This window comes from Sorex fumeus, unplaced genomic scaffold (assembly GCF_029834395.1).
Source record: "Sorex fumeus unplaced genomic scaffold, SorFum_2.1 ptg000003l, whole genome shotgun sequence".
Taxonomy (NCBI): domain Eukaryota; kingdom Metazoa; phylum Chordata; class Mammalia; order Eulipotyphla; family Soricidae; genus Sorex; species Sorex fumeus.
Genome location: NW_026606060.1, coordinates 6,816,966 through 7,057,364, shown reverse-complemented (window position 1 = coordinate 7,057,364; position 240,399 = coordinate 6,816,966). Strand labels below are relative to the sequence as shown.

The window sequence follows — 240,399 nt, the reverse complement described above, 5'->3', positions numbered from 1 at the left end:
ACACACACACACACACACACACACACACAGAGCAAGCTCTAGGAGCTGGTCAAAGAGTCAAAGACCAGGAGGTGAGCTGAGCCTCAGAGTCAGAGAGGGGTGGGAAGGGAAGTCTCTGATGTTTCAGCATCCTTAGGTACAGAGCCCTGAGAATCTAAAGATGTTATCTCACTCTCAGAGCTCGCTGCTCTGATATGGACTGCTAGAAGATAATGCCCTTGTTTGGCTCACAGTGGTTTACAGCAAAAGATGGTTTTGTGTCAATCATCTGTCTTGGAGTTTCACCATTCATGCCCTTGTTGATATCAAATTTAGATTCAAAACAGGTTCAAGAGGCCAGCAAGATGATTCAAAGGACTGGAGCACAAGTTTTGCAAGCAGGAGGCCAATTTCAAGCCCAGACACAACACAGTCCCCTAAGCTCTTCTGGGGACCCAAAGAGTCAAAGATCCAAATAAATGGCAGGGTGGAACATATTTACATCCAGGTTATTTTTAAGTACTCAGAGTAAGTTCAGGTATCCCATTACTGCTTAGTATCTGCTATTACAGTGTGTAATAAGTGTTGCAGAAGTGACATTTGCAATGAGTTCTTCATATTTCCTCCACTATATTGACCCACAAAGTCTGCACAAGAAAGCTCCTAGATATATCCACTTGAATTTTCTGCACTCAAGACCAATATAGGGACTGGGCATAATTCACTATCACTTGTATCTCAGCCTCTGCTTCATCAAATACTTAATCCTCTGACTTCCAGTCCTTCTTTGTCCTCTTTATTCCCCATTATATTGTTATCTATACCATGTAACAAACATACATTAAAATTATAATTTATTGGCACAGTAAATATTCATTATTTCCCACAGTATCCCTGTCTTAAGAATTCAGTAATTAGCTAGTTGGCCTGGCTTCCAGTTTTTTTATGTGGCCATACTCAAGATACTAAATAGAAGCAGACAAGGAATGGCACAGTGGCTTAAAGCACCTATCTTGCAAATATATAGTCATGAATTCAAGTCCCCCATGCCCACATGTTTTGAGCACCATCCTAGAAGCTCTGCTCTCTGCCATCCCCAATTCCACAAGGGATTTTTTTTTACTGTACTGTTTGTAAATATGGTGCAACCCTCATGAAGCTCCACATTTAAAATGAAAGATGTGCCAGCACCATATTTTTTTTGTTCTGTTAATTTTTGGGCAATACCCAATGATGCTCAGTTACATCCTGGCTCTGCATTCAGGAATCACTCTTTACAATGCTTGGGGAATCATATGAGATGCCAGGGATTGAACCCAGTTCAGCTTCGTTCAAGACAAGTGCCTTACACACTGTACTATCTCTCTGGTCCAGGGTATGCAAGCATTATGGCCAGGAAATGTGACCCCTAGCAAACACATGTGTGAGTACCAAGTGACCACTGTTGAGAAACAAAACCATAACTGGTGTGCCTCAACTAAGAGTATGACCTCTGGCAAGAGTATACACAAGCACCACAATCAAAGGAGAGCAAAACTTCTTCATTATCAGCAATAGAAAACAAATTATCTAATGATGACTTTTCGGCTGGTCTTATAGTTGGGGGAAAGTTCCAAATAATAACAGTGGGTCTTCTGTCAAAAAACTGAATGTAATCAAAGTAAAGAGAGAGCATAGTGAAAATCATCTGCCACACAGGCAGAGGGTGGGGGGTAAACTGGGGTTCTTGGTGGTGGAACATGTGCACTGGTGAAGGGAATGGGTGTTTGATCATTGTATGACCGAGACTAAAACCAGAAAGCTTTGTAACTGTTTTCACATTAATTCAATAAAATTAATTAATTAATTAATTTTTTTTAAAAAGGAGAGCAAATCTTGGTGAGCACGGCGGCCATGTGTCCAGGCACCACAACCTCTTGTGTGCCTCCTGGTGATCAGCACAGATAGAAATGTGTGAGTGAGACTTAGAAATAAAGCTCCCAGAAGAGAGCAACACAGAACGACATGCCACAGAGATTCCCTCCAGACCCCATGGCAGGTTATCTTAACCAGGGGCACTCGAAGGGGGACAGGTGAGTTTCCCTTTCCACCCCAACAGAGCCTCAGCAGCCGAAAACCTCCAGAACTCAATCATCCCCATGCTCATGGCTGCTCTCCACAGGCTCAGATGAGCCTCACCCGTGGGTGAATCTGCAGGAAAAAACAGGTATATGGGACTTGTGACTGAAATCTCCAAGCTTGCTCAGAGTGGGAATGGGCTTCCTCCTTCCATCTTCCAAGTTTACCAGTAGCTTGGCATTCACACCCAAAAACTGCCGCGGCATCATATAGCCCTATGAATGACCTCACCCATGAGTAAATCTGCTGTATAATCATATTCTAAATTTTAGAATTTCTGGAGCACGCAGCCTCATTTGCAGGCGTGCTAATTCTCATACTCTACACCACTGATGTACCAAGAGTAGCAGACAACATTTGATGGGGTTTAAGTAACATGTAGGTAATCTCTTCCCCCAAGGATTTAATGGATCCAGGATGAAATACAACAATCTCCACACACTTTCCTCTAAGGAAAGTTTATTTTAGCATATTATTCATAACAAGCAATACAAAATGAATTGTTTGATTCTCCTTTGGGGATCACAATTTGGGATTTGAGGTGGAAACATTCTAAATATGGTGGTGGGAAGGTGCAATGGTGGTGGGATAGATGTTGAATATTAAATGGAATAAATTATTGTGAACAACTTTATTAAAATAAAATTTAAAAAAATTTAAAAAGAAATGTGTGAGCACCACAAGCTGGCAGGTGTGTAAGTGTGGGCCACCCCAGTCATCAAAACAAAGATGAAGGGAGAATTTTTCCAGTGGGGTACCAAACGGGATTGCAGTCACCTGAGAGCTTGATTGGTGCTGGAGGATCTACTTCCCAGGATGTCCGGGATGAGTTATGCACATGCCTGGCAAATCAATGTCAGCTGATAAGTTTAAGTTCCTTTCCACATGGATCTTTCCATGGAATGACCAGAATTTAACAAAATGGAGCAGCTTCCATCAAAGCAATCACGTTGAATGGCTTCTGCCATATTCTGTTGGTCACATAGGCCAACCCTGATGCACTGTGGGAAGTATAAGGAGAATTTCAAGGGACCATCTTGAAGACTGGCATCCACCTCCATATTTAACCAATGACAGTGTTCTGATGATCTTCTGCCTCATAACTAACTTAAATCTGTCCTTATCTTTCCATTATTTTTTTTCCTTTGGTTTGTGGGCCATACCCAAAGATGCTAAGGGGTTACTTCTGGCTCTGCACACAGAAATCATTCCTGTGGGTGCTCCAGGGACAATATGGGAAGCCAGGGATCAAATCCAGATCAGCCACATGCGAGACAAGTATCTTACCTGCTATACTCTCTCTACTTACCCCAATTATTTTCATAGTTCAGGACTTTATCATTGCTAGACACCTACACTATATAATATTTTAACTAAAAGGAGGATGGTAACCCAGGTGATAGAGCACATGCATACAAGTACAAGGCCCTGAGTTTGATTCTTGGACATTACATGACACCCACCACCACCCTCAGTGCCACGGGGAGAGACAGCCCTGGTAATACTGGAATAGAGAGAACCACTGGGACAGGCATTGCTAGGAGTGAACCCAGTCACTCCTCCCCCAAACTTCCACCACCCCCAACTCTCCAGAAACTCACGGTGTTACCTCCTTTGGGGGGTAACGGGAGGTGGGTCACACCCAGTAATGCTCAGGGGTTACTCCTGGCTCTGTGCTCAGGGATCAATCCTGGCACTGCTAAGAGGACTTTGTGAGATATCAGGGACTGAATGCAGGTACACCATGTGCAATGAAAGTGCCCTACCCACTGTACTAGCTCTGGCTCCCTACTTCTATTTTCTTTTTTCATATTAAAATAAAAAAATAAATAAAAGCCCTGCCTCCAAATCTTTCACTTACCATTAAAGCAATTCTTTCGCTAAAGTGCAAGCTCTAATTTATTCATTCAGTATAGGTCTACAGTGCATATAGGCTGCTAGGCATTTTGCTAATGGGGAGGTGGGGGAAGTGCCTTAAAACATGGTTCCTGATTCAAATTGCTTGGTCTCTGACTCTTGAGCTATTTCCCCGGTCCCAAGGCACAGGTTCCTATTAGTGGGGAAAAAAAAAAAACTTTCCTCAAAATCATACTTACGTTCTGCTTCGCTTTAGACCAGGAATGAAATCCGGGCATTTTCGGTTTTGTTATCTTTTATTGTTTCTTTGATCGAGTGTTTTAATACTTTAGTATGCACTTCTGTTTTCATTTCTTTTTGTCTTTAATAGTATAGTGTAGTATATTTAGCTAGTATAGTGCTGTTTCTCTCATTAAATGCTGGTTGCAGACCACATTTGTACTCCCATCAATTCGTGGCATGAGGTCCTCACTTGGAGAAAGTCACCAGAGAATGTTCCCCAAGAGATGAATGTAACTAACGAGGAAAGGTCACGCAATTCTACCTAAGGAGCCCTGCCCAACCCGCCCCGCCCCGCCCCGCCCACTCCGTCCCATCTAGCCCCGCCCGTTCCGCCCCGCCCCGCCCCCCCGCCGCCGCCCGCAGCCTGCAGGGGGCGCCCTGGGCCGCGCAGGCGCGCGAGCCGAGAGCCGACGGTGTCCGCTGGTCGCCGCGCCGCCTTCCCGAGAAAGGGGGCGTCCTCCCCCCTTCGCCGCTCCTGGGTCCCCAGAAAAGACCCGGGGGCTCGCGGGGAGACAGGGGACAGCCTCCAGCAGCAGGCGGCGCCCAGAAGGGTGGGCTTCGGCGAGCGCGGGGCCGCCTCAGGCAGGTGCGGCGTCCCCTCAGCCTAGCGGGGCCTGATGAAGGCGCACAACGTTGGGGGGGCGACGGGAACTCGAAAATATTCGACTGACAAAAAAAAGAAAATATTCGACTGACAAAAAAACAAACAAAAGACAAGGGGGCGGAGCGATGGTACAGCGGGCAGAGCTTTTCCTTGCATGCACACGGCCCACCCGGGTTCGGTCCGCGACATCCCCAGGCACCGCCAGGAGCGATTCCTGAGTGCAGAGCCCGGAGTAACCCCCGAGCATCGCTGGGTGTGACCAAAAAAAAAAAAAAAAAACGAAAATAGTCAATTGGAACCCGTCAGATGCACTTTGTGAGCGCGCGTCTAGGCGCGAGGGTCTGTGAAGCCTGAGGCGAGGCTTCCCCTGAGGAGGGGAAGGTTCTGGAAAAGAACGTCCAGGACGGGTTTGTGGGCTCGAAGGGCACCCGGGGGCGACGCTGGCGGCAGGTCACTTCGGGGTCGGCCTCAGCTCTCTCCCCACCGCCGCGTCGTGGGAGGCGCCGTTGACGGGGGTCTCTGGGAGGGAGAGCCGCGAGCCTGTGGGCGTCCACCGTCCAGAGCCGGGTGGGACAGTGTGAGGGGCTGTTCTTGGTTCAGGTGGTGAGTGGCGGGACCCACGCATCGCTCCGAGGACGGAGACACGCGCGTTGCCTGTCTCTGTCCCGGTGACCTGCGTGGACCCCAGGACCAGAGGGCCATATGCCCCCGGACCCCCAGAGTCTCCAGCATAGTCCTAGGGCCACGGGTGAAAATTGTGGAAGCGGGAGGACCGCACTGACCAGGGGACCAGTCTGTAGGGTGGGGGGCGGGGCGGGGGCTTGGAAGTGGGCACGGAAGGAAATAAGGTGGGTGGGCCCCTTTCCTACAGGTGACCATTGAGCATTGCTGGTGGTGACCCTCCTTCCCTACCTAGCCTGGATTACCACAAGGTGTGCCCTCAAACGACAATGCACACGAACTGGAGCATGTAGGATGAGAAAATGTCAGCCCCTGTATGGTGTTATGTCCAGAAGAACATAATTAATTGATCAGCATTAATTGATCATATTTGAGGATACTGGAAAAGTTGTTGCCTCTTTATTTAAAATACAGCCGGGGGGTGGGGGGCGGGCAGAGAGATAGTACAGGGTAAGAGATTTGCCTTGCAAATGGCAGACCCCCTCTTTTGACCACAGACACCACATACGGTCCCCTGAGCACTGTCAGGAGTGCTGAGCACAGAGTCAAGTAGTACAGCCTGGTATACCGCCCTCCAAAAATAAAAACACACCAAAACTAAAATACACTCTTGGAATTTCGTGCAAGTGTGTAAGCTGAAACCAATCAAAAATGATGGAAGAAACAATCTGACTTCTCAGAATTGTCAAGAGTTTCAAATCTCTTTACTGCTGAAAAGGAAAGAAATGAAAGTAGCTAGCTATTGTCTACTTAATTTATTTAAAACATTATGAACATTGAGAATTAAAGTCTTATTGATTTGTTTTTTCGAAGAGTAGTTTGCAGTGCTTGACTTGTCGTTTTCTAACTTAATGATTGAGTAATTATTCTTTCAGTGTCTTAGTAATTCGTTATACTCCCTTGTAAATTTGGGTTAGCCTCTGTGCTTTTAATTTTGTAAAATATCGCCAGGAATTTCTTTAAGTATGATTTTTCTTACCAAGTCTACTTTTTCCTGTCACTTTCTGTCACAATCACTTTACGCAATATGTTGAAACGTTTTACCTTACCTAAGTTCCTCTAGCTGTTTGAAAGTCTATCAAATTATGTCATTGTCAGTATTCTTACAGCTTTTTCTTTTATAATTCCTTCCATGTTGCATTCAAATTTCATTTTCAACAGTATCACTTGTCCATTCTTTACTACACTTTTATCTGTTAGCTAATTTCCTCTTCTGATTATGTCATGTATTGTAAAATGTCACATGTATATCATTACAAAAGGGCAAAATACTACACATTTTTCTGGGTTTTGCTTAAAATTAATAAGGGATATACACTAACCAGTCAGTGATAAACTTTGAAAGAAGTGACAAAATTATTCACAGATTGTGATGTACATCTGGTATTTATGAAGTGATTTGCAGGCTAAAGAGCTAGCTGTGATTTCTACTTTACATAATTACTCAGGATTCCAAAGCAACTGAAATTTGAACTGTGTTGTTGGATAAATAGTGTCACTTAACTGACTCAGTAACTGAGATGTGTACATATTAGAGCCATGTATATATTAGAATCATTAGAATATAGAGAGTTGCCTATACTCTAAAAAGGCAAGAGTTCAAAATTTGAAGAAAAATGGACAGGGAGAGTAAAAATTTATTCTTCAATACATAAAGCCTATTTATCTCTATTTATCTATTTATCTCCATGAATCTGTCTATAAGTCCACCTCACATTCAGCATTTCTTTGGTCCCATGAACTTAATTTTAAAGTACAGTTAGAAAATACTTATGATAGGTGTTTTCTTGGTAAGTTTTTTATTTAAGATTTGGGATTCAAGGTTATTTTTAACAGAGTAGTGGCTCATGCATTTGTTCAGGTGTACCCAGCATATAAATAGTACTTAATTTTTTTATGTTAATAAACATGTTATACAAAAAGAAAAGTTTAAACTTTACAAATTCGTTTTTGAGAAACACATTTGTTTTGACATGTATACTCATGTCATTTTTAAAGATTTTAAAAGATTCTAAGTTTCAAAACTTTAAAAAATTACTAATTACTAAAATTACTAATATCTCTATGGAATTCAGGGGAAATCAAAGAAACTTTTTATTGTAGTGCCAGTGATCAAACCTAGAGCCTCACATATGCAAAGCAAGTGCTCTACCACTGAGCTACATCCCTAGCCTCTTTCCCTGTAATCTTAAAAAAAAAAAAAAGGTATGTTAGTTCCCAGAGGTCAGGCGTATTTCTTTTATCTAAAATGTTGTTGTTGTTTTTTTTTGACAAAGTGTTGAGGCTAATTCAGGGCTGTTTCCCTGTTCTGGTAATTAAACTTTGGGACATTAAGACATAAGCTGGGAGAGATGATTGGGTAGAAGGTATTTCTCTATATCCCTCCTAGCCTACAAAAAAAAATGTTTTTGCGTATTGATTTTCATTGCCTACCATTTTGCTGGGTAATTTCAATGGAGTTTGGGGGATTTTACAGATATATTATCATGCAACCCGCAAACTATAGTTTTAATATCTTTCCAATTTGGACTTCCTTTCTTTTCCTTGCCTAATTTCTTTTGCTTAGACTTTCAGTATTCTTGGATTCAGACCACAGCACTAGAATTCTGTGGAGGATGTAGGGGACACACAGTAGTGGAGGGGGTCTAATAGACAGTGATGGAGAGTTACAGCATTTTGATAATATGCATGGTGTGGCAACACACTTCTTTTTTTTTTTTTTTTTTTTTTTTTTTGCTTTTTTTGGGTCATACCCAGTGATGCACAGGGGTTCCTGGCTCTGGCTCTGCACTCAGAAATTACTCCTGGCGGTACTCGGGGAACCATATGGGATGCTGGGAACCAAATCCAGGCAAATGCAAACTCTTGCAAGGCAATTGCCCTACCCGCTGTGCTATTGCTACAGCCCCTGACAACTCACTTTTTTTTTTTTCCCTTTATTGTATTTTATTTTTTTTTAAAGTTGTAGATTTACAATTTTTTGTGCTTTGGTTTCAATTATACAATGATCAGATACCCATCCCTCCACCAGTGCCCATTTTCCACCACCATGGATAATATCCCTCCCACCCCCATCCCCCCCATCCCCCCTGTCTCTGTGGCAGGGCAATCCCCTGTGTTCTCTCTCTCCTTTTGGGTGTTGTGGTCTGCAAAAGAGGCATTGAGTGGCAAACATGTTCAGTCCATAGTCTACTTTCGACATGCATCTCCCCTCCTGGGAGGATCCTCCAAACATCCTTTATTTGGTGCTCCCTTCTCTATCTGAACTGCCCTTTCCTCTAGGATACCCGGCTGGCCTCTAAGTTATGGAGTAATCCTCCTGGTGCTGATCTCAGCTATTCTTGGGTATTAATCTCTTACTTTGTTACTTTATATCCCCCAGATGAATGCAATCTTTCTATGTCTATCCCTCTCTTTCTGACTCATTTCGCTTAGCATGATACTTTCCATATTGTACCACTTGTATGTAAATTTCATGACTTCATCTTTTCTAAGAGCTACATAGTACTCCATTGTGTAGATGTACCAAAGTTTCTTTAACCAGTCATCTATTCTTGGGCACTCAGGTTTCTTCCAGTTTCTGACTATTGTAAAGAGTGCTGCAATGAACAAACAAGTGCAGATGTCACTTGTCTATGGCCATACCACCCTGAACGCGCCCGATCTCGTCTGACAACTCACTTTTAAAGAGACCTGAAAAAGCACTCCTGAAACATACAATGATGTAAACCGATGTTAACTCTGCATAAATAAGCATATAAATAGATCATAAATATATAAATTAAGTTTTCAATTATTGGCATTGAGTGTCTGATGAAAATTATTGGAATTATCTAGCCATGTAGTTAACTCTGAAAATTTATTAAATGACAAATTAAAATTGGGTTTCTTTTTTGTTTGTTTAGTTTCGGGGCCACAACCAGAGGTTCTCAGTACTTCTGACTCTGCACTCAGGAATAACTCCTCATGGGGCTCAGGGGACCATATGTGGTGCTGGGGACTGAATCCAGGCAGCCGCATGTAAGGCAAGCACACTACCCATTTTACTCACCAGACAGCAAATTATTTTTTTTCAATAGCTGTACAATGTTGTGATTTTTATTTTCTGGGTGTGGGGGAGGGTGAGGGGTAACACCCAGCAATACTCAGGGGTTACTCCTGGCTCTAGATTCAGGAATAACTCCTTGTGGTGCTCAGAGGACCATATGGGATGTCAGGGATTGAACCCAGGTTGCAAGGCAAATGCCCTACCCACCATACTATAACTCTGGCCCCAATCTTGTGGTTTTTAATTTTTCTTTGTTACTTAGTTTTGAGGGGAACTTCTCAAACATATTGACAAAAAGGGATATCCTTATATATCCCTTTCTAGGGATATATGTCTATGTCTAGTCATTTATAATGCTGTCCTCTTCTCACTTCCAGTAATAGTTTTATGTTTTATTCATTCTTCTCTGCTAATCTGAACCCTGGGGATATATGTAAGTAACCAGTAAAGGAGGGTATCAGGAGCAGAGAAAAAAGCATGAGCAATTACACTGAAGGGAATGGTATGTTCGATATATTTCAGGGAAATTTTTGTTGTGAAGAATAGCCTATAGTAAAGTTAAGGTTAAAAGTTTTATGCTTGAAGAAAGTATGAATTTATAAGTAATGGGGACAGTCAGGATGAAAACAGTTATATTTTCTTTCTTTTAAAAAATTGCTCTTGTCAAATTAAATAACTCTAAAGCACTGATAGAGTTGATAAAAAATAAATTCTCCACCCTTGAAAACCTCACAATATAGCAGAGGTACAGTTTGAGAAACAAATTACAATACAGTACCAAAATGTTAATAAAATAGCAAAGTTTAGGGGTTGGGGAGATAGTACAGCAAATAGAGTGCTTGCAGCCAAACCCAGTTTGATCCCCAACATCCTATATGGTCCCCTAGGCATGGTCAAGAGTAATTCCTGAGTGCAGAGCCAGGAGCAACCCCTGGGCATCACCAGGTGTGGTCCCCAAAACAATAATCCAGAAAAAGCAAAACTTATTAGAAAAGATAGCTTACTATAAGATTGAAGTATGGCTTTTGTGTAACTTTTTAATTAAACCCACCCAGCCTCCTCTCTAAGCATACTGTCTTACAGTACAAGCAAATATCTAGATCCCTTGAGAACTGTTCACACTTAATAGCAGAGACATGCTTAAATTAGTATTCAGTTCAGTTCCTTTCTGTAAGTATCCCCCTATACTTATGGTCACTGCTCCAACAAATGGTATAATTCAGTCTTACAAAAGCCAGTGATTTCTCTTCTCTTCCTTCCAGGTGTGGAGAATACCTGCAGTTCCACCTCTGGTCTGGCTGCCATGCATCCTGGACGAACTGGTAAAGAGCCCTCTACTGCTATGCAAATTCACCAGCAACCTCCAAGGATTCTCATTGTCCATATTACTCTACCATCCTGGGCTGACATCTGTTCCAATCTCTGTGAGGCTCTGCAGAACTTTTTTTCTCTAGCTTGCAACTTGATGGGCCCCAGTCGCATGTCTCTCTTCAGCTTATACCTTGTACAAAACCAGCATGAATGCATCCTGCCCTTTGTGGTGAGTATATCTACATTTGTTCACTTATCCTGGCAGCAGCTATGAGGTTTCTAGAGCATAGAATAGCCCCCAAGCACAAGTAGGTGTGGCTCAAAAAAAATTACATATATGTGCATATATATAAATATATATTGTATATCTTTAAGGAATAGAATAAGATATTATCATCTGAGTAAAAATTAAAAGAATTTAATGCCTTCACACCTATCTTAACCAAATGATTAAAATTAAGTTATTGAATTATAATGGAAATTATGAAAAAAAATGAAGATTATGTTGAGTTTCCTAAATTGTGTTTGCCAGTTGAAAAAACATCTGATATGGTTGTTAATGTATATAGATAAAATATTTAAGATAATTATATTCTAAACACAGGTTGATAAATAGACTTAATTTGAATTTTGAATTTTCTATAGTGCATTCAAACAGGTAAGGCATTTGCATCAATAGACTGATAATTATGTATGTTTTTATAAAATATCTATATATAAAATGGGGGAAATCCCAGGTAATCTTACATCACAGAACTAACTAGTTAATCAACAAGATTATGGGATCAGTATACACAGATCACTTGTTTTTCTATACACTGGCAATAGCACTGTAGCACTGTCCTCCTGTTGTTCAGTGATTTGCTCGAGCGGGCACCAGTAACATCTCCATTGTGAGACTTGTTGTTACTGTTTTTGGCATATCGAATACGTCATGGGTAACTTGCCAGGCTTTGCTGTGTGGATGGGATATTCTCAGTAGCTTGCTGGACTCTCCAAGAGAGGTGGAGGAATTCAACCCGGGTCGGCCGCATGCAAGGCAAATGCCCTACCCGCTGTGCTATCACTCCAGCCCACACTAGCAATAAATAGGTGAAACTGAAAACTACATTTCCATTAATTCAATAAGTTCAATAAAGTTAAATTCTTAGGTATAAGTATAATAAAACACCCTGAAGACAACAAAATTCTGAAATAAATCAAAAAAAATTAAATAAATGGAAAGCTATATCATGTCTATTATTTAGAAGGCTTAATATAGTAAATAGTTTTATTCCATCTGCTATATAGATATAATGTAATTTTTACTACAAATCCTAGCAAGATTTTCTCAAAGCAGATGAGTTTATTCTATAATTTATATGGAAAGGCAAATAAACAGGAATAGCTAAAACAATGTTGTTTGCTTTTTGTTTTGGTGCTCAAGGGCTATTGATGGCTTAGTGCCTGGGTTGAAACCTAGGCCTCCTGTGTGTAAAACATGTGCTCAGACCATTGAGCTATTTCTCCAGCCCAACACTTGAGGGGGTGGGGGTGGAAATAATAATAAATTAGAAGGAATTATTCCTCTTATTCTATAGTTATAGTAATTAATGTTCTATAATTTTGATGGAAGAATAGGCACATAACTCAAAGGAATAGGATGGATAATACAAAAGTAAATTCAAAGAAGTCTGTCCAATTAACTTTCTATAAAATACAAAAGCAGTTCAATACAGGAAGGATAGCTCAACAAGTGGTGCTAGAGCAGTAGAACACTCATTTTAAAAAAAAAGCATTAAATGGGCACTGGTGGAGGGATGGGTATTTGATCATTGTATAATCGAAACCCAAGCACAAAAAATTGTAAATCTACAACTGTACCTCATGGTGTTTCACTAATAAAAATTTTTTAAAAAGAGACATTTACATGCAAAAAAAAGCATTAATCTCAACTTCTCTCCTTACTCAAAAGTTTATTTCAAAATTCGCAATATATTTAACTACAACTTTTAGAAGTGGGGTTGGAGAGATAGTACAGTGGGTAAGGCACTTGCCTTGCACATGGTCAACCTGGGTTTAATCCCCAGTATCCCATATGGCCCCTGGAATAAGTCCTAAGCATTTCTAGGAATTCTCCCCACACACACACACACCAAATCAAAAACTTTTTAGAAGAAATTATGAGGGGAAATCTTCAGGACCAAAACCAGAATTAGGTGAAGAATTCTTAGACATAACACCAAAATCCATAAGAGAAAAAATGGTAAGCAGGGCTTCAACAAAATTTTAAACTTTTTTTCTAGAAAAGACCCTGCCAAAGGGAGTTTTTAAGGTTTCATATAGAGAAGATATATTTTCAAAACACATGTAATAGAGGGTTTATATATAAAACATATGAGAAAGTCTAAAAATTATAGCATTAAGAAGGCAAGACACATGAAGAGGAACCCCTAAAGAGAATATATAGATGGCAAGTAAATGCATGGAAATTCTTAGAGAAATGTCTATCCAGACCATGATAAAGGTAACTCTGCACATCTTTTATGACATCTAAGATAAAAAAAATATTAACAATACCAAATGCTGGCAAGGATGCAGAGAAATTGTTTCTCTAAGTCATTGCTACTGGAAATGTGAAACAACATAGACATTCTGGAAATAGTTTGTGACTTTCTTTAAAACCTAAAATATGCTTACCATATGACACAGCAATTGCACTTAAAGAAATTTATCCCACATAAATCAAAATTTGCATCTACACCAAAACTCAAATATTAACAAGTTTTAATTATAACAGCCTGTATTCGAGACAACTTAGATGTTCTTCAGTGGAATAAGGATTAAGCTGGTATAGCCAAACCACAGAATGCTACTAGCAATTAAAGGATTATCATATTGCCAAACACAGTAACCTGAATAGGTTGCAAAAACATTATACTGAATGGGGAAAGGCCAATCTCATATGATCATGCACAATGGTTCTATTCATATAATATTCTCGAAATGACAACATCAGGGCTTGATAGATTGTACCCAAAAAAGGCACTTGACTTGCATGCAGCCAGCCCGTGTTCGTTCCTCTATACCACATAGGGTCACCCAACCTCTGCCAGTAATAATCACTGAGTACAGAACCAGGACAACTGGATATGGCCCAAAAACCAAAAAAAGGAATTTTCAAAATGATGAAATGATAGAGAAAAAAATAACAATTAATGTCTGCCAAAGTTACTGATAGTAGGAGTTGAAGTTACTATAAAGGAATAGTAGCCCCAGTGAGCATAATAGAATAATTCTATATGTTGGTTAAGGCGGTGGTTACATTAATCTACAAATATAATAATAACATTACATAGAACTCTATTCATACATTGTTACCAATGTCAGCTTCTTGGTTTTAAAACAAATAGTTTCAGATTTAAACACTGGAAGAAACTGAGTTAATTGTACATGGAACCTTTCCACAATTTTCACTGCTTTTCACAGATTTCTGTGAGTGAATCTTATAATTTTTTAAAGGGAATCTCAAAGGGAAATTTATAGAGATCCAGAGTGGGAGTCTTTTGGAAAAGTGATTCCCCCCTCTGACTATATTATTAGCCTCTGCTACTTCTTTTTAACGCATTTAGCTCTATGAATTCTTTGATCTTCTGATCACTCCACTTGGAATCACAGACAATATTAGATTAAAAAACACTGACTCTAACTTAGGAAAGGTGACTTGACAATTATTAATTGTCAAGTCAATTTTTCTTTTCAAAAACACAGTATGATCAACCCTGGTTAAAAACTCAAGAAAATCACTGCAATAATACTGTTATGTATTATATAAGAAATCTAGTCATCCCTTAAGGAAAAATGTTATCTTAAATCCATTGCCTCTGACCTATGTAAGTATTACAATTAGCTCATAATACAAATAGAGAGAAATGATCAGTAAGAAATCTTGCCTAAGCATCTAACTATATCTCCTCATATTTAATTTCTAAGTATAATCAAATAAGCCTGAACTTTTATAAGAAATTATGACAAAGGATTGATAATTAAAATATTAGGATTCCCTTTTCATCTATATGCCTTTAATAAAAATAAATCAGACCAAAATAATTCATCTTTCAAAACATAGTTTCAGAAAAATTCTTATTTTTCTGAAAATATTACTAATTCTTTTACTTTTTTCATAAGAAGAAAGTTACTGAAATCATACAAATAAGTTATATAATTTAAATTCCATAGGGGATTAGGGTCATCAGTGCTCTATTTTGGCCAAAGCATTTATTTCCTCATCCTCAATAGCTGATGAGGAATCATTTTAAATTGGTGAATATGAGCAATATTACATTAAACAGGGTAAAGGTAAACTTCAATAAAGTTAATAAAATGAACTATAATTGAATTCTGCAAGGGAGGGAGGGGAAGAGTAAAGGAAGGACATATATAAATGTTTTCATTATTCATTGTGGAGATGTTTGCCATTAATGGATACTGCTAAAGATATAATGGAATTATATAAACATGAATTTCAAAGATAAACACTCAGGTTCAGAGAGATAGTACCAGGGTAAAGCAGTTGATTTGTAGGCAGCCAACCTCAGTTTCATCCCTGGCACCACATGGTCCCCCAAGCTCCACTGGAAGTGATCCCTGGGCACAAAGAGCCAGGAATAGCCCCCGAGCACCTCTGGGTCTGGCCCAACTGCTCCCAAAGGGTAAATACTAATACAAGCCATTTCAATTATGACAATGAAAATAGAAAAAAATCACATTGTATAGTGAATTTTTAGGAGCTAAGAAAACAGTTTAGTGGCTGGAGAGATAGCACAGTGGGTGGGGCGTTTGCCTTGCACCCGGCTGACCCGGGTTCGATTCCCAGCATCCCATATGGTCCCCTGAGCACCGCCAGGAGTGACTTCTGAGTGCAGAGCCAGTAGTAACCCCTGTGCATCGCCAGATGTGACCCAAAAAGAAAAAAAACAGTTTACCTTTAAAATAATATAGCTAAAAGCAATCATCTTATCATATCAATAAATAGAAGTGTGCGAAGTTCAACTATTAAAATACTTTCAAACATAAATACTTTACTTCAGAGAAAAATTCTGTGTTCAAAAGACTTTCAAAATGAAGCTGAGAAAGGAATGTCTTTTTAAAAATTTTAAAAGGTAAACTAGGCAAATGCATATGCTATCCCCCACCCTCTCCCCCCAAAAAAGAGCATGAAAGCTAGAGAGATAGCATAAAGAGTTTGAGCTCTTGGGCCACAACTGGTGGTGCTCGGCTTACTCCTGGTTCTGCAATCAAGGATGACTCCTGGCAGGCTTGGGGGACCATTTGGGTTAACAGGATGGAACCTAGACTGGCTGTATGCAAGGCAAGCACCATACCCACTATGTGATTTCTCTGGCCCCAAATATGGTTGGATCTCTTACCATGAACATGAATTTGTTTCACAGGACTACATAGTCTATCTTACCACTCCCCCCGCCCCCTCCAATTCCATTAGTTATGGACCTTGTGTCTTCATCACAACCAGGATTGACCCTAAGTCTCCTGAGTATTTCTAGGAAGGATCTCAAAAAGAAGAGCATGATCTTAATATTAGGTAAAATTGAAATTGGAGTTTAAAAGAAGTGCAAAGGAAACTAATAATGACTTTAACACAAGGATATAAAGCAAAAAAGAATAGAAAATTAATAAGACCATATGGATGATATTCAATACAAAGACTTGTTGAAAGGAGTATTGAATATATGCCAATTTTTCTTTATTAATGCACCATTATTTACGAAGTTATTCATAGTAGTTTCAGAAATATAATGTTCCAACACCAGTCCCACCAACAGTGTCCACTTCCCTTCACTAATGTCCTCAGATTCCCTCCTGCCCACCAAACTGCCTTCTTGGCAGGAACAATTTTAAGTGTGGTTATTGTCATTTGGGCCTCTTGCTTAGAGTGTTGTTGGCTCTGAGATTTAGATATATACCCGTATCACTCCTCTACACCACCTATGTGTCCGAGGCCCCGGCCCCTGCCACCTATCCCCTGACCCTGTTACCTCCTGTCCACCTCTTCTTGCTTTCTCCTCTTAATTTCATTTCTTCCCTGTTCTTCTTGTTTCTGTAATTTATGGTCAAGGGTAATTAGGTAATTCCCCCTTTATATATTAGGTCAGTTTTGAGTACCAAATAACATAATATCAACACTTTGGGGTTTGTTTTAGTTTGGTTTGGTTTTGGTTTTGGTCACACCTAGTGATGATCTGGTGCTACTTCCAGCTAAGTACTCAGAAGACCATGCAGCTCTGGGAATCAACCCTATGCCTCTGGTCTGCAAAACATGCACTCCATTCCATTGCACTATCTCTCCAGTATCAGTATCAACATTGGGGGTTGGGAGGAAGGAGGGCGGTGGAAGGGCACATTGGGTGTGCTGAGGAGCTACTGTGATCCTGGGCTCAGAAGTGAGGCCTGGTGGTACTCAGAGGATTATGTTTGATACCAGGGATTGAAACTAGTCTTCATAAAGGTTGCAGTGGAGGTAGCAACATGCAAGACAAGTATCTTAACTCCTATACTGTCTCTTCAGCGCCAATATCAATATCAATATTTTAAAATAAATAGAATTATATATTATATGAACCCTCCACCCTGCCGGTGTTTTATGAATATTTTCAAAAGTTAATTATAAAAAGTACAAAAAGCTTAGTCAGTATTATCAGATACACTACATAGAACTAGAAATAAGTGGAGAAAATGGAAATCAAAAAGACTGACCAGGGCCGGAGTGATAGCACAACAGATAGGGCATTTTATTTTCCCTTGCTTGCAGACAACCTGAGTTCAAACCCCAAAATCCCATATGGTTTCCTGAGCACTGCCAGGAGTAATTCCTGAGTGCAGAACCAGGAGTAGTAACCCTTGAGTATCACTGGGTATGACCCAAAAACAATAAAAAATTGTAATATATCTAGAAAATAATGATGATGATGAAACACTACATATAAGAATCTACAGGAGTGGGGATGGGGCAATAGAACAGCGGGTAGGCTGTTTGCCTTGCACACGGTCAACCCAGGTTCAATTCCCAGCATCCCATATGGTCCCCTGAGCACCGCCAGGGGTAATTCCTGAGTGCAGAGTCAGGAGTAACCCCTGAGCATCGCCGGGTATGACCCAAAAAGCAAATAAATAAATAAATAAATAAATAAAAAGAATCTATAAGTGTGGGAGGACCATAGAGATAGTACAATGAAGAAGCACCCCATTTTGTCCCCTAACCACTGCCAGGAGTTACCCCTGAGCACTGAACACAGAGCACTGAACTCAGAGCCCTGAACACAGAGCCTTGAGCAAAGCCAGGTGGGGCCCAAAACAAAATAATTCTACTGATAAATATTCTAATTTTTAAATCTAAGGCTAGAGCGATAGCACAGCGGTAGGGCGTTTGCCTTGCACGCAGCCAACATGGCCGACCCGAGTTCGATTCCTCCGCCCCTCTCGGAGAGCCCGGCAAGCTACCGAGAGTATCTCGCCCACACGGCAGAGCCTGGCAAGCTCCCCGTGACGTATTCGATATGCCAAACACAGTAACAGCAAAGTCTCCATTGGAGACGTTACTGGGCCCACTCGAGCAAATCGACGAACAACGGGAGGGCGTTTACTTTACTTTACTCTTTACTTTTTACTTAAATCTAACTTTCAATGCATTCTGAGTTATTTTAAACTGCCTAGAACAAGAATATACTGGTACGGGGTTCAGAGATAAAACACCCTCTAGAGTATAAACAAATCTCTACAACTAATCAATATAAAAACAAAAATAGGGCCAAACTGAATTCATTAGTCCTTACACATTTGTCCCACTCCTTGCACAAAACTTAACAAATTGACCAGATATTTCTTCAGTCTGCACCTTGTTACCCACTCAGATTATCTAACGCAGAAAACTTGAGTTTGTGGTAAAATAAATTATAACTAAAAAATAAAAATTACAGCTGAGTTTAGATGGAGAAGTGATTATAAGTTCCACATTTCAACTTAGAGACTTTTCAGAGCACATTCGAATCTTCCACGATGGAAATCCCTAACTTCTCATTCCAGAGAAGGGGGGGAGGGAGGGAAAATTAGGAATTTAGCTGCTCAGACTGTATATTGCTAGTAACTGCAGAACCCCAACTTCAGTACCACACTTCATTTTTCTACTACTCATTCTTGTCATCTTTAGCTAACAGCTCCCCATAGATCCACAACCTCACCTTACTGATTTTGTGCTCAGTTCTACACTACTTACTTTGTTGCTGGATGGAATGCTACCGAGATAACTCATGAGGAAAAGAGCTATGAACAATACAAGACTTTCTCTAACATTTATCAATCTATCATCAATCTTTGATATAAAGAAATTGTTTCTTAGCCAAATTATATGAGCTCTTCAGATCCTAAGCAATCAATGTTTCTGCAAAGCTTGCATTTTTAAATCACTTCCAGATCAAAATGATTAGGAGAGAATTCCTGAGAGATCAGATTCCATTTAAAAGAGCCATAAAGTATAGCTGTATTTTGCCCTGCTTCCTGTAGAGCATGTTTCAAATGCTGCAATCGTTTAGATGAACTGAGTGCATGATTCCCTGTAATCTGGAAGTACGTAGTCTTCTACCTTGATCATTTGATTTTACTTGTCAACCAGTAGAGTTTCTATGCAGAATTGGTCTTATTATCCAATTATTGTAAGAAAGATGGCTTAATTTCAATATTTCCAAAACCACTTCATTTGGCAAAATTTTCCGGTACTCAAATAGACAGCACTTTCTATCTTATTAGATAATTTCCTTTACCTAAATGTTATTGTTTTCCCTTGGAAGAGACATAAGAAAATCATTCTGTTTCTTTTTTAAATTTTAACTTCAGCAGACATTCTAAGCATTTTGTTTTCATTTGCAAAATTAAAATGCACTTGGTGTCTTATTTTCATAAAGAATTATGTTCTAATTTTAGAAAATCTAAATGCACAAAAGTATAATTTTGATTATTTTAAAGTAGGTTATTAGAAACACCCTTTTATTATTAGCTCCTCCAAAGCACTACCCAAGCATCTCATTACCTGATATCGTTTAAATATCATTGAGTCAGTGAAATAACAGTTGGCTGTGAGAAATAGAAATCTCAGAACAAAAGTAACATAAATAGAAGTTTATTCCTCTCAAGTAAGTTTAGACAATCAAGGGATGGTGTGGCAAATCCTTCTGTAAGGAGCTATGTTCATTTTTGTCACTCCACCATCTTTTATGCAGCATAGCTACTAATTTTTTTGTTTCTGGGGCCACACCTGGAAATGCTCAGGGGTTACTCCTGGCTCTGCACTCAGGAATCATTCCTGGAGGTGCTCAGGGAACCATATGGGATGCCGGGAATCGAACCCAGGTCAGCCACATGCAAGGCAAATGTCCTCCCAGCTGAGCTCTCGCTCCAGCCCTAGCTACTATTTTATGGTCCTCATTGACCACACTTATGTCTGTGTTTCATCTAGAAAAAAAGAGAGAGAAAACAAGAGCAAAACTGCCTCACCTTTTAAAAACACTTATCAAAAGCTGCAGTGAAAAGGAGTCACCCCTCCACTTCAGAAAAAAGGCAACTACTTCATCCTTCCTCCAACAGACAATGAGATTTGATTTCTACAGAGAATCTCAATCCATGGCAATACTAACCAGGTTTAACCTCTTTGGAAAACAATATGGCACCTTTTCAAGAAGTTAAAGATAAAAGTACTATATAATCCAACAATTCAACTCCTTAGCGTCTATCTCAAGACATAAAACACTCATTCAAAAAGTACACGCACATCAATATTTATTGCAGCACTATTTACAATAGTCAAGATTTGAAACTAACTCCCAAAATGATTCCCAGAACCAGATGAGTAAATAAAGCAATTGTGGAGGCCAGAGCAATAGTGGAACAGGTACAGTGATTGCCTTATACATACATGGCTCACCTGGGCTTAATCTCCAGCACTTCATATGGTCCCCTGAGCACAGCCAGAGGACAGTGGGTGTGACCCCAAAATCCAAAAATAAAAAAGTAATTATGTTATATATAATATATATAATGCAGTGCTACTCAGCCGTAAGAAAAGATTAAATCCTACCTTTTGTTACAGTTTGAATGAAGCTATATTATGTCAATTGAAATGAGGGAGAAGAACAAATGCTGAATGATCTCACTCATGCGTGGCATATAAAGAAACAAAGAAGGGAACGAATCTATGCTGAATGAAAAAAAAAACTTTAGTCTCTGGTAACAGAACTAAGATTACCAAGGCAAGGGAAGGGAACAGAAGGTGGGGGTCTGGGGGATACAGGGAAGACAACATTAAAACTACTGTAGAAATATTATTTTTTAAGTGCTCCCAGTGGGACCCAGGATGACTCAGTAATAAAGTGTCTTCCAGGCAAAGGGCTGGATGAGAATTTAACCACACTGAACCTCTAGCTATTTGAGAAACTGGAAATTTTAGTCATTATTCTAGACAGTCATAATTCCCAAGTAAACATTGACTATTTTATTACCTACAGAAAGAGATTAGATATCAAAAGACAATGAGAAATGTCTCTCACCACAATATAAATCCTCCCGGAAAAAAGTAATGAGATGATTAGAAGGCCCAAGAGAACTGAATCCTAACACATTAGTAGGGAAGTCTAAGGAAGCCCTGAAAAGGCTTTGGAACTGACAGAGCCAAGTATTTCTGTAGGTAAAATCAAAGGAAAAGTATAAAGTAGCAAGATAACTGAATATCTGTTTCAAAAGCAGATTGTCCTTCAGAGTCGCCCCTCCACTTTAGAAAAAAGCAACTACTTCATTCTTCCTCCAACAGAAAATGAGGTTTGATTTCTACAGAGAATCTCCATCCGTGCAAATACCAAGCAGAGTGAAGGAAGGAACTATTTACTTAAAGAGAGAAAAGAGTATTTTTTTTTGTTTTTGGCCCACACCCAGAGGTGTCCAGGGCTTACTCCTAGTTTTATGCTCATGAATCACTCCTGGCAGTATTCAGGGGATCATATGAGATGCTGGGAATCAAATGCAGATCAGTAGCATGCAAGGCAAATTCTATTCTTATTTTTAAGAGATATCCACATTGCTTTTCATAGAGGCTGAACCAGAAGACATTTCCACCAGTAGTGAATGAAGCTTCTTCTCTTACCACAACCTCACCAACACCATTTCTAGACTTTTTGACATATGCCATTCTCACTGGCATGAGATATATCTCATTGTTGTTTTGATTTGCATTTCCCTGATCAGCAGTGACAATGAGGACTGTTTCATATATCTATGGGGCCGTCTGTGTATCTTGTTTGGGAAAGTGTCTGTTCACAGATATGCACATTCTATCACAGCACTGGGTGCCCCAAGAATCATCACCACCAGAATTGCACTTAGTGCAAGTGGGTGTCCTGGGAATTGAACTCATTGCCTCAGACTTGCAAGGTAGGCACTATTTACCTCAGAGTCATCCCTCAACCTCCTAATATCAACAAAAGATTTCCTACCAAAAATTGTATCACATTATAATAAACTGTAGGAAAATTAACATGGAAATATAGATTCAACTAGAAAAAAGGGAACAATATATTTTATATCTATTAAAAAGAAAAACATAGGGGCCAGAGCAATAGCATAGCAGGTAGGATTCTTGCCTTGCACATGCTTGACCCAACTTTGATTTCTGGCACCACATATGTTCCCGGAGCCCACCATGAATGATTCCTGTGCTCAGAGACAGGAGTACACCTGAGTACAAAAGATGTGGCCCCAAAAAATAAATAAAATATATGTACATATATATTAAAAATAATTTTAAAAGAAATGAAAAGAAAGAAAAACTGGACTGAGGAGATAGCTGAGAGGGCTTGCTGTGCATGCTTGTCCCCCACCAGGTTCAGTTCCCAGCTCCAGTGCATACTGATAGTGAACCCTGAGCACCTAGCCAGAAGTAGATGTGACCCAAAAAGAAAATTTTAAAAAAGAAAAAGCTTTCTTGTGCACTTTTTAAAATTAGTAACATCAAGTTGCTGCAGTATTTTTATTATAAACTTTGGGGTTTTTTTAAAGTGATGGCTATTTTAATATATTGATATTTAAAATATGCCAGAAATGACATCCTTAGAAACTGCTTACTCTTTAAGATCTAGACAGCAATTTAAAGATGTATAAGGAAGCATATTATTCTTTAGGTGCTACGTGAGAAATGTTCAAAGATTACTTATCTATACCTATGGTTCATTTATTTTCACAACTTTCTTGACAACTTTCTTCTCTTGCTGTATCGATTAAAGGTTCTCTTTGGGTAAGAATTAAGTCCCAATTCTTAGATTTTACCCGAAGACTCAAGCAGCTTTGAAATTAAGAGGACAAAAAGGGGAAAGACTTCTGGGGCATAGTTTATAATGAAGTTAAGTGAGTCATTTTATTTGAGACCAGGGTAACTAAAGATGTATATTTTTTATTTGTGTTTTCTCTGCAGCAAGTGAAAGGAAACTTTGCTAGGCTTCAGGCCTGTATCTCTGAACTTCGCATGCTACAAAGAGAAGGTTGTTTCAGACCCCAAAGCACTTCTCTGCAGGTGGCAATAGAGGATGGGCTCCAGCAGTTTAAAGAGTATAGCAGATACGTGCCCACAGGTGCAGGTCTGAACTACACTTGCTTGGAGGTAAGACATACTGGCTTCAAGCTCTAAGCCATGTTACCCATTTCACTCCACTTCAATGCTTCATTATTTAATTATTTATCATCCTTATATTGTGCTCTTTCATAAACATTGAACATAATTTTATTGTTTTGGTTTTTTGGGGATTTTGTTTGTTTGTTTGGCTTTTGGGGTCACACCCTGTGATGCCCAGCACAGGTTACCCCTGAGTCTGCTATCTGAAATTACTCCTGGTGGTACTCAGGGGACCATATGGTATACCAGGGATCAAACCCGGGTCAAAGACATGCAAAGCAAATGCCCTACCTGCTATACTATTTCTTCAGCCCCTTGAATGTAATTTTCAAGTATAGACTTTTGGCCCTCTAGAGGCAGAAAACTTGTTTTTCCCCTTTCTTGTATGTAACTTGTGCAATTCTTACTGCAAAGCTAGGCATAGGAGGAGCTCTAAAAATATGCACTGGGAGGGAAAAAAAAACTATTCTTTGGGGCCAGAGAGATACTGCAAAGGGTAAAGCACTTGCTATAGAGTCAGCTTCAATCCCTATTCCAAGAACCTCCAAAAGTGACCCCTGAGCACAGAGCCTGGCATAAATCCTTAACCACACCAGAGGTGGAAAAAAACACTTTTTTGTGAGGCAAGATAATTTTTATTGAACAAAGCTTAATTAGAAATGTATGAGGCAAAAAAGAGGGGAAATAGGTATACAAGAGAGAACATGGACTCTCTCCAGAGTGAACTAGGCAAGCAAAGGAGCATAGAGACAAGCAAATGAGGTATGTATTCGGGGAGAACATGGGTTTGAAAAACAAGAAAAAGAGGAAAACTTTTTTAATTAAAAAAGTTAAAATATAAATTGAAGTGAATTATAAGGAAAAACTGGAATCAGTATAAAAGCTGCATATGCCATTTGTCTCAGATCTCTGGATTTTATATAATAAATGTAAAGTTTACATTTATGAAATGTAATGTTAAAATATTACATTTTAATATTTTCTGGGTACTTTTAATAACTTCTAATTATTTTTTATTTTATTAAATCATCATGCTCTACAAAGTTATTCATAGTTGAGTTTTAGGCATACAGCAACTTCCTTCCACCAGAATTCCCTGGTTGTCCCCACCCCCACTCCTCACCAAACTGCCACCTTGACAGGAACATTTTTAAGTTTGGTTGTTGAAATTTGTATCTGTTTTCAGTGTTGTTTCTCTGTGGTTTGGATATTTAGCTATACTCCTCCTTTACATAACCCATGTACCAAAATTCCCTTGACCCTCTGCCTCCTGTTGCTTCCTGTCTCTCTCTTCTTCTCCCCTCAATTTTATTCCTTATCTGTCCTTCTCCTCCCTATACTCTGGGGCCAAAGGTGATCCAGGCACCTCCCCTTTAGAATATTGCATTCCCTCTTTCAGTTATCCTATGTACCATATATAAGTAAGATCATCCAATGTTTACCCTTTTTCTGATTTACTTCATTTAACATGATATCTTCCAGTTCCATTCATTTTGCCACTAATTACATGATTTAATCAAAGGATTTAGGATTATTGAGTGTGGGAATTATGGCTCAGTTGTAGAACACTTGCCTTGTATGTGTGAGGCCATGGTTTCAATTCCTGATACAACAACAAAAAATAAAATGAAGTACCCTCCTAAGAATTTATAATTATTCAGAATCAAATTTTGGTATCAAATTGAGCAAGGGGATGAGTAAATGTACAAATGTTAAAGTTGTTGAATTTCTAGTGCCAATCTGAGGTAATCTAAAAAGATAAATAAATCATGACTGACTACTTCATTAAATCTGCATAAGTGTAAATTGAAACACTTTTAGAGCCAGGAATATTGCTCAAGTTAGCACATGCCTAGAAAGCATAAGGCCCTGTGTTTAATCTCTCCCACGTCAAGGCCTCCCCGCACTGCTGGCCCTGCTAACCCAAGAAGTGCTGCATCACCCACCTTATAAATCAGGCTCATACCACTAGACTACACATTGCCAGGAGTGACAATGCATTGCCAGTTCCTCTAAGTGTGACTGAATATAGTTCCTAAAAAGAGGGGGATACTTTTATGATCCAATAATCTCAGGAATCCAACAAATGAATTTTTTTTTCTTTTTCCATTTTTTATAATTTTATTTATTGAATCACCGTGAGAGCAGTTACAAAGCTTTTGGGTCTAAGTCTCAGTAATACAATGAAACACCCGTACCTTCACCAGTGCCCATTCTCCACCACCAAAAATCCCAGTATACCCCCATCCCACACCCTCCCTCTGCCTGTGGGGCAGATGATTTCTACTTTACTCTCTCTACTTTGATCACATTCAATATTTCGACACCAGATCCACCATTATTTAAGGTTTTACCCCAACACTCAGATCTGCTGAAAAGGCAACAATAGACAATTTGTGTTCTATTGCTGGTTATGAATAACATATGATGTCGTGTGGCTGCAGTAGGGCCATGTGGTTTTGAAATTCTGAAATTTTAACACTTAAATCTGGAGGGATTTGTGCCAAAAGCCACTGGGTTTAGAGATCTGCTCCTGAGTCTCTGGGATCAAGGCCATTGAGCAGCTTGATGAGGAGCCAGAGAGGCCGTTTGTGGGCGATGACTTGGGGTCTCATTAGGGTGGGGAGGACAGGCCCGGCTCCACCTCCCCCCCCCCATCCTGTGAGACCCAACAAGTTTCGTCACTGCGGGCCCAAGCCTGACTGTTCAATGGCCTCTGGAGGATGACAGCCACCAAGTTGCCAAGAGGGATCAGGGGGAGGGACAGCACCCATTCCCCCCTGGGGTGGCCCGGCGACAGTAACCTACTGCGGGGTCCGGACACATTTCTGCCAAAAGCCGCTGTGTTTCGAGATTTGTTTCTGAGTCTCTGGGATCATGGCCGTTAAGCAGCTCGATCAGGAGCCAGAGAGGCCATTCGTGGGCGATGACTTGGGGTCTCGTTGGGGTGGGAAGGACAAGCCCAGCTCCACCCTTATCCCGTGAGGCCCTGTGTGTCTCGTCACTGGGGGCCCAAATGTGACTATCCAGTGGCCTCTGAAGGATGGCAGTCACTGGGCCGCCAGGGAGAACAGGCCAAGGCACGAAACCTATTCCCACCTGGGTTGGTCCAGCACCGGTAGCCTACTGTAGAGACCAAACGCATTTCTACCTAAAGCCACTAGGTTCTGAGATTCGTTTCTGAGTCTCTGGGATCATGTCCATTAAGCAGTTCAATCAGGAACCAAAGAGGCCTTGCCTCCAATTATATAGCTGAGCGGGAGGTGGTTTGTGGGTGTGTGTCTCACATACCTAACTTTTGGCCATTTACTTTCTTGGTAAACTTTGCCCCAAGTTTTCGGGGTCTTGCCAAAGGCACAGCAGCAATTTTGGGGTATCTGGAAGTCTGCAGGCGCCATGAGGCTGCTGATGCACTCACCTCACAGGTACAGATTGACCTGCTGGTGGCACCATACCCCCTAACAAATGAATTTTAAACATCAAAATTTTGTTTGCATCCTGCAGCATTAGTCAAAAGTGTTTAAGTGAAGACATTTTTTTTATATATTTACGTTTTTCTGTTTTAAATTCTAGACCAAACTTGAATAAAAGGGGCTGGAGAAATAGTTTAACAGATTGAGCAACTGCTTTGCATGCAGGATTCCTGGATTCAATTCCTAGCACCGTATAGTCCCCTGAGAAACAAGAATGACTTTCTGGCACCTATCTGAGCACTTTGAGGCTTGGCCCCAAAACAAACAAAAATCTAGTAATAAAATATACAATGTATATATTCAGGTGGAATGAATAAATTATACCAAACACCTCAGTATTCCTTCAGGTTAGACATATTGGTTAAAAGTAAATACATGTGGAGTCAAGCAATCAAAGAACTGGCTTGCTGTATCCAGATGAGCAAGTAGAGAAATCTCCGTAGAAGCAGCACTTGAGAAAGGTACATAGAATCTCTCTGATTCAGTACAAAGTTAGTGAGTGAAATGTAAAGGTCCTGCCTCCTTTATTTTATCAAAAACTCAAATTGTTTTTGAGCAACAGATATTGCCAGTGCTCTAAGCAGTGTTTAAAAACAAAAACAGGGATGGTTTCTCAACTCAATACTTTCTGGTTAAGGTATAGTCTCTTTGTAAGACTCCTATAATGATTTCTCCTATCAGAACTCGTCAAAAAAAATTTGACTTGTAATTTATTATTAAATTCTCTTCTGTGTCTTTAAAATAATAGCCACTTCTACAGACTTTTGCTGTGTTTATCCTCCTGTTATGTTCCTCACATCAGGGAAACTAGTAGACTACATTGATCCTTGGATTTATTTTCAGATTACTGTTCTGACTTCCCATCCCAGAAAGGAAGTTGTCAAACAATTGGAAGAAGGTTTAAGAGATACAGACCTACTCAGAGTCAGGAAGCTTCAGGTGGTTGAAATCACAAAAGGAATTCTAGAGTATGTGGACTCGGCATCCCCTGTTGAAGACTCCAGCAATGATGGTAAAAAATAGTTCAAAAAAATAAGGAAAAAATACTTTCTTTTAAAATGCTTTTTTTCTTTCTTTGATTAATCTACTATCTTGATTTACTCAACAAAAACTGAGAACTTACTATGTGCTAAGCTCTGTATCTGATTAGAACTTTCATGATTTCTAAGTAGGTAAGTACAAAACATATACACATGTAACATCCTAAATCCTAGTCATGACACTTCAATGGATGGTTTTCATTAGTACTTTATTTAAAAAAAATTGGGCCAAGCACAGTTGTGCTCAGGGCTTACTAAAGCTTGGTTTCACTGTAGCTCTGCCGTGATTATGGTCACTCCCTAGAGTGTACTATGTCCCAAAATTCAATTAATTGATGTTTTGAATCCTTCCAAATTTGATTATTACTTATGTTCACTGAGATTGGTAATGCCAACCTCAGTCACACAGAAAGTTCTTTGTGGATTATAAGGTTTTTATTTTTGGGAAGAGAGACCAACTCAATTTTTTATTTTTATGTATATCAGACTTCATAAAATAGATAAGTAAATTATAAGAAAATAAATACTAAATCTATAGATTTTATAAAATTACCTTTGTTTGTTTATATATATTTCTGTTAGCCTTTATTTTGAATTTTAGGAGAAATTTCCAGTTACATATTTCTTTTTTAAATAAATAGATTTTATTTGGAGGTTTTGGAAAGAGTGAGAGAGTAACGTACTCAAGAGAGAACATGGGCTTCTCCAATGGCAGAGAGAGAGCCCCTACACACATCCTAGCATTAGACAGAAAAGCATGAAAGTACACATCTCAAGAGGGGAGATGCGCGAGACACATGTGCTCAACCCACATGTGCTCAGCCACGTGGGCGCAAGCAGCACAAGGGCTCAGGCAGCATATGCGCCATATTTTTTTTAATATTTTTGACCTAATTTCAGTCCTTAGATCTACAAATTTAGACACGTTTTTATTATTTTATTATTAACACATTTACTGATACTAGCTACTATTTTTTTCTTTCAAGACATTTTTCTCTTATAGCAGAATTTATTCCTACCTTAATCCTAGAGCTGAACTTTTAAATAAAATCTATTCCAACTTCCAAAATGAAATGTTTCCAAAACTTCAAGGTTTAAAATTTAAATTAAGATCAGTAAAATATTGGAGCCAGAGAGACAGTACAATGGGTGAGGCACTTGCCTTGCACCTCATGTGATCCCCTGAACGTGCCAGAGCTAATCTCTGATCACAAAGCTGGTAGTAAAAAGTAAATAAAAAATAAAAATAAATGTTGAATAAAAAAGGTCAGGAGAACGTGCTTTGCATGTAAGAGGTCCAGGTTTTATTCCCAGCACTGCATGGTCCCCTGTGCAGTGCCTCAGGAGCACCACTTAGGAGACCCTCTCAAAAATGCTAAGAATTTTAAAAAGTAGTTTTTAGTAGATCAGAAAAATTATTTTTCATGACTTTTTATGTTCTTAAATGTTAAATAAAATAAGCATACTTAAGTGTTGGTGCTCGAAGCTCAGCTATCAGGCTACTTGAATTTTTGCACTATTTGATCCCAGTCACCACCAGGTTTAGTCCTATAAGTACTACTGGGGTGGCCCGGGTGGTGCCTCGTATCACAGAGTCTGAGTACTGAATCTGCAGGCCCAGTTGGTCAAGTTATCTATCAACAGGAGTGGCCCAGGGCCTTCCCCCTAAACAGTGTTTCAGAAGCCTGTCCTGCAAATAAGAAATATTTCAGTGATGTTCACAGGAACTTTTTTTCTAGATTTGTGGTGAGTTTATGTTTGTTTAATTTTGGTTTGTTCTGAGGCTGGGGCCTACTCCCTACTGAGGAGTTACTCCTAGAGGTTCTTAGGAGAACACTCAGTGCTAGGGATAAAACCCAGGCCTTTCTTCAACAAAGCATGCAGACTACTCTCTCTGAGCTATCTTCCCAGTTCTTAGCGTTGAGTATTCACCATATTTTTTAACTTCAGTGACCGTATATGCTAATGTGAAACCTAAAATATTTTAGGTATAAAAAGTAATAATTCCTTCCCCCTCTTATCACTTTTAAGAGTCTGGAGTAACCTTCCCAATATCCCTTTATATAGATATGCACAAACTCACTTACATGTATTTTGGGGTGGGAGAGCAGGTTTGGACCCCCTGGTAGTGCTCAAGGGCTACTCTCAGCACTTATGTACTTACGGGTCATTCCTGTTGGTGTTCAGGAAACCATATGGAATAGGGATTAAACCCAGGGCTCCCACATGCAAAGCATGCACTCCAATGCTAAGCTATCCCATATTTTAATTTTTAGGGTTCTTTTTTATTTGTTTGTTGGGTTTTGTTGGATTTGTTTTGCTATACGGGGTAAAGGGGAGGGATTGGGATTGGTCCACAAACCAGCATTGCTCAGGGATTACTCCTGGCTCTGTACTCAAGGATCACCCCTGGAAGAGCCCTGAAGATCAAATCCGGATAGCAAATTGCAAGGCAAGTAAGTTCCTTGCCCGCTGCACTAGTTCTCTCATCTTTTAATATTTTAATGGAATCATGATACATTATATGCTGCAAACTTCTTTGTATATTTCATGGCCATTTGTGTCAATATATATTGAGCTGTCTCATGTCTTTTACTGGCTGTGTGATTAGAAAGCACACCTAGCACTGCTCTGGGGCTGCTCTCAGCTCTGTTCAAGGAAGGAGGGGGAGTTTCTCCCACTGGTGTTCAGGGGACCATCCAGGAATCAAACTTGAATCAGTCCATTGAGCTACCTGTCCACCCTTGGATACATGATTGTTTTGCATCCCCAGAGGTGCTGGATAATGGTGGGGGACAGTAGAAGCCACAGTGCAATTGGGTGACACTCTATTCCCTCAAGCAACATTGATTTCTAAGTAGGTATTGAGTAGTTTTGTTTCTAAAAAGTAGGTGAGGGGGTATGGTGCCACCAGCAGGTCAATCTGTACCTGTGAGGCGAGTGCATCAGCAGCTTCATGGCACCTTCAGACTTCCAGATACCCCAAAATTGCTGCTGTGCCTTTGGCAAGACCCCGAAAACTTGGGGCAAAGTTTACCAAGAAAGTAAATGGCCAAAAGTTAGGTATGTGAGAAACACACCCACAAACCACCTCCCGCTCAGCTATATAATTGGAGGCAAGGCCTCTTTGGTTCCTGATTGAACTGCTTAATGGACATGATCCCAGAGACTCAGAAACGAATCTCAGAACCTAGTGGCTTTAGGTAGAAATGCGTCTGGTCTCTGCAGTAGGCTACCGGTGCTGGACCAACCCAGGTGGGAATAGGTTTCGTGCCTTGGCCTGTTCTCCCTGGCGGCCCAGTGGCCGCCATCCATCTGAGGCCACTGGATAGTCACATTTGGGCCCCCAGTGACAAGACACACAGGGCCTCACAGGATGGGGGTGGAGCCGGGCTTGTCCTCCCAACCCCAACGAGACCCCAAGTCATTGCCCACGAATAGCCTCTCTGGCTCCTGATCAAGCTGCTTAACGGCCATGATCCCAGAGACTCAGAAACAAATCTCGAAACACAGCGGCTTTTGGCAGAAATGTGTCCGGACCCCGCAGTAGGTTACTGTCGCCGGGCCACCCCAGGGGGGAATGGGTGCTGTCCCTCCCCCTGCTCCCTCTTGGCGACTTGGTGGCTGTCATCCTCCAGAGGCCATTGAACAGTCAGGCTTGGGCCCGCAGTGACGAAACTTGTTGGATCTCACGGGATGTGGGGGGCGGGGGAGCCGGGCCTGTCCTCCCCACCCCAACGAGACCCCAGGTCATCGCCCACGAACGGCCTCTCTGGCTCCTCATCAAGCTGCTCAACGGCCATGATCCCAGAGACTCAGGAGCAGATCTCGAAACTCAGTGGCTTTTGGCACAAATCCCTCCAGATTTAAGTGTTAAAATTTCAGAATTTCAAAACCACATGGCCCTACTGCAGCCACACGACATCATATGTTATTCATAACTAGCAATAGAACACAAATTGTCTATTGTTGCCTTTTCAGCAGATCTGAGTGTTGGGGTAAAGTCTCAAATAATGGTGGGTCTGATGTCGAAATAGTGAATGTGTTCAAAGTAGAGAGAGAGAGTAATGTGGAAATCATCTGCCCCACAGGCAGTGGGAGGGTGTAGGATGGGGTTATACTGGGATTTTTGTTGGTGGAGAATGGGCACTGGTGAAGGTACGGGTGTTTCATTGTATGACTGAGACTTAGACCCAAAAGCTCTGTAACTGCTCTCACGGTGATTCAATAAATAAAATTATAAAAAATGGAAAAAGAAAAAAAAAATAAGGTGGAGTTCATGCACAATTCAATCAGCTAATCAGTGGCTGAATAAATAGCAGTACTCCTACAAAAAAAAAAAAAAGTAGGTGAAGTAAGTTTTGGAACCTCTAGGTTATACCATGGTTCGTTTGGTCACTTAATATTGATCAATTCAGTTTATTGCATTTCATGATGATAATCAAAATTTACATACAGTGCTGGGTTTATGGGCTTATAACCAGCACTGTCACCCATGGGCCTATGCTAACAAAATCCTGTGCTTTGGATATATTATCTTAAAAATCTTAACTTTATCTTTAAATTGTACTTTGTCAATGAAGTTTATTGGAACAGTGGCGTGTGTGCCAGGGGATTAGAGCCTCAGCTCACACACCCCTACCTCCTGCGTCATTCCCCACCTCCCCACAGTCACTTCTCAGTCAATATCTTCCCAACTCTGGAGTTCCCAGCCTTCTCCTACCCAGTGACCACTAACATCCTGCCAATAAATCCTACATAAATCACACAAATCACCCATGAATTACCTATAATTCTGTATACTTCATAGAACAGAAAATATTATAATGAGTTACAGAGAAGTAGAAATTAGCTAAGCAGGAGCTGTAGAAATGGCACTCCAAAAGGAAACCCAGAATCACAGAAAGCAAAATACAACTCTCAGAGAATCCCATGGTTCCCTATAACATAAATTTGACTATAAGATAAGCAAGTATTAGCTGAGGATATAGCTCATGATAGACAACATATGACCTTGACTCAAAGGGACTTGACATCACTTTCCCTCAAGGCAGTACAGGTAGGTCCCTGGGTGCTCCCAAAAGCAAACTACTAGGCCCATACCACACAAACTACTAGGCCCAGACTGAGCATTACAGGGAGTCCCCTTAATTTAAAAAATAAAAAGGTCAATCTATACAAAGGTTATATAGGTCCCCTAAAACCACAAGTACCTCCAAGAGTGACCCTTGAGCACAGAGCCAGGACTATCCCTTAAGTACTTCTGGATGTGGTCTAGGTATCTCCCCCCAAAAAAGAGAAAAATAACCAAGGATTCTGTAAAGGGGGTTGGAGAGCAGGTAAGGTACTTGCCTTACATGATGCTAACCCAGATTTGATCCCCAGCACTCCATGTGATCCCCCAAGCCTTCCAGAAGCAATCCCTAAGCACAGAGCCAGGAGTAAGCACTAAGCACCTCCAGGTATGGCCCCAAAACAAAATTAAGTAGGTGGGAGAAGTCATATCTAAAGCAAGCATTAAATATAGAAAAGTCATGTATTCCCTATATTCATTCTAAGCTTTTTTGGATTTCATGCAAAGGATTTTTGTTCTGTTTTAGTTAAGTAGAGACTCCCAAATTATAGATGAGAGTTTCTAAGCCATTTGTAATTTAGCTGACACTCAGATGATGGTTTGCCCTCCTGAAATCCTTTTTGGCTATATTTGACTTCTTTGATTCTGCATACAGAGGTGCCTTCTGTTCTGGTATTATTCATCTGTTCCTGGTCTATGTGGATAATCTTCCAGTTCCCCAACTCCTAATCAAGGCACAGGTTGGCAACTGAGGTGTGCTTCCTGTCAAATTCTGGTGCCTGTAGGTCCTTGCAGCATCATGAGACGCCCCCTTTGTTCTGGTCAAAGACGGATGAGGGCAGGGGTGAAAACCAGTCTTTTATTTTGGTTGATGAGCACGTACCTACTGCACACTTTGCTTTTCTCAGGTTATCTCATTAACCCTTGTTTCTATATTTCTGTCTTTTTCCTTTGTGTATCAGACCCAATGTCTCACACATGTAAGGCAAGTACTTTACACTTAACTACATCCCAAGCCCTCATCTGTCCTTTTCATCTCTTCATACTAGTATTTTCTCTCCTGTGTTCCTTTTTCTTCTGAATATTTTTTACAGCCAAATCATTCCCACACGTGGAGATTTAATTCAGGTTTGTGACCTTTATATTGATTTTAGCCTCCTGAAAGCAACCATATCACTTATGAACTACACCACACAATCTAAAACTTAATCATGTACCAGGTTGAATTGTTCATCATTGATTTGTTGTGTGGTAATTTTGTCTTCTCATCTAAATTAAAACTACTTGATATTCTTTCTCTCTAGATTAAATGGTAAGCACCCTCATTTCTATATCCCAGAGTGTGGCGTGTCCTAATCAGTAGGTGCTTGTTGAATGAGATAATGTCAGTGGCACTGCGTTGCCATTCCTGATCTATGCATTAGCCGCTGCATCTCTTTTTGCTGGTGATACCTTCAGCTTCCTGGTCACAGAATGGGTCATCACAAGGGAGGTATCTTAATTTCCTACCACAGTGAGTTCTCAACTTAAATCTGTGATGGAGAAGCTCTGATTGTTGTTTGTTTTTGTTTTTTTGTTTTTTTCTCTTTAGTCCTACAAGGAAATTCAGGAGTAGGCCGGGTACTTTTCTCCCTTTGGTGTCTGTACCAAGAAAGAACTTACTCTGTCTATAAATGGTGCAGAGCTCAGTATCCAGACATTGTCTGATGCCTTTATTTAGAGCAGTGACTAGAGCTGTCTAGAAGAATTTTTAAATGCAGAAAAAGGCTTCTACCTGTGTCACTAGTGATAATTCTTCCAGTAATTTCTTGTTTGCTTATAAATAATATACCATACCGTAAATTGCTTATATAATTTCTTTGTGGGTTAAGTGTATATATGGTTCATAACTTGAAATCTTCCCAGTTTGCCTGTACTTTTCTCCTAATGAATTCCCTTATTGCATTGATGTCTTGTATCATCTTGGTATTCTTTCAAGAATTGGCAGCATCATTTTTTCTCATTCTCAGAAGAGTAAGTATATAATTTCTTTGTGGGTTAAGAACTAGGGTTTCCTGAGTCTAAATCTCAGTTTTGTCACTTATTATGCAACTTTGGATAATAGTCTAAGTCTCAGCTTTTAGTTACAGAGAAATAGTTGTAAAGATTAAGTGAAATCATAGATTAAATGAAATCAACTCAGTAAATAATAAAAGCTTTAAACATTATTTATATTTTGGGATTTATTTTGTTATAGACAATTCAATTTTACATTTATTTTTGTTTTGTTTTTTTGAACCACAAATGGCAGTACTCAGGATTTACTCCTGGTTCTGTGCTCAGGGGTTACTTACTCCTGGCAGGCTTGGGGGACCATATGGGGTATTGGGAATCAAACCCAGGTCAGTCATGTGCAAGACAAGCACCCTACCTACTGTGCTATTGCTCTGGCCCTCGATTTTATATTTCTGAGACTTTTATTTTTATTCCTGAGTTCTCCCCTTTCTCCTTTCCTTTGTTGTTCTGGTGTCTAGGGAATCACAACCCAGGTGCAGTGATAATAATTGAACCCACAGCCTCATACATATAGAGCAGCTGCTCTACAACTGAGCCATGTTCCCCCAGCTCCTGAAAATTTTTTTATGCTTGAAACTTTATTTAAACACTGTGATATACAAAATTGTTCATAGTACAGTTGTTTTGGATATTCAATGCTCCAACACCACTCCTGCTATAAGTGTGACCTTTCCTCCACCAGTTTCCCACCCACCCGCCCCCAAGCCTACCCCCTTAACAGGCAAAAAAAAAATTACTTTATATTGCTTGTTACCACATATATCTCACAGTGCTGTCACTAAAGTCATTTTCTGAGGATTTACTGAGCTTTTTGGTGCCAGTTTGTCCTTTTATGTTACTATTTTTGCTCATTGAGTTTAGTGAACTTCTATGCAACTTTACCATTTAATTAGCTGTGTGAGATTTTTGTTAATGTCCAGATCTCAAATGGACTATAAGTTACCTGAGTAAAAGAATTTATGTTTTATGCATCACTAGACCACCATCATTTATATTTTTCCCTGGTTCATTGTAAGTTCTCAATAAATGCTTGCATAAATATGTGAATGATGGTGGGGGAGGAATTGGAAAAGATCATGGCTACAGTCTCTGACTAATGCAAATATTTAGATGCATTTCCAAGAACCTGTAGCTTCCCCTCATAGCCCATTAATATCAATAATTGGTTAAAACACTTCTTGAATTTATATATAATATTTTAAACTGTGATAAATACCAATTAATAAATTTTGCTTATACCTTTTGAAAAGAAATAAATTACAATTAAATGTTCATACTACAGATAAGTTTTATAAATTTAAAATAAGACAGCTAGCCTGGGAATGTGTCTCAGTGGTAGTGCAAGGTGCCTCCTGGCAGGTGTGAAGCTCTGAGTTTGATCATCAGAACCACCCTATTATTTGCAGTCCCTGCAACCACAACAAAGTGTAATCTCAAGCACACCGCAAATGAGTATGTGTGAAAAACTCAGCTAAAGTTATCTCTGAAAAAATCACTGTAATTAAGAGTCCAAACATAGCAACCAAGAGTGGCCCTCAGCAAGCACCATACCCAAGTGTGTGACCACCAGTTATTGCAGCAACAACAGATGGAAAGTAAGGGGCAAAGTTGTTGTTTAGCTTTTATTTTTTTTGTAGGAGATTAGAGCCACACCTGGCGGTATTCAAGAAATATTCCTGGCTCTGTGCTTAGGAGTGACGCCCAGCAGAGTTTTGGGGAACTTATGCAGCATCAGGGATCAAACGGGTTAACCACATGCAATGCAAGTGCCTTATCTCCTTACTATCTCTCAGGCCCCAGCTAATTTAAATATTGAAATGAGATACCATCCAGAGACTAAAAAAGGAAATATTTGTCAATCATATGTTTGATAAAGTATTAGCAACAAGAATATGCAGATAACTAAAAGTTAAAAGCAAAAAGATAAATTCAAAACTGGACAGAGGATTTGAATAGAAGGTATATGATAGTCAATAAGCACATTTAAAAATGTTTAGCATCAACTGAACTCAAAGAGACACTGGGAGTTGAGTTATCACAGGAAAGCCTAACTGCCACTGGACCAAGATCTCTGGACCCTAGGCAGGATGGGGACAGACCATGCCAAAGGCCCAGCACTTCACCCACCTGCATTCAGTTCCTGCAGTATCACAGCTTCACTACTAATCTCAGAGAGGCGAGGGAGACACCTGCAGTTGATCATCCCAACTCCTAAGACCCTGAAGCATGTAACTACATATGTGGCCATGCAACATCTCCAAATTTCATGGAGCTGACAGCCCAGGAGAAACAAGAAAACTAGATGGAAAATTGAGTAGAGATCCACTAAACTCCACAAGTGAATATAATAATACAGAAGGCCAAGCTCACACCTGAAAACTCAGTAAAATCCTCAGACCATAACATTAGCAACACCATTATGATATATATGATGTAATAAGGAATATAAAGTATAAGCACTTGATCACTTGATCACTTGACTTCCCATTAATCGTCAATTTGCTCAAGCGGGCGCCAGTAACGTCTCCATTTGTCCCTGTCGCGTGATAGTGTAGCCCAATGGCGTCTGTTGGCTCTAGGAACATGAAGAGCCTCAAACCGATCGTTCATGATCTTGATGAAGAAGTCTGACCATCTGGTAGGTGGGCAGTCAGGTGGTTTTTTGATGTCCCGTGGAATCCAGTCAGTAACGGCTCTAGTCCAGCGGTCGTCTCCAAATCTCATTACGTGTCCAGCCCATCTGATTTTTGACGCCTTGGCAAACGACAGCATCCCTGATTCTTGATTTTCGGCGAAGGTCGAAACTCCGGATTCTTTCTCTAATTTGAGTGAAACGTGATACTCCAAGCATAGCTCTTTCAATTCCTCTTTGGGAGACCCGAAGAGCGTTCTCATCCTGTTTGTGTAGGACCCAGGACTCTGAGGTGTATGTTAATGCAGGAAGAACAGTGAAATCGAAGAGATGTGCCCGGAGCCGGAGGTTCTTCATCCTCTTAGCTGTTTCTTTGACACTCTTTAAGGAGTTCCAAGCCACTCTCTTCCTCCTGCGCAACTCAGGTACCAGGTCATTCATCATGTTGACTTCTCGACCTAGGTACACATAACTGTTGCATTCGGAGATGTTTGTCCCATTGAGAGTGAATGGAGCGTCAGGAATGAGACCGTTTCTCATAAACATTGTCTTCATGAGATTCAGCTGTAGTCCAACCTTTCCACACTCATGGTCGAAGTCGGCCAGCATTTGTGCTGCTTGGCTAATGTTTGGTGTTATTAAAACAATGTCATCAGCAAAGCGGAGGTGATATAGTTGCCGACCGTCTATCTTCACTCCCATTCCTTCCCATTCCAGTCGTTGCATGACGTTCTCGAGGGTGGCACTGAAGAGTTTTGGTGAAATGGTATCACCCTGCCAAACCCCTCTCTTGACATGGATGATCGCTTCTTTGTAGAATGGTGAGATCCTGGTAGTGAATCTGTAATACAGCTCACAGAGGATCCTGATGTATTGAGTTTGAATGCCCTAATTGGCTATGAACATTAGACAGAGCGGCATCTTGAACTCCTGAGAAACCTCAATGAGCTTGGTTAACGTGTGGATATGGTCAATCATGCTGAATCCTTTTCGAAAACCAGCTTGCTCACATGGTTGTCCTTCGTCTAGTGTTCTGCCAATCCTATTCAGGATGACTCGAGTGAACAGCTTGTAGATGACAGACAATAGGCAGATTGGGCGATAGTTGCCAATGTCGTGGATGTCTCCCTTCTTGTACAGGAGTACAGTCATGCTGGTTTTCCATTGGGACAGAACCTTGCATTCAGACAGGTAGCATGTGAAGAGCCGAGCCAGCATATTGATGAGTACTGATGGCAGATTCTTCAGGTGTTCAGGTCTGACCTTGTCTGGGCCAGGTGCTGTTCATTTCTTTACCAACGAAATGGCGTGTCAGATTTCAGAAGGGAGAATGCTGGGAACGACATATCCATCCTGTGGAATTTGGTATGTGGGCAGGTGGACGTGGCTATCAAAGAGATCTGAATAGAAGTCATGGATAATCTTCTCCATTGCCCTTCTGGAAGATGTGATAGATCCATCAGGACATCGGAGGGCAGTCATCTTGGTCTTGTAGTTGGTGAAGGACAGGCGGGCGTTACGAATGCTTTTCCTGGCTACTGCTGCATCTACCAGCACTTCTGCTCTTCTCTCTTTGAGGTCTTCCTTTATCACATCTCTGCACTGCTTTGTGAGCTCAGACATTCCCTTGCAGTTGCCTGAGGCATGCGCCAAACCATGTTGGCGAATAAGCTCAAGAGTTTTCAAAGGCAGGCATTTTTTTGTGGCTATCTCTCTCTTGGCGTTCCTCGCACAATCATGGAGGTGCTAAACCAGTCAATCGTATTCCTCATCAATGTTGTCAACGACAGCATCTTCCCATGTTGCAGCAATAGTGCCAAAGAGCTCCCATTTGGTGGTCGTTCTAGGAGTTCTCTTCTTAAACTTTGCGTTCCTTTCTCCCTGCTCTGTTAAGTACAATTTTGCACGAAGGAGACAGTGGTCCGATCCTGTTTGGAATTTTGGGACAACAGTGACATCGGTCAAGCAAAACCGTCGATTGAATATGATGTGGTCAATTTCGTTGTGGAACCATCCACCAGGAGACTCCCATGTCCAACATTTAGATTTGGCCTTCTGGAACTGTGAGTTACCATGGATGGTCTTGGTTGACATGATGAACTCAGACTGTATCTCACCCTGTTCATTCTAATCTAGGGCATGGGTCCCGATGTGGAGTTCTTCAGCTGATCTTCTTGGTCCTATCTTGGCATTAAAATCACCCACAATGATCTTGTAGAAGGTGTGGTCTTCTTTATAGAACTTCTCCAGCTCCATGTAGAACTTCTCAATTTCTCCTTCATCATAATTGAATGTTGGTGCATAGACAACGAAGATAGAAACTGCCAGCAGTGAGCCACATCTATTCAAATGTAAATGTCCGATTCGGGTTGTTAGGCATTCGAATGAATCAATGCTCATGGCCAAGTTCGTGTTGACAAGGACACCGACACCTCCGACACCTCTTACCGCATGTTCCGAGGAACAGTTCTTCTCCAGTGTCGAAAACGGTGTGATGTGATTGCTGCCTTCTTGTCTCGCTCAGACCAATGATGTCGTACTTGATCTTTCGCACTTGTGCCATCAGATCCTCGATGGATGCATCTGATGCCAGTGTACGTGCATTGAAAGTACAGACAATCATTTTAGTCTTTCTTCATTTTGGCAGCCTAGTTCGGCCTTAAGATTTTATCAGTCTCTCCTTTCTCATCCTTCTCAACGCTGCCGTATTGGTGACTCCTTCAGGGTCAGGGGAATGAGACCCATTGTAATTACTGGTTTGGGCAAATCGAATACAAAACGGATAGCTTGCCAGGCTGGCAGAATACTCTCGGTAGCTTGCCAGGCTCTCCGAGAGGGATAGAGGCTTTTGGGGCAGCCTCTAATTGCCCTTGTAGGTGTTCCAATAGTTCAAACCTCCACTACCTCCACTATCCAGCCACCGCCAAGCTCCAGGACGCTTTTCGGACGCTCGGGCTGAGACTCACGCATGAGTGAAGCCCCACAGAACAAGATAAGCGGAACTCTGAGACCTTGGACCCCGACCCGGGGACAGAGATCCTCTGCTTGCTCCCACCAACCACAAGTGACAATCACAATCACAATCACAAATCATCCTGTTAATCGTCGATTGCCTCAAGCAGGCCCCAGTAACGTCTCTTTCATCCTAGCCCTGAGATTATATTCAAGGCTCTTTAGGAGAATGAGACCCATCATTGTTACTGGTATTTGGCATATTGGGTACGCCACGGGGAGTTTGCCAGACTCTGCCGTGTGGGCAGGCTACATTCGGTAGCCTGCCAGTTTGTCCAAAGTAGGAATGAGATAATAAGATATCATAATAAGATGTCGCAGCCGCGCAGTTCCAGGAGCTGGTTTTTATAGTCTCTGGGTCTTGGCCGTTGATGTTGATGGGATTACACGGCACCAGGGGGCCAGTTGGTGGGTGTGACCCCCGCCTACTGGAGTTTGGAGGATCTGGGTGGAGGATGCCCGGCCCCAATCCAAGTAGGCTTGGAGATCTCGGCCCCGGAACCCGCGTGACTTTGTCCCTCTGCCAGTACCTTCATATGTGTGGAGAGTGGTCTCAGAATGGTGGTGGCTGGTCCTGGAGGTCTTTGGCTGCCAGAGCCCTGGTCGGGGCGGGGAGGAAAGCTCAACCCGCTCCCCTCCAAGGGGCTCCGGTGAGGGCAGCCAGGCGTGGGGGCAGGAGACTGCACTGGTCTCTTCCGGGAGCTGGTTTTTATAGTCTCTGGGTCTTGGCCGTTGATGTTGATGGGATTACACGGCGCCAGGGGGCCAGTTGGTGGGTGTGACCCCCGCCTACTGGAGTTTGGAGGATCTGGGTGGAGGATGCCTGGCCCCAATCCAAGTAGGTGACAAAGGGATTAAGACCAAGAGCCCCACCCTACCCTGCCATGTCTGCTTCCAACAACCACCAGAGACCCAGGGATTGGATTATGCACAGAAGACCCTCCCTATCCCTACTGGACCAGATAAATACTTCACCGGCAGACCTCCACTACCTCCACTACCCAGCCACCACCACGCTCCAGGACGCTTTCCAGACACATTACAACACATTTAATACCCATCTTCCAGGATTGCAGAACCATATTTGATAGGGTTCAAATATGGTTTGAACCATGGGAACACCTACAAGTATAAGCAATATAAATTTATTAGTGCCTGGTAAGGGAGCATGCTTTTTGGGTGGGTGGGAAACTGGACAATTAGTGGAAGTAAGGGCACAGTGGTGAAATGAAACTGGAATATTGAGTACGTGAAACAACTATATTGTGAACAGCTTTGCAAATTATGATGTTTAAATAAAGTTTTAAAATTTAAATGTTTTGCATTATAAATAATTATAGAAATGCAAATCAAAATTATAATTATGTGCCACTTCTCTTAGGATGGCTACTATCAAAACAGAAAACTTAGTGGTTAGGGTACAGAACAAAAGTTGTTTCAGGGCATAAACTTGCAGCAAGTAGTGAAAAAGCCCTAGTGAATAAGCAAGTAGTGAGTAAGCAAGTAGTGAGTAAGCCAGAGAGAGTCAATGCACGATATAAGGAATAGACAACAGTAGAATAAGCAGACTTCAATTAACAAAAGCTTAATTATTCTAACCTCTAGAAAATTAACATGCATCATTATTTAAGAGTGAGATTATTTAAAAGAAAAATCTTTTTTTTTATTTTTTATAGCTAAATAATATTTTATTTATATACACAGAATTTCTTTAACCACTCATTTGGTCTTGAACTCTTAAATTGTTTTCTGATCCTGGCTATAATTAAGAGTATAGTAATGAAGATCATAATGCAAATATATAAAAGAAAAATCTTTTGTTATACTTTTTTTAGTTGAATCACTGTGAATTTCAGAGTTACAAAGTTATTCGTGATTTTTCAGGTATACAATGTACTAATACCAGTCCCTTCACCAGTGTTCACTTCCCTCCACCAATGTTCCCAGTTTTCCTGCCTCACCCCCACCCCTTTCCTCTATGGCAGCACTATTTTCTGTTTTACTTTTTTCAGTTTTTTCTCCTCTTTAGGCACTGTGTTACTGTGTTACTGATAGAGCATCATGCATGTCAATTTATTTCCTTTCAGCACTTAGTTCTGGTCCAGATCATTGTGATATGATCCCTTCCTTGACAAATCCCACCTCTTCACCCACCTCTCACAGCCACTAGAAAGCTTTCTGCTAGGGACCAGTTCTCCTGCTCTATGCTTTCATTGTCTTCAGGCATTAGTTATCCCCTACTATCTTTCTTCATATCCTGCATCTGAGTGAGATCATTCTGTGCCTGTCCCTCTCCCTCTGACTCATTTCACTCAGCATGATGCTTTCCAGATCCATTCATATGTCAGCAAAATGTGTGACGTCATCTTTTCTTATAGCCAAATAGTTTTCCATTGTGTACATGCACCATAGCTTCTTTATGCAGTTGTCTGTTCTTGGGTACATGGGTTGTTTCCAGATTTGGGCTATTATGAATAGTGCTTCAGTGAAAATAGGAATGCATATGTCTTTCTGTTTTTGGACCCTTGGGGCATATTCTCAGGAGTGAAATTCCTGGGTTGTATAAAAACAAAATTTCTAATTTTTTGAGGAATGTTTATATTATCTTCCAAAAAGGCTGGACCAATTGACATTCCCACAAGCAGTGAATGAGGTTCCTTTTTCTCTACATCCACATCAACACTGGTAGTTGTTCTTATTGATGAGTCTCTGTGGTGTGAGATGATATTTCATTGTTGTTCTGATTTGCATTTTTTTGATGGTTAGTAATACAGAGCATTTTTTTCATCTGCCTTTGGCCATTTGTAGTTCTTCTTTGAGGAGGTTTCTATTCATCTCTTATCCCTATGTTTTAACAGGGTTGGATTTTTTTTGTAAAGTTATATTGGTGCCTTATGTATCTTGGATATTAACCCTTTATCAGATGAGTGGTGGGTAAATAATTTCTCCCAGTCTGTGATTCTCTTTGTATTCTGGTCATTGTTTCCTTGGAGGTGCAGAAACTACTTAAATTAATGTAAATGAAATTAATAGCAATTGTTTGTTTTTGCTTTCATTGCCTGTCAGTGATGTATCACCCTTAAAGACATCTCTTGCTGCAATATTATGGAAAGTTCTGCCTATATTTTACTCATACCTCACGGAATCAGATCTCATATCAAAGTGTTTAATCCATTTTTATTTAATTTTTGTGCATGGTAATAGAAAGAGGTCTGATTCACATTTTTTGCATGCAGCTGACCAGTTTTCCCAACACCACTTGTTGAAGACAGCACTGCTTGCTCTACTTAATATTTTTTGTTCCTTTATTGAATATTAGCTAACTGTATAACTGCAGAGTCTGTCTCCGGATTTTCACTTCTATTCCATTGATTGAAGGATCTGTCTTTATTCCAGTACCACAGTATTTTAATTACTACCACTCTGTAGTATAGTTTGAAGTTGGGGAAAGTGGTGCCTCCCATCTTCTTTTCACCAACGATTGCTTTCGCTTTTGGGTCAGAGGATAATTGTTCCATCTGAGTTTCAGGAGTATTTGATCTATTTCTTAGAAAACTGTCATGGGTATCCTTCTAGGGATTGCATTGAATCTGTATAATCCTCTGATGTTAATCCTCCCAATCCATGAACAGGAGATATGTCTCCATTTCATCATAACCTTTATGATTTCTTTAAGTAGTATTTTGTAGTTTTCTTTGTATAGGTCTTTCACCTCTTTAGTTTAGCTAATTCCTAGGTATTTGATTTTCTTTTTTTTTTCCCTCCCTGCTTTTATTCCCCCCTCTCTCGTCACTGGAGGAATCCAGGGTAACCATCTTGTATAGGAAGTTGGGGGCTGAGGCAGTAAGTGGGGGGTCTGGAGCAGCAGCCTGGCTCAGTCCAAGGAGGTGGGGGCATTTCAGCTAAGCCCAGGGGTGGGGCAGGGGCTGAACAGTGAGGGTTCCTTGGAGGGGGAACCCTGCTCTCCTGCCCTAAAACCACCCCTTTGCATAACTCCCGTGAGCTGCACAGGAAGCAGCCGGTGGGAGGGCCAGCTGTCTGGGACCCACTGGTGGGTGCTGCGGTGAGCCAAGTGGGAAAGGACACCCCTAAGTGCAGGCACTGGAGTTCCAGATGGTGCCTGGGGACAAGCAGTGTGGAGGGTGGGAGCTTGGGCACACGGGTCTCTGTGGAGACAGGTGTGACCTGCTGGTTCCCAGCGTAGAAAAGGGATAATGACTTCAGAAGGCAAGGTCAACTGGGACTTGGCCCACCACTCCTTGGTTAAGGTGATGGGTCAGCCTGTGGTTCTGGGGTGGGCATCGCTCAGCTTCAGAGGGCAGAGCCTGAACATGGTGGCCACCCACAGCAGTGCCCCAGGCTGAACAAGTGTTCTGTCCCTCTCTTGAGGCCCCCTCCAAGGAGGAGAGAGGGTGTGTGGTGCTTTGAGGGCCTGAGGCTCGCAGGAAGACCACCCAGCTGGAAATCTGCTTCCTGAGGGTCTCAGAACCCCCATCCCAGCCTGGGTCACTGATCCAGCCTAAGAATGCAGAGAGGTAGGGGTTGCCCCGATCCCAACAACCTGGCCCTGGGGTGGGGGCTATCCAGCAACCCTGCGGGACCCTCAGGGAGGCCTCATGAAGCCCAGCAGCTTCGTGGTGGGTGTGGGCTGTGGTGGCAGGAGACCCGCTGCCTGTCCAGCCTCCGTGGTGACCCCGGGCTGATAGTGACCGGCCTCAGCAGCCAGAGGGGGCAGAAGAGATAGGATTTCCCCGCCCCCGCACTGTTTGGTCCAGCCCCATCTGCTGGGGGTGCCTGGGTGGTCCCCAACAGGCCTGCCAGTATTTGATTTTCTGAGGCACAATTCACTTAATCACTTAACTTCCCGTTAGTCGTCGATTTGCTCAAGCGGGCGCCAGTAACGTCTCCATTTGTCCCTGTCGCGAGCTAGTGTAGCCCAATGGCATCTGTTCGCTCCGGGAACATGAAGGGCCTCAAACCGATCGTTCATGATCTTCACGAAGAAGTCTGACCATCTGGTAGGTGGGCGGCCACGCGGTCTTTTGACATCCCGTGGAATCCAGTCGGTAACAGCTCTAGTCCAGCGGTCGTCTTTAAATCTCATTACGTGACCAGCCCATCTGATTTTCGACACCTTGGCAAATGAGACAGCGTCCCTGATCCTTGATCGTCGACGGATGTCAGAACTCCGAATTCGTTCTCTCATTTGAGTGAAACGTGATATTCCAAGCATAGCTCTTTCTATTCTTCTTTGGGAGACCTGAATAGCGTTCTCATCTTGTTTGCGTAGGGCCCAGGTCTCTGAGGCATATGTTAATGCAGGAAGAACAGTGGAATCAAAGAGATGTGCCCGGAGCCGGAGGTTCTTCGTCCTCTTAGCTATTTCTTCGACGTTCTTGAAGGCGTTCCAAGCCGCTCTCTTCCTCCTGCACAGCTCGGGTGCCAGGTCATTTGTCATGTTGACCTCTCGACCTAGGTAGACATAGCTGTTGCATTCGGAGATGGTCGTTCCATTGAGAGCGAATGGGGCGTCAGGAACAAGGCTGTTTCTCATAAACATTGTCTTCGTAAGATTCAGCTGTAGTCCTACCTTTCCACACTCACGGTCAAAGTCGGCCAGCATTTGTGCCGCTTGGCTGATGTTTGGTGTTATTAAAACAATGTCATCAGCAAAGCGGAGGTGGTGTAGTTGCCGACCATCTATCTTCACTCCCATTCCTTCCCATTCCAGTCGTCGCATGATGTTCTCGAGGGTGGCACTGAAGAGTTTCGGTGAAATGGTATCACCCTGCTGCACCCCTCTCTTGACATCAACAATCACTTCTTTGTAGAATGGTGAGATCCTGGTAGTGAATCCGCAATACAGCTCACGGAGGATCCTGATGTATTGGGCTTGAATGCCCTGATTGGCTAGGGCTTCAATGACTGCTTCCGTCTCAACAGAATCAAAGGCCTTCTTTAAATCAATGAACATTAAACAGAGCGGCATCTTGAACTCCCGAGAAACCTCAATGAGCTTGGTTATCGTGTGGATATGGTCGATGGTGCTGAATCCTTTGCGGAACCTGGCTTGCTCGCGTGGTTGTCCTTCATCTAGTGTTCTGCCAATCCTATTTAGGATGACTCGAGTGAACAACTTGTAGATGACAGACAACAGGCAGATCGGGCAATAGTTGCCAATGTCATGGATGTCTCCCTTCTTGAACAGTAGTACGGTCCTGCTGGTTTTCCATTGGGACGGAACCTTGCATTCAGACAGGTAGCGAGTGAAGAGCCGAGCCAGTGTATTGATGAGTACTGACGGCAGGTTCTTCAGGTGTTCAGGTCTGACCTTGTCTGGGCCGCGTGCTGTTTGTTTCTTTACCGACGAAATGGCGTGTTGGATTTTGGAAGGGAGAACGTTGGGAACGACATATCCATCCTGTGGAATTTGGAATTTCGCCACACTCCAGGACGCTTTCCAGACACATCATAAGACACTAAATACACATCTTCCGGAATTGTCGTACCGTATTTGATAGGGTTCAAATATGGTAACACCTACAAGGGTGATTAGAGGTAGCCCCAAAAGCCTCTATCCCTCTCGGAAAGACTGGCAAGCTACCAAGAGTATTCCGCCCGCATGGAAGAGCCTGGCAAGCTATCCGTTGTGTAATCGATATGCCAAAACCAGTAACTACAACTGGTCTCATTCACCTGAACCTGAAGGCTTCACCAACATGGCAGCACTGAGAAGGATGAGAAAGGAGAGGCCGATAAAATCTCAAGGCCGACCTAGGCTGCCACAACGAAGGAAGACAAAAATGATCGTCTGTACTTTCAATGCACGTACGCTAGCATCAGATGCATCCATCGAGGACCTGATGGTACAAGCGCAAATGATTAAGTACGACATCATTGGTCTGACCGAGACAAGAAGGCACGAATCTCACCATGCAGTTTTCGACACTGGAGAAGAATTGTTCCTCGGAACATGCGATAAAAGAGGTGTTGGAGGCGTCGGTGTCCTTGTCAACACAAACTTGGCCAAGAGCATTGATTCATTCGAATGCCTAACAACCCGAATCGGACCTTTACATTTGAATAGATGTGGCTCACTGCCTGCAGTTTCTATCTTCGTTGTCTACGCACCAACATCTCATTATGATGAAAGAGAAATCGAGAAGTTCTACATGGAGCTGGAGAAGTTCTATAAAGAAGACCACACCTTCTACAAGATCATTGTGGGTGATTTTAATGCCAAGATAGGACCAAGAAGATCAGCTGAAGAACTTCACATCGGGACCCATGGCCTAGAATAGAACGAACAGGGTGAGAGACTGAGTTCATCAGGTCGACCAAGACCATTCACGGTAACTCACAGTTCCAGAAGGCAGAATCTAAACGATGGACATGGGAGTCTCCCAGTGGACGATTCCACAACGAAATAGACCACATCATATTCAATCGACGGTTTTGCCTGACTGATGGCGCTGTTGTCCCAAAATTTCGAACAGGATCAGACCAACGTCTCCTTCATGCAAAATTCTACTTCACAGAGCGGGGAGAAAGGGCTGTAAAGTTCAAAAAGAGAACTCCCAGAATGACCACCAACTGGGAACTCTTTGGTACTATTGCGGCAACATGGGAAGATGCCATTGTTGACAACATTGACGAGGAATACGGTCGACTGGTTCAGCACCTCCATGAATGTGCGAGGAACGCCAAGAGAGAGATAGCCACAAAAAATCGCCTATCTTTGAAAACTCTTGAGCTAATTCGCCAGCATGGTTTGGCGCATGCCTCAGACAACCGCAAGCTAACGTCCGAGCTCGCAAAGCAGTGCAGAGATGCGATCAAGGAAGACCTCAAAGAGAGAAGAGCAGAAGTACTGATAGATGCGGCAGAAGCCGGGAAAAGTATTCGTAACGCCCGCCTGTCCTTCACCAACTACAAGACCAAGATGACTGCCCTCCGACGTCCTGATGGATCTATCACATCCTCCAGAACGGCAATGGAGAAGATTATCTATGACTTCTACTCAAATCTCTTCGATAGCCATGTCCACTTGCCGAGGCACAATTATGAATGGAATTTTTTTAACCTCTCTCATTATTATCTTAATCTCTCTTTCACATAGGAAAGCCATGAACTTTTGAGTGTTGATTTTGCAGCTTGCCACTTTACTATACAAATCTATATTTCTAGAACTTTTTTGTAGAGCCTTTAGTGTTTTATATTTATTTTGATTTTGTTTTTTATTTTGGGTCACACCTTGCAATGCTTAGGGCTTACCCCCAGCTCTGCACTCAGGAATTACTCCTGGCGGAGCTCAGTGTTCTGAACCTGGGCCAGCTGAATCTGGGCTGGACACATACAAGGCAAGCGCCCTACCTGCTCCAACCCTTTTAGGGCTTTTCAAATATAGTATCATGTTGGGGCTGGAGCAGTAGTACAGCGGGTAGGGCATTTGCCTTGCACACGGCTGATTGGAATTCAATTCCCAGCATCCCATATGGTCCCTCGAGCACTGCTAGGAGTAAGTCCTGAGTGCAGAGTCAGGAGTAACCCCTGTGCGTTGCTGGGTGTGACCCAAAAGAAGTATCAAGTATTTAGGGAGAGTTTAAAATGTTACTGATGTATTTTCTTTAAGGTAGAAAATACAATTAAGTGGAGCATATTAATGGCAGAAACACTCAATATCATGATAATTCATTTCTTCCCAAATTGCTCTATTAATATTCCAATTCCAATAAAAATCCTATCAGTGTGGCTTTTTCTTAATTGATAACCCAAACATAGAAGATTCAAGGATAAGGGACGTAGATAACTGGTAAGCTTTTGCCATGCATATGTGAGGCCCTGGTTTCCATCCCCAGCTCTGCAAAAATACTGTTTTTAATTAAATCCTAAATTATATATAGGAGATATATATGATGCCTAAAGATTCACCTTTCCAAATATTAAGATAATTATGCTACCAAGAGTATTTCGCCCACACAGCAAAGCCTGGCAAGCTACCCGTGACGTATTCGATATGCCAAACACAGTAACAAGTCTCACAATGAAGATGGTACTGGGCCCATTCGAGCAAATCGATGAACAACGGGAGGACAGTGCTACAGTGCTATAATTGTAAGACTATCCTCATTAAAGTAGTATTGTATTGACCTTGGAAAAAATAAATTGTCCAGTCTAGAGCAGAGAGCCAAGAAACAGTCTGATCTGACATAGAAGAACAGTGGAAAAGGTATGAGTATAATTGTTATTAATGATAGTGAAATTATTAATATTCTATATGGTAAAATTAAATTTTATCCCTATCATATATAATTTTAAATAATATACTTGGGTCAATTAAAAGCATAGCTATGAAAGATGAAACTTTGCTAAAAATAATTAAAGAGCAGACCAGCATGTAGCTCAGTGTTAGAGGGTTTATCTTGCGTGTGCGAGACCCTGAGTCCAATCCATAGCACCACACAAAAATAAAGAAAATATAAGAGAAAATTCATATGACCAGAAGTTGGGAAGAGTATAGTTTTCCTAAATGAAATATAAAGTTCTCTAACCAAAAAATAAAATGTTTATGATTATGACTTCTTTAAAATTAAGAATTTCTGTTGAGAAAGCTCAAAAAGCTGAGAGCATGCTTTTCCTGTGGGAAACCCAGGTTCAATTCCCAGTAACACATGTTCTCTGAGCACATATATAGAAACAGCCCAAGAACTCCACTAAATGTAGTTCAAAATCAAAAGCAAAAAAAACTTTCTGTTAATAAAAAATGCCATGAAGAAATTGATGTCACAACCAAATTTTCAGTTCATATGACCAATAAATAATTGATTGATAAATCCAGAATAAAGAATGCAAACACATGGGCCAAAGAGAGAGCTCAGGGGCTGGAGCAATAGCACAGCAGGTAGGGCGTTTGCCTTGCACGCGGCCGACCCAGGTTTGATTCCCAGCATCCCATATGGTCCCCTGAGCACTGCCAGGGCTGATTCCTGAGTGCAGAGCCAGGAGTAACCCCTGTGTGTCGCCAGTTGTGACCCAAAAAGCAAAAAAGAAAAAAAAAACCAACAAAGAGAGAGCTCAAAGGGCTGAAGCACTTATTTTGCAAGTAGAATACCCAAGATCATTCTCTGGCACTGCAAGGTCCTCTAAGCAGTACCAGGACTGAGAACTGAGTGACCACTGAACACTGAGCCAGGAGTATCCCCTGACTATCACCAGGTGTGACCTTAAAACAAAAACAAGTAGGGGGCTGGAGCGATAGCACAGCGGGTAGGGTGTTTACCTTGCACGCAGCTGACCCAGGTTCGATTCCCAACATCCCATATGGTTCCCTGAGCACCGCCAGGAGTAATTCCTGAGTGCATGAGCCAGAAATAACCCCTGTGCATCGCCAGGTGTGACCCAAAAAGCAAAAAAAAAAAAAACAAAAAAAAACAAGTAACTCCCCAAAAAACAAGTAAACTCAATGATTTTTTAAAAACAATTCAATTTTGAAATGAACAAAAACATCTGCACAGGCATTTTCAGAAGAGGAAATCTTTTTTTATTATCCATATTTGTAATCAAAGATCACTGTCACTGTCACTGTCCTCCAGTTGTTCATCAATTTGCTCAAGCGGGCCCAGTAACATTGTGAGACTTGTTGTTCCTGTGTTTGGCATATCGAATACTTCACAGGGAGCTTGCCAGGCTTTGCCGTGCAGACGAGATACCCTCAGTAGCTTGCCAGGCTCTCAAAAATATACAAATCAAATCAATGGTATGCCATTCTATGCCCTCTAGAATACAAAAATTTAAGAAGTCTTAGGGCCAGAGAGATAATATAGTGGGTAAGGCACTTATGCCTTGCATATGCTGACCCAGGTTTGTTCACTGGTACCCCATATGATCCCCCAGACCATCCGCATCCATAGTGATCCCTGAGCACAGAGCCAGGTGTAAGCCCTGAGCACCATCAGATGTGACGCAAAAAAAATTTTTAAAGAAGTCTCACTGTAGTGATACAGAACGACAGAAACTGCTATGCACTAATTAACTATAAAATTGTACACAGTGTGGGGGCTGAAGTGATAGTACAGCAGGTAGGGTGTTTGCCTTGCACACGGCCAACCCAGATTCGATTCCCAGCATCCCATATAGCCCCCTGAGCACCTCCAGGAGTAATTCCTGAGTGCAAAGTCAGGAGTAACCCCTGTGCATCACCGGGTGTGACCCAAAAAAACAAAACAAAAAAATTGTACACAACTTGTCATTCTGTTATAAAGTAATATTAACTAAACCCTATAATCCAATAATTCCACTCTAGGAAACTCTTACAAATATTTGCTATGTGTACATAGATAGAATTGCGTATATCCATGGAGACATATACAAGAATGGAATATTGAGATTACTCAAAAAGTGAAAAATTTAAAACTACCCAAATGTCCACTAAATGAGGCACGAATCATTTTTAAAATGTACATTCACAAGGTAGAATATCTTAGGGTTATGACTGTATGAACCCAACTGTGTGCAACAGTGTGGCTAAATCTCTTATTGAGAAAAAAAATCAGATAGATAGTGAATATAATATGCTATCTCTTTATAAAACTCAACAAGGACTAAAATAATAATAAATTTAAAATAAACTAACAGAATAAATTGTTTTACAATCATAAAACTATTACAAAAAGCCAAAGGATTATTTTTTTAAAAATTCATTGTGTCAATTTTCCCTGGAGAAGATCAGGGAAAGGCATATAGATAGCTTAGTAAGATTGATGATGTCTTAGATCTAAAGTTGGATGAAGAATTCATGACCATTCATTTGATGTTGTGCTTCATAGCTTACATATATGTCACATGTATTTACTTAGAAATAATAAAATGTAATAGCTTTCTAAAGAATGTTAAGTAATAAATATGCCAAAACTTAATTTTCCACTGTGATCCATGCACCCTGGCATCTAGAGAACATCTGTCCAGGTCGACAGCAGTCTGCATTCACTGGGTAAGTGATTCCTTTAGCCAGTTACAAATCAACCTAATGATGCTGTCAACTAGCTTATATTTCTAGACTTGTGCACAAGGATATCGGGTTCCCTTTCTAAGTGCTCACAACGTCTGTTTAATATTTCCTCCAAGACTTTGCCAGGGATCGATGTCAAGCTCTTTTAGAAAGGTATTTTATCTATATGTGTTCTCAGGAAACATCAAATGTTAACAACCCAAACAAAGAAAATAAAGATTCATTGCTTCCTAAAAGATTTAAAGTTAAAAAAAAAAAACTATGCTGAGCTTCATGTTTCAGTGCAATTGTCAAACCCCACATATTGATTTTCCTCCCTTGAAGTGTCTTATAAAATAGTCCAGAAAAATTCAGTGTTCATTGAGTTTGTCGTGGATAACTGCATTAAAATCATGTCTCTGTGGGGTTGAGACTAAATTAGAGGGGCCAGAGTACAGTGGGCAGGGTTTTTTCCTTGCATGCAACTGACCTGAGTTAGATCCCCAGCATCCCATATGGTCCTCCGAGCCCCACCAGGAGTGATCCTTGAGCGCAAAGCTAGAAGTAAGACCTGAGCATCTCTAGGTGAGGGGAAAAAAAACACTTAAAAAAAGGACTAAATTATAAACCTGTCATATTTATTACACAAAGATTTTAACACATTGGGGCCAGAGATAGTACAGTGGGTGATGCTCTTACCTTGCACATGGCTGACCAGGCTTTGATCCCCAGCATCCCATATGATTCCCCAAGCCCACCTGGAGTGACTCCTAAAGTCAGAGCCAGGAGTGAGCCCTGATTATCACTGGGAGTGGTGTGGCCCAAAAGCAAAAAAAAAAATTAATAGAAATATTCATTTTATTAACAGAAGCCATGTTCTAAAAAAACTAGCAGCTCATCATTTTTTAAATTGAATCAAATATTTTTGAAGAATTCAAACAAAATCTAAAATTATTTGCAAAGTGAGATTTTTTTTAATTATTCTCCAAACTTTAATGAGGAATTATTTACATATTATAAATTGAATTAATCCATTCAGTGTGCAGTTAATGAGTTTTGACAACTGTATATTTCTACAAATCAGACTATAGGTCACGGTCCTCCCGTTGTTCATCGATTTGCTCGAGCAGGCCCAGTAACGTCTCCATCATGAGACTTGTTGTTACTGTGTTTGGCATACCGAATACGTTACGGGTAGCTTGCCACGAGATACTCTCGGTAGTTTGCCGGGCTCTCTGACAGGGGCGGAGGAATCGAACTCACGTCAGCCATGTTGGCCGCTTGTAAGGCAAACGCCCTACCGCTGTGCTATCACTCCAGCCCTTCTACAAATCATCACACAAATAAGACACAAAAAATTTTCATCCTCAGATTCCTTTGCCCCTTTAGACTCCATCCTCCATCCCTGACATGCTTTGCTTTATGTCTGTAGTATTATTTATATTATATACAAATTGTTTTTTTGTTGTTCTGTTGTTGTTATTTTTTTATTTGGGGGCCACACATGGTTGTGCACAAGGCTTACTCTGGTTCTGTGCCCAGGAGTCACTCCTGGCAGTGCTCAGGGGACCATATGGGATGCTGGGGATCGAAGCCACATCAGGCACATGCAAGGCAAGTGCCTACCCACTCTACTATCTCTCTAGCCCCAATATAAATTTAATTATACTGTATATATTTTGTCTCTGACATTTTAAATTTAGAGTTTAAATTCACTCGTGCTATTTATAACACTTTCTTTTTACTGCTAAGTAGTATTGTATGTACACTGTTAACGGGCATTTTGGTTTTTTCCAGTTCCTAACTGAACAATACTGTCACAAATCTTTGTGTGAACTTAAATGCATATTTAAGTGTGTGTGTGTGTGTGTGTGTGTGTGTGTGTGTGTGTGTGTGTGTGTGTTTGGGAGGCCCTCCCCAGCGTTTCTCAATATATAGTGCTGCTTGGGCCCTGAGGTGTTGGGTAGCACCAAGGTTTTCTCCCATCTCCAGGGCTACACCCAGCAATACTTGAGGGGACATGTGGTTCCAGGGATCCTGCAGGGGTAAAGAATATGCAAGGTGGGGCTGGAGTGATAGCACAGCAGGTAGGGCATTTGCCTTGCATGCAGCCAACCCGGGTTCAGTTCCCAGCATCCCATATGGTCCCCCGAGCACTGCCAGGAGTAATTCCTGAGTGCATGAGCCAGGAGTAACCCCTGTGCATCACCAGTTGTGACCCAAAAAGCAAAAAAAAAAGAATATGCAAGGCATGCATCCTAACAGGGATGTCAAGAGACCGCGTGGCCGCCCACCTACCAGATGGTCAGACTTCTTCATCAAGATCATGAACGATCGGTTTGAGGCCCTTCATGTTCCCGGAGCGAACAGATGCCATTGGGCTACACTAGCACGCGACAGGGACAAATGGAGACGTTACTGGCGCCCGCTCGAGCAAATCGACGACTAACGGGAAGTTAAGTGATTAAGTGATTAAGCATCCTAACTCTTATGCTATCTCCTTAGTCTATGAACATAAACTTTTTCTCTCAGGTTTTAGGGGTTTGTGGGCAAATCTCTTTTTCTGTGCATTTATGATTTCTCTTTCCCATTCATTTGTTTTTAACCAATTTCTTAATATTTAAATATGTATGTCTTATAGACAGAATTGAGGTGTTTTGTCCGTGCTGCCAATCTCTGCCTTTCATATGGAATATATAGATCATTTACTCTAAGTATAGATATGGTTGTATTTAGGTGTACTATTTTACTTTTTTTGTGTCCCTGGTTTTATATTTTCCCTGATTTCTGGGGCAGGGGAGCTATTGAATATTTGTAGAATTCTATTTTACCTATTGTAATTTAATAATACATGCTTACTTTTTTGTGACTCCCTCATGTGACTCCCTCATGTGGCTTTTCTAGGGATTTTGCTATATATTCTTAATTTTTCAGAGTTTACTTTGAGTTGATATAGTGCCACTTCACAGAAGATGTAAAAACCTCAGAATTACTGTACTTCACATAAATTTAAGAAAAATTGGGCCCTGAGTGATAATATAATTGGTAGGGTGTTCGCACAAGGCCAACCCGGTTTCAATCCCTGGCATCCCATATGGTTCCCCAAGCACCACCAGGAGCAACTCTGGACACAGAGCCAGAAGTAATTTCTGAGCATCACAGGGTGTGACCCCAAAACAAAACAAAACAAAATAAGAAACATTATAATAGATAATGTATCTTTTTAAACTTTTTAACAGATTCCTTAGAATTAATGCAGTACAGTCTCATGTAAAATACAGAAACTTTTTGATTAAGTAAGTCAGCTTATTCTTTATAAAATCACACTTAAAGTTATATTGTCATGCAACTAAATATATATTATTAACTACAATGATAATACTATATATTTGTTCTAAGCAATTGTGTGCATTTTGAATGCACTATCAGAAAAGCTGTCATTTTATCTTTCCATTTCATATACTCTTCATTCTTAAAGATTCAACTTTCCTTTATGTAGCTTTCACTTCAGCCTAAATAATTTTAGTATCTCTTTAACCACATAGTTCTGGTAGTGACAAATTCCTAGTTTTTTCTAAAAATATTTATTTTACTTTCACTCTTGTAGGACAGTTTTTTGTATAGAGAAAGAGCAATTGGATATTTTCAGCACAATAAAGTTATTGTTTCACTATCCTCTGGACTTGCACAGATTCTGGTTTAAAGCTTCAGACCAGAGCAATAGAACAGTGGATAGGGCATTTGCCTGGCATGCGGCTGACTGGGTTTCTATCACCAGCTTTCCATATGGTCTCCCAAGCCTACCAGGAGTGATCCCTGAGCATAGAGCCAGGAGTAAGCCCCGGAACACCACTGGGTTTGGTCCAAAAACTAAAATAAATAAAAGTTTGAATCCTTTAGTCACTCTTCCCTGTATGTAAAAGCTCATTTTTTGGCTTTTGTCAAGAAATTTGACCAGAGAGATAGTAGGTTAAGGCACTCGCCTTGTAGTTGGTTCAGTCCACAGCACCACATTATGGTCCTGTGACCAGAAGTGACTCCTGAGCACAGAGGCAGGAGTAAATCCTGGGCACTGTTATGTGTGACCCAAACACCGCCCTCCACCCAAAAAAAAAAAAAAAAATTCTCTCCCTAGTGGCAAGGAGATGGCTCTGTGACTAAAACTCTTGTCTGGCAGCCTGAGGCCATGAGATCAGACTCTGGTGCGGCCCCATTCATCTAGGATGACCTTGCAGCTCTGCTGTTTGCCTGGCAGTTCTGCCTCTACAAGCAGATGCTTCAAGAGATGCTCAGTCTTGCTGCAACCCGGTATGTGCAAACACCACAATTAAAATGATAAGCAAGCTCTGTGGCCAGGAGTATATATGAGCACCCCAGCTACACCCTCCACAAGCACCACAACCAGAATGTATGCAAGTACCATAACTAAATGAGTTTGATCCCTGGTGGGTGCCTTGGCAAAGTGAGTGAATACTAAACCTGATATGCAGCCTCTGGGAAGCACCACACCTGAAAATGCATCCATTTCACAACTAAGCACGTATGGTAACAACAGAAGTAAGGGGAAAATTTTTTCTCTTTAACCTTGTTTTCATCTGCTTTACCATCAAGTAATTTGGCATGCCTTTCTCATTAGGGCCTCACGGAGCTTATCGAATCTGTGAATTTATATTCTTAACCTGATTTGAGAAATTTTCTGCCAATATTTTTTCCAATATTTTTGTGTCTGCATTATTCTCTTCTGTTCCTTTGGGATTTAACTTACCCATATGTTAAAGTTTTTTTAATTGTTCCATAACTCCTCTAGATTCTGTGGGATTTGGCTGGTTTATTGATTTGTTGGTTTATCTTATAAAAATTTTTTCTCTTCCTTCTTCAAATTAGATCATCTCTATTGATTTATCTTTAAATCCACTGACTCTCCCCTCCCATATCCATTCTGCTATTAAACTATACAATGAAGTTCTTGTTCACATCTTGTATTTTCCATTCTAAAATTTACAACTGAGGACTGGAAAGATAGCTCAATGGGTGGAGTGCATGTTTTTCATGCAGAAGGCCTAGGTTCAATTCCCAGTGCCACGTGGTCCCAATAACACTGTCAGGAGTAACTCTGAGTACAGAACTTGGAGAAGTCCCTGATTACTGCCTTATGTGACCAATAACCAAATGATAATCAAAACAACAAAATCATATTTCCAAATGGTTCTTTTTTACATTTTCTATTTGTCTAATGATACTTATATCTTTTCATTTACTGCAGATGTATTTCCCCATTGGGTATAATTCTAATTTTGCTGGTTTAAGTTCCTCTTACGATAAAGCCAATGTCTCTGTTACCTTGGCAGTTATTCTATTGATCATATTTTCCTTTGAGATCAGGTCACATTTTCTGATTCTTTGTATGACGATTTTAAAAACTAAACATTTTGTGAATGTTAAGTTTTAGGGATTCTGCATTCTGTTTTATTTCTCTGAAAAGTATGTATTTTGCAAAAAAACTAAATCTAACTTTACTAGACCTAAGTGAAACCTATTATGGTCTGTAACTCTCATTCAACCAAGCCAGCAGTTTAATGCAAGGGCCAGAAGATGCTGTGCTTCTCAGCCCCAGTGGCATCAGGTATACCCAGGCCACCCTGAGACCTAGAGGCCTCCTGGGTCGCAACCAGAGGTGCAGGGTTGGGGTCCTCTAGGACTACACCAGCAATGGTTGGAGACCACGCAGTGTAGGAACCAAAGCTAGGTTGGGCACAGCTGTACTATCTCCCAACCCCTGTATTCTTTCTTGGTACATCCTACTTTTGTTTTTACTCCACAGTATACCTTTCTCTGGACTCCTTTTGGCATTAAGTAAATCTCCCTGGGGTAGTTCACAGGCCGTGCAATTAAATCATATCTTTCTTGCCTCATTCCTTCTTCATTCAAACTTTTCTAAGTAACTTATTTCCCTGCTTTCTTCCTCCACTGTAACGTCTACAAGACATTTTATGGTTGGGTTTGTAGCTCAGTGGAAAAGAACATGTTTCGCATGTATAAGATCATGTGTTGATCCCCAACAACAAAAACAAAACTTTTTTTTTTTAGGTCACACCTGGCTGTGCTCAGAGCTTACTCCTAGCTCTTTGTTCACATGTCAGTATCAGTGGTGCTTGAGGGACCTTATGGGGTGCCAGGAATCAAACCTGGGTCCACTGCATGCCAGGCAAGCACCTTAACCACTGTACTAGCTATCCAACCTAACAACAACAATAACAAAAAATTAAACTTTCTACCTCTTGAATTTTCAATTTTGCATTATTATTTACATTAAAGGCTGGAGTGATAGCACAGCGGGAGGGTGTTTGCCTTGCAAGCCGCCAGCCATGCCAAGCCAGGTTCAATTCCTCTGCCTCTCTCGGAGAGCCCGGCAAGCTACCGAGAATATCTTGCCTGCATGGCAAAGCCTGGCAAGCTACCCGTGACATATTCAATATGCCAAACACAGTAACAAGTCTCACAATGGAGACGTTACTGGGCCTGCTCAAGCAAATCAATGAACAACGGGAGGACCAGTGCAGTTCTATTTACATTAAATTATTTTTATCCTTATAATGTATAAATTAGTTTTCTCAGAAAGACACCCTTTTAAATAAATTTAAGTATAGAATTTCTCAAATTTAACTACTTTAGACTTTGGTCTATCTTAATTAGTAGAGTTTAACCTCTTTTATTTGTGAGTTGCATTTTTGTTTCAAAAAAATTAAAATATGGCTGGGATTCCTAGATCTCCAGGATCTTATAACTTGGGTTATATATTTAATAGCAGAATAAAATGCTACCAAAAGGAGAAGGAAGGAAGGAAGGAAGGAAGGAAGGAAGGAAGGAAGGAAGGAAGGAAGGAAGTGAGGAAAGGAAGGAAGGAAGGAAGGAAGGAAGGAAGGAAGGAAGGAAGGAAGGAAGAAGAAAGGAGACTTTTAGTAACTAAAATGGTTGCATTAACAGAGCTTAAGTGCAGATTTGTAATCTTTTGCCCTTATGATTATATGATACAGTCTGCAAAGTCATTTCAGCGTCATTTTATACTTCAAATGAACACGTAGCATAAGTTTGTTACTCTATTTTGTTTTGTTGCATTGGCAGAGATCAAACACAAGGCCCCACACATGGTGGACTTGTGCTTTATTACTGAACGGTATTCCCAACCTTGTAATTATCATCATTTTTATTCCCATGTCACTGATGGGGAAACTGAGCTTCTAGAACTTAATTTCAATGAGGCAACTAGTCTACCAAAGAGATCAGTTAGAATCAATTTGTTCTGTACAGCACATTTTCTGAGCTCCTGTTGTGTACCAGGAGTGTGTACACTGCTAGTACACATATGTTCTTCCCCTAACCAGGGCCCTTGTTTCCTGCATCTTCACCATTTTCTCTATGCTTGCACTTGTAAGGGCTGCACAATCTATGAAACAGTGCCAGCTGGCAGGAGGGAATACTGTCAAATCCTTGCCACTCAGCGCTGCTCTCCAGAGATGTGAAGACTCAGGGCAGTTTCTCCCCTAGGGCAGTCCCTCCCCTAGGGTAGTCTCCACTGCCATCACCAATATCTGTCCCCTTAAAAACACACAGACCAGGCAAGAGAGAGTAGAGAGGTTAAGGTGCTGTCTTGCACACAGTCTACCCCAGTGAACTGGCATCACATGGTCTCCAGAACATCAAACACAAACATACACAAACACACATATACCCTAATATCATGCTTTATTTTTCTTCACAGTATCTATTATTATCTGCAGTATTCTGTTTTCTTTTTCTTTATTGCCTATTCTTCCACTAGTGTATAAACCATGAAAGCAGAAAATTTTTCTCCTTTTTTTTTGGTTTTTGGACCACACCAGTAATGATCAGGGTTTACTCCTGGATAAGTGCTCAGGAATCACTACTGGGGTACTCGGGGACCATATGAGGTGTGGGGACTCAAACCCAGAACCGCTGCATGCAAAGTAAGCATCCTACTCGCTTGAACTAGCTTTGCCCTCCAGCATCCTCCTTTCTCTACCCAGTCAGTGCCTGGGTCATAAAAGGCATTCAATTCAAAAACACTAAAATGACAAATGAAATGAATGAATGAATGAATGACGATGGAGGGAGGGAGGGAGGGAGGGAGGGAGGGAGAGAGGGAGGGAGAGAGGGAGGAGATGAATGATGTATGAGTGAAGGACAACAGTAGTGTCTCGAAGAAAGTTCTCAGAAGTGTATTTTCTCTGTGACATTATAATTATAGTGATATTTTACCCCATCTTGCAGACTGGAGACTCAGGAACACAGCCACCGTTTGGTAAATCCTGTACTCATTTCTCTGTAACAGCTACACTGTCCTAACCACTGTCCCCACCACCTCCTCTTCAAGAGGTTCTCCTTTTTCCAAGAACTAAGTATCGTCTCTACAAATTAGGTTAATGACTCAGAAAATTAGGTTGAACTATCCCCAATGTTGTGTACTGTTGGGGATTATTCTCGTGCCATTGTTGACTCACAGATAATGGTTGGATTATTTGGCATACTTTTTTATTAGCAATATTTTTACCTATCTTAGTTATTAATACTTTTGTTTACTTATCTTAGTTGCTAAATTTCATGTGGCAGCTCCTGCATTCAGGATAAGCAGCCCTGATTATAGACTGTGGATATAGCTCATTCCATAGTTACTGCAACACTCTTGAGATCAATGTACTCTTTTGAGAAGCTGATCAAAGTTAAAGACCTTTCACCTTTCTCCTCCCACTAAAATACATATGCATACATAGAGATGAAATTGGATACAATTTATCTGACTCTCAGAACCCTTAAGGCCCGGGTATGGTGTCCAAGGATGTAATGGACTTATCAAGAGCATTTGGAAGGAAACAGACTTTCCTATAGGTCAGGACCTCTGCGGGACTGAGCAGGCGCTCCTTTCATGGGTCTCTACCTTAGAGATCTGTCCAAAGAAAAATACAGTGGTTATCAGTGTGCGAAAGTATTAAATTCTTCCATTTAAAAATATTTTCATTTTGTAGCCCTATTTTGGAGTTGACTCTTGTAAGGAACTACTCCCTTCACTTGGCTTTCTTACTTTTTCTCATTACTGTGGTCCACACTGCATGTGGCCACCAGGAGGCAGAGTAAGTCCAAAAACACGAGGTGAGTGCTGACTTGCCAGGCAGTGGAGAATTTTACTTGCCATAACCACCCACACCACAAAGTCTTAGTCACCACTCCAGTAGTTTTTCTCTTTCATACCCTCAGTGGGACCCATCACTAGATGCACAGTGCCCTGCTTATCAATCCGCGTGAGAGGTAAAATTCAACGCCTGAGAAGTGAGAAGTCACTTCTCCGTTTCCAAGGTTAGCACATCGAGCTATGTTTCTGAGGAATGTAAGTACCATGTAGGTGACAAACAAAAATGCAGTCACTATAGGAAATATCTGGGAATGGGAGGAAGAGATGTCAGGAAAATAAAGTACATTTTGGGCTGAATACATGGTTTAAAGTGCTGAGAACATGGTTGCATGCAAGAGGTCTGAAGCTGATCCCCAGCACCAAAAGGTCCCCTGAGCACTATCAGGAGCAAGACCTGAGCATCACCAAGTATGGTCCAAAAAAATAAAAACTTCCCCTCTCCCAAAAAGAGGAAAGTACACTCTTAGCCTCTATGTTCAGATCACTTTGTTGTAAGCAAAAAGGAGGAAAAAATGTCATTTGTTGGGCTTACTCTAAGTTATTCATAGATAATTATCTCACTTGTGTCTCATTATACCTATAAAATAGGTTTAGGATCTTCCACTTTGCCCAAAGTCACATAACTAGCAACTTGTAAGCCATATTCCAAGCCTTATCCTTTCCACTGATCCCACCACCTTTCATGAACTCATGGAAATAGAAGAAAATCCTTCAGAAGAAAAATATTAACAAAGATAATTAGTATTATCCAAATGAAGCCCACAGGTATAGGGTGCTGATTAGAGGCACAAGACAGCATAATTCCTTAACAAAGTCCACTCTGAGTTGAATTCTGGAGGAGATACAAGCCAAGGATTGAGAGAGTAATAAAAGCACAGAGGAAGGAAGGAAGTCATGTGGCAAGAAGACTAATTTAGTTGAAGCAGAAGAGTTACAGGAAAAAGAAATGCGAGCTAAGGAAGAGGGAGCAATTGTTTTACTCAACAGGCATTGCTAAGCTTCTGCTTGAAGCTAGTGAGTGAGCTGGGGGTGGGGTCTGGGCATGCAAGGTCTCAAAAGGTAGAAAACAAACACTGTCCTCCCGTTGTTCATTGATTTGCTCGAGCAGGCCCAGTAACGTCTCCATTTTGAGACTTCTTGTTACTGTGTTTGGCATATTGAATAGCTTGCTGGGCTCTCCGAGAGGGGCTGAGGAATCGAACCCGGCTTGGCCACGCTGGCTGTGCGCAAGGCAAACACCCTACTGCTGTGCTATCGCTTCATCTCCAAAAGGTAGAAATAAGAAAGAATTGGAATAGCCTTCACAGAAGGGAAGGGATGTATTGAGGAATAATAATAGGACTGAATTGTATGGAAAGAGTGAGGGGAATAGTGAAATAATAGCAGGTACCACTAGGAGAAAATCCCAAACAATATGCAGGAGTAGCCACTGAGCAGTACCGGATGTAGCCCCCCCCCAAAAAAAAAAAAGAAAAAGAAAAAGAAAATTATAGCAAAAGGAATACATGCCTCCTTTAGCAAAGAGAGATCTCATGAAAGCTTTGTTTTCTTTTTTAGAAAAATTAACTGGTGGTTACAATAAGAAGGCCTCAAAAAGGGGGAATGCATGAAACAGCTAAGGAATCCCCATAATTATTCATCAAAGATGTTAGCACTTTACTGGCCAAAGAGAAATTTATGTGTAATTATGACACAGTGGTTAAATATGTCAGTGAGGTCACCTTAGTCTCAGCACACCTCCTATGTGGGCACCAACAGGTCAGACTGAAGCCCTTTGTTCCCTGTGGAGAGTCGCCACCTCTGCAGACTTGTCCTCAGGAATGTCGTTCTAGAAATAAATCGGCCTTCTCCTTGGGGTCCTTGAGTCATACACAGAAGTCAATTCATTGGAGCAACTGACTTTTCTTAGGCTCTTTATAGAAATATTTGAGAGAATCCCTCAGGGTGAGATCCAAAAAAAAAAAAAAAAATGGAGCTTTCTGTCCAGTTCTTGCCTCATTCTCTCTGTGCTTTTTCCCTCACATTTATATGTGTTTTTCACCACCAGTTACCTGCAGACTCAGAAGCCAGTTCCTGAGCTAATGATATCTAAAGCAGAAAGTAGACTAGCAAAGCCTCATTGCCCAGCACCCAACTGCTCTTACAGACACATTCCACCAGACCATCCCTGATTTTTAAGTGCACAGCACTTTTGGGGGGTACAGTATGCCTGTGACAAGCTTATACAGTTTGTATCAAAAAGAGTTCTTTCTTTTTCTCTTAAGTCTTTTAAAGATTATGTCTAAGCAAAACATTAACTACATTTTTACTGTGGATCAGCATAAAATTGAAGTTCTCCCTTATTAACCAAGTATTTAATTTGCATTTCTGTGTAATTTTATGATTGACCTTATATTCTATACTGTGTTTGAAATACATGATTACAAGATTACAACAAAATTCAAATAGCATCACGAATAGAAGGGTGTATATCAGCACTCCACACCAGACGTCTTCTGTACACTCTTAACAAGTTTGGTGGTAGCGCTGCCTTTCAGACCATTGTAAAATAAATTAACATATATGTGTATTTCTTAGGCTTGTAGTTTTACTTTTATATAAAGGAACTGTTACTATATACATCTGTCCTACAACTTTCTTTACTTATTGTCTCTTAGCTTTCCCTGTCTGTCAGTCTTACTTTGTTGGTAATCGCATGATAGTTACATGTCGCTTTGAGGGGAGGGGAGGAGGCCACATCCAGCAGTGCTCAGGGCTTACTTCTAACTCTTCATGTAGAGATCACTCCTGAGTGAGATGAGATGCCAGGAATTGAGCCCAGGTTCAGCCTAGAAGGCAAGAGTCCTCCATACTGTGACTACAACCCCTGCCACAATTTATTTAAACATCCACCTGTTGGTGGGCATATGAATTGCTTTTCTGTGAGGTTGTTAGGATTTGTTGTTACATCAATTCTGGGATGAGTAATTGTATATGCCTCCCTCCCCCCACCCCCCGCCCCTTCTCTTTCCTTCCCTGTGTAGTTATTGCAGTGACTTGAGGTCCCACACACTTGGTTTCATTGCTTCCCAGAAGGCACACATCTGGTTGCAGGGTTCACTCACACCTGGCAGTGGTGTGCAAGAGACAGCACACTCTATTTTGGGTCCAGGGTCCCAAACAGCAGACCTTTAGTGACTGCACAGAGCTCATGGGTATGAGCAGTACTAAGGATGGAATTGGTGACTTCATACTTGCAAGGCATATCTGCTGTTTACCAGCATTATCCCAGGCACCCTGCCTGTCTTTTGTGTACTATCCAAGTGGGCCTCTAGATATCTAGAAGTTGAATTGATGGACTAAATGACTAAATTCATTTTAATTGTATATTTTTCCAAAGTTATAATGAAAGAATTGACCACCTTACCCATCATTTCTCTTTTTTTCTGCAGCAAGCTCTATCCTGGGAACTGACATTGACCTTCAGACAATAGACAATGATATTATCAGTATGGAGATTTTCTTCAAAGACTGGCTACATAACAATGGAACAGAACAAGAACACATCCACATTCTTCTTCCCTCACCACATTTCAGCAACATTTCCGGAGCCAGAACTAATCCAAGTACAAACACCCCAAAAGTCATGTTGTGTGACCTATGATTATCTAGTCTAGAGTTAGGGCTCTAGACTGGTGAGTCATAAGAATATAGAGTTGTTGAGGTTTAGAGGTTGGAGGAGAGTTGAAGAAGGCTATCCAGAGTAAACATGAGGAGTAAGAAGGGAATTTCTAAAAAAGTGACCACAGTTAGAAAGGGAAACGAATTAAGCCTAGACTTCAAAGGTCATTTAGTTTAGGGGCAAAGATGCAGGCAGACATATCAAAAGTAGGAGTCTGCTCGCAACAGCAATGCAGAGCAGAATGACTCATATATAGTCCCCTTTATCTTCAGTTTTGTTTTCCAGTTACCAGAGGTCAACTGTAATTTCTAAAATTTTTCATACTATAAGTTATTTTGGGAGGTAGGAAGAGAAAGAGAGAATGAGGGGAGAGTAGTCGCATGACTTTAATTATAGTATGATTGTTTTATTATTATTGCTAATCTCTTACATTGTGTTTGTAATTAACTTTTTCATAGGTAAATATGTGTGGTATGTTGTATATTGGAAAGAAAATACAGTACACATGAGGTTTGGTACTATCTACAATTTTGAATATCCAAAGTCTTAGAATATATTCCTGGGATTGGAGCACAGCCGGGAGGGTGTTTGCCTTGCATGCAGCCGACCCTGGTTTGATTCCCAGCATCCCATATGGTCCCCTGAGCACCACCAGGAGTAATTCCTGAGCCCATGAGCCAGGAGTAAACCCTGAGCATCGCCGGGTATGACCCAAGAAAGCCAAAAAAAAATAGAATATATTCCTATGGAGGCCACGTGATAGTACAGTGCCTTGCACATTGCCCACCTGGGTTTGATTCCTGATGTCCCATATGGTCCCCCGTGCACTGCCAGATTCCTGAGTGCAGAACCAAGGAGTAACCCCCGAGCATTGCCAAATGTGAAGGAAAAAAGAAGAGTCTATTCCTACGTAAATGTTTTCCCAATGCCTTTCCTTTTTCACAGCAGATACTACTGACATCTAATTTGAGGGATTCTGGTTCTCAGTAATACCCACTGGACAGGATAGGAAAAGAATTAGGACTAGGCCAAGATAAATGAGAGACCTTCTAGATAGGGGGACTCTAACGTGAGGGAGACTGAAACCACTGTACAGGCAGCACCAGGGAGAACAGCGGGTAAACCGGCCACTCACAAACCACGGGTTTGTGGTTACTAAAACCAGAGGCATGCCCCCAGGGTGTGGGTATTGTTGGCAGGTCATGACACTTCATTCCTGGCTCCACAGGATGGTAGGGGTAAGGACATTTTTAGTCTCTCAACTGCTTTGAAGGTTGGTTCAGAACGAGGACTGGCAGTACTTGCACAGGGACACATCAGCATTGTCATTCAGACTGAGCTCAGGGAACTGACACCTCAGGGTCAAAAGGACTAAACCAACCCAAAAGCAGTAAGTCTATCCCTTTGGGAGTAGGTGGGAGTTTAATGATCAAAACAGTCGGACTGGAGCAGTAGCACAGAGGGTAGGGCGTTTGCCTTGCACCCAGCCGACCCGGGTTTGAGTCCCAGCATCCCATGTGGTCCCCTGAGCACCACCAGGAGTGATTCCTGAGTGCAGAGCCAGGAGTGACCCCTGTGCATCGACAGGTATGACCCAAAAAGAAGGGAAAAATAAAGTATATAGTGCATTCTTCCTAGGAATAGCTCTAATGCTCTAACCCCAGTTTCAGCCTTAGGGAGTGGGGTGCCTTTGACTACTTACCTTGATTTTAATCTATCTTTTCTTTATGTGTGAAGTCTTCTACCAATAGCCTCCTTTCCACCTCCTCTGTCCAGGTTTGCTCCTCTTTATTTCTCCTTCTCCCATCCTCTGGGATTCACTTTCTACCTCTTCTCCCCAAGTAAAAATCAATGCTTACTCCTTTCCTTCCATTATCCCATTTCATCATCACAAAGCACCATGAACATATTGTTTGTCTTGTATACATATTGTGGGAATGTATCAACATAGGGTGAACATATTTTTCACCCTATGCCATTGAATCTAAAATTCCTTCAATTAGAAGAGACTCCATTACTCCTTTCTATCTGTGCCACTAAGAAGAACACTATGTGTTAAACATGACATGCAAGCTTTTTTGTTTTCTTTTATTTTTATTTTTTAATTTAGGTTAGGGCTGGAGCGATAGCCCAGTGTGTAAGGCGTTTGCCTTGCACGCAGCCGACATGGCTGACCAAGGTTCAATTCCTCCGCCCCTCTCCCCCTCTCGGAGAGCCCAGCAAGCTACCGAGAGTATCTCGCCCACACGGCAAAGCCTGGCAAGCTCCCCATGACGTATTCAGTATGACAAAAACAGTAACAACAAGTTTCACAATTTGTTGTGAGACGTTACTGGTGCCCGCTAGAGCAAAATCGATGAACAACAGGAGGACAGTGCTACAGTGCAGGTTTGGGTTTGGGAGCTACACCAGCCGGTGCTCAGGGTTTACTCCTTGATCTGTGCTCAGGGTTCACTCCTAGCAATTCTTAGGGAACAATATGTGGTGCTGGGATTAAACAAGGGTTTACTTCAAGCCGAACAAGTGCCTTACTTGTACTATCTCTCCAGCCCTGACATGTTTTCTTAGAACTTAGAAATAATATTTTATCATGAGATAATTATTTTTACGTTCGAATAGAAAAAAAAGGGTTGAGTGTCTGCTTGTATCTTGTAAGATGCATTTTTTAAATACAGTGTTTGAGTTGGGGGATGTCTTAGACTCAACTAAATAGGGTCAGGAGCAATAGTACTACACGTAGTGCTACAGTAGTGCATTTGCCTTGCATGCAGCTAGCCCAGATTCAATCTCCAGCATCCCATATGGTACCCTGAACCCTGCCAAGAGTGATTCCTAAGTGCAGAGCCAGGAGGTAAACCCTGAGCACTATCAGGTATAGTCAAAAAACAAACAACAAAAAGGAATCAAATAAAATATTGTCCCTGTTTACAAATGAGCAAAGTAAGAAAATTCAATATTTTTCCAAAGATACACAAAAAGTTAATAGCATAATCAGAATCTTGGTGGGGTTTTTTGGAGTTTTTTTTCTTTTTGAGCTTTGGAGCAACATCCGCAGTACTCATAAGCTATTCCCAGCTCTGTAATCCAGGGTCAATCCTGCTGGTGCTCAGGGATCATATGCAAGTACCTTACCCACTGTATTATATCTCTGGCCCCTATAGCATGGCCAGAATTTGAAGCCAAACAACTCCAAAGACCACTTTTAATCCTTAGAGTTAGAAATTTGTTAAATATATCATACATTTGACTAATCTCTGCCCAGAAGTCATTCTTCAAGTCCAGCTCTATCTCCCTCAATGACCTAGGCCCTTACCAGTGTACAGCGTATCTTATGCATTGCAGTTCTGAGCATAGAGCCACCTTATGCTAAGTACTTCTCTCATCATGAGGGGAGACTGGGGTTGGGAGGAGGGTGTACCAAAGCCAGGAATTCCTCCTGCAAGTTTTTAGTGTTCACTGCTTCACAGCATTGACCCATGACTGTTGAGAATTGCCTTGCTTTGCCCTGCCCAGCCATGACTTTCAGCACCAGGATCAGAGCCAGAATGTTTAGCCTCATCTGAGATCATTTTCTAGAACCTGCAGGGTCTTGGGGTACATGGTCAAAAACCAGATTCAGATCCTAAGACCATATTTAGGTCCAGACTCATCAACTTTCCTACTGAAAAGATCATCACTTTAATCCAGATGCTCACACCAGGTCGGAATGAGGGATGGGAAAGCCGGTCTCCTCCAGGTATATCTGACCCATCTGAGATTTTACACAGTCACAGTGAAGACCATACAGTGGAACACCACCAAAAAAATCTGATAAAAGGACAGAAATGGAGCTCAGTGGTAGAGTGCACTCAGTGGTAGAGTTGCCCAAACATGTGAGGCTCTGAGTTTGATCCCAAATACCATATGCCTTCCCCACTACACTGTCAGGGGCTGTGCCTTCATGGGCCCTGGGCACTACAGAAGGTAGTCCTCATGGCCCTGAGCATCACTGGCCTAATCACTACATGACTTGGCCCACACCACTGGAAACAGCCTCTATAAAAATAAAAACTGATACATCAACTCACATGTGGTTTTCTAGAAATAGGAAGGAAGGGAGGGAGAGGTCAAAGGAGGGAAGGAAGGAAAGAAGGAAGGAAGGAAGGAAGGAAGGAAGGAAGGAAGGAAGGAAGGAAAGAAACCTCAAGCTCCCTCTATAGGATCTACTCCTGAGATGTTTATTTCAACTTCTAAGGTTCTTCATCTGCCTCTGTAACTGTTTCGGATTCTTTATTTCTTCTAGATGCTTCCCTCAGAGGCCCTCTGACCTATGAAGTGCTTAGCCAACTTAATGGTATCTCGGTTCTGCCTCCTCTTCACCTGAGTTCTAGGTGGTGAGAAACATCCCTGTTCTAGACCACAGACCCTACATAAAACAGCTTTGAAACATTTCCGAAACTTTAGTTCTAGTAGTTCCCACCTCTGACTAATAAGAATTGCATGAGGAATTTAAAAGATAACAATATCAACTTCCAGGGCCAGAATGATAGTAGGGCTCTTGCCTTATACATGGCCAAACTGGGTTCGCTTCTCATCATACAGTATGGTTCCCTGAGCCTGCAAGAAGTGACTTCTGAGTGCAGAGGCAGGAGTAAGCCCTGAGCAGTGTCGGGTGTGGCCCCAAAACATAAATATAAATATAAATATTAGTATGTATCTGGGCTGGAACAATAGCACAGCGGTAGGGCGTTTGCCTTGTGCGCAGCGAGCTTGGCTGAGCCAGGTTCGATTCCTCCGCCCCTCTCAGAGAGTCTGGCAAGCTACCGAGAGTATTCAGTATGCCAAACACAGTAACAAGAAAGTCTCACAATGGAGACGTTACTGGGCCCACTCCAGCAAATCGATGAACAACGGGAGGACAGTATGTATCTGAACAACAGTATGTATCTGACAACAGTATGTATCTGAATTCCATCTTCAAAGATTCTGATTTTATCAGTATTAATTGGACACTAGTATTTTTTCAGAGTTCCCAGGGTGATTTTTACTGCTCCCAGAGTTGAGAACCTGAGGTCACATAAACACAGATATTCAGTTCTAAAGCCCAATTTAGAATAGAGGAATTAGGCACAGAGGAAATGAGGGGACAAGGCAGCTCCAGGCCCCTCTTTCACTGACTTCCTGGGCTCTGGGGCCCAGGAAGGCCAACTGGATCTGACATCTATTCTGCCATCTTGTCTTTCTTTAGATTATTTCTTCTGTTGTTTTTACATCCTGTTTTGGTTTATAAAACCCTTTCATAAATCACTAGCATCAACTTCCAGCCTTCTTAAAGCTACCCAGTGCATCAGCAGCCTGATGGCACTGTCAGACTTTCAGATACCCCAAAATTGCTGCTGTGCCTTTGGCCAGACCCCAAAAATTTTACCAAGAAAGTAAACAGCCAAAAGTTAGGTAAGTGGGAGACACACCCACAAACCACCTCTGGCTCAGCTATATAATTGGAGGCATGGCCTCTCTGGTTCCTGATTGAACTGCTTAACGACCATGATCCCAGAGACTCAGAAACGAATCTCGGAACCCAAAGGCTTTTGGAAAAATGTGTCCTGTTCCTGCAGTAGGTTACTGGCGCTGGGCCACTCCAGGTGGGAATAGGTTTCGTGCCTTGGCCTGTTCCCCCTGGCGGCCCGGTGACCACCATCTTCCAGAGACCACTGGACAGTCAGGTTTGGGCCTGCAGTGACAAGACACGCGGGGCCTCAATAGATGGGGGTGGAACCGGCCCTTTCCTCCCCATACTAGCAAGACCCCAAGTCGCCGCCTACAAACGGCCTCTCTGGCTCCTGATCAAGCTGATTTATGGCCATAATCCCAGAGACTCAGAAATAAATCTCGAAACCCAACAGCTTTAGGCAGAAATGCATCTGGACCACATACAAGGTGGCCACTGCCTCAGAGCTTATTGGAAAGCCAGGTATGAGCCGGGGGTGACGGGACAACTGCAGTCTCATGGGAAGGGGGGCAGTACCGGCTCATCCTTCACGCCCTACCAAGGTCACGAGTTGGCCCCCACGAGCGGCTCTCTGGCACGGCCATGGCTCCAGACACAAAAGGACTTAATCCAGAGCCCGGCAGCTTGCGGCAGAAAAGTGAATGGACCACGCGTTAAACTACGGTGTCATGCCTCCCCGGGAGAGAAAGGGTGTTGCTCCCTTCTGCCTTTTTCCCCCCTCAGCAGCAAGGTGGCCGCCACCTCAGAGCTTATAGGAAAGCCAGGTATGAGCCGGCAGTGACAGGGCAACTGCAGTCTCATGGGAAGGGGGGCAGTACCGGCTCATCCTTCACACCCTACCGAGGTCATGAGTTGCCCCCCACGAGTGGCTCTCTGGCACAGCCATAACACCAGATGCATGCAGAGAAACCAATCTCGTAATTATCTGGCTCTTGGCAGAAATTCAAAATTGCGTGGCCACAATAGCGGCCACACAACATTATATGATTCTCATATCAGCTATAGAAAACAAATTATTTCACAATGCCTTTTCAGCAATTCTGATTGTTGGGGAGGGAAATTCTAAACAATAACTTTTGTCGAAATATTGAATGTAATCAATGTAGAGAAGAGTTAAGTGGAAATCATCTGCCTCACAGGCATTGGGTGGGGAGGGAGGGGAGTATCTTGGGGTTCTTGGTGGTGAAAAATGAGTACTGATGAAGGGAAAGGTATTTGATCATTGTATGACTGAGATTTAAACCTGAAAGCTTAGTAACTTTTCCTACAGTGATTCAATAAATAAATATAAGAAGGAAAAATAAATAAAATTATGAAAAAAATAAGTGGAGTTCCTGCCCAATTCAATCAGCTAATCAGTGACTGAATAAATAGCAGTACTACTACATGGAAAAAAAAAGCTACCCAAAATTTGCATCCTTCATGAATTTGTTAGCAGCATCTAAACATAGTACACATTTGATTAAGAAACTGTGTGAGGGTCTGAGAAGTACAGCAGGTAGGGTGTTTGCCTTGCATGCAACCAACACGGTTTTCATCCCTGGCACCCCATGTGGTTCCTCAAGCCAGCCAGAAGTGATCCCTGAGCACATAGCCAGGAGTAAGCCCTGAGCTCTGCTGGGTGTGGCCTACAAAAATATATATCCTTTGCTATATCAGGGAATCAAGCTCAGTGTGGCAGAATATTGCATACTGTGGATTGTGGGTTGAATTGGCTGAATATAAGGCAAGCACCTTATTCACTGTGCTATCTCTCCAGCCTCTGTTTTTGTTTTATTTGCTTATTTAAAAAATTCATTGTAGTTTTAGTACTATTTAGTACACAGCCGGTAGGGTGTTTGCCTTGCATGTGGCTGACCCGGGTTCAATTCCTCCATCCCTCTCAGAGAGCCCGGCAAGCTACCAAGAGTATCCCACCCACACGGCAGAGCCTGGCAAGCTCCCCGTGGCGTATTCGGTATGACAAAGACAGTAACAACAAGTCTCACAATGGAGATGTTACTGATGCCCGCTCGAGCAAATCTATGAACAATGGGAGGACAGTGCTACAGTGGTATGTGGGTATACTTCCTGGCATAGGAGTTTAGCACAGAACAGTGTAAGACCTTACTAAATAACTCATACCCAACTGAAGCTCACTCAGGCCGGTTGTCTGGTGCCACAGCAATGTGCCAAGCCTCAGAAGTTTCGGTGGTTTCTTTGATTTTTCAGGGGACTAGCATTGTAGCTTTGTAGAGCATTTGCTTGGCATGTATGAAGCTCTGAGTTCAACCCTCTGCACCCAGGAATTAATGAATGAAAGCATGCATGAGTGAAAAGTTCAAGAACTTCTTCTCCCTCCCTCCCCCAAATGAGGTCCCCCAAGTCACACAAGAAGAGAGAAACCAAGGATATCAGCTGACTGCCTGGCTTCTGCTTTCCTGCTCCTCCTTCTTGTGGCCTATAATCTTGCCAAAGCATAGCTCCAGGGAAGCAGCAGAGGCAAGATTTCCTTCTGTAATTGCCAAAGAGCTTCTGCGTACTATAGTGTTAGCTGCCTCCTCAGAGAGACCTGCTCTGCCTTCCCAAACCAATCATACTCAACAACTTCCACCCCTACCCCACCCTCACCTCCTTTCTTTTAGTTTTTGTTTGAGAGCCATGCATGGAGGTATTCAAGGGCTATTCCTGGCCCCGTGCCCAGGAGTTGGTCCTGGCAGTGCTCAGGAGACCACATCATTGCAGGGGTCCCAGACATGCCTGCAGTCCACACAGCTCAGCTCAGCTCCTTGAGCTCTCCTCTCTGACTGTCCCTACCTCCTCCCAGCCCTTATTGCCTGGTGCTGTGGCACTGGGTGGCAGGTGTTTCTTAATTGCACAGCCTGAGGTCACTTCTAACAAATAATCCCTTTCTCAATGCTGTTTTATGTAGTGTGCCTGAAATGTGATCTCCAAGAGCGACTTCTCAGCCCATCTCTGCTCCCAGGCACAGCTGATGGCTCCTGGAGGACAGATGACCCCAAAGGAGACTTCTGCACACTCTACCAGACAGTTCCCCAGTCATCGGCCGGTCCTTTCAGGCTTCACGTGATCAAGTATGGCACACACGCATGCACACACACACACACACACACACACACACACACACACGAGTGTCCCCAATTCATGCACATGTTTGTTCTTAGGGGTTGTAGCCAGGAATCCAGAGAGAGGGGGTATCCCCAAATGTCATACAGGCAAGAATTAGTTCCCAACTGACAACGCAGGTAGGAGCATGAAAGGGAAAAGCCAGGGAGCAGAACTATTGACTCACATATGGAACATATGCCTGGCAGGTGTGCAGCCCTGAGTTCACATGTCTTACACCAGCACCCCTGAGGATAGCCCTGGTGGCCACTGAGTACTGATGGGGGTGGCCCTTACATTCAAAAAATATTTCTTTTTCATTTATGAGGGTCTGATAGATAATAACAAGGTTAAGATGCTTGCTGTGCACTTGGCCAATCCAGGTTCAATTCCCAGCTTTTCATACTGTTCCCTCAGTACCGCCAGAAATGTTATCTGAGCACAGTGCCAGAAGAAGTCAGGAAAGTAATCCCTGAGCACTATTAGGTGTACTCCACCCAACCAACCCCCAAAAAACAAATTTTTTTCTGCAAAGAACAAGGTAAGGCTGCTCACTATAGAAATAGATGGACAAACTATGGAAGATATGCCTCCACAGGATATTCTGAGGTCTGGATGAGGGCTGAAAACAGACAGTATCTAAATGCAGATAAAAATGAGATCAGGGGGACTGGAGCAATAGCATAGCGGGTAGGGTGTTTGCCTTGCACGCGGCCAACCTGAATTCGATTCCCAGCATCCCATATGGTCCCCTGAGCACCACCAGGGGTGATTCCTGAGTACAGAGCCAGGAGTAACCCCTGTGTATCGCCAGGTGTGACCCAAAAAGCAAAAAAAAAAAAAGAGAGATCAGGGGCTGGTGCTATAGTACAGCAGGTAGGGCGTTTGCCTTGCATGTAGCCGGCCCGAGTTCGATTCCCAGAATCCCAAATGGTCCCCTGAGCACCGCCAGGAGTAATTCCTGAGTGCAGAGCCAGGAGTAACCCCTGTACATCTCAGGGTGTGACCCAAAAAGCCAAAAAAATTTAAAAAATGAGATCAGCAGAAAGTTTTCACGCTGTTTAGGACATCAGGACAGAGATCTGACCGTCAAGGAATAAATGCTAGTAGTAGGATCTATCCTGTTCTCACAGTTCTCCAAGTACTGGAATTCTGTTTCTAGGGGAACTATTTCCAGAGTCAAATTAGCAATGATTGCAAAGGCGACTTTTTAGTCTTTTTTTCCTTTTTTTTTTTTGCCATTGATCAAGAAAAAGCTTTGTTGACAATAAAGTGACAGGTTCAACAATGATGAATATAGATTCTCAAAGTAACTGAACTTGTCTGAATAGCCACAAGGAAGGATTTTTTTTTTCTTGACTACCCATGAGATAGGCCATTACGAAACTGTTCATGATTGGGTTTCAGTCATGCAATGATTCAACACCCATTCTTCCACCAGTGCACATTTCCCACCACCATTGTCCGTTTCCCTCCCACCATCCCCCAACACCCCCTCCCCCCAGCCTGCCTCTATAGCAGGCACTTTTCTTCTTTCTCTCTCTTCTTTTGTGCATTATGGTTTGCAATATAGGTATGAAAGGTTATTGTGTTTGTTCAGCGCGTTCAGTATTTTTATTGGGAAGGTGAGGCTGGAGTAGTATTTTTAACTGGGTGGCAGCTTTGGTGTGTGGATATGACTGCTGAGGCTTCTGGAAGTACAGGGAGCTGGGGGAGTGCAGGGGGATAGCCCATCCTGACCCAAGAAAGCCTGGAGGTTTCAGTCACAAAACCCACATATCCGAATTTTCAACAAGTTAATACCTCAGTGATAGTCTATCCTGAGATGATGGAGTCCAGCCGGAGGCATGATGGAGATTTTGGATTCTGGGAGCCAGCGGCTCCCAGGGGCTCTGCTTAGGCAGAGCCCAGGCTGATCTTTCCCCTCTGATTTACTCTGGTCTGTTCAACCTTTGCGGATCTGACATTAACTGCAGCTGTTGATCTCTTTCGAGATTTATTTACGGGTCTCTGAAGCAAGGCCAGTAAGTAAATATGTATTGCTTGAGCTGGAGGTTGTTTATGGGTGAGATTCCCAATTTTTGGCCATTTAATTTCTTGGGAAACTTGGTCCCGAGTTGTTGAGTTCTGACCAGAAGCACAGAAGCAATTTGGGGGTATCAGGAAGCCTGAAGGTACCATCAGGCTGATGATGCATTTGCTCCGAAGGTACAGGTTGACCTGCTGGTGGCACCTCACCCCCAAGGACAGATTTTTTAATGGGGAAATATCAGGAAATAAAGCGATGCAGAGGAGTTGTTTGAGTTCTTGATGGTGCTCAAGACCTTCTGATGGCTCAAAGCTTGGGCGTTGCACCTGGAGGTGCTCAAAGTACCATACATTTCCAGAGATCAAACCTGGACCTCCTGCATGCAGCGCATCTGCTCTAGCCCTTTGAGGATTTTTTTGTCCTATGCAGGGGCCACTTTTACTGCTTCCTAGTTTCGAATGAAATGCCAGGGCCCAGGTATGTGAGCACCCTTAAATGCATTCTCTGTTCATACCTCACCCCAAAAGAGCCAGGACTAGAATGCAGATGACCAACCTACCTTTGTGTATAAGATGTAACATGTTGTGCAGTTGGTTACTGCAGCAGGAATGAGTGGAATGAAATGAGCTCAGGAGAAGAAACTCCATCAGAATCTGGAGTCCTTGTGATTGTTGCTTGTGGGAGCAAGCGACTGCCAGGGGCTCTGCTTGGACAGGTACCATGCTGATCACCCCCCCCCCCACGATTTTGTTAATTAATAGAGTTTCCCAATCTAAATACCTTTTTTTAAGGAACTGGCCACGTGAAAATAAATAACTAACAGATCCTGTCCTAAAGAATTTCACAGTAGGGTCAAGGACTTAAGCTGAATTTAAGTGAATCTGAATCAAAGTCCCGGAAATTACTCAGTATTCTTCTGCTACCATTGTCTGTTTATTCCCAGGGCTTTAAAATCCAGTGGATTCTGCGAGTCCTTGACATATGGACTCCCATTCATCCTAAGACCCACAAGCTTTTGGCGATTGGACTGGGATGAGCTAGAGACAAATCAGCAACATTTCCATGCCTTGTGTCACATCCTGTTGGTAAGTACTGTGTCCTCAGGTAAAGAAGAGGAAGATTGTTCAGCTTCCTTGATCCTGCCATGGTGTCACACCTGTCCTTGTCCTCAAGAAGTCAAGAAAAAAAAAAAAACCCTGAAAATTCTGAAATGTGGGTTAGACTTGCCTTTTTTTCTTCAGGCTATAGAAAGGAATTTACGAATCCAGTTATAAGACACTAAGCTTGAAAATCCAGTTATAAGACACTAAACTTGAAAATATTTTGCATATTTAGTAAGTGGCTACAGGGTATTTTCCATAGGTAATTATATTTTAAAGGTTTTTTCCCACCTAACACTTGCTGGACACTATCATTTCTTTTTTGGTTTATTTTGTTTTAAGGACAGCTCCAGACATGCTCCATGCTTACTTCTGGCTCTATGTTTAGGGATCACTTCCGGCTGGGCTCAAGGGACCGTATGTGGATGAAAAACCATGCCAATCTCATGCAAGCCTAGTGCCTTTGTCCTTGTAGTATCTCTCCATCCTATTATGATTCTTTTTGTTTGTTTGTTTGTTTGTTTGGGCCACACATGATAATGCTCAGGGATTACTCCTAGATCTGCACTCAGGAATTACTCCTGGTGGTACTCAGGGGACCATATGAGATCCTGGGATCATACCTGGGTTGGCCATGGGCAAGGTAAGGGACCTGCTGTACTATCTCTCAGGCCCGCTGTTATGATTCTTTTAAACAAAGAGTACTTAGTTTGTGGCAGACATTGTGCTAGGTCCTAGATAATAGTGGTAATATAATAGTCTCTGTGGCTCAAAAAACTCTAAGGAGATGGGGAACAGAATTAACATATATAACATACATAACCTTCTATGTGTTTAAAAAGAAAAAAAGAGGCTGCAACAAGAGCCATTCCTGTGAAAGTGACATTTAGATTGAGACCTGCCAGATGAAAGAAAATTACACAATTGAAGGATAGCTGGAAGGACATTCCAGATACCAAGGAAGGCTTGTGTAGAGTGCCCAGGACTGTGAAGAGCTAAGAGGGAAGTCAAGAACCAACGGGCTTATGCTCAGGGTTTGCACAATGGTATCAAGTTGTGAGTTGAATTCCTTGTGCTTCCACATGCTCCTGGCAACTCTACTGTCTGCAATCCCCAGTGCCCACCCAGTGAATATATGAGAACTGCAACTAAAGGAGTGTGACCCCCAGTGACCACCACAGCTAAAGGAGTCCATCTCACAAAGAGCTCTATGGCCAGCAGCAAGCACTAATGTGTGAGCACCACAGTTAAAGCATTGGAGCATCACAGCCAGTACAGCTCCACTCCATCCTCCCTATGGGGCATTGCAGAACAACAAATAAAGAAAGCAAGAGGAGGGGCCAAAGAGATAGTACCACGTCTTGCACCCGACCAACCTGGATTTGATCCCTTGGACCCTATGTGGTATCTAAGCACTGCCAGGAATGATTCCTGCACGAAGAGCTAGGACTAAGCCCCGAGCATAAGAGAGAGCGAGAGAAAGGTGGGGGGAGCTAGAGGAGAGAGGTAAACAATGAGGCTGGAGAAGTGAACAGAGATCAAATTATTCCAGGTTCGATCCCCAGCATCCCATATGGTCCTCTGACCTCTGGCAGGAGTAAGTCCTTGAATGCAGAACCAAGAGTAACCCCTGAGCATTTCCAGGTGTGGCCAAAAAAAGTTTTCTTACCCAAAAATATAGATAAAGGCATTGATAAGAAACAAGAAAATTAGGTAAGGAAATTACAGTAATCTAGGAAAAGACGATGGCAAGAATGTCTTGGACCAGAACAATGGAAGTCAAGATAGTGATGGTAAATCAACTAAAGAAATATTTTAGAGCTGGAGAGAGAACACAATGGACTGGAGTGTGTGGTTTGCATGCAGGAGGCCCTGGTTCGATCCCCAATACCAACATGATCTGCTAGGCACCACTAAGGGCGACCTCCAAGCACTAAGCCAGGAGTAGTCTCTGAGCACCACCTGACTTGACAAAACAAATAAAGAAATAATATCTCAAAGAAAGAGTCTGAACTTGGTGAAGGGCTGGATGTAGGGAAGGAGGAAGAGGAAATTGTCAAATAACTGTCTGGTTTATGATTTGAACAACTAGTGGATGCTGTTCTCTGAAATGGCAAAACTGAAAGAGCACATCCATAAAAGTAATACTAAACTGCGAAAGGAAATAAGAGAACTGCAGGAGCTGGAGTGATAGAACAGCGGGTAAGGCGTTTGCCTTGCACGCGGCCAACCCTGGTTTGATTCCCAGTATCCCATATGGTCCCCCAAGCACTACCAGGAGTGATTCCTGAGTTCAAAGCCAGGAGTAACCTCTGTGCAACACCGGATGTGACCCAAAAAGAAAAAAAAAAACAACTAGAATCCAAGAACACGTATAAGTACTAGGTGTGTATAGAATGAAAGCTCAACATCGTAGGATATGGGTGGTCAGGCCTATGCAGTACTGTGCCCTTTCGCTAGCAGAAGCAGACTTCTTTTTTCCTGTTTCAAAGCCCACACTGCCTTTCACATCCACCCACTGAGTTCCTGTTTCCTATCTGAAGAACACCCATCTCCTATCTTAGCAGAGCATAGTCAACAGATTCATGCTGACTGTTAGAAGTCCAACAACTCAGTTTGCTGTTTATTGCACTTCAGATCTTGAAGAAGTTGTATCATGCAGGAGAAATTTCCCTCAAACGTCCCAAATACATTCACGTGCTGTATGTATAGTACATGATGTCTTGAAAAGACTTGGCCTTTTTCTGGAGCATGGGAGAGGAGGGAGGTATTGGGGTTCTACCAGTAAACTGCATTTCCAGTCCCCAGACTTGAAATTTTAATTAACTGGTAGGAAGGGTGTAAATTTGGGGCTAGAGCGATAGTACAGTGGGTAGGGTATTTGCCTTGCACACGGCCGACCCAAGTTAAATTCCCAGCATCCCATATGGTCCCCTGAGCACCACCAGGAGTAATTCCTGAGTGCATGAGCCAGGAGTACTCCTGTGCATCACCAGGTGTGACCCAAAAAAGCAAAATATAAATAAATAAATAGTGTAAATTTTCAGAAAAGTGAAACCCATCATCACTTTAATTCTATTGCTGAAAATAAAGTCCAAGAAAAACAGAAAAGGGAACAAAACATACGTATCAGCATATTCAACTTAGGGTTGTTTAGAATTTTTTTTTTTAAAGGGAAGTAGTTTAAATGTCCTAAATTGAAAAACCATTAATCCAAAATAGTGAAATGGTTATAAGAACTACAATTCAACCAACAACAAAATGTTAAATAAGCATTTAAAATAAGGACAAGGAGCTCTAGAGATAGAATAGTGACTAAGTCACCTGCCTTGCATGTGGCTGGCCTGGGTTTGATCTCTGGAATCTCATATTGTCTCCTGGGCACTGCCAGGAGTAATTGCTGAGTACAGAGAGTACAATGTACGGGACTAACCCTGAACATTGTTGGGTGTGGCTCAAAAAACAAACTAAAATCAAAATAGAGATGAGAGAGCCAGAGAAATAATAGTACAAGACATAGGGTGCTTGCTTTGCATGCTGTCCACCTGGGTTCTATCCCTATCACCCCATAGGGTCCCTGAGTACTACCAGGAGTGATCTCTAAGCACAGAGCCAGGAAGAACCCCTGAGCAAGCTGGATGTGGCCCAAAACCAAAAAAGAAAAACTGTTTAAGATGGAAAAGAATATTCTCATATTCTCTTCCATACTGACTTATATACTTAAGATTAGAATCTGGGCCTGAGCCCAGTTCAGCAGGTAAGACATTTGCCTTGGGCCGGCATCCCATATCGTTCCCCACACCACCAGGGGTAATTCCTGAGTGCAGAGCCAGGAGTTAGCCCTGAGTATCACTGGGTATGACCCAAAAAGAAAAAAAATAAGATTAGAATCTTCTTACTACAAATTCAGGACTTAAGAACGTGTATTTACTTATTTATTCAACAAACATTGAACACTGTGCCAAGCACTATTCTGGGGTCTATTCTTTACCATTCTTCTCTTATGTAAACACACATGTATGTAGTTGACCTATCATTAATAGAAGTCCATCTTGATTTTTTTTTTGTTTTGTTTGGGGGCCACATCTGGATTGTGCTCAGGGTTTACTCCTGACTCTGTGCTCAGGGGTCACAACTGGCATGTGTCAAGAAACCACATGGAGTGTCAGGGATCAAATGCAGGTCAGCCATGTGCAAGGCAAGCTCCCTACCTGCTGTACTCCAGACCTGGCAACTCATTTCTGGAACTCTTAAGAGCGCTACTCATTTAACCAACTGTCTTTTACTTCATTTAATCCTTGCAATAACTGTGAGATAGGAATTGTTGTTACTATTTTTACAAATGGAAAAAGAGAGTAAGTAATCTACCAATGGTCACACAGCTACCAAAATCAGTGTCAGAATTTGACCCTAATTCAAGTTAACTATACAGTTCATGCTTTTATCATCTTTCGGTTTTTTGTCTATTTGTGTCTTTGTTTTTAAGCCACACTGGCAGTGCTCAGATGATTAGTTCTCTGTGCTTTTAACTTCTTTTGTTTGTTTGTTTGTTTGTTTTTATTTTGAGACCATACCTGCAGTGCTGAGGACTTTCTCCTGGCTCTGGTCTCAGAGATCATGGGATGCCAGGGATCCAACCTGGGTCAACTGCATACAAGCCAAACGCCCTGCCCACTGTATTATCTCTCAGGCCCTACTTTTAACTTCTTCGCTTAATTCCCTACTCTGGATATAGCCAGGTAAAGACAGACTATAACACAGGCTACTTCCCCCTTCACTGAGCAACCTTGCTTCTTCTCTGGAATTCACTTCATGTAACATGTAATGAATGTGTACATGTAACCACTCCTCACTCACCTTTTGCTACTTATTTCTGTATTTATCCCACATTACCCAAATCAAAGACTAAGCCTTTTTCTGGAAAATAGAGAAGCAAAATAAGTATTTGAATGTCTCTACCTTCTTGTTTTTATATAACATCTTCAAGCAACAAAAGACACTGTGTTATAAGAGGAAATAATTTTTCACAAGCTTGAACTTATTCACTAGAAAAATATATTTTTTTAGTATCTTCTATATGACCATCCTTATTTAGAGTCTTTATCTTTAGACAGAGTGATAATACAAGCCAGTAGGGAGCTTGCCTTGCGTGCAGTCACCTGGGTTCAATCCCTGGCACCCCATATGGTCCCTGAGCACTGCCAGGAGTGATTCTTGAGTGCAGAGCCAGGAGTAAGCCCTGAGCACTGCTAAGTTTGACCTCCCCCCCCAAAAAAAAAGTCATAATCTTCCTGTCCCTATTTTTTTGTGGGTTTTTTGCTTTTGTTGAAGGTTTATTTGGATTTTGCAGGGTCAAAGGGATCTGGGACGCTCTTGACTGTGCTCAAAGTCTACTCCAGGCTTGGTGCTCAGAGGTCACACCCAGTGGCGGTGAGAGGACCGATGGTGTCAGGATCAAATGCAGGTCTCCTGTGTGCAAAACATGTGCTCAACCCATTGAGCCATGTCTCTATTCCCTGACCCTATTTTTTATATGAAAGTCTATTTTTTTTTTACTAGTGAGACGTCATGAGGTACAGTTGCAGACTTACAAATTTTTGTGCTTGGGTATCAATTATACAATGATCAAATACCCATCCCTCCACCAGTGCCCATTTCCCATCACCATAGATCCCAGTATCCCTCCCACCCCCCATCCCCCAGTTGCCCATCCCCCAATGCCTCTGTGGCATTGTTCTCTCTCTCTTATTGGGTGTTGTGGTTTGCAAAAGAGGCAATGGGTGACAATCATGTTTGGTCTGTAGTCTACTTTCAGCGTGCTTCTCCCATCCTGGGAGGATCCTCCCAACACCTTTATTTGGTGTTCCCTTCTCTATCTGAGCTCCCTTTTCCCTTAACATGTGTGGCTGGCCTCCAAGCCATGGAGTAAAATTCCTGGTACTAATCTTGGCCATTCTTGGGTGTTAGTCTCCTATTTTGTTACTTTATGTTCCCCAGATGAATGCAATCTTTCTATGTCTATCCCTTTCTTTCTGAGTCATTTCGCTTAACATGATACTTTCCATGTAGTACCACTTGTATGTAAATTTCGTGACTGTCTTTTCTAACAGCTACATAGTACTCCATTGTGTCAATGTACCAAAGTTTCTTTAACCAATCATCTGTTCTCGGCACTCAAGTTTTTTCCAGATTCTGGCTATTGTAAAGAGTGCTGCAATGAACAAACAACCTGACCCTATTTTTATAACTTTTCAGCACTTCCTTGACTTTATTCTTGTCTTTGTAGTCTTTCTTTTTAATACATTCTCTTCACATCCTATAAAACACTCTTGGAGATGTTTCCCCTCTAGCTAGCAGTCTCCTTCTGATTTCTGTCTTTCTGTTAATAGCAACACCACCACTGTCTCCTCACCCAGGTGTGAAACCTCAGAACCTTTCAATCTCCTCCTCACCCTTTACAACCCCCTCATCACTGTGGCATTTCAACTTTCTTTTCATCAAAGGACAATTGTGACTCTCCTTTCTTTCCCATACCCAATGTTTGTTCTCATCAATACCAGAAAATTCCTACCTAGCCTCCCACCTCCACCCTTTGGTGCTGAATTAATGAGATATATATTTTTTTTCAGGGGTGGGGAAGTGGTGGGGGGCCACACTGGCAATACTCGGGTTACTCTTGGCACGGCACTCAGGAAATTATCCCTAATGGCGCTTGAGGGACCATACCGGGTGCCAGGGATTGAACCCGGGCCAGCTACCTGACAGATAAGTTATTTACCTGCTGCACTATCCCCCAGAGTTTTTGGAGATAGTAAAATAATAATATAAAAACATCTTTGGAGTTTTTATATCAAGAAAAGCTGTGGTACTACCTTTTAACAAAGGTAGGGTGACTGGTGGGCTGGAGGAGTAGTACAGTGGGCAGGGCATTTGCCTTACACACAGGAACCCAGATTCTAACCTCGATTCTCGATTCTCAACATCCCCTGTGGTTACCTGAGCACTTCCAGGAGCAATTCCTGAGTGCAGAGCCAGGAGTTAGCCTTTAGCTATCCAGGTATGACCCAAAAAACAAAAACAAAAATAAGAAAAAGTGTTTTGTTTTGGGGCCACACCCGGTAGTGGTTAGAATTTGCTCCTGGATCTGCACTCAGAGATCACTGCTGGTGGTGCTCAGAGTTCTGTGCTCAAGAGTGACCCCTGACAGTGCTTAAGGGACAGTGCTTATGTGGTGCCGGAGATTGAACCCAGATCAGCCATGTGGAAGGCAAGTGTGTTTCCCACTGTATTATCTCTCCAATTCTTCCCAATTCCCTTAATCAGTGTGTGTGTGTGTGTGTGTGTGTGTGTTGTGTGTATGTGAGACAGACAGAAAGAAAGACAGTTGTTGCATTTTGTTTTCTAAGCCTGCATTACTGTTTTGTGGAATGTAAATGAAATAAAAATATATAAATAAATTAAATTTTCCAACCATTTATGAGATGTAGTTACCCATTGCCAGGAAAACATCATTTAAATACCCAAATTCTCTGTATAGTTCCAGTTATATAGCTGGTGACTCACTTTTCCACATCCTCATTTTTCTTACAAAGTCATGTCTTACAAAGTCATGTCTGTGTAAACTAGAAAAAGAAATGAAAATACCACCTAAGTCTCTCAATTTCCTACTTAAAATGTCAGAATCTCTGGAGACACATTCCACAGCTTTCTAGGCCATGTCTACCCTAACTGGCCACAGAAATGACAGGATTCAAGCCAGAAATATGTCCAGCAGGAGTCTGAGTACACAGGCAGTGACCTGGTTAGGCTGAATACGGGTAAGGAAATGGAAAGTCCTTGGTTATATTCTGCAAAGAGTCAAAATCAAGAATTCAGCCTGAGGGGCTGGAACGATAGCACGGCAAGTAGGGTGTTTGCCTTGCACGTGGCCAACCCGGGTTCGATTCCCACCATCCCATATGGTCCCCCGGGCACTGCCAGGGGTAATTGCTGAGTACATGAGCCAGGAGTAACCCCTGTGCATCACCCAAAAAGAAAAAAAAAAAGCAACCTGAGGAGCCTAGAGAGATTAGTAGATTAGTACAGTCGGTAAGATGCGTGCCTTGCACACAGCTGACCTGGGTTTGATCCCAGCACCCCAAATGGTCCCCTGAGCATTTCCAGGAGTGGTCCCTGAGTGCAGAGCCAGGAGTAAGCCCTGAGCTCCTCCAGGTGTGCCTCCCCCCCAAAAAAATTCAAACTGAGAGCCAGGTAAAAGCAGGTAAGGAAGGGGGGTGGGGGTGGGTGGACGGGAAGGGAAAGGGAAGAGGGAGGGAGGGAGAGGACCATCAGAATGATGTGAAAGTGCAGAGCCTGCAGGAAAGCAGGTGGTAGGTGAGCCGGTTAGAGGACATCTCTGGGTTTCTCTTGCTTCATCGTTCACCACGCCCTGCACTGTGCCGCCACTGGGCCTCCACCACAGCCTCTACCACAGCCACATTAGTTACTAAATGTTCCCCCAAATGTACTAAACTCACACCTCCGTATTTTTTTGTTCATGGGGGCTGGAGGGGAGGGGAAAGACTATGTGTAGGACCTGCTAGGGATCAAACCAGAGTTATACAAGGCCTTAGTCCCTGTACTTTCCTTTATCCCAACCTCTACACCTTTTTTTTAATACTCTGTTCTCTTCCCTTTACCTCTCTGTACAGTGTCTGCTCTTTATTTTTCTACATCCTGGCTAAATACCTTCCTTATGAAGCTTTTCTTGCTTCCTATCACGCACGCCCCACTCATTCTTTTTTGCCCCTCCACAACCAGGTACTTATTGTCACAACTGTCTTGGCCTTCACAGCACTGATTAGTGATACAGATTTGCACATTAATTCTCTAGGGGGAAGTTTTTCACATTTCTCACATTGAGGAAAGAGAAATAGCTCAAAAGTTTAAGCAGAAGTTCTGCATTCAGAAGACCTCAGTTTTATCCCTGACACCCAGCACCAATCCAGAGCAGACCCGGGTCCAGAGTGATAGTATAGCGTGTAGGGCACTTGCCTTGCACACAGTCGACCCAGGTTCAATCCCCGGCATCCCATATGGTCCCGTGAACCTGCCAGGAGTGATCCCTGAGTGGAGAACCAGGAGTAACGTCTGAGCACTTCCTGGTGTGTCTCAAGAACAAAACAAACAAAAGAGTAGACCCTAAACATCACCAGGTATGACTATAACAGAAAACAAAACATTGCAGTGCATTTATAATCAATTTTTGGAGGGGGTCACTCCTAACAGTGCTCAGGGGACCACACAGTGCCAAGGATCAAATTCGGGCCTCCCATATGAAAAGCACTGAGCTCTCTCTCTCAGAATCTTGACTTTTCTTTGAGGGAAGTTTTCTGATTATTATCTCTATTTGTAATAGGTTATACAGGATAGTAAGTAGCAGGGCAGAGATTGATCTCCATAGAAACTTTGGGTTACAAAGTTGACTCTTGACTAGAGTCTGGGAACTTGGATTTGAGGAGTGTTCCCACCATTCCCTAAATAATGTGTGGTTTACTTGCCTTAACTGCACATGTACATGCATGTACACACACCTGTGGTTTGTGGTTTTTTTCTAGGACTGTGACATTTTGGTACAAGGTAGATACAGAGTGTCTACATGATCTCCCCTAACAAAAATACTGGACATGGAGTTGCTCGTGACTTCAGGCAAATATTTTAACATATTCTTACAATTCAGTGTGGAAAAATTAGGGACATTCTATGTGACTTCATAAGTAGAAAATTTAGAAACTTGTACCTAGTTCCTTGTGCCTTCACCCTCTGAGCCAAGTCCCTTTGCTGATTTTGCTTCACATCCTTTTGTCATAGTAAGTTAATTTAGTACTGAGTCCTGTGAGTTCTTTTAGCAAATGACTGAACCTGGGAATGATCTTTGGGAAACACCTAGAGATAATTCTAGGTTTTCTGCTTATTCTTGAGTCAGTCGCAGTCATTTTGTGTCTTTCTAGATATATGTCCTATTAAGTTATAACGTCTTTCAACATAAATTTTTTTATAATTTTCCCTGTAATCCTTTTAATTTCTGCAAGATCAATAGTGATTTTCTCTTTCATCTGATTGTAGTCACTTGAATGTTCTCCTTTTTCCTTAATTAGTTTAGCTAAAAGCCTGTCAATTTTCTTTTCAGAGAACTGATTTTTATTTCCTTTATTGTTTTCCTACTCTATTTCATTTCTAATAGAGTAAAAATAGCTAATTTTTAAATTTTCTTCTTTTTGCATTTTTATGTTTTAATTTAGTCTTCTTTTTTCCCATGTGAATTTTCCTTCTCAGTTCCAGACACCAACTATGGCAAAGGTAGTGTTACAGAAATCTGACCAAGAAACAGGCGGTGCCCAAGCAGTAGAGGGAGGCCACCCAGTTTTAATTACTCACGCAGACTCGATCTGGCTATTGCCACAAAGGCGTTGTGCTGGAGCTGGTCACAAAGAGCGATATAATCTAGACGCGTTTCTAGGGAAACATTTTCATCTAACATATTCAATGCTTATACAATTGGTTTTCCTATTGTTTCGGTGACCTTGTTCCATTCCTGCTCTAGCAACCTTATGTGACTTGCTCTCTTGTTCTGTTCTCCTTGCGCCTCTTTTGCAGTCTTTGCGCAGTTTCTAGAACGAGTCACTCAGAGGTCCTGCCTCTAGTTTTCCGCTTCTGTCTCTAATTTTCCCAGTCAGCCAGGACTTGAGTATTGTGCTCAGCATTGGGCCTGGACTCTGAGGCTCTTCAGCGCCACACAGCCACTTTCCAGGAAAGAGTTAGAAACTGTGTCTGCAACAGGAGCCTCAAAGTTTGTCCCTATCTTTCACTTTCTTTAATTGTAACTCGGACTGCAGATAAAGTAATGTCTTTATCAAAGTCTAATCAGAATGCATTGATGCTCTTCCTTCAGAACCTCCCACAGCCGCTGTAAATATGCCAGGCAATTTCAAAGAGTTCTGTAAGAATCATTCAGTTGAATCTCTTTTGATAGCCCTGGCACTAGGGTTACTTTTGAAAGACCTTTCTCCTATCTGCAATTCTCTACCAGATTCTTAGCTCTTGTCTCAAAATCAATAGATTAAAGTTTTAGGAGTCATAATTTTTCTGTGCAACATTCAAATATTCTTCAAAATCCCACCATGTAACAGATTAAATTCCTATATAGCATCCCCCAGCCCCCATCACACTGGAGTACATGCTTGCTTCAAGTTACAGGGCATCTCTGAACTTTTCTCTGCATTGTTAATCCTTGGGTGAACGTCCCTGACCAGGGAGGAAGATGGGGCACTGAGGGCTCAGGCAGGAAGTTCCTGCCTTTCCCTAGGGCTGGGCTGAAGCGGTTCAGCCCTCCTTGATAACTCCTGGAGAAACTCAGGGAAATCTCAGCTGGGGTTGACCTTCAGCAATTTGTGTATGTCCTTGTTTCAGAAAAGAGAATGGCTGCTGTTGGCCAAAGGGGAACTCCAGAGTCAGGGGCACGGCCTCCGAGAGTCCGCCAGCACCTTCTACGTCATTGTGCCATCGCACTCAGCCACTCTGCTGGTGAAGCCAGTGGCCACCCGGGAACTGATGCTGCCCAACCCCTTCCCCCTGCTGCCTGAGGATCCCCCTGATGACAGCCTTAAGATCATGGAGGCAAGTGAAGCCCAGATCCTGGGACAGATAGAGGAGAGACAAGAGAACGGAATTGGAGAAAGGGATGAGAGAAGAAACAGCCCTGAGGGAGATACAGGAAATAGGAGGAAGAAGGGGATCCCAGGCGAGTGGTGAAGAGTAGAGAAGGAAGCAGAAGGGCGCTGAAATAAACATAGCGTGATGGTATTTTCTTGGGGGTCTTTCTCTACAGTGTGCAGCTGTGTACATAAACACATGAGCATCTTTTTCTGCTTATCAAGGAAAGCCAGAAAAGCTTGTCTTTCAGATGTCCCCAGGTAGGAAGTCTTCAAACTGAGATGCAAAAGGAGGAACAGCTCTGAAGGCCGTTTTCTCCTCTTTTCTTGGATCTCGATTCTGGATTTCCTCTGCGGGCTGGGCAGTCTGTGAGGGGAGCTGGGCACTGTCGCTGGCGGAGGGCTGGCTCGGCGTGGAGAGGACAGAGCTCGGGATTGTGCTCTCAGCTCAGCAGCCACAGGGATGAGAGAGGTGGAGAGAGGTGGGCACCAGCGGTGTGGCTCGCTCAGCGTCTCACTCCGGGGCCAACCGTTCCTGGCACAGGATGTTGTGGCCGGAAAACCTGACAGCTCAGGAATGCAGGGCTCCTGTGTCCTCTGCTTATGCGGCCTGTACTCGCAGACTGGGCACCCTCAGGCCACAGCCGGCAAACACTGGACCCCTTTGTGCCCTGTCTGCCCCTCACTTGGGGGGAAGGGGAGCAAAAGTAGTTAATGTTCCTTATCACTCGGGGTTACTCTCTCTTCCACTTCCCCCCCCCCCCAGGATTCAGACCTGGGGGCCAGAACACCTAATTCACAGCCTCCAAGGGAGCCAAGGGTCTTCCTACCTCCGGGGGTGATGTCTCTGCCTGACATCTGGTGGAACTTCTCTCTTTTCCAGAGCATGCTGGATGCCTTGGAACTAGAGCCCAGCTACAATCCCTTGCAGATTCAGAGCCACCTATACCCACACCTGGGCAGCAACTCTGCCAAGCCTCACGGGAGGCTGCACCCAAGTTGGGAAAGCAAGACCCAGCGAAAGGTACATCTACCCTCCTTCCCTCTTGCAGCTCCCCCTCCCTCCATGCTCCAGTTCCCCACACCCCCACAAGGGAATGGCCCTCCGCTGGATCTCCCCTGGTGGGGGAAGAACCAAGCCAAAGGGAGAAAATAAAGAGCTGGTCCTTTGCCCTAAACAAAAGCAGTCAAGACCTTTCCCAGTAGGTCTGGCTCTGTGGCTTGTGCATTTACATAGGATAATGTTTAGGTATCCTAATTGTAATGTTTATGATAACTCATTAGTTATTTAATAGACCACTTAGCAAACTGGCTGCACTGAATCATAACCACAGTCCTCTCTTTGAAGGAAAAGACTGAATGGAAGGTTGGGAAAAGAAATGCCCAAGGGGAGGAAAATTAACCTTACTGAGTAGCAATCATTTGTCAGGTTTCTGACAAATGTTTTCACACCTATTTTTCTCACTTAATCTTCTCGGCATCCCTGCAAGGTATGTGTTATTATTCTGATTTTACAGAAAAGAAAGGGAAACCGAGGCAGGTTAACTCCAGGTTTAGTGAAAGTGGACAGCGATTTTTATGAGGTCTGAATTTTATAATATTGTCCTTACTCACATGTTTGGTTTTTATGAGATCTGAACTTTGTAATATTGCCCTTACTCACATGTTCATAGTTTCTCAGTAACAGCCTCTAGGGAAACTCCCCTGTTGTTTTAGCTGAACAATGTTTTCAAACTACAATCAACCTGGGTGGTTAGCAGAGCTCATAATGGTTAGCTAGCTGGGAGAGGGATTCAGAACTCAGAAGCCAGGGGACTCCATCACTACCATGGGCTGGAGGTTTTCTCCAGACTTCTCCAGACTTTGGGACTGGCTTCAGCAAAGGCTCTGCTTGCTTGCCTTGCAGACTAAGCAGTTGCCAATGAACCGAGTTCGCGCTACGGTGGCCCCCTTGCCTGTAATTCCAGCCACTGGCAGAACCCCCAAGAAGTCAGCAGCCAGCAGAGCGTCCTCAGAAGCCTTCTCCAGACCTCTGGAAGAGGAGGAGGAGGAGGAACAAGAGGAGTATGTGTGAGGGCCCTTGGTCAACAGCATTGGGCACCCCTCTGCCTGCTCTATCACCAACACCCACGCTAAGGTCCCCACAATGAGCCTCACCAGAGTCTGTGAGCACAGGGCCCTGCCCTGGGAAGCAGCAGCCACCACCTCAGACCCTCCGAGAGTAACCTGAGCCTTTCCTGCTCCTAACAGACTCCAGTTTGCTAGTTGCTCATTTGATACTGTTAACACAGATAAAGATTAAACGCCCAGTAAGCCTCCATCATTGTAAGACCGTGCCCAACCCTGAATTTCTCCATGTAGAGTGTGAACAGGTGGGTAAGGTCGGATCACCTTCAGGAAGCTGGGCCTCGGGAGACAAGGATGAGGTTTTCAGAGCCCATGAAAAATGAGCAGGATTGAAATCCAAACCTCAGTCCAAAGCCCAGCCCCTCCCACCACTCCCACAGTCCCTGACAGTTTCCTTCCAGATCCACACAGAAAGAGCTGGCTGCATACTTGCATGCAAAGTGTATGCATGAGTGTCGACTGTGGCGGGCAGGAGGGGGAATGAAAGAGATGAGAACAGGGGTTAGATTATGTGAAAAAGTCCTACATTCCCTCCCTTCCCAACTCTCTACACAGGACAGTGATTCAGGTGGCACTAATAACATGAGACATTTAACACCTTTCATACTGTTGCCCTGCGAGGGAGAACCTGTTTTCCCCTCTCTCACTTTACAGAAGGGCCTGAGTCATCAGACGACTCTGCCAGGGCACACTGGTGGGATATGGCTTCTCTGCACCACCACTCTGCCTCCTCAGGGCCCCTTGCTCCCTCCCTGTGCCCACATTCCTGCTCCCTGCCCAGTCCCCTTCACACACGACAGACATAGGGTGCCCCACTCTCAAACACACCGAACTCTTCAATCCAAGCTTTAATGAGAATTTCAAAGCAGCTCTATTATTGTATCTCTGGAATCTTTACTGTATCTTCAATGCAGGGGCTAGAATCCGGCACAGTTCCCATTTCCCCAGAGCCTCTGGCCAGGTCCCTTTAACTGCACCTTCCCACACATCTGTCCAGCAAGGATGGAGGGGGACCTGGATGAGTCAGGGGCAGGGGCTCTTCCCTAGATTCCTGTTCTGTCTGTCCCTCTTCTGAGCCTTCTTGGGCTGGATCATTCTCCCTGATCATTAACTTCCCTGACCTCCTTGGGCCCCCTATCTCACACGGACACTTCAGCCTACGGACACCCCATGGTGCACCTCAGGTCACAGTGGCCCCTAGTGCCACCTCCAGAGGGTCCTTCTCCCAGCAACCCCAAGCTGGCATGGTTCTCAGGTGGAGCCCTCCGACTTGACCCCGGTCCCGTCGGTCCCTGCTTTCGCGAGCCCACAGTCCCAGCTCCCAGGGGTGCCACTTTTCTGGACCTGGCTGTACAGAGGAGTATCTGTGCCCTGTCCTCTGCCACCCGCTGCCGCAGCAAAGGCAGGACGTGGGGGCTTGGGGGCTGGGAGCGGCTTGGTGCCCCGAGGGGTGGGCACGGCGTAGTCATCAGTGGCAGGGTTGTAGGGGAGCTCGTAGCCTTCCTCCTTTACCCGCGCCTGGCACCACCAAGCATCCTTGGGCTCCTGAGGCAGGTCATAGAGGCCCCGGAGAGTAATGGGGGCTCGGCCCTCAGGTTCATCGTAGATGGGGTCTTCTCTGGCGTCCTTCAGCTTGGCCTTCAGCAACTGCTGCTGCACAAGCGCGTACGTGTCCGAGTAGAGCGGTTTCTTGACGTGGGTGCCCTCTCCCGCCCGGGCCAGGGTGCTGTCCAGGGGGTCTGAGTAGAGGGAGTCCTGAGATGGACCTGGAGGGACGCGCAAGGAGTCTAAGGGTTCAGCATACAAGACCAGAGGGCTGCCCCGGGGCTCCTGGGGGCCCGTGGGGGAATTCAACTTCCCCTCTGCCACTTCTCCTTCCTGGTGCACGTCCTGTTCCTGCGCGCCCTTTCCCTGGGCCTTCTGCTGCTGTATAGCGGTCTCCACTGCCTGAAAGATGTCGTTTCCTTGTGCTGTCTGGAAGGTGAAGGTTCCGGGGCCCGAGGGACAGCGGCGGCCAGCCTCGAAGGAGAACATGACCTGAAGAGGAGGTGGCGGAAAGTCCGTTAGAGATGACTCACAGGGGCTGAAATTAGGGGACTCACCAGCCACCCCTACCCAAACCACCAGGGGCAAAGGCAGGGGCCTGAGCTAGGCAGCGAGAGGTTACCCAGAGACCAGACCTGCCCACCTTCCTGTCCTGGCCCGCTGCCCACCCCACCCGCACACACGGCACCTTGTCGCGGCCATAGCGTCGCAGCAGAGTGTAGGGCCAGGAGAGCTGCGGCTCCAGGAGCTGACCGTGCGTGCCGGACGCCAGGAGGGTCAGCCTCTCGGCCTCCACCCTCAGCACGTAGGAGCCCTGCAGGCCACAGCGCTCCGCCGCCTCGGTCCTCTGCACCGTCACCCAGAACTGGGATTCTGAAAGGACAGAGCGGTCAGCCGGCCCCCGGCGCCTGGTCCCTGGCGGGGCTGGGGCCAAGGGGAGGCAGACACACTGTCCAAGAAGTTTCGGGCCAGGGGCCGGCTGACTGCGGTGTGCCACAGGAAGCTCACAGGAGCTTCCTACTTCCCCGTGGGGCCCGGCCCCTCTGAGTACCCGTCTCCAGGGCGCCCTTCCTCTCCACCCCCTCCAGCCTGAGTCCTACCTGCCCAGGTGGGGCTATATAGCGAGTTCTCCAGCATCTCCAGGGCGGAAAGCTTGGGCGGGTTCTGGGCAGGCACCTGAGCCCAGCTGCCTTTCTGGGGTAAAGAGAAAGTATCGAGAAGCCTGTAATCCCCGCCACGCAGTTCCCACGATCCGGGAGCCCACTTCCTCCGCCGCCGTAACTGCCCCGTCCCGCGGGCCGCGCGGGTGGCCGCAGCCCCCTCACCGGAAAGGCGTTGCGGCACAGGCTCTGCACCCAGGCCATGCTGGACGGCGCGTCGGCCGCCAGCAGGTGGGAGCGCTGCGCCGTGTCCAGGCGGAAGGCGGAGGCGCCGGGCTCCGGGGGGCTGTCCACGGCCACGGGGGCCACGCTCACGCACTCGGCCAGGCGGATCACCTTGCAGTCCAGGCGGCGCGAGCCCCCGCGGCCCCCGCCGCCGCTCGGGCCCTTGTGGTCAAAGAACTCAAGCCGCGCCACGCCGTGGGGGCTGGCGGGGTACAGCACCGCCCAGGTCTTCCTCCATCGCTGCGGCGAGAACGAGAGGCGCGGCGCGAGTGCTTCCGACGGGAGGAAGCCCCTCGCCACCCCGGGGCTCCAAGGCGCGTCCCCGGGGCCGCCCGACGCGTCTCCCGCGCGTGCCACGCCACTCGGCAAACGTCCCGGGGCGCTCCCACCCGCCGCCCGCACCCTCCCGCCGCCCGGGCGCCGGCGTCGCCCCCCGCCCCAGGCCCGCCGGGGTTCGGCAGCCCCCGGGCCGGATACCTTGGTCCCGAAGCGGTGGCTCTGCAGGAAGAGCGGCCCCTCCATCACCGCCCCGTCCATGGCCCCCGGCGGCTCCTTCCGCGCTTCCTGGCCCTGCGGGCGGGGGCGGGGCGGGGCGGGGCCCGGACCCCGGGGGCGTTGCCGGGCGCGGCGGGAGGGGCGCGCGAGCCCAGGGGAAGGGTCCCCCGCGAGGCTGGGCGACGCGCCCCCTCCACACTCCTGCCCACATCTCTGACACGCGCACCAGTGGCGTCACCGACTGAATCCTGGAAGTCTGGGCCGGAGGGCCCCGTGCCCGCGCGCGACGTCATATGCCCGACGTGACATCAGAGTGAATGCAAGCCGTGACGTCCCCTCGAAATTGCAGCCTGGGGGTCCGCAAGGGTCCTCGTGGCCGCGGATCCCTCTCCTGCATCCTCCCCCCGCCCCCCAGCCCCGCCGCACTGGGGCCGTTTGCAGTGGCCGAGGCGGGCCGTGGGGGAGGGGGTCCGGGTCTGGAAGGCTTCCGGGGCCCCCGAGCCTGGCAGCCGCCTGGCCCCAGCCCGCCAGCGCCCGGGGCCTCCCGGCCGGCCCGCAAAGAAAGCTTCATTGAGGTCCGGGGGGGCGGGCGGGGGGCGGGCGGGGGTGGGGCGCCGGCCGCCGGCTCCTCGGGGGAGGGGAGGGCCGGGCGGGGACAAGCGGGGAGCTGGCCGGGAGGAATGAGGGGACGGCGGAATGTGGGAGGGCTCAAGGGGCCGTGGGAGGGCCGAGCGGACCGGGGGGAGCGACGGGGGTCCAGTCTCCCCTGGCCGAGCACTTTTTGGTGGCAGTCCTGGGACTGGCCTCCAGGAGCTGGACTGGCCTCCCAGCCCCAGGGCCCCGCTCCGTGAAAGGTAGGGAGCGCGCTCTGCGGGAGGACTGGGAGTCGGGATGGGGGACCGTGAGGAGGGGCGCGTCGGGGTGGAGCCCCCAGGGTTAATCTGTCAGCCACATGCCCGAGGCTCGCGGGTAGGGGTCCCGCAGAGCGCAGCAGACGGGGCAGCTGGGTGGTCCTGCGGCGGGGCTCCCCGGGGAGGCCCTCCTCCAGGGCTACCGCGCTCAAGTGTCCGGTGGGCTGGTGTGCGGGAGTCGGGGGAGCATGTGGGACGGCGGGGAGGCCCCCGCAGAGCACGGGCTGTTCTCGGACAAGGGGAGGCTTGGGCTGAGGAGCTGATCTGTACCGGGGCCTCTCGTTGCCGGTGCCAGCAATGGCCATGTTGGCAGGGGCGCTTGGGACCACCCTGACCCATCCCCCTCCCACGTACCCCAGCTTGAGGCCCGGTGCCCCCTCACCCCCCCGACCTCACCGGGTATAGAGAGCCTGAGCGCTCTGCCCGCTCCGCCTCGGATTCTGCGCAGAGGACTCTGGGCCGGGCTCCCATTTAAGGACCTGAGGTCCGAGGGGCTCCCTTGCGCCCCGCAGCTGCCTCTCCCTAGGTCTGTGCCACCTCGGGGATCACTCCCCATCGGCTCCCTCACCCCTCTGCTCAACTGTTGGCTGCCTCTGCCCCCACGCGCCCGTCCGGTCTCCAACACTGTCCCCATCGTCCTCCTCTCCCGGCCCTTCCCTTCTGTTTGGCTCCCCTCATCCCACACTCACATCCTGTCTGGCTGGCTCAGCCTCTCTATCTAGGACTCTTGGTCTCTAATCACTGTCCTATGATCTCCGGGTCTCAGAGGAGAAGGGGTGATTGGGAATGGGTATGACAGCAGAGCAGGATGTATCACAACTCATCGCCAGAGTTTGGTTTTTCACAGTAGAAGGGAGCATGTCTGTCTGTCCATCTGTCTTCCCTCCCTCTGCAGAGAGCATGTCTGTCTGTCCGTCTATCTTCCCTCCCCCTGCAGTCCTCCTCTTCTCTCCACTTGCACCTCTTTTTGCCTCTATGCTTCTGCTCTGAACTGTTTCTCTGTCACTGATGTTAATCCCTACAAGGGTCTCTCTCTCTCTGTGTCTCTGTCTGTCTCTGTCTCTGTCTCTGTCTCTGTCTCTCTCTCTCTCCATGTGTGTGTCTCGCTTTCTTTCCACTTACCATAATCAAAATATGTCTGCACTGTCTAAAGTAGTATATTAATGATCAGCACACATATATAAAAATCATTTAGTGATTTTTATATATAAAAATCACTAAATAATTTCAAGCAGTGTAGAGTAAAAAAAAAATCAGAATAAAAACTAACCACTGAGCAGGATATGATTGATGAATAAATGTGAAATCCTAAACTTGATTCAGAACATCAGCTTTGCGAATCCAGACTAGGAGGGGCTGACAGGATTCTGCACTCTGAGTAAATCCTGTGGTGAGGCCACTCTCAGCCTCGGGAGCCTGGCTCAGTTGTTCTCTCTCTCCCTCTCTCAGGGACACCCAGGCTGCCCCGCCATGCGGCCTGCAAGTGCCTGGCAGTGGAGCCCGCTGGGACTGTGGCTGTACCTGCTGTACAGCTCGTGTCTGGGCTCTCCGACCCCATCCACGGCCCCCGTGAAGAGGGCTGGGAGCCAGGGGCTGCGCTTCCGGCTGGCGGGCTTCCCCAGGAAGCCCTTCGAGGGCAGAGTGGAGATACAGCGAGCTGGGGAATGGGGCACAATTTGTGACGATGATTTCACACTGCAGTCTGCCCATATCCTCTGCCGGGAGCTGGGCTTCACAGAAGCGACAGGCTGGACCCACAGTGCCAAATACGGCCCTGGAACAGGTGAGCAACGTCTGGGATCCAGAGGTAGCCCAGGTATGGCCTGAGCACAGGGAGAGGAAAACCAGAGGGCACAGCCGGAGGAACACAGGACCCTAAGAGCAGCCAGTGTCAGAGAAACTCATGGGTAAGAAAGCCATCAACACAGACCCTTCTCAGAGCTCTGTGACCTGGGGCTGGTCAGTGGTTTACCTGAATTTCAGGTGCCCTGGGAACAAATGACCAGATAATCTCCAAGTTCCTTCTGCTACAAAAGAGTGATTTGCTAGGGTAGCCCTGATACCAGAGATTCTCATACAGTTGGAACATGGTCGGAGTTGAGGACAGTTGAGAGGGAGGTAGTATTCACTGGGAAGCTCCAAGCCAGAAGAATCAAGAGAGAACCAATGAAACTGGAACTGACTTGGGACAAGTATAAACTCTAGGATAAGAATGGATGTGAGTAATAAGAGCAGAGGAGAAATTCTAACTGGGAGGGTGCTAGCACTGTAAAATCCCAAGGTGGGATTGATGAATAGTAGCTGGTATAGACTGAAGTTGATTCCCTAATTCAAAAGTATCATCATAGATGCCAATTTTTTGGGGGGGAAGTGGTTGGGGGCCACACTCAGAGATGCTCAGGCTGTTATTCCTGGTGCTGCACTCGGGAATTACTCCTGGTAGTGCTCTGGGGACCATATAGAATGCAGGGGATTGAACCTGGGTTGGCTACATGCAAGGCAAATGCCCTACCCACTGTACTGTCATTTCAGACTCTAGATGCCACCATGTTTTAAAAGACACCTCTTAAAACAGAAGTACTTTTTTTAATTTTTTTTTTTTACTTTTTGAGTCACATCCGGCGATGCACAGGGATTACTCCTGACTCTGCAATCAGGAATTACTCCTGGCGGTGCTTGGGGGACCTTATGGGATGCTGGGAATCAAACCTGGGTCAGCCGCATGCAAGGCCTGCCCACTGTACTATCGCTCCAGCCCCATTTTTTGCCTTTTAGGTCACACCTGGCAGTGTACAGGGGTTACTTCTGGTTCACGCACTCTGGAATTACTCCTGGCAGTGCTTGGGGGAACCATATGGGATGCTGGGACTCAAACCTAGGTTGGCCGCGTGCAAGGCAAACACCCTACCTGCTGTGCTATCACTCCAACCCCCTTTTTAAAATTTTTTTTAGTGAATCACCATTAATCACATGAGGTACAGTTACAGACTCACAAACTCAGAAATACTTTTAGATGACAAGTTTCAAGGGGAAATCACTGAAGAAATCAGAGATGTCTGAGATAGTTTTTTAAAACCTTGATTATCAAGTAGATAGTTATCTTCAAATATGAGGACAAAGATAGTTGTCTTCAAATATGAGAACAGTCATGTGGCAAAGGAATTTTTCTGCTGGCATCAAGGGATAATAAAACCTGGAGTGGCAGGGGGTAAAGGGTCCATAAATTATCACAAGCAGGACCTCAGCGATAGTACACCAGGTAGAGCACTGGCCTTGTATGTAGCTGACCCAGGTTCAATCCCAGGCATCCATATGTTCCCCAAGCCTGCCAGGAGTAACATGAGTACTGCGAGGTGTGACCCAAAAAACAACCTAAATAAATAAATAAATATTACAAGGACTTCATGGTGGTTCTGTCAGCCTGAAGAGCCATAAGGTTGATGTCTCAGCAGAAGCTGGTCCAACCAGGCCATGCATGTGGGGTCTCTGCACACTGACTGGAAAAAAATTACCTTTGAGAGCCTACCCAATTGTGAGAGGAATTCAGTAGTATTCATTTTCAAAGATGCAGGCAGAGAGAACTAGAGACAATATGGCAGCAGAGGGGGTGGTCCACGGGAGACTAAAAGGCTGTGGTGGAAATTGCTAAGGTTTCCACATCTCACACATGGCTCCAATCCCCAGGAATCTAGGTATTGGCTATGTTGTCTTAATTAGGCAAGTTACTTCATTTCTCCCTGGACCAATGTCTTTTTTGCCTTGATTTTGGTTTGGGGGCCACACCTGGTGGTACTCAGCGCTTACTCCTGGCTTTATGCCAGGGTATCTTTATGTAAAATGGTAATAATTCCCGGCAGCTCTTTTTTTGAGAAATAGCCCATATTATATCCCAGAAAAGTGGCTAATATACAGCAAATACTTGGTCAAGCATTACTTATCACTGAATGCAGGAGGACCAATCAGGACATCTTGGTTTTCTCATTTATCACCAAATTCTTGAGTATCACCCAGATCATCACCTACATCCATCCTATGCCTCCTTTCCTGTCCCCTTCTACAGTTCCCCATCCCTTCTTCACCCATCATCTTATGAGGAAAAGATGAGACAAGTGTAAGGCCACCAAGCTCACTCCCAGCCACTGCCACACACACGTGCACACACACACCCTTCCCCAGGTCGTTCTGTCAGCTCATTTTCCCTCCACAGGCAGAATCTGGCTGGACAACCTTAGCTGCAGTGGGACTGAGCAGAGTGTGACTGAATGTGCCTCCCGGGGTTGGGGGAACAGTGACTGTACCCACGATGAGGACGCAGGGGTCATCTGCAAGGACCAGCGGCTCCCTGGCTTCTCGGACTCCAACGTCATTGAGGTCTGCAGCACACACACACACACACACACACACACACACACACACACACACACACCCCACAGCCAGAGAGGACTGTGGTGGGGGGTTGGAGCCATTGTACAGCAGGCAGACCCAGGTTCAATCTCCAGCACCACACATGGTTCCCGGAGCACTGCCAGGAGTGATCCCTGAGCACAGAGCCAGGAGTAAGCCCTGAGCACAACTGTGTCTAACTACACGCTGTCCTCCCCCCATCCCAGACAGAGAGAGAGGAGCCTTTGGATGGTTGTATGTGGTTAAAGGATATGCTAGAAAACATAGGTCCCATTTGCCCCTTTGGGATCAGATGGGGGCGGGGGGAGGGGGTTTGAACGGGGCGGATACCCAAAAGTGATACACAAAGCAAGGTCAGGCCTGGTTAAGTCCAGATTCGTTCTCCCATTAGCATGCAGGTTCCTGAACCTGGCACACGACCAACTTCTTCCCTGGTCGCCAGGGCAGCCTGGGATGTCGCACCTCTCCTGTCAAGTGCTCCTCAGCTCCACGCATGCGCAGCTTCCTCCGCGCCCTGGGTCGTTTCTGGGGTGCACGGCAGGGCTCTTCCCTGGCTCCCCACCCCACCCCCTCCCCACGGCTTGAGTCCACCCAGCACTGAGCACGCCACTGAGCACTGAGCAGGCCCGGCGAGACCTGCCGCTGGAGTCCTTCCTCTGCTTGCGGTGCCCCTGCCCAGGTGGAGCAGCAGCTGCAGGTGGAGGAGGTGCGACTGCGGCCGGCGGTGGGGCGCGGCCGACGGCCGCTGCCCGTCACCGAGGGGCTCGTGGAAGTGAGGCTCCCCGACGGCTGGTCCCAAGTGTGCGACAAGGGCTGGAGCGCCCACAACAGCCACGTGGTGTGCGGGATGCTGGGCTTCCCCAGCGAGAAGAGGGTCAACGCGGCCTTCTACAGGTGAGGGGCGCGGGGGCGGGGCGAGCGCCGTGCCCGGGGCCTCGGGGGCCTCGGGGTGGGGGGTAGGGGGCCGGGGAGCTAGGAGACCGTAGCGGAGCCCTGGGAAACGGAACCCGGGAGAGCCGGATCCCGGCGCGCCCGAGGCGGCCGGGCGCCTGTTTCGCGAGGCCACGTCCCGTGCGTCACGAAGTCACGGGCCGGAGCGGGCGCGCGCGGGGCCGGAGCCGAACCCTGTGACTCGGCGGGGGCGCGCGCCGGGCTCGCGAGGCCACGCCCCGTGCGGCGCGAGGTCGCGGGCAGCAGCGGGCGCGCGCGGGGCCGGAGCTGCGGCCTGTGACTCGGCGGGGGCGCGCGCCGGGCTCGCGAGGCCACGCCCCGTGCGGCGCGAGGTCGCGGGCCGGAGCGGGCGCGCGCGGGGCGGCGCCGGGGCCGGAGGTGACTGGGCGGGGGCGCTCAGGGAGACGCCGGCCCTGGCCGCTGGGCGCGTCTGCGCGAGGTCCGCGGGGCAGGCTGCCCACCGACCGGCCCCGACTTGGGAAGTGCTGCCCAGGGGTCGAGCTTTGCACGGGGTGAGGCCCCGGGGTGGCCCCTGACGCTTCCTTCTCCCCTCTCCCACCACCCGGTGGTTTCCCCCTGCCCAGTTAACTGTACCGCAAGAGCTGAAACAGACCCGCAGCCCGAGCTGAACTGAACCCTGAGTTCACGTTTTTCCATTTGTCATTCAGCCGCCGCTGCTCGACTGATACAGTGCTTATTCTGCCTTTCGGCTTCATCAAATCGTTGAAACGATTGAAATATTTTTATAAAAACAAGGTTTAGTTCTTAGGAAATTTCCCTCTTGGTGAACATCAAGTTTTGAATCAATAGCTTTGAAAAAAATTTCTCCCAGCCGATTGGGAACAAAATGGACACTGTCATGATGTAACTGTTATTTCACCATCTTGGCTGTAATTAAATCCTGGGAGATTTTTGTCTTTGCTAAAAATTAAGATAACCTATGTTCACAGTCATGCTTCAGCCCTCCAGCTCAGTAATCTTACCAGAAAAAGAAATCACGGTGGCTTGACTGAACTGTTTACTGTTTTATAAGGATCTTTAATATCATTTTATAAGGTCTAAGGATCATCATATTTTTCCCCCGAGTGTTCATGAACTTTCAGGCCAGGAAGATTGCTCAAAGGGCTGGAGTAACATGCTTGGCATGCACAGGGTTGCAGGTTTGATCCCTGGCACCACATGGCAATCCTAGCACTACCAGATATAACACCCCCCACACACACTCCCAGCATTGGCACCATCAGCAACCCCACCCAGCAAAAACAAAAAACAGTTCACAAACTTCCTGTTTCATGACATTCTCAAATACTACTTGCTTATATGTTCTTTTTAGAAAGAAATAACATACTTTTTTTTACACTGTTTGAAAGGTAAAGGTAAAGGTAAAGGCCCTCCCGTTGTTCATCGATTTGCTCGAGCGGGCCCAGTAACGTCTCCATTGGAGATTTTGTTGTTACTGTGTTTGGCATATCGAATACATCACGGGTGGCTTGCCAGGCTATGCCGTGTGGACCTGTTTGAAAGTCAGTATATTATCCAACTTCCAGGTTTTTACATATGTGATCAGGTTTTCTCTCCATTGGCTTTGAGACACCATCTGAAAGTTCTTTCAGCTTCAAGATCAAATATTGTATCTAGAGACTCAAACTATTTTAGAACAGCTAGGTGCTGTGCTCCTTTACTCTGATCTGTCTTGAGGTTGTATTCCTTTCTCTGTGTTTTGGATATGCCAGACACAGTAACAACAAAGTCTCCAATGGAGACGTTACTGGGCCCGCTCGAGCACTCTGTAACTGCCCTATTCTAAATACCAGGTTCTGAAAGATTTGTGAGATTTAAATAGTAGGTATTACAAGTAAAGAGGCTAGCATAAACAGCAGGGTAGATTCATTTGTGTGATCTTTATTGCATACCTACTATGTGCCAGACACTGTGTAGACACTAGGGATTCAGTGCTGAGCACAAGAGACCAAAGCACTTGATCACAGGGCCGGAGAGATGGTACAGCAGCACTTGGACACAGCCAACCCAAGCACACCCTGAGCACTTCCAGGAGTGATCCTGAGCACAGAGCCAGGAGTAAGCTTTAAACACAAAATCCCTGATCTCATGGGCTGGGGACGAATCAGAAAAATAAGTAAATTTTTGAAATGAAGAGTGGCAAAAGGGTGTAATCAATAAAAAGGTTAGAAAGTGGGGGCGTGAAGATATGACTCAGTGGCAGAGCACGTGGCTTGCATGCATGAGGCCCTGGGTTCAGTCCCCGGGGTATGGGTGCACACACACAAGGTTAGCAAGTAGAAATGAGGTTTCAGGAGTACTTTTTTGGAGGGGGAATTTGGAGCCACATCCTGCAGTGCTCAGGGATGGCGCACATCCCTCAGCTGCATGCAAATCAGTGCCTTAACTCTTGTACTACCGGTCAAGGGGTTAACTGGGCCCCAAGGGGATGCAGTTTTAAATAGAGTGATTAGAATAGGCCTCTTGGGGTGGAGCGATAATACTGTGGGTAGGGCAGGTAGGGCGTTTGCCTTGGTTGCCTTGCTTGCGGCTGACACCCGCCTTCCAATCTCCTGTGTCCCATATGGTTCCCCAACACTGCCTAGAGCAATTCCTGAGTGCAGAGGTAGGGGTAACCCCTGAGCATCACTAGATGTGACCCAAAAAAGAAAAAAAAATAGGCCTCTTCAGGAAGATGTCATTTCAGAGAAGATTAAAAGTGTGGTCACAAGCTGGGCATTAAATCTAGAGGAGCATTTCCAGAGGGGGCATGGGGCAAGGGAAAGAGGCATTCTTTGTCAAAGGATATGATTCCGCAGGATGTAGGGAAAGAACGAGAACAAGATCTGTTGAAGTTTGGAGGCTGCAGCTTTAGTGTGGCTGGTAAGATGTTTTCCTGCAAGCAGCTGACCTGGCTTTGAACCCCAGACTCCCATATGGTCCCCAAGCATTTCCAGAAGTAATTGCTGAGTGCAGAGCCAGGAGTAACCTCTGAGCATCCTGGGTGTGACCCCCAAACAAAACAAGATGCTGGGACTATTTGGGTCTTTTACTTTGTGAGAGTCTTTGAACAGAGGTATTCCAACTGACTCCCACTTTCTCTGTTTCTTTGGGGGACCACACCCACCTGGGCTCAGGGTTTACTGTTGGGTATCACTCAAGTATCACTCCTGGTGGGACTTGGGAGAGCCTGTGAGGCGCCAGGGATTAGACCCAGGTCGGCCATGTGCGAGGCAAGCACCTTCTCCGCTGTCCTGTCTCTCTGACCTGTTACTTCCATTTTCAATTATGACTGGCTGCTTCGTTCAGAATAGACCATGAGGGATTTAGTAGAATTGAGAAATAGGGAGACAGAATGTTAGTGTCTCCCGGAAATCAAATGTAAAAGGTGAAGGGTCATGATTACTAAGGAAAGTCATGGAAAATAAAACCAAATTGTAATCTGAATCATAAAATCAAATTCTATGTAGAGCGGAAAGTCGGGCACGCAGGATTTCTAGGGGTGTCGGTGTGGTGTGAGAAGATAGGAACTAGGGGTCATTTAGGGGCGGGAGATGCTCAGATAGCTGCAGTGCTACCTGGAACCCCAATGTGAACCCTGGCACCACATGGTCCCCCAAGTGTCACAGGGTGTGGGTCCCTCCCCCCACCAAAGAAGCTGTTTAGGATGGGAGAAAGAGCTGCTGGAGGATGACCAGTGAAGATAAGAGAAGAAGAGAAGAGACCCTGAGAGACTGCACAGCGGCTCCTCGGGAGGCCAGTGGTGCCATCCGGCATCTCTGGGCTAGGAACTGTTCTTGAAGCAGGTCAACTTGGGGGCCATCCCTGAGCACTGCAGGATGTGGCTCCAAATTCCCCCTCCACAAAAGAACTGAAAGCTCATTTCTACTTCCTAACCTTGGGTGTGTGCACCCATGCCCCGGGGACTGAACCCAGGGCCTCATGCATGCAAGCCACGTGCTCTGCCACTGAGTCGTATCTTCACGCCCCCACTTCCTAACCTTATTTTTATTGATTACACCCTTTTGCCACTCTTCATTTCAAAAATTTACTTATTTTTCTGATTCGTCCCCAGTCCATGAGATCAGGGATTTTGTGTTTAGAGCTTACTCCTGGCTCTGTGCTCAGGGATCACTCCTGGAAATGCTTGTGTAAACTTCATTTGATAGTGTCACGCCAAGAACATATGAGAGCTGTCAAATCTTAGAAGAAAGACAGAATTTACAAGTAATGGAGGCATTTACTGCTATTTTCATAGATAAAGAACTTAAGGCACTGAGAGCTTAAGTGCTACTTAGGAAGTCGCTCCTTTAGTTCAACAGATGTTTATTGACCTCTGACAGTTCACCAAGCGCTAGGCACAAGATCCTGGGGCACATCCTAGGCTCTGTTAATGACTGGGTCTGTCTGATAAAAATTATGAGAAACTATGTAAGTGTACAACAAGGAGGGCTGTTAATGAGCGTAACAAGTCCAAGAGCGTTTCCAGAGGTCACTGCACTTAGGCTAATGCTTTGGGCAAGTGCAGAAGAGCCGGGTTGGAGAGCAATTGTGGAAGTAACAGTGACGGGATTCGGTCACTGAGAGTTGGCGCTGGGCTGGACTCCGCTGAAATAATTGGGACTTCATTTTGTACTCGCACCACATCATAGATAACTAAGGAGTTCAAGGAGGCCAGAGAGTGGGCAGGAAGAAGCCCCAGGGGTGGAGCACATGCTCCACCTGCTCTGACCCCCAGGCACACCCGAGGGAGCACTGTTGCCAAGCACCACCAGAGCAGCCCTACAGTGACATGTTGGGTTGAATGAAAGTGTCTAAAAAAAAAAAATAGAGTGGAAAAAAGTCTAACTCCCAAGACAGATCTTCAGAAATTTAAATGATGAAGTAGCAGAGGAACCTGCAAATACCCAAGAACAATGGGTTTGAGGCACCAAGGCAGGCTAGCAATGTCACAGTAGCCAAGGAGGGACAAGACGGAGAAGTCACAGAACAGTGGGGGAGAGGAGGGAAGACAGAAAGGGCTGGCGAGGGCGAGTGGGCAGAGAGAGTTAAGCTAATGAATATTGCCAACTCTTAGGATTAGTCCAGTAGGGAGGGCGCTTGCTTTGCACGTAGCTGACGCGGGTTCAATCCCCAGCAACCCATCTGGTCCCATGAGCACTGCCCGTTGTCATTCCTGAGTGCATAGCCAGAAGTAACCCCTGAGCATCACAGAGTGCGGCCAAGAAAAAAATGCCAAGAATATTTCATATTGGATATTTTTTTCTTTGTGGGTCACATCTGGCAGTGCTCACTCCTGGCAGTGCTCAGGGGACCATATGGGATGCTGGGGATTGAACCCAGGTCAGCTGCATGCAAGGCAGATTCCCTTCCTGCAGTACTATTGCTCTGGCTCCATACTGAATATGTTTGAGGAAGAGAGAAAAAGTTTTACATGATGCTCACAAGATGAAGAATTCCAAACTCTCAGAAATCTCCGGACCTGAGCTTATTTGTAGACTCTTCACTACAAATGTTTGACATAGAGGATGTTTGGGGAAAAAATTCACTAAGTACATCCTCAGGAAGAAGTCAGAGCAGGAAATGCCAAATAGTTTGTTTAAATCCTAGTACATCTGCATACAGAGCATGACTTTCCGAAAAACAGCAGAAGAGGAACATGTTCCAAGGAAGAATAACTAAGACGATAACAATTCCATAAACTTAGAAGGACAGACAAACTTTGTATTCATATATATCACTGGACTGGACAAAGAAGGGCCAAAATTAGTTTTTGAAATCAAAAGATGAATGAAAGGAATAAGAGGCCTGATCTCTAGACATTAAATGCAAGCAACTTCTTGAAGAATGAAACAGGTCAAATATTTACAACAGTTAAAAATCTAGGTTGAAGGGCCAGAGTGATAGTACAGTGGGTAAGGCATCTGCCTTGCACGCACCTGACTTGGGTTCAATCTCCGGCATCCCATATGGTCCCCTGACCACCGCCAGGAGTAACCCCTCAGCATTTCAGGGTCACTTAATCACTTAATCACTTAATCCCCGTTATTCATCGATTTATTCGAGCGGGTGCCAGTAACGTCTCCATTCATCCCGGTTGCGTGCTAGCGTAGCCCAGTGGTATCTGTTCGTTTTAGGAACATGTAGAGCCTCAAACCGATCATTTAGGGTCTTGACGAAGAAGTCTGACCATCTTATAGGTGGGCGTCCACGTGATCTTTTGATGTCTCGTGGAATCCAATCAGTAATGGCTCTAGTCCAGCGGTTGTCTGTAAACCTCATTAGTGTCCAGTCCATCTGATTTTTGATGTCTTGGCAAATGAGACAGCGTCCCTGATTCTTGAGCGTTGACGAAGATCAGAACTCAAAAATCAGAAACAGCATTTCAGGGTGTGACCCAAAAAGCCAAATAATAATAATAATAAGCTATGTTAGAGGAGTCAGAGAGATAGTATAGTGGGTAAGTGCTTGCCTTGCATGCAGCCAACCTGGGTTTGATCCCTGCATCTCTTAAAAACCCCTGAACCCACCAGAAGTGACTCCTGAGTGTTAAGCCCAGAGTAACCTCTAAGCATCACCGGATGTGTCCCCAAAACAAGCAAAAATCAATTTCGGCAGAATCAGGGAGCTAGATCAACGGGCTGGCGCATGGTATTACAGGCATGAGAACTTAAGTTGGATTCCTAATACTACATGGTGCCCCAACACTACCAGGTTGGCTCTGGTGGTCCCCCAACATTACAGTGCCTGAGCACTGAGCCCTGGGCTTGCAAAGCTGAGCGAAGTATTGTCCCAGAACCCTTGAACACTGGCCCCAAATCAATTAAATGAAAGAACTATATGGTTTAAGAAATTCTTTCCTCGAAGTAAGTTTGGGAGATGAGCTCAGTGTGTGAAGGACCAGAGCATCTGGGGCTTAACTTGGGCCGAAGCAATGCTCGTGCCCTAAGCAGCCTGACCTCTTGCTCCTTTGTCACACCAAGTCAGTATCTCTAGCAGCCAGTCTTGGTTCTTGGACCTGACCGGCAAAGTCGAGAAGCCAGAGAACATCAGAGAACAAAGGATACAGTCTGTTGCCCAGGGCCTGAGCCAGCCAGCTAGCTTCCCTGGCCTGGTCAGCCTGGTCACCCTAACCATGTTACTTTCTTCTTCCTTACACGTAGCCTTCGTTCGTCTCCGAAAACCCCCTTTTATGTACCTTTCCTGTCCTGAGCCAGATGCCTGGCTGCTACCTCCAGCAAGATTACTAACCCAAGGTCTGCATGCCCTGGCGCTCTTAGCTTAATCCCTGTGGGTTCTAGGTCAGGCCCTGTCCACTCAATCCTTGTCCTTTCTGCTGTACTCCGGCCAGGTAACAGGCTCCTGAGGATGGAGAGAGCCTGGGGATTTCTGCCTCTAACATCCCGCCATGGGATCCTCTGTAAAGAGCCCTTGCCCCTACTTCCAGCTGCACCGGCCTCAGTTCTAGGCAGCTCTTGACCCCGCTATTGTCTTGTCCTCACAGAAAGTTGAGGAAGCGTGCAGCCAAAGCCTCGGCCCGGCGCCCCAAGTCCCTTGGAAGGTAATGGGCCAAGGGCCCCCGGGACCTCCCATGAGGGCCTGCGCCCCAGGAGGTGGATGGATGGATCGCCTCTCCATGTCCATCCCAGAACCCGAGTGATGAATTAGGGGTGTGTCTGAGGTGTGGCAGGCACGGGAGGGTGGGCAGGCTTGGGGAGCACGCGGAGGAAGGAAGGTGGCTTTGAAGCCTCCCCGTTTCTGTTTCCGCCTCAGCCACCTGCCCGCATGCTTCCTCCCCTGCCCTACCTACTCAGTTGCTCCCCTTAATTCATCTCCATTCCCAGCCTCTCCCCCACCTCATCACTGAATCTGGAGAGCAGGGGCGGGTCTCGGGGCGGTCAGCGTAGGTGGAAGATCAGCCTTCACTTTGCCAGGACTCTGCGTGGAGGCTCCTTTTCTGAGAGGGAATTCCCCCCACCCCCCACCCCTTTCTCTGTGCCTTTCCCCTCGTGACTCAGCCCTGCCTGCTGGTCCACTAACTTCATTCTCCTTTTTTCAGACCAGTCAAGGAGCTTAAAGTCAAACCCAAAGCCCAAGCGGGCAGGGGGCCAGAGAAGAGGTAAATCGAGTTTAGGCCGGGAGGAGGAAAGCAGAGGACGCACTGGGGGATGAGTTGGGGGAATGAGTGGGCTGGATGTGGGTCAGAGATGGACCCGAGAGGTGTGGGTACAGCAGCAGCTCTTCCACACCCCGACTTCTGGGAGACTCTCAAACACTCGGCAATGGCTGGCACCAGGGCCCGGCCCGAGCAGGCGCTCCAGGGAGCTGTGCTGGTGACAGGGTCTCTGAATATCTCTGCAGCTGTCTTCCTACTGCCCTTGCGACGTGGGCTTCTATATCTCCCCCAGTGAATCTAGTCAGGGCTTGGACACTCTCGTCCTTCAGATGACCTCTTCCCTTAGAAGTTGTCCACCCAGTGTTCCCATCCTACCTTTATTTGATTGATATTTCAAATGATGCTGGCACGGAATGGAGCCCCCCACTTCCTTCTGGACTGTTGTCTGGGGACAGGGTCAGACATTCCTGACACTCTGGCCCAGGTTATATACATGGGCCCCCATCCCAGCCTCTTCCTCCCGGGGAAGCATCCGGTTCCCATGATTATATCTCACTTGGCTTCTGAAAGCCATCTGCACCGAAGAATCGCCCGGGGCATATAATTCTTCAGCAGGGTCTGGAGTAGAGGATAGGACCCTGTTGTATGGTCCCCCTCCTCCCTTGAGACAGGGGTCACCGAGTGACCCCTGTCGCCCTCATTCCCTAGTCCTTCCCTCTGGTGGCTTCACGGGAGCTCAGAACTGCGGCAAGTCTTGTGGTACCCTTCTAGCCTGGGGTCATCTTGTCCAGCATGGCCACCCTCTGACCTCTCCGAGACCCCACGTTTAAGTGCACACCTCCACTTTGATTTTGTTGGCTATGGAGGAAAGGTGAGCGAGGGGTTGGAAGAGACGCGAATTTTTCCTGCGGTGGCCTCTTTGACTCTTATTTTCAGCCATACTGGACTTTGGGAGGGTACCTGATCTCTCCGAGCATCAGAATCCACTTCCCTCCAGTCTCCAAAGGTATTCCACCAAGTCTCCAGGCTCCCTTGGTTTTGTTTCTAACCTTTCCTCCTCTCCAGGTTTTCCTAGCCAATCACTTCACGTCACATTCCTTCCTCCTGGTCATACATGGGCACATCACTCCAGTAATTCACCAGCCCCCCCAGGCTCCCCTGGCCTCCTCCCTCCTTGGGTTCGAACCAGCTATCCTGAGCGTCCTTCTCTCTTCTTCGTATGCCTCACCACACCCTCTCATCCGACAGTCTCTGCAGCATCTCCCACATGGTTCTGATCCCCAGCATGTTGCTTTAAGTCCCACTTTACCACGCTGGTGGTTATGGAACGTTCTCTTACGTTCCCACTGCAGAGCGTGGACCTCACTGACGGCACCCAGGGCTCGCTGCGCTCGGGCTCCCTGTGCCATCCGAGTTCACAGTCATGCGCAACTCTGGCCTGGGACCCTTTCGCTTTGGTTTCTCTTGCCTGAGGCTCCCACCTCGTCTGCCCTTCCCATACCTGCCCGGCATTCCCGCCCTGGGAAGCTTCTCTGACCTCTGAGGAGCCACTTTGACACAGGCTTAGCTCGCTCGGCTGTTTCCGTCTTTGCAAACGAGGACATGCTCATTCAGGCTGCTCGGGCTTCCCCGGGGTCAGCCAGTCCCCTGCTGCCCATCCCTCCCAGCCGGCCACTCTGGCTCCCCTCCCCCTCTGCCTACCAGCACGGGGCCCTCATCCTGGACCTCTCTTAGGGCCAGTCCAGAACCACACAGAACGGGGTTCCCATCAGGCAAGTCACGACTTGCCATCCTTGCATGGGGTGGCATGCGTGGGCACCAAGGTCACCTCTCCCTCTGCTCCTTGGAGTTCTATCGTGCCAATGACATGGGATTCTTCAGCAGCCCACGGTCTCCAGGGCCCTGCCGTCAGCTCAGCGGAAGTTCTTGAGCCGGAGACTCTCCGCTTCCTTCGTCTGCTTAGAGGGAAAGTGCCGGCTGGAAGAGGGCAAGAAGGAAGAGCCCCCGAGGCTGGGGGTGGATGGAGGCACGGTGCGGGCAGCAAGGCGGGCGCGTGGTTTCACCTACTGCACCCCCCTGCTGTCCCCTCAGACTGCTGGCGCAGCGGCAGCAACACTCGTTTGGTCTGCATGGGGTGGCGTGCGTGGGCACCGAGGTCCACCTCTCCCTCTGCTCCCTGGAGTTCTATCGTGCCAATGACACGGCCAGATGCCCTGGGGGGGCCCCTGCGGTGGTGAGCTGTGTGCCAGGCCCTCTCTACGCAGTGGCCAGTGGCCAGAAGAAGCTGCAGCAGCCGAAGCCTCACGGGGAGGTGTGTGAGACTGGGACATGGACTACCCCGGCCACCCTCAGACCAAGCAGAGCCCTGGCCTTTGAGTACAGAGGGACCCTCCAGTGGGTGGGCCACGGGTCTGAGACCATTCCCCTCCCTCCCCTGGGGTCCCTCCCCCCACTCCGTGCAGCCATGCCACTCAGGGGCTTTGGGGCACGCCTTTCTCCTTTGCAGGCCCGCGTGCGGCTGAAGGGGGGCGCGCACCCCGGAGAGGGCCGAGTGGAGGTCCTGAAGGCCGGCACGTGGGGCACCGTGTGTGACCGCAAGTGGGACCTGCAGGCGGCCAGCGTGGTGTGTCGGGAGCTGGGCTTCGGGAGTGCGCGAGAGGCTCTGAGTGGGGCCCGCATGGGGCAGGGTGAGGGGGACAGAGAGGAGGGCGAGGGGGGAGAGGCCCCACTTGCAGCCCAGGAGGCCGCGCCGCCTGACCCTGACCTCTGCCCCAGGGATGGGCGCCATTCATCTGAGCGACGTCCGCTGCTCGGGCCTGGAGTCCTCCCTCTGGAAGTGTCAGCACAAGAACATCACGGCAGAGGACTGCGCCCACAGCCAGGACGCTGCGCTCCGGTGCCACCTGCCCTACATCGGGGTCGAGACCAAGGTCAGATCCGCTCACCCTGGACTCAGGGAGCGCCCCGTTTCCAGACACCCTGCTCTGATGGCCCCGGGCCACCTGCCAGTCCTTCTGAGCCTCTCAGCCAAATCCCCCTGCAGCTCCAACTGCCCTCAATGCCCACCAGCCTGTCCGAAATGCACCCCCATCCCCCACTCTCATCCCTCACTGCAGATCCGACTCAGCGGGGGCCGCAGTCGCTACGAGGGGCGCGTGGAGGTGCAAGTAGGGGGGCCTGGGCCGGCCCGCTGGGGCCTCATCTGCGGAGATGACTGGGGGACGCTGGAGGCCATGGTGGCCTGCAGGCAGCTGGGCCTGGGCTATGCCAACCACGGGCTCCAGGTGAGCACCGCCGAGAGCGGTGGGGTGGGGGAGGGCCCTGGGCCCAGGCCGCGGGTCTGGTGGGACCTCATAGGCCCCCTCCCTCTCCCCAGGAGACCTGGTACTGGGACTCCGGGAATGTAACGGAGGTGGTCATGAGCGGCGTGCGCTGCTCAGGGACCGAGCTGTCCCTGGACCAGTGTGCTCATCACGCCACCCCTATCACCTGCAAGAGGACAGGGACCCGTTTCACTGCTGGGGTCATCTGCTCTGAGAGTGAGTGACCGGGAAGGTGGCCTGAGCCAGGGCGGGGCGCTGTGGTCAGGCCGTCCGTGCAGGAGGGCACCTGACCCCGGGTCCCCCTCCCCTTCCACCCCATAGCGGCGTCGGACCTGCTGCTGCACTCAGCACTGGTGCAGGAGACGGCCTACATCGAGGACCGGCCGCTGCACATGCTCTATTGTGCCGCTGAGGAGAACTGCCTGGCCAGCTCTGCCCGCCACGCCAACTGGCCTTACGGCCACCGGCGTCTGCTCCGCTTCTCCTCCCAGATCCACAACCTGGGGCGCGCTGACTTCAGGCCCAAGGCGGGGCGCCACTCCTGGGTGTGGCACGAGTGTCACGGGTGAGAGGGTAGCCGGGCAAGGAGGGCAGAGGCACGGCCGGGCGAGGCGTGCTGGGAGCCAGCCAGAGCACAGTTCCCTGTGCCCACAGGCATTACCACAGCATGGACATCTTCACGCACTACGACATCCTCACCCCCAACGGCACCAAGGTGGCCGAGGGCCACAAGGCCAGCTTCTGTCTAGAAGACACCGAGTGTCAGGAGGGTGAGTGGGGCCCCGCACAGACCACGCACGGCCTGTCCCTCACTTAACCTCCCCCGCTGACAAGTGCCAATCCCTTCAGATGTCTCCAAGAGGTACGAATGCGCCAACTTTGGCGAGCAGGGCATCACCGTGGGCTGCTGGGATCTCTACCGGCACGACATCGACTGCCAGTGGATCGACATCACAGACGTGAAGCCTGGTAACTACATTCTGCAGGTGCGGCGCAGAGAGATCCTGAGCCCAGGGGTGGGGTGTGCAGTCCAGCCTGGCAGCTGGGCTCAATGGCCTTTCACCCCAACTCACAGGTGGTCATCAACCCCAATTTCGAAGTAGCAGAGAGTGACTTTACCAATAACGCAATGAAATGTAACTGCAAGTATGACGGACATCGCATCTGGGTGCACAACTGCCACATTGGTATCTACTGGGAAGAGTAGCCCAGAGAGGATGGGGGAGAGGGGGGGTGGGGGAGCCGGGAGGGGCATAGGGGGAAAAGGGGGAGGGGAGGGGGCAGTCTTCATTCTCTCCCTGCCCTTCTCGGGCTCCGTATGTCCTGGCAGTCACCCTGGCCCTCACTCCCCTTGCAGGCGACGCTTTCAGTGAGGAGGCCAACAGGAGGTTTGAGCGCTACCCTGGGCAGACCAGCAACCAGATCGTCTGAGGTGCTACCGCCCTCCTCCACCAACCACCACTGGCCCCTCGTGGCAGGGGCCCGAGGCTGCCATTACCTCAGGAGCTTACCAAGGAAGCCAGACGCCCTCGGGCCCACCGCACTCATTCGTGCACTGCGGGCACAGAACTGTCAGCAGAAGTTACCACCCTCCTTCCTAGGTTGGCTGTCTGGAGCCCCGGCCAAGCCTGACCCAAAGAGACCACCAAGAGAGCCCCTGCTGCCAGCAGGGAAGTGGGCACAGCCAGCTTCAGCACCCCCCTCAATTCAAGGGGGTACAGCTTTACCTCTAGTGTTTTGGTGGGGAAACCATCTGCACTACACCCCCCTCGCCCCAAACCCTTGCCAACCCGTTTTTGACTTCAACATGTTGCTGGGTATAATTTTATTTTATATAAAAAGCATTCTTGCCTTCCTTTCGTCGGAGCCCAAGAGCTGGTGCTGATGGTTGCAGGGACCTGCCCCCAACTGGTTCGCTTAAGCCTCCGTCCAGGTGCCCTTTGCGTGGAGGTCAGGAAAGTCGCACAGAAAGCGGGCCCGGGCCTCACCCTCGCTAAGTCATTCACTCCGTGACCTCGGGGGTCACATACAAGGTCAATGTTTCCGGTCCCCGCCGGATCCTGACTGCCAGCTGGGACTGTGTTCGAACAGCTTCATAAATATCTTCGGCACTTTTCACCAGCTGATCCCCAATGGCCAATATCACGTCGCCTGGTCGAAGACCAGCCCTAGGGGGAAGGAGGGCACAGCTAGCCCAGTTCGGGGGCACAGACACAGCCCATCAGCCCCTCCCGCTGTCCTCTCCCTCACCGGTGTGCCGGGGAGTTGAGGATGACCTTGTGGATGAGCACGCCGTGCTGGACATCAGGAAAGCTCGGCTCTCGGAGCTGCAGCTCAGCAAGGATACTGCAAGGACAGAGTGACCGGTAACCACCCAAGGCACGCGCCCATCCTGCCTCATCTCCTGTGTCTGACAGACACTGCACAGAGCCCCCCTTTTTGCAAGGGGCTTGGGGGGGCAGACAAAGGGAAGCCACACTGGGTTACTCAAGGCTTACTCCTGGCTCTGTGTTCAAGGATCACTGCTGGCAGGGTTCAGAGGGCCAAATGTGGACACAGTGCTAGGAACTGAACCTTGGTTGTCTGCATGCACAGCAAGTATCTTCCCTGCTATGCTCTCTCCAGTTGTGCTCTTACGTATGCCAGACACAAAGGCAATTCACGTCCTGCCTTCTAGCAGTTAGGAAGTGGCACAGGTATTTAAAGGCAGCTAATTTCAAATGACATGCAATGTGAACTCAGCAACACCGCGTCATTCTAAAATCCTCAAAAGTTTGAAGGCAGAGTTGAGGATAGAGTGATAGTACAACAAGGAAAGCACTTGCTTTGCATGCGGCCAAAGCAATGCAAGGCTTGATCCCTGCACTCCAGATGCTCCTTAAAGCCCACCAGGGCTGATCCCTGAGCACTGAGCCAGAAATGAGCCCCAAGCACCACAGGACTTGCCCTCCCACTCCTCTCCCCCAAAAAGGAGGGAGCCGAATTCAAGCTGAGCCTAGAAAGATGGATCTGGTGTTTTACTGTAGAAAGTAGCACTGTCATCCCGTTGTTCATCAATTTGCTTGAGCGGGCACCAGGAACGTCTCCATTGTGAGATTTGTTGTTACTGCTTTTGGCATATCGAATACGCCACAGAGAGCTTGCCAGGCTCTGCCATGCGGGCGGGATACTCTCGGTAGCTTGCCGGGTTCTCCGAGAGGGACGGAGGAATCGAACCCAGGTCAGCTGCGTGCAAGGCAAATGCCCTACCAGCTGTGCTATTGCTTCATACTGATAAAAGAGAAATACAAATGCATTTTTTGAAAAAACACAAAACATCAGACTGTAGAAAGTAAAAACACGAATACAAACATGCGAGATCAGATTAGCTGAAGGCCAGAAAGATAGTGCAGCCAGTAGGGTGCTTGCCTTGCATGCAGCTGACCATGTTCAATTCCCTCCCCGGGCCCCATATTGTTCCTTGAGCCCTATCAGGAGTGATCCCTGAGTGCAGAGCCAGGAGTAAGCCCTGAGCACAGCCAGATGTGGCCCAAAACAACAAAGATAACAAAGGCAAACAGACGAAAATCAGATTGGCTGAATGAGAACATGAAGAAAGGCAGGTCTGGGAGACCGAATGTAAGCCAAACGAAATACTGCCCTACACACAGGATAAAGGGATGAAGGGTTCTGAAGTCAAAGCAAGCAGCAGGACGATATCAGGGGTCTGGGGCACAAAATAAAGTGGGGTGAGAGAGCTCAATGACGACAGGGCAGTTCACCTGTCTCAAGCTCTGAACAGAAAGGTGTTCAACCCAGATAAGGAAAAATGTGGCCCCAAAGTTTAGTGTGAAACCTGCTCCTCAACTCCCCACCCCCCTACCCCCCATCACACTGGTGTTCCTGCTGCATGTCCCTACCCTCGTCCACATACCTGGGGGTCAGAGTGAGCATCATCACCCCAATGTAGCGGCGCTGGGACCCACCAAGTCCAAACCAGCTACCTGTGACAGACGGACCAAAGAGCCTCCTCAGCTGCAGCACCCCCCTCCCCGACCTCCCGTTCCTTCCCCCCAACAGCCCCCATCCAGCAAGGCCCCGCGTGCCCCTGGCTGCCACCTCTCCCACTGAAGCCACACTCACTCTTCTTTTCCCCACGATGCAGAAATTCTCGAAGGCGATCGGAAGGAATGGCAAAGGAGATTCCAGCTGTGACTTTCATGGTGTTCACCCCAATCACCTCCCCATCCTGCAGGAACAGAGCCCCACTGTTCCCTAGCCCAAATAAAGAGGAACATGGGGGGCTGGCGGCTGAATGGGAGCGGCCACCAAGCATGGCGGAGGAGCGGGAGGTAAGCTAGGCGACTTCGGGGAACTCACCAACATACACTGCTCAGAAATTTGACCCACGTGACCGAAGTAGGGGAGACCCACCACACTGACCTGGGGTAGGGAATCCTGGGAAGAAGGCTGTGCCACTCACCAGGTTAACCAGGGGCCCTCCGGAGTTCCCAAACTGCAGGACAAGAAGAAAATATGGGAGAGATCCAGGGACTGTGACTGAGGACATAACCAGGCAGTAGGCATTTGCTCCACATCCTCTCCTGTCCAGCCCTTGAATCGGGGGAGGGGGTGTCACGTTTCTGCAGCCCAATCTGAGCACCCTGGCTCCTCCACCGTCCACCACAGCCGTGCTCCACAGGGCCTCGCCCCTCCCCGACCCCGCCGGCCACGGGCTCTCCTAACGGGACGCACATCAATCGCCGCATCGGTCTGGATGTACTCCACATTGGTCTGGGGGAGGCCCAGGTCTTTGGCCGGACGCTGCGCGGAGCTGACGATGCCGGACGTGATGGTGTTCTGCAGGGCAAAGGGGCTTCCCATGGCGACGACAAACTCGCCCTGCCGGACATCTGCCGAGCGGCCCAGCGGCAGCGTGGGGAGCGGCTCCTGCGGCACAAGGGCGCGACACGCGGCGGGTCACCGCGGCGGCGCCTGCGGGGGGCGGGGGCGCGCGCGGTGGGTGGTCGCCCGCGCCGGCCCGGGGCTGCCCTCCGGTGCCCGACCTTGGTCTGAATCCTCAGCGTGGCGATGTCGGCCACGGGGTCCACCGCGGTGACCACGGCCTCGTACGTGTCCCCGCTCGGCAGCCTCACGCGGACGCGGCGCCGGTCGGCCACCACGTGGGCGTTGGTCACGATGAGCCCGTCCGAGGCCACCACGAAGCCGGACCCGTTGGAGATGGGGATCTCGCGGCCCGAGAACGGGTGCCTGCGCGTGGGGGGCGCACGCTGTGAGGGGCGCGCCGCCGCCGCCGCCGCCCGCCCCCGCCCCGCCGCGCCGGCGCCCCCGTTACCGGCCCAGGATCTCGATGTACACCACGGCGGGCGCCGTCTTCTCCACCACGTCGGCGATGAAGTTGTACTGGCTGCGGGGCGAGCGCGGCGAGCGCGGCGGCGGCGGCGGCGGCGGGGCGGGCACGGCGGCCCGCACGGCGGGGAACCCCCGGCCCCCGCCCCACAGCAGCAGCAGCCCCGCGGCGCCCCCCGCGCCCAGCGCCACGGCCAGCCACACGCGGCCGCGCGCCCCCGCGCCGGGGTCGCCCGCCGCCCCCCGCGCCCGCGGCTCGGGAGAGCCCGACGTCAGCAGGCCCCGGGGGTGAGGGGCCGGCGGGGGCCCCGCCAGGCGAAGCCCCCCGCCCCGAGCCCGCCACGCTCCGAGGCAGCAGCCCGCCGCGCGCCCCGCCCTCAGGGCAGCCATGGACTCCGCCTCGGCCGCGCCCCGCCCGCCCGCCCCCACGTAGAGGCGGCGCCCCGCAGGCCCGCGGGCGCACGGCGGGCGCGCGGCACGCCGGGACCCGCCGGGACCCGCCGGCCTCCGCGCGCGCGCGGGGGATGCCGGGACTTGGAGTCCCGGCCGGCCGAGGCGCGCGCGGCACGCCGGGACCACGAGCCCTTCCGGGGCGCCCCGGCTTCGGGCGCCGGCACCCTGGGCGGCGGCCCCCGGACTCCGCCTTCCCAGGAGCCCCTGCGGCGGGGCGCGAAGATGGCGGCGGCGGCGGCGGCGGCGGCGACAGCCGGGCGGCCCTGAGGCAGCGGCGATGGACGCTCCGCCGGCGCCGGGGCCGGAGCGGCTCTTTGACGCGCACCGGTGAGCGGGCGGGGGGAGGCCGGCGGCCGGGCCCGGGCCGCGCGCGCCGCTCCGTGCCCACCGGCCGCGTCTCCCCGCAGGCTCCCGGGCGACGGCTTCCTGCTGCTCGCGCTGCTGCTCTACGCGCCCGTCGGCCTCTGCCTGCTGGTGCTGCGGCTCTTCCTGGGGATCCACGTCTTCCTGGTCAGCTGCGCGCTGCCCGACTGCGTGCGCAGGTGCCGGCCGGGGCGGGCGGGCGGGCGGGCCGGACCCGGGGCCGGGCAGGGGCTCACCGCCGCCTGCGCCCCAGGTTCGTGGTGCGGACCATGTGTGCGGTGCTGGGGCTCGTGGCCTGGCAGGAGGACTCGGCGCTCCGCGACCGGCGCGTCCGGATCCTCATTTCCAACCATGTGACCCCGTTCGACCACAACATGGTCAACCTGCTCACCAGCTGCACCACCGTGAGTGGCGGGGCTTGCGACACCCGCGGGCGCCCCGGGCCTCCCCACCCCCGCGCGGGGTGCCAGAGCCGTGCCCCTAGACCTGGCTTCTGTGTCGTTCCTGCCCCGCCTGTCGGTATTTCTCACTTCCCAACCAGCCTTCTTTTTCCTCTTTTTTTTCTGCGTTCTCTCCTCGCCGTTCCCAGCCTCTGCTCAATAGCCCCCCCAGCTTTGTGTGCTGGTCCCGGGGCTTCACGGAGATGGATGGGCGCGGGGAGTTGGTGGATTCACTCAAGAGATTCTGCGCTTCCACGAGCCCCGCCCCCATCCCTCTGCTGCTGTTCCCCGAGGAGGAGGCCACCAATGGCCGGGAGGGTCTCCTGCACTTCAGGTGGGTGAGCTGGGGATCCTCCCGCACTGGGTAGGCGGTCAGGCTTGGGGGAGGGGGGCCGGGTTTTCGCTCTCTGGGGCAGTCCGTCTTAGTTCCGTTCTCTTTCTGTCCACGTCACCTTCCCCCCACGCTTCCCCCCCAGTGCACCCCAGTCCCGTCATTCCCGTGTCTCTGCGGTCCGGTGTGAGCGTTTTCTGGTTGAAGGGGGGGCCGGGCTGCTGACTGATGAGATGGAACCCCATCCTGCTCTCCCTCCCCCTTCCTAGTTCCTGGCCATTTTCCATTCAGGATGTGGTTCAGCCCCTGACCCTGCGGGTCCAGCGACCCCTGGTCTCGGTGGTGAGTGTGTGGGGACAGCCGAAGGTGGGGTGGGGGGGCGTGCAGGGAAGACTCGGGCTGTGGCCCAGACCTCACCTCCTCTCCCTCCCTCAGACGGTGTCGGATGCCTCCTGGATCTCAGAACTGCTGTGGTCCCTGTTCGTCCCTTTCACGGTGTATCAAGTAAGGTATTAATTGTCCTCATTTTCCGGTGGCTGGGAGAAGCTCACCGTGAGTGGAGGAAGTAGGTGGCCGGCCCTGCCCGCTTGCAGCTCTTTTAGCGCCACCACTCCACCCTGGTGGCCGTCCGCTCGCCGCCACCGTGCCGTGGGTAGAGGTATCGAGAGGGACGAGGGGGCAGCCTCGACCTCTGATGCCCCAGCGTGGCCCTGGCTTGATGCTTGCAGATGGCTGCGCCCTGTTCATCGCCAGCGAGGGGAGGGGAATGAGGAGTTTGCCCTCCGCGTCCAACAGGTGGGGAGTCCGTGGGCAGGCTGGAGGCTGGAGGCTGGGGAGGCAGCCTCGTCCCGGCGGCCCTTGCAACCTTTCGTGTTTCCCCCAGCTGGTGGCGAAGGAGTTGGGCCAGACAGGGACACGACTCACCCCCGCAGACAAAGCAGAGCACATGAAGCGACAGAGACATCCGAGATCGCGCCCCCACACAGGTGTGTGGCCTGTGTCCCCCAGCTTTTGGATTGTCAGCCGTGAGCGATAGCCTCCCTCTCGCTGTGCGGGTAGACCCCGCCTTCCCCCCCGTGGTTCTTCGCGCACTCGACCTGGGATTTCTTTCTTGCAGCCCAGTCTTCTTTCCCTGCCTCCCCTGGCCCTTCTCCTGATGCGCAGCTGACAACTCTGGCTCATCGAGTCAAGGAGGTTTTACCCCATGTGCCACTGGGTGTTATCCAGAGAGACCTGGGTATGGGAACGCGTCGCCTCGCCTGGGGAGACAGAGAGGGGGTGATGCGGGGAGAAGGTGAGTAGGCACCAGAGCCTCCCCCTTCCCCTTCTTCCCAGCCAGGACCGGCTGTGTAGACTTGACCATCACTAATCTACTCGAGGGGGCCGTAGCTTTTGTGCCTGAAGACATCACGGAGGGGACCCAGTCCCTTCCCACTGCCTCTGCCTCCAAGGTGAGTCCCGAGCAGCGTCAGGTCTGAGCCCTTGGGTGGGCTGGCGCAGTCTGCACTCTCCTTGCCTGTGGCGTCTCCATTCTGATCCTGAGACCCTAGCACGGTGCCTCTCTTGCCAAGTAGGCATTCGATGCAGGCTTAATGCCGATGACTTCGCAAGCCCTCTGACATTGTGATCACCTCAGTTCCCCAGCTCTGGCCCGGTGACCCCACAGCTAACATTTGCCAAGTCCTCCTGGGCCCGGCAGGAAAGCCTCCAGGAGCGCAAGCAGGCATTGTACGAATATGCGAGAAGGTGAGAAAAGGATGGCGGGAACGACGGCTGGTTGAGGACAGGGAATGTTGGCACCGCAGCGGCGATGCTCACACGCTGTTTCTGTGTCCCCGCAGGAGATACAAAGAAAAACGGGCCCAGGAGGCTGACTGAGCACAGGACAGTACCCAGAGCCGCAGGACGGAGACTGGGGGCAGCCCTCACCCAACTCACAACAGGCCGGCTGGGTGGGTGGTGGAAAGGGAGGGATGGGGCTCCCCCCCCAAATCACATTAAATTCAGGGTTTTCACTCAAGGTCTCTGTTGCCTCTCTGGGTTTCCGAAGCATGTCACACACATACCCCAGCCCCAAAGTCTGTATCTTTTCCTTTCATTTTGGGGAAGGGGGCTGTCCTCCTGCGGGGTTATGGGAGTCAGAATGGAACACCCCTGAGGCTAGGGAGAAGGTTCATGCTTTGCATGTGGGGAGCCTTAGGGTCACTACCTGGCACCACCTGGTATCCTGAGCATGACTTGGCAAGCAGTACATGGGGTGTGACCCCAAAACACACACACCTGAAATCACCTCTCTAAGGCAAGAGATGAGTAACATCAAGAAGTGAAACTGAACTGAAGCTCCCGCAGCAGCTGACGGCCAGCTTGAAGGTGGTTGTGCCAGCTGGTGAAGACGTTGATACAGAACTACAAGGTCCAAGATGCCTTTCACCAGTGAACTCTGAACACGGGCTGGAGTTGACACATGCTCACTAAGGTCTAGAGCCCGTCTTCCATAGGATCCTAAGTTAAATAAGGTGGAGCAAGTGACCCCACCCCCAGAGCAGTCCAGGATTCTCATTGAGCCGAGCCCCAAGGTGGAGCCGGAATTTACCTTTGTACTTCACGAGGGTCAGGGTTAGTGATGACTGGCCGGGTAGCTGTGGAACTGGCTGCCACCCTGACGCGTCTCAGCTGCAAGCAGGTTTGAATCCAGGATCCTTGGGGTCCTGCTCCCCACTTTCTTTCATTCACTCTCCTTTTCCCCGGGGATGTTCCTGTAAGTTACCTGGGGGGGCTTGTGTTTACTGGCCTTGAGGACCCCAGTGTTGGTCACAAGCTTTCCATGATTTGCCCAGAGTGTAACAGCCCTCTCGGTAGCGCCTTTCTGGGGAACTCAGGCTGCACTGTTTGCTGGCAGGAAGGGGCCAGGGTGGGGCTCAATGGTAGAACACGTGCCTCTCTTCTGTGAGGCTCTGGATTCAATTCCCAGCACAACCCAAAACAATGCTAGGAAGAAGACCCCGGGCATCATCCCCTACAGTTCCAAGTCCAGGACCCACTGAGGTGGGGTACGTGTGGGTCTGCATCCACCGCACCCTAACGGCCGCCCTGCCTTCTGTAGGTCCTGCCGGAGCCAGCATGGCCTCTCAGCTTCGCAGGCCGGCTGAGCAGCCCGGGGGCAACCCTGAGGAGCCCGAGCTGGCCGTGAACCCATTTGATGGGCTTCCCTTCTCCTCCCGCTACTATGAGCTGCTGGAGTGCCGGCGCGCCCTGCCTATCTGGGCAGCTCGCTTTGTGTTCCTGGAGCAGCTGGAGAGTGGGCCTGGCGGGGTGGTGCTGGTGTCCGGGGAGCCTGGCTCGGGCAAGAGCACCCAGGTGGGGAGGATCTGGGAGGACGGGGCTGCGAAAGGCTGAAGGGGAGGTGGACCAAGGGAGACGCAACCTGGGCAGCCCCTCACCCCCAAATAAAGACTATAGACAAACCCTTTGGCACAGATCTCTGACGGACTGCCCTTCCCTCCCTACGCTAGATCCCTCAGTGGTGTGCAGAGTTTGTGTTGGCCAGGGGCCTTCAGAAGGGCCCGGTGACCGTCACTCAACCCTACCCTCTGGCAGCCCTGAGCCTGGCTATGCGCGTTGCTGATGAGATGGACCTGACGCTGGGTCATGAGGTCGGATACAGCATCCCCCAGGAGGACTGCACGGGGCCTGACACCGTGCTCAGGTGGGGGCTCCCACAGGCCGACCCTGCGCCTCTCAGCCCCACTCACCCTCTATGTCCCGCTTGCTGCCAGTGCTGAATTAAACCCTCCTCCCCGCCAGGGCCCTCAGACAGTTGGCTCACCCTCACTTTCCCCATTGGCGTGTGCTCAGGAACCAAAGTGTCATCAGAGGGGTGAGCACTTAGGAAGCCAGCCATGGTCTTGCTCTGGCCTTCGCTATCAAAAGAGCACCCCCTGCTCCACGCCAGAAGGTCCCCTGGACTTGCAGAGATGGTCAGCATCCACACTGATTCCTCCACGTCCTTCCACTGTCAACAGGTTCTGCTGGGACAGATTACTCCTGCAGGAGATGGCCTCCACCCGGGGCCCGGGAACCTGGGGTGTGCTGGTGTTGGATGAGGCCCAGGAGCGATCAGTGGCCTCAGACGTACTCCAGGGGCTGCTGCGAGATGCCAGCCTGGGAAATCTCCCAGGGGATCCCAAGGTGGTCGTGGTTACCGACCCAGCCTTTGAACCCAAGCTCCAGACCTTCTGGGGCAGCCCTCCCACTGTTCACGTGCCCAGAAACCCCGGGGGAGACCCCAGCCCTGACTATAGGGACACTGTCCCTCCGGATCGAGTGGAAGCAGCCTGTCAAGCAGTGCTTGATCTGTGTCGGCAGGAGACACCGGGAGATGTGCTTGTGTACCTGCCCAGTGAGGAGGTAAAAAGGGGCTGCAGAAAGGTACTCGCAGGTGCCACCTCCTGGTGCCCAGTGCCCCAGTCATAGAATGACACTGATTAGGAACGCAGGAGCTGTCGTATTTACTGGGCCCTGAGGACACACACACGGATCCCACACATAGAGAGGTTTACCACCTTTTGGTTCTGGCTAATGCAGAAATCTGTGCTGCTCTGGCTGCCGAGAAGCCAAACACCCCCAATTTCACAACTCCATGCTTTGTTGGGGGTTTTTTGGGGTTTCTTTTTTGGGTTTTGTTTTGTTTTGTTTTGTTTTTTGGTCACACCCAGTGATGCACAGGGATTACTCCTGGCTCTGCACTCAGGAACTGCTCCAGAATTGCTCCTGGCAGTACTCAGGGGACCATATGGAATGCTGGGAATTGAACCCGAGTTGACAGCATACAAGGCAAATGCCCTCCCTGCTGTGCTATCGCTCCAGCCTCACAACTTCATGCATTTGTGTCTTGTTCTGTTTGGGGCCACATCCGTCGTGCCCAGGGCTTACTTCTGGCTCTGCACTCCAGGATCACTCCTGGCAGGCTCAGGGGATGATATGTGGTACCAGGGATTGAACCCGGATTGGACGTGTGCGAGGCAAACTCCTTAGCCCTATGTTACCTCTCCAGTCCCAGAGGATGTGCATTTTTTTTCAGTGTGAAGGGTCAGAGCTTTCAGAGGGGTTTGGGAACGCCAGCGGGCGAGAGTGCCTTAACACCACACGTTTCTCCTCAGGAAATCTCCCTGTGCTGTGAAGCCTTGTCCAGGGAGATAAAGCTCTTGGCTCTGCCAGGGCCTCCACCACAGGTGCTGCCCCTTCACCCAGGCCTGGGCCGAGCCGTGCTGGCTGTCTACGAGGACTCAGACTTGGGGGCCCAGAAAATCGTGCTCACTCACTGGCTGGCTGACTTTGCCTTCTCGCTCCCTTCTGTCCGCCACGTCATTGACTCAGGGATGGAGCTTCGCAGCGTGAGTGAGAGCAGGGGTGGCGGGGGGGCGCCCATGAGACCCGCCCAATGCCCCAGTGATCACTTGCAGCCTTCCCTGGGGGTGCGCTGACAGGTGTACAAGCCTCAGATCCGAGCAGAATCCCAGATGCTGAGGCCCATCAGCAGGTGCCAGGCAGAGGCCAGACGGCAGCGGGCAAGAGGGTCCCCTCCAGGTGAGAGCCGGCCCTCCCTGAGCACACAGTGCCACCCCAACCCCAAGAGCGGAGGAAGCAACAGCGCTTTCCCTGCCCTTTGTCACCTCAGGATCTTGCCTCCGCCTGTACCCTAAGTCCTTCCTAGAACTAGACGCTGCCCCACTGCCCCAGCCCAGGGTGTGTGAGGAGAATCTGAGCTCCCTGGTGTTGCTGTTGAAGAGGAAAGAGATCGCAGAGCCAGCATACTGTCACTTCCTGGACCGACCCTGTGAGCACCCGTCCTGCCCCCTCAGCTGCCCAGGGGCCTCCCAGAGCCCCTGTGCTGAGGCCTGTTTCATCACCAGCTCCAGAGGCGCTGATGCAGGCCCTGGAAGATTTAGACTACCTAGCAGCCCTGGATGACGACGGAGACCTCTCAGACCTGGGCATCATCTTATCCGAGTTCCCGCTGCCCCCTGAGCTCGCCAAAGCCCTGCTAGCCTCATGCGAGTTCAACTGTGTGGACGAGATGCTCACTCTGGCCGCCATGCTCACGGGTACGAATAGCCTCTCCCATGGCCTTTGACAGTGCCGTCCGCCCCCCCCCCCCCCCACCATGGTTCTGGCTCTACGCTTCACCGCCCTTGGTGATGCGGGAGCCAAGCTGGATCATGTGCCCTCTCCTGTTTCTACCCTTTCTTACATGTTCAAATCTCTCTCCATTATTACTGTTATTATCATTTTGTTTGGGGGTTACACCTGGCAGTGCTCAGGGGCTACTCCTGACTCTGCACTCAGGTGTTGCTCCTGGTGGTGCTTGGTTTTTTGGGGGTAAGGAGGGGATTTTTTGGTCACACTCGATAATGCTCAAGGCTTACTCCTGTTTCAGCATACAGTAATTATTTCTGGAGGTGCTCTGGGGGACTGTATGGGGTATCAGGGATTGAACCCAGGTCAGCTCTGTAAAAGGTAAATGCCCTAGCTGCTGTACTATTTTGATCCAGACCCACCTGGTGGTACTTGGGGGACATCAGATTGGGACATCAGATTGAATCTGGGTCAGCCACATGCAAGGCAGACACTCTACCCACTGTACTATATCTCCAACTCCCATTATTATTCATTTTTATTTTTTGGTGCTCAGAGATTACTCCTGGCTCTGTGCCCAGGGATCACTCCTGGTGGGCTCAGGGGACCTTCTGATGTGCCAGGGATTGAACCTGGGTTGGCCTCGAGCAACAAAGCACCCTACCTACTGTACTACCCTGCCCTTCCTCTCCATTATTACTGAAATGCCCCACCCTTTACTCAACAGTCTACTCCCTTCAGCACTTCAGAATAATTTCTGCGCCAAGCCAGAGAGACAGTACAGTGGGTAGGGCACTTACCTTACACACAGCAGACCCAGGTTTGATTCCTGGCATCCCATGTGGTCTCCGAAGCCCCTTCAGAAGTGATCCCTGAGCTCCAGAGCCAGAAGTAAATCCTGAGCATTGCTGGGTGTGGCCCCAAACCAAACAAACAAAATTGCTCTATAGAAGGTGCCGTCCTTGTTCCCTTTGTCCCATCCTTGGGTCCCTCATGGTCCTGAAGCTTTCAACTCCTGATCACCTCCCATAAACTCAGTCCTAAACTTTTGGGTTTTGTTTCTGTTTTTCAGGGGGGTTGGTGCTTTGGGCCACACCTGGTAGTGCTCAGGGGCCATGCTTGACAGTGGTAGGGACTAATGAAGGGTTGACCTCTACACCGCATGCAAGGCTAGTGCCTTAGTACCACCTGAACCATCTCTCAGGCCCTGCTGGGTCTCTGACAGTTGAGAGAGCTGATCACTAGAGCTGTGAAGCTGCTTCTCTGTCTCCCTGACTTGCTCCCGACCTCCTTGGCTCCTCTCTCCTCATTTGCATCCTTCCTGTCTGAACTGCCCCTGGAGCTCTTCCCTGAGATCTTCCTTTACTGCACTTCCCACGTAAGTTGGACCTTGGGTTCTGTCTTGTCCCACTGACTCATTCCTCTCACCCATCCACAAGTTCATCATTTCTGGTCTGAAGTGCCTCCTTCACTCCCCCGTGGCCCAAATGCTGTACCTCCTGGCCCATGCCTTTTTCTTTTTTTCTTTTTGGGTCGGGCTGGAGCGATAACACAGCAGGTAGGGCATTTGCCTTACACACTGCTGACCGGGCCAACCCGGATTCAATTCCTCCGCCCCTCTCAGAGTGCCTGGCAAGCTACCGAGAGTATCTCACCCGCATGGCAAAGCCTGACAAGCTCCCTGTGACGTATTTGATATGCCAAGCTTAGTAACAAGTCTCACAACAGAGACGTTATTGGGCCCACTCAAGCAAATTGATGAACAACGGGAGGACAGTTTGACAGTGCTTTTTGGGTCACACCCAGCGATGCACAGGGGTTAGTCCTGGCTCTGCACTCAGGAATTACTCCTGGTGGTACTCAAAGGATCATATGGGATCATATCGAACCTGGGTCAGCTGCATGCAAGGCAGACACCCTACCTGCTGTGCTATTGCTCCAGCCCCCTCATCCCATTTTTGAACCCCATATTTACATACCTGACCCCGACAGACATTTTTATCTTCAGTTCCTCAAGCACTTCCTTTCGCTTTGCTGCTGCTGCAGCTGTGATAAGCAAAGGTCCCCACACGTTTGACCCCTGGTGTGTGGTGCCTGCCAGGCCCACTCCTCTGGCTACAGGGCTTATGGGGGCTCACACACTTCGTGTCTGTGCCTGCACATGTGCTCACGGGGAGTCATGCTCCCTTCTAGCACTTTCTTAAACTCCCACAAGATCCCTTCCTCCCACAGCCTTGCTGCCGGGTCACTCTAGACTCATTCTGATTTTCATTTCCTTTGTTTTTGATAGGGACTCCCTAGCAGTGCCACGGTGGCACCATTCCCGGTGTAACTTACCTCAGTGATGCAGGCCTAGTGGTTTGAACCTCAAGCCCAATGATGCAGTTCTGCTCTGGGCCAATGTTGTTGTGCCAAGTTTGATCTGTGGCACCGCAGGTCAAAGTTGGGACCTCACACATGAATTCCAGCCCTTTGAGATAGCTCTGAGACCCCTCTTTAAAAAAGGGGGGGGAGCATCTGCTTTCTTTCATCCTCATTATCACCACCTCCTCACTTCTCAGCTGGATTCTTTGTGTGTGTGTGTGGGGGGGGGGGCACATTGGCTGTGTTCAAGATTTACTCCTGGCTCTGTGCTCAGGGATCATTCTTGGCAGGCTCAGGGAAACATGTGCGATGCTAGGAATCAAGCCAGACCAGCCCCTTGCAAGGGGCTGCTATATTATCTCTCTGAGCCCACTTTCAACATTTGTTTGTTTGGATTTTTTGGTTCTGGGGCCCACACGAAGCAGTGCTCGGGGCTTACTCCTGATCCCTCACTCAGGGATCACTCCTGGTGGGGCTTTGGGGACCATCTGTGGTGCCAGGGATTAAACCTGGGTCAGTCTTGTGCAAAGCAAGTACCTTACCCACTGTACATCTCTCCACCATGCCCCTCCTCCCACTTTCAACTTTTAAAATCACTAATGTCTAATAAAGTACCTAACATCTGGAAGTTATCAATGTCCTTGGAATAAAGCTCCCCAAATGACAGTTTGACTTTTCAGCCTTCTGCCTTTGCCATTATCCTCTCTCATGCCCCGAAATGACCTTTTCTTCTGCCTCTAGCTGCCCCTGGGTATACCCATCCCCCACGCTGTGCAGAAGAAGCCGCGTTGCGTCGGGCTCTGGAACACACAGACGGCGATCACTGCTCTCTGATCCAGGTCTATGAGGCCTTTGTACAGAGTGAGTGGCCTTCTCTGCACCTGCATAACGCAGCTTAGATTTCCGAAAGAGGAGAAGGGGTGTGCAGCCAGCTACCAGTCCCTGTGACTGAAAGAAGGGGCCCTTTCGACAACGGTGGGATGCTTTCCGGGCCTCGAGGAATTTAGTTGTAGATGGTCGCTTTCCTCTCCTAGGTGGAGCAGACAAAACTTGGTGCCAGGCTCGAGGTCTAAACTGGGCAGCATTGTGCCAGGCCCAGAAACTTCGAGAAGAACTTCAAGAACTCATGCAACGAATTGAACTTCCCTTATCCCAACCTGCCTTTGGCTCTGAGCAGAATCGCAGAGACCTTCAGAAAGCACTGTTGTCAGGCTACTTCCTCAAGGTTAGGGGAGAGAAGGGCTGGGAGCTCTAAAGAGGCAGATGGCAGAGGAGCCTGCGACAGGCATGCCACCTGTGAAATGGCTGAGGTGGCCATTGTAAAGGGTTCCTTTGAGAAACGTTTCCTTGGCGGCTTCGAGAAGCAAGGGACTAGGGAAGATGCCAGGTCCAGGAACGTGACTACTAATTCTTTACTCTAGGTCACTCTGCTTCTGAATTCCTTGACCACCCTAGCTAATTCTTTCTTAGACTCTGTTACTTGTTTTTTAGAGTTTGCCTCGCCTTACTTATTCCTTCCGTGCCTTTCCCTTTTAATGAGGTGGCTCGAGACACAGATGGAACCGGAAATTACCTGCTCCTGACCCATAAGCATGTGGCCCAGCTCTCCCCATACTGCTGCTATCGAGGCCGCCGGCCCCCCGCCACACTTCCACCATGGGTGCTCTACCACAATTTCTCCATTTCCAGAGACAACTGCCTTTCCATAGTCTCTGAGATTCAACCACAGATGTGAGTTCCCTCCCATACCTCCAACAATGCATAGTCCTCTTCCCCAGCAAAACGATGACTGGGCATATAGAGCCTTAAGAAGAGGGGAGGGCTGGGAATGGGGTTCAGCGATGGAGTCCTTACCTTGCAGGTGTGAGGCCCTGGGTTCAATCCCCAGAACCGCCAAGGGCTGGGGGGTGGAGAATGTCATTCCTTGATCAGAGAGTTAGTACAGGGGTTAAGGCATTTGATTTACTTGTGACTGACCATGATTCAACCCTCAGAACTGCCAAGGGCTCAATTCTGAGCACAGAGCTAGGAGTAGCCCCTGAGCACAGCCCTCCCGTTGATCATCGATTTGCTCGAGCGGGCCCAGTAACGTCTCCATTGGAGACTTTGTTGTTACTGTGTTTGGCATATCGAATACGTCACGGGGAGCTTGCCAGGCTCTGCCGTGCGGGCGAGATACTCTCGGTAGCTTGCCAGGCTCTCCGAGAGGGGCGGAGGAATCGAACTCGGGTCGGCCATGTTGGCTGCTTGTAAGGCAAATGCCCTACCGCTGTGCTATGGCTCCAGCCCTTGAAAAATAAGTAAATAAATAAGTTTAAGAACCTGCGTTATAGAACGAAAGATATCTTTGCATGCAGATAACCTGAGTTCGATCCCTGGTACCTTATGTGGTCCCTGAGGTCCTGCCAGGAATAATTCCTGAGCACAGAGTCAGGAGTAAGCCGTGAGCACTAACAGTTAATGGCTGCAAAATGAAAGGGGAATGGGGGGAAGAACCTGCATTTTACAAGGATATAGATTTAGTCTAATGATGATCATTACGATTCTCTCTGACAGGCTGGTGGAGTTGGCCCCTTCATACTTCCTGAGTAACTTGCCCCCCAGTGAAAGCAGAGACCTTCTGAATCAGCTGAGGGAAGAATTGGCGGATCCTCCAGCAGATCCTCCAGAAGAGAATGAATCCTCTTCTACTCAAGACTTTGGAGTTGCCTGTGTCCTACAGTGACCTGCCTGGGAGACAGAGCTGAGCTCCACTGAGACATTGGTTCTTTCCTCAGGCTAGCACCACGGCCGTCCACCAAGTTGAGAAATCAAAACTTAAAAGTAAGAAGTAGGGGGCTGGAGCGATAGCACAGCGGGTAGGGCATTAGCCTTGCATTCGGTGGACCCAGGTTCAGTTCCTAGCATCCCATATGGTCCCTTGAGCACCGCCAAGAGTAATTCCTGAGTGCAGGGCCCGGAGTAACCCCTGTGCCTTGCCAGGTGTGACCCAAAAAAGCAAAATTAATTAATTAATTTTTTAAAAAATGTAAGAAGTAAAGCCTACGAATGAATCCTAAGAGATGGTGACCCGAGAGTAGAGTGAACAGGATGAGCTAGTCTAAGAGGGTAGGATCCTGCCTCCTCCTGTTTATTGAGGAGGGATGGCCATGCCTTCATTTTACCCCCAACTTTATGCCAAACCCATCTTTGTGCTTGTTCCCTTTTGGTTTCTAAAATTTCTTTTTGTGTGCCAAATTGGAGTTTGGTTCTGCAACATCGCTTACAACATCCACGAGTTAGAGATGATGCAATATCAGATGGGGTTTAACTGATTTATGGAGGGCTCTTGCCTGTTTGCTACCATGGGTGCAATGACTGACCTACGTAACCTGATGCAAAACACAAATCGTTTGTGCAATGATTAACTCTGCTGAGTAACCCTATGTAGAACGTGAGTGGTTTGACTCCAGTTGGCCTCTGGTCCTGCCTATTGCTCACCTCCCTCTATGTACTGCTCCTATCTCCAGAGGAATAACCGGGCACTATAGGAATCAGACAAAATCTTCCCTCTCATCCTCATATAATTTGATCTTATTCCTTCTAAAACTGGAAGGCCATTGCAACTACCTTGAAAACTCTCCATATTGTACCAATAGGTCTCCCAGTGGCCCTTGGCTCACCTCCAAGCTCAAATCTAACCACTTCGCCTTACTTATTTTGCTTGCCTTTTTTTCCCTTTTCTTCCCTGGACCTTTGATATATTTCCTCATTTTGCACATGGAAAGTGTGTTTGTAGGGACCAGAGTAATAATACAGTGAGCAGGGTACTTGTCTGACATGCAGCTGACCTGGGTTTGATCCCCAGCACCCCAGAGCCCACCGGAAGTGATCCCTGAGCACAGAGCCAGGAGTAAACCATAATCCCTGAGCACAGCTGGGTGTGGCCAAAAAAAAAGAAAGAAAAGGAATTGTATTTGTACAAATTGTTGGAAAGATTTACTCCTTAAATTCTGCATTTCTCTTATTTCCTCCTTTGGAAATTCTGGCTACTCATTCCATCTCCACCTCTGTGTGGATGTCAGCTGAACCGACCACCCCCCCACCCCCACCCCATTCCAAAGGCACTTTCTCAGAATTTATTCTCTCTACACATTTAATTTTGCCAGCAGTGTTCATCTTGCTCTGACCTTCCAATTTTCCTCTTGATTATCGACAACACCTCTGATTTCCTGACCCTCCACATTTCTTGCATTGAAATTATCATTGATTCTTTCCAAGTCTTGTCAGTTCCTAATGGTCTGCCAAATTCTGTGCACCCTAAATTTCATCACATCCATTCACCGTGTTCACTGCGTCCACCCTCATCTTCTCTCCCCCATCCCCATGGGACAACCACAGTCAGATTAAAATATTCCCAGCTTTTCTCTGCAGTGGGCATCCCCATTTGTCCTACCACCCGGGCGCGTGGTGAGCCTCTAGTGGAACGACGTTCTCAGCATGTTGAGCAACATGAAACTCAAAGTCAAGGACTCCGTAGCACTTATTTTACAGTGGAAGAGATATCCGGGCAGAACCCTCAGATTCTCTTGCCTTCGTTGGCATCTTCCTTCCTTCACACCTTTAGTACCCTCCTCCGCCCCAGCACCTCCTTTACCTCCTTCAGGTGGGCCAACAGCGCTGCCAGTCACCTCCGGGAAACTCCCAGTCCCTCAGGAGAGCAGTGCCCGTAGGCCAGCGGCACGTCCCGCTCCCCGCACCTCACTGGCTTCCCAGCTGCAGGTCCCGTCCCCTCGACGGCTCAGGTTCCAGGTGCGGTGCAGGAGTCCTTCAGCTGAGAGAGGGCGGGAAAGACCGCACAGTGCGGGCCGGGAGCCGGCAGCTGCTCCAGGGGCCCTGGCTGCTTCACGCACACCCCTCGGAAAGACAAAGCGCGCAACCCGCTGAGGTCACACCACCGACGCGAGCCCGGACACCGACGCCACCTTGTTGTCCTCAGCCCAGGGCTGCAGATTCTGCAGCGCGAAGAGCGACGAGTTGTGCAGGCAGAGCGGGTCCGGGGGCAGCGGTGGCCGCAGGGGTCGCGGGAGCGCGTCCTGCTGCAGGTGCAGGAGCAGCCGGCCGGCGCGATGCCGCTCCGCCTCGCGCTCTTCGGCCGTCTGGCGCCTGGACGAGCGAACAGGGCGGTCAGCGCCCCCTGCCCCGCACCCCAGCATCTAAACCCCTGTCCCGCGCCCCACGTCCCCTGCCCCGTGCCCCACACCCTCCAGCCCCGCGTCCCCTGCCCCGCGCCCCCTATCCGCGCCCTCCAGCCCCGCGCCCCGCGGCCCCTGCCCCGTGGCCTCGCCCCCAGCCCCGCAACACCCAGCCCAGGGCCCTGCGGTCCCCGCCCCGTGCCTCTCGCCCCACGCCTCACCGCCACTTGGTGCGCCGGTTCTGGAACCAGGTCTTGACTTGCGCGTCCGTCATGCGCAGGGCCTTGGCCAGCGCCGCCCTCTCGGCCGACGCCAGGTACTTCTGGCGCAGGAAGCGCCGCTCCAGCTCCAGCACCTGCGAGCGCGAGAAGGACGTGCGCGGCTTCTTGCGCTTCGGGGGGGTCCGGTTCTGGTAGGGGTGACCGATGCGGCGCGTGCCGGAGAAGGGCGAGAGCGCGGCTACAGGGAAGGAGGAAGGACAGGGCAGGGTTGGCGGCGCGGCGATCGGAGCGTCCCCAGCCTAACAGGGGCCCCACGCTCGCCCAGGCGCCGGGGAGCCCGGAACAAGCCTCGGGAGTCACGGCCCTCCTCTGGGCTGGGGGACCGCCGTCCGCCTCCACTTCACCTGCCCTCCCTCGTTATGGACCGTGGATGGCAGGGGAGGGCGCGGGCATCGACGGCTGCTCCGTCCCGCTTCACCTCTGAGCGAAGGGACCGCGAGATACAAACTGGGGGCGCGGTTTCCGGGATGATGGGGGTGGGGAGGACTAGGAAAGGGGACCGAGAGTTAGATGGAAGACTAGGAGATGGGGTGCTGGGGGCAGCGTGGCGCACGGCGCGGGTGGAATCGTGCTGCCTTACCGGTGAGCCGGTCCTTGGCCAAACGGCGGCCGCTGTCCATCCAAGGAAAGGTGAGGCCCGCGAGGCCCCCGGCGCCGCCCAAGCCCGAGGGTCCGGGCACGGCGGGCGCGCCTCCCGCGGGCGGCGGAACGGGCAGAGGGCGATGCGCGGGAACGCGGATCACGCCGCCCGGGCCCACGCCGGAGCTCCCGGGCAGCGGGGCCAGAGAGCCCGCGGGGCCATAGCCGGAGGTTCCGTGAAAAGCCCCCGAGAACGCTGCGGTCTCCCCAGGGCCTTGACCCGCGCGGCCCGGGCCCAGGCCGCTCCCGGGGGGCTCCGGGCAGCTCAGGATCTGGTCGATGCCGAAGCTGATGGGTTCGTGGTGCGGCAGGTGGTGCGAGGCCAGCACCGCCGGCTCCATGGGTCCTGCTCCGGGAGGACCCCCGGGGCGCGCGGCTGGGGAGGGCGCAGCGGGCTGCTCCGGGAGCCGAGCGACGGTGCTCTCGGAGCAGCGGGCCTCAGGGGCCTGCGGGGCTGGCCACGGCGGGGTGCCGGGGCCCCCACGACAGCTTCATCCCTGTGCACCGGGAGTAGCCGCGCCCGTGCCGGCCGCTGCCGGGCGTCGGCGCCGGGACTTGCATCCCGGGGTAACGCGACGGGCTGGGGCCCCAGAAGCGCGCCGGCCGGCTCGGAGCGTAGACGGACACCGGGTGGCTGGGGCCTCTGCCCGACTCCAGGGTGGAGAGGGTTGGCCGACTCGGGCTGGGGCAGTGACTGACAGATCCGCCTCGGGTGGGCAGTGGGGGCTGGGGGAGGGCAGGGGCGGGGCCGGGGCCGTTAAAGGGGAAGAGACGCCTGTTTGCGCTAAGCCGGGAGAACCTGGCCCGCCGCGCGGGTGTGGGTGCGGGTGCGGGTGCGGGTGGGGCGAGGTGGCGGCGGTGTTAGGAGCCAGGCCGAGCGCGGGATGGACCGAGCCCCGGCTGCGGCGCGCTGAGTCAGCTGCGATGCTCACCGCATCTCCATCCTCGCCGGCCACCGCCTGTGCGCGTCTTGGTTCTCCCGGGCTGGCCGGCAGGTGCTCCTTCCCGCGGCCCCCACTCTGCGCCTGCCGATGGGGCCGGCCTGCAGACTCTCGGATTCGTTGTGACCCCCGCCCAAGTGCCCCCGAAGTCCAAATCTCGTTGTGACTTTCTCGGCTGCCGTGGGAAGAGGTCGGGGGACAGCGCCAGTTGGAGGTCTGGGAAGAGGACAGGTGTGGGGAGGGGGGTGACAGGACGCGGACAGAGGGCTGGGACGGGGATGAAGCCCTCTGGGCCTGGGGTCCGGCGCTCCTTCCCGCCTATCCTGGAGCAGCCCGTCCTTCCGAAAGCGCCGGGAGTGGGCGCGCAAGGCTGCTTAGACTTTATTGCCGGTTTGGGATTTGGGAAACGCGCCGAATCCTGGATCCACTCGCGCTGCGTTAGGCCTGTGGGGATGTGGGACTGGCCTTGTGACCCCTCAACAGAGGACAGTGCCCCCCACCCCGCATCTAGGAAATAATCCGCACCCCGCACCTAGAAAATCTACCGCACACACACACACACACACACACACACACACACACACCCCTCCCTGGAGAAAGGAGGAAATCTACACCGACGACATGTGCGACCTCACTGAGGTCCCCGCAGTTACCCCGCAGTCTCCGTGCCCTGGGTGCCACACTGCACCAGAGAGCCCCAAACTGCGCGCAGGCAGCGGGTCACACAGGAAGGTGCGGGAAGACCCAAGCTGCCCGTGACCTTGTGACCTCTGCCCACGGGAGCCGAGGCTGCGAGTGTGTAAACTCTGCATCCTTCTCCGGGATGGGACCCCAGCCGACCGGGCCCCCGCGCCTTGGACCCGCCCCCGCCGCCGCCCGGCCCGGTGCAGGCCGCCATAATCGGGTTAGCTGGGTCGGAATTACATTACCTTCCCCGGCCCGCCCCGGCCCTGGGGGGGGCCTGGCGCCTCCGAGCCGGTGAGACTGGGCGCGGGGAGGGGGACGTTCCTGCCATCCCGCGGCGGGTGGGCACCGACCACCAGCTTGGTCGGCCTGGGACACGTGGTGGCCGAAGGACCCGCCCTGTCGTGCCAGCCTTTGCCCCGTGATCCCACCCGGCTCCGGCGCTCAGCTCTCCGCCGCCGGTCCCCGCGTGAGCCGAAATGCTCCCGATCCTGGCAGCCAGGTCCTCTGGGAGCGCGATCTTCCAGTCGATTGTCCAGGATCCCCTGGGAAAGGCTCTGCCCCTCCTTTCTCCCCGGCAGATGGGCTGGCAGCCTGGCGCCTGGGGCAGGGTGAGGCCTTTTTTCTCTCCAGGGAACTAAGAATGATATTTGGGCATCTGGGCAGGAAGATAAATAATAAGAGAAAGAAGGGAGTGGGCTTTCCCCCCCAACGCAAAGTTATCAGCACCCCCACTCCCGGGTTTCTCACCAGCCTCAGTTTGAAAGGGGTGAACTCTGGGCAGGGGTGGTGGCTAAAAATGCCTACCCACCCCCTTGTCTCGACCACCCCCAATTATCTGATTCTTCAGCCCTGCCAATGGCCCTGCCTGTTTGGCGGCTGTGCTTCTATCTCGGTGGAGACAGACTTGTGCTCTGTGCCTCATTGGTGCCCTGGCACGCTCTCTCAGATGGTGGGGTGACTGAAAAGCCTGGGACCTCTGCTCTTCCAGAGATGGCTAGGGTGGGACCCCTCCAACAGAGAACAGAGAGCAGAGAGAGAAGGAAAATTAAAGCACCTCTCTGGAGGGGGTTGGTCTGCAGGGTGGCAGTTTTTCACCCTTTTCCCAGAGCTAGCAGGTGGACCTCTGAGGATAAGGATAAGGCTCCCATTTATTCTGTGGCCACAGAGCTCAGTGGATCTTGAGAGAATCAGTGAGGGCAAATATTGTGCAGACCTGTCTAGTGCCCATCAAGGCAGCAAATTACATTGCCACCTAGAGACTGACCTTGGAAAATGGTCACCCACAGTGTGGTACATGAACATTTTCTGGAAAGAGGGGTAAAGATCTCAGTGCCCCTCGCTGGCCCCAGACGGAGGCCATAGTTAATGGTCCAGGACCCGAATAGTGTGCTGCATGCGCTCTTGAGCACCCATGGGAGCAGCCCCTAGCTCAGAGTAGCCCCCGAGCAAACAACAAATAAAAATAAGGGAATCCTGGACCCAGGCATATAGCTCAGAGCATTTGCCTTGCATGTGTGAAACACTGAGTTCAATCCCAACAATTGAGAAAAAAATAGCATCAATGTCTGTCAGCCTCGGAATGTCTCTGCATCACCTCCTCTCTCTGGCCTTCTGAGACCCAGAAAAAGACAGTTCACTAATTTTTGGTTTAAGATGGGGGTCCTGGAGTCAGAATTTCCACTTTCCTCATGCATTGCTTTGAAATTTGTCTCACTGTAAACTTACATTCATATGATTCCCCCTACTCTTTTTTTGGGGGGGGGGGGTAGGGGAGCACACCTAGAAGTATTTAGGGCCTACTCCTTATTCCTTGCTCAGGGATCACTCATAGTAAAAGAACTTAGGGGACCAAATCAGGTGTTAGGGACTGAACCTGGGTCTGCCTTGTGCTAGGCAAGTGTTCACCTGCAATTCTTTATGTTTTCAGGCCCTAAGACCATAGCTGCACAGGGAAAAGCTGTGTCCCAGCCTGTGTCCCTGCTCCATCCTCTACTCCCTGCCCTGGTCTTGGTCTTGGTCCTTCCTCCCCCAAGTCTGGAATCTTTATATTCTTTTCTTTTTGGGGTCACACCCGGCAATGCACAAGGGTTACTCCTGGCTCATACACTCAGGAATCACTCCTGTTCAGGGGACCATATGGGATGCTGGGAATCGAACCCGGGTCGGCCGGGGCAAGGCAAACACCCTACCCGCTGTACTATTGCTCAAGCCCAGGAATCTTTATATTTTTGAGAGAAATGATTTTTCTTTTCCAGTCTACTTGTCCTTAGTCACTGTCCCCCATCATGTCTATATTCCTTCTATCTCACTGTAAGCTGGCTTTACCTCATAGACCTTTCTCTGATATTATTGTCCGTAAGTCTCTGACCTTTTCTATTTTCTTGATCATAGCTGTTTCTTTTGTGTGTTGGGGGAGGGGAGGAGACACCCAGTGGTTCTCAGGACTTTCCTCATGCTCTGCACTCAGGAATCACTCCGGCAGGCTCGCCTCCTGCAAGGCAAGTGCACTACCTACTGTCCTATCTCTCTAGCCCCTTGGCTTTTTCCTTTACATCCTGCAACATTGTCTTATTATCTTTAGACTTTTAGAGTCATTGCTTTTCATCCTCCATGGACTTTGCTTCTTCCACTGAAGACAGGAAGCATTCTTCAGAGCTCAGACTTTGTCTTCATCTCTCTACAAGGACTCAGTTCTCATCCTTCCTAAGTCCTATCTATTGTGTCCACTCAGAAGACTCTGCAGCCTCCACTGCTGTTTCTGACACCTGTGCTCCAGCCCCACTGTTCTAGCCTTCTACCCAGTTTACTGAAACTCCCTTACCACTGCAACTGCAAACTTTACAGCAACTACCTTAAATTGAACAGGCTGAAGGACTTCGTCCCCCCACTCCCCATTCATTTCCTCCTGTCTAGCTTGGGAATATTTTATATGTCACCCTTTCTTTCCATTTTTACTAATAAAATTCTAATTTAGGCTATGATTAGCACTCACATTCATTCATCTGCTCATCCAGTGACCAATGGAGCTATATCTCTGCTCTCCCCAAAATTGTGATAGAATAACAATTAGGCACTTGGTGATGAAGATAGAGATGTAAGCACAACTAAGGAGAAATCCTTAACACTGAGAAGCTGTCCTTCTAGTAAGGCAGGTGAAAGACAAGAAAAATATACATGTTAAGTGAAGAAGAAAAAGAAAATGAGGGAGGGGCAAGACCAATAGCACAGTGGGTAGGGCATTTACCTTGCACGCGGTCGACCTGGGTTCGATTCCCAGCATCCCATATGGTTCCCTGAACACCGCCAGGAGTAATTCCTGAGTGCAGAGCCAGGAGTAACCCCTGTGCATTGCCGGGTGTGACCCAAAAAGAAAAAAAAATTGAGGGAGAGAATGAAAAAGTTGATGGGGGTGGGGGTGGGACTATGATCCATCTGGTCTGGACACCAAAGGCCTCATGAAGAGTATAGACTCGAAGGAAGAAAGGAGGCATTTTGATATCTGAGTATTTTAAGTTGGGACACAGTGAGAGTATATCCTGGTGTATCTGTGGAACAAAGAGTGACAGGCCCGCTAGGGCTAATAAAAACGAGTGACTGAGACCAGGCCAATCCTTGAAGGCCTTGGGCTTTTATTCTGACTGAAAAGGGAAGCTATTGAAAGGTTTTAAACAGAAAAGTAAGACACTTGATCTTTTTTATAGGGGCCAACCCCTGCTGGGGGGAATGCAGTGCTGGTGACCTAATGCAAGGCCTTGAGTATACTAGAGACACACTCAGTCACTCAAGAAATTTCCCCTGTCCCAGCCTTAATTTATCTTTTTTTTTCCCAACAGATTTCTTAGTATGCAAATAAACTAATTTTATTTTTACTTTTTGGTTTTGGGGCCATACCCAGCCAAGCTCAAGGGTTACTCCTCACTCTGCACTTAGGAACTACTCCTGGTGGTGCTTGGGGAACCATGTGAGACATTGGGGATTAAACCTGGGTTGGCCATGTGCAAGACTAGTACCTTATACACTGTACTATTGCTTCAGACCCTTATTTTTTTAATTTAAATATTCTTTTTGTTGTTGTTGTTTGGGGGTCTTTCCTCACTATGTTCAGGGCTTACTTCTGGTTCTGTTCTCAGGGATCACCCCTGCCAGTTGTTGGAGGACAATAATAAGCAGCGCTGGAGATCATATCCAGGCCAGCTGTATGCAAGGTAAGTGCCAAATCCACAGTATTCTCTCTAGTCCCCCCCCCCCTTGTTTTTGCTTTTTGGGTCACACCCGGCGATGCTCAGGGGTTACTCCTAGCTCTGCACTCAGGAATTACCCCTGGCAGTGCTCAGGGGACAATATGAGATGCTGGGAATCGAACCCAGGTCGGCCACATGCAAGGCAAATGCCCTACCCACTGCTTTTTTTTTTAATCGTGGCACCATGATTTACTATAGCCCTAGGTTTGATCCCCAGCACCACATGGTCACCTGAGCACTGCTAGGTGAGCACTGTTGGATGTAGCCCTGATGTCCTTCAGAGCCAGTTGGGAAGAGAACTAAAAATAAAACACACAAAAAGAGCCCTACTAAACTGTTTATTTTGTACAATTTAATGGATGTGGATACGGCAAAGGACTAGAGCACATGCCATGCATGCAGAGGTCCCAAAGTTCTACCCCCAGGGTCCCCCAAGCACTGTCAGATCCAGCGGTACTCATGGAACTGTCTGTACAACCTAGCCAGTCGGGCTCAGTTCAGGCCCTTGTGAAACAAGGAAAGTATGCAATTTGACACATTTTGACACCTCAGAAAACTTTCCTTGTATCCTTTTTATTTTTGTTTCACCAGAATCACGGAGCCCCTAGATTGAGAACAGGCTAAGAGGCAGCAAAGGTGAAAGCAAGGGAAGCCCGCGAGACGTCACTGCAATCCTTGTGAGAGATGCTACCTTGGGCCTGGGGGTGCGGGGTAGCTGATTACAAAACCAGTCATCCCGTGAACCTGCCGCTTATCCATCCACTCCAACTCACTCTGGAGATAATTGAACAAAAATACTTCCTTGATAGGGCAACTCCCTCAAAAAAAAAATCAGCTAGCTTCCTATTGTCCTCGGGCACTCTTCGTTATTCTCGTCCACTCGGCCTTAATTTGCCCACGCGTGACACCCGCCCCATCCCGAAATTGTGCTATCCTCCGCCCCACCCCTAGCTCGCGCAAAGTGAGTCCCCACTTCCTCCGGAGAGCCTTCCTGAGACCTCCACGGTGACCCCTCCCTTTCCGAATCTCCCCCGACTGTACACGGGCTGAATCGCTTCTCTGCCCCGAGGATGCACCGATGCACACGCACGCGCTCGGTTCCCCGGGTCCGCGCCGAGCGCGGGGCCGGCGCGCCGCGGTCCTCGGCGTCCTCCCCTCCTCCTTCGGCATCTGCTCTGCATTAGTCTGTCCCAGGCCTCCGCAGGCGCCGGTGATTGAATCATCATCATTAACCAGGGTCTGTCCCCCCCTCCGCCCCCCATTCCCGGCGGCAGGGGGAGGGGAGGGGGAGGCGGAAAGCTCACGGCCCGGGGTCCCTCCCTCCGCCGAGCCCGGAGAGGGCCCCGCGCCGGGCTCGGGGAACGTGAGCCGGCGGCCGGCGCGGCGGCCTCGGGAGGCGCTTCTGCGGCCCGGCTGTCGCCACCGGGGCTCGACGAGCCCGAGCTCGGAGGACGGAAGGGGCCTCCGACAGTTAGCGCCGAGGCCGGACGAGGCCCACCAGGCGGCCCGCTCCCGGAGGTCCAGGAGCCGGGGTCCCTCCCTGCGAGGCCCCCGCTCCCCAATTACGCTCGGAGAGGGGGAGGGGCCTGTGGGGCTCAGGTGAGCACACGGGGAGCAAGGGGCGTGGGCGGGGCCTGAGGGGGCCAGCGAATCCGCAAAGACTTGGGCCCTCGTTGCCCGGCGACAAGTCCCGCCCCGCAGGCGGCACCGGAAGTGGCGGGCCGGGCTCAGCCTTTAAGATGGCGTCTCCTCAGGGGGGCCAGATTGCGATCGCGATGAGGCTTCGGAACCAGCTCCAGTCAGTGTACAAGATGGACCCACTACGGAACGAGGTGCAGGGGCGGCAGGGTTACTGCTGTGGTCGGCTAGCGGCTCGAACCGGGGCCGGAGAGAGGACGGGCGGTGGCCGGGCCGGCGCCCAGTGCGCCTGCGCAGGGGCCGGGCGCCCAGCGCGCCTGCGCGGTCGCGCTCCTCTCGCCGGCCCTGCCGCTAGGGCGCCTGCGCCGTGCGTCGCCCACGTCGCCGTGTCCCCCCCTGGGAGAGGAAGGTCTGGCCGGCGCACGTGAAGGGAGCCCCCGCTGTGCGCGGAGCCCTCTGCTGGGCGGAGGCGGACCGTCAGCCCCCGGGAGCCGAGGACGCCGGGGTGCGGGCTTCGGCCGCGGGCTGCCCCTAGGAGGAGCGACGAGTGAGGTGGGATGGAGCCGGGGTGGGGTCGCGGGCGGGTGGGCGATGAGTGACGGAGGGTGTGCCCGCAGGAGGAGGTCCGAGTGAAGATCAAAGACCTGAACGAGCACATCGTCTGCTGCCTGTGTGCAGGCTACTTCGTGGACGCCACCACCATAACCGAGTGTCTTCATACGTGTGAGTGTCCGTGGCTCGCTGGTCCATGCCCGCGCAGCCCCGTCCCCGCCACCGCCTCCAGGCTGCCTGTTTCGGCGCCCCCCACGCCGTCCCCGCCCCGCCCCAGAACCCGATTCCCAGGGGTTCCTCCAGCCTCCGCGCTCTTCCTGCAGTCTGCAAGAGTTGTATTGTGAAGTACCTCCAAACCAGCAAGTACTGCCCCATGTGCAACATCAAGATCCACGAGACACAGCCACTACTCAACCTCAAACTGGACCGGGTCATGCAGGACATCGTGTACAAGCTAGTGCCTGGCTTGCAGGACAGTGAGTGACCGACCTGTGGCCGAGAGCCCTTTTCAGGACGGGGTGGGGGGGGGTCTCAGCTCTAGAGGAGAAACACTTTGGTGGGAGTCCTGGGGGTTGACACCCAGCAGAAAGGGGAGGGAGAGCTAGTACTTGAATCAGCACTCACGCTTCACCGCTCTCCAGGTGAGGAGAAGCGGATTCGAGAATTCTATCAGTCCCGAGGCTTGGACCGGGTCACCCAGCCCAGTGGGGAAGGTATGTGTCCGGACAGCAAGGCTGCTGAGGGCATGCCCCCCGAGCATTCCTCCTGCCGAGTCTCGCCGGGAAAGGCGTTTGGAGCACATGTCACCCTCCTCACTGGTGTGTCTTTGTTAGAACCATCCCTGAGCAGCCTTGGCCTCCCGTTCAGCAGCTTTGACCACTCGAAAGCCCACTACTACCGCTATGATGAGCAGCTGAGCTTATGCCTGGAGCGGCTCAGGTGAGGGGCCGGTGAAGTGGCAGGGCCAGGGAGGGGTTTGGGCAGAGAGTGAGCAGTTAGGGAGTGGCAGATCCCTTGGAGAAAATGTGTGTGTGTCCCCTATCCCCACCTGCCGAGTGGGGAAAAAAGGGGGAAGAGAAGGAGGAAGGGGCGAGGGGCTCTCTAACCTGTGTCTGTTCCCTCTCTCCCACAGTTCTGGCAAAGACAAGAATAAAAGCGTCCTACAGGTGAGGGGAGCACGAGGGGTGCCTGTCTCAGCACACGCCCCTCCGCACGGCCCTTCCTCACAAACCGTGTCCTCTTGTCCCTTTTCCTACTCCCAGAACAAATATGTTCGATGTTCCGTTAGAGCTGAGGTCCGCCACCTCCGCCGGGTCCTCTGTCATCGCTTGATGATTAGCCCCCAGCATGTGAGTATTCCGACGGCTGTTTTGGAATTGGGGGACAGCGAAGGGAGCTGGGCTCAGGAGGTAAGACAGGTCTAGGGTAGAACAGGCGGTTTTTTTTTTTTTTTAATTTATTTATTGAATCACTGTGGGAAAGGTTACAAAGCTTTCAGGTTTATGTCTCAGTCATGCAAATATCAAACACATTTCCCTTTACCAATACTTATTTTTTACCATGAAGAACCCCAATAAAACCCCACCCCCCACCCCTCCCTGTCCCTGTGAGGCAGATGAATTCTAGTTAACACTCTATCTGCTTTGATTAGATTCATTGTTTCAATAAAAGATTCACCACTATTATTTAGAGTTTACCCCCCCCCCCCCCCCAAATCAGACATGCTGAAAAAGCATTGTGAAGTGATTTGCTTTCTACGGCTGGGTTCAAGAATTAAATGTTGGTTTTGGATTTCTGCTCTTTTACCTATTGACCCTGGAAGTATTTCTACTGAAAGTCAGATAGTTAAGAAATTGGTTTCTGTGTTCTGGAGTCCTGGCCGTGCTGGAGAGCCGCTCGCGGGGGGCAACCGGTGGCCTCGGTAGGGCGTGAAGGGCGGAGCGAAACGCCCCCCTTCCCATGAGGTTTTAGTCGCCCCCACACTCCCGGCTCATACCTGCTGTCCACAAGGCTCCCATGTGGCCGCCATCTTTCTTTCCAGAGAGGAGAGGGCGAATGGGGCAACACCCTTTCCCCTACGGCAGACTTGATGGTCTGGATCAATGCATAGTCCGTTCACTTTTCTGCTCCAAGCTGCTGGGTTCTGCATTAAGTCCTTGTGCTTCTGGGGCCGTGGCTGTGCTGGAGAGCCGCTCGTTTGGGGCGACTGGTGACCTCGGTAGGGCGTGAAGGACGGACTGGAACGCCCCCCTTCCCATGAGGTTTTAGTCGCCCCCACACCCCCAGCTCATACCTGCTGTCCACAAGGCCCCCATGTGGCCGCCATCTTTCTTTCCATAGGGAGGAGGGCGGAAGGGAGCAACACCCTTTCCCCTCTGGGCAGAAATGATTGCCTGGATTAACGCATAGTCCTTTCACTTTTCTGCTCCAAGCTGCTGGGTTCTGCATTAAGCCCTTGTGCTTCTGGGGCTGTGGCCGTGCTGGAGAGCCGCTCGTGGGGGGCAACTGGTGACCTCGGTAGGGCGTGAAGGACGGACCGGAACGCCCCCCTTCCCATGAGGTTTTAGTCGCCCCCACACTCCCGGCTCATACCTGCTGTCCACAAGGCTCCCATGTGGCCGCCATCTTTCTTTCCAGAGAGGAGAGGGCGAATGGGGCAACACCCTTTCCCCTCCGGCAGACTTGATGGGCTGGATCAACGCATAGTCCGTTCACTTTTCTGCTCCAAGCTGCTGGGTTCTGCATTAAGTCCTTGTGCTTCTGGGGCCGTGGCCGTGCTGGAGAGCCGCTCGTGAGGGGTGACTGGTGACCTCGGTAGGGCGTGAAGGACGGACTGGAACGCCCCCCTTCCCATGAGGTTTTAGTCGCCCCCACACCCCCGGCTCATACCTGCTGTCCACATGGCTCCCATGTGGCCGCCATCTTTCTTTCCAGAGGGAGGAGGGCGGAGAACAGGCGGTTTTGTTTGGCTTTTTGGGCAATGCTCTGGGGTACTCCTGGCTCTGCACTCAGTTATCTCCTGGCAGTGTTTGGGGGACCACATGGGATGCCGGGGAGGAGCCCCAGTTGGCCACGTGCAAAGCAAACACCATCCCTGCTGTACTATCTCCCCAGCCCCAGCAGAGGGTCGTTTTAAGTCGGCAGGAAGAGGGTTTCTGGGGTGGGGGTGTCAGAGCGATAGTAGCGTGGGTCAGGCATTTGCCTTGCACGGGGCCCATCCCTCAACATCCCGCATGGTCCCCCAAGCCCCTCCAGGAGTGATCTGTGAGCACCGAGCGAGGAGTTAGACCCTGAGCATAGCTGGGTGTGGCCCAGAAACCAGGGGTAAAAAAGAGAATTCCAGAAACGTCCACCTCCTTTCTAGGTGCAGCTCCTTTTTGACAACGAAGTCCTCCCCGATCACATGACCATGAAGCAGCTCTGGCTCTCCCGCTGGTTCGGCAAGGTGAGCCAGGGCCCCGGGGCTCAGGGGCCTGCTGGTGGGGAGGGGGGGATGCGCCTACTGACTGCCTCTTGCCTTCTCTCCTCAGCCATCTCCTTTGCTGTTACAATACAGTGTGAAAGAGAAGAGGAGGTAGGGGCCAAGCCCCTCCCCTCCCCCGTCCCTCCCCCACCCCAGATATTTATGGCAGATCAATTGTGGCTTTATTTTTGAAATAAAAAAAGCTTTTAAAAAGCATCTCTTTTCTTCTTTTTAAGTTTTTGGGCCGCACCCAGTGGTGCCTGAGGGCTCCTCGTGACTCTGTGCTGGGGGTAGTTCTTAGCCATGGTCAGGAGACCATGCAGTGTCGGGGATCAAACCCAGGCTGTCCACAAAGGATGCCCTCAGCCCCCTGAGCTGTCTCTCTGGCTACTGTCTTCCCTTTTGCCTGGCCACACCCTCCTGCCTTGCCCCGTATCCTGTTTCCCCCGAGAAGCCCGCTGAGATTCTTCATGAAAAGGGTCTCTCTGTGATCCCTCAGATTTGTAAGAGAAGAAGCAGAGGACCCTACAGTTTAAGATTCAGAGGGTGAGCTAAAAGGCCAGGGAGGTTGCATGAAGGACACACTGCTCTAGTCCTTGCCAGGAACCACTCTGCAGAGCAGTGATCAGGAGCAACCCCCTGGCCCCACACACTGGTATGTCCAGACCCCAGGGACTGCGTTCTCAGCCATCACTGAGTCCTGCAGACTTGAGCGGAGGGGAACAGACAGGGCAAAGGCTGGCCAGTGGCCAGTGCCAGGCTGAAGAATGATTTTTTGTTTGGTTTGGCGTTTAGACCCAGTCGTGCCCACGGCTTACTCCTTGCTCTGTGCTCAGGAATCACGCCTGTTAGACTAGGTGCCAGGGATCAAACCTCAGCCAGTCATATGCGAAGCAAGCACTGTACTTGCTGTGCTATTGCTCCAGCCCTAGAAGAGTGATATTTTATGGACAGACCCAGAGAACTGCATTGTGGGAGGAGGGTCAGAACTGAGGGAAGGTGAGGGGAGCGGCAGGGATGGAGTCGTCGGCCTGGCTGGCCATATGCAGTTCAGTGGATCTTCAGGAATCTGGGTCTGATGAAGCTGGGGTTCACAGAGGTGACTGACGGGGGCAGGGTGGGGAGGGGGAGCTGGTGACCAGGAGAACGAAGTCAGCGCTGTGGAACAGGCCAGACTCAACACCACTGATTAATTTAGTGAGCATGCCTCGTCTTTCTGAGCTCAGCCATGAACCCCAGACTCTGGAAATACACCAGCCTATCTAAGGGCTCTGGGACCAGAGAGATAGGACAGTGGGTAAGGTGGTGGCCTCGCACATGGCCAACCCAGTTTGATCCCCAGCACCACATATGGTCTCCAGAGCAATTCCTGAGCACTGCTTGGGTGGCCCAAAAACAGAAAGATGAAAAAGAAGGCCTTCAGAGGAGGAAGACAGAAACCTGCCCAGCGAGCTTGTGGCAGCCGAGGATGGTCCCAGGAGGCATGTCTGTGCAGGCAGCTTGCGGTGGGTGCACTTAAGCCGACGGCTCAGTGGGGGACTCCTGTCCCAGGCCACAGTCCCCCAGCATTGCCAGGAACAGTGCTGACCGCGGAGCCAGAGTAAGTGAAGCACCTCTAGGACTGGCTTCCCCCAACAAAGCTTGTTTATTAATAGATACAGAAAACCTGAGCTAGCCTAGGTGCTCCTGGTGTGTGTAGCAATCAGCCCAGCTTTCCTCCATACACGTTGAACTTGTGGGCTAAGAGAAAGGCCCAGTGGCTCTGCAGGCTGCAAGGAAGCGCCTCGAGCTGCAGTGGGCACACAGTCTCCAAGGATCCTACACCTGGGGATCCTCTCCACGCCCCCAACTCAGGTGCCCCTGAATGTCCCATGGTGGTCACCTCCAGGAAACTCCCTCAGCCAGAACCAGGCCATGCTTCCTGCTTCCGAGGTGCAGGATTTATCTGTGTGTTTGCGCGCACATCTGCGCGCTTCTGTGTTTGTATGTCTGTGTGTGTCAGAGGGACTAGGCAGACTGAAGGCAGCCTAACTCACATTCCACCTCTGCAGTCTCTGGCCATCACTTGGCTGCTTGCACTCAGCTGGAGGGAGAGCGGCTGAGGAGCAGCCTTTGGCATGGAGGAGACCAGAGGAGGGAGAAGGGTCTGCCTGGAATAGTCTGGGGTGTGTGTGTGGGTGAGAAGGTGTCTGCGTTTCCAGCTGCATTTCCACCCCACCCCCATCTGCTCACGGTGACTACACACAGCCTTGGGGACCGGCAGAGTGGCCCTGAGGAGTTCCTCTGGGCTGCCCCAGAAGCCAAGCAGCGCAGCTGTGCCAGAGAGAAGCTGGGGAAAGGGCTGACACTCCCCAGGCCCCTTGCACACAGATGCTGCTGTGGGGTGTGAATTGGCCACTCCTCAGTGCTGCCCCAGGAGGGTCCTACCGCCTGCCCCGGCTGCCCCTGCTTGCACTTCCGTGCACTTCTGAGGAAATTCCCACTTCCCTCCCTTTGCTCCCCGGTTTTCGGTTTTTGTAGGTTTTCCTAAGAGTTTCCTTGCCAGAGAGGGAGCCTGTCCTCCACCCGCCATCCAGATGAGTTCTGAGGTGCCCCTCACCCCCATCCCACGGCCCTGCACTCAGAATTCAGAGGGGAGCATGCAGAGACTGAGGGTGGGTTATTGGCTGCGGGACCTGTCTAGGGCAGATCTGAAAGGAGGAAGTGTGGGGGGTGGGGGGAGAGAGAGCGCTGAAGGGGAGATGAGGGCAAGTGTGTGCAAAGCCCGGGAAGTGGCAACTGGGGTCCTTGGCCAGGCAAGTGTGAGGGGGTTGAAGGAATTGGGGGAAGAGGAGGAGAGGGATTGCCTGCAAATGCGGGGAGAGGAATCCCTGCTGGGGTACCCAGTGCTGGGGCCCATCAGCACCCACCTCAGGGGGTGGATGAAGGTGCAAAGAAAGAGAAGCCTATGAGACACCCCTCCGGCCCCCAGCCCAGAACTCTGGTTTAATCTCTAAATCTCTCTCATTAATCACTCGCCCTCCTCCACCCCCCACCTCGGATCCAGTTTCTTCCCAGATCAGGTTCCAGAGGCTTTGCTGGGAAAGTTCCCTTCTGTGGCCCCACCGTGCGGGCCCGTGCGGGCCGCTGGGATGACCTTAGTCCTGCTGTCAGCCGGCCGGCAGCCTTCTCCCTTTCCTTCCCCTCCTCCTTCCCTCAGGCAGGCTTCTGAGGACACCTAACCCCTTTACCTGAGCCCGCTGGGCACAGGAGACATGGAAGAGGAGGCAAGCGAAGCCCCCACAGACAGTCATTGCAAGCAGAGGGGATGCTGGAGGAAGCGGTTGAGGCAGACTAGACAGTTCCTGGGTCCCCAGAGAACTACCCTAGTCACAGATTCAGTGAAATGGCGGGGTCCTTTCAGAGGGTTGAGGCCTCCAGCTGGGAGGGAGCACTTCCTGCTCATCCCCCCCCCCCCCCCCCCCCCCCCCCCCCCCCCGCCATTAATATCCAATTAACCAGTCCTGAGGCTCTCAGCTTTCCTGGTAGGCCAGCCTCTGCTCTCTGACCCACCAGAGGCCACTGGGCTGAGTGTGCCCAGTCTGCTGTCTGCTGTGCAGGCAGTGGATGGTGGGGGCAGTGGCAGCGTCCTCCAGGGAGCCCTTTGCCTCTTTTCTCTCCACTGGTAGGGGTGATTTTTAGCTTGTTTTCTTTTGAAGCCACATCCAGCAGTGTTCAGAGCTGGGCTCCCGACTCAGCACTTAGGGATCATTCTTGGCTTGACTTAGGGGCCCAGCGGGAGGGGGGAGCGAATGAAATTGGGTCCTCATCCACCTGTAAGGCAAGCACCCCCCTGCAGTACTGCTCTCTGCGGGGTGACTTTTTTTTTCCTTGTTGGGTCACACCTGGCGATGCACAGAGATTACTTCTGGTTCTGCACTCAGACCATATGGGATGCTCGGAATCGGGGTGCAAGGCAAATGCCCTACCCGCTGTCCTATTGTTCCAACCCCTGGGAGGGGGTGACTTTTGAACAAGCCTTTTGCCTTGCTGAGGCTCTGCCCAAAGCTGCCTTCTTTCTACAAAGGGTGCTCCCCGCGGGTATGAGAACAGAACTAGAACAGGCGTGGAGGGGAGCAAGGCAACACGGGACAGAGGAAATAGCCACCCCAGGCCTCCAAATTTGGGATTGGCAGAGGTTTCTGTGCCAGGGTCCCCAAAGTTTGTCCTGTGTGTGTGAGGGGGGGCAGGATACATTGCACCCCAACTCTCCTGGGCAGTGAACCCCCTACTGATGGTTTTCTGGTGTTTCCTAGGTTTCTCCAGAGTGGAGGACCTAGCCTTGAGCTGCAGGTGTTTAAAAAGGAGTCAAGGGCTGAAGGTGGCAGGACATTGGCCTAGCATGTGACTGACCCAGCACAGATCTCTGGCACTGCCTTATGCCTTGCCCCCATCCCCCAGCCGTGGGTCCTGAGTTCAGAGTATGCCTGAGGACCCCCGGGTGTGGCCAAAACCCAACAACAAGTCAGCCAGAAGTCACTCACTGACGGCAGGTAGGATAGCTGGAAGGGTCCTCAGTAGCCGTCTGGGAGTGGGGACAGTAGGCATCCCCTGTCCTCATTCCAGACCCTGGCTCGGACACTTCACAGAGCTGTGGCTGGATCGGCTGGACGGGCCTCGGGCGGGGTCGGGGTCGGGGTCGGGGTCGGAGCAGGGGCGAGGCTCGAACCGGCGCGTCCTTGGCTGCCTCCCGCCCCCAGCGCTAATCACTTCCAGCCGCGGGACCTCTTTAAGAACACTCAGTGCGCCGGGGCTGGGGCGGAGACCCGGCTGGGTCCTTCCTAGGTGGGCGCGGGGAGCCCCGCCAAGTCAGCCCTGATCAAACGCGTGCAGCTCCCCAGCCGCTGGGGCGGGGAAAGCAAATTTATTGCCGGGAGTTTATGAGCCCGAGTGCGGCCAGGCGGGGAGGCCGCGGCAAACCACCTGGGGGGCTCCGTGTGTGCACCGAGGGTGGCGCTCGGGCCGGGACTCTCCGTGGCCTGGGGGTGGGGGTGCTCTGGAGGAGGGGCCCACGGGGCTCAGGTCCTAAGGCCAGGGGACCCTGCTCGGGAGCGGCGCGCACGGAGCCGGACGCCCCCCGCAGCCCAGCAGGCCATGAGCTCTGCGCCCGAGCCGCGGACGCCCCGAACGCCCTTCAGCATCGCGGACATCCTAGGCCCCCGCAGGGTCCCGCTGCCAGAGCCGAGCCCCGGGCCCGCGTCACCGCTGTGCGCGCTGGAGGAGCTGACGAGTAAAACATTCTGCGGACTCGACGGGCGCGCCCCGCCGCTCTCGGAAGGTCCCGCGCCGGGTAGGTGGCGGGCGGGGAACTGACCACCGGGTGCCGAAGCTGCGTCCCCGTCGCCCGGCCCGCTCCCCGCGGCTTTCCCCCTCCCGGCCCGGCTTCCCATTAGTTCCCAGGGGCGGACCGGCCGGGCCGGGAGCCCCTGCGTCCCGCGGTGCAATCGCGACGGTGAGAGGCTGCGGGGAGACAAAAAAGACCCGCGCCACGGGCGAGCGAGCTGGGACGGGGGTGCAGAAAGGCGCCGGAGGCGAAGCCCGGGGCCCTTCCGGTAACCCAGCTCTGCTCTAGCCCACCCGCTTCCTGAGAGCGTGCTGGACGCGGGTCCTGGGACTCCGGGTCCTGCCCCTTCTTGCCCCTCGTACCGCCCGCCACGACTCCCCTTTAGGGATGGAGAACGGGGTCCGTGTTACCAAAGCCTGAGTTGAGGACGCCCGCCTGGTCCGTTAGGAGACTCGTCACACTCGCGCTGCGGGACTGGCCTCCCGACCTGCACCGTCTAGGGCTTCACCCGGGTGCGCGCCCCAGCCAGCGAGTTTGCTTAACCAGGGCTCCGAGGTCGCGTCCTGGGTTCTCAGGCCCGCCCCACCCGCCCTCCACTCTGGCTGCAAGAAGCCCTGAGCAAGTTCCCCGCAGTTACTGTTGCGGGGGACTGTGTGCTCTGGGCCACACCCAGCGGTGTTCAGGGCCAACTCTGGGCCCTGCGCTCAAGGATCGCTCCTGGCGGGCTCGGGACCGTCTGTGGCTCGGGGATCTATCCCGGGTCAGCCCCGTGCAAGGCAAGCGCCTTACCCACTGCATTATCTCTCCGCCCTCCCTTATTTCTTCGTTTCCCCCCACCCCTACCGGAGCCAGTCACCCGAACTGGGCCGACCCCCCCCCATCCCCGCGCCAGGCTCTTGCTCCCCAGGGAGTGTCTGCTGGATCCTAACCCGCCGCCTACGCCCCAGCAGGAGCCGCCCCCGACGCGCTGGGCCCGAGCCGGGCGGGACGCCGTCGGCGCAAGTCTCGCACGGCGTTCACCGCGCAGCAGGTGCTGGAACTGGAGCGGCGCTTCGTCTTCCAGAAGTACCTGGCGCCGTCGGAGCGGGACGGGCTGGCGGCGAGGCTGGGCTTGGCCAACGCGCAGGTGGTCACTTGGTTTCAGAACCGGCGCGCCAAGCTCAAGCGCGACGTGGAGGAGATGCGCGCCGACGTGGCCTCGCTGCGCGCCCTGTGCTCGGGCTTCCAGGGCCACCGCGGACCCCGGCCCGACGCGCCCGACTCTGAGCGTCGCCTGCAGGAGGACGAGATCCAGGGGGACGGGTGAAGGGCGGCGCCCTGCCGGGTTCGGGGTGGAAGGAGAGAGCGGACTCGGCCCCTTCTGGGCCCCCAATCCCGACGCCCACCTTGCCCAATTGTTGAGAATAAACATGCAGACTTGGCCGCACAACGCCGGCAACAGCCCAGTGAGTCGCAGCTGACCCTTGTAGTGGTCTGGCCCTTACTCCGTGCCCGCGCCCTCACCCGCTTCCTTTAACCGTGCCAGCCGTTGCATTAGGAAAATGTGCAAGAGGATCTGAAGCCGAGGGCTGGGGTGTAGAGTTCCTAGGACCCCCCTGGGAACCTCGCCTCAACTTTCTAGGTTCCTGGTCTGTCCTCCACCCCCACCTCCTTAGGACATGGGGAGGGAGGAGGGTTGGGACCGCACCGGGCAGAACTCAGAGGTCGCTCCAGTCTAGACTCGGGGGACCAGGTGTGGAGCTGGGGTCTGCGTGCAAGCCAGGCGCCTCCCGCCGGTCACTCTCTCTCCCGCCCTTTAGAGCGTTGCTTACTAAGGCTAACCGGGTCCGGGTCGACTCCCTTCTGGGGAGGGTGGAGTTGAGGGATAATCCAGGCTGGGGCAAGGGCAGAATGAGGAAGCCAGGAGCGCGACAGACCAACGCTTCCTTTGGAGACCTCCGCCCTGCCTTGAGAGGGGATTGGCCAACACCCTAAGTAGTGACCGGGCTAGGCCGGCCTCTCAGCTAACCCCTCCTCCCCGCATAGCAGAGGCAGACAGGGCAGGATGGTGATGCACACCCCTCAGGATTCTCCCCAGTGGCCACATTCACCTGTACCCTGAGGCACGTCTCTCCCTGCGCTTATGGCTCTCCGTTGTCAGTGCCATGGTTCTGCCTGGAGGCCACTCACTCTGAGAGGTGCTGGACAATTCCACCCCAGGTTCCTGGACAGCTCACTTCACCCAGCTGTGTGTGTGGGGGGGGACATGAAAGGGGAGGATATTGCGGGGAGGAGGACTAAGGCTGGAAGGTTGAAGGGAGCTGGTGTTTGCATCCAGCAGCTACTCTGTGGAACAGTGCTCAGTGCCTTCCTGCACTCATCTTCACAGCCACCTCCAGAGACAGTGACCCTCTGCCTTCACCCAAAGGATAAGGAACCTGAACCTCAGGAAGGAAGCGCTGGACACTCATGCCATGAAGCTCTAAGTGGTGGGCCAGTGATAACCTGCTGGCTTGTTTAACTCAGGAATTCATGCTTTTTTTTTTCCCTTTTTGGGTCACACCTGGTGATGCACAGGGGTTACTCCTGGTTCATGGACTCAGGAATTACTCCTGGCCATGCAAACACCCTACCCGCTGTGCTATTGCTCCAGCCCCAGGAATTCGTTCTCTTGCTCACTAATGTTCCCCTGTGCCAAACTGAAAGAAGAAAAGGAGCTCAGTATTGGGGAAATTGCCTGCCATGGAGGCAGGCTGAGGACTGGGATGGGGAGGGGGGAGAATATACTGGGGACATTGGTGGTGGAAAGTGTGCACTTTGGTGGAGGGATGGGTGTTCGATCATTATACGGCTGAATCTCGAACACGAAAACTTTGTAACTGTAGCTCATGTTGATTCAATTAAAAAAAAAAGTAACGTGGAGTTCATGCCCAATTCAATTTCAATCAGCTTAATCAATGGCTGAATAAATAGCAGTACTCCTACATTAAAAAGAAAGAAAAAAAAAAAAAAGAAAAGGAGCTCATCAGATAGAGAAAGGAGCACCAAATAAAGGTTGTTGGGAGGATCCTCCCAGGATGGGAGAAGCATGCTGAAAGTAGACTATAGACCAAACACGATTGCCACTCAATGCCTCTTTTGCAAACCACAACACCCAAAAGGAGAGCAAGAACAAAAGGGAATGCCCTGCCACAGAGGCAGGGTGGAATGGGGGGGATGATGAGTGGGAGGGATACTGGGACCCATGGTGGTGGGAAATGGGCACTGGTGGAGGGATGGGTGTTTGATCATTGTATAACTGAAACCCAAGCACAAAAATTTGTAAATCTACAACTGTACCTCATGGTGTTTCACTAATGAAAATTTAAAAAAAAAAGAAAAGAAAAGAAAAGAAAAGGAACTCAGGAGAGAGAAGGGGCCAAAATGTAGGGCTTTAGGCCCCGACTGTAATTTGAATGCATTCTTTTTGTCGTGGAAGGCTGGGCCTCACACACACATGGGCACACTCCGCTCTGGACACTGAGCCACATTCCCAGCCGAAGCCTTGTGCTAGAGACAGAGCATAGTCCTTTGGGAGGCTGTAGAGTGGGGGGGATGAGAGGATGTTTAGAGTGGCTCCTGTGGTTGGCAGCCCACAGGAGGGAATGTATCTGTAATGGTGGCAGGAAAGAGGCAGGAACTGGGAGGGAGGGGGAGGCGGGAGGGGGGGAGGCACATTTGGAGGGGAAGGGGGGAGGAGAGAGGGTGGTTAGCCTCAGGCATCAGCAAGGGATCAGCATGATTCCCCCTGGAACCAAACAATGAAGGAGTTAGTGGTGTCCTAGCACACCTGGAAGAAAACTGGCATTTGTCGGGGCTGGAGCGAGAGTTCAAGAATAGGGCATTTGCCTTGCACACGGCTGACCTGGGTTCGATCTCCAGCATCCCATTCGGTCTCCCCTGAGCACTGCCAGGAGTGGTTCCTGAGTGCAAAGCCAGGAGTTATCCCTGTGCATCATCTCATTCCTACTCTGGACAAACTTGCAGGCTATCGAATATAGCCTGCCCACAGGGCAGAGTCTGGCAAACTCCCCGTGGCGCACCAAATATGCCAAATACCAGTAACAATGATGGGTCTCATTCTCCTAAAAAGCCTTGAATATAATCTCAGGGCTAGGATGAAAGAGACGTTACTGGGGCCTGCTCGAGGCAATCGACGATTAACAGGATGATGAATGAATGAATGAATGAATGAATGAATCACCAGGTGTGACCCAAAAAGAGAAAAAAGAAAAGAAAACTGGCATTAGTGGACATAAGTGGACAGTGACTTTTAGCAGAGAGAAAGGAATCAAGAAATCAGGCCTTGTGCACTTCCACCGGGCCCCCAGTATATACAGCCATCCTTCATAGCCTCCCCGCTCCTGCTCAGGGCTCCTTGACCCTTCTAAAGACTGCCCTGGGAGTGAGAGATAGTAAGGGGTGAGATATTCGCCTGCAAAGCTACTGCCCAGCTTGGATCCCCAGCACCGTATATGGTCCCCTGAGCACCACTAGGGGTCCTGAAAACTGCCAGGAATAGACCTGAGTGCCATCAGGTGTGGCCCAAACCATCCCACTAACCAAAAAATAAAAATAAAGGCTGCCACTCTGGTTAATCTGCGTTACATTTAGTTATTCATTTGTTTTGGGGGATTTGGGGTTTTTGTTTGTTTTGTTTTGTTTTGTTTTTACCTATACCCTCAAGTGCTCAGTGCTCTGCAATGCTGGGAACAAACCAGGCTTCTCCCATGCAAAAACATTCACTCCAACCCTTTGAGCTAGTGTGGGCCCAGGACTTTCCAAGTTAGGCTCTGAATGCCCCAGGCCCTGAGATACCCCTTAGGCACAGGAAGCCTGGGGGAGTCACCCTGCTCTCCAATCCCGACAACAGGAACCTCAGCCATTCAGGCAGCTGGGTCAGAACCACCAACTCATCAGCTGCACACCTGAGGGTAGGGTGTGGCTCTTGGAAGATTCAAGTCCAAGATGAGCTCTGAGGGGCTGGTGAGGGGACAGTTCCTTGCTGGAAGAGCTGGGGGTAGCCAGTCCAGCGTGAAAGCACAGGGGCTGCGTGGCAGGGGTGAGTGGCCAGTCGTGGGCATCCCCAGGGCAGTCCTTAGAGCAGACACAGTCCCCCTACCCAGAACCAGAAGATGCTGGGCAAGCTGCTTGTGGTGGTCAGTGCAATATCATTATTCTTTCTTTCTTTCTTTCTTTCTTTCTTTCTTTCTTTCTCTTTCTTTCTTTCTCTCTTTCTTATTTGCTTTCTTGATTTCTTGCTTTCTTTTAGCTCTTTGGGTCACACCTGGCAATGCTCAGGGGTTACTCCGGGCTTTGCACTCAGGAATTACTCCTGGTGGTGCTCAGGGGAGCATATGGGATGCTAGGAATCGAACCCAGATCAGCCGCGTGCAAAGCAAACGTCCTACCCGCTCTAGCCCCCTATTATTGTTCTTTAAATCAGTCTTTCCCAAAGAGGATGATACCACCCCAGAGTTGAGGGGTGGGCACTGGAGTGGTGGGGAGCCGGAGTAGCCGCAGGGAAAATGTGGAGAGGATGCCTATTGTGTGTTTCTGAGATTTCTGAGAAGACATTGAGTAATTTTGTTTTTCCTAAAACCAGGGTGGAAGGTCAAATAAATTTGGAAATCATGGGGCTGGAGAGATAGGATGGTAGATAAAGTGCTTCCCTTGGATGCAGCTGACCCACATTCAATTTCTGACATCACATGTGGTCCCCTGAACACCATCGAGAGTGATCCCCAAGCACAGAGTTAGGAGTAAGGCCTGAGCACTGTCAGGTGTGATTCAAACCCCCCCTCCCCCTTCCCAAAAAAACAAAAAACAAAAAAAAATACAAACAAAAAGTTTGGGAATCTCTGCTTTTTTGGGTTTGTTTTTGGACCACTCCTGGCAATACTTAGGGGTTACTCTGTGATACTTGGTGAACCATATGGGATGCTGGGGATCAACCCAGGTCAGCCCCACGGAATGCAAGTACCCTACCCGCTGTTACTATCCTCCAGCCCTAGAACCTTTGGTTTAAATGAACACAGTGGAACCAGAGAGATAACACAGGGGTTATAAGTCACATGATTCACGTGCCTCTGACCCTGATTAGAGGCCAGCACTGCATACGGTCCCCTGAGGCTGGTGAGCAGACCTGGAAGTAGCCCCCAGCACAGCCAGATGCAGCCCCCTAAAATTAAGGGCAGGAGAGATGGTATAGGCATAAAGGCATTGGGCTTGTATGTGCCCACACTGGTTTGATCCCCAGCACTGTATAGATTCCCCTGGACATCACGAGACGGGGCCATAGAATCCTCTCCCCTCAAAAGTCCCCTCTCACGGACCAGATTGAGCACAGAAGATGAGAGCACATTATTCCATTTAGGGAGGCAGAGGCTAGTCAGGTCAGCGGGCTGCACAATGGAGGGTGCTGTTTGTTCCCTGACAGGAGGTGAATTCCCAGGGGCACTCTGAGGGACTTCTTTTTCTGAAAAGGGGGTGGTAGGTCGAAGAAGTTCAGAAGCCTCTGATCTTGGGGATGTCCTGGGAATGTGTCACTGTTTCCGGGTGCTGCTGGTGCTTCTGAGAAACAACACACATCCAGTCACACTGCTTTGTGATAGGAGTAGAATATTCTGATCTCCTTTTTATAATTTTATATATAACATGTTTATTGTTTTGAGGCTACCCTTGGCTCTGTGCTCAGGAGTGATCCCTGACAGTGTTGGGGATTTGAACCAGGGTCAGTAACATGCAAGGCAAGCACCCTACCTCCTGTTCTAACTCTCTAGCTCTTCTTTTTTTTTTTTCCTTTTTGGGTCACATCCGGCGGTGCTCAGGGGTTACTCCTGGCTCATGCACTCAGGAATTACTCCTGGCAGTGCTCGGGGGACCATATGGGATGCTGGGAATCGAACGCGGGTCTGCCACATGCAAGGCAAATGCCCTACCTGCTGTGCAATCGCTCAGTCCCTGTCCCTTCTTCTTATGTTCTTATACTCTTCACTCACAATTTTCTCATCTCACTGTGGAATCAGGACCCTCTAGCACCTTTTTACCTGACGTGCGTTCTGTACTTGGCATTTGGGAAGCGTTTTTTCTCCCACTTTCAGCCCTTGCAACAGCCCAGGGAGGCAGGGACAGTCCCATATGTTAGCTGAGGGGCTGGAGCAATAGTATAGCATTTGCCTCCACATGGCTAACCTGGCTTCATTCCCTGGCGTCCTATATGATCCCCTGAGCACCACCGGGTACTGTCCAAAAACAAAAAATTTAACAGCTGAGGCTACTGACCCAGAAGTGGAGAGACGTGCCCACAGTGACCCAAGGAGGAGGGCAACGTCACCCTCCGGGACAGTATTTGCAGGCCTGCATGGGACTTTGGGACAGCCCGAGATAAGGGGCTGTCCGACCCGTCCCATCTCCAGGTGTGTAGGGAATAGCAAGAATCCTTTGGCAGGAGTGATCCCTGAGTGCAGAGCCAGGAGTCAGCCCTGAGCACTGCCAGGTGCGGCCCCCAAATCAAACCAAACCAACTGAATTGTGTTTTGCAAACAGTTCACAGATCACCTCTCGGAAGTGTCCCACGGCGAGCTGCATGGGCATGAGAGGGAGGAGTGGGGGTCTCCGCCGCGTCAGGCTGGGCCTCCCCATCAGCCTCCTGGAACTCTGAGCAGTTGCCTCCTCAAAGCAGTTCAGTCCCAAAGGGCTTAGAAAAGCTGGAGAGATGGGTCAAGGGTTATGGTGCTCACCTTACATATGGCTGAACTGCTAGCCCCGTTGGCTGAGACTTGCCAGAAGGGGTCCCCAGGGTCCTGAGTACCCCCAGCTCCCTCTTCATACTACTAACACAGGATTTTGTGGTTCTGAGAGCTTATCGAGACCCTCTCCCACCCAGATTTCTTCATGAGCAGCCTCAGGCTTGTCCCCTACCGTCCCAACAAGCCTTGCCCAGGCCAACGATGCCCCAGGGTGTGCCAGGCTACCAGGAAAGCACCCTCTGGGCATCAGCCAGGGACCATGGCAGCTGACCCAGACACTCAGGGCAGGAGGAGCCATTTCTAAACAACTGGGCAAAGACAAGGTGACCTTAACAGCCTGGCCTGCCTGCCCTTCCCTGGCCCAGCACCATGCCCAGTCCCCACTTACCAATAGGGATTAGACTCGTCTGGCTCCCGTAGGGGCCCGCTGCCCACAGTCCCGGGGTGCTCAGGGATGGGCAGCGAAGTTGAGAGGGCCTCAAGGCCACAGCCTCGTCAAAGCCTTTTCCTTTGTTTAGCGTCGTTCAATTCATGCCATTCTCCTGAGGTCTCTGCAAGCTGGCATTGCCCTGCCCTCTGGCAGCAAGACTAACCAGGGTCAGGGTGTCAGGTCGGCGCCTGACTCTAGGCCTCTCCACCCTGGACCTCCCGCTGGCCATGACCCTTGCCCCTAAGATCATGTGACTTTCAGAATCCCCAGGAACTCCTACAGTTCAGTTGAGGGGCTTCTTCCCCTCACCTCTCCCTTAGGGCTTTGCCCAGGGCCATCTTGGAAAGTGTTTTTCTTCCTGGTCTGTCTTCTCTGGGGGTTGCCAGCTCCTCACTCGGGGCTCCTGGCTCTAATTTCTTGGGGGCCAATATGCAACTTTGTGCAGGGACACAGAAGTACTAGAGAGATCCAGTGAGTCCTGTAAGCGGAAAGAGAGGTCAGAGATCAAGTCGGGACAGGGCTGAGGACGGGATCATGCCATCCCATCCCTGGCAGTGAGGCCTGGCCTTGGTTACTGCCAAAGGACCCTGTCCTGCCTGCAAAGAAAAGATGGGGGGGCTGGAGCAATAGCACAGCGGGTAGGGCGTTTGCCTTGCACGCGGCTGACCTGGGTTCGATTCCCAGCATCCCATATGGTTCCTCAAGCACCGCCAGGAGTGATTCCTGAGTGCAGAGCCAGGAGTAACCCCTGAGCATCGGCTGGGTGTGACCCAAAAAGAAAAAAAAAAAAGAAAGAAAAGATGGGGGGGGGGTGGTCATAGTGATAGTATTGCAGGTTGGGCACTTGCCTTGCATACAGCTAAGCTGGCACCACGTATAGGTTTCTGAGCCTGCCTGGAGTGATCCCTGAGCTCAGAAACAGGGAGAAGCCCTGAGAACTGCTGCGTGTGTCCCCCTCAAAAAAAAATAGGAGGGGCTGGATGATAGCACAGCGGGTAGGGCATTTGCCTTGCACATGACTGACCCGGGTTCGATTCCCAGCATCCCATATGGTCCCCCGAGCACCACCAGGTGTAATTGCTGAGTGCGTGAGCCAGGAATAACCCCTGTGCATCGCCGGGTGTGATACAAAAAGCAAAAAAAAAAAAAGGAAAGAAAAAAAAAACACCTCCCGGAAGAGAACAGCGCAGAGTCTCCTGCCCCTGTGCCTGGCTATCCTTGCCAGGGCCCCTTGGAGGGGAGCGGGTTGAGTTTTCCTCCCCGCCCCGACCAGGGCTCCGGCAGCCGAAGACCTCCAGAACCAGCCACCACCATGCTGAGACCACTCTCTGCACACATGAAGGTACCGGCAGAGGAACAAAGGCATGCCGGTCCTGGGGCTGAGATCTCCAAGCCTGTTTGGATCCAGGCTGAGCATCCTCCACCCAGATCCTCCAAATTCTAGTAGGCGGGGGTCACACCCACCAACTGGCCCCCTGGCGCCGTGTAATCCCATCAGCAGCCAAGACTCAGAGACTATAAAACCCAGCTCCGAAAGCTGGGGCCTGCTCAAGGCAATCGAATAACAGGAAAGAAAAAGAAAAGATGAGATGGAAGTGGATTTTTACCTCTTCCTTCCCACAACATCTTTGATTCCAGTTGCCCAGGTTGGACAGGGGCTCCCCGTTAAACTGGGGTCACTTGGAGCTGTCTGCAGCACCCAGACCTCCCCTCCCCAGACCACCCTCTCTACACACAGGCCAGGCTCACTGCTCCCGGAACTCCTGTTGCTTCTGATCCTTTTGACGCTGCCAAAATAACAAGGAAAAAGCGAAGAAGGTCTCGGAGAGGAATGCATACTCGCAATTAGGTCTAGAGGTGAGTCTTCCTGGACATAACATGTGACACGTCATGATACCGTGGACCCATTGACTCGCAATTAGGTCTAGAGGTGAGTCTTCCTGGACATAACATGTGACACGTCATGATACCGTCGACCCATTGACCCAGCTTCGGGTCCTTGCAGCAGAGTGAGAAAGCAAACTCTCACCAGCAGGGGGCAGTAGAGCGCAAGCCCAGCGTTGGCGGACTCTGCCCTCACCACACCGCCCTCTGTACCCATCTCGCTCCCACCTGCTCACCCAGGTCAGCCGCCAGCTGCCTGCAGCTGCCTGTGCCCTGACTTGCTTCCTCTGAGCTTTTCCTCCCCCACCAGCAGCTCAAGGGCTGCGCGGGAGAGAAGATGGGAGGGAGGTAGGCAGTGCAGAAGGACCTTGCGACGGTCAGACTCAGGACACCAGAGTCAAGGGGATGCCAGACCCACCACCCTGCTCTTCTGGAGGTTTTTTTTTTTGCTTTTTGGGTCACACCCAGCGATGCACAGGGGTTAGTCCTGGTCTGCACTCAGAAATTACTCCTGGTGGTGCTCGATGGACCATATGGGATGCTGAGAATCGAACCTGGGTCAGCCGTGTGCAAGGCAAATGCCCTACCCGTTGTGCTGTTCCTCCAGCCCCTCAACTGGAGCTTTGGCGCTTGGCCATTACTGTGTGAGCCGCTGGGGAAAGGCCTGGAAGAAGAAGGGGGGCTCTATGGCAAGGCCTTTCTGAGACCCCAGTAAGTAGCCAGCCCTCAGCTACCAGGCCCGCCACTGTGTCTTTCTCATCCCAGCTATGGGCCAGATGGTCATGTGGCAGGATGGAGAGAGGGGAAGGAAAAGTGACAGAGCGGGTTAGAGGTGGTGAGATACCTTTTCTCTGCAGGCTCTGCGCACCCCCTATGGTGCCCTAGCTGCTCCCGGCCCTGGGGTGCAAGCCTGGGGGCTGGTCTCTAGAGCCAGTGGAGGACACCCCCTGGGAAGGGGAGTGGAGAGGAGTAAGTGTTGGGAAAACTCCGAGAAAGTTTGTGTGAGGGGGGTGGGGGGACTTGTGTGGGTTGGCCCCAACACCCTGGCAAACAATCACTCAGCTAAAGAACGTCACAGCGCCCCTCTCCCCATTCAGCCCCTCCAACATGCCACTTGCAAGTCCCGTCACCGCCTCCCCGCTTCCCGGGCCGAATGTGGCCTTCCTGGGGTGAGTGTGGCCTTTCACCCAGCCTATCCACCAGCCTCTTCTCCTCCATTGGATCTGTTTCTTGGCAGGTCCATCATGTTTGAAGCCCTGAGTTGGAGCCCTCTCATCCGGCCTGCGCCCACCCCTCAAATCTGAATAGCCCCCTTAAAACCCATAGTCTTCATCTCTTTCTCCCCAGGCTCTCCGCAATTCCTCCCCACTGGCAGGGCCCTGGGGGGGGGGGCAGCAGCCTGGGTCAGCAGCCTCCCCCTCACGCTGCTCAGCTGACCTTTCCCACGTTTCCTTGCAGTCCTCCCTCTGCTGAGCCACCCCCCATCTCTCCCCAAAAATAAAATAAAAACACCAGCTTGGGGCCTCTCCCCAGTTCCCCTCACTTCCTGCCTTGCTCTGAGCGATTCTCTCCACATCTGGTCTCACCTTCAAGGTTCAGTTCAAATTCCATCTCTCCTCAAATTCCTCCCAGTGTCTTTCATCTGCAGTGATCCCTGCCTGCTCCTCATCAGGCGGCACCCACAGAGTTATACGACGTATAATTTTTTATCCCCGCCTTTCCCTTGCTCTGGGAACTGGCCAGGCTGCCGGGAACCAAAACGAGAGCAACGCTAGAGAGAAGCGGCGGGCACCCCAGCCCTGCCTCTGCTGATGCCTGCTCAGGTGACGTTGGACAAATCCTTCAGTCTCACCAGATCTCAGCGGCCACACTCACAGAATTGTGCAACACTCTCCCAGCCTTGGCCAGACATTTGGTGGTTCTAGTAAGAATTAATTCTCGGGGCTGGAGCAATAGCACAGTGGGTAGGGCATTTGCCTTGCACACGGCCAACCCGGGTTTGATTCCCAGCATCCCATATGGTCCCCTGAGAACTGCCAGGAGTGATTCCTGAGTGCAAAGCCAGGAGTAACCCCTGAGCATCGCCGGGTATGACCCAAAAAGCATGGTCCTCCCGTTGTTCATTGATATGCTCGAGCGGGCCCAGTAACGTCTCCATCGTGAGACTTTTTGTTACTGTGTTTGGCATATTGAATACATCACGGGTAGCTTGCCAGGCTTTGCTATGTGGGCGAGATACTCTCAGTAGCTTGCCGGGCTCTCCGAGAGGGGCAGAGGAATCGAACCCGGCTTTGCTGGGCGAGCTGCGTGCAAGGCAAATGCCCTACCACTGTGCTATCAACCCAAAAAACAAAACAAAACAAAAAAAAAGAGAATTAATTCTCAAGCATCACAAGCTAGAGTGCGAGGTTCTGAGGTGCATGTGGGTCTGAGCAGAGCAGATCCTCTGCGAGATCACTCACGATCACGATCACGACCACCCTGTTGTTCGTCGGTTGCCTCGAGCAGGTGCCAGTAACGTCTTCTTCGTCCTAGCCCTGAGATTTTTTTTTTATAGTGCCATATTCAAGGCTTTTTCAGGGTTAGGAGGATGAGACCCATCATTGTTACTGGTATTTGGCATATTGGGTATACCACGGGGAGTTTGCCAGACTCTGCCGTGTAGGCAGGTTACATTTGGTAGCCTGCCAGTTTGTCCAAAGTAGGAATGAGATGATAAGATGTCGCGCGGCCGCAAATGCAGCCGCGCGCTTCCGGGAGCTAAGTGTGATAATCTCTGGATCCTGGCCGTTGTTGGAGTTACACGGCAGTTGGTGGGTGTAACTGTCTAGTTACTGGCAGGTCCAGTCCCAAACTGTGCAGGCTTCGAGATCTCAGCCCCGGGTCCCACACACCTGGGTTCCTCTGTCAGTTCTTTTATGCGTGAGGCTCATCCAAGTGTGTGGAGAGTGGTCCCAGTATGGCCTTGGCTGGGCCCCGGTGGTCTTCAGCTGTTGGGCCCTGGTGGAGACAGTCAGGCACAGGGTAGGAGATCACTCATGGCCAGAAAAACTCAGAAACCTCAGGAAAACTGGAAGTACTGAAACGCATCAGTGAGACAGCTGCCTTTCTCTCTCTTTTTCTTTCTTTCTTTCTTTCTTTCTTTCTTTCTTTCTTTCTCTTTTTTTTTTCTTTTTTCTTTTTGGGTCACACCTGGCAATTCTCAGGGGTTACTCCTGGCTCTGCACTCAGGAGTTACTTCTGGCAGTGCTCAGGGGATCATATGGATGCTGGGAATCGAACCTGGGTCAGCCATGGGCAAGGCAAACACCCTACTGGCTGTGCTATCGCTCCAGCACTCACCCCTTTTCTTCCTTCTTTTTTGTTTGTGTTTTGGAACATACCCAACAATGCTCAGGGGTTACTCCTGGCCCTGCACTCAGGAATCACTCCTGGCAGTGCACAGAGGACCATATAGGATGCTGGGGATCAAACCCCGGGTCGGCCGCATTTTAGGCAAGCACCCTCCCTGCTGTACTATCGCCCAAACCCGAGGTAGCTGACTTTCTAAACAAGTTTAGATCTGGCTCCTTCAAGGGAATCCTGTCTCAAAAGTGTCTTCTTTTACATGTCAAGACACTGGGTCTTGTTCACAAATTTAATTTGCTGGAGGGTTTATTTCAACATCTTTCATGCGATGTTAATCATAAGGAGCATACACCGTGGGCCAAGGAGAAAGCTCACAGAGCGAGTGCACGCACTTCTCAGGCAGGAGGCCCAGGCTCCCAGCCAGGTCAGGAGCTCTGTGCTCCCTTTTAGATAGCTACCTCAGAATCACGATCACGATCACAACCATCTTGTTGTTCGTCGATTGCCTCGAGCAGGCCCCAGTAACGTCTCCTTCGTCCTAGCCCTGAGATTTTTTTAAAAAGTGCCATATTCAAGGCTCTTTCAGGGTTAGGAGGATGAGACCCATCATTCTTACTGTTATTTGGCCAGAGATCAAATCTGGCCACCCTGTGTGACTTGGGCTGTCTCTCTGGACCCCATAGCTCTTCTCAAAAATGTTCTCAGGGAGTCTTTCTCTAACCACTCCTTTTTTGGGATATTGTTTTTTGGTTGTTTTGGGGCCACACCAGGGGTTTGCCACGGGGAGTTTGCCAGACTCTGCCGGGTTGGCAGTCTACATTCAGTAGCCTGCCAGTTTGTCCAAAGTAAGAATGAGATAATAAGATGTCGTGCAGCCGCAAATGCGGCTGTGCGCTTCCGGGAGCTGGGTTTTATAGTCTCTGTGTCTTGGCCGTTGATGGGATTACACAGCGCCAGGAAGCCAGTTGGTGGGTGTGACCCCTGCCTACTGGAATATGGAGGATCTGGGTGGAGGATACTCAGCCCCGATCTGAGCAGGCTTGGAGATCTCAGCCCCCGGACCCGCATGCCTTTGCTCCTCTGCCGGTACCTTCATGCATGTGGAGAGTGGTCTCAGCATGGTGGTGGCTGGTTCTGGAGGTCTTCGGCTGCCGGAGCCCTGGTCGGGGCGGGGAGGAAAACTCAACCCGCTCCCCTCCAAGGGGCCCTGGCGAGGACAGCCAGGCGCAGGGGCAGGAGACTCTGCCTCAGGATGTGCCATTCGAATACAGAATGTCTCTCCTATACCCTCGACCACCGTCTTTTTCCTTACCCTAGACCAGCTATCTTAAACAAAACAAAAAAGTTTTCTTGGGGCTGGAGGAATAGCACAGCGGGTAGGGCATTTGCCTTGCATGCAGCCAACCCAGGTTCGATTCCCAGCATCCCTTATGGTCCCCCCGAGCACGGCCAGGAGTAATTCCTGAGCGCATGAGCCAGGAGTGACCCCTGCGCATCGCTGTGTGTGACCCAAAAAGAAAAAAAAAACTTTCTTGACAGTCTGTTTTTCCCCAGAGTAGCATATGCTTCTTGCTCCTCTGTCTGCCCGTCTGTCTCTCCATTGGTTTGGGCCACGCCTAGCTGTTCTCAGGGCTTATTCCTGGCTCTGTGCTCAGGGTCACCCCTGGTGGACTCAAGAACTCAAGTAACTGTGGTTACTTGTGTGCAAAGCAAGCACCCTGCCCCACTTTTCTGACCCCAGTGCTGTTCTCTTGATTTTCTGGACTTGCACCCTTGCCCCCCCACCCCTTCCCAAACTACCCACCCTCTTGTTGCCCTCCTCCAGCTACATAGTTTTCTCCAAGGTTGGCACCACACATGTCAGTGTGCTGCCAACTCAGGGCTTTTTAAAAATGTGCTTTCTTCCTGGAAAACTCCTTTTTCCAGTGAACGGCTGGCTCCTCTAGCCCATCTCTCTGTTTTCTTTTAATTAATTAATTTATTGGTTTGGGAGCAACACATGGTGGGTTCAGGGGCTACTACCATCTCAGTGTTCAGGGGTCATTCCTCATGAAGCCTGGGGGACTGCGTGGTGCCAGAGATCAAATCTGGTCACCCTGTGTGACTTGGGCTGTCTCTCTGGACCCCACAGCTCTTCTCAAAAATGTTCTCAGGGAGTCTTTCTCTAACCACTACTTTTTTGGAATATTGTTTTTTGGTTGTTTTGGGCCTGGCAAGCTACCAAGAGTATTCAATATGCCAAACACAGTAACAAGAAGTCTCACAATGGAGACGTTACTGGGCCCGCTCGAGCAAATTGAAGAACAATGGGAGGGAAGTTTGTTTGTTTTTGTTGTTTCTGTTGTTTTGGGGCCACACCAGGGGTTACTCCTGGCTCTGCACTCATGGGATCACTCCTGGTGGTGCTCTGGGGACCCTATGGGATGCCGAGTGATGGGCCGGTTGTGTGCTAGGGAAGTGCCCTACCCATTGTTCTACTGCTCCAGCCCTAACCACTCCTTTAAGAAAGAGAACTCCTCCAAAATATTGAATGTGATCAAATAGAGAGAGAGAAATGTGGAAATCATCTGCCCCACAGGTAGGGGGAGGGTGTGGGATGGGGGTATACAGGGGTTTTTGGTGGTGGAGAATGGGCACTGGTGAAGGTACGGGTGTTTCATTGTATGACCAGGACTTAGACCCGAAAGCTTTGTAACTGCCCTCACGGTGATTCAATACATAAAATTATAAAAAATGAAAAAAAAGTGAGGTGGAGTTCATGCACAATTCAATCAGCTAATCAGTGGCTGAATAAATAGCAGTACTCCTACATAAAAAAAAAAAAAGAGAACTACTCAATTCCACATGCTCTCATTTTCCTTCTTGCTGCTTTTATTCTACTTATCCATATTTGACATGTTCTTTTTTTTTTGCTTGATTTTTTTTTTCACGAATCACCATGAGATACAGTTGCAGATCTACAAACCTTTGTGATTACGTTTCAGTCAAACAATGGTCGAGTACCCATCCCTCCACCAGTGCCCATTCTCCACCACCAATGTTCCCAGTATCCCTCCTGCCACCCTTCCATCCCCCCCGCCTCTGTGGCAGGCATATTCCCTTTTGCTCTCTATCTTCTTTTGGGTGTTACAGTTTGCTAAGTGGCCATCATGTTCGGTCCATAGTCTACTTTCAGCACACATCTCCCATCCCGAGCGAGCCCTCCAAGCACCCTTTACTTGGTGGTCCCTTCTCTTTCTCAGCTGCCTTTTCCCCCAGCATGTGAGGCCGGCTTCCAAGCCATGGAGCTATCCTCCTGGCCTTTATCTCTATTATCCTTGGGTGTTAGTCTCCCATTCTGTTACTTGATATTTCACAAATGAGTGCGGTCATTCTAGGTCTGTCCCTCTCTCTTTCACTCATTTTACTTAGCATGATACTCTCCATATCCATCCACTTTTATACAAATTTCATGACTTCATCTTTTTGATGCCTTCATTATTGTTGGGAAAAGACGAGTAAGAAGAGGCTGCTAAAATCTCAGGGCTGGGAGGAATAGAGACGTTACTGGCACCTGCTCGAGTAATTCGAGGACCATGGGATGGCAGTGATACAGTGATACATCTTTTCTAACAGCTGCTGACATGCTCTGTTGTTTACCACTAGATGCATTCTATTGATTGACTAAAAATTAACTGTCTTTGTTTTACCTACTACTATTTCCCCAGTGCCAAAAACAATGGCTGGCACAGAACTGGTGCTCGGTAAGTATGTGGTGAATGAGCAGAAGTGGGTGAAGAGGTCCCCCTCTGGGGGCTGGAGTGATAACACAGCAGGTAGGGTGTTTGCCTTGCACGTGGCTGACCCGGGTTCAATTCCCAGCATCCCATATGCTCTCCCGAGCACTGCCAGGAGTAATTCCCGAGTGCATGAGCCAGGAGTAACCCCTGTGCATCGCCAGGTGTGAAGAAAAAAAAAAGGGGTCCCTTCCAGAGGGAGAACCCCACTGGAGAAGCTCAAGTGACCTGGCAAATTTGGACTTTGCCCTGTCAGTGATGGGAGAGGCCTGGTCTGGGGAGTGAAGCAATCAAATGAAATCCCACTGGTGGACTGTTCCTGTAATCATTATGTCAGGCAGTGCAAGGGAGGCAGAGTTCTTTTTTGTTTGTTTGTGGGCCACACTGGGGGTGCTCAGGGCTTACTCTTGGCTCTGCACTCAGGAATTACTCCTGGTAAGCTCAGGGGACTCGATCTCAGGCTGTTTTCACTCGGGGCACCCCAGAGTGGGGCAGGCAAGAGCCCTCCCTGCCCCAAGGGACCCAGCCCCAGCAGTCAACGACCTCCACTACCCAACCACTGCCATGCTCCAGGACGCTTTCCAGACGCTCACACCCTCACACATGAATGAAGTCTCATGGAACCCATATGATGCAGAACTTCGTGACCTTGGACTCTGGACTCAACGGGACCGGGAGCAGAGATCCTCTGCCTGCTTCCCCCAGTCTCTGGTGACCCAGGGGTCACACACATCAGCCACACCCCACCGGCACCAGATAATCTCATCAGCCACCCTCCAGAACTCATGGATGCTCCTCCCAGACGGGAATATAAAATGAGGCCCTCATAACCATGCCACCAGACTCCATGCCAGGCTGTTTTCACTCGGGGTTCCCTAGAATGGGGCGAGTGAGAGCTCTCCCCACCCCAAGAGTCCTAGCCCCAGCAGCTGACCTCCACTACCCAACTGCCGCCACGCTCCAGGGCACTTTCTGGACTGCGTGGCTGCTTTAAGACACTTTATACCCAATTTTCCATAATTTCCACACCATATTTGATAGGGTTCAGATAGTAGGCAACAAATCATAGAGAGAAATATATGCTTCTCGGAGAGTCGTGCAAGCTACCGAGAGTATCCTGCCCGCATGGGCAGAGACTGGCAAGCTCCCCGTGGTGTATGCGATATGCCAAAAACAGTAACAACAACAGGTCTCATTCCCCTGACCCTGAAAGAGCCTCCAATTGTTGGGAAAAGACGAGTAAGAAGAGGCTGCTAAAATCTCAGGGCTGGGAGGAATAGAGACGTTAGTGGCGCCCACTCCAGTAAATCTAGACGAACAATGGGATGACAGTGATATAGTGATACAGTGAAGCTCAGGGGACCATATCAGATGCCCGGGATCTACCCAGGTTGGCCTCATGCAAGGCAAACGTCCTACCCGCTGTGTTATTGCTCAGTGATAATAGGGGTGGGAACCAAAAGGGTGGGTTGGAGTCAAGAGACATTTCAGACGTAGATTTCAGTGACTGACTCAATGTGGGCAGCAAAGGGAGGCTTATACACATTCATTCTGCACTCTGGGTCTAAGCAACTGGATGGTAGTCGGTTTATTAACGGAAATAAGACAAGAGGAAAAGCAAATAGTTTGAAAAGATGGTGAATAAACTTTCGGACTTGAGTTTGACCTTTTTGTGGAGATAAGTCACAGTGCCTGCACAGTATCCTCAAACCTAAAACTGGCCCTTGCTCAAAAGCCTGTTCCCTGCTTGGGTTGTCCCTGGAGGACATCCAAACCCCAGGCCCAGGCAAGGCTTTGCAAGCCCCCTCTGGCCTCACATCCTCCACTCCCTTCGATGACCTTCTCTTTATTTCTCCCGGGCTTGTGTCTTTCCTCACTGTTCCTGCTGTGTTGTTCAGAATCTTCCCCCTGGCAGCTGTGCGCATTTCTCAATCCTCCCCTCGCAGACCCTCACCAGCGTGATCCCGCTGGCTTCAAGACCACTCACGCTGGGCTTGCCCCCTAGAGGACAGGGCCAGCGCGGGGTGGCTCTCGCTCAGGAACACTGACAGGAGGCCTGGCTGATATAAACCCAGAGGAGGCAGCAGGTGCTGGACCTTGCAGAGTCGGGGGACAGCGGCGACAGCCGGATCGCAGAGGGCGTTCTACTGGGAAAGACGCGGAGGCTTGGGGCAGATGAGCACAGCCGAAACCAGAGCCTGATGCGATCCTTCTGGGACCCTTCTGTCTCGGCACACCCCCTCCCCTAGCGTGGCCCGGCCCGGTGGCTCAGCGCCCCCTCCCGTCCACGGTGAGCCGAAAGCGAGCATCTGATTGGGACACTGGCCCCGGGGGCGTGGCCGGGCGGCCATCTTTGTTGAGGGCAGAGACTCCGACGACGGAGCGCGAGAGGGCCCAGACAACCCCGGCGGTTCCCTCGTCGGAGCTGACGGCTCTAGGGATGAGGCGGAGTCCGGGCTGCGGCGGGTGTTGGGCTGAACCCGCGAGTCGGAGGGGTCGGGGCGGCCCGCGGCCCGATGGCCCAGGCGTCCCGCGCAGGGGGGCTGCCTCCGCTCGCCCCCACGCGGCGGGGCGCCGGGGAGGAGTCCGAGAGGAGGGGGCCGGCGGGCGCGGAGGCCTGGAGCGGGCGGAGGCTGCCGGCGGCGGGGGGCGTCCCGTGCGCTGAGTCCGGGCCGGCGAGGTGGGCGGCGGCGGCGGCGGTGCCGGCGGCCGGTGCCGGCGCGCTGGAGCCGAGCGCGGACGCCCCGATGCCCCCGAAGCTGCGGCGGCTCCGAGCCGTGCTGCTGCGGCTGCAGCGCGAGCGGGAGCGGCTCCTGCACGCCCGGGACTGCGCCCGCCAGCTCCAGGCGGCCGTGCGCCTCGTCCTGCAGAGCCCGAGCCCCGGCGCGCCGTCCCCCGCGCCCGCCCGCGACCCGCTGGCGCTGCCCTCCCGGGGGCCCGGCCCGGCGCCGCTGCTGCTGGCGCGCCCCGTCGGCCTCGCGGCGCGGCACCTGGAGGCCGCCCTGGAGACCCAGCTCCGGGCGCTGGGCCGGGAGCCCGCCGGGCCCCGCCTGTCGTCCCGCCTCGCCGACGCGCTGGGCGTCCTGCCCGCCTTCCAGCAGCTGCAGGGCCGAACGTCGGGCTGCGTCCCCGGGGCCGCGCGCCCTTTCCCCCCGGCCCGGGTGCTGCGCCTCCTGACGGCCGAGCGGGGCTGCCTGCTGGCCAGCCGGCTGGACCCGGCGCTCCGGACGTCGGGTCTGCGGGACCAGCTCCGGAAAGCGTGCCAGGAGGAGCGGGAGCTGCTGCCGGGGCTGCTGGGCCTGCTGGGGGGCGTGGCGGGCTCGGCCCCCCGCGGCCCGGGGCTGGGCGGGGCGGGTGCCCTCTGGAGCCAGTACTGGGCCCTGCTGTGGGCCGCCTGTGCTCAGAGCCTGTCCCTAAACCTGGGACCCTGGAGGGACCCCAGGGCAGCGACACAGCAGCTGGATCCGGCGCCGGGGCAGGGTGAGTGGCGGGGGGCGCTGGGGGGCTTTGCAGCGGCCGCGCTGTCTTCCTTCTCGCTCCCCTGCAAACCCGCCTCCCAGAGCCGCCCCCTTTGTAAACCCACCCGAGCCCTCACCTTCAGCCAGCTTCGTCCGCGCCTTCCAGACCCTCCTGCTATAGGAAGCTCGCTCGCTCGCTCGGGTCTGGGGGTGGGGGCGGGAACGGGCAATGGTTGTGGAATGGAGACGCCGTTGTTTTCAGGCTTGAGCCCTGTCTCCCACTAGCACCCCTGCCCGCCGAGTGCGAGAAGGAGCTGGTCTCCCTGGGCCGCAGCCTGTGGCGACAGTCTCTGATCTGGAACTGGGACCGAGGTGAGATTGCAGGGGTGCAGGCGTTGGCCCAGCCGGGAAGGAGGGGCGGCCGGTCCCCACCGAGGCCCGCTGGCTTCCCGCAGGCTTCTGCCGCGCGCTCGGCTGCTCCCGCGATGACAGAGCCCTCGCCTCGTCGTCCCACACGTCTGGGCTCTGGCAGCAGCTCTTTTCCCCTCTCTTGGATGCCCTCCGAGAAGATGCGACAGGGCTGCCCCTCAGCGCGCCTCCAGGTGAGCTGGAGGAATGTAGCTCTGTGGGGGTCCTCTATGCCGTTCCGTGACCCCTGACTCCTGAGCTGCTCTGTCCTCCCCACGCAGCTCCTGCACCCCTTGCCCTGGGGCTGTGCACCCTGCAGGCCACCTTGCTTTGGTTTGGGGGCCGAGCTCAGCAGCATCTGGCAGCCTGGGCCCCCACTTCCTTCCTGCTTCTGACCCAGAAGGACTTGCCAGTGAGTAGCCAGCGAGAGGGCAGGGGGCATCCGAGCTGGGCTGGGGCCTCACTCGCTCTCTCGGCCACAGCCTCTGTTGCAGGAGGCAGAAGGCCTGCACCGCCTGGTCTCTGAGGAGAGCTGGGTCCAGGAGCTGGAGTGGCAGCTGGGGCAACTGGCTGCACAGGTCCAGAGACTGGCCACGCACATCCAGGTGAGGGACACAGCCAAACTGACAGCGGCTTCTCATTTGGGGGTGAGGGGCCTCCCAAACAGTGCTCAGAAATTCTTGGCCAACTGGGACAGTGGTTCAGTGCAGGGACTCCAGGGTTTGGTGTCTAGACCCACAATGCTGGGCATCCTTGGGCCACCCTCGTGCTATAGGAAGCTCATATGGTCAGTGCTTAAACCAGGATCTGGCACTATGGGGCATGCACACTAAACGCTGTGTGGTACCTTCAGCCCTGACAGTGGCATTGTAGTTATTTATTTAGTTTTGGTTTGGGGGCCACACAAGGCTATGCTCAGGGCTGGCTCTGCGCTCAGGGTTCACTCCTGGCAGGCTCAGGGAACCATTCGGAATGTCAGAGATGGAATCCAGGTTTGCCACATGCAAGGCAAGTGCCCTACTGGCTGTACTATTGCTCCAGCCCCCTGCAGTGGCATTTTAAGATGCGGCTCTGTGCCCAGCTGTGGACTTGGTGGGGGGACATTGAATGACTTGGAACATCCTTAGAATCTGGGCTAAATTGCTCTTTTCTTGCTCTGCTCATTGTTTTCTTTAGCTTTTCCTTATGGGGAATTTCAAACATAAACCAAACATTTTTTCCATGCAATATTTAAAACACATAAAAAACATGCACAAAAATAGAGTACAGTGGATGGCCACTTCACTATCCTATCACTGAGATTTTGGCTAAGTGTCTTTTTTCTATATATTTGCCCCTTCTCTCCCCCATCCCATATCTGTAGTAGCACTCACCAGTCATCATTGCCTAGATTTCACTGAGGATCAGAAAGTGTAATAGTTCAGTCTCATCATTTCTACATCATGGATTAGTTGGATTACCCCTTTAAAGGGAAGCTCGTGGACTGGGAATATGGCTTAAGTAATAGAACCACGTGCCTAATGTGAGCAAGACTTTGAATTTGCTGCCTGGCACTGCACTCCTCAGCACTGCCAGCAAGTGGCAGTGCTTTAAGAAAGTTAAAAAGTGGGACCAGGGGGCCGGAGTGATCGCACAGCGGGTAAGGCGTTTGCCTTGCACACAGCCGACCTGGGTTCAATCCCCGGCATCCCATATGGTCCCCCAAGCACTGCCAGGAGTAATTCCTGAGTGCAGAGCCAGGAATAACCCCTGAGCATCGCTGGGTGTGACCCAAAAAAGCAAAAAAAAAAAAAAAAAAGTGGAGCCAGAAACATAGTATAGTTAGTGGGTAGGGCATTTGCCTTACATGAGACTAACCTGGGTTTGATCCCTGGTACCCCATATGCCCCTCCCCACTCCCAATCTACTAGGCATGATCCCTGAGTACAGAGCCAGGAGTAAATTCTGAGCACCACCTCGTGTGACCTCAAACCAAAAGGTTTCTGAATCTCAGGAAATCTTAGTCATGGCTCCTGCCTACCTATGTCTGGGCTCTTCCTGTCACAGAGCAGAAAACAGTGGGTTTCCCTGCTTCTGCCTTGCCTGCCAATCATGCATGCCCCTCCCTTCTCTCTCTCTCTATTTCTCTCTCTCTCTCTCTCTCTCTCTCTCTCTCTCACACACACACACACACACACACACACACACACACACATGCACTTTTGACCCCTGTGATGGTGAGGGTGTGTCTCTTTGTCCACTGATGTTCCTTTAGATTAAAATTAGCTTGGGAGATATCCATCTCCTAAACCAAACTGGGGAGAACAGAATAATCTCAGGGCAGTAATCTTTTCTAGGTCCAAATCTTTGGCAAACCCAATAAAAGCTATAATATTTCTCCTCAGAAAAGGTGCATCTAGTACTATTTGGGGGTTTGGTGGATACAAAGTTTAAACACCACAGATTTAGAAAAGCATTATATCTATTTTTTTTTAATTGAATCACCATGAGATAGTTTCCAGTCTGCCTCTACGGCAGGTACTTTTCTTTCTCCCTTGCTCTCTCTTTCATTTTGGGCATTATAGTTTGCAATACAGGTACTGAAAGGTTATCCCGTTACCTTTCAGCACGCAGTTCTTATTCAGAGCGATCAATCCCTACTATCACCACAGCGGTCCCTTTTCTATCCTAACTGCCCTCTTTCTATGCTCCCACCCCAAACTTGTGGCAAACTTCCAACTGTGGGCCAGTTCTCCTGGCCCTTGTTTCTACTGTCCTTGGATAATAGTCTCATACTATGTTTTTTATATCCCACAAGTGAGTGCAATCATCCTATGTCCATCTCTCTCCAACTCATTTCACTCAGCATGATAAATGAAGTCGTGAAATCTGCTTATAAGTGGATGGACATGAAAAACATTATATCCTGGGGCTGGAGAGATAGTACAGCAGGGAAGACACTTGCCTTGCACTCAGTCAACCCAGATTCGATTACCTGCATCCCATGTGGTCCCCTGAGCCTGCCAGGAGTGATTTCTGAATGCAAAGTCAGGAGTAATTGCCGGGTGTGGCCCAAAAAGAAAAGAAAAGCATCATATCTTGACAAACCCCCAACAGTAAGCCTTTTATGCTATCTATCTCCACAGCTAATGCCTGAAGAGTCTCTCAGTCTGTTTTTTCGGGAGTGTCAGAGGCAAGCTGCACAGGGCTTTGAAATGTACATGCCTCGGGGTCGGTACTGGAGGCATCGGCTCCTGCCAGGTAACTCCCTCCTTCCAGGGTCCCCCCACCCCCAGCTAATAGCGTCCTGACCTCTCCAAAGCCTGACTCTTCTCTGTATCCATCCATGTTGTCATCTTCTGTGCCCTCTCTGCCTCTGATATCCCGCATCCTTCCTGCAAACACTCTGGAGGGGCTTGGTGAAGCTCGGTGGCTTCAGAACCTGCCCTTCTCTCCTCACTCCAGAACTGCCCAGCATCCCTAGTGAGTATGCTGGGCTGGTGGTCCGCACTGTCCTGGAGCCTGTGTTGCAAGGACTGCAGGAATTGCCAACGCAAGCCCAGGCCCCCACCCTTGGCCAGGCGCTGACTGCCATCTTGGGTGCCTGGCTCGATCACATCCTCACCCATGAGATCCGGTTCAGGTGGGGAGAAGAGGAAGCAGTGGCAGGGGGGTGGTGAGGAAGGGTGGAGGTGGGCCGGCAGGAGGTCGGGTGGCCACACTGTACTTCGGCCTTCAGCCTGCAGGGGGCACTGCAGCTCAGACAGGACTTCGGAGTAGTCCGGGAGTTGCTGGAGGAGGAGCGCTGGGGCCTGTCTCCTGAAGTTCGCCAGACGTTGCTCATGCTGGGCATCTTCCAGAGGCTGGATGGGGCCCTGCTGTGCCTGTTGCAGCAGCCACTGCCCAAGGGTCGCATGCGCAGAAGGCCGTCCTGTTGCTGTGAGTTACTTCCCTCCCCCAACTCCAACTCCTGTGCCTCTTTTTGAGCCCGGCCTGCTACTTTAAGCACCCCATTTCTCCATCGTGGTCACCCATAGGGCTTCAGCCTCTCCCCAACGCCTCCAACCTCCATTGCCTCACCAGGTGCGTGCAATGAAGTCCAGACCATGGAACTGCCCAGCAGTAACCTCAACAGCCTGGAGAACTTGGAGCCCCCTCCTCAGCCCGGAGTGATCCCGACCCAAACAGCTCAGCTGCTAGGCACACTGTGGGGTGGGGGACAGAGCCCCGAGGCTTACCTAGTGGGGAACCAGGAGGCTTGGCTGGCCCTGAGGCAGAACCAGCGCCCACAATGGCACTTGCCTTTTCTTTTCTGCCTGGGGATCAGTCCTGAAACTTAAGGAGCCAGATCAGGAATGCCAGCATACAAGCTCCCATCTCTGGCTGAGAAAGCGTAGGCATTTGGGAAAGAGTATTTTAAAGGTCTCCGTTTAGGACCTGGGAAGGAAGCATATCTGAGCGCCACAAGCTACACAGAGCTCAGATTTAAAAACTAAGCATCCTAGATCACTCCAGAGTGTGGAATCCAGACTAAAGGGCAAACCTCCAGCCTGGAGTACGGTCAGCATCCCTGGGACACTCATGCCTAGTTCCTTGTCTGTGAAGAAATGTTGGGGCTACAGGCTGGGAGGAGGGTGAGATTCTGGAAGGGCCACGGCAGGGTTGGAGCCTTTGGAGAAGGAGAACAAAAGCAATAGAATGCAGAGCGCCTAGATGCCACTTCCCCTTAAGTCCCAAGAGCCAGGTAGCATACTTTCCCCAGGGAAGCACAGAGGTGAAATAGGCATTTCTGCATACAGATCGTTCCCACGGTCCGTCACCTGCACTCCCTCCAGCACTGTTTCGTGTCACTTAAGAATACTGCGCTGTAGGACCTGCTTCAGGTTTAAGTTTTGGTGCCTGAAGGCTGATGAGGTTAAATCTTCAGTTCCCTGAGCAGGGAGCATCTTAAGAAGGTGCAGACCCGCATCCGGCACAGAAGGGGCCTCATTCTCCCGAGCCGGGTGCGAAGGGCCGCTGCCCTTTTTATTTCTCTCCTTCACCATGGCGCAAGAGGACTGAGAATGATAAGGATTACTTTGGGCGCTTACTTTGGGCCCCTTCACACCCGGGGCCACGAGCACCGTTCTCCCTGCTGGATCCCGGGCCCCCGCAAAAGCGCGCGCAGGCGCACACGCAGCCGTGCGGCCAGGCAACGCTTCCGCCCGCGCGCGAGTCCTTCCGGGGCGCGGGTCATCATGGCGGCGGCCTTGGCGCGACTCGGACTCCGGGCCGTCAAGGAGGTCCGGGTTCAGTTCTGCCCCTTCGAGAAGAACGTGGAGGCGACGAGGTAGCGGGGCGCGGGCGGGGGTGGGGGGCGTGCTTTCCTGGCGCGGGGGCGGCGCGGGGCGCTCACGCCGCCCGCCCGCCGCAGGACCTTCCTCCAGGCGGTGAGCAGCGAGAAGGTGCGCGCCACCAACCTCAACTGCTCGGTCATCGCGGACGTGCGGCACGACGGTTCGGAGCCCTGCGTGGACGTGCTGTTCGGTGGGCGCGCCCGGGGAGTCCTGGGGGTGGGGGGTTGGCAGGGTGCGCTTCGGCCCGCCTGACCGCGCCGTGTCGTCCACAGGAGACGGGCATCGCCTGATCCTGCGCGGCGCCCACCTCACGGCGCAGGAGATGCTCAGCGCCTTCGCCTCGCACATCCAGCTCAGGGGCGCCGCGGCCGGCGAGGACAAGGCGCCCGTGGGTGCGGGCCGCTGACCGGGCCGGGGAGACCGAGCCGCGGGCCCGACGCCAGGACGGCGCTCTCAGCCCCTCGCCCCTCTGCACGCTGGGCCGGGAGCAGCCGAGATGCCCTGGGACTCCACGTCCAGCCCCCGGCGCTGGGACGCGGCCAGATCCGGAAGGGGCATCGACGCACTCGGCTTTCTTCGCCTTCTTACCCTAGACTCACTGCTTAACCTTTTTGCGTTGGGCCGCTTCTACCACGGTTAGTTGCCGAACCCAGTGCTGTTTGTCGCGGTCGTTTTCCGCCACTCACTCCCGGTGCATCGCCTGTTCTTCTTTCTTCTCTTTCTTTCTTTCTTGTTCTTGGACCCTTTCGTTTCCGTTCTGGTCAAGCTCGACTTTCCTTTCCTTTTTTTCTTAGGGCTTTTCTGAATTCTCCCTTTCGTTTGGCTGTAATCTTGATTTCTGTGCTGCGTAGTCAGGTTGTCCGCCTACTATCATCACTTTTCTTCTGATTTGCACCATTTCTCTGCAAGCTGGAATTGATAATCTTACGAACACATGGTTGCATCTTTCCGATTTGCCCTTTTAAAAACACTGCATCTCTTCAGCCACTTGAGTTGGAAACCAGATTGTTGTTTTTGGGTTTTTTTGTGTGTGTATTTTATTTTTATTTATTTATTATTTTTTTTTCTTTTTGGGTCACACCCAGTGATGCTCAGGGGTTACTCCTAGCTCTGCACTCAGAAGTTACTCCTGGCGGTCCTTTGGGAACCAAATGGGATGCTGGGGATTGAACTCGGGGTTGACTGTGTGCAAGGCAAAGGCCTTATCTGCTGTACTATCGCTCCAGCCCCTGCTGTTTCTGGTTTTGTCTTACTTCTTTCCCTATAAATCCAGTCAGTAAGTTCAGACTATCCTGTTTTATTTCATTTTACTTTTCATTAATTACATTTCATTTATTACATTTGGTACACCCGGTGGCACACAGGGCTTACTCCTGGCTCTGTGGTCAGTGATCACTCCTGGTGGGCTTGGGAGACAAAGTAGGTCTAACTGGATCCGCTGCATGCAAGCAAAGCAGTGCTTATTAGAGACAGAACCTGCTGTATTATCTCTCTGGCCAAGAATATTCTGTTTTGTTTTTGTATTTGTTTTCTGTTTTGGGGCCACACCTAGTTATGCTCAGGAATTACTCCCGGAGGGACTTGGGGGTTCATATGCGATGCCAGAGATCAAAAACAGGTCAGCCGCATGCAATGTAAGTGCCTTCCTTGCTATACTATCACTCCAGCACCTAGAGAATATTCTGTTTCTAAATGTTCTGAAGTGTTTTCCTGAAACATTTCAAATATCCTGAAATGTTTTTACTCTCCTGTATCATTCTTGTGTTCTCTGCATCTTATTTTCTAATTGTTTTTGCTGTGGCTTAATTTCATCTTGCTGAAAAACACATGACTGGTTTTCTCTCTCACTGCTACTTGTTTCAGAGAACAGTGTTTAAGTATTTTCAGACTTGAAATGTTTTTCAAACAGAATTACCTCCTATTAGTGTGGTCCATAAAACCTTTTAAAAACGAAGTAAAAGCAAAAAGGATTAGAGTGCATGACGTGTATTTTCTCTTTTAATAACAATTACAGTGCAGGTAAAGTGTTTACAATGGTGTTGACATGTATAGTCTTGGTGTACAGTGACCTCACGTCACCACCACCAAAGTGCCCAAGAAACTCCAAACATTGGGGATGTGACTTAGAAGTAGAACACTTGCTTTGCATGTGTGACACCCTGGGTTTGATTCCTGGTACCACACACCCAATTTAAGCATATAGTCGTGAATACATATATGTACATGTATCTATGCACGTAAAGTGTGTTGGCATGTACTTGGATTTTGGTATAATTTCAGTGAGACAAATTCATTTTCCAACATCTGTTTTCTCATTTGTAAAATTGGGATAATAGTATCTAATGGGACTATTGAATGAAATGAACGGGTCTGTGAAGTGCCTAGAATGTTACTGGGAGCATAGCAAGTATTACCTCAAAGTTGATAAAGACAACCTACATTCATGTTCCCCAGCTCTGATGAACTGATCTCATTATCTCTAGCAACACTTGACTCATCTTTGCAAGTGGGGATCATTCAACAGTTGCTGTAAGCAAGGTTTCAGTGCTGCTTCTAGATTGTGAAATTAAGTTTTGGGGCTGTTTTCTCTGTACCACCTTGCAGAGTGGTACAAAGCAGGCAATAAACAGTTGTTGAGGGGCCGGAGTGATAGCCTGCTTGCCTTGCATGCGGCTGACCCGGGTTCGATCCCTGGCATCCCATATGGTCCCCCAAGCACTGCCAGGAGTAATTCCTAAGTGCAGAGCCAGGAGTGACCCCTGAGCATCGCCGGGTGTGACGCAAAAGGCAAAAATAAACAAACACTTGTTGAGTTAGAAATATATAGCATGTAGGGGCTGGAGCAATAGCACCGTGGGTAGGATGTTTGCCTTACACGTGGCTGACCTGGGTTCGATTCCCAGCATCCCATATGGTCCCCCAACCACCACTAGGAATAATTCCTGAGTGCAGAGCCAGGAGTAACTCCTGTGCATTGCCAGGTGTGACCCAAAATATGAAAAATATATATTTATATATATAGCTTGGAAATGATTAGTCTTAGGATATAAAGATAAACCCAGGTGTATGGTAAGCATTGCAGCTATGAACCAAGTGCAGTGGCAGCAGAATAATGGACAGGGCTTGGTCAGGTGATTGTTGGTGATTGGTGATTGGTCAGGTGAGCCAGAAGCCTACTAGTTGAAGGTGAGACTTGAAGTCAGACTATAGTGAAGTGTGATAAAGGTATTCAGCATAAAATACTTGGATTTTTTTGTTTGGGTTTTGGGATCATACCCAGCGGTGCTCAGGGATGCTAAGGGATCACTCCTGGTGGGGGTCGGCGGATCATAGGAGATGTTGAAGATGCAATCTCTCAGCCACATGTGAGGTATGCACCCTATCTGCTATACTGTCACTGTCCCTTGGGTTTTGTGTTTGGATCCCCCAGGGCTTATTCCTGCCCTGGTGATGCTGGGGATTAAACCCAGATAGGCTTGTGCAAGGCAAGCCCCTTACCTCCTGTACTCACTCTCAGGCCTAAAGTATTAGTTTTGTCTTTGGGGGCCACACCCAGAGCTTCTCAGGACTTATTCCTGGCTGTGTTTAGGGATCACTCCTTCTGGGGCTGCGGTTTATATGGGGTGCCAGTGATGAACCTGGGTTGGCAGAGTGCGTGCAAGGCAAGCACCCTACCTGCTTTTCTCTCTTCCCAGCCCATAAGTTGCATTTTTGAGCAGCAGCAAATGATGTGCAGCTGAATGTGCTGATGCTGGCTTTCTACAGCTTTTCCTGGGCTGACCCTAAGCCATGCATCCCTTCTCTATACTTGTTTGCTTCCTCGGTGGTAGAAACGGGGTGAGAAAATCTTCTCCAGTTGCACTCACTATTTTGGTCCCTTTCGGGTTCATCTAGAAACGGAGATAGGGGGCTGGAGTGATAGCACAGCGGGTAGAGCGTTTGCCTTGCACGCGGCTAACCCAGGTTCCATTCCCAGCATCCCACATGGTCCCCTGAGCACCACCAGGACTAATTCCTGAGTGCAGAGCCAGGAGTAACCCCTGTGCATCGCCAGGTGTGACCCAAAAAGCAAAAAAGAAAAAAAATAGAAACGGAGATATGATTTGTTTAAAGTCACAAGTCACTTTAAAAAGACAAGATCCCAGGCTTCCACTTGGTTCTGTACCTGCCACCTTCCGCCTCACAAGGGACAAATGTGGATGCAAGAGAATTCGGTTCCTCTACACCTGGACTGCAAGACAGTCAGTTCCCGTCAATGCTCAAGGTCCAAGTACCTGATCTAAATACCTGATTAGAGGAGTGGGGGCAGTTAAAGAAAAACACAACAGGTGTAGCATGATGTTTACCTATGTATATGTAAATATATATATTTTGGGGTTGGAGAGATAGCACAGCGGGTAGGGCATTTGTTTGCCTTGCACGCGGCTGACCCGGGTTCAATTCCCAGCATCCCATATGATCCCCTGAGTACTGCCAGGAGTAACTCCTCAAGGAATAACCCCTGTGCATCCCCGGGTGTGATCCCAAAAGCAATAAATATATATATACATATTTAAATCCCAGCGTAAGATTCATTACTTCTCCTGGCCTGCTAACTACACTGGGCTGGAGACTGCAGAGCGGGCGCTTCCCCTAAGGACGAAGTCCGGAGTGGGCCGGGCGGGGCGGGGCGGGGTGGGGGAACCCAACCCCCGACCAACAGATCCCTAGAGCCGCGCCGAGCTGCGGAGCCGCCTTAGCCTAACGTGGCGGGGCGGGACTTCCGTCGAGGACCGGAAGCGGAAGGGAGGCGCGGTTGACAGCTCGGCGGCGGGGCAGGCGCGGACCCCGGCGGGAGGCGCGGCGATCGGAGCGCGGGTCTTGGGGCGGGGATGGGCCGGGGCGAGCGGCGGCGCCGCGGGGCGCCCGCGGACGGCGCTCGGGGAGCGGAGAAGCGGGCCGGGCCCGCGCGGCGGGACGGCCGGGGCGGCGGGAGCCGGGGCGGCCCGGGGCGGCCGGCGCTGGCCGCCGCGGTCCTGGCCTCGCTCGTGCTGCTGAGCCTGGCGGGGCACTGGCTGCTGGGCTGGCACCGCGCGCGCCGCGCCGTCACGCTGCACCCCGCGCCCTCAGCGCTGCCGCCCGACGCCGCCAGCCCCGCCGTGGCCCCCGAGCTCTTCTGGGGCACCTACCGCCCCCATGTCTACTTCGGCATGAAGACCCGCAGCGCCAAGCCCCTCCTCACCGGTAATCCGGCCCCGGGACGGGCAGGCAGGCGGACGGCCTCTCCTCCTGGGCGCCCCAGCTTCAGGCCAGAGCCAGGGTGGGGAGGCGCGGAGCAGGAGAGCTAGAGGCAGGGACGCCCCGACCTTCTCGGAGACTCAGAGGGCCCGGGCCTCTGCTCTCTCCTGGACTTACGTGGCCATTCTACCCCCAGGATTGATGTGGGCGCAGCAAGGCGCCGCCCCGGGGACCCTTAAGCTCAGGCACACGTGTGAGCAGGGAGACGGCGTGGGTCCCTATGGCTGGGAGTTCCACGACGGCCTCTCCTTCGGGCGGCAGCACATCCAGGATGGGGCCTTGAGGCTCACAACTGAGTTCGTCAAGAGGCCCGGGGGTCAGCACGGAGGGGACTGGAGCTGGAGAGTGACTGTAGAGCCTCAGGTCAGGGCCTCAGGACTCCCTTCCCCCAGCCCACCACCTCCCCACCTCCTCGGCTGCCCACAGATGCAGTGTGACAGGCGCAGGCAGGGACTCCGGGTGTGGCCATCCGGATTTGAATCCTCCCTTTGACCCTGCCGGGTGCCCCCAGGGATCGCTCAGCCCGCTGAGCTCTGGAGGCCCACTTGGAGCCCGCCCACCACATGGTCCACCAGCGCTAAGCTGGGAGTGGACGTGAAGCACCCACCCCCCCCGCCCCCGCCCCCAGACAGAAGTCACACCTGTGTGATCAGTCTGATCACTGCCCACCTCATGTCTGTAAAATGAGGACTGTGATGAGCACCTGACTCACATGTGTGCATGAAGTGAAATCGTGTGAGAGCTTCGCGCAGAGTTCCTAGCGCAGTGCTCTTATTTCCCAGAGAAGCCCCCTGACAGCTGCTCCCTCCTTGACCTTCGCACTGCCAGATGTCTGGCTGACCACGCGGCTCCCACCTGGTGCCTTTCCCCTCGCAAAGGCAGCTTCTCACAAGAAACCGGCTGTCTAATGGTGTATTTCTTTCGTTCTTGGTCACTCAGGCCTCGGGAACCTCTGCCCTCCCTTTGGTCTCCCTGTTCTTCTACGTGGTGACAGATGGCAAGGAAGTCCTGGTGCCAGAGGCTGGGGCTCCAGGACAGGTGAAGTCCATCCGTGGACACAGCAGTGAACTTGGTGACTTCCGCTTTACACTTTTGGCACCAACCAGCCCAGGGGAGTCTGCTCCCAAATATGGCAGGTAACTGGGGATGCAGGGGTGGCTGGTGGGGAGGGTGGCATGGATGCCCACTCAGCCAACTTTCATCTCCCCCGTGCTACCCTGTTTCCACCAGTCATTTGAATTCCCACCAGACTGTTTATTGCACTGTCAGGTTTTCCCATCCTGACTCCCTTTATAATCCTCACCATTTCCCCTGACATAATATTGCCCTATTTGGGGGCGTGGGGACGAGCAGGCCACACCCAGTGGTGCTTGGGCTTTACCTCTGTCTGCATTCAGGGATCACTCCTGGCAGTGCTCCGGGGACCATATGGGGTGCCAGAGATTGAATCTGCTTTGGTCGCATGCAAGGCAAATGCCCTCCCCGTTGTACCATTGCTCCGGCCCTTAATATTCCTATTTATCTTCTGTCCTTCAAGCTACAATGTCTTTTGGTCCTCCAACCCGGGACTTCCATTGCTGACGGAGATGGTGAAGAGTCACCTGAATCAGTGGTTTCAGCATCGGCCTCCAGGGGCCTCCCCTGAACGCTACCTCGGCTTGCCAGGATCACTTAAGTGGAAGGACCGGGACCCAAGGGGGCCAGGACAGGGGCAAGGGCAGTTCTTGATACAGCAGGTGACCCTAAAGGTCCCCTTCTCTGTGGAGCTGGTGTTTGAGTCTGCCAGTGCTCAAGCCGGAGGCAGCCGTGCCCTGGGCCAACTGGCAGGTAGCCTCTTGACCCAGGCCTTGGAGGAGCACGCTGCGGCCTTTAGCCAGCGCTTTGAGAAGACCTTCCGGCTGCAGGAGAAGGGCCTCAGCCCTGAGGAGCAGGCTCTGGGGCAGGCCGCCCTCAGCGGCCTCCTGGGCGGGATCGGCTACTTCTATGGACAAGGCCTGGTGCTGCCAGACCTGGGCGGGGAGGGGTCCGAGCAGAAGGTAGACCCCGCTCTCTTCCCACCTGCCCCTCTTTTCACTGCAGTGCCGTCCCGGTCCTTCTTCCCCCGAGGCTTCCTCTGGGATGAGGGCTTCCATCAGCTGCTCGTGCAGCGGTGGGACCCTCAGCTCACCCGGGAGGCCCTAGGCCACTGGCTGGGGCTGCTCAATGCTGATGGCTGGATCGGGCGGGAGCAAGTGCTGGGGGATGAAGCGCGCGCCCGGGTGCCCCCTGAGTTCCTAGTGCAGCGGGCAGCCCATGCCAACCCCCCGACCCTGCTTCTGCCCATCGCCCACATGCTGGAGCGCGGTGACCTTGGCGACCTGGCCTTCCTCCGCAGGGCCTTCCCCCGCCTGCGGGCCTGGTTCTCCTGGCTCCACGACAGCCAGGCAGGGCCGGAGCCACACTCTTACCGCTGGCGGGGCCGGGACCCCGCCTTGCCAACCCTGTTGAACCCCAAGACACTGCCTTCGGGACTGGATGACTATCCCCGGGCCTCGCACCCTTCAGCCACCGAGCGGCACCTGGACCTGCGGTGCTGGATGGCACTGGGTGCCCGCGTGCTGACGCGGCTGGCAGAGCAGCTAGGGGACGCAGAAGCCGCGGAGGAGCTGCGCCCGCTGGCGGCCTCACTGGAGGCCGAGAAAAGCCTGGCGGCGCTGCACTGGGCCCCCGAGCTGGGCGTCTTTGCCGACTTCGGGAATCACACGAGAGCTGTGCAGCTGAAGCCTCGGCCCCCGCAGGGGCTGCTGCGCGTGGTGGGCCGGCCCCCGCCTCGCCCACAGTATGTGGACGCCCTGGGCTACGTCAGCATTTTCCCCTTTCTCCTGAGGCTGCTGGACCCCGAGTCACCCCACCTTGGGCCCCTGCTGGAGGTCATTGCTGACAGCCGCCATCTCTGGAGCCCCTTCGGCTTGCGCTCCCTGGCAGCCTCCAGCCCCTTCTACGGCCAGCGCAATTCAGAGCACGACCCGCCCTACTGGAGGGGCGCTGTGTGGCTCAACATCAACTACCTGGCCTTGGGGGCTCTCCACCACTATGGGCAGCTGGAGGGCCCCCACCAGGCCCAGGCCGCCAAGCTGCACAGCGAGCTCCGTGCCAACGTGGTGGGCAACGTATGGCGGCAGTACCAGGCCACAGGGTTCCTGTGGGAGCAGTACAGTGACCGGGATGGGCACGGCATGGGATGTCGGCCTTTCCAGGGTTGGACCAGCCTTGTCCTGCTGGTCATGGCTGAAGACTACTGACGGAAGATGGAGGTGTCGGCCCCACATGCCACCTGGACTGGACGGGCAAGGTGCATCCTTGCGGCCTCCCCCACTCCTTAGGTACTAGGGCTTCCTCATCTCCAGTGTCACCTGCTGTCATCCCACACGGCCCTGGGGTGAATGTGAATCAGAGTCTATTTTTTTAAATAAATGGAAAACCATGTCAAACAAAAGCTTTTGCCAGCTTTGCCTCCCACCAGAGTCTGAACTCAGTCCGGGCCTTAGGACTGCCTCCCGTTGCTGAGAGAAGGTGGGAGAAATGGCCACTGGACATAGTCCCCCTGCCAATAACCCCCATCTCGTCCCCTCAAGTGTAGTTTGGTGAGCTGAGCTCGGGTCCGCCCAAATCCACAAGCAGCTGGTTCACATCTCTTTAATGAGATCAAAGGCTCCTGTGTATGTTTTGAGGGGTTTGAGCGTGGACATCCCTCAAACACCGCCCCTCAACTCAGGGCTCCAGCCCTTCGGGGCGGACTGTAGGAGGGCAGGGAGAGGCTGAGAAGAGCTCAAGGCAATGGGGCTGGAATGCATCCCGGCTGGGCGAGCCAGCCACCCATCCATCCTCCCTGGATTGCTTACAGGATGTCCCCTTCACTGGAAGCCAGCCCCACAGGAGAGACCTGGGGTACAGGATTAAGGGGCAGTGCACAGGGGGATTGGTCCTCCACACTGGGCAAGGGGGCACTAGCCCGAGCCACCTTGAATGGCTCACCCTCACTGGAATCAGGACAAGGACAGAGCTCGATGCCTGAGTCACCGGTCAGGCGGCGAGAGCGGCAGGAGGGGGGTGTGGGGACGGGGCTCCCGCAGGCCCCAGGCTCATCCTCCTGATGGGGGACGGTCTGGCGGGAGGAGACCCCGTCCGTATTTGTTCCCTCGAAGTGAGTGGGGCAGCTGGATGCAGAGGACCGGCAAGTACATTCGCTGGAGGTGGTCAGGGGGCAGCCGGGGGCCGCGGTGTAAGGAGGTGGTGGTGTGCCGGGGCGGTGAACCACGTCTTCATAGGCTGGGGGTTTGAAGGCGCTGAGGAGGCCTGCAGGAAGAAAAGCAGAGCATGGTTGGTTGAAGGCCACCCGGGGCAGGCGTGGCCGTCTCTCTGATCAGGGAACAGGAAAAAAAAAACAGTGCTTTGAGGCGTCTGAAAAGGGAACATAAGGATGACTCCGGGTTCGAGTTTGGGAGAGCCTGCTGGTAGTGAGCCCAAAGCCTCAAATCACTCACGAAGGTCAAGCAGTGAACCAGCAGGGGCAGAGCCAGCCCCGTGGCACGCCCCGTGGTAAGCCAACAAATTGATCTCACGCTGCCGCTGCTGTTGCTGCAGCCGGAGTTTGGCCCGTCGATGGCGGAAGGCGCAACAGCAGCTAAAGAGGATGAGGACTGTCCAGAGCAGCCAGAACCCTGCAGGGGACGAGGAGGGGGTGCTGTAGATCCAGCCTGGATGCAGAGAACGGTCCTCGGAGTCTGCAACTCGGAGGGCCCAGGGAAGGCGGGAAAAGGGACCTGCCGGCAGCCCCCTGGGAGACTCACACCAGAGCTCATAGTAGTAGGTGCAGCAGCCCGTCTCCCCGCAGCAGTGGCCACTCTCACAGAGGTAGGGCTGGTTATTCACTCCTGGGCACAGTTCTCGAAGCTGGGGGCAAGGAAGCACTTAGAAACACAAGCAATTCCAGTCCAAAACACCACCCCCGCCTGCTCCCTGCATGCACATACACAGTCCCACCCAGTGAATCCAGTTTAGCCCGGAGGGCTCTACGGGGAGGAGAGGAGAGTGGTGCTGAGTGGAGGTCTGAGTATCTGAAGGGCTGTCACCACAGAAGAAAATCTGGAATAGCAAGAATGGGTCTAGAAAACAAGATGCAAAGAAGGCTGACTTCAGCTCTGGGTATAGGAGACTCATCTCGCTGGAGGCCGGGCACCCCCAGGGTATTTTCTGTTAAGGGAGTGTTTCCTTGCAGACGCTGAGTCTGAGCTCTCTGAGTCTCAGACAAAGGGTATGGGGTGTAAGGCAAAGTCTTCCAAAGCCAAAACTGCTTTCATCATACCCCACAGGCTGACTCCCCCCTCCAGCCCCCCACCCCCACCCCTGCAGCTGGATCTTTCCATCCAGGGTCTCAGGCTTCCTAGCGAAATGGTGGTGCAACGTGAGACCCAGAGCAATGCTCCCAAACAGATGGGGGTGATAAAGGATGACATCTGGGGTCCAGCTCTTCTCCAAATTGCTCCCTCAAGAGAAGACGCTGCCGGACTCGACTGTGACAATAGGAGCACAGAAAAACATCACAGAGAACTGCTGTAAGACAGAGGGACGCTCCCTGGGGCTTTCCATGACTCTGGGCAACTGAGCCACGGGATGGGGGTCTATGAAGCTACAGGCAAAGTCAACTGCATCTGCCTTACCAAGTTCAGACAAAGAGTAGAAGGGACGTGTTTAGGAACTTCGCCTCGCCGTTCCTTCGGCTCCACCGAGTTCCTCCCGCACCCCCCAAAAGTAAGGGACAAGGAAAGGGGAGAGAAATAAATGGCTGTCGTGGTAGGCTTTGGAGCTGATGGGCTACCTGCTGTTGCGGCACCCGAAGTGCCCCCCAGGCCTCTTCGCTGCCGTTCCCGCTGCCGGCCCGAGCCATTCCTCCACCTACAGTCCCCTGAAGACCACAGCCTCCTCCACCGCCAGCCGCCCCGCCCCTGCCACCTCTGCCGCCACCGCCATAGCCCCTGCCCGGCCCATCTCCGCTGCCGCCACCATCACTCCGCGGCCCGAGCCTCCATCCGGGGAGCGCTCTGCCAACTGGAACCCCGGCTTCTCCGCGCCACCAATCAGCGTCGGCCCCGGCGGGCCAGCCAATCGGAACTGACCGGAGGGTTCTCCCCGGGACCAATCAGCGGCAGCGCCCCGGCCGCTCTCCCAGACCTGCGCCTGCTTAGACAAAGAATTGGGGCGAGATTCGGCCCACCACCCTAATTGACAGCACCGGTAGCCAATAAGAACAACAGAACGGGCTGGCCGCGATTAACCAATGAATGGCCACCCAGAAGAGCCAAATTTCTGCGGATTGGCCTGAACTCTTTTCGGGATGACGCCAACTGCTTTGACCACGCCAGGTAACCCGGCCTGGAAGAAGCAGGGTCCCAAAAGTCAGTCCGAACCTTCCTTTTGCTTCTTGGCTGCTTCCCAGACGCCGATGCGAGCTCTGGCGCTGGGTGGGGGGCAGAGTGTGTGCCTACCCGAACCCCAGGCCCCCAATGCTGTACAAGTCGAGGCACCAGACGAAATTTAATAGGAGATACTGAAAACGGGAGGGCAGAGGGCGCAGAGTCCGCATTGAGTGAGGATCTTAAGTAGCCAGAAGGGGCGACCCGGGCCCCTCGGGGCCCCCCAGCCGCATCTGCAGGTTGATGCGGTAGCACTGGAGGCTGCAGAGCGCCTGGCCGGTGCGAGAGCAGGCGTAGCGGCGCGGGTGCGGGCAGCCCGGGACCGAGCATCTCGGGGGAGGGGCCGGCGGGCACGTCCGCGGGGCCAGGGCGGCGGGGGCGGGGACGCCGGGTGGGAAGGAGAGGGTGGACCCCTGGGCCCCGCTGCTGTAGCGCACCATGGGGGCCGGGGCCGCGGCCCGCCCTCCGCGCCGCTCGCCCCTCGCCGCCCCTCGGCCTCCCCGCCCGCTCGGGGCCGCAGTCTTGGTGAGGCGCTCGATCGTCTGGTTCTTGTGCTCCTCGGCCCGCCGCGCCGCCTGCAGCCTGCGCTTCCGCGCCCGCTCCTCGCGCTTCAGCAGCATCTCCTCGGTGAGCGCCGGCGGCGGGCAGCCCCCGGCCACCGGCAGCGGCAGCATGGGCGAGGGCTGACTCCGCGCCTTCTGCAGCAGAGCGCGCTGCGGAGGCAAAGGGAGGGTGTCAGCAAGTGGGGCGGGAGAGGCGGCCGAATGAGGGAGGGAGGCCCTGGAAAGCAGGGCTACTAGAAAGCACGCGTCCTCCGGACTCCTCTCCTCTCCCCCGCCACGCCAGCGTTTGTCTGCTACTAAGTATCTCCTAAATACGCCTAACTAAGTATCTACTAAATACACCGGATGCTCTCCGTCGCCACAACCTCACCTTGGGATCAAACCACAACTACTTCTCACCTGATTACTTCAACAGCCTCCTAGCGGGATCCTCACTTCTCTTCCCCTCATCCCCCACTAGGAAGCCACAGTGATCACCTGGAATGTAAATGAAATACACCATCCCCTGCTTGGTTACACTTAACTCTTCTCTTTGACCACTACCGAGGAATATTCCACTCCCAGCGTCTTTGTGCCTGCTGGTTTGTGTCTGGAAAGCTCCTCTGGCGTTGGAAATGTCTCCTTAGGGAAGGTCCCTTACTAATCCTATCTAATATTAAGGTAATATTAATACACTCTCTTCCACCACTTTTACCCATCACCAATTTTTGTTATAAGTCTTTGTCACTGTCCTCCCACTGTTCATCGATTTGCTCTAGCGGGCCCAGGAACGTCTCCATTATGACAATTGTTACTGTATTCGGCATATCGAATACATCACTGGTAGCTTGCCAGGCTTTGCCGTGTGGGCGAGATACGCTCGTAGCTTGCCTGGCTCTCCGAGAGGGGCAGAGGCATTGAACTCAGGTCGGCCATGTTGGCGCTTGCAAGGCAAACGCCCTACCTACCCGCTGTGCTATCGCTTTAGCCCGTTATAAGTCTTACAGCTTTAAAAAATTATTTTTTGTTTTTGGGTCATACCTGACCATGCTTAGGGTTTACTTCTGGCTCTGCACTCAGGGATCACTCCTAGTGGGATCATATTGAACCTGGGTTGGCCACATGCAAGGCAAACGCCCTCCTCACTGTGCTATCACTTCAGCCCTAAAAAATTTATTTCTGGGGCTGGAGCAATAGCACAGTGGGTAGGGTGTTTGCCTTGCATGCGGCCGACCTGGGTTCGATTCCCAGCACCCCATATGGTTCCCCAAGTACTGCCAGGAGTGATTCCTGAGTGCAGAGCCAGGAGTAACCCCTGAGCATCAGCTGGGTGTGACCCAAAAAGCAAAAAAAAAAAAAAAAAAAAGAATTTATTTCTGTGGGCAGGAGAGATCGTATAGTGGGAAACACTATTGCTCTGCATGAAGCTGACCTGGTTTCGATACCTGCACCAAAGCACTGCCAGGAATGCTCCTTGCACACAGAGACAGGAGTAAACCTTGAGCAGCACTGGGTATGGTACAAAATGCCACCCACACTAAATTAGTAATGAGGTGGAGATGTGGCTCAGTGGTAGACCACTTGCCTTGGATTTGAGAGATCCTGGCTTCCATTCCCAGTACCACCCCAAAATGTTTTACTATTTACATCTCACTCAGCCTCCTAACTCAGCTACACTGCAATGCCAGCCCCATGAGAAGGGAAACCTTGTTTTGTCTTTTCTACTATTATCCTCACTGCCTAGCAAAGTTCTTGGGGCAAGGGAAATTCCCCATGTATATTTGAAAAATGAGTAAAGCATGGACCAGCTGGAACAGAGAGATGACTCAATGGGCTGAGCTCTGCATCAAGAGGCCCGGGTTCAAGTCCACATACCACTGGGAATTACGCCCAGAGCACAGAGCTCAGGGCATCCTCTGAGCACTGCCAGATGTGGCCCAAAAGCCAAACTCTGGCTTTCTTTTGAAATGAATGACCTGCCGCGCCGTGAGCAGCCGTTCGTTGATCTCCTTCTTGAGGTCGCCATTGTCATCCAGCTCCCCCTTCTCTAGGGCCTCCAGCCACCTCTGTTCCTCTTCTTCTTCTTGACCCCCTAAGCCTCCTGACAGGTCCCGAAGTGGTGAGGGGGACAGATTACTGTCTTCATCTGGAAAGGCAAGTTGGAGAGAGAAAAGAATAGTTCAGGTGGTGGAGAGCTTAATTCATTAAAGCTCCATGGATTAAGCACATGCCTGGCAATGAAGGAGTCCTGGATTTGACCCCTGTCACTACATGTTTCCTCAACATCGCAGCAGATCCCCATCCACCAAACACGTAGTCTCTGAGCACTGTGAGGTGTGGCCCTCCCCCCCCCCCCCAAAAAAAAGCACCCAACACTAACCCAACTCTATTCACCAGGTCTAATGAGAAGCCCAGCTTCCCCACCTCCAAATCCTTCTCACCCAGCCAGGCACGGTACTGCTCAAGGGGGACCCCTTCCATGGGCTCCTCTTCATTATCCACAACCATAAGAGGAGAGGGTGAGCGAGGCCCCTCCGGAATCACAGTGAAGGTTGGTACACTGCAGAGAAGCAAAACTGCTAAGTAAACTGAGCAAGAGTCTCCAGCTCAGCAAATCCCAGCTTCCCCACATCCTCTTGGGTTTTTGCAGCTTTTACGTGGGTCCTGAAGTCAGTGCTCACTGCGTCTTCTAGAAAGCCCGGTGGGCTTCTGCTTCGAGCGCTCCCTGCTGCGCTCCCTGCTCCCAAGGTTCCCGATGAAGCCAGGGTTCCTCGTGGCCTTACCTCTTGGTGCCGAGGACCTGCCCCCCTAACTTGATTTTGAGCTTGAGCTGCGGCTTGGCAGGAGACGGCTGCGTGGGCCCAGCCTCCTCTTCCTGGTGATGTTTCTTCTTGTGTTTCTTCTTGTGCTTCTTGTGCTTTTTCTTGTGCATCGCGTGGCCGTGGGCACCGGGCAGGCTCAACTCCAGCGCTTCCCCTGCGGAAGGAGAGCCTGTCACGGGTGTGGGGCAGGCGCTGGCCGGGGACAGCCTCCAGCACACCCATCCTTGCAGGGTCCCACTCCCCCAGCAGCACTCGCCCACCCTCTGCCCACCTGTGGCCCAGTGCTCAGGGAGCTCCGAGAAGCGAGAGACGCGCTGGCTTACGGACAAAAGCCTGCACTGCTTCGCTGAGCCCCCGCTTACCCGGCTCAGGGCCCTCCATGGACCCAGAGGTGCTCCCGCGTCGCCACAGCTTACTCATGGGATCCTGCAAGCAGAGGGGGCTGGAAACGGTCGGACACCGGCAGGCATGCCTCTTCCGCCCCGCGGAAGTCCTGACAGCTGCGGCATAACGAGCCACTTCCGGTGCGGAGCCACCATGCTTGTGCGGGGCAAACTCCGCTGCTAAAAGCCTCCGCCAGGAACCACGCTCCACCCAATAAAGGTTCCGGGTCTTCGAGGCCCCGGCGGGCGGGGGAGGGGAGGAGGGGCGTGGCTGCCCTTCGCAACGCCTCCCAGCTGAGGCTGAAACCCTGCACGGTCCGTGATGGCATTAACACTCCGGGCCAAATTAGGGTCTAAATTATGAGGATGCAGACATGATTCTCAACATTCCCGATGCCTCTTTGCAACTCACAAATCCGTGGAGAAGAACCCAAAACTCTGCAAAGGTTAAAAGAGTAGAAGCGCTCAATTAATTAACAATATAAGTGCAGGACCAGAGAGAGAGAGCGCAAGGGACATGGTACATGCATTGCACACGGGCGACCCCGGTTAGGTCATCGATTCCACTAAAGGACATCCCACCCATTCCAAGCGCGCACCGCCAGGAGTGATGCCTGAGCACAGGGCCAGGAGTAAGCCCTGAACACAGCCCGGTGTGGTCCAGAAACTAAATCAAATACAAATGGGTGCAGGGCAAATGGTCTTCAAGGGATCAGAGAGAAGAGAGAAGAGGGTAGGGGTTGAGGCACTTGTCTTGGATGATGCAAACTCAATTTTTTTTTTAATTTTTATTAGTGAAACACCATGAGGTACAGTTGTAGACTTTTTGTGCTTGGGTTTCAATTATACAATGATAGAATACCCATCCTTCCAGCAGTGTCCATTTTCCACCATTACTGATCCCAGTATCCCTCCCACCGTCCATCTCCCCCAATCCTCCCTGCCTCTGTGGCAGGGCATTCCCTTTTGTTTTCTCTCTCCGTTTGGGTGCTGTAGTTGCAAACTCAATTCTATCCACGTCAGCGCCTGTGCTTGCCTGAAGCCTTCAAAAGTGACCCCTGAGCACAGAGCAAGGCTTAACCCCTGAGCAACAGGGTTGTGTGGTCCCCAAACGAAACAAATCAAACATGCTGTATGCAAAAAAAAAAAAAAAAAAACAGGGTATAAATATGTGTTTGCTCTATGTGCTGATCTAAGTAATAAGAACAGTGATTTTCACAATTATGTGATCCTATTTATAAAGATGTGCTACTATGTACATACAGGGAAATGAGGAATGTATACTGTATCATTAAAGGGGTTATCTTTAGAAACTGAGGGTGGGCTGGAGTAAAGCAGGGTAGGAAATTTGCCTTGCATGTGGCTGGCCCAGGTTCTATCCCCTGCCTCCCATATGGTTCTCTAAGCACCAAAAGGAGTAATTCCTGAGTGCAGAACCAGGAGTAAGCCTTGATCATTGCTGGGTGTGTCCCAAAAACCAAAAATAAAATAGAGGGTGGGAACTTACTCTAGATCTGTAATGAATTTCCCCCCACCCCCCTGCGCAGCAAGTGTATATCACATTTATAAAGAAAAACACCACCTATAAACACTTGGGAAGGGGATTTTTTGGGAGACGTCAAAGCCACTATAGTATCTCTCCATAGATACATCACTGTATCACTGTCATCCCTTGTTCATAGAGTTGCTCAAGGGGGCGCCAGTAACATCTCCATTTTTCCCAGCCCTGAGATTTTAGCAGCCTCTCCTTACTCGTCCTTCCCAAAAGTGCCATATTGGAGGCTCTTTCAGGGTCAGGAGAATGAGACCCGTTATTGTTACTGTTTTTTTGCATATCGAATACACTACGGGGAGCTTGTCAGGCTCTACCACATGGGCAGGAAACTCTTGGTAGCTTGCTGTGCTCTCCAAGGGTGATGGAGAATGTATATAAGGTAAAGGTAAAGGTAAAGGCCCTCCCGTTGATCGTCGATTTGCTCGAGCGGGCCCAGTTACGTCTCCATTGGAGAATGTATATAAGAGAATACAAACAAGTATGTTGAAACCAAACACATGTGTGCTGCTTTAGGTACATCAGTGGGCTAGACTATAAGAGGTGTGGGAGCTTTGCTTTATAGTCTCCGGATCTTAGCCATTGATGGGATAGATACATATTTTAAAAATATATATATATGTATATGTATGTATGTATGTATGTATGTATATACACAGACCAGAGAGAGCCCTACACGCTAGCACACAGACTTTGCCTGTAAGAGGCGTAGGTTTAGTGCTCAACACAACATGGTCCCTGACACTTCCTGGTCTCTAGAGGATCACTGGGAGCAGCTCTCGAACCAAGCACCTCCAGGTGTGGCTGCAAATGTATGTTAATGTAGGGATTCAGGCTACAACCGACTGTGCTCAGGGTTTACTCCTGATTCTGTGTTCAGGGGTCCCTACGGCTTGTTAGGGAACCAAATGTGGTGCCAGGGGTCAAACCATAGTTGGCTGTGTACAAAACAAGAGCCATAACCCCTGTCCTACTCTCTGGCCTAGTAGCCAATAATTAAAAATATAGGGGCTAGGGAGTTAGGACAGTCTGTAGGGTGCTTGCCTTGCATGCTGCCCACCTAGGTTCAATTCCCGGAACCCCATAGAACACCACCAGGGGTGATTCCAAAGTGCAGAGCCAGGAGTAAGCCCTGAGCACCTCCTGGTATAGCCCCCAAATAAAAACAAACAAAAACGATATATATTATATGTTTATATACATACATACATATTAATATGTTTATCTTCTACCTGAACAGGGTAGAAGCAGTGAGCAAAACCAAGGTATGGGCTGGAGAGATTATAGTCTTGCGCACAGCTGACACAGGTTCCATCCCTGGCTATGGTCAACCCTGAACCCTGCCAGGAGTGATCTCAAAGGACAGAGTCAGGAGTTACCTCTGAGCATAGCCCACAGCCAAGCGAGGCCCCAAACAAACAAAAAGGAAAGACAGAAGTGATTCAAAACACTCTGTAATAAAATTCTGTGGCTGATGTGATAGTACAGCACGTAGGGAGTTTGCCTTGCACAGGGCAGACCAGCCCAGCTGCAATCTCCCCTTCATCCCATGCGGTTCCCTGAGCCCATCAGGAGTAATTTCTGAGCTCAGAGCCCGGAGTAAGCCCCGAGCACTGCCTGGTGTATCTCCAAAACAAACAAACAAATCATTTTCTGCCATCAGCCTAATATCGGAGGTTCCTGAGAGAATGGGAATAGATGAGACTTTCCAGAAACAGCCAGTAAAGAGGAAAGAATCTGGGAAGATTTGGAGGACTGTGTGATGGGAAAGGACAACAGGCAGAGGCCAGGTAGGATTGGGCTGGGGAGGTGGGCTGGGGAGATAGCTCAGGGCTGGAGGGCATGGAGGAGGAGCCAGGAGTTTGATACTGGGCATTGTGTGGTCTACTTAGCCCCATCTGGAACCAGCCCTAAGCAACTCTGAATTAAAGCTAATTATGATCCCAAAGAAACAAACAAATAAGCGAAAGAGAGAGAAGACAGGAGTGATAGTACAGAGAGTAGGGCGCTTGCCTTGCTTGTGGCCGACACAGCTTTGATCCATGTGGTCCCGCAGAATGATCCTGAGTGCAGAGCCAGGAATCACCTCTGAACACCTCTGGGTGTGGCCCTAGAAAGGGGAGGGAGAGAGTGGGGTAAGGAAAAAGAAAAGGAGGGACCAGAGTGACAATACAGCGGGGAGGGCGTTTGCCGTGCACGTGGCTGACCAGAGTTCAATTCCCAGCATCCCATATGGTCCTCCAAGCACCGCCAGGAGTAATTCTGAGTGCAGAGACTGGAGGAAGCCTGAGCATCATCGGGTGTGACTTACCCACCCAATAGAAGGAGGAGATAAAAGAAAAGGAGGTGGCCACAGATAGTACAATGGGTAGGGCATTTGCCTTGCATGTGCCAACACAGGTTTGACCCTTGAAACCCTATATGGACCACCAAGCACTGCCAGGAGTGATCCTTGAGTGCAGAGCCAGGAAACAGACCTGAGCATGGCTGGCTGTAGCCCCTGAACAAAACACAAAAATAAAAAGAAATTTTAAAAGGAAAAGAAATGAGCCTGAGACTCAAGGAAGATGCTGAAGCGCAAGTAGCCACATCCTCATCCATTCTGTGCAGTGCAGCAAAGGGAAGATTCAGCTGGAGAACCAGGGCACATCCTTGAGCAGTAAGGCAATCGATCACCCAGTGTCATCCAGAGCTAAAATGAGGAATCAGGAACTGAAGCGATAGTACAGTGGATAGGGCTCTTGCATTGCATGCGGCCCACTTGGATTCAATTGCCAGCGTTGCGTAAGGTCTCCCCAGCACCACCAGGAGTAATTCCTGAATGCAGAGCCAGGAGAAAGCCCTGAACACCATTAGATGTGACCCCAAAACCAAAAACAATAACAACAACAAAGAAAGATAACTCATCTGCAGTCTAGACTCTGTCAAATAATCTGAAACTAAGCATCCTGCTGGAACATGCCTTCTCTCTCTTGACACCTCCAAAGAAGCGCCAGAAGGGAGATACTATCATTTTCTGATGAGGAAACTGAGGCTCAGAGAGATAAAATGATTTCCCCAGGTCCTGTGATTAGGGAGCAGAAGAGAGTCTCAAACATAGGCTTCCTGCCACCCTTCCTCAACATCCTGATGCCTACAGCAGGAGGAAGTGGTGGTAGCAGTAAGATAGCCACTGGCCTCATTATTGTGTTTTGTTTTTACTTTTGTTTAGATTTGAGCATGTTTGCAGGCTGAGCAGAATAACTTTGCTCTTCAGAAAGCACTTTTAGCTTTATTTTAAAAGTAGAACTAATTTTAAAATCATGTCAAAAAGAAATAATTTCAGAAAAGCAACAAAAAGAGTCCAAGAACTCTCTTATCTCCGTAAATCAGAATTTGTCATTGTTGACAATTAGCACCCCACCCTCTTGTTGTTGTTCCTTTTCTGATCTTTCTGAGCAACTTGTAGACATGGAGTGATGCCATCAATAAATATTTCACCACATACGTACTCAAAACAAGAACACCGTTCTAGAATCTTTGTACAGCCCTCCCAGCCAGGAAATTCATGTTGATACAATGTCCACAGGCCCCATACAAATCTGTCCGTCAGCTGTCCAGGGTCGTCTTTTCTTTTCCAATTGGGACCCAAATCCAGCATCTTGCATTGAATTTACTTAGTTGTTTGTTGTTTGTTTTAACAAGGGAAAAAATACTATTGTGAATTAGGTACTTAGTCCATTTGGCATATTTTAAAAAGTGCAATAATTTTATTCATTTTTTATTGAAGTTATAAATTAAACAAAATTTGGGCTTGAGCATAGCATATATAGCATAGAAAATGTCTTATTTAATAACATATTCTTCTTCTTCTTTTCTTTTTTGGTAGGGATAGAGCACTGCCTTGCACAGGGCTGACCTGAGTTGGATCCCAGGCATCCCATATGATCCCTGATGCAGAGCCATGAGTAATCCCTGAACACTGCTGGGTGTGGCCCCCAAACAAAAATAAAACAAAATAAAGAATTAAACAAAACTCATGGGTCAGAGTGATGTGCAGCAGGGAGGGCACTTGCCTGGCACGCAGCCGACTGGGACTGTATCCACAGCACCCCATATGGTGCTCTGAGCCCTGCCAGGAGTGATCCCTGAGAGCAGAACCAGGAGTAAGCCCTGAGCACAGCAGGGTATGACTCTACCCCCCCCAAAAAAAAACACAAACAAACAAACAAAAAGAAACAAAATTGAAATTGCAGACACAATCTTTGAAAGTCATAGTCACATATCCTAGAACTAAGGAGAAGAAGGTTTCTTCCACTTTCATGAGTTTCATCAAATATTGGAACTCATGAATGGTGAAGGCAAAAATAAAATGAAAAGATTAAAAACAAAAGTGGAGACGGGGCTGGAGCGATAGCACAGAGGGTAGGGCGTTTGCCTTGCATGCAGCCAACATGGCCGACACAGGTTCGATTCCCAGCACCCCATATGGTCCCCTGAGCCCCGCCAGGAGCAATTCCTGCGTGTATGAGCCAGGAGTAACCCCTGAGTATCGCCGGGTGTGACCCAAAAAGCAAAAAAAAAAAAAAAAGTAAAAAACAAAAGTGGAGAGGCTGGAGCACAGCGGGTAGGGTATTTGCCTTGCACGAGGCCGACCCGGGTTCGATTCCCAGCATCCCATATGGTCGTCCGAGCACAGCCAGGAGTAATTCCTTAGTGCATGATCCAGGAGTAATCCCGTTGTATCGCTGGGTGGGACCCAAAAAGAAAAAAAAAGTGGAGGCAAAAGGCAAGTTTCAACTAAGTAAAAGACATGAAAATTTGGGGACTTGGTATGTATGTGGTTCGGTGGTGTTCAGCTTTTATTTGCTTGTTTTGGCCCAGTAACATTGTGAGACTTTTACTGTGTTTGGCTTTGCCGTGCGGGCGAGATACTTTCGGTAGCTTGCTGGGCTCTCGGAGAGGGGCGGAGGAATTGAACCCAGGTCGGCCATGTTGGCTGCGTGCAAGGCAAACACCCTACCCACTGTGCTATCGCTCCAGCCTGACAAAGACTTAAAAAAAAAAAAAAACCCTCCACACAAACTCCTCCTCCCCTGCAAAAGTGGGAGAAACCCTTGCATGTCCCAGATTACACTCCGGAGTGGAATCCCAGAGTGGCTTCAGCAATCCAAATAAGTCTGTTAGAGTCATTACAAGCATGTCCTGCTTTTTGTCTCTCCAAATTCCTGGTTTCAGAAGGGTTTGTTTATTTTAAAGGGAGAAGAGTTCTCAAACATTAGACTCTTCACAAACAAAACCCTCAGGATCAACTTCATGTTTTTTTTTTCTTTTTGGGTAGCACCGATGATGCACAGGGGTTACTTCTGGCTCTGCACTCAGGAATTACTTCTGATGGTGCTCAGGGGACCATAGGGGATGCTGGGAATCGAACCCAGGTTGGCTGGGTGCAAGGCAAACGCCCTACTGCTGTGCTATCGCTTCAGCCTCGTTTTTCCCACTGTTCATCGATTTGCTTGAGTGGGCCCAGTAACGTCTCCATTGTTACTGTGTTTGGCATATGGAATATGTCACAGGTAACTTGCCAGGTTTTGCAGGGCAAGCAAGATACTCTAGGGGCGGAGGAATCGAATTCGGGTCGGTCATGTTGGCCGCTTGCAAGGCAAACGCCATACCCGCTGTGTTATCATGATTTACATTCTTCTAAATATGTCATTTCGGGGTCAATGTTGTAGGTTTTTTGTTTGTTTGTTTGTTTTGCTTTTGGAATCCGTCTGACTGTGCTCAGGGCTTACTCCTGGCTCTGTGCTCAAGCATCACTCCTGGCAGGATGACTTGGGACCTCTCCTGGTGGGGCTTGGGAGGTCATATATGGTGCCAGGGATTGATTTTATGCAAGGCAAGCACTTTATCTGCCTGTGATCTCTCTGGCCCCTTCAGCACCAACTTTAGGAAGCAAATCTTTTCTCTTTCTTTTGCTTATTTTGGTTTTGGAGTCATATCTAGCAGGGCTCAGGGCTTACTCCTAACTGCTCAGCAATCACTCCTGCTGGCGCTCTGGGGACCAATTGCAGTGCTGGGGATGGAGCAGGGCCCAGCCACATGCAAGGCAAGGGCCAGCCTTAATCATCGCCCTTCCCCAGTACTATCTCTTTGGCTCCTAATCGTGCTTTTCAGGGATGGAGAGATCATACAGCAGGCAGAGTGCTTGCCTTGCAAGCAGCTTTCCTGGGTTTGATCCCCGGCACCTCATATGGACCTGCCATGCATGAGCCCTGAGCACAGAGCCAGCAATAAAGCCCTGAACACTCTCGGGGTATGAGCCCAACCCCCTACCTTCCAAAAATAACACTGCATTTCTCCCTCTGCTCAAACATTGCTTTTCAACACCAGCTATGCTGGAGAACTCTGGAGAGATATTCGTGGCAACATATGCCAGCACCTCTTCTTTGCTTCTGGGGCTCCAGAGCAGGCAATATTTTTTTTAAGTAAAAACAGATTTTATTAAAAAATTTTTGAACAGAAAATGAATCTATTTCATTATTTTTTAAAATAAATGATTTTAAAAATAAAAAATTAAACAGGAAATGAATCAATTTAATTATATTTGTATTGAATCACCGTGAGCTATAGTTACAAAATTTTCACATTTGAGTTTCAGTCATACAATGACTGAACACCCATCCCTCCACCAGTGTATTTTCCACCAACAGTGTCCCCAGTATCCACCCCTACCCACCTCTCCCCCTGCCTCTATGGCAGACAATTTCCCCTACCCTCTCTCTACTTTTGGGCGTTGTGGTTTGCAGATACTGAGAGGCCATTATGTTTGGTTGTTTACTTTCAGCACACATCTCCCATCCTGAGCGATCCCTCCAACTGTCATTGACTTAGTGATCCCTTCTCCATCCCAGCTGCCTTCTCTCCCAGCTTATGAGGCAGGCTACCAACCATGGAGCAATATTCCTGGCCCTTGTGTCTATTGTCCTTGGGTATTAGTCTCATATTCTGTTATTTTGTATTCCACAAATGAGTGTAACCAGATAATATTCTTCTTTTACTTTCTTTTTCTGTCTGGGGCCATAGCTGACATTGCTGGAGCCACTCTCAGCCCTGGGCTTGGGTGTCGCCCCCAGTGGTGCTCAGGACCAGAGCAGCGCTGGAGAGAGAACCCAGTCATCCCACATACAGAGCAAGCACTCAGGATGCTGCGTTAGCATCCGGGCCCGAATGCAGTCCTTGGGCCTGTCTGTGCAAATGCAGAACACTGTGGAACACCCCACATAGTTGACAGCCCCTGGGTCACAGGCCAGCTTCTCAGCTGTCCCTGGAATGACAGGCTTCTGTTTGTTCCTGGTAAGTTTCTCAGCAGTAAGGGGGGTCATCGCTGAGATCATTTGGGTCCCAACAACCAAGAATGACGTCTTTGAATAGGGGTGAGTGATCTCAGGCACCCAGTTAGCTGTTGTATTTTGAAATGGGGATGGAGAAAACCCCTGGGAAACAGACCAGAAATACATCTGTGGTGAGCTCAGCAGCCCTCCTCCACCATGATGCTTTTGCCCTGCAGTTTTAAAAAGTCCAAGGGTTGGGGCCAGTGATATAGTGCAGTGGGTAGCACGCTTGCCTTGCACCTGGCAGACCCGGGTTCAACACCCAGCATCCCATATGGTCCCCTGAGACCACCAGGAGTTGATTCCTGAGTGCAGAGCCAGGAGTTAATCCTGAGCATCGCTGGATGTGGCCTCGAAGCCAAAGCAGACAGACAAGCCCACAGGTATATGTCCCTGTGCTAGTTGTGCATTATTCTCACAAGCAGCCAGAGCACACTCAGAGGACACTGTTGTGCAAGACATGAGGAGACAGACATGTTTTAACAACCCCACCATCGCCCACAACACACTTAATTGTCTGCACTGCTGGAACAGTTTTGTACCCACTTTAATTCAAATTCAGCCATGACCTCAGTTTTTCTGCCTGGGCGTTGGCCAACTAACCTATCTAATTATGTCTTTTAGTTGTTTTTGTTTTTTGTTTTGTTTTGGGGCCACACCCAGCTCAGGGGCTACTCTTGGTGCTTTGCCCACGGGAGGGAGGGCAGTCACTCCCAGCTGTGCTGGGCGTCCTGCAAACCATATGCAGTAATCCTTTGAGCTCTCTCCCATGTATGGATAATTTTGTTTTAGGTAAGAAAAAAAAATTTTTTTTATGGGATAAAGAGGGACCAAAAAAACAAAACAAAACAAAACAAAAAACCTGTTCAAGAGACACTGCAGGTTTCTCTAGAGAGAGAGTCTCATGGAGTAAAAGAAAGGAATTCTACAGCCCAGGTTGGGACGTGAGTGATGCTGGAGTGGAACGCCTGATGGTGTCGTTTGATCAGCCTTGGTCTGGAACATTTCCTCACTGCCTGGCTTTCCTGATCTTGACAGACATAGGGTACAGACTTAGATTCTAAAAGTGCCACCCAACATGGATCCATCTGTAATTCTCTCATGCTCTGCGTGTTCTTGGCAGGAAGATGACACACATACAAATTATCCAGGAGGACAGAGTGCCAGAGTGATAGTACAGGGGCGTAGGAATTGCCTTGCAGGTGGCCAGCCCAGGTGGCACCATGTTCCCCATCCTGATCCCTGAGCTCAGAGGCCTGGACACTGCCGGATGTGGCCCTAACCACTCCCCCAACCCACAAAAATCCTGGACTTGAGAAAACTCAAAGGGCTGCAGCATACATTTTGCAAGTAGGAGGTCCAGGTTCAATCCCTGGCACCCCAAACCACCACAAGAAATGAGCCCTTCCTTGCCTCCCAGCACCTTGCCAGGGATTAGTGCATGGGCACTGTAGGGAGTGACTCAAATCCAAAACAGTCAGAGATATTTTCATGTTCTGAGTCCATCCCGCTGGAGGTACATGCTCCCAGCCCAGGCCACTGTGCTCTCTCCTTTGATTGATGGGCATTTTCCGGGAAATCTCTGAAGCTACCCTGATGTCCTGTTCTCCATGAGGCCTTGGCCCATCAGGCTTAGCATCTATTGATGAGTACTGCCAGAATCGATCACACGGTAACAGTTGCCATCAGTCAGCTTTCTAGTTCCATTATTCTGAAGCTGTCGTTCTGCAGGGATGAGATTTTTCTTCTCTCATACTCATCTTCCTTCTCTCATACTTCCTTCTTTCCTTCCTTCACTCCTTCCCTGCTCCCCTTGTACCCTCCTTCCCTCCCTTCCCTCCCTCCCTCCCTCCCTTTCTTTCTTTCTTTCTCTCTCCCTTCCTTCCTTCCTTCCTTTCTTCCTTCCTTCCTTCCTTCCTTCCTTCCTTCCTTCCTTCCTTCCTTCCTTCCTTTCCTTCCTCTTTTCTTCCTTTTCTCTCCTCTTTTGTTATGAAGCCACATCCAGAAGTGCTCAGGGCTTACTCCTGGCTCTGTACACCTCTCCTGGTGGGCTTGGGGGACTATATGTGATGCTGGGGAACAAACTCGGGTCAGAAGCCACAAGCAACTTACCCACTGTGTTGTCTCTACCCTGATCACATACTTTGCCTGGGTGAGGAGTGGGAACCAAAGGTGGCCTGGCAGCAGGAACACGTGGCTGAGGTTCCTCCAAGACCACACCAGCCCTGTTACAGGGATGTTTCCGGCTCACATCAGTGATTGTATCACTGATGATGCAATCATCCCCAACCCTCCCCAAGAAGTCATCCTCTCACTTGAGAGTCAAAGCCAAGTAGGGAGCACTCTAGTTGGCTGGCTGAGTCAAATGGCTGTGAAGAAATGGAGAGGAAATGAATGTCCTTCTCCAGAAGTCAGACAAAGGGTTGAGCCTCAACCTACCAACTTTGTGCCTGGTGGGGGATGGCACAGACATGGGAATACGATTTGAACCCTGGGTGACAAACAGCCTCTCCCCAAACCACGACTTTCTGGATAGGAAATGAGAGATACAGATAGGAACAAGAGAGAAAGTGTTGGTAGGATTATGCCAAGTCACTGGCATGCCGGGAAATGTTTAACAAAAGCTTCTGGAGCATGTGTACATGTGTGTATGTGTGTGAGGGGATGATAGCTCTGATTTGGGTTATATAAATGTTTCCATCATGGCCAACATCAAATGTGACAATATTAAGTATGTTTATGATATGCATGTATTTTAATGGTCAAATAGAAACATTAAAAATACTGTTTCAAGGGCTGGAGTGATAGTAGGGTGTTTGCCTTGCGTGTGGCCAACCCTGGTTTGATCCCTGCACCCCATATGGTCCCCCAAGCCCACAAGGAATAATCCATGAGGCAGAGCCCAGAGTAAGCCCTGAGCACTACAGGGTGTGGCCCACAGCAGCCCCCTCCCCATTGAAAAAAAGGCTGTTTGGAACAATAATTAAGAAATAAACTCATAAACTCAGGGGGCTGGACAATAGTGCAGAGGGAAGGGCATTTGCCTTGTATGCAGCCGACCCGGGTTTGATGCCTCCGCCCCTCTCGGAGAGTCCGGCAAGCTACCGAGAATATCTCGCCCACACGGCAAAGCCTGGCAAGCTACCTGTGACATATTCAATATGCCAAAAACAGTAACAACAAGTCTCACAATTTGTTGTGAGATGTTACTGGTGCCCGCTCGAGCAAATCGATGAACAATGGAAGGACAGTGCTACAGTGCTAAACTCAGGGGGATTGCGAGGATGGGGCTGAAGTAGGGACAAGAAGAAAGAAAGAAAAAGAAAGAAAGAAAGAAAGAAAGGAAGGAAGGAAGGAAGGAAGGAAGGAAGGAAGGAAGACTCATAGAAATACTGAGCCTTCTTTCTCTGCCCTCAGTTCATTTTTTTTTTCTTCTTCTTTTTAGGTCACACCAGGCGATGCACAGGAATTACTCCTGGCGGTGTTGAGGGGGGGACCATACTGGGAATCAAACCCAGGTCAGCCATGTGCGAGGCAAATGCCCTACCCGCTGTGCCCTACTCCAGCCCCTGCCCTCAGTTTAGAACAGTGTGAACTGGCTTCCAGGCTGCTAGCTGATGATTTCAGATGCAACTTCCTGTGTTGCTGCTTTCCCAGAGTCTGCAGTGGTCACCCATGTTCAAACTGTCATGCAGGATTAGTACTGCGGCTCCTCTCCAAGGTCTCCCATTCTTCTTCCTGTTGTCAGGGCTGTGCTAGCCCTTCCACTGGGCCTGTGGGGAGGTCAAGGTATGTCTCTCTAGCCCCTGCCTACATCTTGGCAGCTCCGATTATGTTGCACATGTTTCAGGTGAGATTTTCTGGGCTGAAAGGGCTCTGTTGCCAAGAAGCAAACCTCTACCTCAAGCTGTTTTAGTCTGACACCACGCAAGACTCTTTCCTTTCAAATCCCCTTGCTGCACTTCCTCTTGGCATCTCCAATATTCACTTACTTTTACTCCTGTGCTTTTTCTGATTTGGCGTTTTCACGATGCAGAAAGTTGAACCCATGCATCAAAAGATGTTTACTGTACATTTCCTGTATGCCAAGCCCTGGACATACAGCAGTGGACAAGGAAGATAACTCCTCCCCTGCAAACTTTAGAGGAGTGACTATAGATAACAGACATTAAGAAACAAAGCCTTGGGGCTGGAGGGATAGCGCAGTGGGGAAGGCATTTGCCTTGCCCACGGCGGGTTGACCGGGGTTCAATTCCCCGATATCCCACATGGCCCCCCAGCACTGCCAGGAGTAAGTCCTGACTGCAGAGCCAGGAGGAACCCCTGTGCGTGGATGGCCTGGTGTGACCCAAAAAGAAAAAAAAAAAAGAAACAAAACCCTCTGCCATAGAGGCAAGCTGGAGGGTAGGAGAGTGGGGTGGTGGGAGAGAAACTGGGGACATCAGTGGTGGGAAATGTACACTGGTGAAGGGATTGGTGATGGAACAATGTATAACTGAAACCTGATCAAGAATAGCTTTGTAACTGTGTATCTCAGTGATTTAAAAAAAAAAAGCAAGCAAGCAAGCAAGCAAGCCAGCCAGCCAGCCTTGGGTCAAAGAAGTAGTAGTGCTAGAGTTAAGGTGTTTGCATTGCATGAAGCTGATTCAGGTTCAATCCAGACAACGCACAAGATCCCCTGAGCACCACCAGGAGTGATCCTTGAAAATAGAGCCAAGAATAAGCCCTGAGCACTGCTGGGGTGGCCCCAAACCAACAACAAAACAAAAACAAAAACGATGGACCAAGGAGCTGCCCCAAAGGGCTGGAGAGTGCTTTATACATAGGAGGGTAGGATTTGATCCTGGCCCCATGGGTTCCTGGGAGCACTATGTGGCAGTAGCCCCTGAATAGCAGTGGGTGCTCAAAACTCCAATGTGTTTTCCATTTTTTCCTCTCAGGCACTGAGGTGTGTTTCAGATGCCCCAGATATTATACCATCTTATGATCTGCCGTTCCTGCTGCCTGAAAGAAGTCCCTTTTCCATGCAAATGTTTATTTATTGATTGATTTGGTTTTGGGCCACACCTGGCGTTGCTCAGGGTTTACTCCTGGATCTGTGCTCAGGAATCACTCCTGGAGGGCCCAGGCGACCATAGGGGGTGCCAGGGATTAAACTCCAGTTGGCCATGTGCAAGGCAAATACCCTACCTGTGGTACTATCACTTCAGCCTCTGTGTAAATGTTTATATTTTAAAGATTTTATTTTTGTTTTCTCTCCAGCATCCATCACCTGAGCCGATGGAACCTTCTTCTCCTCTCTGTCCAGGCCACTGGGTTTCAGCTGGCCTCTAGGAGCGAGAGCTGTATCTGACCAGCTGACACCACGACCTTCTTTTGGCAGCAATTGGCTCAGGTCTGGCCACTCGACTGTAAAGCTTGGTTTGGCGTGGAAAAATGATCACCGTGAACTTTAGTGATCCCACACATGTGCAGGAGCTTCAGGAAACAGATGCAGTCTTTTCCGCTGATTTAAGCCTGAAAGAGAGAGAGAGAGAGAGAGAGAGAGAGAGAGAGAGAGAGAGAGAGAGAGAGAGAGAGACCCAGAATTTTCTGGAAACAATCTTGTTTTGCTCTGGAGAGTGAAGGGAATATGGATGGAGATAGATGATGGAAAAGGCAGGATCTCTGTGACATCTAAAGCCAGAGCCAGGTCATGGCAGTTCCTTATGCTAACAACTTTCCTAATTTTTTTCGGGGGTGGGTGGGTCATACCCAGCAGTGCTCAGGGGCTACTCCTGACTCTGCACTCAGGAATCACTCCTGGTAGGTTCAGGGGACCATATGGGATGCTGGGGGGATTGAAGCCAGGTCTGCTGTGTGCAAGGCAAGCACCCGACCCACTGTGGTTTTGCTCCCCCCAACCACCATTTTTATTTATTTATTTATTTATTTATTTTGGCCACACTCGGTTATGATCAGGATGTATTCCTGTCTCTACCCTCAGATGGGACTCAGGGAATCATATTCACTCACGGAGGATTGAACCTGGGTCAGCTGCATACCAGGAATGGGTCTTACTCCCTGTATTTCTCTAACCCGTTTACTATTTTTGTGTTTTTGTTTTGGGGCTACACCCAGTAGTGTTGAGGGCTGACCGCTGGCTGGACTGAATCAGGTTTTCTAGAAGACTATTGAGCCATTTTCCATAACTGGGCAATATTAACCTTGTTTCTTTAAAGCTTAATGCTATTTCTCTGGCTATACCTAACTGCTATGGAGGAGTGTTCTCTCTCTCTCTCTCTCTCTCTCTCTCTCTCATCTCCCTAGCAACTTATTTTAATTTTATTTTTATTTAAAACACGCTGATTTACAAAGTTGTTCACAGTTGTTTCAGGCATTTGTCCCAACTCCCTCAATGTGACATTCCCTCCACCAATATCCCCATTTCCCCCAGGACCCAGCAAATTCTAAATCCTAGGAGATCCCGTGTGTGAGGTCAGCAAGCTAATCCTCTGCTCTGTCCTGCTCTCCTATTTTGAGTGGGAATACATTTGGGGGTGTTGGGGGTACTCTCTGTGGTGCTGAGGGGTGTAGCATGGGGATGTAACGTGGGTCCTTGTGCGAGACTTCGGTCTTTGAGTCCTGTCCTTGCTTTAACTCTGCACTTTAAGGATACTTAAGGTCTGGCTGCAGGGAGCTCAGGGGTCGCTGGGGACCTATCCAAGAGCCCAAAGTTTCTGCACAGGCTTCTTTTCCTTGAAAGGTTCCACACCTGTCTCCTGTTAGGCACTACACTGGACATTATGCACTCATTCTTATATGCAACCCTTGGATGCCAGGGAGTGGGCATAGGTGAGAACACAGCCTCAGAAAGCTCAGGGATGAGGCCAGGGCCACGCTGTTCTGTAAGTGGGTTCTGAGACATGCGTCAAGGGCCAGAGAGATAGTTCGGGGATTAAGGTGCTTGTCCTGCACTAGGTCAACCCCGGTTCCATCCCCAGTATTCCATATGGTCCCTGCACCACTCCCAGGAGTAAGCTCTGAGCACAGCCGGGTGTGGCCCCCAAACCCAAACCAAACAAAAAACCTCAAACCCTAAGATGTATTTAAGCACGGCCCAAGTTTTGTTTGCTTGTTGTTTTGGTTTGCGGGCGGCACCTGCAGGCTTACTCCTGAGTCTGTATGTAGAGTCAGGGACAGAACCCAGGTCTGTTGAATACAACGGCAATGCCCGAGCGGCTGTACTATCTCTCCGACCTACTGACCAGGATTTGTGACCACTAGGGATGAACAGGCTCGGTGGGTGTCGGAGAAGGAACTTTGGGAACTACAGAGAGCATAATGAGTCACTTTGGAGATGCCCGGGGGTAAGACCGGGCGCGCTCCCAAGACTGCAAGGTGCCAAAGCGGCAGTCCCCGTGACCAAGGGATTTTCCGCGCCCAGGGCGGGCTTGGTGGAGGAAAGCAGAGGTGGGGTGGGGCTTCTCAGGGTCCGCCCTTGCCCAGGTGAGGTCGGCGTCCGCTGCCCGGGAAGCAGCGCCCCCGCAGTGTTCGCGAGGTGCCAGGCGCCCCAGGACTGGCCGCGCTGGCCGTGGCGCTGGCGTGGGTGGAGGTGGCGGGTGGCGCGCCCCGCCGGGCCCAGGTGTGGCCTCCGGGGGCGGGGTTAGGGAACCGGGCGCGGGAGATTCCGGGCCCGACGGGCCGGCATCGAGGGACTGAAGCCGACGCCAGGGGACCGAGCGCGGCGGCGCGCGGGGCCGGGGACCGCCAGCATGTTCTCCCGAAACCACCGCAGCCGGGTCACTGTGGCCAGGGGCTCCGCCCTGGAGATGGAGTTCAAACGCGGCCGTTTCCGACTCAGCCTCTTCGTCGACCCGCCCGAGGTGAGCGCCCCTGCCCGTCGCCCCCTCTGCGGGGTCCCCGCGGCCCCGAGGGCTCACGGCCAGGGGCGGGGACGCCGCGCGCCTAGCGCCACCCGTTGTTGACTTAAAAAGTAAGGCGCGCACCGCTGGTGAGTTAGTGGGACCGGTGCCACCCGGGACACTCCCTGGTCCGGCCAGGGATGAGTTGCCTCAGCCTGGAAAAACTCCGGTTGGCCTCCGCCGAAGGGGTTTCAGGCTCGATTCTCCAGTTGTGCCTGGGCTTGGCCTCGCCCGGGTAAAGCCGTGGCACGGCGCGGTGGGCACTGCGTCCGGGCGCCAGCCCCTTCCCACCACCGGTCTCAACGGTCCGGGGCTGTCCCCACCTTACTTCTCGATTTCCAGGCCGGCCCCTGGCGTCCAAACCCTGCCCGCTGCTTGGCGGTGTCCCCAACGTCTGCGGGGAATGTGCGTCTGGGCGCACCCTCTGCGCGATCTGGGATGGCTCTCCCCGACACACACACACACACACACATACACGCGCTTGCAGCCTCCAGGGAGAATTTCCTCCCGCGCCCACTGCGCAGCGCGTGGCCAGCCCCGAGCCGTACCTGCATCTCCCAAAAACTGCTCGGGAGGGGCGCACGGGCTCGGGGCTGAGCCAGACCCACAGGAGGACGCGCAGCGACTGTCCAGTGGGTCCCCAAGGTCACTTCTCCTCGCCGGCGGCGCCTGGAAACGGTTAAGGCCGGGGGCGGCCTCCCTCCCTCTGGCCGCGGGCTCCCTCCCCTCCGGGATTCCTGGCCGGGCTCCGGCCCCCTCCCCCACTCCACCCCCGGCGCCCCAGAACAAAGGCCCTTTCACGCCCGGGTCCTGCCGGCCCGGCCCTTCGCGGGCTCCAGGAACTAGTGGACCTGGCGGAGGCGGCTTTTGCCGGGGGCCCCCACGACAGCTTCGTGTGGGGCCCGAGCGGGGGCCCGAGGGGCGCGGCCCCAGCCCGGGAGGAGGGGCCTGTGCGCGGGGGGCCGCCCCGGGGGCTGAGCCGGGCCGTGGGGGGCCCCGCGCCGGGGAGCGGGGGCGGAGCTGCCGGGCCCCGCCGGCCACCGAGGGGAGCGTGGCTCCTGGGCGCGGGGCGGGGGGTGGCCGAGTCGCAGCTGGCTGGGAATCGGGGCCGGTTTCCTGTCTGGAAGGGAAGGGGCCCGCCGAGGGGAGCGGGGGCGGCCGCAGCCAGACGCTCCCCGGCCCCCCGCCCCGCCCCAGCGCCCCTTCTCCTGGGAGAGCGAGGTAACCGCCGGGTGGAGCTGGCTGGACGGGGCTTGAGGTCGCCCGCGGTGATCCCGGGGGGCAGCCGAGCCGCGTTCGTGCGCCGCGCCCCCCTCCCCGGCGTCCCGAGCCCTCTCCGCCGGCGCTCCCCGCCGGCTCAGACGCAGCCAGAGCCCGTCTCGGAAAATTCCAGCCCGGGGACCCAGCCCGGGACTCCGCAGACCTGCACGAGGCGGCCCCCTCCCTGCCCCCTTCCAGCTGTGCCTGCCCCTCACGCGCGGGCCGTCCCGCACACAGATTCTCTGTCCGCCCGGCCGGGCTGTGGGCGGGGGCCGGGGAGGGGCCGGAGTCGAATGAAAGGGCCCTTTTCTTCCACAGCTGGGAGAACAGCTGCCACCCCAGCGAGACTGGACACTCCGTGCCCAGAGCCCCCTCGGCAGCAGCCTATCCTCGGCGCGCTTCTCCTTCGGCCCATGGCCGGCCCGCGCCGGGTCCCGGCAACTGCAGCGGGCGAGGAAAGTTAGTCCCCGCGGCCGGGGGCGGGGGCGCGGGGCAGCGGCTGCCCCGGAGCTGCCCGCGGTGCCACGGCCAGGGGAGCCGCGGGAGGAGGAGGACTCGGGGTTCCGGTGGTGGTGGCTGGCGGCCCGCACGCTCTCCGGAGGGCCCGTCAGGGGAAGGGGCGCCGGGGCACAGAGATGCAGGACAGATTGCACATCCTAGAGGACCTGAATATGCTCTACATTCGGCAGATGGCGCTCAGCCTGGAGGTAACGCCCCCCACCTTTGCCCCCCTCATGCATCCCCCCTGCTCCCCGCCCTGCCCGCGCCTTCTGGGGTGGTGGGGGGCCGGCTGGGAGCGGGCGGGGACTCGGCAGGTGGGTCTGCGCGTCCTGCCCGGCGGGTGCAGTGTGTGCTGCCAGGCCGTTTGCGTTCAGAGCATCATGTTGGCAGTGGGCCTCTATACCTATATCTGGAAGCCTTGTGGGTGGGTATAGAGGTGGCGAGCGCCGGAGCGCCTTTTAGGGAGGGATGGGAAGACAGGAGTTCGGCGTGAGAGCCGCAAGGGCAGGAAGGATATGGTCAGCCTGGCGAAGGGGAAGGGGGCCTCTGGCCAGGATGTAGGGATTCTGGGCTCTGGACACTGCAGGGAGCACTTTACTTCATTTGTCTTGTTTTTGTTGATTTGTGTGCTTGGGATCTCATTTATTCCCAACACTGCTATCTACCCGGAGCTTCTTTCCAGACTTCAGTGAACATGACAAGAAAGTCTTGATTTTGTTTTTGTTTGGTTTTGTGCTGGGGTGGGGAATGCCACAGGGTGCCAGCGTCAAACAAGCCCTGCCCATCGAGTTGGACCTCTCTGGCCCAAGACTGCTTAATTTGTTTATGAACTATTCTATTTTAAAATTATTTAATCCGTTTCTTCTTCTTCTTCTTCTTCTTCTTCTTCTTCTTCTTCTTCTTCTTCTTCTTCTTCTTCTTCTTCTTCTTCTTCTTCTTCTTCTTCTCCTCCTCCTCCTCCTCCTCCTCCTCCTCCTCCTCCTCCTCCTCCTCCTCCTCTTCCTCCTCCTCCTCCTACTCCTTTTTCTTTTTAGGTTTTAGGTCCAGTGGTGCTCAGGGCTTACTCCTGGCTCTATGCTCAGGGATTATTCCTTGGCAGGGCTCAGGGGACTGTATTTAGTGCTGTGCTCTGCCCTAGTTTCTCTCTCTCTCTCCTCTCTCTCTCTCTCTCTCTCTCTCTCTCTTTCTCTCTCTCTATTTCTCTTCATTTCTTTTTCCTTTCTTTCCTTTCTTCCTTTCTCTCTTTCTTTCTTTTTTTGGGGGTGTGTGTGTCACACCTGATGATACTCAGGGGTTACTCCTGGCTCTGCACTCAGGAATTATCATATGGGATGCTGGAATCGAACTTGAATTGGCCGTGTGCAGGGCAAATGCCCTCCCACTGCACTATCACTCAGGCCCCAACTTTTTCTTTCTCTCTTTCGCCCCCTTCCTTCCTTCCTTCCTTCCTTCCTTCCTTCCTTCCTTCCTGTGCTGGGATTAAGTCTAAGTTCCTCACTGTGCAAGGCAGGTGCTCTGATTTTCAGCTTTCATCCCTTCATTGTTGTTGCACTGACCATTGCTGCACACACATGCCTGGCTGATGTGCTTGTTGGGGCTCACACATCAGTTTGTGGTGCTTGAACGCCTTTAGTTGTGCTTGCCCATGTGCTCACCTGGGGTCGCACTCTGAGTCAGGCAGGCAGGTTGTGGCAGTCATGCTCACTCGTGTGCACACGTGCTCACGAGTGGCTGCGGTCTTTCTGATCTGGCGTTTGTATCCTGTTAGTTGTGGTGCTTGCTGTGGGGTAACAGCCCTTTTTGTTGTGCTTACACACATGTGGAAATTGCCTGTGGGCCTAGGGATCACAGCAGCTGAGCTGCCAGGCTTACACTTGGCACACACAAGACACTGAATATTTGTACCCAAGGTTTTGTGCTTGCACTAGTGGCGGATGCTCTAAGCCCTGCACGATGCCTCCAGGCACAGAAAGATTTCGTCTAACTGAGAAAGTAGACAGTGCACCTGCAAAGCATGAATCTCACTAGTGAAATTACAATGAAAACAGGGAGATAGCGCAGAAAGCAGAGGAGGAGGCAGCATTAGAAATCGGGTGGGCCTGAAGTGGGTGAGCACCTGCCTTGCACATGTATTGTTTTTTAAATTTTATTTGTTTATTTTGGCTTTTTGGGCCACACTCAGAGGTGCTCAGGGGTTACTCCTGACTGTGCACTCAGGAATTACTCCTGGTGGCCCTCTGGGGACCATAGAAGATGCTGGGGATTGGCATCAGGTTGGCTGCATGCAAGGCAAGCGCCCTGCCCACTGGACTATTTCTCAGGCCCCTGTTTTTAAAAAAAATTTTATTTGCTTATCTATCTTTTTATTTATTTATCTTTGCTTTTGGAGTCATATCCGGCAATGCAGTGCTCAGGGCTTACTCCTGGCTCTGCACTCAGAAATTACTCCTGGCGGTGCTTGGGGGACCATATGTGATGCCGGGGATTGAACCCAGGTTGGCTGTGTGCAAGATAAACGCCCTACCCACTCAGCCCCTGTTTATTTTATTAAAAAAAACCACATTTATTTTGCCACCCGTGGCAGTGCCTGAGTGCTACTCCCAGCGCTGTGCTGGGTCCCTCCCAGCAGTGCCAGGGGACTCACTATGCCACGCTCACATTGAACTGGGGTCAGCATCTTCTTAACCTTTGCCCTGTCTCTTCAGCCTCAGCCCCTGGATTTGTTCCCAGGCCCTTGGTGGCATGCTGGGAGCTGCCCTCACAACACAGTAACAAAATTACCTGGAACTTTGTGTTTGTTTAGTTTTGGGGCCACACCCGGTCTGCTCAGAAGCCTCTCCCAGCTTTGTGCTCCAAGGTCCCTATTGGCAGGGCTGGGCAGAGTGGGAAGAAGACTGTGAGGAACTGGAATCACATCCAGGGCCTCACGCATGCCAGGCACATGCTCTGTCACCGAACACCATCCCCATCCCCACCTGCGAAAATGTGGGGCTAGAGAGATAGCTCAGGGGACTCCACACGTGCTCTACAAACAGGGATCCTGGGTTCGAGCCCCAGCACGTTTCCTTGAGCACCATGGGGACGAGCCCTGAGCAAAACCGGGTGTGGCCCTGAAACCCAAAAAGGGTTTTGTGAGAGTTTAGGCTGAGGCCAGTAAAGGATGAGTACCTGTGGAGACTGGAGAGAAACTCCAGCCAGAGCACACGGCAAGGATGAAGGCTCTGAGTGAGGATGAGGGTGATAGCTTTTGGGGATGAAGGGAGCCCTGCAGCTGGAACTCAGACTTGATGGGCAGGGCCCAGATTGTGCAGGATGTTAAAGGCAAGTCAAGGCACCTAAATTTTATTCTGAAGTGTGGTGTTGGCCCATGGAAAGTATTTTTTTTTTAATTTTAAAAATTAAAAAAAAATTCTCCTCCCCCAATTTTCCTCTTATACTTTATGTAAACACTGTGTTTTGTAAAGCTGTTTATGAACACCAGTCTCACCACCATTATACCTTTCCTCCACCATTGTCTCCCATGGAAAGGTTTTAAGCACTTCATGATGGAGAATAGTTTAGAAGGGGTGGGGTTGGAACAGAAGCAACAGGAGATACCCTGCAAAGACTCTGACAGCCTCAGGGAGACGATCTGGTGGTGTGTCTTAAGGTGTTTATAGTGAAGACCGGAAGTGGGTAGGTCTCAAGGGATGCTATTGGCACATCTGATTGGGGCCTGATGATGGATGGGATGTGAGGGGGAGGAAAGAGAGGGAGAGTGATTCCCTCTTGTGGGGATAAGATAAACAACTGAGGAAGATGGAGGGAGTTGTGGGGGGGAATTCCTGGACTAGATTGGGGGGTGCTGCCGAGGCAGGATGGTAAAGAGAGGAGCTCAGGAGAGGCTAGTTTTGTCTTTTTGGGGGGCCCACACCCTGTGGTGCTCAGGGGCTGCTCTCAGCACATTGTACTGGAGTCATCACGGCTATGCTGAGGGACCTTTTGGTTCTACGGAGCACCCCAGGCCTCATGCATACAAAGCACATGCTCCAGCCCTTTGAGCTCTCTCCCTGGCCCAGGAAAGGCTCTTTCTTACACGCATCCTTCCCCATACCAACCCCATCCCTGTCCCTTGGATCAGAATGGACATTACCAGGCCAGAGCGATAGTACAGTGGGCAGGGCACTTGCCTTGCATGCAGCCGATCCCAAATCAGTACCAGGCACTTCATATGGTCCCCTCAGCCCCCAGGTTGATCCATGAGCACAGAGCTAGGAGTAAATCCTGAGCACAGATGTGTGTGGCCTTCCCCCCCCCCCAAAAAAAAAACCTAAAAAACAGAATGGACAGTATTCTGTCTGAGCCACTTGTGGCATCCCTTACCAACAAGCCCAGATATGGCCTTTTAATTTTCTTCTCCACACAAGTTCCCTTTTGCCAATGCATCTGGAAGGGACATTTTTCTTTTTCTTTCTGGGTCACACCCGGTGATGCACAGGGGTTACTCCTGGCTCATGCACTCAGGAATTATTCCTGGCGGTGCTCGGGGGACCGTATGGGATACTGGGAATTGAACCCGGCTAGCCACGTGCAGGGCAAACGCCCTACCCACTGTGCTATTGCTCCAGCCCCCTGGAAGGGACATTTTTATCTTGTGTTTGCCTGGGGAAGGCCACCTCTTTCTAATATGCAGAAAGCTACTATTATTTTGTGTTGGCAAATGAGGTAAAATCTATTGCCATTCCTATTTCTCTGGACTGCCCATGTTGCTAGGTACGGGTAAATATTTGTTTATTTTTGCCCATACTACTCAGTGCTCTGGGGCTACTCCTGATTCTGTGCTCTGGGGTCCCAGCCATGTTCAGGGGACAAGCAGGAAATACTGGGACTTAATTGTGTGTGTGTGTGGGGGGGGGGGTTTGCCACACCCAGTGGTGTGGCTTACTCCTGTCTCTGCACTCAGAGATCACTCCTGGAGGTGCTCAGGGGACCATATATGGTGCCGGGGATCAAACCTGGGTCAGCTGTGTCCAACACAAATGCCTTGCTCTGGCTCCAATACTGGGAATTAAGTCAAAACTGCTAACACGCAAAATATACACTCGGCCTATTGAGCTATCTCTCCGACCCATATATAATGATTTAAATTCGAAATTTTTTGTGAATTAAAATGAAGTAAACGAACTTAGTTCCTTTGTTGATGTAGTTACATTTCAAGTACTAGATGGCTACGAACATTGCAATATCTATATTTTGTGTGTCACCCTGCAGTGCTTGGGGGTTGCTTTTGGTTTGGTGCTCAGGGGTTCCTCCCAGTGGTGTTTAGGGGACCATGCAGTGCTGGGGATCAAACCTGACCCTCCTACATGCAAAGCCTGTGCTCAGCCCTTTGGGCTCTTAGTGGCTCTTATTGCAGAAGATTTTCTTGCACAGAGTTGGTTTAGATACTTAATGTTTAAAATTTGAAACTGGAGAGATAAGGGAATAAGGCACCTGTCTTGCACGCGGCTGACCCTGGTTTTCATCCATGACACCACATATAGTCCCCTGAGCACTGCCCGGAGAGATCCTTAAGTACCAGTAGGAGTGGTAGTGGTGCCCCCCCCACACACACACACCAAACAAGTGTTAAAATTTTACTTCCTCCCCTTCTCCCCAGCACAGTTCATCCTCATGAGAGGTCTGCCCAAGTTCTGGGGCAGAAGAGAAGTCTTAGCTTTCACTTTGGTCACCTCTCTTTCATCCATAGGCTGATGATGTACTGCTGCTCAGCAATTCATCGTCCCTCAGGAGAACCACTGAAGTTTCAGGAAATGGGGAGGAGTGGCAGTCATGGAAGAGTAAATCCAAGACTTTCGGGAGCAGATAGCTTAAGCTGCACGAAAAGTGGAGTGGAGGAGTAAGAGAAAGATTGTTTTGAGTATGCCCGAGGCCAGGACATTGTCCTAGCTTCTTAAGCTATAGGTTGGGACCCCATATGGGGTCATACAACTTTAAAAAAGAAGTTGGGGAAGGGGGTTTGGGCCACACCTGGTGGTGCTCAGGACTTAGTCCCGGCTCTATGCTCAGGGATCTCTCCTGGCAGGGCTTGGGACCACATGGGGTGCTGGGGATTCAACCTGATCGACTGTGTGTTAGGCCAGTGCTCTGCACCCTTCCCACTGTGCTATCGCTCGAACCCATCCTCATGTTTTTAAAAAATATTTTTTTTTTTTGAGGAGGGCTCAGGAGCGACTCCCAGCTTTGTGCTTGGAGGCTGCTTTTGTCAGTATGTGGGGGGTCCATGAAGTACACAGGATTGAACTCAAGTCTCCTGCAGGCAAAGCATGTGCCTGGCCTGTCAACTATCTCTCTGGCCCTTTGCGATTTATTATCAGTAAATATTTGGTTTGAGGGGCCACACCCAGCAGTGCTCAGGGCTCATTCTTGGCTCTGCACTTAGGAATCACTGCTGGTAGTGCTCAGGGGACCATCTAGGGTGCCAGGGTAGAACCTCGGTTGGTTGTGTGCAAGGCAAAAGCCCTACGCACTCTACTATCACTCTGGCCTTTGATTTGCATACACGTGTCATATCCTATACACCTGGGATTGCATACACAGTTCCTGGGTGAAAAGGGGTTGCAAGAAGCCCCGTGGTAGAGGTTAGACTTTCTCACAGGACATAGACTTCTCTGCACTGGAGTGCTCAGAGATGACAAAGGCTGAAACACAAACTTTCCACGCTGGAGCCCTGGGTTTGCTCTCAGGCATGGCACGGTTGACTGGGCAGTGCCCTGCACTAGCCTCCAGCACCTTTGACTATGCCCTCCGTCCAGCCCCACTCTCCTCCTCCCCCCCAAAAGTCCCCCCCACACACACATGAACTGAGGCTTCAGTTGGTCGGTTCTCACAGCTAGTTGAGTTCGGAAACAGATTTGAACGAGGCCCGGGTGGATAGTCTGAAGGGGACAGAGGTGATGGGAAGCAGAGCCGGAAGTGAGATGGGAAAGGATGTCCCAGGAGGGCCATTGCTTCTGCCGGTGACTCATCCTCCTCCAGCCCCTGGGGCCCTGACCCGGGCCCACTGACAGGCAGTTCTGGATACTTTCCCAGGAGTCCGCCACCCCACCCCCAACCCCCCACTGCGCTGCCTGCCTGCTCCAGGAGGAACTATGAGACCGGGTGACAGGCACCCTCTGGGCTGGGGAGCTGTAGTTGTAGCGCTCCGGGCCATGGCCAGGGGCCAGTGGACTCCGCCTGGGCCTCCGGACTGGCTCTTCCCGGCAGGGTCAAGCTTTTCTCTAGTCCAAAGCCGCAGTACAGAGAGTGGCTTTCCTACGTGCATCCGAACCAGGGTCACCTTGGAGGCCGCGCTGAAGCTGGCGGGGGCCGCCCTGCCTTCTGCAGCCACCCTCCAGCGCCGAAGCCTGGGGTCCTTTCCCTGCTGCTGCTCCCAGCCAGCCGTCCCGGGGACCCCGCGCTCCCGAGCCCCTGAGGCTCTCGCGGCAGTTTGGAGCTGATGTCACCGGCGCCCAGAGCGCCGCAGGCAGACGGGGCGGAGCGCACGCGATGGACGGGGCCGGGGAAGCATCCGTGAGTGCTGGGGACCGAGCCCCGCGCGCACCCGCCCCTGACGCTCTCAGGGTACTTACAGCCGGACGTTGGGTGTAACGTGTGTGTGTGTGTGTGTGTGTGTGTGTGTGTGTGTGTGTGTGTGCGTGCCTGTGCGCGCGTAGCAGGAAGCTAGCTTAGCAAAGGTGGGAGCCGGTGCGGACAGACATGGGGAAGAGGGTGGAGTGGAACTTGTGCGGTCTGGAGGGGTGGAGGGTTGCCTGGTGGTCTCGGCATTGGCACCGGGCTGAAGTATTCCTGCAGGATGGATGGTCAAGGAAACAGGTGAATAAGGCTGGGGTATGGGGTGATGAGAATCTGGCCAAACTCAGGAAATAGTGAAGGAAAACTCTCTGGGGAATCAGCCAAGGCTTTTGGAGGGCGGAACTCCTTGTGTTCAGACCAGCAACCGAGGTCAGGGTGGAGGAGGGCGGGGATGAGTGAGAAGAGACGTTTGGGGCATCTTTCTAGTTTGGTGGCTTCCCTTACTCACTCAAGGGAGCCGCAGAGTGTATGGTGGCTGCCCTTCCCCCTTTCTCCAAAACCTCCAGCCAGCCTGCTGCCCAAGACCCGGTTCTCTGGAACATCCGTGCTTCTGTGCGGCTCTCACCTCCCGGCTGGGGTGTTAGTGGGAGCCCTCAGCAGCACAGGTGCTCCGTGGTTGTCCGGGGAGATAGCCTTGCTGCCCCTGGTGTAGTCGGGTACCAGCCATTAGCCAAAACGTTTCATATTCCTGTCTCAAGAGTAGTCTTGGGACTATTTCCAGCCTTCTCTTACAGACGGAGAAACTGGGGCATACGGAGGCTGAGTGAAATGCCCAGTGCTGTTATTATAAGTTTCTTCCCAGCTTCTCAGGACTGGCGGGGCTGTGACTTCACCCTCAGGTTGCCTTTCAAGCTGTGCTCGCCCACATCGCTCTGTGCCACATCCTTTCTGAGTGAATGTGCCCGGGATCCTGGTGGTTCTCTGGGTACCTCCCCTTGGGCCCTCCTACACCCGACTCTGCCTCACTCCTGATCCGTCTCACTTGCTTTCCCATCTCCTCTGTCCTCAGGGCTCAAACTCAGAGGCCTTTGGGTCGAAGATCCACTAGTTTGGGTTGTGTTGGGGGTCTTGAGGATGCTGGGAGTGCCTTTTCCATGGCTCCTTGTCAACTAGATGTTGCCCTCATCACTTGAAACCTTGGACTAACTCAGAATGGCTTTTTCTAGCTGTGTTATTCCTTTTCGTTGCTTTCTCTGGACTGACTGTACTTTAGACTCACTTGGGAAATTAAAAAGCTTTTTCCCCCAAAGGCCCAAGAGATAGTATGAAGGTGAAAGCATTTGCCTGGCATGTGACTGTGGCCAAGACCTGAGTGTAAATCCTGGCACTGCATGTGGTCATTTGAGCATCTCCCAGGGTGGGACCTCCCGCTTGCCTGCAATGCAGTAGGACCCCCTCTCCCTGATGCTCCTTTGGCAAGTCTGTTTTGAGGCCTACTTTTATATACATATTAGGTTTTGGGGTCACACCTGGCAATTCTCGGGAGTTATTCCTGGTTCTGTGCTCAAGAATCACTCCTGAAGAGTGTGGGGGACTATTTGGGATGCTGGGGATCAAACCTGGATTGGCTGTGTGCAAGGCAAATGCCCTACCTGTTATACTATTGCTCAGGACCCAGGGGCCTGGTATTAATTAATTTATTTAAATTTTGTTTTGGGCCATATCTGGTGATGCTCAGGGGTAACTCCTGGCTCTGTACTAAAGAATTACTCCTGGTGATGCTCAGAGGACCGTATGGGATGCTGGGGATCGAACATGGGTCAGTTGCATGCAAGGCAAGCTCTCTACCTTCTGTACTTCATGTCTTCAAGATTTTTTGTTTTTGTTTTTGGGCCACACCTGGCAATGCTCAGGGCTTACTCCTGGCTCTGCGTTCAGGGGTCACCTTTGGCAGTCTCTGGGGACCCTATGGGATCCTATCCTGGGGATTAAACCACATGCAGCCGCATGCAAGGTAAGGATCATACCCACTGTACTATCATTCTGGCCCCTTAAAATTTTTTTTAGGGAGCCAGAGTGATAGTACAGCAGGTAGGGTCTTTGTTCTACATGTGAACAGAAGTGTTCCCTGAGTATAGAGCTAGGAGTAAGCCCTGAGTACCACAGGGTCACATTCCACTTCTGCACCACCAAACACGTGTACACACACACACACACACACACACACACACACACACACACACGTTTTCCATTCTTGGCTGGAGAGATAGCTCAATGGACTGGAGTACATGCTCTGCATGCAGGAGGCCCTGGGTTCAATTCCTGACACCACATGGTACCCAGACATCAGAGGCTAAGCATATGACCAGCAGTAATCTCTTAGTATTACCAGATGTAGCCCAAAACAAAACAAAACAAGTTTCCATTCTGTCTCCTAGTTCTGCAAACACTATTCTATACAGAACTTTGATTGTGCATGTTTGTATCATGCACAAATGGTACTGTAATAGTGTTCTCTCCCCTCTTTTGGGAGGGGTTCACACCTGGCAGTGCTTGAGGACCACTCCTGGCTTTGTGCTCTGGGCTCACTCCTAGTGCTTGGGGTCTCGTGCGGGGCCAGACTGAAGCCTGAGCCGCCTGCATGTGAAGCTGTGCCCCAGCCCTGCACTATCTCCTGGCCCTGCTCTGCTTTTTCTCATATCATGTACTCTGATGGTTTTGGTGTGGTGGTGTCTGGGATTGAACCCAGGGCCTTGCCTCTTCCTTGTGAAATATGCATTCTACCACCGCGCTACATTCGTGGCCAGGTTTCTTATGTATTTTTGGGTGCTGGGGATCAAGCCCAGCGCGTCACACATGCAGGGAATGTGGTCTAGTGCTGAGCCACATCCCTAGCCACTTCCCGTATTCTGAATATGATTTCGTTAACTGCACACGTCTGTCTCATCCTTTATTTTAATTTTTTGAGTTTTGGACTATACCTGGTGGTGCTCAGAGCTTACTCCTGCCTCTAAGGGGTCACTTCTGGAAGGCCCGGGGGATCATACGGGGTGCTAGGATCAAACATGGGTTGCCTGTGTGAAGGCAAACACCCTACCTGCTGTAGTATCTCTCTGGTCCCTCTACCTCACTTTTTATTTATTTATTTATTTTGCTTTTTGGGTCATACCCAGCGATGCACAGGGGTTACTCCTGGCTCATGCACTCAGGAATTACCCCTGGCATTGCTCGGGGGACCATATGGGATGCTGGGAACCGAACCCGGGTTGGCCGCGTGCAGGGCAAATGCCCTACCCATTGTTCTATGGCTCCAGCCCATATATTTAAAATCTGAGATATTGACTAGTTAGATCAAAGGACTTGTGAATTTGTAGTCTTCATAGATTTACCCAAATTATATCCAAAAGAAGCAGAGGGCATTTAACTTCCCCCACCCTTCCAATGTATTAGTTAGGATATCTGTAATTTCACAATGATTTCCTGCTTAGTTTTAGGCTACAGAGACTGAGCATCATCCTCTGCTCTTACGTTGTCTGAAACACGACTCATCGTTTTCACTGGGGCCACAGCTCCCCCCCCACCGGGAGACTGGATGCCTCTTCCCTCTGTCCCCACTGACGGTACCTTCTCCCCTTTCTTCCCCCCTTCCTGCCAGGACACGGAGCTGCAGCGGAAGTTGGACCATGAGATCCGGATGAGGGAGGGCGCCTGCAAGCTGCTGGCAGCCTGTTCCCAGCGGGAGCAGGCCCTGGAGGCGACCAAGAGCTTGCTGGTGTGCAACAGTCGCATCCTCAGCTACATGGGCGAGCTGCAACGGCGCAAGGAGGCCCAGGTTTTGGGCAAGAAAGGCCGGCGGTGAGCGGGGAGGGGCCAGGCTCTGCGGGCGGGGGGACCCCTCTGAAGAGCGCCTTCACCCCAGGGTGCCGGGAAGACTCCTTGTGGTTCCAGTGCGCCACCCTGAGGTGCGCTGCCTGAGTGAATCACGGCAGCCAGTGCCTGGGGCCAGCGTGGCAGGCCCCCCCCCCCCCCTCTCCCCGTGCCCCCCGCCCCTTCCCCCCCCCCCCCCCTCCCCGAATTCGAGGCCTTGCAGACTGACTGGCTTCTGGGAAGGCTCATTTTCTCAGTTCGCTGAGTGACACATTTGCAGCATGACCAGTTTGCCACAAGTGACAGTAAACCTGGAGTTCATCACTAGAGGCAGGGACTGGGAAAGGACACCACCTGCCCCTGCGAGTAGTCTGTGCATCCTAGAAGCCCGAGTGTGAGACACGTGCTACCCTGACGTCACGCTCTACTGCACAGACGGATCTCTGTGACGCGATGCTGTGGGGGGAAGAGAAGGCTGGAGAAACGATTTATTTCGTGAAGTGGCCTTCAGGGCATAGGCTGTTTTAGGTGAACTGGCTGTTAGCAGTCGCTGGTCTGGCCAAGTGGGTGGAGCGGGAGAAAGTGGCTCTGCGCTAGGACCTGGAGGTTCCTGGCTGGAGACACAGTCCCTATGAGGAGGCAGATCAGCACTCACCAGTCACTCCCTAAAACCAAAGGCAGAACCAGCAGTTGGGGGCCGATTCCCCACTTCTCCCAGAGGTGGCCCTGGGTCCGGTCTTCCCCGCCCTGCCTGCACAGCCCCTCCCCAGGTCTAGGCAGTGGGGCTGAGGCAGACCCCCTCGGTTCCTGACCGCTGAGCACGCAGTGACCGGGCCACCCTTGGTTCTTTAGGGGAATCCCCAAGGTTTGGGTGGTGAGTCATCGAGGACGAAGAGCACAGGCCTCCTAATGAGGGGAGAAGAGAGGAAGGATGGGAGCCTGGGAGTGGGAGGACTGGGGTGCTTGGGGCACAGGGAAGGCCCAGAAAATCTAATGAGGAGGACATCGAAGCTGAGGGCGGAGGGAGAGATCAGTTTGAGGTCAACGGACACACGTTTTCCTTGCTTGAGTTTTGGTGACCTCCCGGCAGAAACGGGCGGTGTGGTGGAGCCAAGTCTCCTTAGGATGTTGGCCACAGCCTCTGAAGGGCGCATGAGGGAGAGCCCTGGGAGGGGCATCTCCACGGGTGCCTGTGCCCACAGGGCCCTGCTCACCTGCCAGGGCTGCTGTGTGTATGTGTGAGTGTGTGTATGTGTGTATGTGGGAGTGTGTGTGTGGGGCGGTGAGTCCCACACCTGCTGCCAGTGTGTGTATGTATATGTGTGTATGTATGTGTGTGTGTATTTGGGTGTATGTGTGTATGTATGTGTATGTGTGTATATATGCATGTATGTGTGTATGCATGTGTCTATGTGTCTATGTGTGTGCATGTATATGTGTGTATGCATGTATGTGTGTATGTGTGTTTGAGTGTATTTGTGTGTATGTGTATATGTCTGTGTATGTGAGTATATGTATATATGTGTGTGTATGTGTGTATGTGTTTGTGTGCGTATGTGTGTATATATGTGTGTGTATGGGTGTGTATGTGTATGTATGTGTGCATGTGTGTATCTATGTGTGTGTATGAGTCTGTGTGTGTCTGTGTCTGTGTGTGTACGTATGTGTCTATATATGTGTGTGTGTGTGTGTGTGTGTAGTGATGGGGAAGGTGCTGAAATGGGGGAGAGCCCCACGCTTGCACACTGAGGATGTAAGTTAATGTGTCTTGAGTGTCCAGCTCGCCTGGGTTTCATCATCGCCTCCCCTCTCTGTCCCTCAGCCCTGCCGTGCCAGTTTGCCTGGGAGCCTGGGGTCCTGGGGGCTGGGAACTGGAACGGGGTGTGGAGCGCAGTCGGGGCTCAGAAACTGCCAATTTTCCCGCAGGCCTTCGGACAGCTGCTCGCCTGCCCATCGGTCCCCCTGCCGAGGCCGGGTCTGCATCTCTGGTAAGCAGCACCGCGTTCACCAGACCGCCCGCCCCCAGCCCCACTCTCCCCCGGCTCATGCCTGTCCCCACCCTCTGCCCTGCAGACCTCCGGATCCCTCTCATGTGGAAGGACACAGAGTACTTCAAGAACAAAGGCGGTGAGTCACACACCTGCTGCCAGCAAAGTGGGGGAAGGACCTGCTGGTGGCCAGGGCTTGGGGCCATGTGGAGACGGCTTTGCTCTGTCCCCAGACCCGCACCACCGCTGGGCTGTGTTCCTGCTGCTGCAGCTCGGGGAGCACATTGAAGACACGGAGATGGTCCTGGTGGACCGGACCCTCACGGACATCTCCTTCCAGAACAACATACTCTTGTGAGCGCCCTGCCCTTCTGGACGCCCTTTTCCCCCAGTGCTGCTCCGCGCTCCCCACCCGTCTCCAGGGCCTGTGGGAGGGTGGACACTGCGCTCTGCCCAGCACGATCCTCCTCTCTCCCTCCCTGTGTCTGCAGTGCCGATGCAGGGCCAGACTTTGAACTTCGCCTAGAGCTATATGGGGCCTGCGTGGAAGAGGAAGGGGCCCTGACGGGCGCCCCGAAGCGGCTGGCCACCAAACTCAGCAGTTCTCTGGGTCGGTCCTCAGGGAGGCGTGTCCGGGCATCACTGGAGAATGCTGGAGCTTCTGGGAGCAGCCCCATCCTGCTCCCCACACCGGCCGTGGGGTAAGGCCCCGTTCTGCTGCCCACCCCGACTGTGGCCTCGGCAGTCTGGATCGGGCCCGGGTGACCTCTGAGCTGTGTTGCGCGGCACAGAAGGTCCAGCTTTCTGGGTTCAGTTCCCAGCACTGTATGGTTCCCTGAGCTCAGCTGGGTGACCCCAAAACAAAACACCTGGAAACGTGCCTCTAATCTAATCTCTATCTTTCGTTAATGAAATGGCAGTATGAAGGCACACCTGTCTCCAGAGCTTTGCTCAGCATCCCAGAGGATCTCCAGTGACACCTCCCGGGCTCAGCAAGCGCACCCCCCGGGCCCTGTATGGGCCCTGTAAGCAGCCGCAGGGGAATGGGAAGGCTCTCGAACCTGTACGCCGCGCCAGACCCACGTCTAATTGAGGACTAGTGCAAATGGAGAGAGAAAGAGCCCTGGAGTCTTAACTCATTTTTTTGTGGGGGGGTTTGGGGTCATGCCAGGCAATGGGTAGGGGTTTCTCCTAGACCTGCACTTGGGAATTACTCCTGGTGATGCTCCGGGTACCATATGGGATGCTGGGGATTGAACCCGGCTTGGCTGCATGAAAGACAAGTGCCCTACCTGCTATATTATCACTCTGGGCAGGACACACCCAGGTGTTCTTAGGGAGTTCCTGGGTCTGTGCTCAGAGATTACTCCTGGTTGTGCTTTGGGGGGTCATATGGGATGCCAGGGATCTAACCCGGGTCAGCTGTGTGCAAGGCAAGTACCCTGCCTGCTGGACTGTCTCCCTGGTCTCTGAAACCAGCTCTTACATAAAGCCAGGCCCTGGGTGTGTGCTGTGCTGGGCCTAGGATGCGTCACTGGAGATCCTCTGGGCTGCTGAACAAAGCTCTGGAGACAGATTCGCCTTCATATTGCAGTTTCATCAACGAAAGACAGAGATTAGAGGCACGTTTCCAGGTGCTTTGTTTTGGGGTCACCTACCCAGTGTGGGTACTGAAGCCAGGCCTTATCTGGATGCAACGCTTCTGCTCCAGTCCTTTGAACGGTCTTGCCTGGCTGCTCTGGCCGTGTGTGTGTGTGTGTGTGTGTGTGTGTGTGTGTGTGTGTATGTGTGTGTGTGTGTTTCTTTTTGAGTCACACCCTGCGATGCTCAGGGGTCACTCCTAGCTCTGCACTCAGGAATTACTCCTGGCGGTACTCAGGGGACCATATGCGATGCTGGGAATCGAACCCCGGTCGGCTGCGTGCAAGGCAAACACGCTCCCTGCTGTACTATCGCTCCAGCCTCTGTGCATGTTTTAAATTCTTAAGTTCTGTTTTGGGGCCACACTGGCTGTGCTCAGAGGGGTTACTTCTTGGCTCTGCGTTCAGGAACCATTCCTGGTGGTGCTCGAGGGACCATGTGGGGTGCTGGATATTGAACCCCGACATGTAAGGCCTGCTTTCCTATGGCCCCGGCCCCTGGGCACATTTTTTAACCTTGCTAAGCCACGACTGTCACCAGGCTGTAGGGGGAGTAAGCAAAGAGCCTGGAGCTTCTTGTGGGCTCAGGACATGCCCTGAGGTGGGGGACGCAAGCTCATGTCCCCAGAGGCCTGGCCGGACCTGGCCTGGCCGCTCCCGGGACTGAGGCTCACTTCTACATCTTTCCCACAGGGGGCCTCGGTACCACCTCCTGGCCCACAGCACACTCACCCTGGCCGCGGTGCAGGACGGGTTCCGCACGCACGACCTCAGCCTCGTCAGCCACGGTGGGTGTGTGGGCGCGTGGGGGTGGGGTGTGGAGAGGCGCCCCTTCCCCCCCAACATCTGACTCCCCACACGCACCTCCAGCAGAGGAGAACCCCGCCTGGCTGCCCCTCTACGGGAGCATTTGCTGCCGCCTGGTGGCGCAGCCTCTTTGCATGACTCAGCCCACTGCCAGCGGCCCCCTCAGGGTGCAGGTATGGGGGTCCTGGGGGGCGTGGAGGGAGGCACGGGCAGGAATGGGGAACTGGATTGTGGAGCAGTGGGACGACTCGGGAGCACTGGGGTCCGGCTGGAGGAAGGAGGGGGGTGGCAAGGTGGGGACCAGGAAGCAGGGGTGGGCAGAAAGGAGGAAGGAGCACATTCTCCACCAAGAGGGAGCGGTGTGTGTGGTGTGTGTCTGTGTGTGTGTGTGCACGCGCACCCCCCAGGAAATCTTGTCATTTCTCCAGCAAACTGGGGAGCTGCAGGACTGGAAGCGGGTACATGGGGTGCTGAAAGGCACAAACCTCTTCTGCTACCGGCACCCGGAGGATGCAGACACTGGGGAGGAGCCGCTGTTTACTATTGCAGTCAACAAGGTGACTCCTGGCGACGGTTACTCCGTGTGTGTGTGTGTGTGTGTGTGTGTGTGTGTGTGTACCTCCATGCCCTCCCTTTCCCTGCCTCCATTGCTCTCCCTTCTCCCTCGAGGGTGCAGCTGGCTCCTGGGGGCCCTTCTGCCCAAACGAGGTGCCTGGGAGATAGACGCCTCCTGGTGCCTCCTCCGACGCCTGCTTCTCTCTGCTGCAGGACACTCGAGTCCGGGCCGGGGAGCTGGAGCAGGCGGCAGGCCGGCCCCTCACCCTGAGCATCAGCAACCGGTATGGGGGGGATGAGGTGACACACACCCTCCAGACGGAGAGTCGGGAAGCCCTGCAGAGCTGGAGGGAGGCTCTGTGGCAGCTGTTCTTCGACATGAGTAAGTGTGTGTGGGGTGCTGGGTGAAGACTGGGTTGACTCCGACTGAGGCGGGGCAGATGGTTCCCCGCCTGTCCGACTCCCTCCCACACTCTCCCTTCAGGTCAGTGGAAGCAGTGCTGTGAGGAAATCATGAAAATTGAAACCCCTGCTCCCCGGAAACCCCCGCAAGCACTGGCCAAGCAGGGGTCCTTGTACCACGAAATGGGTGAGCAGAAGTGGGAGCTCGGGGAAGTGCTGGGGGGGTCTCCAAAGGAACCCAGATAGGAGGGCTGAACGCGGGCCCGTGGCATTTCCTCCTCTTTCCCGACTCTTCTCAGAACCACTTCCACCAAAGTTCAAAGCAGGATCCCCCCCAATAGGACCCCCCCAGGCCAGCTTCATCTCATGGATTTCTTTCCTAATCTCTTCCTTTCTGTCTCCTTCTCTGCATGTGGACTCCTGTCTCTGCTTCTGCTTTCCTCTTCCTCCTCTCTCTCCATCTCACCCACTCCCTCCGGCCTCTCCCATGTCCCCGCTGAACCATCCCGCACCCCCTAGTCTTGGCCGAGCCGGCTGAGCCGGGGGCTCCCGGGGGCCCTGGCGAGGGCCTGCTGCTGCAGGACGATGCGGTCTCGGCTGAGATCCGGGCTTTGCTGTCATCCTACTACAGTGACAGGTGATGGCCAGGCCCAGGGAGGCCGGCGGCCAAGCTCTGACTAGCCCCCTCCCTCCCCCTTCCTGGTGCCACAGCTCTTGAGCCGCTGGATGACATCGCGGCGGTGACAGACATCCTGGCCCAGCGGGAGGGGTCCAGGCTGGAGACAGCCCCTGCCTGGCTAGCCGTGTTCGCGGACCAGCCTACCCCGCCCCGCCCCTGCTCTCCTTCTACCCACCCCTCGCCCTGGGGGCGCCCCCGAACACTCTCCTTGGACGCTGCCCCCCCAGACCGCTCCCCCGCGGCTTCCCGTTCTGTTGCCCCTCGGCGCCCACCGCGACCCCCACAGTCCAGAGGCCTCTGCAGCAAAGGGTCCCCCCACACATGGCTCCAGTCGGCGGTGTGAGAGCTGGTGGCGTCAGGATCGTCGGGGAAAACGGCGTCTGTGCAGCTGGACATGGGCCGGGGCAGGTGGGCTCAGCTCCTGGGGCGGCCTCCCCTACCTCTGCGGATTGGGGTGGGGGCAATCTTCAGCTGTAGGTGCTGTGGTGCGAGGGGCTTGGTCCTGGGGCTCGCTGGGGGGTCCCTTCCCCCCACCCCCTTCCTGGGAGAAAACTGGAACCAAACCCACCCGATGTCCCTGCACTGACCGCGTCTGGACACAGCACTGAGGGGCCTGGAGGAAGGCACCGCCCCACACCCCCACGTCTGCCATTAAAGTATTTAACAGCCGTCTCTGACCTGGATTTGAGGACCAGTCACCTCTCGGAGGACGGCACTGTCCCCCTGTGCACCCCAGGTCCCCGTGCTGACGCGAGGGTGATCAGACCAAGGCTGGGTGGGGTTTGGGGGGAGCTTTATATAAATAGCACAGGGAGAAAGAGGGGGTGGCTTTTCTCTCACACGAGGTGAAATCTCAGGATCTCCGTGACGTCATAGCCAGTGACAGCAAAGGAGCTGCCCAAGGGGTCACAGAACCGGGCCCCACACAACTGGGTGTCCGGGATGCACTCCCCGTAGCAGTGCTCCACCTGGCGGAGGAGAGGGTGCTCAGGACCTGTTCCCCCCCCGCCCCCCCCCCCCCCCCCCCCCCGGCTGCACCCAACCGGTTCCTCCCTGCCTCCCCCCATACACACACACACACACACACACACACACACACACACACCTCAATGGAGCCGTTCTCCGGGTTTCTGCCCAGCTTCCAGATGTGCACAAAGGTGTCCTCGGCTGCGGACAGCAGCTGCAACGAAGGCCGGGCAGAGGTGAGAGGCGGCCGAGAGTCAGGGGCACAACTGGGAGGCAGAGGCTGGCCCACGGCCTCCCTGCAGGCGCGAGGGGACAGGGCGCACCGGGCAGCGAGGGCCACTGACCTTGCCCGCCTCGGGAGCCATGTCCAGGGCACAGATGGCGCGAGCGTGGGCGTCAATCTGGGCGTGCAGCGCGCCCGTGCTGGAGTCGTACAGACGCACCTGCCCGTTCCCATAGCCAGCTGCGATGGTCCCCTGCCACAGCTGGACCGAGGCACACGGGACCCTGCAACGGGGACCCCTGGGCTGGATTTCTCTCCATGCGAGCCACGCAGGGATGCCGCGAGACCCTTCCTCCTCACCTACCCAAACCCTGGGATTCGGGTCATTAACTTGAATTCGGTTCCTGAGCGCCAGACACACAGCGAGCCCGAGTCATCTGCCGTCACCATGTCCGCCATGCAGTCCTGGGGTGGGGGTGGGGAAGGCAAGCTCAGGCCTGGCGTTCTGCCTGTTGGAGCTGAGGGGGGGCAGGAGGGGGCAGGAAGCAGGGCTGCACGGTGTGGAGGCCTCACCAGCTGGACAGGGGCCCCAGGAAGCTGACCTGCTTTCCTTCGAGTCCTCTCCTCCCTGGTCCCCTCACATACCTGGGTTAAGAGGGGCACTCATCGGCCTCATGGGAGGGACAGTGAGATAAGGCCGCAGTGTCAGGACTCCCAGGGGGCCCTGCAGTGAGCTCATCCCTGTCCCTTGCAGGCTCCAGGCCCCACTGGGCCTCTCCTAATCTCGGGGGCCTGCTATCTGGCTTAGAATGGGCTGCTTCCCAGGGCAGGAGATAGGGAGGCGGGGCTGGAGTTGGGGGGAGGCTTCATGGAGGTGGGTCTGATTGGGTTTGGCTTGCCCGAGCCCAAAGGTGGCACTGGACAGCGTCTCAGAAGCTGTCAGCCCTTGCCCCATAAGGCACGCCAGCATTACACTGTCTTCTGGACTGGGAAGTAGCTCTGCCATCGTCACTGCATTTACGACTGATGTAGCCCAAGAAAGGGGGCGTTTTGCCCCAAAGAGATCTAGCTACTGAGAGGTAGAGCCAGGGCCTCCCCTGGGGTGAGGGAACAGGTGTGTGTGTAGGGAGGCAGTCACCTGTCCTTCAGCGGGCTCTGTGGCAATGTCTGTGACTGGAGTCTGGTGTCCATCCAGCTCTTCGCTCAGGACAATGTTGGGGCCCTTGGGTGGGATGTCAAACACCAGTATCCGGCCCGACCACGTTCCTGGAGAACCAGGCCCCTGGTGGCACCTGACCCTCCTAGCATCCATGTCCCATTCTCCCTCCATCCCACACACCCCAGTGGCAGGCCCAGCCATCCCTCCCCAAGCATTATGTGCCGCTATGCGCGCCCTCGCCCTACCCCATCTTCTCCCCCGCCCTGCCAGTAGATCTTGGAGTCAACCACCTTCCTTGGGAGTCTTGGAGTCAACCACCTTCTCTGCCATCCTCCCCTTCACAAAATCCTGACTTTCAGCATCCTCCCAGCCAAAAGCCCACAGTCCCACTCCCCAGCTTCCCACCCACCCCAGGGCCTGCCCATGGCTCCCTCACCCACGCAGATGAAGTGGCTGGTGGCAGCAGTTCCGCGGGCAAACACAGCTTGTCCTGCATAGCAAAGGGGGAAACTGAGGGTGGGAAACAGCACCCCCCGCCCCCATCACCCCAGCAAACTCCCACAGGGTACCTGACGTGCTGTCTTCTGGGTGCAGTGCGTGCCAAAAGACCATGACCGAGCCATCAGACTCGTACATCTGGTGAAAGAGGACAAGGTCACAACCACCCTGACCTCAGCTGAGCTCGGGGCAAGGCTCATCTCATCTTCAGAACAACTCCGTGTGCGTGTGTGTGTGTGTGTGTGTATTGTGTTGTGTTGTGTTGGGGGCTTATTTCTGGCTATGTGCTCCAGGGGTTACTCCTGGCGATGCTGTGGTGGAAGGCCATATGCAGTGCTAGGGATCAAACCCGAGTTGACTGCATAAGGGCCGATGTCTCCCTATTACAAGCTCTCTGGGCCAACCTTTAGCCTCATTTGGCAGAGGAGGACGCTGCGGCCGGGAGGACTGTAGTGAGTGAGCCAAGGGGGCCAGGCAGCTAGGAAAGTGGCAGGTAGACAGCACCTGGGAACCGGAAAACCGGTTCCGACAAGAAACAGGGACAGGTGGGCCGAGCACGTGAAAAGCTGGGAGGTGCTTGGGGGGACAGGGAGGAGTTAAGGAGGAGGAGGGTGGAAAGGTCCACATCTCACCTGTATTCCTCGGTGCGAGGTGAGAACCAGCAATATTCGGAAGGGGAGGACACACCAGCTGACCTAGAGGGAGGCAGTAGGGGTAGGAAGAAGCGGTCAGAGCCCGCGCGAGGGTCCCAGTGGCAGGCAGCACGCAGAGGATGCAGAGGAAGGGCAGGACTGGTTCGAGGCACTTGGGTGATATCTGGGTCCCGTCTCACCTGGGTGATCAGTGGGGGGCTCACCCCGGCTCTCTCTTTAGCGTGCAGCTGGCGCTGGGCCAAGGGCACACCGTCGCTGACGACGCTGAGAAGCTGGGCGCTGGGTCCATGGACCACCCCGAAATGCGTGAGGTTGCGGCCGGGCTGCTGCAGCAGCACACTGAGGTTGTTGCACAGTGCGGCGGCCGAGCCGCGAAGCGGGATGGAGCGCTCTCGGCGGAACATCCTCGGCCAGAGACGCCCGAATCTCGGGGCCGCGGGGGATCCTGCAGAGGGCTGGGGGCGCACGGGTGGGGGTAAGGCCCTGGGGCTGGCTCAGGATGGGCGCGGGTCACATGTTAGGGGGAGGGAATCCCAGGGCTGAGTCACCGGGCGATTGCGGGGGAGCCGGAGGGGGTAAGGATGCCAGGGCGGGAATGGTGATGGCCAGGTGGCCCCAGGCACCGGAGCCAAGGTGGGAGGAGGCAGGGAAGTTCCTAGGCTCTTCTTCCCCTGGATCAGCTCCCCACAACCCCCCGATCCGGGTCAGGGGCGACACCAGCAAGTCAAGGTCCGCTTGCCTGGCTCGGGGATCCTTGAGTCCCTCCGAATCCACCGCCACCATAGAGACGACGCACGTACGCACGGCCGCTGGGCGGGGCGGGCAGCCTGAACGTGCGGCGTGGTTGCCGGGCAACGGGGGCGGTACTAGCTGCCGGCGCACGGGACGCGGTTGCCGGGCAACGGGGGCGGTACCAACCGCTGGGCGCACGGGACGCGGTTGCTGAGGCGACGGGGAGGCTGCGGCTGCGGCCGCCGGACCCGGACCCCGCCACCACCCTGAGGCTGGAGCCAGCTGCTGGCCATGGCGCACGAAGGCTCGGTGAGCTTCAGCTTAGCTGATGGGCTGTCTCGGCCTGTCACGGGCGTTCAAGACGACCGAGGATGCCTCCGGGTGACTCGGGAAGAACACCCTCACCCGCACCAAGCTCACACTCTGTCACTCTTGAGTTTGAGGCAAAGGGTTGGATGGGTGGTGCAAGTTCAAGAAGAAGGAATGACTCTGGACATAGTACATGCAGTTATTCTCGTTAAGGGATCCGTTTGAGCGGGTCAATGAACAAACAGGATTGGTCAGGTTTTAGGAGCTGTACTGCTAGGATGAGCGATTTACTTTTTGGAGAATTTTGGAAGGAAGAAGCAATGGAGCAAGCAATGCTGAGGCTGCTCCTGAAAGTAAAAATGGCTTAAACGTCCAAGATATTAAGCCTGGGACGTGTTTCAGTGGTAGAGCATGTGCCTTGCAATGTTGAGGGAGACCCTGCATTTGGTTCCCTGCTATTGTAAAGAGCCAGGACATTTAGAGGGCGGAAAGATAGGACAGTGGGTAGGGCCTTTGCCTTGCATGTGGCTGACCCGGGTTCCATCCCGAGCACGCATGTGGTCCCCGGAGCCCCAGTAGATGAAATACCCGAGCACCTCACGTGAAGAGCCTTTGCACAACAATATCTCAGTCCCTCTCTTGGGTCATGTCCAAGCAGGGCCAGTCTCTTGCTTGTCACGGGGGGGGGGGGGGGGGGGGGGTTGGGAGGGAGGGGGGGATGGATCTAAGGACTGACTCTCGCCTCCCAACCTCCCCGGGCCAAGCTGGCTTGGGCCCTGGACCATTCCCTGGACTTGCCAGCAGGGCTTATCTCAGTAGCTGAGAGAGGGAAATGAGATTTAAGGGATTTGGGATTCTTGAGAGGTTTAGAAACACCCTTTGGGGGAGAATTAATTTTGCAGATATTTGTGGAACCGTAGGTATGAGGTAATCAGATTGGTGACAAGGAGACAAAAATCTGGGAAGATAATGTTTTGTAGGTAAAAATTGGAAGCAAAAGGTTTCTGGAGAGGGGCTGGAGCAATAGCACAGTGGGTAGGGCGTTTGCCTTGCACACAGCCAACCCCGGTTCGATTCCCAGCATCCCATATGGTCCCCTGAGCACCACCAGGTATAATTCCTGAGTGCAAAGTCAGGAGTAACCAGTGTGCATCACCAGGTGTGACCCAAAAAGCCAAAAAAAAAAAAAAATAAAAGGTTTCTGGGGAAACGTGGGGGAGTGAGGTGCTCCTAGAAATCTGTTAATGGGGCCAGAGTGATCAGACAGTAGGTAGGGTGTTTGCTTTGCACTTGGTCAACCTAGATTCCATCTCTGGCATCCCATATGTTCCCCTAAGCACCGCCAAAAGTAATTCCTGAGTGCAGAGCCAGGATTAACCCCTCAGTATCACTGGGTATGACCCAAAAGGAAAGAAAGAAAACTCTTTTCGTAAATTTCAGTGTCTCTAAAATAAAAAATAGGATTTAAAAAATTAATTAATTCATATTTTTGGTGATGCTTAGGAGTTACGCCTATCTCTGCACTTAGGAATCAATCTTGGTGTTGCTCAGGAGACCATATGGGATGCTGGGGATAGAACCTGGGTCAGCTGCGTGCAAGACAAGCACCTTTCCTGCTGTACTATTTCTCTGGCCACTTTATTTATTTATTTTGCTTTCTGAGTCACACCCGGCGATGCACAGGGGTTACTCCTGGCTCATGCACTCAGGAATTACTCCTGGCGGTGCTCAGGGGACCACATGGGATGCTGGGAATCGAACCCGGTTGGCCGAGTGCAAGGCAAATGTCCTACCCGCTGTGCTATTGCTCCAGCCCCTCTCTAGCCACTTTTTAAAGAAAATTCTAAGGTGGAATTTTTCCTAAAAATGTATTGAGCTGTCTTGATTTACAGTGTATTAATGGTTAGGTATACAGTGTAAGTGCTTAAAGTGTTGCTTTTTTATTATAAGAGGATACAAACATTAGTGAATTTATAAAAATCACCTATGTGCTTGTCTAGTGTATAGAAAAGAAACATGCCAGCTGTTTCAATTTTGTCTTCCCCACACAAACTGGTTACAGATCTGAGCTCACACTTGGCAAGTATTTTTGTATTCCATTTCTTTCACTTAAAAAACATGGAGTTGGGGGCTGGAGCACAGTGGGTAGGGTGTTTGCCTTGCTTGCACGTGCCCGACCCGGGTTCGATTCCCAGCATCCCATATGGTCCCCTGAGCACCGCCAGGAATGATTCCTGAGTGCATGAGCCAGGAGTAACCCCTGTGCATCGCTGGGTGTGACCCAAAAAGCAAAAAAACAAAAACAAAAACAAAAACAAAACAAAACATGGAGTTATTAGCATTTTCCTATACTATTGCAAAACTCCCTAAATATTACCTCAAATCATTGCTTTGCATCCTTCCATGTAGATTCTACAGACTTAGTCATCAACTCTTTTTGTTAGACATATGTTTTTAATATTCTGTTATAGCTGATGGCATCGGGAGTATGCTGAAAAATGAATTTCTTCTAGAAAATGCCTTTGTGTCTTTTCATAATTGATCGTTTTAAAAGCTGGACAGTTTTCTCAATGTTATTAGTCATTTATAATCCTGTCCTTATGAAATGCTATTTCATAAGTCCTTTTGCTCATTGCCCTTGGGGTATTATAATTTTTTTCATGAGTTTTCAATTTGTTTACTTTTTTTTGTTTTTTTCGGGCCACACCCAGTGGTGCTCAAGGCTTATTCCTGTCTCTGCACTCAGGGATCACTCGTGGGAGGCTGGAAGGACCATATGGGGTGCTGGGGATCAAGCTTTGGTGGGCTGCATGTGAGGCAAGCACTCTGCTTGCTTTATTTGGGACTTTTCATCCCTTTTCTCCCTTCCCCTTCTCTTGCTCTGTGGTGATGGGGGGGGGGGAGGTGGCATGTCATTCATGGTGTTTGATTGTGTCTGTGGGTTCTAGGGGGCTGCCCTCATTCACCTGTGGTCTCATAGCACATTCTGATTGCACAGCTTGTTCCGTAGGTCACTGTGGGTGTTCACAATGCACTAGCTGGGGTGCGTGTATGGGCTTTTGGGGGGTGGTTGGGGTACAACCCTGGCCACAGTGTTTGCAGTGTTCACTGGAGGTAACACACTGTGGTTGTTGTGTTAGTTCACACCCAGTTTGCTCTAAGCCGCACTGCAAGATCTGGGCATGGTGCTCAAGGGCAGAATCTGGGATTGAATACATGGCTTTGTGCCGCAGACCTCTTAGCCACCAAACCATTGCTTGCTTCTCTATGCATCCGTCTTTATATCTGTCACAGTTATGTTTGTCTGGAATGCAGTATAAGGTCAAGCTCTGGAGACATGTGAGAGCCATGGAGATAGTATAGGATGAAGGCACTTGCCTTGCATTCTGCTGGCCCTGTTTCTCTCCCTGGCACTGCATGGGCCCTGAGCACTGCTAGGTGTGACCAAACACCACTCCCCCCCAAAGAAAAATAGAAAAATCTTCCCAAATTGCATATAACTTTAAAACTCTTCTGTCTCTAGTGTGTGATCTTGGACAAATTCTGTAAAATGGGGATAAAAATAGAATGCTATATAATCTAAAAAAAAGGTGAGAACTAAATCAATGTTTGTGACTTTTATATACTTAATTCTTTTATCAGCCCCACTTGATGGTGTTTGGGGGCTTTTACTGGTAGTCCTGAGGAGTCAGGCAGTGTCTGGGATTGAATCCAGGTCTCCTGCCAGTAAAGTATGTGCTCTCTTGATAATTCCCAGAGCTATCTCTCTGGACTTCCTTTATTATTTCTTACATTTCTTTTATGCTTAGGCAGTTCTTTCTCATCCAGAAATTATATGACAGCTTAACCGATTTTGTAATTTTTGGCTTATATTTATCTTACTTTATTTAATTTTAATTTAATTTATTTATTTTTGCTTTGTGGGTCACACCCGGCGATGCACAGGGGTTACTCCTGGCTCATGCACTCAGGAGTTACTCCTGGCGGTGCTCAGGAGACCATATGGGATGCTGGGACTCGAGCCCGAGTAGGCCATGTGCAAGGCAAATGCCGTATCTGCTGTGCTATTGCTCCAGCTCTCTATCTTATTTTATTTTGGTTTTTGTCCTGTACCAACCTGTGCTCAGGGCTTACTCCTGGCTCTCCGCTCAGGGTGATCTTGGTGGGCCTCTGGGGACCATCTGCGGTGCCAGGGATGAAATCTGAGTTGGCTGTGTGCAAGGCCAGCACCCTTTCTGCTGCAAGTCCCCTTTCTCAGGCCCCCTATTTTAAAAAATGTAATGTGTGCACCTATCCAGCGGGCCTAGTAAGGTCTCCTTTGTGAGACTTGTTGTTACTGTGTTTGGCATATCGATACTCTCGGTAGCTTGCCAGGCTCTCCTAGAGGGGCGGAGGAATCGAACTCAGGTCGCTATGTTGGCTGCGTGCAAGGCAAACGCCCTACCCGCTGTGCTATCGCTCCAGCCCCTGTGCACCTATACTTTACATATATAGTATATACATACATCTACACACAGTTGATTTGGGGGAATGGAGAGTGCTCTACGAAGTAAAGCCAGCATCCTTGATTGGTCAGTTTTCTCTGGTTCTCTGAGCTCTGAATAACTTTGAACTGGAGCAAAGAGTGAGGGACATGGGCCTCAGCGACCTATGAAATAACGGGAACTTCTACTGTGCCATCCCAAACATGTGAGGATTCACTTATGTCAGTGGGCCAAAAGGAGGGGTGGAAATCTAAATGAGAGCAAATGCCCAAAGGCCACAGGGCAGGCGCCTAGGAAAGCCTTTCCAAAGACGTCCTCCTTCCCGGTGGACGGCGGGAGAGGGCGGCGTCCTGGCCCGCAGCCGCCGGCCCAGCCGGGTTCACCGCGCTCGGTTCCGAGGGCCCGATTCCCTTCCCCACAGAGGCAGGCCCGAGACCGAGGGCAGACCCGCTCCAAGGCCGAGAAGACGCGGCCGCCCACCGTGACGGTGCCGCAGGTGGAGATCGTGCCGGGGCGGTTGACCGAGGCCGAGTGGATGACGATGCTGGCCGTGGAGGAGGGCGAGGAAGTGGTCGGGGACATCATGACCGACCTGCTGGCGCGAGTCCTGGACGCGGCCTTCAAGGTCTACCTGAGCCAGCAGGTGCGTAGGACCCCCGCAGCCCCGCGCGCGGCTCCCGGCCGCGGCTCCCGCCTCACGGACGCCACGGGCCCCGCAGTGCATCCCCTTCACCATCAGCCAGGCCCGGGAGGCCATGCTGCAGATCACCGAGTGGCGCTTCCTGGCCCGGGACGAGGGCGAGTCCGCCGTGGCCGACGACCCGACGTGGGGCGAGGACGAGGAGCCCTCGGCGTGCGCGATGGACTCGTGGGCGCAGGGATCGGTGCCCGTGCTGCGCGCGCCCGCCGCGGGGAGACCCGAGGAGACCCAGGGCGAAGTAAGTTCGGGGCCCCCCCAGCCCCCCACCCGGGTCTCCTGGGGTCCCCCCACGGCCGCCCTGGGTTTCTTGCCAGCCTCAACGCTCCCTCGCGCTGTCGGTGTGTCCACCACGGCGTGTTTCCCCAGGACCGGGGTAAAAAGACCCCCGTCGGAAAAGCGTGGGCGTCGGGAGGCGCCCAGGACCGCCCCAAGACGTGCGCGCAGCCCTCCGGGCCCGGGGTCCCTCCGGGGCTCCCGCGCACCCCGGAGCCCGCGCAGGAGGCCGGGCCCGAAGCTTCTGTGCTGGACTCGTTCTACTCCGCGTCCCTGAGCCCAGACGACCCGTTGTCGCTGGAGGCGACCTACGACAGCCCGCACCCGTCCCTGGACCTGTTCGAGGACAGCAGCCGCTCCCCGCATCCGTCCGAGAAGCCGGAGTCGCCGAGCTCCGCGCCGTCGCTGGAGGACTTCTTCCGTGGCCTCGGCCCGCCCGACGGCGCCGGGGACCGGGTGCCGGCCTCGAAGGTGTCGGTGGCCAGCACCCCCGAGAGCGCGCGCTCCAGCTCCTGCGCCGAGGGCGGCTTCAGGCCCGGCTCGGCCGCGGTCCGGCTGCAGCCGTCGTCGCCGCGGGGCTCGGCGCGGTCCCGGGGCCCGCACAGGGCGCCTTCCAGACGCTCGGAGCCCGCGCGGATGCCCAGGCCCTGGGTGCGCCCCCTCGTGGAAATCCTGGGCCCCCGCTACCCCGCGCACCTTTGGGAAGCCCACAGCGCCTGGCCACTGGGAGAGAAGTTCGAGGGCTGGCCCCGAGGCCGGGAGTTCCGCCGCTCCCGGACCAATTTGTTCCCTTTCCCGCCTGGTGGTCACTTCAGAGCCTTGAGCTGCAGCCCCGGACTCCAGTTAAGTCCTTTAAACCTACACCTACCTTGTTCCAGCGTCGGGTCGAAGATCCCCAGTACCGGGCTTCGCTTCCTGGACACCCACCGGGGGATCCCCGAAACAGCCCAGAGCCCGCCCCCCAAAGTGTGGCCGAGAGCTCACTGGCCCACCGGCTGGGAGGGGGCGGCTGAGTTGCTGGATCAGATGTGGGCGGGGGGCCGCCACCCCCACGTGCTCACCAGGGGTCCCCCCATGGACAAGGAGGCGCCTGATGTTCTCACTTGGCCGCGCACGGAGCCGCCGATGCTCACGGCCACGAGTCAGGTCCCTTGGACGCCCATATTAATGCCCGAAGCCATGACGCTGGCCCCCGGGGTGAGCATGTGGAACCCGGCCACGGAGGAGCTGCTCACTGCCAAGGGCTCGCCGCCAGAGAGCAGAGAGAGCGAGGTCTCCTCTCCCCAGGAGCAGTATCCCATCCAGACCTCAGCCCCCAAGCCCCTGGTGACCACGGCCCAGCTCACGAAGAACTCGGCCCCCAAAGTGTCGCAGGTCCCCACCAAGCCGCTGGCCCCTTCCACGCCCTGAGCCTCAGGCAATGAGAACCGGACCTTCCTTCGGCTTTCTCACCAGAAATAAACACTCGAGTTGCCTAGAAAATTGGCCTGATGTGTCTTGTCACTGTAGAACGAGGGTGATGGGGGCACTTCGGGAACCAGAATGGAGCTCTTGTCTGCTCCTCTGCTCTCCTCAGGAGGGAGAGAACATTGGCTCTGCGGAGTAACCCTCTCACCCACCCAAACCCACGTTGGGCACCCTACTTTAGGCCATTGTTGCTCCCCAGCCCGAGTTCTTCTGAAATGCTTT

The 240,399-nt window shown here is 50.7% G+C and overlaps 17 protein-coding genes and 1 non-coding gene across 24 annotated transcripts; 12 read left to right on the top strand and 6 right to left on the bottom strand.

Moving 5' to 3' along the window:
• The first annotated feature begins 7,789 nt into the window (after positions 1 to 7,789).
• On the top strand, positions 7,790 to 7,919 carry LOC130029289 (small nucleolar RNA SNORA36 family). Its single transcript, XR_008793306.1, has one exon. It is a non-coding gene; the product is annotated as a small nucleolar RNA SNORA36 family (small nucleolar RNA).
• A 2,953-nt stretch (positions 7,920 to 10,872) lies between these two features.
• On the top strand, positions 10,873 to 91,210 carry M1AP (meiosis 1 associated protein). The gene is made up of 9 exons (XM_056118922.1): positions 10,873 to 11,109; positions 23,386 to 23,571; positions 27,900 to 28,068; positions 65,492 to 65,665; positions 74,124 to 74,286; positions 77,290 to 77,431; positions 88,895 to 89,101; positions 90,020 to 90,160; positions 91,043 to 91,210. Exons 1-9 carry the CDS (start codon positions 10,873 to 10,875, stop codon positions 91,208 to 91,210), a joined length of 1,587 nt encoding a protein of 528 aa, XP_055974897.1.
• Positions 91,211 to 92,096: 886 nt separating this feature from the next.
• On the bottom strand, positions 92,097 to 95,086 carry DOK1 (docking protein 1). Of its 2 annotated transcripts, XM_056116777.1 has the most exons (5): positions 94,671 to 95,086; positions 94,134 to 94,433; positions 93,909 to 94,002; positions 93,497 to 93,681; positions 92,097 to 93,300 (listed from the first exon to the last, which is right to left on the bottom strand). In XM_056116777.1, the coding sequence occupies exons 1-5, from the start codon at positions 94,728 to 94,730 to the stop codon at positions 92,515 to 92,517; spliced, it is 1,425 nt and encodes a 474-aa protein (XP_055972752.1). In that variant the 5' UTR covers positions 94,731 to 95,086; the 3' UTR covers positions 92,097 to 92,514. The 2 variants fall into 2 exon arrangements, with proteins under 2 accessions (XP_055972752.1, XP_055972761.1); XM_056116786.1 differs by lacking the exon at positions 93,497 to 93,681 and having other exon boundaries at positions 92,918 to 93,300.
• A 1,973-nt stretch (positions 95,087 to 97,059) lies between these two features.
• LOXL3 (lysyl oxidase like 3) lies at positions 97,060 to 114,053 on the top strand. Of its 3 annotated transcripts, XM_056116603.1 has the most exons (15): positions 97,060 to 97,382; positions 99,807 to 99,970; positions 100,683 to 100,897; positions 108,459 to 108,515; positions 109,014 to 109,073; positions 111,162 to 111,381; positions 111,577 to 111,757; positions 111,846 to 112,000; positions 112,187 to 112,354; positions 112,447 to 112,609; positions 112,715 to 112,958; positions 113,048 to 113,163; positions 113,243 to 113,379; positions 113,469 to 113,580; positions 113,751 to 114,053. In XM_056116603.1, the coding sequence occupies exons 1-15, from the start codon at positions 97,070 to 97,072 to the stop codon at positions 113,822 to 113,824; spliced, it is 2,379 nt and encodes a 792-aa protein (XP_055972578.1). In that variant the 5' UTR covers positions 97,060 to 97,069; the 3' UTR covers positions 113,825 to 114,053. The 3 variants fall into 3 exon arrangements, with proteins under 3 accessions (XP_055972578.1, XP_055972564.1, XP_055972573.1); XM_056116589.1 differs by lacking the exons at positions 108,459 to 108,515; positions 109,014 to 109,073; XM_056116598.1 differs by lacking the exons at positions 97,060 to 97,382; positions 99,807 to 99,970; positions 108,459 to 108,515; ... (1 more) ...; positions 111,162 to 111,381; positions 111,577 to 111,757 and having other exon boundaries at positions 100,408 to 100,897.
• A 133-nt stretch (positions 114,054 to 114,186) lies between these two features.
• Positions 114,187 to 118,164, bottom strand: HTRA2 (HtrA serine peptidase 2). The gene is made up of 8 exons (XM_056116605.1): positions 117,729 to 118,164; positions 117,439 to 117,643; positions 117,128 to 117,322; positions 116,856 to 116,888; positions 116,516 to 116,621; positions 116,307 to 116,376; positions 114,644 to 114,739; positions 114,187 to 114,561 (listed from the first exon to the last, which is right to left on the bottom strand). The coding sequence occupies exons 1-8, from the start codon at positions 118,130 to 118,132 to the stop codon at positions 114,396 to 114,398; spliced, it is 1,275 nt and encodes a 424-aa protein (XP_055972580.1). The 5' UTR covers positions 118,133 to 118,164; the 3' UTR covers positions 114,187 to 114,395.
• A 190-nt stretch (positions 118,165 to 118,354) lies between these two features.
• AUP1 (AUP1 lipid droplet regulating VLDL assembly factor) lies at positions 118,355 to 121,349 on the top strand. Of its 2 annotated transcripts, XM_056116606.1 has the most exons (12): positions 118,355 to 118,522; positions 118,603 to 118,737; positions 118,812 to 118,962; positions 119,148 to 119,332; positions 119,599 to 119,671; positions 119,765 to 119,838; positions 120,058 to 120,124; positions 120,213 to 120,315; positions 120,447 to 120,566; positions 120,665 to 120,780; positions 120,966 to 121,075; positions 121,171 to 121,349. In XM_056116606.1, exons 1-12 carry the CDS (start codon positions 118,473 to 118,475, stop codon positions 121,205 to 121,207), a joined length of 1,221 nt encoding a protein of 406 aa, XP_055972581.1. In that variant the 5' UTR covers positions 118,355 to 118,472; the 3' UTR covers positions 121,208 to 121,349. The 2 variants fall into 2 exon arrangements, with proteins under 2 accessions (XP_055972581.1, XP_055972582.1); XM_056116607.1 differs by lacking the exon at positions 121,171 to 121,349 and having other exon boundaries at positions 120,904 to 121,040.
• A 1,100-nt stretch (positions 121,350 to 122,449) lies between these two features.
• Positions 122,450 to 130,553, top strand: DQX1 (DEAQ-box RNA dependent ATPase 1). The gene is made up of 11 exons (XM_056118066.1): positions 122,450 to 122,686; positions 122,842 to 123,035; positions 123,352 to 123,736; positions 124,489 to 124,722; positions 124,816 to 124,915; positions 125,007 to 125,165; positions 125,242 to 125,433; positions 128,570 to 128,689; positions 128,863 to 129,053; positions 129,369 to 129,559; positions 130,385 to 130,553. The coding sequence occupies exons 1-11, from the start codon at positions 122,450 to 122,452 to the stop codon at positions 130,551 to 130,553; spliced, it is 2,172 nt and encodes a 723-aa protein (XP_055974041.1).
• A 2,203-nt stretch (positions 130,554 to 132,756) lies between these two features.
• On the bottom strand, positions 132,757 to 134,263 carry TLX2 (T cell leukemia homeobox 2). The gene is made up of 3 exons (XM_056119279.1): positions 133,864 to 134,263; positions 133,224 to 133,461; positions 132,757 to 132,973 (listed from the first exon to the last, which is right to left on the bottom strand). The coding sequence occupies exons 1-3, from the start codon at positions 134,261 to 134,263 to the stop codon at positions 132,757 to 132,759; spliced, it is 855 nt and encodes a 284-aa protein (XP_055975254.1).
• Positions 134,264 to 141,448: 7,185 nt separating this feature from the next.
• PCGF1 (polycomb group ring finger 1) lies at positions 141,449 to 145,660 on the top strand. Its single transcript, XM_056117295.1, has 9 exons — positions 141,449 to 141,623; positions 142,047 to 142,152; positions 142,305 to 142,457; positions 142,623 to 142,694; positions 142,815 to 142,920; positions 143,114 to 143,147; positions 143,244 to 143,330; positions 145,346 to 145,426; positions 145,512 to 145,660. Exons 1-9 carry the CDS (start codon positions 141,531 to 141,533, stop codon positions 145,557 to 145,559), a joined length of 780 nt encoding a protein of 259 aa, XP_055973270.1. The 5' UTR covers positions 141,449 to 141,530; the 3' UTR covers positions 145,560 to 145,660.
• Positions 145,661 to 150,577: 4,917 nt separating this feature from the next.
• Positions 150,578 to 152,073, top strand: LBX2 (ladybird homeobox 2). The gene is made up of 2 exons (XM_056118912.1): positions 150,578 to 150,761; positions 151,715 to 152,073. Exons 1-2 carry the CDS (start codon positions 150,578 to 150,580, stop codon positions 152,071 to 152,073), a joined length of 543 nt encoding a protein of 180 aa, XP_055974887.1.
• Positions 152,074 to 170,672: 18,599 nt separating this feature from the next.
• Positions 170,673 to 176,812, top strand: CCDC142 (coiled-coil domain containing 142). The gene is made up of 9 exons (XM_056117737.1): positions 170,673 to 171,454; positions 171,718 to 171,804; positions 171,888 to 172,034; positions 172,122 to 172,252; positions 172,323 to 172,445; positions 174,966 to 175,080; positions 175,285 to 175,462; positions 175,559 to 175,758; positions 175,903 to 176,812. Exons 1-9 carry the CDS (start codon positions 170,722 to 170,724, stop codon positions 176,157 to 176,159), a joined length of 1,971 nt encoding a protein of 656 aa, XP_055973712.1. The 5' UTR covers positions 170,673 to 170,721; the 3' UTR covers positions 176,160 to 176,812.
• A 160-nt stretch (positions 176,813 to 176,972) lies between these two features.
• MRPL53 (mitochondrial ribosomal protein L53) lies at positions 176,973 to 179,129 on the top strand. Its single transcript, XM_056117738.1, has 3 exons — positions 176,973 to 177,148; positions 177,233 to 177,345; positions 177,428 to 179,129. The coding sequence occupies exons 1-3, from the start codon at positions 177,057 to 177,059 to the stop codon at positions 177,559 to 177,561; spliced, it is 339 nt and encodes a 112-aa protein (XP_055973713.1). The 5' UTR covers positions 176,973 to 177,056; the 3' UTR covers positions 177,562 to 179,129.
• A 2,815-nt stretch (positions 179,130 to 181,944) lies between these two features.
• On the top strand, positions 181,945 to 185,890 carry MOGS (mannosyl-oligosaccharide glucosidase). Its single transcript, XM_056115324.1, has 4 exons — positions 181,945 to 182,378; positions 182,569 to 182,795; positions 183,372 to 183,568; positions 183,970 to 185,890. Exons 1-4 carry the CDS (start codon positions 182,027 to 182,029, stop codon positions 185,711 to 185,713), a joined length of 2,520 nt encoding a protein of 839 aa, XP_055971299.1. The 5' UTR covers positions 181,945 to 182,026; the 3' UTR covers positions 185,714 to 185,890.
• Positions 185,891 to 186,093: 203 nt separating this feature from the next.
• Positions 186,094 to 188,508, bottom strand: WBP1 (WW domain binding protein 1). The gene is made up of 4 exons (XM_056115380.1): positions 188,290 to 188,508; positions 187,262 to 187,364; positions 186,956 to 187,132; positions 186,094 to 186,767 (listed from the first exon to the last, which is right to left on the bottom strand). Exons 1-4 carry the CDS (start codon positions 188,356 to 188,358, stop codon positions 186,310 to 186,312), a joined length of 807 nt encoding a protein of 268 aa, XP_055971355.1. The 5' UTR covers positions 188,359 to 188,508; the 3' UTR covers positions 186,094 to 186,309.
• A 478-nt stretch (positions 188,509 to 188,986) lies between these two features.
• Positions 188,987 to 192,792, bottom strand: INO80B (INO80 complex subunit B). The gene is made up of 5 exons (XM_056115368.1): positions 192,611 to 192,792; positions 192,210 to 192,402; positions 191,868 to 191,986; positions 191,403 to 191,572; positions 188,987 to 189,597 (listed from the first exon to the last, which is right to left on the bottom strand). Exons 1-5 carry the CDS (start codon positions 192,666 to 192,668, stop codon positions 189,067 to 189,069), a joined length of 1,071 nt encoding a protein of 356 aa, XP_055971343.1. The 5' UTR covers positions 192,669 to 192,792; the 3' UTR covers positions 188,987 to 189,066.
• Positions 192,793 to 209,032: 16,240 nt separating this feature from the next.
• Positions 209,033 to 229,068, top strand: RTKN (rhotekin). 2 transcript variants are annotated; one of them, XM_056115409.1, is made up of 12 exons: positions 209,033 to 209,421; positions 222,431 to 222,630; positions 224,569 to 224,630; positions 224,716 to 224,769; positions 224,864 to 224,984; positions 225,122 to 225,331; positions 226,964 to 227,058; positions 227,144 to 227,250; positions 227,506 to 227,634; positions 227,846 to 228,014; positions 228,117 to 228,221; positions 228,746 to 229,068. In XM_056115409.1, exons 1-12 carry the CDS (start codon positions 209,311 to 209,313, stop codon positions 229,054 to 229,056), a joined length of 1,674 nt encoding a protein of 557 aa, XP_055971384.1. In that variant the 5' UTR covers positions 209,033 to 209,310; the 3' UTR covers positions 229,057 to 229,068. The 2 variants fall into 2 exon arrangements, with proteins under 2 accessions (XP_055971384.1, XP_055971393.1); XM_056115418.1 differs by lacking the exon at positions 209,033 to 209,421 and adding an exon at positions 210,665 to 211,427.
• Positions 229,069 to 229,491: 423 nt separating this feature from the next.
• On the bottom strand, positions 229,492 to 233,010 carry WDR54 (WD repeat domain 54). Of its 2 annotated transcripts, XM_056115348.1 has the most exons (10): positions 232,952 to 233,010; positions 232,392 to 232,617; positions 232,192 to 232,254; positions 231,631 to 231,697; positions 231,498 to 231,551; positions 231,041 to 231,168; positions 230,267 to 230,367; positions 230,024 to 230,186; positions 229,819 to 229,893; positions 229,492 to 229,681 (listed from the first exon to the last, which is right to left on the bottom strand). In XM_056115348.1, exons 1-10 carry the CDS (start codon positions 232,993 to 232,995, stop codon positions 229,550 to 229,552), a joined length of 1,053 nt encoding a protein of 350 aa, XP_055971323.1. In that variant the 5' UTR covers positions 232,996 to 233,010; the 3' UTR covers positions 229,492 to 229,549. The 2 variants fall into 2 exon arrangements, with proteins under 2 accessions (XP_055971323.1, XP_055971319.1); XM_056115344.1 differs by lacking the exon at positions 232,952 to 233,010 and having other exon boundaries at positions 232,392 to 232,749.
• Positions 233,011 to 233,104: 94 nt separating this feature from the next.
• Positions 233,105 to 240,174, top strand: CUNH2orf81 (chromosome unknown C2orf81 homolog). The gene is made up of 4 exons (XM_056118893.1): positions 233,105 to 233,253; positions 238,159 to 238,380; positions 238,457 to 238,675; positions 238,804 to 240,174. Exons 1-4 carry the CDS (start codon positions 233,236 to 233,238, stop codon positions 240,118 to 240,120), a joined length of 1,776 nt encoding a protein of 591 aa, XP_055974868.1. The 5' UTR covers positions 233,105 to 233,235; the 3' UTR covers positions 240,121 to 240,174.
• Positions 240,175 to 240,399: the final 225 nt, after the last annotated feature.

Coding starts and splice junctions, on each gene's coding strand:
- INO80B (XM_056115368.1), bottom strand. CDS start 192,668: ATGAGTAAGCTGTGGCGACGCGGGAGCACCTCTGGGTCCATGGAGGGC. Junction 191,573..191,867: donor GCAGTACCGTGCCTGGCTGG/GTGAGAAGGATT, acceptor TTGCCTTTCCAG/ATGAAGACAGTAATCTGTCC. Junction 189,598..191,402: donor GGCTGCTCACGGCGCGGCAG/GTCATTCATTTC, acceptor TTGCCTCCGCAG/CGCGCTCTGCTGCAGAAGGC.
- MRPL53 (XM_056117738.1), top strand. CDS start 177,057: ATGGCGGCGGCCTTGGCGCGACTCGGACTCCGGGCCGTCAAGGAGGTC. Junction 177,149..177,232: donor AAGAACGTGGAGGCGACGAG/GTAGCGGGGCGC, acceptor CGCCCGCCGCAG/GACCTTCCTCCAGGCGGTGA. Junction 177,346..177,427: donor CTGCGTGGACGTGCTGTTCG/GTGGGCGCGCCC, acceptor TGTCGTCCACAG/GAGACGGGCATCGCCTGATC.
- DQX1 (XM_056118066.1), top strand. CDS start 122,450: ATGGCCTCTCAGCTTCGCAGGCCGGCTGAGCAGCCCGGGGGCAACCCT. Junction 122,687..122,841: donor GCTCGGGCAAGAGCACCCAG/GTGGGGAGGATC, acceptor TCCCTACGCTAG/ATCCCTCAGTGGTGTGCAGA. Junction 124,723..124,815: donor CAGGGATGGAGCTTCGCAGC/GTGAGTGAGAGC, acceptor GTGCGCTGACAG/GTGTACAAGCCTCAGATCCG.
- LBX2 (XM_056118912.1), top strand. CDS start 150,578: ATGAGCTCTGCGCCCGAGCCGCGGACGCCCCGAACGCCCTTCAGCATC. Junction 150,762..151,714: donor CGCCCCGCCGCTCTCGGAAG/GTCCCGCGCCGG, acceptor CCTACGCCCCAG/CAGGAGCCGCCCCCGACGCG.
- AUP1 (XM_056116606.1), top strand. CDS start 118,473: ATGGACGCTCCGCCGGCGCCGGGGCCGGAGCGGCTCTTTGACGCGCAC. Junction 119,839..120,057: donor TTCACGGTGTATCAAGTAAG/GTATTAATTGTC, acceptor TGATGCTTGCAG/ATGGCTGCGCCCTGTTCATC. Junction 120,125..120,212: donor TTGCCCTCCGCGTCCAACAG/GTGGGGAGTCCG, acceptor TGTTTCCCCCAG/CTGGTGGCGAAGGAGTTGGG.
- LOXL3 (XM_056116603.1), top strand. CDS start 97,070: ATGCGGCCTGCAAGTGCCTGGCAGTGGAGCCCGCTGGGACTGTGGCTG. Junction 111,758..111,845: donor TGGGGCCCGCATGGGGCAGG/GTGAGGGGGACA, acceptor CCTCTGCCCCAG/GGATGGGCGCCATTCATCTG. Junction 113,164..113,242: donor AGACACCGAGTGTCAGGAGG/GTGAGTGGGGCC, acceptor CAATCCCTTCAG/ATGTCTCCAAGAGGTACGAA.
- TLX2 (XM_056119279.1), bottom strand. CDS start 134,263: ATGGAGCCGGCGGTGCTGGCCTCGCACCACCTGCCGCACCACGAACCC. Junction 133,462..133,863: donor GGCCAAGGACCGGCTCACCG/GTAAGGCAGCAC, acceptor CCTTCCCTGTAG/CCGCGCTCTCGCCCTTCTCC. Junction 132,974..133,223: donor AACCGGCGCACCAAGTGGCG/GTGAGGCGTGGG, acceptor TCGCTCGTCCAG/GCGCCAGACGGCCGAAGAGC.
- CCDC142 (XM_056117737.1), top strand. CDS start 170,722: ATGCCCCCGAAGCTGCGGCGGCTCCGAGCCGTGCTGCTGCGGCTGCAG. Junction 172,446..174,965: donor GACTGGCCACGCACATCCAG/GTGAGGGACACA, acceptor CTATCTCCACAG/CTAATGCCTGAAGAGTCTCT. Junction 175,081..175,284: donor GAGGCATCGGCTCCTGCCAG/GTAACTCCCTCC, acceptor TCCTCACTCCAG/AACTGCCCAGCATCCCTAGT.
- MOGS (XM_056115324.1), top strand. CDS start 182,027: ATGGGCCGGGGCGAGCGGCGGCGCCGCGGGGCGCCCGCGGACGGCGCT. Junction 182,796..183,371: donor GAGTGACTGTAGAGCCTCAG/GTCAGGGCCTCA, acceptor TTGGTCACTCAG/GCCTCGGGAACCTCTGCCCT. Junction 183,569..183,969: donor TCTGCTCCCAAATATGGCAG/GTAACTGGGGAT, acceptor CTGTCCTTCAAG/CTACAATGTCTTTTGGTCCT.
- RTKN (XM_056115409.1), top strand. CDS start 209,311: ATGTTCTCCCGAAACCACCGCAGCCGGGTCACTGTGGCCAGGGGCTCC. Junction 227,059..227,143: donor CCTCAGCCTCGTCAGCCACG/GTGGGTGTGTGG, acceptor CACCTCCAGCAG/AGGAGAACCCCGCCTGGCTG. Junction 227,251..227,505: donor GCGGCCCCCTCAGGGTGCAG/GTATGGGGGTCC, acceptor TCATTTCTCCAG/CAAACTGGGGAGCTGCAGGA.
- HTRA2 (XM_056116605.1), bottom strand. CDS start 118,132: ATGGCTGCCCTGAGGGCGGGGCGCGCGGCGGGCTGCTGCCTCGGAGCG. Junction 117,644..117,728: donor TACATCGAGATCCTGGGCCG/GTAACGGGGGCG, acceptor CCCCACGCGCAG/GCACCCGTTCTCGGGCCGCG. Junction 116,622..116,855: donor GAGGGCCCCTGGTTAACCTG/GTGAGTGGCACA, acceptor CTGTTCCTGCAG/GATGGGGAGGTGATTGGGGT.
- WDR54 (XM_056115348.1), bottom strand. CDS start 232,995: ATGGTGGCGGTGGATTCGGAGGGACTCAAGGATCCCCGAGCCAG. Junction 231,698..232,191: donor CCTCGCACCGAGGAATACAG/GTGAGATGTGGA, acceptor CTCTTTCACCAG/ATGTACGAGTCTGATGGCTC. Junction 230,368..231,040: donor CAGAGCCCGCTGAAGGACAG/GTGACTGCCTCC, acceptor CCCCCACCCCAG/GACTGCATGGCGGACATGGT.
- CUNH2orf81 (XM_056118893.1), top strand. Junction 238,381..238,456: donor AGGTCTACCTGAGCCAGCAG/GTGCGTAGGACC, acceptor CGGGCCCCGCAG/TGCATCCCCTTCACCATCAG. Junction 238,676..238,803: donor CCGAGGAGACCCAGGGCGAA/GTAAGTTCGGGG, acceptor GTGTTTCCCCAG/GACCGGGGTAAAAAGACCCC.
- PCGF1 (XM_056117295.1), top strand. CDS start 141,531: ATGGCGTCTCCTCAGGGGGGCCAGATTGCGATCGCGATGAGGCTTCGG. Junction 142,458..142,622: donor AGTGCCTGGCTTGCAGGACA/GTGAGTGACCGA, acceptor ACCGCTCTCCAG/GTGAGGAGAAGCGGATTCGA. Junction 143,148..143,243: donor AGAATAAAAGCGTCCTACAG/GTGAGGGGAGCA, acceptor TCCTACTCCCAG/AACAAATATGTTCGATGTTC.
- DOK1 (XM_056116777.1), bottom strand. CDS start 94,730: ATGGACGGGGCGGTGATGGAGGGGCCGCTCTTCCTGCAGAGCCACCGC. Junction 94,434..94,670: donor GCCACCGCTTCGGGACCAAG/GTATCCGGCCCG, acceptor TTCTCGCCGCAG/CGATGGAGGAAGACCTGGGC. Junction 93,301..93,496: donor GACGCTATGGCCGCGACAAG/GTGCCGTGTGTG, acceptor CCTCCTCTTCAG/GTCATGTTCTCCTTCGAGGC.
- M1AP (XM_056118922.1), top strand. CDS start 10,873: ATGCATCCTGGACGAACTGGTAAAGAGCCCTCTACTGCTATGCAAATT. Junction 77,432..88,894: donor CCTTGTGTCACATCCTGTTG/GTAAGTACTGTG, acceptor TCCTTGTTTCAG/AAAAGAGAATGGCTGCTGTT. Junction 89,102..90,019: donor ACAGCCTTAAGATCATGGAG/GCAAGTGAAGCC, acceptor TCTCTTTTCCAG/AGCATGCTGGATGCCTTGGA.
- WBP1 (XM_056115380.1), bottom strand. CDS start 188,358: ATGGCTCGGGCCGGCAGCGGGAACGGCAGCGAAGAGGCCTGGGGGGCA. Junction 187,365..188,289: donor TTCGGGTGCCGCAACAGCAG/GTAGCCCATCAG, acceptor CCTTGCCCCCAG/CTTCGAGAACTGTGCCCAGG. Junction 187,133..187,261: donor CTACTACTATGAGCTCTGGT/GTGAGTCTCCCA, acceptor CGTCCCCTGCAG/GGTTCTGGCTGCTCTGGACA.